This window comes from Sceloporus occidentalis, unplaced genomic scaffold (genome assembly GCF_023333645.1).
Source record: "Sceloporus occidentalis isolate IW3139 unplaced genomic scaffold, rSceOcc1.0.p SCAF_154, whole genome shotgun sequence".
In the NCBI taxonomy this organism is placed as follows: domain Eukaryota; kingdom Metazoa; phylum Chordata; class Lepidosauria; order Squamata; family Phrynosomatidae; genus Sceloporus; species Sceloporus occidentalis.
Window position 1 is genome coordinate 2027868 of NW_028317134.1, and position 288358 is coordinate 2316225.

At 39.3% G+C, this 288358-nt stretch overlaps 6 protein-coding genes across 7 annotated transcripts; 2 read left to right on the forward strand and 4 right to left on the reverse strand.

Annotated features, from left to right (window-relative positions):
- Positions 1–26426: 26426 nt before the first annotated feature.
- LOC149280571 (N-acetyltaurine hydrolase-like) lies at positions 26427–32231 on the forward strand. 2 transcript variants are annotated; one of them, XM_089500423.1, is made up of 4 exons: positions 26427–26858; positions 27794–28059; positions 28668–28808; positions 32021–32231. In XM_089500423.1, exons 1-4 carry the CDS (start codon positions 26427–26429, stop codon positions 32229–32231), a joined length of 1050 nt encoding a protein of 349 aa, XP_089356549.1. The 2 variants fall into 2 exon arrangements, with proteins under 2 accessions (XP_089356549.1, XP_089356550.1); XM_089500424.1 differs by lacking the exon at positions 28668–28808.
- A 3990-nt stretch (positions 32232–36221) lies between these two features.
- Positions 36222–50942, reverse strand: LOC149280572 (complement C1q-like protein 3). Its single transcript, XM_089500391.1, has 2 exons — positions 50328–50942; positions 36222–36401 (listed from the first exon to the last, which is right to left on the reverse strand). The coding sequence occupies exons 1-2, from the start codon at positions 50919–50921 to the stop codon at positions 36222–36224; spliced, it is 774 nt and encodes a 257-aa protein (XP_089356517.1). The 5' UTR covers positions 50922–50942.
- Positions 50943–73241: 22299 nt separating this feature from the next.
- On the reverse strand, positions 73242–128577 carry LOC149280573 (ras suppressor protein 1-like). The gene is made up of 8 exons (XM_089500392.1): positions 128469–128577; positions 127903–127953; positions 117013–117133; positions 115539–115657; positions 114865–114947; positions 114493–114607; positions 103558–103690; positions 73242–73344 (listed from the first exon to the last, which is right to left on the reverse strand). Exons 1-8 carry the CDS (start codon positions 128575–128577, stop codon positions 73242–73244), a joined length of 834 nt encoding a protein of 277 aa, XP_089356518.1.
- A 2756-nt stretch (positions 128578–131333) lies between these two features.
- LOC149280574 (cubilin-like) lies at positions 131334–228208 on the reverse strand. The gene is made up of 67 exons (XM_089500417.1): positions 228090–228208; positions 227825–227954; positions 224512–224607; positions 224146–224184; positions 223685–223786; positions 218221–218324; positions 217372–217498; positions 216469–216637; positions 215831–215962; positions 213546–213641; positions 213214–213338; positions 212458–212644; positions 211606–211724; positions 210927–211161; positions 210491–210672; positions 209680–209842; positions 209065–209255; positions 208441–208597; positions 207727–207905; positions 205834–205985; positions 205195–205434; positions 203400–203530; positions 198015–198201; positions 197551–197708; positions 195978–196159; positions 195310–195466; positions 194706–194893; positions 189562–189721; positions 184920–185101; positions 179554–179728; positions 179231–179412; positions 176411–176567; positions 175813–175929; positions 175276–175389; positions 174730–174858; positions 174014–174146; positions 172201–172406; positions 167904–168085; positions 166804–166999; positions 166175–166372; positions 165621–165767; positions 165034–165224; positions 164266–164449; positions 163389–163563; positions 162591–162769; positions 162169–162378; positions 161349–161489; positions 160817–160998; positions 160272–160443; positions 159662–159868; positions 159348–159497; positions 158353–158474; positions 157812–158037; positions 156085–156275; positions 155694–155850; positions 154591–154740; positions 153360–153536; positions 150212–150341; positions 149251–149468; positions 146365–146570; positions 145246–145408; positions 144511–144710; positions 143822–143969; positions 142890–143068; positions 141910–142075; positions 132162–132397; positions 131334–131441 (listed from the first exon to the last, which is right to left on the reverse strand). Exons 1-67 carry the CDS (start codon positions 228206–228208, stop codon positions 131334–131336), a joined length of 10893 nt encoding a protein of 3630 aa, XP_089356543.1.
- Positions 228209–233582: 5374 nt separating this feature from the next.
- LOC149280575 (tRNA (cytosine(38)-C(5))-methyltransferase-like) lies at positions 233583–250690 on the reverse strand. Its single transcript, XM_089500390.1, has 11 exons — positions 250627–250690; positions 245289–245398; positions 239262–239338; positions 239056–239127; positions 237201–237266; positions 236708–236777; positions 236091–236174; positions 235473–235813; positions 234931–234988; positions 234079–234208; positions 233583–233689 (listed from the first exon to the last, which is right to left on the reverse strand). Exons 1-11 carry the CDS (start codon positions 250688–250690, stop codon positions 233583–233585), a joined length of 1179 nt encoding a protein of 392 aa, XP_089356516.1.
- Positions 250691–258348: 7658 nt separating this feature from the next.
- On the forward strand, positions 258349–265353 carry LOC149280576 (vimentin-1/2). Its single transcript, XM_089500419.1, has 9 exons — positions 258349–258899; positions 260056–260116; positions 263035–263130; positions 263270–263431; positions 263553–263678; positions 264076–264296; positions 264685–264728; positions 264839–264924; positions 265312–265353. Exons 1-9 carry the CDS (start codon positions 258349–258351, stop codon positions 265351–265353), a joined length of 1389 nt encoding a protein of 462 aa, XP_089356545.1.
- The last annotated feature ends 23005 nt before the right edge of the window (positions 265354–288358 follow it).

A 288358-nucleotide genomic window follows, 5' to 3' on the forward strand; every position in this document is an offset into this window, starting at 1 on the left:
TAGTTCCGTTTACCCCTAGTATGTGGGGGCATTTTTCCACTAAGATAGAAAAAATAGAAAATATTACAAATGATCAACGGCATCCTGGAAACACAGGCAAGTCCCTGCATTTAGAATGGCTTTCTGAATTAGCTATTTGGTCTGAAATCCATTTGAATTCCATAATGTATAGTAGTTAAACTGCCACGATGTACTAATTGCTATTTATTTGTGACACAGAAACTTTATCCATTGTTGAATTAAAATAACTTCTTTAGTAAGCATATGGTAAAGGGTGGGTAGACAAAAATTGTACATAATAAGTTGGTTAAGAATAAAGAAATGTTTTACATTGAAAGAAAAAGCCATATGTATTTTTAAGCTGTCAGTAAAGTATCTGAAATTGCCTAAAGGTTTCAGAAAATGCATCTGCTGAGAGAGAGATATAACCGTGTCATAATGTGCTTATTATATCTCTCTGTACATGACATAATTATGACGGTTCAAAATAAACTCTCTGATAGAAATCAAGCAACATTCGTTGTTGAACATGTTTCATTTACAGATATTGGAATATAATGGTAAATAAGTTGCCTTTCACTGGCCAGCAAGCTATAGTCACAGGTGGAATGAAAGTTTTGGGTCCCATGCATGCTGAGTGACATGTTTTGATTTCGAGCGGAGTAACTGGGAAGATAATGCCTGCAAACTGCGACTTTTGCATCTGTACCGAAATGAAGTTGGTCCACCTGCTGAAAAACAACACTGCTAACCACCTTATATGTGCCAAGCAAATAACTTCAAAGATTCAGACACAGAATGATGGGACCTGTAGTTTAAGTATATTTTGAAGCCTAAAATTTGTATTTTGATAAAAATGCAGAGATTAAATAAATACCAAAATGTTTCCCAATTAATCAATTTTCCCCTAGATTTGTCATTTACATTTAAATTGAAAAAAACAAAAAAGTACTTCCAAACAAAATAATACTATTTTATTGGACTAACATTTCAACATGTTTATCAAGTCAAAAGTCACATTTATTGCACTGGATCATATACATGACATCTTCATATGTACATACTGTGACGGTGTAAACCCCAGGGAGATGCTTATTTTGGCATTTGGGTACAGGTGCTATCCAGAATGTGAATATGGGTCCCTAGGGTGGAGCAATTGGAGAGCAGGGTGGGCCAATGCTCTGTTCCCCCATTCTGTGGAAAATCCATGCCGGCTTTTCCAGGAGGCTAAAAGTCCGCAGGATCCGGTCCGGGATTCCTATGGGGGCGGCATCAGGCACAGGTGCTGATACTCAGAGAGACTGTTGGGGGAAGAGGAAGTTCCCTGCGCTCCCAGGGCAAGGAGAGGCCCTGAACAAGAAGACCATCGCTGAGCCAAGTGAGGCAATACCTGCCTGGACATTTTGTGTGCTGTCTGGGGGAGGTTTTCCAGAGCCTGGCGTAGCTGGGTCTGGCGGGGAGGTTGAGTTAGTGGGTAATTAGGCCGGTCAGTCTGGACCAGCATAGTTCAGTTAGAGAGGGCTCCAATTGGGAGCTAGGTTTTCTTTTTATGATTTGGTTTTTTGGGGTTTAAGCGGTTAAAATAAAGTGCTGTTTTGTTCAAAGCTGCTGTTCGTGACTCTGATTGCCCTAGAGGACTGTGCTTAGGACCCCTAAAAGTGACATGTATGGCCCTCATGCTATAGGGTTTGTCACAATATGTATGACCCATTGATGTTTTCTAGTTGGGATGGGCAGTGTTGTCATATATTGCAGAGTTTGGTGCCATTCTTAATAATGCAATTTTCTATGGACAAGATTTTTTTACTTTTACTTGTATTAGACTTAATAATAAGAACATAATTGAACATTTTCTCCACCGTCCCTTTGTGTATATTCCATCCAAAATTCCAGAACATGAGAAATGATGGTAAATGTTTGTGATTGACAGCTTTACCAGGCGTGGTATTTAACCTACCATTTCCTTCATATATAAATTGATGGTACAATTCCACGTGAAGTGATGCAGCTCAAAATAAAATGTTCAATATAAAAAATCATGTCTAGCAATTACAAGATAGCGTTCATAAGATAATGATATAATGTATTGGATTGAGAAAAATATCCCTATTAAAGGGCAAGTTGGACATGAATATGTGACTGGCTTTTTGGTCTATATTGCGGTACATGATATGATTTCATAAGAATAGGAAACTATACAAATTCATCTTGTTTGAATGGTTGGAAAGTTTGTTGTAATATTCAACCCGACCCGGAAACTCTATGTTTGACCCAGAGTCTCTGAATTGAGCGCTGCTTCCCCGGGTCTCTGGGTCAATTTCCTCTCTCTCTGGGCAGGGGAATGCATACCCAGCAAATACCTTTCAAAAAATATATATCTAAAGAATAAATATTGTTTCTATCACACTATATGGCCATATATTGCTTAGCTCGCCACTAAGTACCCTAATTTGGATGAATCCTATCTAATTTTATATAGATATATTGCTGCACTCCCCTTTCTGTATATTTTTTTTGCCCGTTATATATTTGCAGGTTCTCACCAAACCTTAGGATTGAGCACCCCACCTGCCGCGCGGGTGCTTCTTTAAAAATGTCCAGACAAGGCTTTAAATTGTTTGAGAGCCTAATTTTGGGTTAAATTGCAGGGCAGTCCCACTAATTCAGCTCCTTGGTAAGCAATATAGCCATGAAAAAATATATAGGTTTACTTTGACGTAGTGGCGGGCTAAGAAATATATATCCATATAGTGACGGAATAACCTTTCTGGATATGCACTGTTGCCTTTTCTTTTCCACCAGATGGATTTGTAAGAAGATAATAGGGTTGGAGCTTTATTGGGGCTACAAGGAGGCACTGATGATGTTGACAACTCCCAAATCTTTTTTTTTTTTTAATGAAATGGATAGATGATAGTAAAGTTTCTAAAAAAAATATTTCCCCCTCATTTTAAGTCTGTCCTTTTGAGAAGTCGCGCCTATTTTCATTGTCATCTCCATATTGTACGACAGATGCAGAAACCAGGGAACAGTCCGAGGGCTGCCAAGTAAGTACACGTCTTGGGCTGAACAATCTTTGATTTATTATTTCAGTCCTTTCTGTCTTAACATTTTTCACAAAATCTAACCAGAGTAAAAAAAAACCAACAAAAAACTAAGTATTTTTGTTTATTTTATTAACTGCTTTTATGGGAACAGGACCAAATAGCTATAAAAATCTCTTTGCTTAAGCGTTCCATCAATCTCACACTTTTTGTAAACAACAAATCTTTAAGGTGATTTTACATGTTTTGGCAGTATTTCAAGACAAATTTTATTAGTTCTTCCAAGTTTAGCTTAAAGTTGTGAATCTGTAGTTCTTTCCTATTGTACACAACTAGACACCATATTTTGGAATATTAATGTATCATATTATCATAATGTCCTTGATGAATAAATAACCATATTTAAAAACGCATCTCCAGCACTCAAATATATTTGTTTGATGGGGTTGGCGGCTGCTAGGTAGACAAATCTGGTGAACCTATATGTTTTGGCCAAAATATGGTCCTAAAAGTTTCATGTTTATTCAAAGTAGATTTGGTCTGAGCGCTGGTAATTATTTCTTCTTAGTATAAGCAAGTTTTAACGTGTAATATAATAAAAGTCGTATTGTAGATCGAATCGATGAAAGGCATCTGGCTATATGTGTCGGCAGGACGCTCCTATACCCAGAAATTCTATGACAGGGCAGCCATTGGGTAGAAGCTACCACTTAGCAAGGCCCTGCAGGATCTGGTCCCCATATTGGCCATTTACTTTAATAAAACCTACTTTTATGAGCAGAATTTCTGTGGCTGCCCATAACGCTGATATCCCGACTAGAGGGCAGGCCAGATGGAGGTTGTTATGTCCCACGAATAAATACACATCGCGCATGTAGTTTTATTAGGCAAACGTTATTGTGCTCAGTGCAGTCATTCTTTTTATTTAGTAAAATAAACCTGCAAGGTGTTTTCTTATCATATCAATGTTTATATCACATAATTGAGTACTGGTTTCACGCAAGCCGATGACTTGTTCTGAGGCAGAGCCATTTAGATCCAACACAATTCATACAGGCAGAGGGGGTCCTAAACATGCTTACAGGGGTACTCCCCATTTTGGGTTACACAACTGGGGGCTTATAAATATAAGAATTTGCACCAACATAATGGGCAAGGCATTGAAATGGAGTGCTTCTTTTGGAAGAAAAAGATTCAAGAAGTACTTTTCCTAATTTTTTTCCCCTCACAGGAAAGTGCCAAGATTTTGGCAGAAGTTCACCTTAGGGCAAAATGGGCACTTTCTGTGATAAACGTGAGAAGATGAAGAACAAGAAGATGTGGAAGCGGAAGTGGTTGGCAGAAGTGGTCAGCAGAAAAGGTAAAGAAACAATTAGAGAACGTGGGAGAAAAAGTGAATAAGAATGTGAGAGAATGAGTGAGAGTGAATGTGAGTGCCAGGCAACGAGTTTTGTTCCTGAATTAAAAAAGCCCCTTGTTTTATCCGAATCGAATTGACTGGGAATGTAAAAAAAGGGCCAGAAACTAATTATTGTCGGAATTGTTTTTGGCCCATCTGCACATGTCTAGTTAATTCAGAGAGGAAACTTAAAAATGCATGGGCTGGGCATATGGCTATCCTGACACGACACTAAGGGTTGGTTAGGTTCTGAGTCTTTACATCAGGAAAAAACAGCAAACCAGATGAGCTGAATGATTCTTATCTGCTATCAGATTCTGTTTCTAACTCACCCAAGATTTCATACAAAAATCAGTTTGCCATTTAGTGAATAATCTTGCAATATGTCAATAAGTGAGCGTCAATATTATGCTATTTTTATTCTTTGTATCTGTAGTGAAGCAGTGACACTGAAACTTCTTACTGTTGTTCTTCATTTGTCTACTTCAAAGGGGCTAAAGGATTAAGCTCCAGCATGTTAAATTGCATTAAGATTGTTTTTGTCTGGGGGTCCTTTTGGAGATATCTCATCAGAACTAAATGGGAAACTTCAGTTTTGTGATATTTGCTTTTGATCCTTTATCCGGACAAAAGAGGACAAAATCACAGCATTTCTTTTAAGAAATGAATCATTTTTTGACAATGCTTCATATTAACTTAAAAGATTTTATTAAAGCAACAGCAGAACATAATTATTCCCTGTTGCAATATGAAAGGGCTAATAAACCGTAAAATAAAGTGTATATATATATATATATATATATATATATATACTGTTTATTGATCTGACTAATATGCAGCTTGTGGGTTTAAAATACTCATTAACTAAAACCAGTTGCTGCCAATATATATTATTAATATATTAATCAGAAAATATACAGTAAGTATTGTTAAAAGGAGTGTCTGGCAAGTTAGGAAATATTCCACATTAGTCATGTCAGTTGTCTATTTAAGTAACTGGGATAATAATGCAAATACTTTAGATGTACCCCTGGAAAGGTGATTGATCCACCCTGGATTTTTGTGTATTTATGTTCCTGGATTTAAATTAATGTCAGGTGTTTCTGACCAGGGCATTTAAAGTGCTGCCCCCTGCAGTGCAGTGTGTAGGATGCATAAACTCACAAAAAAGAATCAGTTGCCTCTGTTGTACTCCCCATATACTGTAGGGGGCAGCATTTTACATGTGCTAGTGAGCAGGATATGAAACATACATGACATCCATATATGTCCATACATCCTATATGTACCAGCATAATGGTCAGTTTCCCTTTTTGTATAATGTGCCTAAACTTCTATGACAGGTCAGGATTTTAGCATGCAATCTGAATACCATTTTTTTTTAGTGTATATTATAACATTCTTTACCAAGTGATCAATGATTTGTGGATTTTTTTTCACATTTTCCATATATTTTTAGATACATATTTTTAATTTTTATATTTACCTATATATTCTATATTTAACAAATCATATTATATTATAAAACCATAGCATACATTTATATTTGAATGGCCCTGCTTGCTGGATGTATATACATGGACACATATTTGTACATATGTATGAAAAAAAAAGTTTCATATTTATATTTTAAAATGATATCCCATTTTTAATTTCCGCATACAAAAATAAAACATCTAATTTCCTATATATTTATTTATTATTTCCTTAAAGCCAAGGCCGCTTTTTTTTCCCTCTTTGATACATATTTTACCTTTGCGGTTTTATAAATAAAGAAATATAAGCTTCCCATGCTGCTACACACTTGCAATCATAATAATGAATGCTCTTGTATCACCTTGCGCAGCTGGATATCACAGCACAAGCACATTTCTGACTATGCATACTGAAATATTTTTATGCTACTTGGAATGTAACAAAGAAAATGTATCTTTCAAAAAACATCTAATATTTGTTTTCCATACAAACTGCAAATAAGTATAAAATTGGTCAAGAGACCTTTATCTAAAATCATTGCCTTTACATATAATATCTAGAAGTGACTACGTTTGAATTATCCTTTATGATATGCATCAAAATTATGATGAGAATGATATATATCAGTTAGGTAGGGTAGGTCTTTCAATGTAACCATCCTAGACAAATATAGCTAGAGCAATAAGGGCCATTTTGCCCAGGACCCATTCATTTCACCTTTTGTGTAGCAGGACATGTAAAGTGCTGCCCCCTGCAGTACATAGGATGAATAAACACATGGAAGGGAATTGGATACTGTCATACATGCCACGTACTGCAGGGGGCAGCACTTTATATGTGCCAGTCAGCAACATGGGAGCTCTATGTGTTTCCTAGAAAACATGGCCAATATGACAACCCTGTAAAAGCCAAGTAGCAGGATGTGTATTATGGAGGCCATCTCTCTAGCATTTAAATGGAAAGTCTCAAAGGGAAAATATTTTTATTGATAAAGTGTTGAATACTATAATCTGGAGTAGCGCTAAAGAATAGTGGGTTTTAGTTCATATTGCTAGAGTAAGTCTGCAGGCCTGGAAGTCGTCGAAAGTCGTGTGACGTTTGGGTGATATCCAATACTCAAACACCACATATACTATAGCTAAATTCCTACTGAAAAGCTTTCCTGAATGGTATTTAAAACATCTACTTTATTTTAGGCAATGGCAAATGACTTAACTAGTATACTCATCAGGCAACTGAGGTGTAACTCATACATATGTCAAAAAATAAAAATGTTGACTTATTAATTAACTACTGATTGCCTTATAGTTAGCACCAGAAATGGTCCATTTTTATCCTGACATCCCATATAATCCTAGTTGATAGATTTTATATAATGTTATCTGGCATTTTGTAGTTTTGGTGCTTAATGTGTGAGTATTAAAGGACAGTCTAGCAGACCAAGAAAAACGGATTCTTGTCTTCAGCGGAGCAAAGATGAAAGATGACTGTTCTCTGTAACATTGCTTATTGCTATGTTCTGTGCAATTCTATGATTTCATAAAATATCTATTGTCAGACCCACTTATGCATTTGAGATCTTCCTGTATGGTTCTTAGTTCCACTCTTCCAGGTAATTGTGTTTCATCACTGGAGCTTGCATTCATGTACAGAGCCTCAGGCACCCGAGGATAACCAGCTCAACATACACAGCACTGATTTGCCAACTGCTTTACTCTATTAAGGCCGGGGCGAGCTGGCCCAGGATGGCTTGATGCATCTATATGTGGGTTTTCTGTTTACAGATGAGCTTCCCACTGGAGATTTTTATGGTTGTGTCCAAGAAGTCTTCACATTCGGTAGCAAACTCCAGTTTTCATTTAATTGATGGATAGAATGTGCTAAATGAGTTCTGATTCTGTCCCTGATGAATATGTCTCAACGTAATAGTTGAAAGGTTTGTGGTGGTATACGTCAATGAATCTCTGTTCTAAGTAAGCCATAAAGAGATCGGGGTATTGTGGTGCCATCTTTGTGCCCATTCCAGTTCCCATTAACTGAATGTAGAAAGTTAAAAGTGAAATAGTTACAGTGTGTGTGAGGGTGAATTCCATTAGTTCAGTTATTGTTTCAGGGCTATAGTTGGTATTTTGGGAATCCATTGACGACAATTTATAGCAGGCATCAATTTTTTCCTTGTGTTATATGTTGCTGTATAATGATTCTACATCCATGGTTGCTCAGATTGTACTGGCAGGTAGTGCCTTAATCTGACGCAGTTTGTTTGGGAATGTTATTGGTGTCTTTTATGAACTTTTATGGACTAAAATGTATTAAAAATGTCAGGGTAATAAATCATATAATTATATATTTTTTATATTCATTTAATGCTTTTTTATAAATGTGTATTTATATGTATGTTATATATAGTTCAACACTATTTCTTTTGAGTTTTATTTTTGTTTTTACCTTCATTCCCATCTGCTACTGTTTTTTTAAGAGCTTAGTTCCAATAAAATAACTATATTAAGTATATTCTATTTGGAGAAGACACCGCTGAGGTCCCAAGCAGGGCCGGCCGAAGACTTAACGCCGCCTGGGGCGAAGTTTAAAATGCCGCCCCCCGCCGACGCCGGGGGGGGGCGGCATTATCTACCCTCCCCACCGGTACTTACCCTTAAACAGTCCTGCGGCGAGTCTCCCTGTGCTGCCACGGTGCCGGCTTGTAATGCTGAGCGCCGGAAATTCACGTCACTTCCGGCGCTCTGCATTACAAGCCGGCACAGAGACCGAACAGGGAAACTCGCCGCAGAGGAGAGAGAGAGGGGCGCCGAGCGGGTAAGCGAAAACCACTCGGTGCCCCTCTCTCCTCCGCTTCAAAAAAACCAAAAAAAAAAACGCTTGGGGCGGCAAAGTGCCGCCCCTTCTGAAGTGCCGCCTGGGGCAATTGCCCCAGTCGGCTCCATTGTAGGGCCGGCCCTGGTCCCAAGGGCTTATGTAACTTTATATTTCTTTTCTGCGTAATATAAGACATCAACTTCAACTAAAGACTTTATTTTCTCTTGGGCTTATAAGTACATTTTTTCTTATATTAAGTTCAAGACAGTTTTGTTTAATGCTTAATAATTAATGTCTGTGACTCAACACTTAAACATGGGGTATTTGGAGATTTTTTTTTTATGTTTGTCTCTGGTCAAAACAGGAAGACACAGCTGTGACAATATGATGTAAAATAGAAATAATCGTGCTTATAAATTAGAATAATCATGGGGTCTTTAAGCCCTACCTCTACCTTAATTTGCAATATAAAGTAGAATCCCATTGGGTTCAATTATCTTCATAACATATTACCACTTTGTGAAGCTCTTCAGCCCCAAACTAAAGTGAACACCCAGTCATTTGTGGATGTACATTATTATTTACCTAAAGAGACCCAAATTAGTCTGTGAATACTTTCAGGAATCCTCAAGGAAATATTCACTTCATTTTCATATGTTGAAGACATAAATTATGTAATATCTCTGACTCCAAGAGCGTCCTCTAACAACATAATATGGGGCCAATACATGTTGGTGACGTAACCTTTGGAGATACATTTCATTATCACAACTTAACTTTTTCACAGTTGGTTTTGATCACTATTCACATTTCTTACTAAAAGAGTTTTATTTAGTATTCCTTTAGGTTGTAAGCTGGTGAGCAGGACCCTCATTACCTAATGTATCGGTTTGTCTTAGTCTGTCAATTCTAGTTTTGTCAGACCCTTTAAATGTATGGACTGTTAGAAGCGCTGCGTAAATCGTTGGTGCTATAGAAATAAAAGATAATAATACAATATTCGTCATATGTACTGTGAGTGCATTACATCTGTTAATGTGTATATATCTATATCTATATATCTATCTATATATATATATATGAAATGACTGTTTCTCTGGTGAATATCATATAGAGTATTTCATCCCACTTCTGATATGCAGTTTTCCAGATGGTCTATTTAAAAATAGCTCAGTTGAAAAAAGTAAAATCTATGTTATGCTCAAACACATATGAAAAATAAACAGTAAAAAGCTGTTAATGTCATTTGCATATTTAATTAAGTTACACAATTTGCATTTGATAAATGCTACAATATTGAATGAATAGCTAAGCAGCACTGATTGCCTCTCGCTACGCAGACAGTTAATACTAAAGCGGCAGCAAATTGAGCTTAAGCCTCTGGATTGAGGACGGAGTTGGGAGATAGATGTTTGCTTCTGATCCTTCGCTGTCTTTTCATTATTTAAATCAATAAGTAGATGTTTTAGCTTTGAGCCATGGCTCTAATTAGTCCCTCCCTGGGGTCTTGTTTACAAGTAATATATAAATCACATGGCATTTTAAAACCCTAACCGCAATACCATGGCGCTCTGCGATCTCGAGCAAATAACTTAAACACACTGGCAGCCAGTTACAAATGGTGACTGTGTTACTGGTAAATTTATAACGCTAGCTCTTTGAATACATAAGGAAGGTTGATAATACAAGGAAGAGGAAGGTATTAAAACATAGAATTTATCAATGCTGTGTACGCAAAAATGAAATAAAAATGCAATATAATGCAGCCTTTTAAGATGTACTTTCACAAATTAGATTTGAGATATTTAAAGTTAAGGTAGAGAGATAATGTAAATAGGGAATCGATAGGATAAACACATAGCACAATTGTTTGGACATTTATAGTTATGATATATTCTACGCCAACAACGCTTTTGTATTCTTTCCTCGTTGTAATAGCACTATAGAATCTGCTGTTGCGCTATAAATACAATGTAATAATAATGAAAATTATATCGCGAAATGAATATTTGCATAAGGATTGGTGTTGATAAATGTTAGAAGTATAAAAGCACGGGCTGGGGTCACAAGCTGGTTGGATGTCAGTGACGTTTCTCATTTAACCGTTTTTCTGTGCCAGGAATTCTGGAAGCTTTTCTCCGTTGACACATTTCAACATATTGACTTGGTATCCAGAGTTATCACGACCTCTTGCAATTTTGTTCGTGAATTGTTACTCAATAACGGCTCAAAAACTGGGAATCAAGTGGCCGAGGAGGGGCAAAATCAAATCATAGCGGAATGCGTTAAGAGGCATATGAAATCTAGAAAAGGCCAGTGGTGTATTCTGGCCCAGGCCTAGGGTGGCAGGAGGTCACCATCTCCTCTAGCCACAAAACTGGCCCATTAAGTGCAACTGCTCAGGCCGAGGGCAGTACTGTAGTTAAATACACCACTGGAAATGGGATATATATTAGATATTTCTACACATTTCATTAAATTTCCTACAAAAACACTAAAATGGATTATCTACTAAATAGCAAGATCTGTAACCGCATATTACGTAATACAACAAGGGAAAATGGCGTTTCTGTCTCTTTATAACTAGGTGGTAGATACAGTTCCAGATGTTTTGAGGTAAAAACATGTTAAAGAGATAGTTCCATGGGCTCCAGTTATCAGTAACATTTAATTGCTTGCAGGTTTATTCTCTGATCCTTGCAGATTTGCGTGTGGGAAAAAAATGAAAATAGCGACATTGTTATATATATAACAATGGGAAAAAATTAAAAGAATGCAAGGCGTGTGAAAACACAAAATGGCCGAATCTCTGTTATCACTTATTGCTCATCTCTGCAGACAGCTGATTCCTAGCTCCGTATGGGTCCCAGCATTCAGTGATTTATTGGGTAATTCAGAATTTGCCAGTGTGTCTTGTGCTAATTAAATGCATCGCACTCCATTCAGAAATGTCACAATTGATTTGTCTATGGCAAGCGCTGACTTTATTTCAGTCCTCTGAAAAAAAAAGATTTTATGAGGCCCAAATAACTTATCCTGGCGTATATTTCCCAGGGCAGTGTTGGGATGCCAGGGTAGTATAAGAGGAACCCGGTGCCTAATATTCAGTACCGTTTATGTGAAACCAGTTTATGTATCATTCTGGGAGGTATATCTGGGGCATTATAGAGTATAGAAATTTCACAATGCTTTATTATTCCATAAAAAGGCATTAAATTCACAAATTTAAACTGAGAATGACACTGGCATATTTTTACGCATGCCATCCCAGGGGTGAGATGCAAAGGTTTAATTTGAAACATTTTGTAAACTCCACTATATGCGCCTTATTTAAATTAACTGTGTGTTATAATCTTAATGAGTTGGTTCTGTGTGGGTATTAAGTGTCTTCATTAAACGTGTCCCTCATCAGCTGTTTGCATATTATTTTATATAAACGGTTTAAATTCATATTTTGTTTTTATGGTTGACATGTTTATGTGTGGCTTATATCATGTGCTAGATTTCCCCAGTGCTTTATGTATTAGAAAGCTGCATTTGATAAAGATGAATTTGTGGACTGTATTTGCTGAACAGCTTGTGTTACTGTTTTAAAATGATTAAATAGATGCTCCAGCTATATACACGTGGAAAGTGCTTTCTTGCCACTCATTGGCTGCCTCAAGCCGGGCAGCTGCAGCAACAGGGCTGCATTTTCTGTGTAAGGAATGTTTTTTTAATTCCTTATTTTTTATTTCTGAAGAATTCCAATTAAAGCATTTTATCCAGACATAGTGCTAAAACTGCACACTTCAAATAATAGTAGTATTTGGCCTGGATCTTGGGGCATCCCTAAGCATAATTAATATTACTAATGAACAGAATGAGGAAAAAAAGCATGCCCATTTATTATTTATACCTATGGACATCCCGGGACAGGCTACCTAATGATCTCCCTCTTTAGGGGAATGTCTATGTGAGGGGTGGGGTTAACCCTACATGGGGTGGGGCTAGCTGCACATATGGGCAGGGCTAACCCCATACAATATTGAGTGAGAAGGAACGTAGGTGGTGGAGTGAGGCTAAACATAGAGAAATGACCCGGAGACTCCAGGTCAAACCTGGAGAGTTCTCGGGAATGTTGTAAAACATATTCAACTGTAACAATATCTGCATTTTTAATGGCACAATGTAAACATGCTAACATTCTATCAACATAAAAAGGGTCTGAGCCCAGTGGGTTGGCAACACTCTGCAGGATAGAGGAATGTGTCTTTTCCTTTAACAGGCTGAATTTACTGTTCCCCTTGAAGATATTTTACTTAAGGAATTATCAGACACGCTTCTCTTTAATATGGGGATTTCTCTTTAACTGTGCTGTACATTCCGAAAGCAATCAGGGAACAGTATAACGTTCTCTTCAGAAAGTGTTTTCTGCTCACCTCACATCCCTCCTTCTCTAAGGTCAAAAGATGACTGATAGACTTGTATGATGGTAAGGACAGGGCTCTGGCAGACTGCATCTCATGGGAACTTTTAGCAATCAGCTTTGCTGAGAGAGGAAAGTCTCTCAAAGGAGTCTAATGAGCTAACTGAAAATTTCACTGAACCCAAACACAGGGTGATTTAACAATTAGAAGCCAGAAGCAGCTTTTCACTTGGTATCTTTCACGTTTTACTTTGGATGTTAATAGGTTTCTCAGATTTATTTGAAATAGACTTTTTGAGCCCGTATGGCTATAATTTATAGCAATGCCTTTCACATCAATTATTTTTTTAAGCATCACCGAAGCTTTTTAAAATATATATTCCACTTGTCCCCCAGTAAAACCAGGTAAATGAAACATAACAATAGTCTAAACAAATAATCATTAATCAGACTAACACGTCTCTGTCTCTCCGTCGAGTGGTCAAACCAAAAATGTTCATTTTAATTGAGGAATACATAATTTTGTGCAATGTAACTGCAATGGACTCCTTTGACGCATGAGAAGTATATATCAGATGTGCCAAGCTAGAATATTTTTGGGGCGCCTCTATTTATTGCCCTGTGCAGGGGCAAAGGAGGAAATCCATTGTGTGTGTGTTCAAGGATGTGTAATTGTGTGGAGGACATCAGTACGATTATTATTTAGGAATAGAGAAGATTGTGTAGAAGGGATGTAAATATAAAAAAATAAATGAGATAGTGCTATGTTAGCTTACTGGCACTTATGGGTCTCTGTCTTTAGGTGAGCTTGGTGGAAATCGTACCCACAGTAAATGGCAGTGATATAAATTGTTATTGAGATTAGTGAGAAAGTGTAAATAATTGTGTGTAAGGCCCAAATTACAACAAGCAATCCAAACACGTTTACAAGAAATAGGCTGGTAATATAAATAAGTGTTTATTCTGGTCTGACTGCAGTGAAAATTGAAAAAACAAAGGGGAGAAAAATATAAAAATAAATCAAATGTATTCTGGGACGTTGTGTAAACATCTATACATATACTAAAGACCCCTGCCCTCAATTATGTAAAATACCACAGTTTAGAGCACCGCCATTATAATTGTGTATCCTTGCCTGCCCGATGGGTCATTCAAACGAAAACCAATTAAGGCATGTTCTTACACATTGAGGACCCTTCGTGTCTTAGTACAGACAGCTTGAATCTATTTAAGCCCCATTGGGTTTCTTTTTTGGGATTTCAGATAAAAAATATAACAGGAGCCAAAGGATGAGTTTCCAGAAACCTTGCCATCGTTGACAGGTGGGTCTTTATACATCGGCCCGTCCTCATTACCAGCCATGTTGATTGAATTTTAAGGGTCCAGAGCAGCCACTTTCATAGACAAGGAACAATGCAGCGACCGTGCCAACCATACAACTACTTCTTGAGTAGTACTTCCCAACCAGTGCTTGTTTCTCAAGGACTAGGGTAGATATTCAGGGTTGGGCTACTGCTAGGGTAACTCTCACTTTTAATATGTTATATTTGATAAAGGGTTTTTTCACTTAAGTGAAAGTTGTCAGAAGAATTGTGGTCTTTCACATCACTATTCATCAAGAAGGGCATACACTGTCATGTTTCTCCAATGAGAAGGGATGAGCTGGTCCTATATCATGGATAATTAAATGTGTTATGGGACTGATTTAACTCTAAATTATACAGGGTCCGTTAAACTCTTCCTGTAGCTCACTGCCGTTTGACCTTCATAATATATAGTGAAGTGAAGGAGTTGAATTCACAATTCTGTCAACAGCCTCTCTAGTGAACATACCCCATAGGGTTGTTTTTGAATGATATATTTGCTGTACTGTTATACCTTTTTTTTGCACATTACAACTATTAATAGACTTTTGTTTTCTGATTATCACATCGAATGTGCGGATACTGCACCTGGTCTTGTTTATTATTTTCTCTGGATATATCTATATATATAACTGTTCTAAATACTAGTATCTGAAACAGGCGTAAGTGTCCTATGGCAAAACAAAGGTTCTAATAGCCAGATTCATCATTATTTCTCATAGTGACTCAACTAAGACAATCACAATGTAACCCGCATCTCCCCGTGTCCAGCTTCTGATAGCACACCGTATATGAATGTTCTTTTCCACTCTGCGGTTGCAAAACTAGAGCTTGTGATGCATTTTCAATGAGCCCACCTGATTCGGGGTTCTTTTTGAATCCCACATACATGATACGGTTCCCACTGAGAATAACAGTGAATACAATGCCTGGCAGCTGTGTCTGGGATGTCATCCATTACTACCTGTACTGTGATTTGATTTCCGACTCGCTTAGTGTGAGAGGTACTTGAAAACACAGTTTGCTTTTATGTATCATACATATATATATGCAGCATTTCAGATAATAGATGTTTCTTCTCTTTCTGGTGTAAGCCATAAAAGAAGATTTTAGGTAGGAAAACACCAATAAAGGCAGCTATGACAAGTGCATTTTTTTACCAGATTACTCTGTAATAGGTCAATACAACAACTATTACACAATGCTGCAGATAGATAAATCAATAAAATTAGGACAGACAGGGACCAGTTTAAGCTACTTGGTACAATTTACCTTGATTTAATAGGGTATCTCAGAGGGAGTCTGAATGAGAGGCAGAACAGTTCTTTAGGTATTTTCACTACCTGACTTCCAAGATAAATAATAAAAGGTATGTTTGTATATATATGTGTGTTTATATATATATATACATTTATATTATATATTCCATATATAATAGTACAATAACTGATAATATAATGTGTGTGTTTATGCATACAGTACATATATATGTATATATATATATGGGAAAAAGCAGCTCTTGAGGCTCTTTGGTATTATATATAATATTTATTATACAATCACTAAATAATATGCAAATATGTATGTATATATATATATATATATATATATACCATTAAAAAAATTCTAGCTCTAACATAATTGCAAAAGGTTTCTAACGATCAATTAGCCTTTTAAATTTTAACTTGGATTAGCTAACACATGACTAATAATAATCCTTTTCCAGGTACAATAGTCATTTACAACATTAGTGTCTGCGCTGAATTTCTGATCCATTTCATGTTATTTTAAAATTTGACAAAATTAGCTTTCCTTTTAAAAATAAAGACATTTCTAAGTGCCCCCAAACTTTATTTAAAATATATTCTACATTCTGTTCCCATAAGCTCCATGTGAATGTTCCATACTAAACATGCGGTATATGGAACGCAGGCATACCCAAGACTCTAGAGAATTAAGGGAACATTTCTTTTAACCAAGAAGTCTTTTCTTCAACACAGAACAATGAGACAATGGTACAATGGTAGTATGTTATTGTTATTTATCTGCAGGACAGAAATGAGACAATATTTCTCATGGCTGAAGGCTGCGGTCATATGTAAGAATATTGTACTTTTCAGCATGTTGACTTCTATAGATATTATTGTTTGCAATATTTCTTAACAAATATGACAAAGATTGTTTTTATGTGAATTCATGTTGATTTATACTTGTGACAAAGCACCTTAGCTCTTCTGGGTCTTATCTAATCTTAAAACAATACGATGCAGAAAGAGCACATTATGACAATTTGTATGTTTATTTACAAAGAGAAATAAACCAAATAAAATGTAAGAATAGTTTCTAATGGAGGTCTTGTTGGCTTAGGTTGTGCTATCTGGCCTTATCTGGGACCACACTGGCTTTCACCTGGGTCAGCTTCTTCTTTTTCCAGCCAGGGGAGCAGTGTTTGACCACACCCACTCTGCCCACTAGCTGTTCACACCCACTCACTAAAGGCTGCCTGGTGCTAGGCCCACCCCTGAGCAAGACTAGCTCCACCCATTCACAAAGCCACTCCCCCAGAAGAGGGAGAACTCCCAGTAGCTTACCCCAGGAAATTCCCAGGTATGTGTCTGACCTGCTAAAATAACTTAACTTCATTGCTAAACCCAGCTATGACAGGTTCTGTAAAACTTCACCCAGGCTTAACTTTCTTGTCAAGGCCGGTAAGGTCTCCCCTGGCATACTTTCTGGGTTCATCAAAATCTGACCTGAAAATGCTCCAGGTTTGACCTTTGTTCTTCTTTCGCCAGGCACAGGAGAGGCATGTGATCATGCTCACTCCTTGCCCACATTCCACTAAAGGCTGTCTGGGAATTGTCCTTTTCCCAGTATAGCTAGCCACAACGCCATTCATCCAGTAGACAGAGAGCTCCAGGTAGCTTACCCTGGGAAATTCCTATGTATGATTAAATTTGAGGACCATATCTTCAGTGACATGACTTGCTGTAAATCAGTTTTCACAGCACCGTCACGTTTAATATTAACAGCACTGGAATATAGTCTAACCTTTGTCCACATTCAGCTCAAAAGCCAGGAACAAAGGACGTATTTGTCAAATACACCTTCCATTGTTCAGTAAGACTATAAAACGGGTAGGTTCCTCAAATATTTTATTTATTGTTTATAAAGAAAATTACCAGTTTAGAGCGGTAAGTTTACCAAACATGCCCATGGAAATCTTAATTATGAGACATTGATGTATTACTACTTGTACCCTTATTGGTTGTAATTACTACACTGTACGTTTTTGACTACATAGCTTTGGAAATTTTTTCACGAGCCTGATTTCTATCAAATCTGATTGTTGACTTGCTGGATGATATATATGTATATTTGATATACTGTATATTATATATATATATATATATATATAACGTACAGTATATTGTATATTGAACTGTCAGATTATAAGATGTTTTAAGATTCTTATATATACAATAATTGGGCCATCACATGTTAACAATGTCCTTGATCCTGCCAAGTTCTCATAGGAACGGGGCTGCAGGGGGTCCGCTGGGTCTGCAGAGTTGTTACAGATTAATGGCACTGTAGTAAAGAGAGGAGCATGTTATCTTGTCATTGCAAAATTGGTGTAGACTTAAAAACAGGCAGAGGGGTATTAAAACTAGCATTTGTGAGAGGAGCTGATTGTACATGAGGGGCTGCTTTTATATTAAAGGTGCTGTTCAAAGCAAAACATTCCATTCACTCTCTACACTATTCTATGTAAACAAACCATAGAACATCTGTCACAAACATTTAATCAAGTAAACGCAACACAAAGTTTCAGATTCTATGGCAACAACCTATCAGTGCATCCTTTCACATCACATGACAAGTGTTCATGAACCCTCTGGTTACACAAAAACATTACAGTTATTTTTATGTTTTTATAATATTTTTGCTTGGTTGGTCCAGCTACGTACTTGCAAAGCTCACTTCGATACAAAGTGATGTAATATGGGTTTTCATGATTTACATTCGCTAATTGAATTTTAATGTAAAAATGCTAATGAAGCTTGAAGAAGACATAATATTTGTATCCGAGGCTTGAGCTTTAATTTGCATGTCTGATCAATAAATAACTTCTGTAGAACTGGCTGTCAGTTGTTACAGGCAGAGAGCTAACATGTAAACCTTGTACCCACTTTGTGTTCTTGGTAAAAGTCCATACAGTGTGTTTTATTGCTCGTTTGTTTTTCTTCAGACGCACAGGATTTCAATTCATTTCTTCAGTAAAGGCTGAGCGCTCTTATGTTATATTTTATCATATGTCTTAATATATTAAATGATGATTGGAAAATATTCTATATTCTTAGGGTCTAAAACATGTTGTTTTAAAAAGGAACTATTTTCTAGATTTGATCTGTCAACCAGGTACATATAGTCTGATACAGTCCTTCTAATTAGGCTATGTCAACAAAATTGGCCCCAGATATTTGGGAGCCCTAAGTCTTTTTTTAAATTAATGCCTATGCATGCAGCATCCATTCCTTACGCTGTAGTTTCGAATACAGATACTAAAGTCATTAAGTACAGCCTTAAAAGTTTAACACTGAAAACTGAAAAAGGTTATGCATTTGTAAATCATCCCACATAAGAAACAAGAGCCATTAGCCCCTTGACGACAAGTGACGTGCCAGGCACTTCACGAAAAAACAGACAGTTAACGACAATTGACATGCCTGGCATGTCATGACCTTAAACGGGTGTAGAAAGCGATCTACGATCCCTTTCTTCACCCAAACGGTGTTGCTGTAATGCCTCGATGTCGAAATTGGCATCAGGGGCCATGTCTGGCCCCTCCCCGGGGCATCAACGTCCGCCACTGTACATACATACACTGTATGGCAGCGGACGCCCATTTTAGAAGAGCTTAGGAGGCGATCAATGTAACATCATGTATAAATTAGGTATTGGTGTACAATGTCAGTATGTGAACAGTGTCTATTTAATACGATAGAAAAATGTAATTAATGGAAGACTTACCTCCCATATCTCTATTACCGAGCCTCCAGGATCCAGAACAGATGTTTTTAAACAGCTCAGACAGAATAACTGCTATTTGATAAGTGAATAACTCTTTACAAACATTCACAATGAAGACAGGCAGACAGACGGGCAAAGCCCAACTCACACTCAAGCCTGGCAATATAATTCCTATAGTGGGCTTGATGTAATAGAACATTTCAATCAAGGAGATATAGAAAAAATATTATATTTACTTTTTTATTTTAAGGGTGTGCAGGGGGCTTGAATGTGCATTTGTTGCTCTTTATGACTTGTATATTTCTTGCAGTGAAGCACGTGCGAGGCGAGTGTGTATAATTGTGAGATGAGATTAGAGAACTTGCAATTAGTACTTTAGTATAAATTGTGGAAGAAAACGTTTTTTTGGCATTTTGTACCAATTGTTTTAGTTGGTTCCGACTTTGTACAGTCGACGTGAGCAGAACGGAGATTAGATAATCCTAGTGTTGACACTTTGCCATAGGTCTCAACTTTCTCTCCAAAACAATTACACTTATTAAGAAAAAAACCCCCAAAAAACTGAAAACATAAATAAATCCAGAAATCCTTAACATGGTGAATGTAGCGGGTCCCCGTTAAGGCATCTTTTCCTCTACAGGGCAAACATGATATCTGTGGGCAAATCAATACACAGTAAAGTTTCCATTGATTAACCTGTTAGTAACTGACATGTCACTGACATAGCTTGCCTTGATTCAAATAAAAAGTGTATGTTATCAGCTAAATCAATATTGCCTCATGAAAGAAGAGGAAAATAATTAGGCACAAGAGGCTATCCCTAAGAAATTACCCAAACAGACAATGGGCTTGATTCAGTGACCTGTCTAAACTGTAACAGTGATCGCATTGCCCGACTAAACCCTAAACAGTAACTGTGGATTCTGGACTGCGATATTGATATTAAATCAATATAAAAAACTTCTACTGAGCTATTCAATGGGGTGTGAAGTGTATGAGATCAACTTAAAGGGGTTATCACTGAGAACTCTCTGGATGAAACGCTACTTCTCTGGGTCACGACAGAGAAACTCTAGGTCACAGGAGTGGTGTTGCAGCACACTCCACTCACAGCCCACTTCCACTCCAACAATTGGATGTGTCCCACAATGTCAGCTGGACAGCCCACTGAGATCAGCGGGACCACCCACAACATCAGTCTTCTCGCTGAAGATCCAGAAAAGCACCACTTCATCCGTAGTGCCCAGATATGCCTATAAGTAGAAACGGGACAGTCCCGATTTTTCCACTCTATCCAACTGTCCCACGAGCTAAACCTCTGCCCCGCGGTCCAGACACCAGAGAATGCATACTGCGCATGCTGAGAGTTTGAGTGATACTCCAAGGCTCTGTCGCCCGGCATCCCAGCTCACCGGGGATAGAAGTTAGGAGGTATAGGATTGGGATGTGCCCGGCCGCTGCTCAGCCACATCTACCCCAGCTCTTTATAACCTTTTCACAACCCGCCATAGACCAGAGTGATGTCTGCAGTCCTGGTTTACTTTATTCGGTTTGATTAGACTCTGCGGAAGAAAATACACAATTTGATAGCAAAGTAAATAGGTACATGAGTAAAATGCACAAACACACATTTATCGCATTGAATTATGTGTTATACAAATGGTGCGACTAATGTTACATTCATTAAACGTTATCAGAAATCCATGCATTTTGTAAAAGAACTGTAATTGGTAGAAACGCAATCAAATATTTGGCATACAGGAACACTGCTCGTTGGTATAATGTATTTTCTGGAAAGAGATGAATTTAATAAAGGTGAGACAGCTGATTTCACATCGTATAGTCATACTTCTTCACAGCAATGATTTTATATATTCCGATTGTTAGAATCATAGAGGCATTTCACAATGTTCCAGTTATAATAAGGAAATATTGAAATAATATTATTTTTTTGCAGTCACATTATGTTTCCTAAACTCAGATTTTTTTTTTTTGGCAAGAAGTAACTTTTTACTTGGGTTAATACCGCCAGTGGTGCAAAATACAAAGGACGTAATATTGCATCCTGTGGGCAATAAGGGGTTAAAGACATTATATTTCCAGAAGTACTCAGTGGAATCTAGAGGGCCCACTAAAGGGCCACTTAAGCCATCATCATTACCTTTAATGCATAGTATGCTGCAACTCTGGAACTGCAGCTTCCTCTAAAGATAAGTAGGTAGTTTCAGAAAAAGCAAGCAGACTGCTGGGTTGTATAGCGAGAGGCGTTAATAGCAGGTAGAAGGAGGTGGTTCTGACACTTTACAGATCTCCGCTCAGACATCACCTAGAGTATTGCGCACAGTTCTGGAGACCCCATCTCCAGAAGGGTACCGAGACATTGGAGAGAGTTCAGAGGAGGGCGACTAAAAAGGTAAATGGTGTCCAAGATAGAAATTATCAGGAAAACCTAAGGGAGCTCAATCTGTGACGCTTGGAGAAAATATGAGAAAGCGGGGAGGTATGATTGTAACATTTAAATACTTAAAGGCATTTAAAATAGAAGAGGAGGGGCGATTAAGGAGAAATGTTAGAACGAGAGGCCGTTTTCTAAAACTAAAGTCAGCGGCTTAGATGGTATGTGAAGTTTTAGTTTACCGAGGGGGTAGATAAATGGAACAGCCTCCCATCAGGAGTGGTAGAGACTAATGCAGTAAGGGAATTTAAACATGCATGAGATAGGCATAAAGCTATCTTGTCTTATCTAAGGCAAGACCAAGGACTCATTAATGTCTGGGACCTTAACATGAGGAAAAATGGGCAGACTAGACGGGCCGAATGGTTCTTATCTGCCGGGAAACTCAGTGTCTGATTTTTTAAATTTCTTACAGATGAAAAATGTATCTGAAATGATTTATAAGGTACTTTAATACACACGGTGCTGCTGCGTGGGGCATTGCAGTGCCGTGTTAATGGGGGGAATGGGTGGGCACTGAGTACTACACCAGGCCATAATAATGCAGACAGCGTCCCGCCTGCATCACTCTGGGCTCTTGGAGTACTTCCGCCAATCAGTGGAAAGAATCGTCGGGCCACAGAGAAGTTGGCAAGCTGCAGCTGCAAGGCAGCTTTTTAAAAAAAATGCATATTAAAGTATGCATAGAATGCCCTAATCTGCATTTTTTTTACTTGTGGTGTCAGTGACATTAAACTACCCCATACGGTAATGTATATATGTTCTTCATGAGGATTCTAATGCACTCTGTGTGACCTAATGCAATCCTCAAAGCATTTATACTGTGAGAAAATGAAGCATGTAACACCCTGTGAACTCAGGTGACATCACCTGCCTGCACTACAGACTTATAATCCACTTCCACAGTCATTCCAGGACACAAATAATATAAATGACAGCTAAGCCACGCCCTGCAGCCACGTGGTTCGACTGTCAAGAATGTAAACAGAACACCCTGAACTTGTAAAAAACAAACGGGAAAGAACTGACCAATCAGAGATCTGCTCGTAACAGCCAATCAGCATTCAGTTAGTATTCCAGTTCGGACACAGTTACCTGTTGAGTCCCCGAAAGTAAAGTCACTTCCTGCCGGAAGGTGAGATCGGCAGCTATTGCTGTATTTGTGTGCAGAGCTGTTTGTGAATGTTTCTGTCATTACGGGGCACTTCCTGCAGAGCGCCAGACAGACCTGTATAAAATGGCAATAGGTGCTTTAAGCTCCTCAGTCTGTTGGTATTCATATAGTACTGTATTACCGGATATACATGTCACTTTCTCTTCGGAAAATAGACCGCACCGTGTATTCTGCTAGTTTCAGTGCTTTTATATTTTTATTTTTTATAGTTTATACCTTGCCAGGTATGCCACATTTGACAGGGTTTCTGAATAACCTCCTCCAGCCAACTGCATACCTGACAACATGTAAAATGACCAAAGAGGGCCTCTGAGATCCGTTTGTAAGAAGTGTAGAAAAAGAATAATGCATATTATTTACAAAATCCAATTTACATTCACATTTCCTGCTGTTTTATACACATTATTGTGACTGTCAGCCACTCATTCCTACCAAACATGATGACCTGGAAAAGAGGGGGTAAAAAAGGGGATTTTGGTTTTAAAGAGGGGCACTTGGTGATTTGTGGCTGTAAATGTAGGATGACCACAAGTCCCATTTTATACATGGACATAAATGAAAGCTGCCCTTCTACTCTCTACAGAACGAGTGGGGAGGACACCCATACTCTATAGATGTGCACGCAATTTGCATGTGTATTACATGCGTGAGCGATGCACCGGCTTCACGCTTAGGCTGTGGTGTATGACGGCACGATTCATTATAAGGCTCTGCATGGTCATACCTGAGACTTCTCAAGGCTGATCCTTGGAGCTCTCCAGCTCCTTGTGGGAGGCAGAGGGGGGGATACGGAGAAGAGGATGGCCATGCATATGGGTCTAGCTTGCCCCCAGCAGACCGTAAAGCCATTGGGAGCCAGTGGGCATTGATTGGGGCAGAACCAAACATCGCTCCACCTGGAGATCTAGTAATGCCCTGGAGCTTCAGATTTCAGCCTCCTTGCAGAACTTTATTGTAGGCCTGTATTTAGTTTTAAAATAAATTCCACAAAGAAGGTGGAACAGTGCCTTTAACTGGCAGTCATTATAACTCAATCTTAAAATAGGGGTTCATTTACGTACTATTAAATGTGTTAAATTAAAAGGACAGGATGGCCCGAGTGTCCCCTTTATACATTCTGTCTGCACCTCATAGGTTTAATGCTACCTGCATTATAACTTGTAGGGAAAGATGAACTACTGTTATTACATCCATTGCATTGGCCATAAACACCTTCATACCGGGCCGTAAACGGTGCCGCTCCGAGAATGAAGTCCTCTGGCTCCGTTATAAAATGTTATTCGGAATCGTAAATATTGATGGCACGAATGAGCTGTGAAATATTTTCATTGAAAAAAGTTCATGTAGTTCACAGGTCTCTTTTTTTGACTTTTGCAAATCACAGAATTCAGTAAATTCATCAATAACATAAAGAGGGGTCTGTGGTTATATCTTGAAGTGGCGCGGTGGTATACTCAATATTTTTCTGTAATCCACATTATTTGTCAGCATCAGGAATCATTTTGCCAAAAGCATTTTATTTAGTGGAGTTTTAAGGTTTCTGTGAAATCTCAAGGGCTCCTGCAAATAATGTTTGTTTTGATTAATAATATCTTGCGAAAGTACTGCTTCAGTCCCTCTATATATTATATACTCGTGAGACCAGGGTCACCTACTTCTAAAAGCTTAAGGAAAAAAAGAATACTTTAAAATGATCGTCTAAAAAATGAAATTCAATTTGACTTCAGTTTGATAAAAAAATATTTATTTTTACCAAATTCTTGATTTTATAGAATTCACGCAGTAAGTACACATGTGTGAAAATGTGTTCTATGTTCTTGACTGTATTTGCACCCGTGGGGACATTTTCCTATAGGTTCATAGAAGATCATGCTGGCTCAATGTTGCCTGATGAAGAGTAAGCGTGTGTGAGCGACGGACGCTCTCTTCTGACACCTCTGGAAACACTGAAGTTACAAGACTTCTTGTTGTATTTCTATTTAGTTATTGTATCAGCCAGAGGTTGGGACACGTTGTTCCCCTAGGAGGCAGTACCAGTTTACTGTGTCGATATTTATGGGTGATCTTATAAACAGCTTTAATTGGGGAAACCTCTAGAAGTCAAGCTATTCATAGATGCAGTGGTTGAAGGTAACCCGACATTATGTTCTTGTGAGTCTGAGGCCCTTGGATGGCTAATTCTGTTTCTGCTGCTAGTCATATTGATTATAATGTCCTACTGAGCATGTGCAGAAAGTGTACTGAGGAATGCTCCCTGCTTTTAGTAGAAACAGCGGGGGGAGGAATGAAATGCAATACAGCTCTAATGTTCTTACTCCGGTAACTAATGAATGTCTGCACTGATTCGTATGCAATAAAATCCACACATTGGGCTCCAGTATCCATTTAAATGCCTCTTTAATGAGCAACCGTTGGAATGGTCCGCTTACCAATTTTTCAGTACCCGCTCGGCGCCCCTCTCCTCAGCGAGCCCTCTAGCTCAGCAGTAAAGCAGCATGTACCGTGGCAGAGCAGGGAGACTCGCCGCAGGACTGCTGAAAGGTAAGTGAAGTACAAAGGGAGGTGGGATAGGGTAGATAATAGGGAGGGAGAGGGAGGGTAGATAATAGGGAGGGAGAGGGAGGGTAGATAATGACCCCTGGCGTCGGCAGGGGGGGGCGGCATTTTAAACTTCGCCCCAGGTGGCATTATGTCTTGGGCCGGCCTGATGGTCCATATGGCAAAGTAATTGCTTTGGTTGCTATGGTGATAAGACCACGTTTTATGCATAACTTCCATTGTGTCTGGGAGTCGTACTGCCCGTGTCTATGTTTGACAACCTAATAATTCTCATGGCTAATTAATCTATCACTTTTTAGTACTCATTACAATGTACATGAAAAGTAAAAAAAAAAACTTTTTCAAATACATCTTCTTTATAAAGTCGGTGAAGCTTCTTCAGTTGCTTATAGTGATTTTGGCAGACATCACGCTGATTGGATTTGTTTGTTGAATCTTTTCAAGTTGTGTGTATTAAACTTTGCGAAAGCTTCTTTAATTAATATTGGATTTCTGACCCATCATTATTATACAGCTGTTTATTCAGTGGCAGATAAATAAGTGGTCATTCAGATAAGATGCTAGTTCTGTAACTAGGACTTGAGAGCAATCTGTAAATTCTGAAGAAGTTTGTCTCATCTGGTAAAAATAAAATCTGTAATATCACTAAATAAGAAAAAAAATCTTTCCCAGACATTCTTCATCTGGAGCAAAGACATGTCTTCTTTGAGCGGCAAAGTACAGACTGTACTGGGGCCCATTGACCCAGATCAGCTCGGATACACCTTGACCCATGAACATTTGACGATGACCTTCAACTGCTGTTATTGCCCACCTGCTCCTCACCAGATGGCTTTATCTGAGGAGACCATTGCAATGAAGAATTTGTTCTGGCTGAAACAAAATCCCTACAGTAGTAAAGAGAACCTTCTTCTTAACCAAGAAGTGGAAGCCGTAAAGGAGGAGTTATTGTTTTTTAAATCGGTGGGTGGAGGAAGTATTGTAGAAAACACAACCACTGGCATTAGCAGAGATGTGAGGGCCCTAAAGAAGCTAGCGGAGGAGACGAGGGTGAACATAATATCCGGAGCTGGATTTTATGTGGATGCTACTCATTCACCAGAGATGCGCGCCATGTCTGTGGAACAGGTAGGATGTTACTTACTTTCTTCTCATCCATACTAATAACAGATGACAAGAAACTCACAAACTTTTAACGTTACTGCCACATATTGTGCATTTATGATTGTTATGTAAGCTAATTCAGTAATGAACTTCTCAAGGTAACTTTTATTCCTCAAACGAGGCCAGTCCTGTAATTGCTGTTTGGGAGTGTATGGCTGTCTGCTTTATACATTAAATTTAATCTGGCTTTTGTAACTACCAGCTGTAATAGCTTGAGAAATCCCAGGTTTGTGGCCCGTTTTATATTGATCTCTATGGGTTTGCCTCTTTTTGGCTTCCCTGAAATACTGAGCTGGCTCCATGATTATTCTGTCTGGCTCCTAACTTCTGCACAAAGTTGTCCAGCCCTCATGTAAGTAGCAGGCTTCTCCTCTTCACAACTTAACACCAACTCTGTAGCCAAACAAAAAGCAGTCCAGCAGCTTGATATCTTCCAGCTCTTTTGGCTGAGATAAAGGGAGAGACTGAATTACACCAGGCTGGTCCTTCTAAACCTTCCTAATTATTCCAGATGATCTGCAATTAGCTTCACCTGGAAATCCTGGCCTGGATTCCGAAGGCTGTTGGAGCACCAGCCCACCCTGCTGTTCTGGTCCACCCCAGGGACCCCTAACGCAATGTGCAAATCTCACAATCAATGTTTTATTTAACTTGCCTATATTTCCATAGGGCTTCAGCTTTATTAGTAAGCCATGCTTTATGTGCCTTCCATCCACCACTATACATATATACGCAGTAGATATTCCATGAATTGATTTCTGCAGTTTATATACTTTTTTGGATGAACTATATTTGTTATTTTCTTTTTTCCAAGCGTTTATTCTTGGAAGTCAATTGTGTCTTTTTAATAAAGGTGCTTGTTGTGCTGTGTGACATGTATATCCATAAATCTTTGTTAGCTGGCCGAGCTTCTGGTTAATGAAGTCCTCCAAGGAGCAGATGGGACAAATATAAAATGTGGTATAATCGGGGAAATAGGATGTTCCTGGCCATTAACGGAGAGTGAGAAGAAAGTTCTCCGGGCGACGGCTGAAGCTCAGATCCAACTTGGCTGCCCTGTAAATATCCACCCTGGTAGAGACAGTGATTGCCCATTCGAGATAATCAGGATTCTTCTTGAGTCGGGGGCAGATGTGTCCAAAATTGTAATGTCTCATCTTGATAGGTAAGGAGTATATCAAAATCACAGATGTATATAGTAAGTTGGCTATAGTTTGTGCTATAGTTTGTATGTATTATTATTCTATTGTGCCTTATCTTATTGAAAGAGATATTGCTCATTTTATTACATATATTAATGCTTTGCAAAACTGAAGGGAGAAGCCATCTTCTTGGTTGTCTGGACTACATCTGTGGTGCCAAATTGTAACCTCACTGCTCTATAACAAATCATTAAGATAACATTTTACAGATACAATATAACACAAACAATACAAAAGGCAAGTAGGTTTTTTTCTTGTGCTCAAATTCAGCCTTATTTATTAAGCAATCTGCTTAAATATGTGGTTTACTTGGTAAATTTTTCATGCAACATTTTATTCTTAGATTTTGTGTCCAAGCAATAGCCCATCTCGGTTTTTTCATCCTTCCCTGTGCCCTGCCTTCTATCATGTGCATAATGCGAAAATGTTCTTGACAATTAATCTGCCCTCAATTTAATATGTTATTACACCAACCTGGTTGAGACGACAAAGCGATCTGTAATCCCCTTTTAATAGAAATGGCTTAATGTCAACATTTAAATAATAAAACTACTGCTGCTTCTTATTATAGGACTATATTTGATGAGAAGAAGCTGCTTGAGTTTGCTGAGCTCGGATCTTACCTGGAATATGACTTATTTGGAACAGAAATGCTGAATTACCAGTTTAATATAGCTGTTGACATGCCGAGTGACAACGAAAGGATCAAAACGTATGTATGGCCATTTAGATGTTGCAGGCATCTTGTCTGTGTTGGTTTCTACAGATGAGATATAGTAGGAATCCCATTCTCAGCCTGCCTTTCTTGCCCTGAAAGAGTTAAGTCTTTGGACGCACGCTGATCTTTACTGTTGCTGTTATCTCTATTTCCTCTTGTCTTCTAAATCCTTGTTCTCTATCCAATAACTGATATTCTTACCATTTCATTCACTTAGCCATACAAATGGAACTATGCTCCCCCTGCTTGAGTTTCTGTAATGCATGTTGAATCACATGCCACTGGTAGTTATAGATATCTACTGCAGACTGGGAGGGGGTTCCATGGAACATGGTTATGACTTGCAAGAGAAAAGGGAATAGGTTTGATTATATGTAGGAGATTTAATAACCATACCTTGGGACTCTCCATGTTTGACCCAGAGTCTCTGGGTGAAGTTCTGCTTCCCAGGGTCTGTCAGGTCTGACAGTGGAAAGGAGTGGGTCAGGCAAGTTTATTCACGTAGGTTTGAGCAGTCTGCCACCTTGCCTCACCTAACAAGGAACCACTCTGACAACAGCTTGTATACTGGTAAAAAGCTCTGAGCTGCTGTTGAGTGCCATGAAGTTTGAGAGTCCGGGTTTCCTATCAAGTTGACATGGGTTGCTATAAATTGTAAATGCAGGTTGATGTTCAGATCCGTCACGAAAGGCCATCAGTCAAGTTCGTGGCCAAGTTGATTGCTGGTAGTAGTTACCGTATGTTTTTTAAGCCTTTCAGTCCTTTTCAGATTTAATGCATAGTCTGCAGTAGAGAACTGCCAGACTTTCCAGATTATGCATATACAACATTTTAAAGAAATAGCAGAGTCCACAGAATATTAGTTTTAATGCATGTTGGGGTACATGGATGCCAATCTATTTTGCAGCCTGTAATTTGAACCATGCATTGAAGTTAGAGACTTTGGTTTCATTTAACCCCTTTACAGCTGCCTCTACTGAAACCAGGAAGCGTAAGTATGCAGAGTTCCTGCACATGCTCAGTAGGACTCTTCAAGCAAAACATCAGTGTTTAGCAGCATAAATGTGGTTAGCGGCTGCTACCGCCTTGCTTTCAGTGGGACCTCAGCCCCCATTAACTAGAAAAGGTGTCTACTGAGCATACGCAAGAAGCATACTGCAGTATGATCCCTGCTATAAGTGGAGGCACTTGGGGAGGGGTAAACTGAGACTAAAGTCTGATCTCCTATAAATTATGCTGCCACCAATTTGCTTGCAGTGAAAGTGTGGCTGAATTGCTGTAAGGTATTTGGAATAATAGCTTTATAAAGGAACTGCACTGCTTTTTATCAATCTATATCACTAGAGGCTGGTGTGGTCTCTAAAACAATGCAGGTAGAGTCCAGGACGCGTGGTACCAGCTCCTATATGGGATGACAGAATTGAGTACAATCTTTATTTACAGGTGATAGTCAAATTTGCATAAAACACCCTTACTGTACCTGAATATCAGAACTGGAGACTATATAACAGAATATTACATGCAAATAATTGCACAAATAACGGTCCTGGATTCAGTTATGATTCATCTCAGATGTGATAGCTCGTCTTTTAAATAAAACCTGCATGTACTTTTATCACAAGGACACCTTTATACCCATCCTCCATTGTTGCCCCTTTAGTTTAGAAACTTTAATTTTCTGCTACTTAGCGGTATAAAATGATCAAAGCGTTTCTGTATCAGAGAGATCAACTGCTTGTCTGCGCTGCAAAGGAGGAGGAGGTCAATAGCGATGCCCAAGTACATCATTTCATGGCAATCGATACCATCATTTATTCTGTTAATTAACGTGATTAATGGTACAGGTTGTCTGATAATATATAAATATTTGCCTGTTTGTATCATTGAGGGAGTTGTATAAATAGCAATTCTCTTTCTGTCTTGGCTTAGTCCATTTTTTTTCCTACTTTGTGTTATGTATAAAGCTATGCGATTGGGACCATTGAGACTTTGTTCATTCTCATGTTTGGTTTGCACATAGGACTGGGCACTCAACCTAAATAGCATATCACTGGAATGTTTAGCACTCTATGAAAGAAAGGGACCGGGGCCAACAAAATGATGTACAACTCTTTATATAGAGATTTGCTAGTTTATGTGTATATCATCAAACTTATATACATTTTAATGTTTTAAAGAATGCATACTAAAGGGATAGTCTAATGTCCCTGACACCCCTACTATAGAAGAATGAATATTAAAGTACTCTGTTAGTAGTTTAACACATATTTTTCCAAAATGAAGAAGTTATGGCTATGATGCAAAATCCTCTTCCTTCCACCGATTGGCTGCTTAAACTTTAAAACAGAGGCATTAAAGTATTTACAATGAAATCAATGGGAGAATGTTCCTGTCACTGATTGACAGTTTAAACAGCCAATCAGTGGCAGAAAAAATGTTCCACTGAAATGACCCTTGCTTACAACATTTAGCGGAGGTGACTGCATCACATGCAGGGAGATGTATTGAGCGGGCAATTCTGCAGAATCTCCAATGCAATACTGGCCACACCAAAATTTTATGTGGCTATAATGGCTGGATTGTCCCTTTAAAGTACTCATAAAGTACCCATCTTAACCATATGGGGGTACAGGTACATCCGCAAAAGGTGTAACAAGATAACCTTTAAACTGCCGCTGCATGGAAGATCAGGCTCTATGGAGAGCCTGGACTGTCCCTGCCGACTAATCATGTATAATGGTGCGAACGCGTCTACACCGTTATATAAGGGCATTACTGCTGACACCCAACAGGAGGTCACTATAGAACAGGAGAGACTTAGTATGTATGCATATGCTACGTAAGTGTTAATGTGCATTCTCCTTTGTTGAGACTGTGGAGGAACTGTCCCGCTAATTATTCAGCTTATAAATCATTTCACCAAACTTTGCTTTGTTTCGTAATATATTCTGTAATATTTTATTATAATATATTTTATTAGTATATACATTAATAACTTCAGATCCCTCATGTCATTCAACCCATTGGCTTCCCATGCTGCTGTTGGCACACTGGTTATTGTGGCAGAGAGTGGCCAAGCACCTTACACTGCGAGGCACAGCAAGCCTTGGGTATATTAACATTAGTTAATGGGGGAATATTGCAGACACTGTCCCTCTGATATGATTAAATTGTTAGGAGGCTTTTACTGTTATTTTGTTTTGCAGGCTTCGCTTCCTGGTTGATGAAGGTTATGAAGACAGAATTGTAATTGCCCATGATATCCACACAAAGAACAGGCTTGTAAAATATGGCGGGCATGGATACTCACACATCCTCACCAACATTGTTCCCAAGATGTTGCTCAGAGGCATATCCCAAAACATAATTGATAAGATACTGCTGGAGAATCCAAAAAGATGGCTGACGTTTAAATAGATATATTTTAAACGGTATAAATCAAGTTATATTGAGCAAAATATGATGCATATCTGTTGGTCTAGGTCATAGATTGAAAATGCTTTATGATATACAGTGTAATTAATCAAAATAAGAAAACAACACTTGTATATATTATACAAATATACACTTAAACAATTGTCTTCAAAAACAATTTAATTCCTTCAGGCAGCTGTAGTCAAAGGTCCTTTGAAGCAAAGTAATAATAGTATTGCACAAGTTGTAGAAAAGTAAAGTGATTCCAATTAAATTACTCCCCTCTGGAACAATTTGATGTTCCTTGTAATATTGATGATGCTTGTAATTATCCCGCTGTTCTTTAATTAATGCTTGATAAGAAACATGGCAATTTGAATTACTTTCTGGCAAAAAGCTTAGATGTTGCCTAAATATTTTTTCCTTAAATCATCTTGGGCATCTAACGTGTTCTATTAGTTACATTGATTATCGTCTATTTAGGGCTAGTTTCTGCCGTGTAAAATCTTTGGTTTTGGTTTTTTGTTTAGTATGTAATAAAAATGTTACATAATTTTATGTCTATATAATAAACGATCCGATTTCTGTATTGTGCCCAGGGTAATTCAATGATAACATTTTATTCTTGGTAAAAGACCAACGTTACGCAATAGGATGTATTCACGAAACAGCTAGTTTACACTTTCTTACCATTATTGTCAATTTCAAACTACTATAGAAATATAGAATATGCAGGCAAATAAGAACTATTTGCCCCAACCAGTCTGCCCGTTTTTCTCCTGTAATAATCTGGAATCTTATTCCGTCCTTGGTCTTGTATTCAGTATAGACTCATTCACTGAATTAACCTGGACCATTTCTAAGGAAAGGCTGTTCCATGTATCTGTCACCCCCTCTGTAGAGTAAAACTAGGTACATTAGGATTAAGTGAACGGGTGATTCTTATCCGAGATGAAATAAAAGGGGCTTCAAGACACCGTTCCAACATTAATTGAACTTTCTAGCAGATCTGCCCATTTTATTTTTTCATCTGAAGGATCTTCGGATAGAAATGCACACTTGAAGAAGCGAATGTGGATTTGTGTCACGTGACAAGTGTTCCTAACAAAATTATGAATGAGACATATTTTACATGCTGAAAAAATTATTTTTGACTTCAACATTCATCGGTACTAAAAATGAATTTAGTTACAAAAGAGTTAAATTCAGCAGAGTAAGTGGAACAGCATCTTTACTGGTTAGCTTGGTCTGTTTTTTTTTACCAGCCTCCTTGCACTTTTAAACCTATTTCTCCATGTCCTGGGCAGGGTATCTTTCTGTGCCTCCTACAAAGACTAGTTATCAGTGTGCTTCAGCTCGTTCAGACTGTAAACCATCCCTGTTTATAAACAGAGCTTTTCACTACAAACTGTAGATCCAGTTGTTCAATACTAATAGTCTGGAGACAAACATGATTTTAAAGACACCTCAAGGTTATATTAGATTATGAAAAGTCCATAGGATGGCTGGAGTGTCCCTTTAATTACCTCATTTAAGGTTAAAAGGAGCTTGTATTTAAAGAATGGATTTGGAACAGCACCAGATGCATAAATAATACATGCTTATGACTTTCTGTTCTCCAGCCAAACAATGTCAGTAGATGTTTATTCATGCACCCATAGTGCACTGTTAATTCATATACTCTGTATTATGGGTGAAAAATATCCAAAGCAAGTTCAACATCTGCAAAACAAAAACAAAATTGGGGATCCGGTTTCTACTGTAATCTTACCGCTTTTGATCACTTTTCACTTTAGTTCACAGGATAAGGGGAACCACACCAAAACCTCAGGCTTCTAGGGTAAAAGCCATATACAGAACTGGTTTCAATTCATTAAACTGTCTATTGTGAGCTGTAGACTGGGAACCCTTAAACACACGTGTGTATATTTCCCTTAGTATGCATTCATGCTTTTTGTAATAACTGAACTTTGAAAGACAATTTTGCATACTTATAAAATCTTTCATTCTGTATCTGAATTGCTCAATAAGTGAATGTGAAAAATCATGCTATATGCATGTCTGAATATTTATTTTTCACAAAAAACAAAAATAATAGTTCCAATATACTGTACAGAAAATAAAGAAAAATAAAGAGAACATGTTCTGAAGGAATAAATAAGTGCGGTCAAGTAATAAATAATTATTGATGACTTACATAGGCTTGTTTTGCTAGCTTTAAATATACGGAGTAGCTTGGAAGATGAAATATTTTGATACAAACTAAAAATAATGTTAGCCGGAATGAGTTGACGACAAACATATGGTAATCAGCATTTCTTGATCCATTTCTGGACACGTTAATACATATTATAAAATGTATGTTTCTGTATGTTAAATCCATAGGGTCCTGGAGCTGATGTGCATAGAATGATGGAATTATGAACTGGTCAATATTGAAAATGTATGCATATAACATTAAACATATATCTGTTTCAGTGAGTATGCATCTTATTTCATGTGTAATCATCTTTGGCACTCATTAAAGGACTGAAATATTATAGAGACTGATTATCTTTTAAATTAATTGGTGTGTGCAAATATATATTTATACTAGTCAAATATATACTCTAATGCTCCCCCCCCTCTATATATATACCTAAAAATATTCATTCAGTATTAATATTTGCTTACCAGTGTGTTGTTCACCAGCTAATGTAAACTCATATGTATAGAAAATTGAAAACTGATTTGGTGCAAAGTTAGCAACCAGTGGAAGCAACCAGAAGCAACCAGTGGAACTGTTGCGTTGGTTGCCATGGTGATAAGACCACTTTTGATATATTACACTAAGTCACTTTTAAATTCTCAACTTGCTAAGGAGTGTGGCTGAGCATCATGAGAATTGTTGTCCATGGCACCTTTACTTTCATAGGTTGTTTTTTCCCGCCAGTGCTTGCATTGCTTGCCCTGAAATGTTAAGTATGACTTAACCCACTTAAATAATTGATGATACAAACCAAAGCTGTCTCTGGACACGATAAATATATCAGCAGCACTTGTTAAACTTACACCACTTGCGAACATTTGAGGGCTATATATAACAAACAATTCTCTTAAAAATGTGCAGTCACCATAGCAACCAATGGAATACTCTAACATAATTGTTCACCAGAATTGCTCTTCCTATATAAATGCATTATTTTGCATTTTCCATTGGAATCACTAAATGTCGCTCCTTGGAATAACAATATGAACGTCGATGAATACAAGCAATGAATGAGCAAAAAGTAGGAAACATATAAAATTAACTTTGCTTTTCAAATAAATATAAAGTTTAATTGAATAATTTTATCTATATTACGTTTTATATGTATTTGCCTTAGCTATGATACACTTATTGATTAAATACAATCTTCCCCACTGAAAGTGTTATGGATCCCCCCAAAGCCAGTCCGCTGCCACTCAGGGCCCCATATCCTGGATTGCGATAACGCTACAGAACGTATTGTAGTCCCAGCTCTGGAACTGGACACAGAGCCACCATTTTGTTTTTACAATGCTTCTCGTTATCCTTGCAAATATTCATTCCTTACCATAGTGCTAGAGAGCTCCAAGCGTTATGAAGGGCAGGCAACAGACACATGAGTAAAGCAGCAGGGGTTATAGTAATTCACATATGTAGAGAATGTCTGGCCTTCTGGAATTGTTTTGTTTTTCTATAGAAAACTCGGCTTTAATAAGGGTTTCATTCACACAGGCACAAAGACTGTTCGCTTTGGTTGGGGGATGACGCATCTGTGAAACGTGAACACCATATATAATTATGTATATATATATATATTTGTTATATTCATTTCTTAGGTGTTAGAATTGTCAGGTAGCACTGGATTTTTTCTGCTGTTAGCATGGTCCCACAATCAGTATTTTTAGGGCACTGAATTCACAGCGTGCAGCCCATCAAATAGGGCTGTCGGGGGGGGGGGAAATATCTGTTCCTTTGGTGAGGTATCCTCAGTCAGCGTAGATGATAAATCCAGAGAATGTACTGTATTTATTGTTGTTTCCTCCATGAGCCTTCCCGCCATCTAACTTTATATACACCTCATCTCCAGGCTCTAAGTGTAGAACAACACTGTTGCTGGCGTAGTCATAATTTTGGTCTGCATCCTGAGCAATCGCACTTGCGCGGACCTGAGTAAGACAAGAAAAAGCATGAATCATTCACTCGCCTCCAACATGAGGTTTCACAGACAAGCTTTGGCTCTCCGATCAATGCCATAGCATGAATAAAAGATTGAACAGCCTATACAAGGCCCAGAACTCATCACGCTCAGGTGTTTTCCATAGCTCTGTACTGTTAGGGACTGATATAAATTAAAAAGCACGTTAGCATGTATAAATAGAAACTATACAGGATGCTATAGAAATATTCCATTATCCAAGTGCCAGTTTTCAAGTGAAAATTGTGTCCCTAGGACCTGAAAAAAAGCCATTACTATTGGTCAAAAGAATTCCAAATACGAATTTTCACGTCATTGTTACACAAAAACGTCATTGTTAAGTGCAAAAGGGCAGTGCCTTGCTGGTTTTGTTTGGCATTTTATATATTATATTTTAGACAGAGGGTTATTAGATATGCACTTAAATGCCCACTCCAGCCCTATTTTGGTGTATTCTGCATGGACTCAAAAACATTTTCCTGCATACAACTCAGAAAATGACTTCTGTCTCATTTACCTCTTCCGTCTGCCTTTACTGGAGGCATTCACATACACATTTGGCACCCGGGGTGGATCCTATATTTGGTACCCTGCCCCCCACTTTAAAAAAACATCCACACTCACACAACAACTCAAACTGTCACTCTTGCTCTCTCACACTTACACTCTCACACTCAATGTCTCCCTGTCTTCTCCGCCAACTACTCCCGTGTCCTTGTCTCCTTTCCCACAGCTCATCTTCTTCTCTTGCCTCTTCTTGTTCTGTCTTATTTCTTCGCCCAATTCTCCCCTGTATTACCTCCTTTTACTATGCCTTCCAGATGGCTCCCTCATGCACACCCACTCCCCAATTGGAGCAATGGGGGAGAGACTGTCCACGTGGTGTGTGCAATGGCTCCGCCCTTTTGGGGAAGTACTCCACAGTACTTTGTGGAAGAGGCGTGGTCAACAGAGCTAATACTGGGGAGATGGGGACGAAGAAAGAAGACAGAAGAAGAAGCAAATAGTCTTTTTAGGCCAATACACCACACACCTAGCCTAAAAGGATAGTGCAAACAAAACTTAAAAGTGCTTGGAGTGGTCTAAGGTACTTGCGCTTACCAACAGTGTCACCTGTGTAACCCACACACTAGACTTATTGTACCCAGCACCCCGGCTTAGACCTGGTCTGGGGACTCCAATCGACCTCAGGGTTTCAAACTAACAGCCTTAAGTCCAGGAGACTCACATGTACTCATTTGATCTCACCCAAAAGATAAATGATCTTAGCTATGCCTCTAACACATGCAGATATGGTGTTCCAGCTATAATATTAAGTGGAAATTCCTCAGAGCTCATAATAAAGGCTCACCAAAATAAGATGAACTGTCTAACCTCACTTTAACTTACCTCCAACTCAGAGGTTGGTTTATAAACAGTCCCTCTTACACATTACGCACAATTACAAACTAATATGAGATTTCTAAATGCATTTTTCTTATTTCCTGCGACTAACGCTGTCTGTAGTGGTTATATTTATTCTTACATTAGGAATAAAGGGCTGTGTTCAAATAGTCCACGTTTATATGAGAAAATTCTGTTCTGCATGCAAAGCATTTGATCGTTTGAAAATCAAATGTTTCCTCCGTAAAGCTATTTTCTTCCTTTAGTAAGGCGCAAAGTTTGCCTTTTATTGTGTCAATTTTCTATTGTTACGCAGATTGAAAATAAGCTGTTCATATCAACTAAATGTGTTTTCATTTAATAAAAATTTGGCTTCTGCTATGATTATTAGAAGACATCTGGTGATTAACTGCTGTAAAATTGGCAAGAAATGAGTTTGTGTGTTTTTCTGTTGGTACAGGGGAGCTGGAACCAGTAATATACCGTGATTTAATATCATTTGTAAATGAGTTATATAACGTGTTTTAGGATCATATATCACTCCGTGCTCTTCCTGTCTACTTTGTAGATGTTGCAGTAAAAGTGTGATCTTCTTGCATTTGGCACAGAAATCATTTGTGTTTATGGTAAACAATAGAATGACCCAGTCTTAATTATCCAGTCTGACCATGTGACTAATTATGGTCTATGGAGGTACGGACTTTATTAGCATTGCCATAAAGCAAACACACAACAATGGCAGCAGAATGAAACATAAATAGATAAACCAGGTTTTTGACATTTATACTCCAGGGCAACAATATTTTTTCCTTGGGACAATCTGTATTACCACAAACCACAATACTCATATTACATACCTGCCAACACCCCTCAGTATAAAGTGTTAGTCACTCAATATTTAAATGATAAAGGTACTTTAAAAGCAGTATGTAACACCTGTTGTTGTAATATTAAATAGACAACAACAAAACACAACTTCCCTGTAGAACATATGCACAATATATAGGTTTGCACTTGCAGGGCTCCTCTTCTCTTTCCGTACCAGTATTTATTATTAAATATTTGATTCACTGTTAGAGTCTTGTAATATAATTATGAAATCTGGTTCTCTATAAATAACATTGTAGATGTGTAACCCTTTCAACAGTGCATAGCAGTACATGTGTTCACACAGCAAACAAATGAATTTGGGATTAAAATGCAAACATTTAAATGTTTAGCACTTGATAATCACAGATTTACTGTCCATCACCCCCTTAAATGTCCCCACCAGTCCCCCGCCATGCACTCATACACTTTAATATGCATTCTCTTTTGGTGAAGCTGTAGGGAATATTATACAATCCCTTTAATCGCAAACCCAGTCACCATTGGGGAATCCATTGGGTACAGAACACCAACGCCTGTGTAATGTGGGCATTATTGCCTCTTTCAGTTATAATACATGAAATACATTTCAAATGTCAATAGAGGGACAATGTATTTGGTGAGGTCGGGAGAGCAAGGATCCAAGGCTTTACCAAGACTTTTCCAGCGACTGTTGATAGTAAGTTGTGTACCATTAAAAAAAAAATTGTGTTTTATTGACACAATTTAATTTAAAACTTCTGTAAATTAGCCACTATCCCTTTAAATTAAAAACGGGAGCCCTCCATGCCTTCTATTTCTGTTGAAGTCTGTCGATGTCTGCATAACCTTGTTGTTCAGCTCTGCTGAATTTGTTGGTAGTATATAAATAAATAATGATAATGAAATCTGAAGTTCAATTGGAAACTATTAAGCAAGAATAAATTTAAAGCAAGAAATTGATGTTGAAGTTTAATGGAGTATACGAGTTCGTGAATTATTCAATTCTCTAGCATTCTATGGCATTTTTAAATAATATCTTCCAGGATTTTATCCTGCGCCAGCGTGGGCTGCTGCTGATCTGCTGGTGACGGTCCACGAATGCTATGCTGCAACTGGCTTCATTTTTCGTCGTGCTGTGTAGGGTTCTTCCTCCCCAGGACAAAGTAAGGAAAATTACCAAACTTCCCTGTATATAAGGGCTAAACTGGCTAGTCAAACTAGATAGTTAAACCGGTGGAATGACCCCCAAAAATCTCCCAAATTAAGTATGGTGAGCTCGCAGGGTAGGTTAGTGGGATTGATCCATCATAGTGAGGTTATTTAATTGAAAAGATCAACTCACAGAAATAAATATTAGTGACGTTTTTCTTTCTATGCGTGTAAATGCCACTGTCCACTTTATATATGTCTATAAAACCGTCCCGCATTAGTTAAGAATAAAGCTTGATTAATATATATATATAAATGTAATATATGTATTTAATATTAATTATTTGCCTTTAATACCTACACACTCACAATAACATAGACACAACGGATAAAATGCCCTAAAATTGGCTGTAATCTAATCATACTAATTGCAGACATTGCCACTCAACCTCTGACACAGGTTTTGTAAAACTTGACCTTTTGATGATGTAGTTTCTTATTTATTTTTTTGAAAGACTCGCTGGGAATCAACCTTACTTTTCATATGTTGTCTAACTGATGTATAACCGAGTATCTAATCCCTTTACACATGCCTATATTACTTGAAGAACCTCAGCTTCAGAGTGTTTCACGGTGGCCACGTTAATTTTACCGCTCCCTGGGCTGGTAAGAAGATATCAGAGGAGAACCAGCCCATGAACCCTACATAACCGTCCTGTGAAGCCTGTGACTGTTGGGAGGTATGGTTTACACATCCAACATACTGCAGGACAGCACTTCATATGTCCTGGTCAGCATACCTGGGAACGTAACCAAGGCAGGCTACCTGGAGCTCTCCCTCTTCTAGGTGAGTGGCGTCATGAGGGAGTGATGCTATCTGCACATAGGGACAGGCTTTGCTCAAACAGTCTTAAGTAAATGAGTAGGAGTCGGGATGGTGACACGCCACTCAACTGCACGGAGACAGAAAAAAGTGACCCGGAGACCAAGAAGCAACCCTTCACTTGGAGACTCCAGGTCAAACCTAGAGAGTTCCCAGGTATGCTGGTCAGCGTCATGGGAAATGTATGCGTGTCCTGGAAATATAACGTGATCACCTTGTTATATTTACACGTTAAGTCATTTTCTAGGATGTAGAACCACCGATTCAAATAGAGGATTTGGATTACCATATTTTGACTGTTTCAGAAGTTGGCAACACAACATCGATAATAATTTGGTTTTGTTCCAAGATTTAGTTCATATTGGTTATTTTTTATTATTTATTTTTTAATTAATTGAGGTCCCATCTCATTCAGTAAAAATCAATAGATTTGTGATATTTTAAAATACAGGTATTTACTACTTTCTACTGAAAAAAAAGTAAGATAAAAGTAAGTAAGCAGATAAATATAAATTTCACAGATTAGAAAATCTACAGATTATAAAAAGCATTTTATATATATTATGTGATGCACTTAATATGATCGTGTTCAAGGCGGCTCTTCATGTATATATATATATATATATATATATATATATGTATATATGTATATACAGTATATATATATATATATATCTACCCATCTGTATAGTAGGTTACGCACTTTAACTTCCTTTTCACTGCATTTGGACGATCATGAGCCCTCATTAAGTCATCTCTCCTGTTTCATTAAATCACTGTCCCGTTTGGTGGCAGCTTGTTGGTTCGGCAGCCTTTGTAAGAGTGAAGAGAAGTGGATATAACATCAGGGTAGGAAATTAATTGCTGCTTCTGACACCTTTTGACTCTGACCTCAGCCTTCCAGACATAAAACATTTCTTTTACTTTCAAAGCAAATATCAACACAATTACACTACCTGGAAGAAGAAAAAAAAAAGCATCCTTCATGCTCTATTTGTAGAGTAGTAATAAAGTATTTCTGTGCATTATATGACAGATCATAGGCAGTCTTTAGTAGTTTTGTCTCATCCTCTATAATAATAGCACACCTTCCAAGTGTCCTTCTTCAGGAGGGGCAGTCCCTCTTTTGGATTGAAATCCCTCGGTCCTTGCTTTCCTTCCCTGGTTCCCTTCTAGAAAACTAACACACAGTAATGTGTTTCAAATGTGTTTACATATTAAATGTAATATAGTTAGAAGGTTGGAATATGGTCATCATGCAGAATACTCACAAAATGAAATACATGAAAAATGAACATCTGATAGGGCGACCGGCTCCCTGCTATGCCCTGGACCTGCCACCTCAGGCTAAGTTGCCCTAGGCCTGGACCTGCCACCTCAGGCTAAGTTGCCCTAGGCCTGTGCTACTGCAACCACTACCCCAATAAAAGCAATGATGAGCTGTGGTTCAGACTGGCTATTAAAAGTCCCTGAATGCTTCACCAAAGAAGAATGCAGATAAAGTACTTTGTAAGTACTTTAATATCCCTTTTCTTAAAAATTAAACAAATAAAAGACATACCTTAGGTAGAAGCTAGAGTTACCCACCTCCTCTTCTGGGATCTGACAATCCATGCTACTGATTGGTTGCTTGTAGCATCCAATCATTGGCAGGAAAGTGATCACCGTTAGACTCCTCCCCACACGGCATTCGCCTAGCCAGCACTGGAACTGTATATCACACGCATGGAATACAACTGGTGTGGGCAAAGAGGCAAATGCGTAGTGGGAACCCCCTCCCCCCCTGCATTTACAAGGGGCACACCACAGAAATGTAAAGGGACCGCTCGCCTATCTTATGCTTTAAAGTACATATGGTGGCTGGAGTGCCCCTGAAAACGTATAGGTTGCAAAAGTTGGTAAAAATGTAGAATGCTACTATTACTCTTGGCATACAGCAAAGAAACACAAAGATGGTGGCCAAATGGGCTTTATCTGTAACCAGAATACCCTTTGCTATGGTACTAGTAACAACTTCACTGCCCATTCAACATCAGGGCAGCTTTACAATCCACTTTAAGGGACTTTTACAAAAAATTGCAGGCTTGCCGGCCATCTCCTCTCCACCAGGGATCCGGCTCTTATTTGATTGTGAGCTGTTGTGCGGATGAAGAGCTTGGTGTTCTTGTGTTAATGTAGCAGTGTTACGATGAGCTGCTTGCCACTACACAACTCAGATAAGCCTAAATGCTTCCGCACTTGACTCTTACCTTCCCAACATTAAACTTTAAAGAGACACTCCAGCCTTTCTATTCGATTTAAGTGATAGCTGTGTGGTCCCTTATCATGTTAGTGGTGTGTCTCTTGCAAAGGCATCTGCAGAATCCCACTGAACGCAATATACTAGCACCATTCAACTTGGCAAACGCTATGGGTGAAGGGGACTATTCCTGTGTATGCGTGGAAAGGGCTCCCATTGATTTCAAAGGCAGTGCTTTCCTGCCAATTACTGGCTGCTTTAAACAGCCAATCTGAGAATGCCAATGGAGAAGGAAGGCAGCTGTGAAGCTGCAGTTTCTGTCTTAGGTCAGTGATCTTGTTTTCTTTAATTATTTTTGAAGAACGCGCTTCAATACTCACAGTAATTTAATATGCACATTAGTGGGGCTGTCAGGGACATTCTACTCTCCCATTAAAAATGAAAGCTGGGCTCTAATCCCCAATAACACACGGGTATTTGAGAAGTAATCCCAGTCTTGCAAAGAAATGACCGGTCAAAATGACTGTTACTGATGGATCCGCTCGTGAAAACGACACTTATGGGGTTGTGATTACAGTATTAGAACCTGTGCCTGGAAGCTATACTTCTAATGATAAGTACAACCGTCTCCGAGATGGATTTATGTTTTTTTTATGAATGCATAAACCCTTTTCATATACTTTGTATCTATTACATACATTTTATGCACGGTGCACAGAAAAATGAGCAAAGTAATTGCTCTTTTTCGGCGTATCATGCATCAAATGCCTTTTAAATTAAATAACTGAACCTTACACAATAGAATTGTAATACTCTGCTATGGTTTGATGGTAACATTTTTTAATTAATATTGTAGCTTTATAAAGTGAACTTGTAACTATATTTTTTGCTGAATCTTTTACAATCGCATACGATTTAAAGGGGAAACTCACAACTTTTTTTTATTACTAGTGTCAGAAAAAAATACTCTTAATCTTCCTTAAACAGTTGTACTTGTTGCATATTATAATGTGTTCGGGCAGCTGCATATTAGCCATGTGTATGTGTTATGTGTTCTCGCTCTGTTATCTTAGCCCAGTCTCCCAGACAAACACCCTGACTCCTTATCATCCTGCCAGAGGTAAACGATAGAATGACCCAGTCTTAATCACAAAGATGGATGCTCTGACCGGTATGGAGGAACGGACTTCATTAGCAGCGCCATAAAGAATCAGCTCAATGTGGTATTTAAGCAGGGAAAGTCACCCCAAAATATCACACGACTGACAACAATGACCCCCTCCAGCCTGTGGATAAAGGAAGTTTTTGACGATGGCGGCCTACATTACTGTGTACGATGCTGGGTTTTACGCTCAAGGAGAATTCATTTTTTTCATGAGACTTCCCCCTTTAAAGGGGAATTAAACTTTTCTTTTCAGTTAAGCAAACCATGTTGGCCTCACATTAACTGCTTTCTGACATGTGTTGATGTCATGGGTTCCCTAGATGAGACCCATCACTAGTCTGAAATGGCTTGGCCCACATGATTTGGGCCACTGCGTGATTTTGGGCCAGTTCTTGTGCAGTTAGCATGGATTCATAGCAGCTCACAAAAGCAGGACCCTCTTTTCCTTCAGTGCCAATATGTTTTAACGTGTCTTAATGTTAATGTTATTTTCAATTGTCAAATATTTTCACTGTCCCCTATTGTAACAGCGCTACAGAATCTGCTGGCGCTATGGAAATAGATGTAAGAGACGCGTTTCTGCCTTTATAATTCACTAAAACCTGTCCCTACCCTTATTTATAAACCTATACCGACTTTTCTGCAGACGTACGTAGAAGTGATAATAACAATATCGGTATCATTATAGACTAAACAAGTTCTGAACGGTAATTGGACAGGACAAGGGTTTGAAAGGTTTCTTGGGACGACCTCCCCTTATTTATTGGCAAGGTCACCTATATGACTTTCCCAAAAAATGTATTTATTTAGTGCCATCGGGTTAATTAAAAAAAAAATTAATATATGTCAAAGAAATAAATATTAGTGACGTTTTTCTTTCTATGCGTGTAAATGCCACTGTCCACTTCATATATGTCTATAAAACCGTCCCGCATTAGTTAAGAATAAAGCTTGATTAATATATATATATATAAATGTAATAAATGTATTTAATATTAATTATTTGCCTTTAATACCTACACACTCACAATAACCTAGACACAACGGATAAAATGCCCTAAAATTGGCTGTAATCTAATCATACTAATTGCAGACATTGCCACTCAACCTCTGACACAGGCTTTGTAACACTTGACCTTTTGATGATGTAGTTTCTTATTTATTTTTTTGAAAGACTCGCTGGGAGGTTATATATCAAATCTCCCACAAGAAAAACACTATTCTGAGAAATAACTAAGTAAAATATCTGAAAAAAACATCATTTCAAACCAGAAATAAGAGCAGAGCAGTGTTTGTAAATATGTATTCCCACGCAAATTATATGATTTATCTTAAATGAAACGAAGTACATTGCAACTGCCTATTTTGGCTAAATTACTTTATGGGTTTATGTCTTACTTGAATTATAATCGCTGGAATATTGTATAAGAGGTCATTGCAATTTCCAAAAAAACCCCAAAAAAATAAAATAAAAAGAAATTGGTCCGCTAAAACTTATTAAGGCATGTCTGAAACATTCTGCTTCATACATAAGCAAGATATATGCTATTAATGGAAGCAACCCATTTAATGGCATGAGAATATTGGTATCCGGAGCTCCTTTCACTTGTAATACAATTATTATTTGGAGATTGAATTTGTGGAATTGCTGTTCAGCTGGAGTTCAAATGTGTCTAACCACGAGTTCACATAAATATTCATACAACTTCTTCGCCAACTTCCCCAAATGATTCTGTCTTATTCCTAAACCTTAACTTTTCTGACAATACAACAAGAACTGTAAAACTGTAGAACTGTATTATATATATATATATATATATATAAATATAATGGTGTTATATTTTATATATTATATATATATATTTATATACACCGTATATATAATGGTGTTATATTTTATATATTATATTTTATATATATAATGGTGTTATATTTTTATATATATATGTATATATATATATAATTGTGTTATATTTTATATATATATATATATATACAGGGCCGGCCCTACAATGGAGCCGACTGGGGCAATTGCCCCAGGCGGCACTTCAGAAGGGGCGGCACTTTGCTTACCCGCTCGGCGCCCCTCTCTCTCTCCTCTGCGGCGAGTTTCCCTGTTCGGTCTCTGTGCCGGCTTGTAATGCAGAGCGCCGGAAGTGACGTGAATTTCCGGCGCTCAGCATTACAAGCCGGCACCGTGGCAGCACAGGGAGACTAGCCGCAGGACTGTTTAAGGGTAAGTACCGGTGGGGGGGGGGTAGATAATGCCGCCCCCCCCTGGCGTCGGCGGGGGGCGGCATTTTAAACTTCGCCCCCGGCGGCGTTAAGTCTTCGGCCGGCCCTGTATATATATATATATATATATATATATATAATGGTGTTATATTTTATATATATATATATATATATATATATATATATATATTGACAAAATCACATTTATCACCATAATTACACCTATTGGCATAGAGTTTAAAAATAATTAAGTAAAATTTTCACTTTTACCAAATCGATCATTAGAATACCAGTACTGAACATTTATTGTCGCATCGTATTATGACTCCGGAACATAATTTGGTCAAAGAAGAATATATATGCATATTGTGTAATAGATGTTTAAAACATAAGAATCAAAATATTCTACATTTTTGTTAACTGATCTAGAAATAGCTGTACAGCACATCGGAATATGAATCAATAAATAATAGTAAATAGCAATATATCTGCTCCTTCCTATCAGGTAACCGATTCTGTTCTACAGATGCGCTTTAAGCATGAGTAACCACATTACAAAACCAATTGTGCGTCAAGGTGAGCATGCGTGATACGATGTGACAGGCCCGAGCTAAACAATAAAAACGCGGCCCCAAGAATACACTATAATATATAAAAATGTACACTTTTTTTATAATTTTATACCTATCCCTTCATCTCAGCTGAATATAAATATATGCCGCGTGAACACTGCATTTTAAAACTATGAGCACTAGAAATATGTAGCATGTGTTTTTTTTTTACATTTTTTTTTTTTACAGATTTTTTTATATATAAAATAATATCGCACAAGTAAATTTGTAATAAAAAAATTCGAAAAGAAGGTGTGAATGGGAAATCTGCGTTCTAGAAGGTGGTCTGTAAGAAGCCTATTAAGAAACGTGTTATGTCAATAGAACAAAGAATGCGCCGGGGTGTTTGTCTAGAGCTTGATGCGGTTAATCTGATGTTGTTTAGAGCGTTGGGAGAGCAATCATTTTTTCCAGAAGCAAGTCACTGTGACGTGACCCTTAGAGTGTTTCAATTAACCTGCTCCTCATTATCAGAATTCTCAATTGTCTTCAATCCCCAGCCTGGTCTCTCGAGAAGAATACGAGAATCGCAGAGTCCCAGGACATAAATAAAGGGGCCGGCGAGATTGGCTCATTGTTATCCCCGTTATTAAGTGATCCGTTGGCTCTATCGCAAATATTTGACACTTCCCGTAATGAGCATGGATAGCCTTAGCCTCTGATCTGCAGTGTAATGTATGGCATAACATGACCATGCAACAAATATCAACACATTGTACCAGGCACGAGAAGACAACTGTGACATGCCAAGTCCTGTTAATTTGCAACTCTCATGAATCACAGGCAGAATAAAGATAATGTGACCCATAGCTCACCAACATATGTTATAGTTATAGTCTATGCCTCCAAAAGCCTTCTCACAACAGATTAAAACATATAATATATATATATATAAAGCATATAATATATATATAAAGCATACTATATATATATATATATATATATATATATATATATATATATATATATATATATATATATAATGGTCTGCTGGGTAGAAAAAATGTATGTTAAAAATATGCTTATATAATATTAGATATAATATAATCAGTAAATCAATATAATAAGATTGCAGTATCTCCATAATAGATGCACTTTAATTGCATTTTAGGATTGCAGGTATAATGTACCACGTTTATTCTGGCCGTGGTAGCGTTTTGGTCATTGATATTATTGCAATTTAGTAAATCACCCGTCTTAATTCTCAGGGGCGTGCAAAAAAGTGGGAAATAGTGCAGCCATTTAACAACGCTGACTTAATGACGCTTCTAATTGGATATCACCATTATTCATTACATATGGAGCGTGTGTAAACGCGTAAATACCATTAACCAGCTGTGCATGGGTGCTCCCACGAAGCTGTCCTATTCAATATTACAGAATCTCTGCCACGTTTTTAATTGATTGGTTAATTCAAATGAATTCATTTCAAAATTTCTAAATTAAATACATTAAAAGTTTTGATTTTATTGAATACTTAATTTTTTTTTAACAGTACAATTATTTCTAAATAGCAATCTAATAATATTTCTGTTCATTCTACTAAAGTCCCTGACCAATTTTCTATATGGTTTCTCTAGTACAATTCGGTATTAAAAATGCAATTTTTCAACATGTTTTAACATGAAAAAAAACCATAACAAATACAAATCAGGCATTTGATTTAATTTGGAAAAAAAATAATTATCTAAGAATAAATGGGGTCCTGATTCTGAAAAACACTTAAAAAAACATGTACAAAGTATATGAATTAATGTAGTTATAAAGTATAGGAATGCCAGCAATATCATTCTTTAATTTAGCTTTTAAATAGTCTTTAAACACCAAGAGTGTGTGAAGCATATTGCATTGCAATTATTTGCTAAGCTTTTTGGTACTAATTAAACTTTAAATTGACTCTCACTACTGTAATAATAATCCACCTCTCAGAAGAAAAATTGGGTTTTTTTCCACCCCAAGGTGCCAAGAGGTGCTTATAAATGGGCAAGCGAAATTCTAAAACAAATCAATCTAAACGTGGAAGTGTTTACTGAAAGCAAGGTTACCTCTAAGACTTCCACTGATTACTTTCCAAAAATTAATTTCCACGTGAAGAGTAATTTATTAAGTGTCATTTACCCCCACTCATCAGAGATTTATCAGATTACTAAAATCAGGGTAACCTTCACTAACCTCCTGCAACCCCCTGTACTCACCCCTGTCTGCCAGGCGTCCATTTCTATATAAACCCTTTTGGATGATGGGGTTGGAAGTCATTTTGAGAAGAAAAGGAAGGGTTTTGACATCCAAGACTGTAATGAGGCAGGTAACATTCCCAGTACTAATAAGCAAACTGTTATGGGCCCTTAAGCATTATAAGGTGCGATGCCATGTTGGGGGTGTTTTATTGTAAGTTTAATAAATGGTCTGAGTCTCTATCATCTTCTACAAATTATAACTGAAATCCAATTTAATGCCAGCAGATAATCTGATCATAAGTGAACATAACCTTCTAGAAATGATGAACCTCATTTAGAATCCACCAGTGAAGCTCTCCAGCCCCTGCTTCCAGTCCAATATGATGGAAGGTCCTTTGCCCCCCCCCCCCCTCTATTATTTCTCTTTTTATTATCTTCATGCTTTAGGGAAATTAAATGTGCTCGGTGTTATTAGCCTGCTACTTTATGGGGATATTCTTTTTATTACTCGGGGTTCTTACCTCTGTCACTGTTTCTATCAATATGATAACTTGCTAAGTGATGGAACCTGTTCAGATTTCAAGAATTGATCAGAATCATTTGGATTGTTTCTAAGAATTTTAGGGAAGCTAAAGTCTAAGAAGAAGGGGCTCTAACAAAAATCAAGCATATCACACAGGTGTCAGGAAGCTGCCATGAGCAGAAGATCCACTGAGCTGGATGCTGATTGAGATGAAAGGGAGAGATCTCTTCTCTCCATGCATAACAGGTGCCAAACTAGCAAACTGTCTCATTCTGTCTGCAGGTGTCCTAGAGGTTAGTAGCAATTTCTGTATGAGATCAGTTTAATGGGTTGCAGATCAGAATTATGCTCTGTGAGTTACTGACCCATTACTTCCCAGTACCTTTTATTGGACCAGCATAGAAAAAGATTTAGAATCACACAAGCTTCCCTGGCCTCAGAGGTCTATTTTTCATTTTTAATCTGAAGAGACCTCAGAGGTCTTGAAAGCTTGTGCGACTTTCACTGTCGGGCTGATTTAATGTATCCATCAGAGTTCTGGATCTACTTCCCACAATAGAGCGAGTGGCAGCATCCAGTGACTCTGAGATCGTGTTATTTGTGGAGTAGACCGGGCTGTCTCTGATCCGGCTCCCGGAACGCATTGCCCCAGCCAGGGGTGCTCAGCCCCCCAACAGCCTTACCTGGTTGTTCTTGCAGAGATCTGCCCACATGCTGGTGCCATCCCCCCCTCTCATCAGCACATGGTAGGTGAAGAAGTAAATGCCCGGGATGGAGCAGGTGAACTTGCCGGTGGTCGGGTCGTAGTGGTTGCCCAAGTTGGTGACCACATCGTCGAACTTGAGCAGCTCGTAGCCCTCGTGCTGGCGCTTGAGCCCGGCATAGAAGGCTATCTTGGGCACCGTGCTGTAGGTGGCAGCGCTGATGGCTCCAGCCGCGTTCAGTCCGGGAGCCCCAGGTGGACCCGGAAGTCCAAGCCTGCCCGGCTCGCCTTTCTCCCCCGGAGGTCCAATTGGCCCGGGTGGTCCCGGTTCTCCTGGAGGTCCCCTGGGACCTGCCTTCCCCGGGCGCCCCGGTTCCCCCTTCGGTCCCTGGATGAAGGTGGGCAGAGACTGCAGCAGGCTGTGCTCCCGCACCGTCTCCGCCGTGGCGGTGCTCGGGGGTTTGGTCCCATACGGGTCGCAGACCATGCGGCAGGTGCCCAGCATCTCGTAGTGAGCCGAGGTCCCGGCTGAGTTCACAAGCACCGGGATGAGGATGACCAGCAGCAGCACCATGACCACCCCCAGGGCTCCGGCGGCCACCAGCCTCTTCCTGGCCACCAGCCGGCTCAGAGCTGGCCGTTCCTCTTGCCTGCTTTTCGACGAAATCTTGAAGCCTTTCCGAGAACCACCAAGAAACAGAAAAATGAGCCGAGAAGCGGAGCCGGTCTCGCGATCAGGAGCTCCCCGTCCCCGGTGCTGAGATCTCCGGTGCTCAGCGACCTCCGCGGGGCTGCAACTCAAAGAAAACTCGCACTTTCAGGTGTTTGGAGACGGCTGCCCAAGTTTGCTGCCTCGGCCAGGCGCCCAGAGCTCTCTCCCCGGGGTGGTCACTAACTCTGCCGTCTCACTCCCTTTAGCCTTTATACAGCGCGCAGCAGATACGGCATCAGATACGGCATCAGAGGGGATCCTGATACCTCTGCCGCCTCCCAGGTACCTTAATCTGCCTTAAACCCACGTGTAGCAGTCACATGGCGCCGCCTCCCAGCAGCTCCCGGACTTCTGACACAGATACAGGCTTTTAGTTTGTGTTCGGATCCGCTTGCCCGTCACTGTCCTGTCCTTTGCTCTCATGGGGGCTTCACGTGTCAAGGAGGGACGAGCAGAAGACCCCTCAACTCCCGAAGGATCCCTGCTTTATTATTAATAATGAGACACAGTAGCAATGCACAGGGGTTCCCTAAAACTCTTCGGAACAGCACCTGTAGATCAGAGGGGAGAGACGAGCCTCGCTGTACCCACGCGTGGATTCTCACAGCTCCCTCTATCAATGGCAAGCAGAGGAGAATCCTGAGGTTATAGCAGAAGGGATGTGATATAATAGCCCAAATTTATATTTATTAAAGGTAATTCTATCATCTACCCATATCCATGTATACTTATACAAAAGTAACTACATAAACATACAATGAATATATAATTAACATAAACCGGTATACACAGGAGCATATTGTAAGTATATATACTGTATATGACACAGCGGATATTGTATGTTATGACATATTATTTTAGAGCGCCAATAGACTGTGTAGCACTATCACAATACGTGAGGACGAACAATAATAATATAATTAAAAGTGACAATATACAAAACTGACAATAAGAAGAAGGAGCTTAGAGAATCAATGCTAGAGGTTCTATCCATCCATCCATCCACCCCTGTCTGTCTGTCCGTCCGTCCGTCTCTGTCTGCTTTCGGTCTGTCTGTCTGTCTGTCTGTCCTTCTACCAGAATTAATGTCTAAAATGTTACTGGCAAATCAGGAATTTCTTAGAATATCGGGTTACACGGGAGCCTGTGAAATCCTGCTGCTAAGTGACAAATTCTAAATATTTATATGTTAAAGATATAATTATGTGTCAATAAGTAATTCAGACTGTAACAAGTAACAACATTAACGTTCGGAAAACAGCAATTACTTTTTAGTAATGGACTGTTTTGTGATGTGTTGATTGTGTTAAAAACAAGTTTTCATGTTCCACAACTTGATGAAACACATAGCTGTGTCTGAGGAGTCTCTAGAACAAGACCCTGAACTCACACTTAGACCAGGTTACTTTATTTTGGGGAATCAGGGGGGGTCACAAGCTGAGCCATATATATATATATCTATAGCATAAAAAATATATTTATTAAACATGTGCAAATGGGCCAAAAACCATTCTGACAAATTTTTCAGTTCGTTTTACACCCATTCATTTTCGGGCAACAAATTTTGTTTCCTGCACATTCGTTTCGGCTGAAAATTAGGAGGAATTTTTCATTTGGGCCTGGTGCTCACATTCATTCTCGTTCACTCTCACTCACATTCTCATTTTTGTTCACTGTCTATCTCACGCTCTCTAAATGTTTCCCTACCTTCTCTGCCGACCACTTCCGCTTCTACCTCCTCTGTATCTTCTTCATCTTCTATCTTCTCCCTTCTCTTTTGTCTTCTTTAATCTATCTGCTATCTTCTTTCTTCTAACACAGACATAACCTGGTGGTTAGGGTGGCAACTTGTTGATGTCCTCCCCAAACCTCCGATCAGGGGAGAGGATGTCATTACAAGCACCATTATTTTGCCCTCAGGTGAACCAAGGGCAATATGGCGGCACTTGTGGTGACATCATCTCCCTGATCCTTCAATTGAGGGTGAGGACGTCACCACAATTGCCTTTATTTTGACCTCCTATGAAATGAGGCCATTTTGGTGGAAGTTGCTGATGGGTTATGTCCGCAGAGATGTGGAAGAATAAGGATTATAGCAGGTTAAGGATTGAAGATGGAATAGAGAAGCGAAGTTAGAAGACAGAAGATGAAGAAGATGCAGAAGTGGTTGGCAAAAGCAGAAGTGGTCGGTAGGGAACCATTTAGAGAGTGTGAGAGAGACAGTGAATGAGAGTGTGAGTGAATGTGGACCCACAAATTTATTTTTTTTCACATTTTTTGCTTCGTTTTTATAAAATTTCTGTAAATCTGTAAAGTCTAATATTTATTACCATATTTGCTTGATTATAAGACAACCCTGATTATAAGGCAACCTCCGAAAATTTGAATATTAATTTAGAAAAAAAAAGAAAAAGTCTGAATAGAAGAAGCCCTATAAGAAAAAATGTTTTACTAGTAAATATTAATTTACATGTAAACTGTTTTTCATATTTAATAAAAACTATGATTGAGAAAAATGTATTTCTTGTTTTTATTTCCTTTTATTTGCCAACCTGCCCCCCCCTCCAGTTATGCAGATCTGCCTCATGGCTTCCTACTCTGCCCCCCAGATATGCCTTATACCCCCTATATGCCACCCTGCCCCCCTGATATGCCTTATACTACCTATATGTCTCCCCTGACTTACCAATGCATCCCCAGACTTGCCCCCATTGCTCAAGACTCCCTGGTGTCTAGTAGGGGTAGCTGGTGAATGCCTGCGTGATGCATGTAGACAATCTCTGCTGCTACCCGGCACTTCCACTGGGGCTTCTATGATGAAGCACCGGAAGGTCATGTGACCTTCATAGAAGCCCCAGAGAAGTGCTGGCAGCAGCGGAGGTTGTTTGCGTGCTTTGCACAGACCTCCACCAGGTCTCCTGCAGTGCTGCCAAGGATCTGGATCTTAGTCTAGGCCTGACCAAGGGCAGCGCAACCAGTCGCCCCCTCTGTGGTCACCATCCTCACTGCTGTGTACCTCTCTCACAGCACCAATTAATGCAGTCTATGGAGGCAGTGCAAATAAACCAGTTTGGCTGCCCCCCAACCACATGTTGAGGTATAATGTGTGATAGGTGTGGTGAGAGTGGTGTGTGATAGGTGTGATGGGAATGGTGTGTGATATGTGATAGATAAGAAGGAGTGACATGTTGTATGTGAGAGAGTGAGATATGAAGTGTGTTATGGTGAGTGTGTTTGTTCTATTGTGTTTTTTAGTTACTGGGGTAACTAGAAGCTGTCAGCCCCTCCTTTGATTACAGTTCCAGACCCTGATTGACACTGCCTCGGCAAAGTACCAATTTGGGGCCCCTTCCCAATCACTTTACATACAATTTATCCCTATGGAACAAGACCACAGCCTTAATGCTTCCACTTCTGCCTGGCCTATTACCATACCTGGGAACTTTCCGGGTTTGGCCGTGTGAGCACTGCTTCTCTGGGTCGCAGGAACTGGGTCTTGACACGCCCCGCTCCCTGCCCATTTTTCATTTAAATAGGGGTGTTTCCCACTGCCGTCAGCGGGAACGCCCATTAACATCAGAGGGACCGCCCACCGACGTCAGTGTGCAGTCCTGGCCGCGTCCCGCAAGGGAACGATCCGGGTAGCCGGAGCCCAGAAGTTCACAGGTATGTCTATTACATGTAGCAGTGCTGACTCCAGAGAATACAGAAGTTTGGGTCACTCAGAAATGTTCTTGTTTTTGAAAAGAAAGCTAATTTTGTCCATTAACACAACATAAAATGGATCAGACATTTTTTATGTTGTGAATGACTGTTGTAGCTGGAATTTTTTATGGAATATCTTCATAGGCGTACAGAGACATTTCCCATTTAGTGATATATATATACATTTATACACACACACACACACACACACACACACACACAATATCCCAGGTACCTAGCCAGGCACTCAGGTTGCCTCGAGCATGTCTACAATACTGTTTTCACTTCTATATTCTCTTCATAAAACAGATTTAGAAGAAACAAGGCAAAAAAACATCTAATTCAGCAAAGCAGCATGAAGGAGAGATGCCAGGGGTTCATTCTACTTACTTTGTCTACTCCTGGTTTCTAAACGCAATACCTGACACCTAATACAAAAGTTATATATTTTTACAATACAAAGATTGGCTTTATTTATCATGGATACTCCGCAGGTTACCAGAACCTCACAACAGGGATGCCCAGTTCTACACGATCAACACAACTGTGTTTTGTTCTTGTGATTTTCACAGGGGAGTTAATGCCGAGTCTATACATTTAAACTATTCTATATGTGTCTTAATGTATGGTTCGCTTAAACACATTAGAAAGCATTTAAAGTGGCAATGTCATTTTACATCGTATTCAGTAGTATTGTACAGCGGGGTGTAAATTATAGAAAGTACGTCCCTTTTACGCCGAAAATAACGTTTGGTGCTTTTAGAGACAAGTGTGATTAACAGGAATAAAATAAATTGATCCTAAGTTCATATTTCTGTATTCCCAAGCAGAGGATGTCACTCAGCTGTATGTGACATTTACTCGTCAGCCTTTGAATGATGGCTGATGTACAGTGACTTATTACGCAAGGTGCGGAATCTAGAATGAGCTACGAAAAGCGCAACAAACAAAGAAAAATTCCCTGCGTACGATCTGCAGTGCGTGTTTAGCGTTGGTATTTCATTATCACAGACCGACTTTATTTTCCTTTTTACGCCGGAACACAATAAGGTCAAAGAACCTTGACACCGGGAAACAAAAGATTTATTGATTTTTACATTTGAGAAGAAATGTCAGATATGGGTAAAGCTCTCTCCCGGGAGAGTCAGCATTAAACATACAGGAGAGAAATTCTGCAGGCAAAATATTCTTGTTCTGTTCTGATATCTTTCCCATCAGGCCGATAAAGTTGAGCTGCTGCGTTTCATCTTTTCATTTGTAAATATTGTATTTGTCCCATTCTGCATCTGTCACTTTATTGGTTTTATCTTTCACAAACATATAGAGATCGCTTGGCCACCAGAGCTCTTCCGTCTGGGAGGAAAATTGCTAAACGTGGAGCGAACACATTGTTACTTTTGTCAGATGGAACTTGAGCTCCTAGATAAAGGACCGCAGGGCTCCGCAATCCGCTGGGCAAAAGACATTCCCTGGTTACTTCAAAACTTTTGACAACTGATTAAATACGATTGGATCAAAGAGGCGGAAGTTGTGATTTCTTCTTTTAGGCTCAAACTATGAAGTTTGAAAAATATAGATGCAGTCGGATAACATTTCCCATTATGTGGAAAAATGGAGACAACAAAGGAGTGTTTTGTCATTTCTATCGATTCAGTTCAATGGGAAAGAGAATTTATCGTGAAATAAAACAGAGAAGGGGCATTTACCTTGAAATAAAACAGCAAATGGATCACATAGGTAAATAAAAGTGGCCTGAAATCAAGCCGTATTGTCAGTGATAGTGTAGGTGGTTTCTGTATAGGAGAATAGTATAACTGCCTGGACGTATAGAATTTGATGGTAGATCAGAACCATTTAACCCAATCTAGTCAAGTGTAGCAGTCATTGGTCTTTTGTTAGATTCAAGATATATTCATACATCATGCATGTTATAATTCCCTCACTCTATCAGCTTCTACTGCTTTTGAAGGGAATTATTGTTAATATAGTTACATAGTTAAAAGTTACATAGAAAAAAGACATGCGTCCATCAAGTTCAGTCCATCTGTTAATTGCAAAAGAAGGCAGTTTGTAGCTCTTTCCAAACAAAGTAAGGATGTGCATGATTATCACTCTTTATTAGGTAACTTCTGCCACATTGTTAAATTGCTCATTGTAGGTTTCATCTGATAGCCTTTGTAAGGACAGGGTGATGAAAAGTGTATAAATCGGTATAAGTTGATCAGTTTTAATAAGTTCAATGGGAGCGTTTTATGGGAGCGTTTTCTTGCATGCGTGGTTGGGAGGGGGTCTTGTTAGACTCCTGGAGTCTACCTTACTATCTGATCTCAAGGGAAGTGTCATGCAACATCACTTTTTTATATTTCCATTAAAGCATGGAGTAGGTTTCCACCACTGAGCTAGGGGATCTAATCGTATTAAATCAGTAGTATGGTACAATACAAACATGTTGGTCTAATAATTATGTTGGATTTTTCATGGTATATCATGGTATATGCCGTGTTTCCCAATTACCTTTCAATAGTTCCCGTTCTAGTTTACTTTCCTCTTTGGCAGCATGTGTCTTGTTTACTAATGCATTTACATTTCTGTTCTTTTTATCATAGAAAAGTAAGCATTTGTGGCATCACAGGGACCTTTTGAAGGCTCATGTTTTTTAGCAGCCTGATAACAACTTCTAAAATTAGACTAGCGTTAATTAACCATGACAAAGAATATGAAGAAAGAATATTTGGGCAGCTATCAAAATCAAGCTTTTCTGCCCTCAATGAGTAACCCATTCCAAACAAAACCCCCATCTTACAAGATAAATGATCATTTACTGAAACAGAGTTTGAAAGCAGATAAGAACCATTGGGTGCATCTAGTCTGCCCATAATTTCTATTGTAAAGATTCAGACCGTACTCAGTCCTTGATCTCTTCTTAGATTCAGCCTAGCCATACGACTATCCCATGCATGTTTAAATGATCATATTTATAAAGTATCAATAAGTATAGCAGCACAAAACGATATAACGGAAGGTCTTCAACTGGCAGCTTCCAACCTACTGACACGCCCTACATCAAAAGCAGAATGATGGTTCTTTCTTAGCACATCTAACCCTCCGGTAGAAAGGCAATGACTGAAAACTAAACTCAGAACACAAACCAAGAAATGCTTGTTATGTGACTGTAATCCCTAAAATAACACTTTCATAAAAGTTTTTGGAATTGCTAGGCTGTAAAGTTGAAGACCATGCATAGACTTGCCATCTGGCACACCTGGCTAATACCCGGTGGGCTGCTGGCCAACAGTGTCCCATACCCAATATGCCGCTGGCATGTTGTGCAGGTTGTGTGCATCAGCGTGTGAACACTGGCTGGATATACTCAGCTGCGCAGTATGTGAACATTAAAAAACCCATAACATGTGTTATGTGATAAATTAAATAACAGTAGTGCATTTGCAGAGCAAATGGCAAGAACACAAGTGGAAAGTGCAGAGAAGGGCAGAGGAAGGGCAAGGAAACCTGAAGATTGGTACATGAAATTAGTTGAAATAAGGGAAAATAAAACAGTATGTGTGAGTTGAAACATGTACTTTAGATAGCAGAGTCAGGGGTATTTGGAGTAGGGGGTCAAAACATGATAAGGGAGGGCTAGACGAATAAACTGGCGTCTTGTCTGAAATGATATTTAATCAAGGACAGACCCTGTTTGGAATAGCCTTAAGTATTATGTTCATGCTTGGGAACTTCTCCATGCAGAGCCCTCTCTATTTATAGGAATGACTTAATTAGAAGAAGCAAGGAGACCCATACAGGGGCAGGATTAGCCCAGATAGCCCTAAATGGGTGGGGATTAGAAGGGGAAGTAGTTGGGGAATGGGCATGGCCAAAAGCTGCTCCCCTGCTCAGAGAAAAAGGTAAGTTACCAGGAGACCTGGGGAAGCAGCACTAAACCCCGGCGACTCCAAGTCAAGCATATGATATCAATATATGATAATGTTGTATAAATATACATTACTTATTGGGCCCATCCGTTTTATTTGTTTCTTTGGATTTCTTGATTCCTGGTTAATACTTTGGTGTTATTTAGAAAGAGAACATCTGGTGCAAAAGTTTTAATGTGGTCTTATCACCATAGCAATCAATAGAATATGCATACAAGATGGATACACAGCCACAAAATCTTCATTAAATGGACCATAATTGATATTTATAAATACCCTCTATTGCCTGTTGTCATGATACATACATACATGTGCCTTTCACAAATTTATTTTAAATATAAATTATATCTATCATTATCTATCTATCTATCTATATCTATCATCTATCTAAATTTTAGAATAACCTTTCTTTAAACAATGGGTAAATATCTAAACAGATAATATTCTATATAATAATATCCTTGTTTTACTTATCATTTAGTAGTTCAAGTGGTTGAAAATATATGTTTTCAACTTGAAGATTAATTTATTGATGAAAGCCACACATTTTATTTCTCAGATAATTTCCAGCCCACACATCTGAAGAGGGACAACTAAAACATATCAGCCACTTTTATTAAAACAGACCAAATGTTATACAGATTCTTTTTCATTTAGCAGATGGAGGAGAAAGATAACAAAAAATAGACTTTCTAGCCAGGAAATATTAATGTAGACAGGTCAAAATATGTTTTTAGAAGATAATCTTCCTGACAAAGACATTGAGTACAAAACATTCTTAAAAGATGCATGCATTATATTTTATTTAAATCTCACATTTATTCTGTATAATATTGTCATTCCATTGGTACAGCACTGTGAAAATTGATTGATCGTAATACTGTGATAATTGGCCAGTTTATCCTTTTTTCATTTTCATTCATTATTCTCATTGTCACGGAAGTCTCCGTGACTTGGGACTTGGGCGGCGGTATTTCCCAAGATAGACAATGGACCCCTGGATTGAATTACATCCTTCCAGCAGGCGACAGTGGACACTAATTATGGTTCCTTTGCTTGGATTTATGTTTAAGTCACCCTGTATCTGATTAGGGGTACAGGGTGGCAACAGTGAGAGAGCCAGAGCTCTCTAGATCCCAGCTTCACCTTTCCTCCTGCCTGTCTGACAAGTAGTACTGGTTCTGATGGCAGGATTGTGTTCATGTTCTTTTTGAGTGCTGTTATAACTAATATGTGCATATGATCTGCATATTGTTTTACATATGGTGTGATGCATGCTGGTTGTAGCTCACCACCACCTTATTGAAAAGCTCTTGGAGGCTGGTGGAGATTGCTTCCTCAACAAGGTTAGTTCCTGTTTTCTCCTTGATGTGAGTCAGGGGGAGGTGAGTTTTGCTTCTTGGTCTTTTGGCTGAGATCAAGCGTAGTACCTCTAGTATAGGAGGGGGAAAAGCTTGGTCCTCTGGCCTTAAGGTTGAGGTAGTATGGACCCTGAGGTGTGAAATTGAGCCCCAGCTTGTAGTATGCTGGTTTCGTTCTCCACGGTCTGCATTCCCTACCCGTGGATGTGAAATTGCACAATGAAACACTGAAGGCCTTGCTATGGAAGCAACTCCCTTTACTTGCCCTTATGGCAATTAATTGGGCCTCAATTTCATGTTTTTTTTGAACATGGCGAGGATTTGATTTGATTTTGGATCACTGATTTTGAACTTCATCTTGAGCAGTGCACCCCTGCAGTCCTTACGAGGATTTGTCAGACGAAGACTGAAACAGTTTCAGGCTTCTGCTGCTCTTAAGCACAGAACGCACGCACCTAGAAGCACAGCGCCTCGGGCTTCAAAAAAATAAATAAATAAAACATTGGGGTAAGTCTGGGCCATGGCCGGCCCTACAATGGAGCAGAGTGGGGCAATTGTTTTTTTTTTGAAGCGGAGGAGAGAGAGGGGCGCAGAGTGGTTTTCGCTTATCAAGTTGTCAGTACCCGCTCGACGCCCGTCTCTCTCCTCTGCGAGCCCTCTAGCTCGGTCTCGGTGCCGGCTTGTAATGCTGAGCGCCGGAAGTGACGTCCATTTCCGGCGCTCAGCATTACAAGCCGGCACCGTGGCAGAGCAGGGCGACTCGCCGCAGGACTGTTTAAAGGTAAGTACAAAGGGGGGGATAGGGTAGATAATGGCGTCGGCGAAGTTTAAAATGCCGCCCTCCAGCGTCGGCAGGGGCATTATGTCTTGGGCCGGCCCTGGTCTCAGCGCTGCCCTTGTCAGGGCGGTAAAGCACTGTATTGCTATACTTCAGTATACTACAATGCTGCCGAGGTCCAGAAGAGCTATGATTCTTGCTGTCTCTGTTGCTGCCTGACGGTTGAAGTTTTGTGTTCCTGGTGGCCATGGGGAGTAGGAAGGATCGTCTGGCAGGTGTACCCAGTCGGGGTGCAGGTCATTCCCGTCACAGTCATGATTACAAAATTATTATTCTAAGGTTTTAACAAATGCATCCCTTCTTCACATTGAGGACAGCCTAAAGGATCCATTCGCTGTTCCACCCATAGATTGAAGGGGCTGAGGACCTTACTGGATTCTTATGGTTCATTTTGGTGACCAATTGACTTAAGGTGGGTACCTGAGTAGAGATGAACTCCTTTTTTCCTACACAGTTATTTCTGCATTAATAACTGGCTCGTCAAGAAGCAAAACTAGTCAGCAGGTTTGGCTAGAGGTTAATCTTGGAAGTGCTTCCAAAAAGAATTTGTGTGACAGACACTGGGAAATTTAATTTTAGAAGAAATTTTGTGCACTATTAATTAAAGCTAGTTTGCCAGTATCTACTTATGTCCAATTAATTGTGTGAGCTGTTTTTATCAACCTGACTGTTGTTGTGACTGGGGTGTGAAGATACATTATCATAATCTGCCGGTCCCGGTTCTATGCCAGACCTCCAAGTGACTAGAATTAAGATTTGTGGTCCATCGTAAACTTTAAATTATGTCTAATGCTAGTCCACCATGACTACAATAGATCAGAGATGCGGGACCACTTGGCATTCTTTGCTAGATCACAACTCAAGTCTCCCACCTCTGTGTCTAACCTTCATCACAAGAGATCTGTCCTGAATATGTTTACTAAACATGCAAAGATATGTAAAAAAAAAAATAAAAAAAAATGTAATGCTAAATTTTATTATAGGTCTTATTCTTGGAGAATTCCAGTATCCTGACATGTTTCTTTTTTTTACCAGAATGAAATGTTTAGTTATATATGTTTAATAATCAAATAATATTTTTACATTAGTATAAAATTACTATATTTCTGTTAAGTATTACAATGGGCACATGACCACGGAGCAATGGAAGAAGGTGGCTGGTCTGAAGAACCATGTTTTCTTTTACATCTCGTGGACGGCCGGGTGCGTCGCTTACCTGGAGAACACATGGCACCAGGATACATCCATGGAGACCGCACCTCACAACTTACAGGACTTAAAGGATCTGCTGCTAACGTCCTGGTGCCGGATACCAAAGCACACCTTCAGAGGTCTAGTGGAGTCCATGCCTCGATGGTTCAGGGCTGTTTTGGCAGCAAAAGGGGGACCTACACAATATTAGGCAGGTAGTCATAATGTTATGGCTGATTTTTTAAATTTGATCATACTCATGCCTGTATAATATATGTATGAATATATATATATTTTCACTAACTCTATTGAATCTGCCTGTGCTCTATAAATAAATATAATGACGTAAAAAAGTTTGGTATAAATATATGAAGAAAAAATACCAAAACATACAGTGAAATGCTAATGAAACTTTATTATGAATAGAGCCATTTATTTCGATAATGAAAACTTCAATCCAAAATATTAACTATGGAATACAGAATTTGTATCACATATTACGGTTATCATAGAGATGGGTAATCCAGTGCTAGCTGGGTATGTGTTGGGGTGAAGTCGAGACTGATCTACAGCTGGTGGCAACGAAAAATGTAAAGGAGGCAACAAGTAAACATAAAAAGAGACAATTCAGGAAAGAAGCCAAAGCTCCATTGTTCTGCCGAAGATTTAAGCCAACCATCAATGCCCAGAACTTTTTGCCTGGCTATAATTTTAAAAAATGTTACAAGATAATATGGTTTAATATATAGAATATATTAATTTGATGGTTCTCTAAAGCTGTTCTTCTATTCTGTAAGTGAGTAAATATTTGTAGCATTTTGGAGTCAGGAAATCTATCTTCTGATGACTAAAACCTATAATTATTGAAAAAAAGGAATATCTTGCTGTGTGGAAGAAAACCTTTGGAGTCACATTACAAGACAAATGGTATTTATATTTCCAGGTTAAAATTCATAGCATTTTCAGGTTTAGAACTTAAACCTAAAACATTTATGCATTTTTTTGAAAAATAACATGGGATGGAATCATTAGAGAGAAAGATGTTGATTGAGTACATAGGGAATTCAGAATTATTACTTTTGCGAGTTATATGTTTACTGATTTCAAAAAATGAATCCACGGAACATGAAAGGAGTGATGGAAGTTCTTGCCTCTGTAAATCACTGCATGCGTGTGAATATATACTGGTATATATGTATGTGTGTATATATATATATATATATATATATATACATATATTATACATGCATGAGTATGATCAAATTAAAAAAATAGTGTCACAGTGTCCTACTTCCATTTTAAAACAAAATATACATTGTGTCGTAAATATGATGAATATTTACACCACTGTTCTGAAAACGTCTACTATATGTATAAAACTGAGTCATCTCTGAGTTATTTGTAGGAAGTCAGAAAGAAATAATAATTCTGGATTCACTCTGTGATCGATCAACATCTCCCTGGCTAATGATTCAGTACCCAGGTACTATATCACATCTTGTCATCTTTTCTCAAATATTCAAAGTTTTTTGTAACCAAAGTCTTATAAACCTTGTATATCTAAAACTTTGAAAAGAAACTATGCTTTTGTGTGTTTGCTTTATTTTGCTGGCGTTTTTTTGCAAAGCATGCAGTTTTTTCACTTACAAATTCTGCATTTTTGTATTTACTAGACATCAGTCAGAATACTATAGACTACCAGGCCTTGCCGGCTCTCAGCGGGACATTAAGGGGGGGCGTGGGCGTGAAAGAGTTAATGGTACAAAACAGCCCGCAAGCTCACTCGCCAATCTACACCTTAACCCCAAACCTTTTTCCCCCAATGACCCCCAAACTTTATTCGCTGCCACCACCAAGTTCTATTTAAAGTTTTAAGAATACCTACTGAGGTTTCAGAAACCCCCTGCACTACTCAAACTATAGAAAAACCCAATTTGGTCAAAAAAATTTGCAAAACACTAACTCCAGCTATCCCTGAAGGCTATAAGTTCAAAATGAATGCACAAAGACAGAACTGATAAATATTATTATTTATTTTCCAAAATAAAATTATATTTAATCGGAGAAAAATGGTCACAGTCAAAAATAACGGTAACAAAAGATACAAAAAATAAATAGAAAACAGTATAAAAATAAACAAGGGTAAAAACAAAGGAAGATTACGTAAAACAAAAGTTCAAATAGGAAGTTTAATCAAAACTATAGAACATTCCACTTGTTGGATAGTCTAAGTTTTGCATGAAAACATGAAAACTTGAAAAACATGAAAACTTGGAAAACTGTTTCAAATAATTTGTTATACAAATTATACAAATACATTCACAGACAATCCTTTAGAAGTCTTTTAATGATCAATATTGGAGCTGCCCAATGCCTAACCCCTGGCAGTGCCACCAGCTACCCCTTCCAAGCCCCTGTCCTTCAAAGCATAAGCTATGGGGGGGGGGGTGCTGACTCAGCACAGTCGTCTATAGTGTTAATGGGCCGGTGTGGGGAAATCCAGTCCATTGAGCTACAGGGAGGCTGACGACTAGCAGGATGTCCAGCAACATACAATAATTCATTTTAAATGAATACCTAAATTAATGATTATCACAAAGGTAAGAGGAGGTTTCCAATGTTTTTCCAAAGTTGTTCTAGAATTTTTAAATTCTAAATCTAAAATTGGGATTAATGAAGGCCAGTGATGTGATTAAGTGCAGTTTCTAATGAAGCAACAGTGTAATAAAATGAGGTGTATTGACTTCCTTGGCACCCGAAGTGAGAACATCAATCAAAAAATAAAACATAAGAAAGCCTTTGAGCATGAAACACGGAAAGGAAGTTGGCAGAGCGTGGGTTTTACGAGATATTACAATATGACGCGGGGATGGAATCATCATGCACCCTTTCCTACATTTTTAACATGGCAACTCTCACAAAATAATACCTTCAAGTGGAATTCCTAAATTCTACATATAATTCATGTTCAGTTTAGTACTTCTACTAAATACTCTTCCTGATACATTTAGGAGAAGATGAGTGAAATCAAGTGAACCTATCCAAAAAGATACCAATGAATTAATGAATTATTCTATTATTTACAATTGGTTGAACACTGTCATAAGACTGGTTAATAATTTTCTCTGAAATAGATTACCATATATTTTTTTACTGTTTGGGTACCTTTAATAGATATATTTTCTTATATTTTCCTATATGTCACTTAAATAAAAAATATGTAATACATGTTCACATTGAGCTAATTAGAAGCAGATTACACCATTTACTAGAATTTTAAATTGGCAAAACAGATGTTCCTCCTACTATCTTGATCAGTTGTTTGTGCTCTGAAAATCAGAGACATGACTCCCCCAATATTTGTAACCATGCCACGCAAAAATGTAGTTTCTTCGATTTTTACAGAAACACTGAACATGAACTGTATAGCTATATTATATTATATATATATATATATATATATATATATATATATATATATAATATATTATATATATATATGGGATGAGAATTATGAAGCCATGTTTAAGATTATAACCTGCCACCCTTTTAGAATTTACCAATACCAATGTAGGCATAGACCTCTTGTACATGTTCCCCTTGATCTCGCAGGACCCATATATGTAGATATTAAGAAAATACACACATACGCTGTACATATGTGCATGCATATAGAAGGAGAACCACATAGATGGCTGTTTTTCTTTGGTTGGCACTAATTGAGTAACAAATGCTGATTAATTCACAGAAGTTTAGAATTATTCACTAATTTTCTTTCTTGGATGGCTACTATGACTACTCATCCAAAATTTAGCATATTAATGAAAGGCAAGAAACCCTTTTCAGTTTCTTCAAACAACAGAAATGTTTAACCAGGGGCCGGACTGGGACTGAAAAGCAGCCCTGGAAAAATTTGGAGACCAGCCCCATATAGTTTATCTCACAGTCAAGCTCTTATACCCACACGCACCCCTTATACATACCCGCGTCACACTATTCGCCATTCTTTTTATCTCATTATTTGTATTAAAATGCCAGAAAGCAAAAGTGTTAAAAGGCCCTAATAAATTAAACACATTACACATAATGGGATCAAAACATTTACTACTGCGAACATTTTAGATGAAAAAGTTCCATTTTATTCAGTGGAACAAAACACTGATCACATTATTCTTCACTATAGTCTGGTAAGAAACTTTTATTTCTTTATTAATTCATGTAGACTATTTTTTTCCATATTTAATAAAAGCTATGATTGAGACATGTTTGGTTTTTATTTCCTTTCATTTGACAACCTACCCCCGAGTTATGCACCTCTGCCCCCAGGCTTGCCACTCTGCCCCCCTGATATGCCTTCTAACCCCCTATATGCCACTCTGCCTCCAGAAATGCCTTATACCCCCTATATGCCACTCTGTCCCATGATATGCCTTCTAACCCTCTATATGCCACTCTGCCATATAGGGGGTTAAAAGGCATATCATGGGACAGAGTGGCATATAGGGGGGTATAAGGCATTTCTGGAGGCAGAGTGGCATATAGGGGGACACACTTACATACACACACATGCCGATTTTTTTTGTTTTTAACAAATACAAAAAACATTATACAGTACAAAAAATACATTATTTTACTCACCTTCTACTTCTCTTGACTTCCTGGTAGCTGCACACTGTTCTCCTCTATGCTGACAGGAAGTCACTGACCTGACATCCGGTGCTGCAGCAGTCTGAGTGTGAGGGGGCGGAGCTTCCACCTCACTCTGCTCCCATCACTATGGGGCCATCAGACTGCTGGGAATGTAATCTAAACGGCCGGTGCGTGCTGATGCCGCCGGCCGGAGCTACTTTAACACTTTTTTTTTTACTTATGTGGTAAGCTGGATCGGCTTGCCATATAAAGTAAAAAAAAAAAGTATTAAAGCAGAGGCGGCCGGCGGCATCAGCACGCACCGGCCGTTTAGATTACATTCCCAGCAGTCTAATGGCCGCATACTGATGGGAGCAGCGTGAGGGGTGAAAGGTCAGTGCGAGGGGGCGGAGCTTTCATCCCTCACGCTGCTCCCATCACTAGACGGTCATCGCACACAGCTGCTGGGTGCTGATGCCGGCCGGCCGCATCAGCACCCGCTTTGATTAGATTTCGGGCAGCCTGCGGGGCAATTGCCCCCCTGCCCAGCCCGCCCCTGGCGCCGAGGGAGGCCTTCAATGCCATTTGCAGCCGCTCAGCGGCTGTCTTCAGGGTTAGTCTGCTGGCCGCCCAGCCCACGGACCTGCCGGCCCACCGGGAAATTTCCCGGTATCCCGGTGGGCCAGTCCGGCCCTGTGTTTAACTTAATGTTAATTGTACTTTTGACAGTCGCAAAAGTTCAAATGAATATACAGCCAATAAATAAAAATATCTGACATGGACTATGAGAATATCTATATACCAGTCAATAATCTTAGTTCATTGAAACGCAGTGATTTCACCAAAACGATTTACAAGGAGTGTGTATTGATGAATTGTAAAAAGCAGTGGGCATTGGTTATGTAGATCATATAATGTCTATGGCTTTGGGGAAATATGAGATATTATTCTCACTTCTCACCTGATGCCAGTGTTCAAAGATAAAACTTTAGCTCAAGCAGCTCATGCAATAAAGGGGTCCTAGGGGTTTTTGGGGACATCTTGACAGCATATTGATAAGCGGGCACTTTAATATTGGCCCAAAAAAAAATAATATTCCTATTATTAGTAATTATAGATTTCATAGAGAGACAGCCATTTTCATCCAAAAGAGGACATACCTGTGGAGGAAGCAGCCTTCACCACAGCAATTCTGGGGTCTATTCACTTAAAAGAGAGTTTGCAGGAGAGTTGAATATCACTATGCATTATGATGGGCAAACCTCAGTGAACTTTTCATACAAGGTGTTCTGAGCAGACCCCGCACAATGCATTGGAAATGTGGGAGATTGTTAAAATGATCCTTGGTTCAGCTATACATTATACGGGGCCAACTCAGCCCTTCCTGCAGGAGAAGCTCACTGGGGTTCCCCTAATAATGTTTAGCAATTAAATGTTCAACTCCGTCTTTAGTGAATAGATACCTTTGTGTTTTGCCACTGGGTAGGGTAGGTTGGCACAACAACTAAAGAACTCACCTGGTGCTAGTTCTTGAAAAATCAAAATATAATAATTATAATAAAAAACTCAACCCCCCCCCCCCAAACAATACATTATTTGACTTTATCATAGATAATGCAGAATGTATTTGGAAATGTATTGAATATGCATCGCATAAACACATTTCAAAAATATTAGCGGACACCTAAACAAACACAAGCTTTTAATCATACTATTATGTTCATGATCTGCACTTAGATGGAAAAGCCATGATATCTGTGAATGTAAATATCTATTGGCATGAGTTGTAAATGTAATGTTCTCGGACATATTACATCATTATTATTATTACTTTATTCTGAACACCATGTGTAAAATAACCAGATGACCACAATTCCCTTCCAATTTATACTACTCGCCTCTTGTGATATATTTCTAAGCTTACATTTGGCAGGGTGAGTACGATGGACCAAATTGGCCTTTATACTATCAATATTAAATTGATATAGAAACAAAAAACAATAGTTCACCATCTTAAATGCCATTGAATGAACTTCTTTAATAATATCAGAGGGTTCTAGAGAAGCTTGCAAATGATTATATTATAGGTCCCTCCAGCATTGAAAGGTTAATTGCTTAACTGGAAGGTTGAAATATAGTATCTGACGGCAGACACATCGTATGCGAAGTGATTGATTTTTAAATCTATACAGGGTATCTTTCAATGACACTTTTACCTTGCTTATTAGGTAATTTTCCCTTCTGTGTGGACGCGAGATAAACCTTTACAATAAAATGATGCGGTTTCAAAAACGTTGGCCGTTGGAACTATTGTGTGTATCTGCAGGATGAAGATTCTCAGATGGTATGGTGAGGGTTACTCCGTTAAGCAGCCGCAATATTATTGTTTCATTACATTTTGTTTGTAGAATGCCAAAAATGTTCTTAGTTTTCTTAGAATGTGGGAAAATACAAAATATTACGCAGATTTAACAATAACATGAGCACACAAAAGACATACTGGCGCAATCTGTTAATCTGAATAGAATACACAATATAGAAATCTTAGTTATCTATGCCTCATTGACCATGTTTTGAGATGTTTGGTGTCTAATCAAGGATCCAGTCTGGCTGTTTCTTTGAGTGCAGTAATTATTGGTAAGTTTGATTGCTTGTATGACCTTGGTTGCAAACTTTGCTTTCTTCACTGGTTTGGTACTGGTTTGGTACTCCAGTTGCTCACTTGCCCGAGTTGCGACCCCAGTTTGGTTTTGACTTTCTAAGTTGTTTTAATGTTAACCTGGGCCAATAAAGTAAGTGGCCAACCAGAGGCCTAAGGTAACTATATATTTATATGCATTTTATAAATTATTGCTCCCCCCAATAGTTGTCTTAACATCAGAAATGAAATGTTTAGAAAACCTGTCCGACACAAGTACTGATCTCACACTGAATTGGGACACTACACAGTCTTTGGGTTGTATAAATGGAAAAGAAAAGCACATTTCCATTCAAGTCATTTTCTTCAATAACGATCGATTGCCAACGTAAAAAAACTCAAGTTGTATTGGCAGCTTTATATGTTATTATATGTCTACCACAGCTTATTTTAGCTGGTCTTATCACCAAATGCAATGAGCAAAGTGGTCCAATCACTATTGGTTTCTATGGACCACTTTTAAAACTTTAAATCACTCTTTATAGTGATAAATATCTGCTGTGGATAACCGGGAGCTTCCGTTTTGTTAAAATTTCTCATCGCCCTTCTGACCCTCTAAAAAGCACAAAAGAAAAAAAGGACTGCTTGTTTCTGATCATTGGTGCTTATACTTACACATTTCCACATAAGATGCCAAAACTACCTGTTCAAAAGCCCTAACCACGAGGACAGTGTCATCTATCAACAACAAACTATTTCTACATGGATATAACATTAAACACATTTAATACATTTGTGGTTTTTACTATATATATGTGTGTGTGTGTGTGTGTGTGTGTGTCAACAGTACAGTAAGCATGGTGATTCATTTTGTAAAGAAATGGATTTTATATTTTAGACACATAATTACTATGTATAAATATACTTCTAATGACAGAATGTCTTAATGGGACATTTTAATCTCCCTGACACCTCACTATAGAAGAATACACATTAAAGTATTTTAGAAAATAATACAAATTCTACCACACTTGTTTCTGTAATGTTTATATTATTAAATATGAAATTTTGAAGATTAAATTAGTAAATTACATCATTAAGATTCCATTATAAACCAAAGTATTAAATAAAATTATGAAGGACAATCTTTTTGAAAGGTCTGTAAATTTTAGTAATTTAGATATATTGGGCGAGATCTCACAACGTGCAATCGAACGGTTTTGTGGCGGATATAACCCCAATCAGGACTGACACGTTTAGCCTAATGCTTCCTGCGCGACCAGAGCCTTTTACCCTGTATCCCATGTGGCGATAGCCAGATCTCTGCATTAACTATACATTAAGAAGTGCAAATGACAGGTGGACTTTTCCAGCAAGGTGAGCTACATTGTAATCCATAGGCAACGTGTTGAGTGGAAATTAACCCATTGCTTTGCAATACTTCTGCAATGAATTGCTCAGTGAATACACCCCTTTGGTTATAGCGTACAGAGCTCCTGCTCCCAAGGTACACCAACCGGTATGTAAGCAAAAGATCCCCTAGTGCTGCATGACTTAAGTGACAGGCCTTTGTCCATGAAATGTATGTGTGTAAATACACAAGTGTATTTTCACACAAATTCGGTCCTTTATCGCAACCACCTAGGAGTCTCCAGGTTGGTCTTTGCCCCACTGAAATTGACAATGGCATCACAGTCATGGTCTCACTCACACAGTGGCTCCAGCTTGATTAAGATAACCGTTTCTCTGGAGGTCTAGAGGCACACATTTTATACATTCATTTGGGGAATATTAAAATAAATTTCAACATACTAAACCAATAAAACCTACTGTAACTATTCTTATTCCTTCCTCCAGAGGCTTGGATTTTGTAGAAGGAAAACTCCCGTATTGTAAACAGGGAGTCAAACACACGACCCATCGGGAAAATGATATGACAGACTAGGTTAATCAGTAACAAGAGCATCCATACTATCAGGCCTCAAATTCTGGAGCTTTAATGATCAATCAGTTGAGAAGCAGAACAGTAATCATTTATTTTTGATCCATTGTGTCATGTCAGAGATCAATATATAACGTCAACAAGTGAAAGCAAATAATCAGAAAGCCAGCTAAGTCAAATATTTTTATATCAAGGGCAACCTTAACTCAGATCACTGAGTACAGAGACCGCTTATCCGCAAAGGCTTGGGCAGTAAGTTGGACATGGTCTGGTTAAAGAGAGCTTTTGGATATTCCAGCTTCAGCACAAGCATCTCTATTAAAAAGTCTCATCTCTTATTAGTCAAGAATGCATAGAACAGGGGCGTCCAACCTGCGGCCCTCCAGCTGCTGCAGGACTACATCTCCCATACTCCTCATCCAGCCCCTTAGGTGAAAGAGCATTATAGGAGATGTAGTCCTGCAGCAGGTGGAGGGCCGCAGGTTGGACACCCCTGGCATAGAATTCCTGTTTGAAGCCATTAGGGATTGGAGTTGTACATTAAGCAATAATCCACCGATGACAATTTCTATAATTTTCCGCAGACACTTTGTGTAAGGTGGGTATAAAATGTGTCCACCTCGTCCGACACCCTCAATGTAAATACACATGTAGAAAAAGTGTTAGGATTAATAAATTTCTTTTCCAGAAACAACCATGTAAGACTTCTTTTTCCAAGCCAACTCAACTTTGCTCTATCAGGAAGAAAAAAAACCCATAATAACACAAGGTAGCAGAAGCAGCGAGGGAACCCCGTCTCTTGTTCATTTTGGAAAAAGTTGGGTTTTTAATGTCTACATATTGCTTATTTTAATCTGCAAACAATGTTAGTTTATTGAAGTGTAAGATGTAGGTTTTGGGAAAAGACATACTTTTAACATGGCAATCATTGTATATAACACAAGCATGCAATATGTTTGCCGGCTGTAAGACTTTTCAGGTTCTATGTTTGTTTACTGGCTGTGGGCCGATACCTGTCCGACACGTCATGCGATATTTTCAGAAGAGCTCTATTTTGCGGCTCATGGTTGCGGGTAATATGTTTCCTCATATTTATAGTTTGTGTCTTTCCGTTCTCATTATTCTCAAGAAATATTTTTTCATCATTGATGGCACCAAATGACAGCAAGAAAAGACTCACTTTTACAAGCAGGTGGCAAATTATATTTATTTCTTGTGTCACTTTAGAAAACATGGAAAAATTTAAAAAGATTCTACATGCAACCTAAAATGTTAATATCATGTTAATGGAAACAATTAAACAAAAAAACAAAATTCTATTTGAATGTGTTTAGATGTAAAAACTGTACAATCAGTAATACTTATGCTTGACCAAGATTGTAATAAATGTGAAGTATATTCATTTATTTTTGGAAACTTTTGCTTTCCTTATATAATGTGGCCCCCGAAATGCCTGAAATTTCTTAAATAATACAAAGACACATAAGATATTAAAGTAATGGGGTAATAAACATAAGCTTTTACAGTATTGAATGGATTTTAAGATGGCGTCAATAACCATCTAGAACTGTTCTAACTGGCAATATTAGGGCAGATTTCATTAAATAAAATACAGATCTTTTTGTACACAATATTTAAAAAATAAAACACTATTACAACATCATACATTAAGTCAACATCTATATATATGCTGAGAAAATCTATGATTTCTGTGGGTGTATACATTATAAACCATAAGAAGGTAACAGTTGCTGCTGAGCAGTTGTGAGCATCGCTGTGCCACATAAGAGGCTAAGCAGTTTCAATGCATAGATAATAAGTAAAGCACCGAGCAAGCTTAACCGTGTAATCGTTACAATTCCCCGACTTGTAATATTATGGGGAATAAAAGAAATATTTCATCACATGCAAGGCTTGGGCTCGAAGCATCAGCGTCTCCCAGAGCTCTATTTATTCTTTGCTGCCAGCGGCTTCCGGCTTATCTTTTTTGACTTGTCGTTGTTCTTTTTTGGGGGTTCTGGGTTGGCTTGCATGTGTCTTCCGTAAAGGCTATAAAATAAAAATAAAAAAATGCATCGTTATTAGTCTTTATTAAGAATACTAAGGCATAGTACTTTTGTCTCGACCAGATTCTCAGTACAACCTTAAATCACCACTTTTTGAGCTTCGATAGACACTGTTACATAATTCACATTAAGATCAGACATTAAAAAATGTTGTTGTATCTGTAACTATAACTATGCGCATGCATTCATTACGTGTGGTTATTAAGGGAAAAGTCATGTCATTTCTTTTATGGGGTGGCCGGCAATTCGCTGCCTCTCCCCTCCACGTGAAACGCTGTACAGAACCGCTGCCTCCAACCATTCCTCACATTGGCCCATTTATCAGGCTAGTATGTGTAAGACATATGCCGGCAGGGCTCAATCCCCAACGCCGCTGCGGGGGTAAGAAAGCATTGTAAGCAGTTGACGGCATGCACCCCGCTTCCCGGACATGTGCTTTGCTTACTCAGGTGCAATCACTGATGCATGGAACATAAAACGACATGATTGCATCACACAAGACACACTAATATATTTTGCAATCAACAAACAAAAAAAAATGTATTAAATTTGCTTGTCAATCAACACAGAGTTCTCGTAGGCTACAGGCGGCCAAATGCACAAAACGCTCTGAGGCAGAGAAATACTGAACATATTTACAGAGCAGGGAGCATAAAGTTTAGCCAGAAAACCCAAGGGCTTGAGAACCGCTGTCACAATATTCCCCAGCACCCCCGTATGATTGATTGTAGAAGGACTGCAACCCACACATCAATGCCACATTAATAAGTACTACCGATTAGATGGATGACAAAGTACTCTACAATTAGAACGTGCGGCACTTAGGGCAGCGCCGGATACGATGTACCTTCTCCTGGCAATAGAAAAAGGGCAACATCACGCATACCATCTTGAAGAATAAAAGCACACTAAACGCAGTCAGCTTTTAATATAAGAAAATATTAGTGATAAAGGCAAACCTGGCACCTACAAATGTTTAGTATCATGGTGTGCTCTTCATACCTTTCTCCTCTGCTTAAAACATAATATTCCCCCAAATCCACTCCGTTCTACTGACTGGCTGACCATACAGGGTTATTTAAAAAAACATCTCTGTACGAATTTGTAGTGATATGCAAAAAGATCACCTTACGTTCATTATGAAGCACCTTTCTCGTTAAACACATAAGACTTCTGCTGGGGGATGCAGGGGATACTACAGAAAAGTCTAAGTGGAAGGCGCAGTGTGAGGCTACGCATGAAAGATGTAGCTGGCCTACTGAGCCCAGTTTTCCTGGTTTGGTACTCAAACCAACCAAATGTTAAACAACATAGGAAAATTTGCACATTTGGTTTCGGTGCCCTGCCTACAGATGGCAACCGGGGTTTACTTTTATTTATATGTTTAAAGACAGGTAAGGTCATCTCAGGAGCTGAATGACAGCCTCCCTTAAGCTACAGAAACGTAGCAATTCAGTCTAGTGAGCGTGGAGAACGGATAGCTGGCACTCAAATGGTTAAACCCATTTCTAATAAAAAAAAACCATTTTATTTGTGCTACATGTATTTCTGGAGCTTAGACAAAGGTGTGCTGGCGCCTCACAGCCCCATTATGTCCCTATAACAGCTGCAGTAAGGGTTAACTTTGAGGTCTACTTTAATATTTGGAAAGCTGAGCGCAGGTACCCAGTTCTCAAGAATAAATAATTAAGAATAAATAGGAAGAGTATCAAGTTTATTACAAAACGGAGCACACCATCTGTGAAATCATAAATGACAAAGGATGTAAACACTCGAAAAAAGCTGCACACAATTAGACATGCTAGATCGCGAACGCACACTTACCCAGGCACTCGGGTGTTTTGGCAACTGTTTCATAGCTTCTCACTTTGTTTGTATTGTTCTCGCAATAATTGAAAAACTTTGAAAAGACATTCTGCTGCATGATATCTTTATTAAGGATTTAACCCTTCTGGCGCTTAAAGGAAAACTTGTTCATCATGTGCACCCTAATGCCGACCCACCATTAAGTGAATGTGCCCCTCAGTATCAATATGAATGTTCTCTATGCGTTTGCACCGTCTCTGCTCACCAGCTCCACTGACGGCTTTTGTGAGGTTCTCAGGGGGCTCGAACCCCCCCCAGGGATGTGCAACAGAGTTCTTTCTTACCAGTGTCGGGCTGCTTTTAACCAGGTCTAATAACTAAGAACCAAGGGGGCGATGGGTACGTTAATACGCAGTCTTTATTGGTGAGTCTGCATAGGACATTAAACTGTCTTTATAAACTGCTAAAGGGTCACTTCATCCATCATATGCATACCTGGGAACTTCTGGGCTCCAGGATCCTTCCCTTGCGGGACGCAGCCAGGACCGCCCGCTGACGTCGGTGGGAGTTCCCGCGACCCGGAGGATCCTGGTCTTGAGAGTTCCCAGCTATGATCATATGGACTTTGTATATGAAAGCTGTGTAGCACATTTCAAATTCTGTGGTGTTCCTTTTGCAAATGCATGCAGGTCTATGCAGACACCTGTGCGCATGAACTGCCATCCAATAGGAAGAGATGTATCCTATACAATTTAAATTACTGATAAAGACGGTCTGATTGTTTTTCTGCTTTTTAATATTTCATTACTACTCGAGGACAACCCACATCTGGGGAGATTAAACAGTCCCTTTAAGAAAATAAAAGGCCACATATTTTATTTATCGCATGGAAGTGTTAAGTGGGCTGTTAACCTAGAGCCGCTATTATGCCTTTAAGACAACTGCCAGTCCATGACAGCGTGTGAAAAAATAATGTGAGATTAAAGGGTCTGAAACTACTTGAATATCATATTTCTATGACATAACAAGACTAATGGGCAAGAAAAATACAAATAACATGTCAAGCCCTTACTTCTAATTATGAATTTCTGCTCTTTAAGATCTATTTTTCTCAGCTGTAATTAAAAGCTTAGTTCTGATGCTTTGGCTACTCTTCAGTGTCCCGCACACCAGCGACGGTCATGGAACAGAATGCAGATTCAAGAGTTTACACTCGCTAAGAAGTGAGTTTTAGGTAAACGAATTTGAGATTAATAATTTAATCTGATTTAACTACACATTACATTTCTAACTGGCCTAGCACATGGCTTCATGGTGATGAGTGCTAACACCACCCCGAATAAGGACCCTCTCATATACTATTGTTATAAAAGAGGCAAGATAGGAGGTTAACATGGTCCCCCTTTATCCCATCTCTTTACTGAACCCAGAGAAGAAGCACCTGCTTGAAGGTTGGCTAAGACATATTTTTGCCCTATAACCTTTTCTGTGTCTGAGGGCCCTGGATGGAGTCAGCTGGCCATGGTATTTATTATGGAGGGCCAAGTTGCACTTGTCGTAAGAGGAACTCGCCACAGTCCTCCCTTCACAATCCTGCCACAAAATAAAGCTGGTAACATAAAATGTTTCAACATATGACCATACCTGGGAATGTTCTAAGTGAGCGGATCCAAGACTCTTTAAATATTAACCCTGTAGTGTCCCATCATGCATTAGCGACACATCAAACCATGGAAACCATGACTTGTCATTACTTAACAATACACTTAACATGCATTCAAACAGATACCAATCATGACATACTGGTGGCAAAATCACTAATTAGAAGTCCTACATATCATCAATGTAGATCATAAATGAGGCAGCTCCAGACTGTGTGACCTGGAGATTTTTCCTTCACCCAGAGGTTAAAGCAAAAACCCTGAAAGTTCCTAGATATACTTATGACACTTAAATGTTTTGCGGATAAATCCCAAAACGATTACTGACACAGACTACGGTAAACCATTAACACCAAAACAGAATGTACATTACAAACCAACTAAGTTGCTTGGCGTTTCAGTTCATGTACGCCTTTTGGTTTTTGATGCCGGCCAACTTCATGCTATGCTTACAAAATGATCAACAATTAATCAAACCGAAAAGAGCTGGGCTCGTCAGCTACCCCACCGGAGGTAACAAATGAGAACACTGTGGATACCATGGACGACTAACAAAATCATGGAAGAAAGCTGCTCGTTAAACTTCATCATACTGTCGCCTTTAATGGTTACTTTACTTAATAAAAATTCCCAGAGCTGTAACGGGGATATTACCAGGTTCCTGCTTATGTATCAGAAGGTCTACGCTGTCACTGGCAAGCATGCTGTTCATAAAGGTACAATCCCTGGAGAACGGAGTGAATTTAGCTTCCACGTAACAAATGTGGGAGGAATCAATACCCGCCGCTTGCTTCATTACTTAACCATTTAAGAAAATAGGCCATTCTTCCGAATTAAACGACAGTGCTTAATGCTGTAATTTCCCATGTACGATTTTGTTTTTCTATGTTATACTGGGCGGCGAGGACCTCGGAAAATTACCTTTAATAGATCAAGACTAATATCAGAACAGAATTTCCCGAGTCATTTGAAATGAAATGTGACAGCGATTTCATGCTGATTTTGAAACAAACTATAGCCTATAAGTTTATATGCTTGAAAGAACACATTCTATTATTTTCCTTAAAAAAAAAAAAAGAAAGAAAGAAAATATTTAAAAAGTCTACTATATATACAGAGAACTTTTACCTGTGCAACATATGCTTATTGCTTTCCAAGATTGAGAAGACTCCTAGAAAATCATTTTAAGAAGATAAAAGCTTTAGGGGGGACATATTCTAGAACAATAGAGCATATGTGACAACGAGTGAAATACAGACAGTCCACTTACAATCCTAGTATCTAACTTAGGCCGAAAACAATAAAGGTGATTTTAAACTTCTAGAGGAAGCCTTTACGGACTCATATTGGTTACTTTAAGGCCACATAAAGAGTACCCCTACCTCACTCCAAAACACTACTAAGCAATTTAAAGGGGCTCATGAAGTATTTGCAAGTCTATGATCTCTCTCTCTCCCTATTATATATAATATATATATATATATATATATATATATATATATATATATATATATATATATATAGTAGAGATACTTATTCCATCTGTTAAGGGATTAAGCAATTCTGGAACATATGCATAAATATATATATATATTTTTATGCATATGTTCCAGAATTGTTTAACCCCTTAAGGACAACGGGTTATCCTCAAACCCATAAAGGACAATGCATTGTGAGCCGTACATGTACGGGCTTTATCGTGAAGGGTTTAACACCTTCAAAACGTAAACAAACACCCCGTACATGCAAACACGGTATACCAGTAACAATTCCAAGCGTTCAATGCCAACACCCTTTTCTAATAGATTACAATCTTTTGTAGAAGTATGTCCAGTAAATGCATTTAAATGGCTAAAAAGAAACACTGTTGTTTTAGGGGGTGTGGCTGGGGTGTGTGGTTAGGGGTGGGGCTTTAACTATACCTTTGATGCGACTTTGTGACCTCCATATAGTTATGTAAGTAAAAGGCTTTTAGAAGAAGAATAATGCAATTTATTTACATCATTTATTTTATCTTTGCTGTTCCTAGGTCTGTAGAACACCTGGATAAACTCACCGATGGGCCAAGTGGTTCTTATCTGCAATCAAAGTTTATGTTCTCATATCCACCAAACATTTTGAGATAATGGAAAAGGGGGACATCGGGGAGAAGAGCGGCATTAGGGCCGTATATAAATGTGTACATGCATCTGAGCTGTCAGCGATCGTTTTATGTATTGTGCTATGTATGTGTTGCTAGTAAGTATGATTTTAATGTGTGATCTGCATTTTCTTGGAAAGTCTACTTTTTTAAACAAGTTAATTTAAGCTCCTTGCCTGCATGACAGACATAGAATCATATAATTTTATAGCAGATAAGATCCGTTCAGCCCATCTAGTCTGCCCATTTTACTGATGTAGACACTCAGACCTTTATCAGTCCTTGATCTCAGCTCAGATTCAGGATAGCTTTATGTCTACCCCATGCATGTTTAACCCCTTCGAGACAAAGGCTGATTTTACTTTTTGTACCCTTTGTGACAATGGCCTTTTTAACATTTCTGCGCTGCTTGTGTTTAGCTGTAATTTTCTTCTTTCCCGTTTACTGAACCCACACACATTAGATATTGTTTTTTTCAGGACAAGAAGGGCTTTCTTTAGATGACATTGTTTTGATTGTATCTTATTATTTACTATTAAAAAAATTATAAAATATGGTGAAAAATGTAGAAAAAAATGACTGTTTCTAACTTTTAGTTGAAAAATCTTTTACTCATCTATAAAAGGTAATGAAAAAACCTGCTAAATAGATTCTACTATTTGTCCTGAGTTTAGAAATACCCAATGTTTTTATGTTTTTTTGCTTTTTTCTACCCATTATGGGGCAATAAGTACAGGTAGCGTTTTGCTATTTCAAAGCCATTTTTTCCAAATCTGGTAATTCTTCCCCCCATGTGCCATTTCGGGTATCTTTGAACCCGGCCAATGCAGTTTACCCCATCAAGTCATATATTTTTGAAAACTAGACAGCCCAGGGTATTCCAAATGTAGTATTTTAACTCTTTCCATGCACCATATCTACCACCAGTCTTTGTCAAACTTTATGGTAGTCATTTTTTTGCATTTGTTTTGTCATACACATTTTACTTCAGGTATGAATTAAAATGTTCTAGTTTATGTCACTATCACAAAACACCCCAATATGTGTTCAGCAACATCTCCTGAGCGCAGCGATACCCCACATGAATGATTTTGCCTGGCTGTTTGGGGGCAAAAGGGCCACATTTGGGGCATGCGCATTTTTCAATGTTGAACTTTGGCATTTGGGGATCCACTGCCCATGCCCTATTTGGTACATCTTTGAGCCGGGCCATTTCAGTGTGCCCAATAAACCCATATATTTTTGAAAACTAGACACCCCAGGGTATTTCAAATGCTAGTATTTTAACTCTTTCCATGCACCATATCTACCACCAGTCTTTGTCAAACTTTGTGGTAGTCATTTTTTTGCATTTGGTTTTCCACACACATTTTAATTCAGGTATGAATTAAAATGTTCTCGTATATGTCACTATCACAAAACACCCCAATATGTGTTCAGCAACATCTCCCGAGTACAGCGATACCTCACATGAATGATTTTGCCTGGCTGTTTTGGGGCAAAAGGGCCACATTTGGGGCATGCGCTTTTTTCAATGTTGAACTTTGGCATTTGGGATCCACTGCCCATGCCCTATTTGGTACATCTTTGAGCCAGGCCATTTCAGTGTGCCCAACAAAACCATATATTTTTCAAAACTAGACACCACAGGGTATTTTAAATGCTGGTATTTTAACTCTTTGCATGCACATATTTTACCACCAGCATTTTTTCAAAGTTTGCAGTAATATTTTTGTGTGTGTATTTTTCCCACACACACCTACTTTATGTATGAATTTACAGCTCCTGGTATATGCCGCTGTCACACGACACCCCATAATGTGTTCAGCAACATCTCCTGAGTGCAGTGATACCCCACATGAATGATTTTGCCTGGCTGTTTGGGGACAAAAGGGCCACATTTGGGGCATGCGCATTTTTCAATGTTGAACTTTGGCATTGGTGTGTCATTTTTTGGGGGAACTAAAAGGCCACATTTGGTACGTGTGCATTTTTCTAATTGGAAATTAGATGTGTGGCCATCCTTCCCCCCGTGTTAATTGGGACGTTGTTGAACCTGGCCCATTCAATTTACCCCATCAAATCATACATTTTTTAAAAGTAGACACCCCACGGGCATTTAATATGCCAGTATTTTAACTCTTTCCATGCGAGAATTGTTTTAAGCTAATATGCTAATTTTAGGACTTGCTCACAAAAATATATTTTTTATATATATATATATTTTTTTTTTATTTTTTTTCAAAAAAAAATTTAACATTTTTTTTCAACTTGGAGGTTCCCCTGATAGTGACATCAGTGGGAAATGATTTTTACATTTTACTGTTTTTTTACTATTTTTTTCTAATTATTATTAATTTTATTTTATTTTTTAATTTATTTTTACTAATCACACTGTGATTAGAAAGCTGGGCTCCATTGACTTGCATGGTGAATGCAGTACCTGTATTCAACCTGCAAGTGGAGCCAAAGTTCTCTAGATGGTCTGGACTATCTAGCGAACTTTTAAAATTTGTGGTTCCTGTTACAGGACGGCGGCCATCTTCCTTGATGGCGAAGATTGCCGGCAGCTGCGGCTGTGACCGCTCTCCGGAGCGGTCACAGCCCATCAAAAGGTTAGTGTTTGGTGTCGCTGGATGCCTCCTGATCGAGGCATTCCAGCGACACCATTTAAGTTTAGGAGGCGATCGTCGATCGCCTCCTAAACGCTTTTAAAACGGGCGTCCGTCGCCATACAAAGTATGGCGGATGTTGACGCCCCGTGGAGGGGCCAGAGATGGCCCCTTCGTGCCGATCGCGGCGTTGCTGAATGCCTCGAGGTCGAGGCATTCAGCAACGCTTTTTGGGTGCAGAAAGCGATAGTAGATCGCTTTCTGCACCCGTTTAAAGACGTGCCGGTCCTGGCACGTCAATTGTCGTAAAGCACATGCTTTTCCGTGCCGTGCCAGGACCGGCAATTGTCATTAAGGGGTTAAATACCCTGACTGTATTAGCCTCTACCACCATCTCAATAAAGCAATACTTTCTTACTTTTCAGATAAGCCTATGACCTTCTAGTTGTAGATTTTGACCTCTTGTTCTAACATTTCTCCTCTTTTTATATAAACTTCGCTCTTGTACTGTGTTAAATCTCTAAGTATTTAAATGCTTCTCTCACATCTCCCCTTTCATCTTTTTTTGATAAGTGTTATCCTGCAAACCATTCACCATTTCAGCAGCCTGCCTCCGAAGCCGACAGTATATATGTATTAAAAAAAAAAAGAAGAAGAAATCTATGGTGTTTTCTGTTTGGAATTGGCACCGAGTTCATGAAGACTTCTCTAGGGGATAAAGAAAGAAGTGGAGGGAAGTAGGAGTGTATCTGCTTAAACATTACAGCAAGAATGCCCAAAGTGTGCACAAATAATAGATTTTTAGCAACCTTCCCCCCTCTTTATTCCACAAGCCACCAAAAGACTCATGTATTTTCTTTACATTTTAAAAGGCTGCGGTTTTGCACAGTTAGAAGTCACACAAGCGATAACGCACATGTATCATCACTCAGAATCACAGGCTGATCACTATACAATGCACATGGATGACAGCTCACCGTAGATGCGCATCTTTCTCCCAGTGTATACATTTACCAGCAATTCTGTTAGTATAATGCATAAATCACACGGCAGCTTCATAAACCTGTCAGCAAAGATTTGGCAGACAGACATATTGAAAGTGGAAAACCTAGAAGTCATATAACTGGTTATGGTGTGTATCCTTTCCTTAATAAATACCATCTTAGTGATCTAAGAGAAAAGTAACTTTTTTATAATCTTAAATTTGTGTGTGTGTGTGTGTATGTATGTATGTATGTATGTATGTATGTATGTATGTATGTATGTATGTATATGTGTGTCTTTTTCTTAAGCCACAGACAACAAAAACATTTTTCTCCAAGGAAATTTTGACAGCCAACATTGTTGATTGATGAAGGGCATAAGGAAAATTACCGTATTTGCTCGATTATAAGACGACCCTGATTATAAGACGACCCCCCAAAATCTGAATATTAATTTAGGAAAAAAAAGAAAAAACCTGAATATAAGACGACCCTATAGGAAAAAAAGTTACCAGTAAATGTTAATTCATGTAAACTATTTTTTTTTAAGTAAAAGCTATGATTGAGAAAAATATTTTTTTTGTTTTTATTTCCTTGTATTTTCCAACCTGTCCCCCAGTTACGCACATCTGCCCCCAGGCTTGCCACTCCAATATGGCACTGTGGCCCATGATATGCCTTTTAACCCTCTATATGCCACTGTGCCCCATGATATGCCTTTTAACCCCCTATGTGCCACTCTGCCTCCAGAAATGCCTTATACCCCTATATGCCACACTTACCGGGGCTTCCAATTTCCTGCTGTATACCGGGGCAGCAGTCTTCCTTCTGTCTCCCCCCCATTTAACACTCCCCCCCCCCACCACCACACACACTTACCGGTGCTTCCAATTTCCTGCTGTATACCGGGGCAGCAGTCTTCCTTCTGTCTCCCGCTGCAGCCGGAAGGAGGTGTGGCTAGCAGCGGGGGTTGTCTGCGTCCATCGCGCAGACCTTCCCCGGCTGTCAGAGATCAGAGTTCCCCGCACCGGTGCGTCGATGGACGCAGACAACCCCCGCTGCTAGCCACACCTCCTTCCGGCTGCAGCGTAAGTTGTCTACGCGGATCGCGTGGACGTCAACCCGCTGCCCCGGTATACAGCAGGAAATTGGAAGCACCGGTAAGTGTGTGTGGGGTGGGGTGGGGTGGGGGGGGGGAGACAGAAGGATCCAGGTCCCCTGCACCGGTGCGGGGGATCTGGATCTTAGTCTCATAGTCAGACCTCTATTTGAGGTCGGATTATAAGACGACCCCGATTAGAAGACGAGGGGTATTTTTCAGAGCATTTGCTCTGAAAAAAACCTCGTCTTATAATCGAGCAAATACGGTACTAAACTGAATACCAAGCATTATAAGAAACAGTGGCATGTAAATGTATTTGTTTCACATTATGGTTTGGACCCACTCAAACCTTGATGAATGAAGTAGTATAAAAGGTATGTGGAATTTCGATTAACAACAAAAATTTAGCATCAGCCACCTCCAGTACGCAGCTGCAAAAGAGGGCTGAGCTGTCCGTACATAATGCAAAGCTACCTACGTGAGAGAAAAAGAAATGTCCCTCTTCTGGGTATTCATTATACAGTAATAAAAAAAACATTAAAATAATTACAAAATAATTGAAAAAAAAATAAGTCTTCATCCTATGCAGTTGTGACATTAACATACAGAGACCTATATCTTCTTGGAACTGCATATTTACCAAATTTGTTAAAATTTTCTTTCCACAGAAACACGGTACAGTTTTCTACTATGCAGTTTCACTCAAAAACCATTGCATAAACTACCAATCAGCATCACATGCAAAATATATTATACATATAAAATAAAAAAATATCATCTTTTTCAGCACTGGTGCACAAACATAAATAACAGTATGAGAGCGCAAAACGATACCTATAATACCATTGTGATCGCACATTAGGTAAGTCAGGCATATGGAACACGCAGAGATGGAAATTCTACAATATGTAACACTTTTGTTTTCCAGAGAAATGAACTTACTACTCATTTCTACATAGAGTGACAGGTGCAGAATGCTGGCTTTACCGGGTACACTCCAAAACAGGCAATATTTGCCAGTAATAGGACAGATGAAACGTGTGTGCGTACATAAATAAGGAGCAGAACATATACGAAGACTTCAACTGCCTTAACCGGGGTCACGAGCGCTGTGCTTTAATCTTCACTATATAAAATGGTTTATAGCTAGATTACTATTGCCTTCACATGGGCAAAAAACCCGGCAAACATATATGTTTAAAAATAACACTGTACTGAAAAACTATATAAAATATGTGGCTGTAAACGTTTCCTATATTCTCACCATACAGTAACTAATGCAATAGCTGGATCCTTGATCTGTCATCTCCTGATAGATGAGCATAGATAGCCAAAACCTGAGCATAAAACTTTATTGCTGGAGACATTTTCATCTGCAGTGCTCTCCAGGGACTAAATATGTCAAACAGCTTCATTCTGCATGAACGTTAGGTGACAATATTAACAGAATAAATGATACATATCACGAGTGATTGCAAAGATATTAAGATGCTTCACACATACATGAGCTTTGTGTGTGTGTGTATATATATACACATATACACACACTGTCTTAAAGTATTATCTGATTTCATCTAAGTTACAATAATAACTAAACACAATCTGTTTTAAGTAATACCCACAAATTATGGTATGTCCATATTGAATACCTCATTGAATCATTCACAGTGTGGTTTGGAAAAAGTATGTGAGCCTCTAGGCTAATCACTTCAACAAAAGCTAATTGGAGTCAGGAGTTAGCAAACCTGGAGTCCAATCCATGAAATGAGTTTGGATGTGTGTTTTAGCGCTACTTTGACATAAAAAAAAACCACAAACACACAAACATTCTGAGTTTGCCATTCTCAAGAACCATCCACTGATATGAATTATGCCCCACAAAATAGAAATCTTAGAAGACCTACAATCAAGAAATGTTGATTTGCATATAGCTGGAAAGGGTTACAAAGTAATCTCGAAGAGCTTACATATTCATCAGTCCACAGTTAGACTAATTGTTTATAGATGGAAACAATTTAGTGCTGTGGAAACTCTCTCTAGAAGTGGGTGCCTAGTCAAGATGACTCCAAGGGCACAACGCAGAATGCTCGATGAGGTAAAAAAAAAAAAAAAAAAGATCACTGGAAGGACAGATAAAGGCTTTAGAGAAACTGGTTAACACCTCTGTCCATGAGTCAACCATACACAAAGCATTGGACTCCACAGCAGAACACCATGGAAGAGGCCACTGCTCAAAAAAAAAACATCGTTGTGTGCCTGAAGTTTGAGTTTGCCAGTGAGCCCCTTGACACTCCACAAAATATTTTTTGGACTGATGAGACAATGGTTGAATTGTTCAGGGAAAGAAACATGCAGAACTACTATATGGCTTAAAAAGGGCACCGCGAACCAACATGAAGATAGTATCCAGACTGTGATTTGGGGCTGCCCAGACCTTAACCCATTAGCTATGCTGTGAAATGACCTCAAGAGTTCACACCAGACATCCCATCAATATGGTTGAGTTTAAGCAGTTCTGTAAAGAAGAATGGTCTAAAATGTAAGAGTTCACTTACTTTTTCCACCAGCACTGTGAATGTTTAAAGGGTGTGTTCAATAAAGACATGAAAGAAAAGACCTGCCAGCAACCATCACTCCTGTGTTCCAATGGCACATCGTGTTCGCTAATCCAAGTTTAAATTTAAAAAGCTAACTGATGTTAGAAGTCCTTTTTGGAATTATGTTACAGCCAGAAATGTCATTGTTTTCCATAAAAACAGCTAAGTGACCCCAAACACTTGAACAGTAATGTATATACACACACAATGGCAGATCAGAGGCAGTGGGGGCTTACACTCCAATTTTCCCCCATAGAACAGTACAAAAAAAACCCCAAAACCGTGAAAAAACAAAGCAGTGAAACACACTGCTTGTTCAATTTCTGGAGGCTGCCTTCAGACAACTTATGACAGCTTGCTGTGCTCTTCCTCCTTGTAGCTGGTGTCCTGGGGTCTGCAAAGTGGAGGGGCTCAGAAACAGTGAGGCCATTATTCTAAGTCTTTGAAGCACATACTCTTAGAAGTATTGAGAAATTACACACTCCCCACTTTATGTAGTAATGATGTGAACATATATGCCAAGTGACCAAGTATAATGCCCAGGCTCCATCCCATGTGCCCTATTTGTGGATTCCACACGCAAATTTGTCAGTGGAGATTGCAATGGTGCCGATTGTTGGGACAAGTCTTTATTAGGATCCTAAGCCCTGCTTTCGGTACCATCTCAACCAAATAGTCATTGCTAGCAGCTATGGATATTATTATTAATTGGGTGACCTAACAGGTCAAAATATGGATCTAAAGTTCTAAAATTGAAATAACAGCTGGGCTATTCATAATATTCTGAGTTTCAGCCTCTTTCAGCAAAGCTAAATTGATATTTTTTTAAGGTCATTTACCATATTAAGCTTCAGCAATAGCTTTTTTAAATTAAGTCTAGACTCGGCATCTAACATTAATTGTAGATTGTCATACTAAGAGGTCCTGGCCTAACCTGAAGCTAAGCTCATGCGCCACTGCCCTAACAAAACAAATACTAAAACTCTTTCCTATGCAGTGTCAGCTTGATGTATGTTACCTAATATCTGTTGCATTAAAGACCAAAGATTTATAGCTCAGAGGCAACTCTTCTCATTCCGAGCATTTACTACAGCTCTATTTTTTCAAAAAATACTTAACCTGTCTTTTCTAACCCTGCACAACACATGGTCGATTAACTATTTATCAATTCTGGATTACGTCTTACTTGGTGTGGAAAAAGCTCATTTTGTGAATTTAACAGGCTAAGAAATAGAAATTAGAACAAGAGCATAAAGTTTGATTAAAACTTGTTTCTACTATAAAAACCTGCAAATACGTTCTTTTATTTAACTAGTGTGCATTGTTGGACCAAGGACACTTTTTCATGATGGTATTTGTGCTTTAAACCAATACTTCCTGATGCTGGATACCTTGTGCTCCTTGATAGGTCAATGTGTAAGCTTCACATGAAGAGTTTAAAGAAGATGTGTACTTACGTGTACCACGCTGAACTTTCATATATCCGGCTCAGTGTTAAATAGGAAACAGAATTGACCAAGGTGTCCAACGTCTATCCTAAATCCGCATACCTGGGACCTGCTTGTGTTTGCCACCTCCTTTTGCATCTACTACCTCCCCGTTCTGACATGTCTTCAGCGTGTGGCACCACATTCATCCTACCTCTCAACTTCTGTAAGGACGGGATGCACTCAAAGTCAGCTAGCTCGGGAATTTCACAAATGGGGCCAGTCTTCTGAATTTAGTCTGCTCATCATTATCTATGTTAGCCATATTTGTTCCCTGGACCCTTTAAAGGTTGTCCTTGCATTATTGGGTATTTATGAACAATATTAAGCAATTGATTTCCTACCTCATATACCGTATTGGCTCGAATATAGGCCGCACTTTTCCCTCCCACTTTAAGTCTTTAAAGTGGGGGTGCGGCTTATATTCGGGGTCTAGCGCCGGGCAGGCAGCAGGGTTAGGATACAGATCCCCCGCAGCGGTGCAGGGGACCTGCATCCTACTCTCCGATACGCTCAGGCAGCCTCCCCTGCCAGCACTTTCCACGGGGGGGGGGGGGGTTGGACGCGGCACAGGAGGTTGTCTAAGCGCATTGTGCGGAGGGTCACCGGCTGCGGAGGTTGTTTACCCGCATCGTTTTACCTCTGCCCCCAAGACTTACCAGAGCAGACTCCCGGGTGTCTTGCGGGGCCGGCGGGGGACATCTACGCAATACACGTATACAACTTCCGGTGCCGGCACATCCTCTGAGTCCCGGCACCGGAAGTTGTATACGCGTATTGCGTAGATGTCCCCCGCCGGCCCCACAAGGAGGAGGAGGACAGTGGCAGCATATCTTGCGATACTTGCGATAACTCCATCTGCACTATACCCAGGGGTATTTTCACAAGCTTTTTTATTTTATAATTCACACATACTACAAACTACTACAAACATTAATACATGTAATGAGAAGAAGCTGTCATTCAAGAATAAACCCCCCCAAAAAACTAATTGAAGGGATTCTTCAGTGTTCAAGTGAGCCCCATGAACAGTGAGTACATATAAAAGTCAATTATATTATATACTTTCACAGCAACCTAAAAAAGAAAAAAAAAGGCTTATAGAGGAGCTGCAGCTCCCCGTCTCCTCCATGGTCATGGAGCTGACCGGCAGTAAGTATATCATATGCCAGGTGAGGTGTTCAACCGATCGCGTCTCCTGCATGGCAAATAGCTGCAAGGTGGACCCACGTGGCTATCACATGCATTAAAAGGAGCATATAACGGCTGAGGCGTCCTTTAAATCACTGAGACTATTGAAACGTCTTGCGATGTTAACACTTTTTATTCTAAGTGTTTAGAATATGTATGTGTTTTTATAAGAACTCTTAGCTGTTCTGTGTTTTTTTTTTTGTTTTTTTTATACATAAAAACATAGCTGCCAGTTACTATACTATGCTACATTTACTAATGAGTTATTTATCGTATCGAGAGTCTTTTTTTTATTTCATGCACGGAAAAAGTGTGAAACAACTCTGTCATCACTCCAAAGGCGCACACTTATTTTTACTTCTTAGTGGAACTCAAAGCTGACACGTGTTCTGAAACAGATATGGCGGTTAAAAGCTTTAATTTACATATAATAATGATAGTTTGCCCTCGCGACTTCTGAACCAAAAAGTTAAAGGTGTAGAAGCGACGGAAGGCAGACAATATGCGACTACTTGAGGAGGTGTTATATTAATGCGGCAATGTGGTAATAAGTTGCCATGGAAACAGATCAAGGCTGAGAAGGTAAAATACCCCATTTTGGTTTTTGCAGCATTTATTAACATAAAGTGGAACAGGACAGATGTATTAGGAAAGTGGTATTTACCTAATTGAATTTAACAGTTACCTTACACACTGCATTTATAATTAATTACATTTTATTATTTCACATATTCCAATTATCTCTTAGGACAGATAGTGTCTCTCTGGAAGTCAGATCCATCTGCTCCTTTTTTCCTCCCCTGATGCTCCACTATTTTAGGAGATCATAATGTTTGGATAGGTCTGAGTATATCCCAGAGTTTTACAGTCATACACGTCACAGTAATGTGCAAAGGAATGGCACAAAGGCGTTTATTAACTAAATTGTGCAACTAAATTCTATGAACTGCCTTACCCAGTTATGTAAACATTTATTTATATGCCATACAAGTCACACAAAAAATGGGAAAGCCATGTCAACTTAGACAAGTGTAACTCACCCCCCTCCTCCCAAAAAATCCAGAAATTTGGTACTTCTAATGATTTATTGCCTACAAGGTAAATAATAGCCTGCTGATGACAAGATTGTAAGCTTGTGGGCAAGGCTCTCTCCACCGAATGTATCGGTTTGTCAGTCTGTCAGTTCTCGTCTTGTCATACCCCTTGAATATATGTATTGTTTTAAGCGCTACGTAAATTGTTGGCGCTATATAAATAAAAGATAATAATAATAATAATAACAGGCTAGTTAGGAACCCTAACAACTGGGAAGAATCCTGCGCAAATGGCTAAATATGGAGGGAAAACACAGGCCATCCTAGTAGGTTCTATACAATATTTCCCTACAAAAATGCAAAGCAACTAGTTGGTTAAAATATTGTTCCGGTTTCGCACTGATGAATATATAGAGCAAGTGATGAAATTATGCGTACGGCAGAACTGGAGTAACAATATGCTTCATTGACGTTTATTTCGCAATGTTATTCAGTGGTTCTTAAATCCACAAAAATATCTATTACATGCATATCGTCTTAACACACATTGGAAGAGAAACTTTAGTAGCCACACATATTAGCCCGTGTTTTGCCCTCCTAAATAGTTGGGATCAAAAGGCACGTCTAATTTTTTATTACAATGTTATTACGTTATGAGGGGTTTGAAGTGCCATTAATCAGTTGATAATAGATATTATTAAAAGTTTGATGCATACCATTGCTACATTGTGCTATGTTCATCTTGTGTGCCTAGAAACGTGAGGTTTTATTTTAGGGAGAGGTATTTGTGGCCGATTAGCTACATTACATGCCATCAATTTAAATTAACGAGATGTTGCTACATCATGTTGTAAACCATGGGCCCATCTGTAGACGGTCATAAAATAACTTTACACTGTAAAGTTTCCGCTTCATTCGCGACCTGACAATGGGATTTCAATACAACCTTTACAAAAACAGATCATGTCAGACAACGGACACTGGCTGAGCTTTGGGTAGGTGACAGATGTGAAGTCAGAGCTGGGTATTATAAGCCATAATGACTTAAATATGGAACACACAAAAAACAAACTTAAGAAAAGTCATAGATTGAGTTCAGTGTTGGATTAATCCAAGGCTGGGTAAATCGGCTTTTTATTGCGGAATATGGTTCCTTGCTTCCTTGTGTTCACCTGAAAACAAAACTAATGAAATAATTAAACTGGTAGCGTACTCCTTGTAAGAGTCCTGATAGTTCATCACGTAGTAATTGGACTAATTGATGTTTGTGGCACCTTTTCGAGTTACTAAAGCAAATATAGCTGGTCATGTCATTTAAAAATGAAAGTATCTGCTGGTTCATAAATGAGACTTTTAAAGACGGAGCACGCAAAGACAAAACTCTACGACCCAACTGTGATTACTGAACGCAAACTACAATTTAGTTAACCCGCAGCCCAAATGAAAATAAATGACCAAATAAAGGCTACAATCTTAGGTTAGCAAATATATGGAACTGTTAATTAATTGCCTGTGGAAGAGTTAGCGATTTTTACGTGTAACTAATAGAACGCTGCTCTTGCTGTGGAACGCAGCCATCACAATCCATCTGGCAACGGAAATTTACACCAACAGCAGGAGGTTCACCTGTCTGGAAACGATGATTAGGAGCCATTAGCTGGAAATTACGAGAAGCTGTCAGCGCAGCAACTTTCCGGATAAGGAATAAATATGGAGCGAAAGTGAAAGACTTTGAAAACTCTCTGAAAAATGTCACGGACTCTCGACCATTCAAGTTAATGTTGGCGAAGTTTCCTAGCACCTTCTAGCTAGGATTTCTTGGTATATTCTAACAGTGGAATATAGTGTTAAGAGTGTTTTTTTGTATTTGGAACTTATCTTAATAATTTAACTACTTTGAAAATAATTCTAAAGTCCTAAAGAACTTTAAGAAAAATCATCTATTAGTTATCTGCCATATAATGATTTAGATCAACCAAGGCACTGTGTCCTAAGTTTGAAGAAATAGCTCATAAGTCTTCATTTCAAGAAGTGAATCACTACAAGAATAGGATCCAGAATGATCCCCAGTTAGTGTGTATATGGGCATTGGTAACGATGGACCCAGGGGCAGCTCCAGAGGTCAGGACATCATTTCTACGCTCGACATACTTACCATTGGTAGGACTCTCTAGACAAGGGCAGGTTAAGCGAGAAGGGCCCTATTTTCCTAATCTATTTGTTCATCTCAGTTTGCCAATTCTGATTTTGTCATACCTTTAAAATGTATGTACTGTAGGAAGCACTGTGTAAAAATAAACGATATAAAACTAATATCAGATTAATTAAGGTTTGACGTTTTCATAAGTAATATGTTTGCACTCCTCTTTACTACCATTCACCCGTAAACTTATAAAATAACACCCCAAGTTAGAAATGTATGGTACATTTTTTTTTTACTTCCTGTGTGTTACTACAAAATATGTTCCTTTAAACGCTTCTATTCTCTTTTGAATACACAATCCCTTTTCAGAACTTAGTCTTCTGTCCTTATAGGTGATCCGCAAATCAAGAAGGAAGTTACGAGAGAGAAGAAGAAGCTTCTATAGCGTAACATTTCTCTACGTTTGAAGACAACAGTAAAAGTTATAGTAAACACCGAAAAGTAACAGCATTTGGTAAGAAAAAGTTACAAAACATACAAATGGTGTGATCAATTCACTTACGTATCTATTTCGAACTGATGATAAACAGTGTGGTATACATTCTGTACACGGGGCGGCAGTTGGAATGTCTTTTTTTTTAGATATATAGTGTAGAAAGTACAAAGTTCTTCATAAAATACACTTTATCCACTCTTTTTTATATTTAGATTGTATTTTTTTGGCACTATGTAAACCTGAACCAGCATGGTATTAAAATCGCAGAGCACCATATGTATACGTTCTTAACAGTGCATTTATTTTAAGAAATATTATAATTTAAAATCTGGTCGCATTTTCGTGTAGTCATGACAGCAGAAGACAAAGATTTGTAACAAAGATAATTGGGGAAGGAGGTGAGGGGAAAGAATCTTTCCGTTGCAAGCCTACGTGCCATCACCGAAGCAAAGTGTTAATAGATTCCACTTGATGGAATATGTTCAGTCTTGGTGTGGCTACAATGGATGCCTTGAGCCACCCAGGAATGAGAAAGATTGATCAAACATTAGGTTTCTGTGTCTCAGCAAGAAAAAGAAATGGAGTTTAGATTTATATTTTGTAATACCTTTCTAAAACATACACACACACACATATCTATATATAAATATATATCTATATATACACAAACATACATACACAAATAATTAAGCCATATTATAAAAGGTTCCTACATAACAGGTTTGTGATATTGACTTAAATACTTAAAGCATTCCAAGATATAATTGTGATGTAATAAATAAATGTATATATACATATATATATATACATATACACACACACACATATATATATACATACATACATACATATATATATACATACATACACACACTGAATTCCCTTCTTGAATAAAGGTGACTTTAGAACATCAGTTAGCAGAAATATTTGGTAGGTTATAGTAAAGATAAAAGACAAATTTTAATTTCATATTTCAACAAGAAAAAAAGCACTCCAATACTATTCAAGCTAGCTTTTTGGTTATGTCTAAAAAAGTCCCTTAAAAAGTCAACAATTATAAAAAAAAAAAAAAAAAAAAAATATTAAATTTGCCATTACAGATCTTTGTTCCATTAGTAGGATGCTCCAGCTCCAGTGCATTATGCACTTTAATGCAATATGATGGCTGTTTGGTCCTTTAACTTTTCAGGTTGTCCCTTTTGCAAATGCATGAGGGGGTTCTGCAGAATTAGCCCCCTATCAACACCCCAGCTGCACGTGATCTACTCACCTCCCGTCAACTCCAGCCCGGGAAACGCTGCGGTTGGGGTCTGCTTGGATCCCCCTGCGCATGCATTGATTTCAATGGAAGCACTTTATGGTCACTGATCAGTGTGAAGAGCTGCAGAAGCTGGAGCGTGAGGCAAGTTCTTTAAATTCATTCATTTTTAATTTTGGAAGAATGCATGCAAAGCCCACAGTGCACTCTAATATGCATTCTCCTATAGCGGGGGTGTCAGGGACGTTTCTCATCATTTAATGTAAAAAAAAAAAAAAAAAAAAAAAGGTTTGAAAACCTATTTGTCGGGGATACATTGAAATGGAAAGGATTGGGGTTTTGTTTTAATGTTTTGCAGGGCCGATGATTTCAAATAAAATGTAAAGAATCTCTGGGGAATTTCTGCATGTTTTAAATTAAACTTTAAGTTGTTGCCAAGTCATAAATCCAAATGAATTATTTATTGTAAAAGACTTTTTTTAATGAACGTTACTAAGCAAGCTAAATAAGATCTCTTAACACATCAGTTCGTTGTGGTTATTAACACCTGTCTAGATGTGTGTTACACATTTCAACAGATTCTGACTAGCTATGAACTCTAATTAGTCTGGCTGCCAGGGAGGCACTAATAATACTGCAATAATGTATTAATACGGATTCACAAATTAAAAAAAAAAAAGTATTATATATATTAAATATAAATATATATATAAATGTTATATCTCTAATATAGAAAGAGACTTTAACGTCAGATAAGAACCATCAGGTACCCATCTAGACTGCCCGCTTTTCCTGATGTTATGACTTGGACCCTAAATCAGTCCTTGGTCTTGTCCTAAATTCAGAAGAGAGACCCTTCAAGATAAATCTTCAAGAAGAAAAGAAAAAAAAAAAAGGTTTATCCATGTTGTTGTAGAATGCAAAAAACCAGAGTGTTGCAGAATCTTGTAATACCTTTTTTATTGGACTAACAGTATTTAAAATAATAGACGAGCTTTCGGGAGTCCTCCCTTTATCAAGTCAAAAGCATAAAGGGAGGACTCCCGAAAGCTCGTCTATTATTTTAAATACTGTTAGTCCAATAAAAAAGGTATTACAAGATTCTGCAACACTCTGGTTTTTTGCATTCTTATACACTGGACTAATACGGCTACCCCAAACTACAGTTCCATGTTGTTGTGCAATACCAAATAGTAATTAAAATAAATAACAAAAGGCACAAAACCCAATATGTCTGAATACCTTATTATTAAACATTACGCCTTGGCTTAATGTGGATAGTTTGGGGTTTCATTAACCAGACATCAAAAAAATAAAAAAAGATGTGTACATAAAACACACACGGAAACGGAAATCACGACAAATATTTTGTGTCAACATTAGAAAAAAATGTAACAATATGAATTTTTTTTTTTTATTTTATTTTTTTAAGAAACCAAGAATGTCAATATTTTTAAGCGTTCCAATAAGTGACGATTCGCAAAGGCCGCTCTACAGGCCACAAAACTAAACAAAATACGGTGTTCTGTTTCATTTATTTGGGCATAAAACACACAGAGTAGCACAAAAGCTTAAATGGTTCTTTACATGCTACATTGTTCGGCCTATTAAGATACTTGTTGTTTCGGTGATTTATACCCTAATACATTTTTGATGACTGGTAACTCCAATAAAATTGCTTGGGTGCCGACTACATTGATTAATAATTCTAGAGCATCGAAACTGTCAAGAATTCATGTACGAGTGTAAATTACTGCTAGGAGTATATTAGATATTCCATAAAACAAAGAATAAAAAGGTTGGTTTGGTAATTTTATTTCAATTCCATTTACTTGTTTTAATTTATATGCAGAGTTATCATTTTCCAGAAAGGCTTGGCTTTTTTTTTTTTTTTTACTCCGTTCTAGGAAAAAAGCCAAGAAAAAAAAAATCGTGTACATCCAAAGAGATCATACAAATTCTACCGTTTCAAACACAGAAAATACATTTACATTTTGGCTTCACTATCGGTTCATACGAAATCCTTAAATGCTGCGAATAAGCGTTTGTGCAGCCCAGCAATAAACTGAAAATCAAATGCAAAAATGGTTTGTGATCCCTCAACTCAACTGTGTTGATCAACAGAAATCTGTTTAAAATATTCCACAGAATCGTTTAAAATAAATATAACTGCGGAGAAATAGTTTTGCTAAGGTTTTTGATTAATTTAAAGGGACACTACAACCAAACGCACGTCAATGCATGCGACAGCCAAGTGGTCCTTTGGACCCCTTTGCAAATGCATGGAGGGGATTCTGCAGAATTGCCCCACACCATGCATTTGCCTTTCATTGCCCCACAATTCATACCCCTGTATACAAAACTACACCAAAAACAAAAATGCCCCTCTTTAGGCATTTGAGATTTGGGGAGAAACGGAAAGAAGAAGACTTTTCTACAGTATCTTTACAGGATTAATAAAATAGAAGAAATAAAAAAAAGAAGAAAGGTGTTATTTTAATAAAACACATGGTAGTACCTGCTTAACTATGTAAAAGACTATATAATGCTTTATTGAAAAACCTATTTTCATATTTCATCAAATATATAGAAGAAACATGAAGGGTAAATGATTTTTGCGACTATTGCTGAAGGCAATCAACAATATGAAAAGATCAATCAATTCTAAAAAATTTAACCCAACCTAACCTTTGATCACATGTATTGAGGTTAATAAGCTATTTTTCATAAATTGTTAACTGGAAGTATATTTGAGGTGGAAAAGAGCAATATTACAAAAATCTTTTATTGGCAGAATTGCGAAGGGGTAATTAATGGAGACATGTAGGCCAAATTACACCAATTACATGTGGGGTATATTAGGAGACTAGGCAAAAGATGAACAGGGGCCAGATTTCTGTCTACAGCCAATTGGAAGGCACGGAATGGAAGTAATCGAGGCAGCTGATTGGGTTGGAGAAGTTGATGACTTTGACAGCACGGTTAAGGTTTAATTGATTGGGGGTTAATGAGAAAGATATCCGTGGAAACAAAGCTGCAATTAGACAGGTGTTTTGTAAAATGAAGGAGGACAAGTAAGAAATAGCTACATAGCATGTCCAAATATTCAACATTTATAGCAGCTCTGTAAGTGCCAAGCAATGCATTAACATTTATAGTGGAACAAGATGTACAAGAGTATGAGGGATAGAACACAATACGAGAAGTTCTGAGATATATAGGTTACATTTCCTTAGAAGAAATGGTGCTGAGACAGGCGTGGGGTTAGGGGCTGGTATTTTACATGTGTGTATCAATGGTGTATAGAGGGCACTACAGTCCAGACGAGCTGATGTATTTGTCGAGAGAAGCATTGTACGCAGAAAAGTGAGGACACCCAAAGATTGAGCTATTGGGAATCTCGGCTTCAGAAGGAAGAGCGAATGACAGCAACAGAGAGCCGTGTCCATTAAAGGAACAGTCTAGTTCATGTGACAATGTCTCCAATGCATTTTGCGGTATGCAAATCGGTGCAGGCACTCTTTAGTTACAAAAATAAGACTTCTGCCTGATGTAACTCCTCCCCTGGCTGCCCCGGCTGTAACCAGGAAGTGTACACAGGCGGCATTCACGCTGCACATGCTCAGTAGCACCCCCTCCTAGGTCAATGAAATAGTGAAAACTGCATGTATGCCAACAAAATATCAGTGTTCAGGCTGCATACACCTGGCATTCTCTCTCTAAAGCTTATAAGTATAAATGCGTTAGAATCGATGCAACAAACTCGAACACGCATTTAAATGAAAACAGGACTGGATTGGATCTTTAACCCCTTCAAGACCCGGACGTACCTGGTACTTCCTGGTCAAAGGTCACCGGCAGACCGGGACGTACCAGGTACGCCATCGATGATGCGCGATCCAGCGTCGCTATGAACGCTGGGATCGCGAGGGGTGGCTGCTACTGACCGATGGGTGTCCCCAGCGATCCGTAGCAGCCACTCCCCCTCAATTCCGTGCACGTGATCGCTTTGAAGGAATTTAAATATTTTTTAAAAAAAACGTGGTCTTCAAGGGAAGACGCAGTTTGCAAACGTCGGTCCTGAAGGGGTTAATAATCAGTGAAATTCTGGAGAAGCATTGCATCTTACTTAGAGGACCAATATGTAAACATCAATGCGTGTGTAGGTCTTCGGGGGAAGGTCTGAGATTTATTTGTGCACATATAAAATGTTTACTACTGGATGGAACAAGTGTGAGTGCACGGATATAATAGTGAACAATATGCTGTTTAAAAAAATCGTTTAAAAAAAAAGGCATTCAACTTATATTACAATAATCAACATGTTAATAATTAAATTTCCAATGTATTCCCTATGTACCATCAAAGAGGGAAAGACAAATCTCCCACATATATCTGGCTCCCTACTACATATATACGGTTTATATATATTTTTTTTTTACAAAACTAATGATGCTCCAAGTCTAGCTGGCATCTATGATACATTAACAGACAAAGCCAAAATGTGCTATGAATGTAGGACATCTTGGTGTGCAAAATATCCCTTTACTATGCCAGGAGAATTAGGACACTAATTGCAGAGTCAGTCATGTTCTGGAAAACCACCAATTATTAAAGGGAAAAAACTCAAGCAGCTGGTTAAAAAAAATGTAGTTTCTAAAAAAAAAAAAACCAAAAAAACCCCCCATTTATTTATAAAAAAATTATAGTGCACAATTTCCTAATTACCTCTGAAAACTAAACAAGGAGTTAAGAGTCCAAGAACGGGCATCACCTTTTATGGGTTTAAGCCGAATATTTATTTCAGTGTACTTTAGCTGGATTGCATCCATGTCTTAATAGACGTAAATATTTTGCTAGACCCCAGGGAGTTCGTTTTTTTGCCAATATGCTTGTGCCTAATCTGAGCAATTGGTTGGCAGCAAATTTAGGGAACTGCTAAAAATGACTGATATTCTTTAAGTTTTGCAAACAAAGTTTTTCCAGACTGGTAAAAATTCATTTACATTAGGGTACACATATAATTAGTAAGTAAGAGATAAATTGTTACAATTTGAAAAATGTGTATATTTATTGCCACACGGTGTTGTGTGTTGCAGGCTGGGGTGTAGCACTGTATGTAGAGGGGCTACGGGCTGTCACAGTACGATAGTGTGTGCAAATTGTGTTGAGGGAATAAGCTGCCAAATATTGTTGTGTGGGGGGCTGCTGGATAGTATTGTGTGCAGGGAAAGGAAAACAAAAACCAAATAGGGCAGAGAAAGAAAGATAGGAATAGAAACAAGAGAACAAGGAGATACTGTATAGGAGAAAAAAAAATGTGCATCATTTTCAAGAGGGGCACAGATGCTAATAGTAATATTTTGAAAATGACAAGCATAAAATCTGACTTGCAAACCATCAGAGGTTTATTGAGGGCAGGTAGATGAATAAACATCATACATAAAAAGACTTATTTGTATTGGGTATCTTTACATTGAGTTTGATACATGTTTAAAGAGAAATGCTTCCCCCTTTCGCAAATTATCCAGTCTCAGATTTCGATTGCTAGTTGACTGCCCTCAGGGACGAGCCTTCTGGATATATAACAATTAGTGGGTTTTCTGTCATAAAGCTGGAAGGAGGTCAGATAACGAGAGACAGAAGAGTTAAGTGGCTGTCCCCATAATATTTAACTCCTCAATATTCCTCAGACATGTGTGCCTTTTAGGACCCTACAAGTGATGTAGACTCTATAAACTCACCTGCAGCTATAAACAATTTCACTCAACATGGTGCTAAACAATGACAAATAATGGCTAATTCTGACCAATGAAGTAAGATCAGTGGTTATATCGCCCCTTACTTACTAAACAAGAATACCTGCCAACAAGGAAGTGGAAGTGAGATTAATAGCCTGCATTCCCCATAACATTAGTCTTCTTTAGTGTTGTCTTAGTATTGCTTTTAATGAAAGTGCTGTGATAGGGACTTTTACAAATCACAAATTAACATGATTTTCCAATGATGGAATGAGGACTACTCTAGATTTTTAGAATCACATTTCTATGGATATACTGGCGACATATCGCTTGGTAACCTTGCAGGTCTAAGTGTTCTATAAAAATGTATCACTAGAATCCATGTCCGCAGGGTTTGTCTATTCTTGTTCCAGACAAAAACACTAAAATAAGGTAGTTCTTGAGGGCATCACCTCTCGGTCAACTGCAATGGTCAGTTTGTGATATGCGGAGTAAAACCAGATGCCTTTGTTACAAGGTTGGAATGAACATGAACACAACAATATTGTTCCTGATGTTTCCAGATTTCTTGTTCATATTGCAGATTTTAATGTCTTCAATCATAACTGGAGCATAACGAAGATACGTTTCCAGGAAATTAATTCATTAAAGAAAACATCTCCCCCCAAAATCACTGTTCCTTTTTGCTAAAAATCAAAGTCTTTCTGGCTCTCTTTTGCCCTAAAAGAACACTTTCCAGAGAGGCTTGGCTCTAGAATTATTATTATTTATTGTTTTATATAGTGCCATCAAATTCCGTAGCGCTGAACAATGAGTAGACACCGCATAGATGGTAGAAGACGGTCTCCAGCTGCATCCAAACCGTACCATTAGATCCTCACTAACTACAGTGCGCTGAATCATTTTTCTTATGAGTACAAAAAATAAGTCTGGACTCTTTAATTATAGTAAACAGCTCTACGAATGTCTGTGCTGCTTCAACCATTGGGCTGCTACCCGACGATTCCTTAATGAAGGGACACCTACATATCTTTACCAATATTAGCAAACAAATGTATTATAGTATGTGCGGTCTGACAGTGTACTCATTTTGGAGATATTTGTGTTAGAAATAAGGGAATTATTTGGCCGATCAGAGGATCTCTCCAACCGGCTCATGATAATCTCTCCATGCAGAAGCAGGACAGTGGGCAGCTACACCAGACAGTGGTCAAGAAACATGCAAGGTTTGGCTATCTTATGATGCCGGGCCATCACTTTGTTTACGAGCGCGTCACCTAAAACGGATCTCTCCACTGGTACCACCTAATCACAAAGCGGTTCCTGTTTGGTCATTTGAGATGTTGGGAAGTAAGCACCGCCGCTATAATCCCAGAAAATTTAACAAAGTACTGTATACAAAAATCAGACACAAACTGCAGGTTGACAAATACGTTTCTGCACCAACTCTTTCCTGTTGATTAAGTGTAAATCAAACAGAATTTTATTCTGAAGCTTTTGTAGTTATCATAAAGCAGGCAGTTTAAGAAAACTATTCTTCCTTCGGTTTTTTTTCTTTATAGAGCGGCAGAGAAACCGTATATCCACAGTATGTAATGTTTCATTTAAACTTGGCCGCATAGAAGATGGAATGTACTTTCTTTGACAGTAAATCTACGTATGTCTATTTGTACTTCAACATAAAGTCTCAACATAAGTCTCGAAAAAGATTTCTCATCGCAATGCAATTCCGCAGCAGGGACGTCATCACTCCATAGATCTTCAGCAGACAAAATGCAGTTGTGTTCAGGATGCAAAATTACCGCTTCAAGCGTTTTCAGTGCATACGACAAAATCCTGGGGCCCTGCACGCTGTGTTTAGGGCCCTCTCCCTCCACCTATCTATCTATGCTATCGCTGATCAGTACGCGACAACAAATTTCATTTCCGAATCCAAAAAAAGCCTGAACCGAAAGGGTAGTGTTATCCAAAAACAAATTAAAACATTTGTCCGAATTGTTTTTGGTCCACTCACCATTATATGTAGCGTGTAAAGGTTTTTAGAGCAGGGAACAAATAAATATAATTTTCTCCTAGAAACTATTTCATAAATGGCTGGGAAACGGTGGTTAAATATACATTCTCTTCTGTGATTACAATGTCCATTCCTTATGTACAGGAAAGAAGTGATCCATTTGTCTCATAACATTCTGTAGATATGGTGGATGTTGTGATGTCACGTCATGTCACATCACGTCACCCATCCACACACCACAATCTCACCACAAAAGCCCAGTCTCCTGGCGGCAATCCTGTCAAGAAACCAGTCGGACATGTCTCCATTGTTGGGGTCATCCTAATCATATGGTGTGAATTCAATATACGAAAAGGTATTGTTTGAAGCCACTAAACTTTACCTTACATCAAGCAACCAGTAATTATCACAAAGAAAGCCCAGAAACAGGCTGTGTGAACTTTGCTGAGTTCTTCTACTTCCATGTAACAGATCCCTGCACACAATTCAAATTCAGCACATTTTCAATTAGCAACGTCTCAATGTCTAATGATTAGAAAAGTTCCATTCACTTACTCCCGTTTTACCACCACTTCCATTACTTTAATAGCCATGGTGTTGATAACTATACAAAATCCCAATAACCTGACCATTAGCACCACATCACTTCATAAACCACTCCAGAAGCTTTCTAAAACTACATGTATCATAGGCACTTTAACCCCTTAAGGACAATGGGCGGTCCCTAATTCCATTGAAAACAATGCATTTTGAACCCGTACATGTACAGGCTTTGTCATTAAGGGGTTAATGCAAATTAACAGGTTTTATTTTGCATCCCAGGGAGGGATTCATCAGTGGCCTCTCTGTACATTGGTACCCCACATCTGAATTGGCAAATACACCTCTGCCACCTCCAGTGCTGGTTTGCGCAGGACTCAGCATTCACACTGATTTAGATGGTAGCGCTTTCCTGCTTTCAGCAGCCAAACCTGGTACAAAATACAGATGCTGGAGAAGACGTTTCGCCGGATAACTTTTATTTCTTACAAAGAACTTTAAACTGATTCTTTGTTGGCAGAGCTACATCAGGTTTTAGCAAGATTCTTTAAGCTTTGCCAAATCATTTCCCATAAAACATGCAAATAAAAATTTGCTCGTTGTGTGGGTCTTGTGTCATCTGCTTAAAGTCCGGCTATTTGAACCCTTTGTGATAAATGTAGGGCCAACACAAAAACTTTGTATAGCTGGAAAAACACATATATATGTATATGTGTCACAAAAATAGGCAGATTCACTTAGGTGCAAGCAAAGGTAAAATATTTAATAAACACAAAAATAGATGAAGAATATAAAAAGTAGATAACAAAAATAATACAAAATAAGTCTTACAAAACCTTGGAGAGGAATTCAGTTCATGACATCTGTCCTATGCATTCCTGAAGAGGGAGGGAGGGAGTGTTTGGGACTTGAAGAGTCCGTGGATGGCAAGTACATCTCCCCTCTACCTCTCCTGCCATGCCTCTCCAATGCCTAGCTTATATGCGGTTTGGATGATGATTTCAATCTAATGGTCTTCACCTGATTGGGTGTTCAAACATGCTTACTAAGGTCTTTACACGTCTAAACCCTATTTTAGGTGGTCACTGTAAGCATATTGTAATGCCCTTTTACAGTCACAATTATACCATGCATTAACAAGTTACTATCCTATCTATAGAATGCCTGTTCAGCAAATCCTTCATTCCATACTTAAGGTCAGGAAAACCTTTTTCCCTATCATTGAAGCCTATTAATATATCTCAATGATCATTTATTTATGAACAATGACTACATGTTTTTGACTATGGCCTATACCAATAATTACATATGGTCCTTTTATATTATTGGGGTTAGAAGAGATAATAAATGTGTTAGACTCTTTTACACCCTTCACTTGAATGAATACTTACTACTTGTAGGTCTCGGAACGGATATATTCAAAAACATGAGACACTCCGAGTTGGAACTGGTCAGCTATTGGCGTGACCCAGGGGTTGTTCTCAGCTTTAAACACCTGCTTTTGACCAGTGAGATCCAGGTTGCCTGTAAAAGAAACATTTTATTACGACTAACATTCATTTTGAACTGAAGGACGAGATCACATTACAGAAGTGAAATCCGTGATGATGCAATCCACTGAATAAAAACTAAACAATGCTTTTCTGTCCATTAATGCTTTACAAAAGTCCTGCCCAAGTTTTTAAAACAGGCGATATATCATTGGTATCCCTGGCCCCCTACTCTGGATTACTTACCTGGAGAGACAGCTATTAGTGGGGTGGAAAAATGAGAATTCACTCCAAGGACATGTGAAATGCTCCACACCAACATCACCTCGAGCATCTTTAATGAGAAGATGATGCTAGAATAATCGAGACATAGCTATACATTACCTGTGGGGCAAATTTTTTTTTTAAACCCTCCTCTTTGGCTGCTTGAGTGGTGAGTGCAAAGTAATGACCATTATTCTTATTAATCTGGATTACAACGGGTTAAAATCAGGAAGGGGGAAACTGCATAAATTATTTCAGCAGACTGTTAATAAGCAACAGATGTGCATTAATAAATGTAGCATCCCACGCACGATACGAACGTCGGCGCGCTGCAGGTACCATCAGTTCTGTGGCGCTGCTCACAGTAAGAAAATCTGTGCGCACCTGACTCGCAAATTCAGGTGTTATCTCTACATTTTTATATTCGGTTAAGGGAAACGCACCCTGGACTAAATCATACTAAAGTTTACTGGGAAAATATCAGGATAGAGCATTAAGGAAAGAGACTCAATGGTCCAGTCACAAAACGTGAAACTCATCACACTTTCCTTACAGTCACCCCTCGCTGATTACTGTACCGCGGAACCCTGCAAGTCTGACCTGGAATTTTAAGCCCTTCTCCCAAGTTCTCCAGGTCAGTTCTCTGGGCAGAGGAAAAGTGTCTAAACAATATAGTCGTACCTACAGAAATGAATTCTGCATCAAAGTCCTAAATTTGAGGCAATCAGCAGAAAAGTCCAATTGGCTTCCAACAGTCCTTGCTCCACATGTTGAGCTTTTCCCCAGAATCGGATTTAATGGCCCTATGTATCAAGCGGAGGACAGCCCTTTTAACCTTGATAAAATCAATGAACGAGTAACACGCATGAGACAGACGGGGGGGTGGGGGGGTTCACGCCTGACGTGTTACGGTGCAGCCTTGGCCATGCATCACTGGGTTAAAACCAGAGAAGGATGAACAATACACTTCACCCTCTGCCAATCAAGCAGCAATTGCCCTAAATGTTCCACGCCTCGGTGGTCCTGCTGGAAACCATCTTCCTTTATTAGAAAGCTCAGAAGCAATAGTGTTTAACAAGGATCAAGCAGCATGCAGCCAGATTATGTACCGCGACAAAGAGAACCTAATAAGATGGAAGGTGGCGAGCCTCACATTATGCTAGCCGGCTGCAAGAGACGTACCGGCGTTCCCTCTGCTCTTTCCCATTCACTTTCAAAGCGCGGACGGCAGGAGGAGAGGCTGCTGTGTGATTAGCAGTCACCTCTTGACCAACGCTGCCATAAAGATATATATCACTCACAGAGCTGTTCTGCAATTGCAAATTGGATTTTGTGTTTATTGCTAAAAAGCAGAACATGTCTTTGTTTCCAAAGTCACATAAAGTATGTCCTCGCCAACTAAATAATTCTTCTCCATAATGCACATCAGTTGCAGAATACAACCCTTTACATACCCCTTTTAACTGTTGGGGGACCAAAGGGGTGAGAGCATCTCTCCGGCAAAATAAAAGTTAACAAGCTTTTCAAATGAGGATTTGTTTTGTGGGCTTGACTCAGAACGCATGGCTTCCAAAATTCTCAGTGTTCCAGACTCGCAGACTGTTGCCAAGTGGTTTAATTTTGTTTGGCCGCTTTTAATTTACAGCCCATATTGAACAATCCTGGGAATTCCAGTTTAACTTCATCACCTCGCACGGCTTGAGTTCTCTGCCGCAACCCGCACAGCAATGCCAGTCTTCTGCTCCATATGCTTTGCAATAAAGGTTCTGACAGACAGAGGAGGTGTTAAGAAATGTTTAATGACAAATAGGGCCCAGCGGTTTGTTTTAATTAAGGAAAATGTCTTGCCGAGGAACATAACCGGCCCTTTTCTCAAAAATAAACAATGAATAAAAGAAAGCATGTCTACCCGCGCCCTCGCAGTACAAAAGAGAAAGCACTTGCTGAAAGTTTTAAGAGTAAGCGTTTAAAGATATCAGAAAATAAGCAGAGTCTAAAAGCATGAAAAAAGATCAAACACCAGTGATACACTAGACACTACATGAAACACTAATTTGATTAATAATAATAACACCAATAATTTAAATAAATAAAATGCACATTAAAGCTTGGAATATTATTTTTTTATTTTAAAGAAAAAATGGCTTTATAGTAGAGCTGAGCATTTTAATTTAATGACTTTTCTCAAGGCCCCCATCAGTGGGGTACCAGCAAAAAAGGGCCCAGCTAGCATGCTTTCTCACCTGAGAGCAGGGTGGCTGGGCTCCTTTGCTTGGCCGTAGGCAAGAGCCCAGCGGGATCATGTAACTTGCCTCACCTGAAACCCGCGGTAGTAGAGACACTGGGGTTACTTGGCTTCTAGCTGTGTCACATAATTGGCAGAGTGACGGCATAATTGTAATAGACTCGGCAGAGGGATGGCTGCCAACAAAGGGCATCTGTACGTCTATATTAGCGTTTGTGTTCCTGTAAAGTAAGTTAATGTTGATGAGCATATGATGTTCGCATGTGTGTATCCGTTACAGTATGGTGTTAGAGTGTGTAAGTGTATGCTGTTAGCTGTCAGATTATGGGGGAGATAGGCAGTCTCTTCTGCGTCAGGTAAGCGCTCAAAATGGTTTTATTTTTTATTTTGGAAGAATGCATATTAAAGCACTCAAATAATACTTTAATATGTAATATCAGACTGTCCCTTTAATTGAGTATTATCAGGGACCAAAAGCTCTTAAACTGGCTTGTGTTCCCATCGGAAACAGCCCACAGGAGCCATCGAAGAAGAGGATGTTTAAACACCAAGTTGTTGGCATCTAAAGAACATCGTGTGAGATAAGGATTTATTTTCTTAATTAAGACAGAAGGTACAATTGACATATTAATGTAACTTCCTATTGTCACTTAAGTAGCTAAATTCCAATTTTATTAACAGTTAAGGAAGGGATCAAACCGAACATGCTTTGCACAACCTAAGACTAAAGCACCATGTAAAGTTATAAGTGTCGGGACATATTTTCAAATTTAGCTTTTTTACTCTAGGGCTTGGAATTTTTATTACTTTAGAGCCGGGGAGTTAAGGCTCTGCGATGAATGCGATGTTCTTATTTCGGCAGAGAGAAAATAGCGTAAAACGCGCTCCACTTCATCCTTTATTCTAACATTCCTTTCCGGGGATGTCCTCTAAAACCCAATCAATACACAATATGAAATGATTAACCCTTAATAAGTCTTTATATGTACTTTATAATGTTTCCTATTGTCATAATAAGCGGTTGGTGTGTGTAATACATGACGTTCGTGGTCATACGGTACTACGTGTACAATCTGGGTGCATCGTGGATCCCAATCCAACTGCATGATCAACGCTGAACGATAAGTCGCAAATCCACCATTTATGTCTAAATTGTCTGGAAGACTGTTAAGGCCACCCCATCCAATATTTATACTGTGATGTATATCATATATGAATGCCAGGTCTAGAATAAATTATCCAGTGTAACTTTCTGCTTTATATAGACATAAACTTATATATAAATTCTAGCTTTGTTCCTTGCAGTAATATGCACCGAGAGGTGACATTTAAAATTATTAATTGTGTAGTTTGATTTATATAGCACCATCACAGGCTGTAGCGCTGTAACATTAATTTATAGAGCACACCCAAATTCCGTAGCGCTATTAAATTTGAGGGAGGGTGAAAATTAAAAAAAAGTGGATGATTAACAGATACTTTAATATTTTTATGTAAAAAGAAGAGACACAACTTAACAAAATAGCTCTGTAAAGTATTCAAGTTCACCGGAAAGGACATATGAATCATTACAAGGAACTTTGCAGGGATTTGACAACGCATTAATCCTACACCACAATAACAAAGGCGAGATTAAATACCTAAAGACCATGTCCCGGCGATCAAATGAACACAGGATGGAGTCATCGTCTAACTTCTCTAATCAACAATCTATCACAGCTAAAGAACCGGAATATGATATCGAAGAAGCCAGTCAATGCAACGGACTCCATATTTCTCCAGGCACATGATCAGTTGGACATTATTCTTCAACCAAGACAAGGGTAAACGTAGCATGTGCTGCAGAGTTTTCCAAATAAAATAAAAAGTATATTTGATGGATCTCTAGCTATCCGGCTTGTGTGTGTGTGTGCTTTCAAACAAAAATCGTTATATGAAATGATTCTAAGTACACAAGACTTTGTTTAATGTGTGGATCTCGCTTGTGTGATTAGCCCCGGACACTGCGGTTAGGGCAGTTAATATCACACTTTTACATAAAGCAAGTAATGCCTAGATTGAATGTTGCACCCCTCTACAACTGCAAAGCATTACCTAATAATCATCTATTGTAGGAAATGCTTATGGGATATGATGTATGTAAGGCTACATCTTCTTTTCCCCAACCAACACAGTGCAAGAAAACTATTGAACTCACCCTATCCAAATATACTTAATTGCATTGGGACGTAAAAATCCCAAAAGCAGAATATAGCATTGGGGACAGAAAAGAGGGACTGTCAATTACAGCGATCAGGGTGCTGGGTTGTATAGCGAGAGGTTCTGACGCTTTACAGATCTCCGCTCAGACATCACCTAGACCAGGGCTTGACAAATTTGTTGTGAATCTAGGCGCCAGCTAAAAAAGTTAGGAGCCAGGATTTGTTTTTAAAACCAGCAGTTGGTCAGGAGTGATCTGATCATCATCAGCCCATTTACTAAACTCACAGCATTTGACCTGGAAGCACCCTGGACTTTCAGGTCAGTGCTGTTTTTTTTTTTTTTTTATTCTTTTCTTTATTTTCTTGAATTTTTTTTTTTTTTTTTTAATTCTTTCAATGCCGATGTTCCATTGGAGCACAGCATTGACTGATATTTAGTCCTCACAAGCTTGTGGGGACAAATGTTAACCCCTGCAATGCCACGAATGTGTCATACACAATTGTGGCATTGAAGGGGTTAATGCTGCACTGTCGCTCTCATGGAGCGATAAGGCAGCAGGGCAGGGTTGGGGCTGGTGTCCACACATGTGGAGATCGAAGAACCCTCTGGCAGCTGGGACGCAATAGCTGGTCTATAGACCAGCCATTGCAGGGGGAGTCTCTTTGACTGCTTTAGGCTTCCATGCCTACAGGAGTCATCACAGGGCTTGTGGGGGCTCGTTTTTGCTGTTGCTGGTCTGCAGCAACAGCAGCAGATCCTCGTACAAAACGTGAATTAACCCCTAAAATGCCGCGATCGCAGCATTGAAGGGGTTAACGCTGCACTTTCGCTTTCATAGAGCGATCAGGCAGCTGGGGGGGTGTTGGGTCAGGTCCCGACACTTGTGTGGGGGCCCAATCAACACACAACCCCCTTCCCTGAAGCTGCCTGTGGCAGCTGAAAACGCGATTGCTGGTTCTCCTGCAACCGCATTTTCAGCCTACAGGATGACTCCGTGGGAGTGATCTCACGCGCGTGCAGCAGAGCACGCGCGTGGCAATTTTTTGTGGCTGTAACAGGCTGAAAACACCTAGGCGCCAGGACAAAATTCTCTGTCGCCATGGCGACCTGGGATTTGTTGAGCCCTGACCTAGAGTATTGCATACAATGCACACATTGGAGAGAATTCAGAGGAGGGCGACTAAAACGGTAAATGGTTTGCAAGATAGAAATGATCAGGAAAGCCTAAGGGAGCTCAATCTGTTAATGTAAGGAAGTTATAATTATTGAGAAGGTGGTGGGGCTAACCCAGTGATGGAATTTAAACACGCATTCAGCTATCCTCACTACGGGACCAGAACCATGTAAATCAGGAACATGTGCAGACTAGATGGGCTGAACGGTTCAATCAAATTCTGTGTTTCATTGATCCAGATAAAATTAAAACCTCTCCCTAAACACAAGAAAATGCAGCTCTTAAATCACTCCATGTGACTTCAGAACAATCCCCGAATCAACAGGTTTTAAAAAAAACACAATAAAAAAAAAATCAATCCATACTGTTCTTTTCCAAAATGCAGTTAATTCATAAAACAATCCACGTTTGCTCTTTTCAACACGTCCATAGGCACTACATACCAGAGCTTTACAATTCTTCCTGTGAATCATGTCCTTCAAACTGACCCTGACCTACAGAGCCCTTAACAACTCTGCACCCCCATCATCTCTACCCTCCTATCCAACAGCCCTTCACTCCTCTAATGACCTTCGGCCCTCTTCTACCCTCAATACCTCTTCTCCCTCCCGCCTTGAGGATTTCATCAGAGATTCATCTAGGATTATTGTGAAGAATATAAAACGAGACTATGATCTAAAGTGAAAGTTCCAGTACACAGTATTGTATAAATTAATGTTGATTCATGCTAAAGAAAGTGGGATTTGTTGCATATTTTTCCAATAAGCTTGTGTAGAACTGCAGGTTAACATTGCTGGCTGTTAACGGGTATGTAAGGGTTACTACTTGGATCACACTAAAGGTAAAAGCACTTAAGCAGACAGAGAAACACAGAAACATAGAATTTTAAGGCAGATAAGAACCACTGTGCCCATTTTTACGGATGTAAAAACTCAAATCTTAAATCATTGCTTTTATTGGTCTTAGATTCAGGGTAGCTTTATACCCGTCCCACAAATATTTAAATTCTCCCTCTGTATTAGTCTCTGTATCCATTCTGATGGGAGGCTGTTCCACCTGTCTACCACCCTGTTGGTAAAATAAAGAAACTACACAGCTATCAAAACAACGCATTCTGTGAAAAATTATTGGAAAATTAAGTGTAAGACTGTTTTGAAACAGAAAATGTTGGATTTTTAAAAGTGATATTACCGGAAACGTTCACTAAAGAAGCAGCCAGCATCCATTTTTTATGTTTGTAAAAAAATTTATTGCAAAAATCTGCCTTTAGTTTGTAAAGCGATTGAAACTTTCTGCATAGAATAAATGATAAAAACTAAAATTAAAAACATATCGTATGTACTCAATACTTTCCCAGACACGTTGTGTCCTCTAATTATAACGAAGGCACTTGACAAACACTTTAAACAGATCCTTCCTCTCCATCTTGCAATGATAGAAAATTGATATTTAGCTACCGTCCCCGATCCATCATTCCTACGTCGGTCTAATGTTAGCGTTTAGGCTTCATCAATAACGCAGCTTAAGGAAGACGAAATATGCCGTCCAATTGATTGTTTACTCATGAACAAGCCCCATCTACTTTTATTTTCCCGCCTTATCTCTGTATTTATGTCATCAGATCAAGTTTTACTTTTGTACTTTAAAGGGGATGTTTCAACAAACTTTTTACTTTAAATCTGGAAATTGCATTACGTCCAAAAAACAAAAAACTTTTCGGTTTACTTTTTGCCCTCCGTCCTCTTCCTGGTCCCTCACAACAGATGCACTGGATACGCTGGCGTGCATGTACGCCATGGAAACGGTGGAAATGCAACAAAGTTTCAAGAGGCAGGATTCCATTACCTCTTATCTAAAATCACAGCTGCTTGAAGCAGCCAATCAGCGGAAGGAAAGCGGTTCCACCGAGATCAATGGGAGCGCTTTGCGTATAGGGGGTCTGAAGAAACCCCCCACCCGCAGCACTCGCAGAGCCAGAGCGGACCGGCTGTAAGCATCACATCCCAAGAGACAGTTTCGGTTGAACGCATCTCCTGCAAAGAAAATACCTGGAGGGGGCAAATGCAGATAGGGAGATATGCAGAATCCCACCATGAAAATGTAAAGGGATGACACAGCCATCATACGCATTCATTTGCATTTAAAATATTTAACGCTGTGATCTGTGTGTCCATCCAGTATCCATCATAGTTATCGGTTTGTCTATCCATCCAGTAAATGCGCATGCGCTTGTATGCCGGCAAGCCTTAAACTCCTCTTGCGTCTTCAAGTGTTGTTTCTAGGGAGTATTGCCTATTAGAGCCCGAAGCTTCAACAGAGCAGGGGGGCATTTAAAAAAATAATAGAAACGTACCTGTATTTGGACAATGGATTAAACTGGAAGCAGAGAGGAGTTATAACGAATAGACCGAGGGTACAATTCCTTCCACCTCTCGGTGCTACGGCGCAGAGGTCACCCCCGCTCTACACATTTCATCCCATCGTCCTCTTAGGGATTTGCTGTACATAAGATCTTGATAATATTCTTTTCTTCTGAAGAAGTGAACATTTGATGCCTTTCCAAGGAAAAAGCCAGCAAAAACCTCATTAACTTTAAATCTGTGCTCTCATGTGTCATTCACGGCAAAATTATTTGAGGGAATAAGCAGCTTGTACTAAATAGTCATTTTTTTCCACCTGTCAGTTTATTTCTATCAATTTCCCCAGCAGCGCTTTAGAGAGAGGCATCAAAGCGAACATCACTTCCTTGGGAAATGTATTGTTTTGGAATGTTACGAAACCAAAAGATGGACAATAAACTAAATAAAAAAATAATGGGAACGGAAATGTTACACAGTGGATCGGGGATGTCACAGTTTATTATTCAGCTATTTGATTCTTAGGAAACTGCTATCACAAAATATAAAAGAAGGGATTTATTAGCCTGTCGGTTTCACCGTTTTTATTGTCCAAACTGGGCTTATGTTTTAATACAGCAAACAAAATGGCGGCTCCATGGCACACGGCTTTCTATGACTGCAGGAAGACCAATGGGCTAACTTTTGCGCATAGAATTAGCAAGATTGATCTTGTGTATCCATCACTTTGTTTCAATTCCTTGCTTTATTCTTGACTTCCGTTGAGCCATTGTTGTAATTGTTAAACGGTAAAAATACAGAAAGAGACAGGTTTAGTGATTCTTTAGTGATTTACATTCTGGGCTGCAACTTACTTGTTGCAGGGAATCATGATTTATTTGTCTCACTTTGGAGGATGTAACGTTCCAAAGCCATGAAAACAATATCTACTCTGTTCATTTGGCTCACCCTAACCGTCTTACAACCCTGACAATGACAACAGTGAAAATATACATTTCAGATTGCTCATCCATAGATATAAATAATAAAAACTAAAAATAAAAAGATGGTTTCCATCTTGCTTTCGTATTTGAAACATGGACCCAATATTTTTAAAGACAAAAGGTTTGGGTCGGTGCAGGCAGGATAGCAGGAATAAGCTGCAACATCAAGCATGTCATTTGCTCATATCCCATTGTACCGTGCTGCCGAATATGGTGGCACCACTTAAATCTATAATAATTTAGTTTGTTTTTGGAATAACCGCAATGGAAACATTGAAAGAGAGAATATGTTTGTGGAGTGCTTGCATTGTAGACAATCCGAGTTGCCATTTTTTCTGCACCCAAGTTCCTGTGTTCGATGGGCCTCAGAAGTAAGGCTTTTTGGCTGCAAGTCTTCCATGAAGACCACTTCTGACCAGACTTAACCGGACAGTAGATGGATGGACCAGGGTCCCACTGTTTTCTGCCAATGCTAAGCTGATGGCACTGTGGACATCTTCCGATGTGATGGGAAGCACGATGCGGCTTTCATCTTCTGCACTAAGTTTCCTTGGTCTATCACCGCATCTACGGTCCTCAACATTGCCTGTTTCTTTGCGCTTCTTCAAAAGCATCCAGAACATCTGGAAACCCCTGTCTGCCTTGATGACAGTGATGATTGTGTTTCAACCTACATGTTTGGTAGAAATGGTTAATCTTACTCCTAACTATATGCCTACAAAATCACCAACTAGGTGCAAATGTACCTAGAAGAACTCTTCACTTACTTTTGTTAAATGATAAGCTATTAAAATGTCTATTTCTGCCTAAAATTTTTGCACAATCTATATATTGTAAAGAGTGCTGCGTAAATTGTTGGTGTTCTATCAATAAAAAAGAGAATAATTTTGGGCAACACAACCAGTTATTAGTGTTAGGGTGCAATTACATTTTCCACATAGGTGATATAGGTTTTAATTAAACTTAATAAATTAAATGATCATTTAAAGGCTGCATTTTGTGGCTACTCGGGTTATCCTTGCCTTATTAAAATTAGTCGGACGATCTTAAACACTAAAATGTAACAAATAAGCAAAATAGAAGAAATCAGGAAGGAGGCTAATACTCTTTTTCTCTCTCACAGTGCTGGACGGCGTCCTCACTCATGCATAGAATTAAATCAGCCCACTAAAACTAATGGACAAACTGCAAAATAAAACTTAAATGCTTCTTTTTAAATTTCCCGTTAACTCCACTAAGTTTTTGTTCATGGGGTTACGATAATATACCAAATACCCCAGATAATACACTTCTCACGGCAATTATGATCACAAAGCACCTACGCGTGTACGATATGCCTATGTCTGACACACAGATGCATGATGTTGGTTTTTTAACCCCTTAAAGGACAACAGGTTGCCCTTAAACCCATTAATGACAATGCATTGTGAGCCCGTACATGTACGTGAAGGGGTTAATTTTTGATTTAGCAGAACATTTAACGTTTACATCATAGCATTTAAATGGATGGATGAAGCGATGGCTGCCAGATAGCATCTAATTAAATAAGGAAGTATTACGTATAATGGCAAGCACAGAACCAGACACACATCTGATCTCATTTAGACTTACCGAGTTCAGGGGGCAGGACAGTCAGTCGGTTTCCCTGTATGTGAAGTTCTTTAAGCTGAGTCAGTTCCCCTATTTCTTTAGGCAATGCTATTAGGTCATTATCCCGGAGACTAATCTGAAAAGAAAAAGCCCAGGTATAGCTAAAATTATTTTAAATGAAAAAAAAAGTCATATCCCACCCATTATTCGGTCCGTCCCTCCCAGGTTTTACATTTATTAATGCGGTTCTACTGACGGACAAGTAGCAGTTCGGGGTTCTGTGTTTTCTTTCTGAACGATAAACCATAGCGCTTGTCAAATTGACTAGATTCTAGCCGTACGAGGGAAAGCGAAAGCGAATTGATTTTCCACGAATTTAGATAAATTACTTACTATCTGCAACTTTGTGAGTTTCCCGATATCTGGCGGCAGGATTTCAAAATCGTTGTCACTTAGATAGAGTGCACGCAGGGTGGCTGAAAATCAAACGGCGATATATAAACAGGGAGGCGTATAATCCAACACTTTCAGTACCGATCAATAAAACAGAGCCAGAGCTGATTAATAACCCCGACTTTGTGACGTACCCTGGGCCCGCTATAACAACAAGCAGGTCAAATGTAGATTTAATGGCTTATTGTCCAGCGCGTGCGCTCGGGAAAACAGCGCTATCCGCGGGCCGGAGACAATTAACAGTTTATGTAGCAGTAAAAGATGTAAGGCTTTCTAACGCACCTCTAATGTTCATACGGGGCTAATCCAGTTTATGAACCTATTTGCATTTCATAGTAGATGGTATTATTACAGAGTTCTTGGAATGGAAACGTGTTTGGTTTCTATTAAGTCTTAACTAGAGTAAGCTTAAGGATAATGTACATTGTGCTTCAAAATATTCTTATACACACACACATATATATATATATATATATATATATATATATATATATATTTATAAAATGTATTTTATTTTAACTCCATAGCGTAACATGATCAGTGCACTACTACAATATTGGATTAAGACAGATGGATAACTTGATTGATACCCTTTTTAATCACAGGTTTCTTACTTAGATAAAAGAAGTTTCCAGGCAAAGAATTCTCATTCAGGTTGTTGTAGGTCAAGTCTAGGACTTCTAGAGCAGGTAAAGAGCCAAATCCTCTCGGCAATGTGTTTAGTCTGTTCATTCTAAATATAAAAATACAAAAATATAAAACATTTCATCTAGGGCCAGTTTGGTGTCCCGTGCAGCCTCTGCAAAAATAATCCACATTTAAGTAAAGCACTTAGGAAATGTTGCAATGTTCTCCCCCTTTAGCAGTCCACGTTTTGCAACACTTTTGGCTTCCATGAAGCAGCCAATCAGTGCCAAGAAAACACTCCCATTAAAGTCAATGGGAATCCTTTCTATGCATGTACACAGGGGGTCTTGTTAGGCCCCTTGGCACTTTTGTAAGAGCTAGTATAGGAACCGGCGGTTAGTATAGTGCGCGTGTGCCATGGCAAGCAGGCGATGTGTTTGGTCAAACATGTCTCAGAGGCTTGGAGGGTTAAATACACAGACAATTATTTTTACATCATTTCTAGTATTTAATAAAAGTTTTACACAAATGTATCAGTAAATGTGTGAAACTTAGAAGCTACAGTAAATATGAATTTTAAATAAAATGGTTTTAATATTAGTTAAAAAAAAGGAAAACTGATATTTATTGTACTGGTGCAAGAAAAGATGGAGTCTTTAGTCAAACGTTATATAAAAACTTTCAGGACCTTGGAGGTCTCTTCCTCAAGATGGAACGCCATAATCAACTAACAACGGTTAAATAGCTAACAAGCTCAGTATCACTAGGTGGCCGTGTAAAATTTGTCATTAAGCCCCTGGACTGATGGGAAACCAAGTACTCACTTATAGCCTCAACCGAGGACTTCTATTTAAACGGGTACTTCAAAAGCCAAATCCCATAAAGCCCTACGTATCAGAAGCACTACTGTGCCATACTGAAAATATATTATATTCATCACATAGTCGCTGAGAAAAATGAGCTGGCAAATGATAATCCAACTAGAATATTATTTTCTGTCTATTTATAAACTTTTGTACCACCCCATGAACTAATGACACGAAGTTCCAGCCGGTGGCCGCAAGCAAGTCATTTGGTGGCAACTGATTAATCATCCCCAGTCTGGCCCAGTAGTCATCTACCTAAACTTCAAATAAAGACACAAAGCCTGGGAATTTAATGACTTCTTCTGTCCACGAGTCGTCTCCTCCATGACAAGGATTTATTCTTAGCCAGGCCGCTATTGGGCAAGTTAGAAAAGCGACACAGGTCTGTGAGTGTGTGCAGGACCATGGCATCTGTATATTTAAAGGTTACGGCCGAGCCATGCTTTCCAGGGTGACCGAAAGTACCGCCTGCCCCACATCCATACAGGGTTAATTTTAGGCGATTTGCAATTACCAGTATTTAGTTTGTTTTAACCGGGTAACATCCTTTATTATGTAAAGCACACAATCTCTATTACGATAACATAGAACATACCCCAGGTTAAGGTGTTTCAGCTTCTGAAGGCTGCTAATCTGCGTTGGCAGTTCTTCAATCTGGTTGTTGAAGAAGTTGAGGACCTCAAGATTTTTCAAATCCGCAACGTTTGGTGGAACAGCTAAAAATAAAAATCAACAGCTGTTAAGAGTCCTGACCCATTTTATCATTGCAAGCTACAAAAAGGAAGAAGAAAAAACGTTTCCAGCATCAATTCATAAATACGAAGGAAACGCAGCCATCGCCACTTCTCTTTCACAGAACAGGAACGACGCACGGCTTCCACCACGTTCATTATCCTCGTCACACAATCGCTTGGGTCAGTATTTATAAAACTAGCATTTCAGTGTTTTCTTTATACAGAACGATACGATGGCACCTCTCGTCTCCGTCCTATTAACACATAACGCTGTACAGTATTTACATACAACGTACACTTCTGTGTAACGTCACCATAGTAATCTATATTCCTATATAGCACATCTGAATCCATTCGTTACAGCTGCTGTCTTGTACGTTTGTTAATCAGCGTCATTGTTTTGGAGATATTCGGTGTAGACGTTCGTCTCATGGAGTCTGTGACCAGCGGCAGCCTGTGGCAGGACCAGAATTCTCCAATCAATGCCCTGCCCGTATATTTTCTCCCTTCCCAACCCTTATAAAGCCGGCCTGAACCAATAAACAGAGTAACAATAAGTTAGATGTAACGGATCGGGAAGGAATAATCACTCAGAAGCCGAGGAAATGGAATTCTGCCGAATGTTAGACTTTTAGAAGTAAACGCAGCGGTTGGAGCCAAGGGAAGTGCTCACATTTACAACAATGTGAGTGCAAAATGTGCATGCGCACAGGGGGTCTCGTTAGACCCCATGGAAATCTTATGTGAGCAATTGCTGGAGCTGACTGCAGGCAAGTACCTCGCGCATGTACACCGCTCAGCAAGGGATGTGTTTGGTCAGGCGATTCTCCTGCAAGGCACAGGTGCGGAAAATTATCCAACATGTATAGAAAGCAGTTTGTAGAATCCCTCTATGCATTTAGGAAACAAATAAGAATATGAGGGCCAGGGTGAATAACCCTGCTTTTAGTTTTTCTATAATATGCCAGTTTCTCTGAGGACATGGACTGACTGCACTCTTAAAAAGGGACCGTAAAGAAGAATGCATAAGAAAATACTTTTAACTACTTTAACATGCATTCTTCCAGAACACCGACGAGGCAGCCCTGCTGCAGCAGCTGCCCTCCTCCACCACGGCCCGACTATTGGTGCCACTGATTGGCTGCTTAAAGTAGCCAATAGCAGAAAAAATGCTCTTGTTGAAATCAGTTGCAGCACTTTCAACACATACCCGCAGGGGTCTGAGAAGACCCCCCACACACAGCTTTTGTCTAACCAGCGCTGGAGCTGACAGAGGTTAGTATATCACGTGTAGGAGCTTATGATGTAAGGTGGGGAACGGGGTGACGCGTAATCTGCATTTACTAAGTGGACCACGTGGAAATTTAAAGGGACCACACAGCTTTCATATATGCATTAATGAGCGTATGATGATTGGAGCGTCCTTTTAAGTTCATAAAAACACAGCTGAGAACATCAATTAAATGAATCAACAATAATGCACGAGCTTCAACAGCTTAAAAAAAAAAACTTTAAACACATAATAAATGCATAAAAATGGTAATATCTGGGAAATTCTATTAAATAAATCACACCCTGTAAATATCTACATTATGAAATATTAATTATAATGTAAATTTTACCATAATGAAAATATTAAAAACAGGCTGTATTTGTACATATTTGTAAAATGTAACAAATAATTAAACAATATTAAAAAGACAATATTACATGAACATGAAAAGAAGATCAGGGGGTGAAAATCCTCCGCAGGGATTAGCGTAACGAACGAAGAATTTAATTTCCATCACTACACACACACACACACACACACATGTATGTATATTATATTTTTTTTAGTTACTCTATTCACCGCATACATTAACGGATTAATAATGCTTTAGCAGCAATCAGCGTCACCAACACAGTCTATATAAAACACGTGACGATTTTAAAAAGAAAAATCCCTTAAGAATCTGTAGATTGCGTATTCCACGCCAGACGTCTCCGATCCGGATTTCACAACATGTAGAACAACCCCATTTATCACGGCTCGCCCGTTCTGTCTGACCCCTGGCCCTGCCTGTAAAGACTATTACTCAATTCCCTGTCACTCAATCAGAAAGCACGTATGGGAAGCCCTTCATTGAATCGTACATGGGGAAAACACGTATAAGAATACACGACGTACAACGCCGGGGTGCTTTCATACTTAATACAATTATTCCAGGGGCTTCACATGCGATAAAGCGGAAAGGTTTGCAGAATAAAAGGTAAAGCCGATTAAAATCATAGGAGCCAAGGAGCCCGACGTTTCTTATTGAGAGAAGCAGATTTGCTGTTCCATCCCATGAGTACATAACTGTGATCGATACTTACAAAAGGTTATATCAGATTAGCAACAGATCAATGCTTGGTTATTATCCAGAAATAAGAGAGCGGCGTCTGCCAGCACGGTGTGAATACCGCCGAGCAGATAAAAGGTTAATTTAGCTCGGAGGGGTGAAACGGCTCAATTTTGTGTAGGGTTAATTGCGACTGTAAACAAAAATTTGTCATTTTCCAAAAATAAATTAGAAATGTGTTTGAAATTAAGATGTCGCCCCGAGGGGCCATGCAGTCGGTGGGCCTGTCGCTGATGAATGGCTTTAGATTAGTTAGTGGGGGATACAAAGCTGCCAACGTCAGAGAAATAAAATGGTACATGTTGGTAGCCAGTGAGACATGCATAGAATATATTTAAATGCATAGAACATGATTAAAGCATAAGAGACATGAAGCACACGTATCACAATGTATATACCAGGGGTTACCAACATGCGCGTTTCTTCAGGTTAAGATCTGACGGAACATTTAAGTTTGCTGACTTCTGTGTACAACAGCGAACTTAACCTGCATCACGAATGTCATCTCACTGTAACTATGCATGTTACAGGGCAAACACGGCCCATCTTACAGGAGTAATTCACTCGAGTGGGTATGAATCTGAACGTTTTCTGAAATGGACAGTTTGGTAGATAGGTAAGTAGAGTATACAGTGTCGGGGGAAGCTCTTTGCTCTCTATGCAGGTAACTGAGAAGTTATTGTTTTATACATCTCTCCCCCTGCCTGCTATCTTTCCTTCGATTTGTGATTAAAGTGATGACGCCAGACCCCGCCATTACAATACAATACAGTGGCTTTTCAAAATATCCAAACGTGCGAGCATCCTTGCATTTTTCTGCAGACGCCATTAAATTTGGATGTAAGGCATTACCCTTCTGACAGGATGAGAGATTATTTCGGTCTCCTTTCTAAATCAGTCGTGTAATTTAGAAGAGTGAGTTATGGTAAATGCGTTCTAGGCCTCTCTCAGTTCATTTTTCTAAATCACCTGTTAACATCTGTTCAGCATTGAAATCGCGAGCCCGCTATTCTAAATACAGCTTACAGCCAGCGCACACCTCTCCGAACGCAACATACAAGTATTGATCAGCTCGCATTGTCGCGGTGCGTTTTTATACTTGCTGCATACGCCAGTGCTTAAATACAAACATACGCCGACGTTCAAAAGTTTGGGGTCACTTAGAAATGTCCTCGTTTTTGAAAGAAAAGCAATTTTTGACGGATAAAATAACAAGAAATGGATCAGAAATCCAGCACAGACTGTGTTAAAGGTGTAAATGACTGCAGTAGCTGGAAACGGCTCATTTTGATGAAATATCTACTTAGCAGTACAGAGACCTTTCTCACTCCATCACTCCGGTGTTCCCAATCGCACAATGTGTTCACTAATCCAGGCTCGTTAGAAATCCCTTTTGCAATTAGGTGAACACCTAAAACTTACTGTTAAGCAAAACCACTCGAAACATCTTAAAGGTCTTTTAATGGACCAGCTGTATATGGCAGAAGCGTAACGTTAGAGTTCTGCTACATGATGCTCTCCTCATCTTCCCAAGATCATACACTATAACAGCGGTATTATGTTTGAGAACTCTGAGAATATATCAACGCGGCATTCAACGCGTCTCTTCACGAGGAGAGCCATGGCGATACCCAGTTTTGAGAGCAAATAATCCAGTTATTTTTGGATTCAGAGTTACTAAGAAGTGACTGCTATCAGAATGTATCACCGTAACCCGATTTATTGACCTCTGTGTAAAATACCAGAAGAAGCAGAGCCAGAAAGTAAAACAGACATCCGGACAGGCAGCTTTTGGGTCTAAACAAGACGCGATGTAGGAGGCTTTCCCGAGCCTGGCTTCGTGACCCCCACCTGTTCCTTCCAAGAGAGATCGGGTTCGCCAGGTAGCGCTGGAAGAATTGGTTATTCACAGTACGTGAGTTTGAGACACTATGTGCTGCAAAAAAATAAAGTAAATAATAAAAGTAAAATTAAAAATCAACTTCCATGCCCCCCCCCCAAGTCTTGGCCAACATTCACTAAATGAAGTCATCTTTCAAATACCCCCCCTTTTCCAAAGAAGGGGGCAAAGTGTAAGTTTTTACATATTATAAAATATTCCCTTGCCGTGGTCCTGCGTACAAACTTTTTAGAATTAGATCATTTATGATTCCACAGCAACATCCAGGGTTCCGGATACTGTTCTGGCAAACAAAGGTTCCGCTGAACCGATGAGCGTTCACAAGAGTTAATCCAACGCAAAATAAGGAGAAATGATCTAACCCAGCCAGAAATGTTCTAAGTACGAAGTAGAGGTATCCTAGCGAGGAGGAATCAAACTGACAGAAGAGGCAGATGTACAGCAATTAAAAGTAAAATGTTGAAACTCAGTCTGAGGATACATGTCACCCACATATAAATATAACTCCAGATTTGAATATATATACTTATTTATATATATATATATATACACACATATCTCCAGGAGTTCTTGTGCGAGTTCACATTTAAGTTCAACCGCAATTTAGATTTCTCGACCTTATATTTATATATATTAGGTATTTGCCGCAAGCATTGTCAGCGTCTCTGTAGAAACTGTACGGAAGGAACGGGTATTACACGTGGAAAGTATACTGTGACAGAACCCCAAACACACACTCGCTCACAATGTAACCAGAAATCATTTCAAACGGAATTAAAAATAGAATTTACAAGCGAATAGATATTCCCACCCGTGACTGATGTAATAGAGAGAGCGCATCTGTTTAGTGCTGTGCGGCTGCAATCAGATAAACGGTACAGCGCTTTGTATACGGGCAGGTTTATCTATACCTCGTGCTAACCGATGCAGAGTTAAAATGAAGTCCATACTTAAAGGGGAACTCCCAGATTAGCTATAATGTCACATTGTGCTGTTTTCTAAACAAAACAGTTCTTGTTTTTGCATATAACCAGTCTGTATATGTCCCTGCTCCGTAAACACTAGAATGGCCCAGTCTTAATCACCAAGCTGGACATTCTGAGTAACTGAAGTCTATGAAGGCACAGACTTCATCAACACTGCCATAAAGAATAAGCCAAGTGTTTAAGCCATCTATTATCATCCTTTCCATAAGCCTTCTGTCCAAGTCGCAGACAAGGGTTGGGCGAGTCGGCCATATTCTTCTATGCAATTACTTTTGCCCCAAGTCTTATACACACAACCCTTACTGGACTGGGTCATTTCCGGCCCGGCTACTCCATTGTTATAGATTTCATTAGATGTAATTTGGCCGGTCAGTGACAAGGCCACAAAACCCCAACAAGAGACACAACATTAATCGCACGTAATTTAAACGTTATGCAAAAAAGCATCAAACTTGTCCTTTCATGCTTAGCTCTGTACATTTAATCACGTGAAGAAAGTTAACGTTTCTATGGCAACAACTCAGAGGAGGGAAAACAGAACCTTTAAAGGGACGCTCCGGCCAGTATATGCGCTTTGGGATATATAATGGCGTTGGGGTGCATTTAAATCTCCATGTGGTCCATTTTTTAGATGCATGCAGGAATTCTGCTTTTCTTTCAAAAATGACCCCAAACTTTTGAGCAGTAGCGCATGTGTCATTTTTGTACAATCCAATTAAATGAAGGCTCTGCTCACCCCTGAACGCACAGAAAACGGTCTGAAAGCAAAAAAGGACGACGACAACGTGAAGCGATCCATACAGAAACCGGATCATGTATATTGTGCATTATTAAAATGTGTTAAACTATGATGGATACAAAAGACGGCTTATGCTGTAAATGGGGTCTATTTTTAAGAAAACCACTGTAAACAGCAAGAATCGTGACCACTGCACTGTGGAGAAGCGATGGAACAGGAGAACGCCGAGGGCCGATGGAAGGCAGAAGCCATTGGAAGGATCAAAGTATACAGTAAGGTGTGTGTCTATATATAATATACACACACGGTATATCATTTTACACACACAGGAGATTAATTGGATAACGTACAAATTCTGGCTCCTTGGTATTAAAATGTACAACTAAATAACTCCAAAAAAAGGGTTTTGAGAAGGAAACACTAGCAGAGAAGGCAGATCTCCGTAACCTTATATAACCCTAAAAATCTCGTCTTGCCTCCTGTTCGTTGCTTCCTGGATAATATGTTCTCTTTGATAATATAGATGACGGCTCAGGATTTATTTGGGCTAAGTGGCTTTCTAGAGATATCTGCATCTCAGAACATAATCAAACGGTGACTTGAATATATTCAAATACATAAACATTCTGTAAAAATAAAAAACACGCATATTTGCTTATTTAAATTAAAGGCCCTCCACTTAAGCAGCGGGTATTTTGTAATCTGTCGACAAGCGGATTTTATTATTATTATTCATCAGGACGCGGCTCAAGAGCGACCCCAAGTGCATGAAAACGGAAGTAAAACTCATCGAATAACTCCTCTTTGGGATGTATCATAAATAGAGGGTTATGGGTTTTTTTTTCTTACTTATAATGCACAAAAACAGAGCAACAACAACAACAAAAAATTACTATCTCAATTTTTTTATCCTCTTATCTTCATCTAAGCAACAAATTCATTTTACCAGGTTTTTACATCTTATTTAATACAAATGTCCAGGGATGTTCTTTATGCCTGTCTGAAAAATCAAACAAAGACAAAGATTTGTCATTAAACTAAAGAGAAGATCTCCGTTTATAAAACGGGACTGAATGGGAGGACTGTAGCGAGAAACGCTTCCCATAAGAACTTCCAAAGGCAGAAAGAAATCCAGAGCAACAGATTAAAACAGCCATCAGGGATTGGGTCAAAAAAATTATCAAGCAAAACCGAAAGACGTAAGAAATTACCGGCAGAACTGAACCATTCGGCCCATCTAGTCTGCCCAGTTTTCCTGCTGTAAAAGCCTCAGAACTTATTTGGTCCTTTACCTTGTCTTATATTCAGAAGAGCCATACGTAGGTCTCTTGCATGGGGGGGGGGGTTAAGACTGGATTATTAGATAAAGAAGGTAAAAAGAAATTCCCGCATCCCCACTATGCAATTATTTCAAGAGGGGGGTATTAGTGGAACTCCAGTATAGTTTTGATCCGCATCATTCATGAAAAATCAGGAGAAAATTAAGTTACGAGGGTTTCTCCTATGGTATAAAAACATATAAAGGTTCCTAGCATTGCTTATTTTACTTATTTTGCCATTTTTTTTACTAATTTTATTTTGGTTTCATTAGTGAACTGTAGTTTTTGTGGGAGCGCGGCTTTGAGGGCATCACACACGCTGTTCAAAGTATCTACAGCTGTTTCCAGAAATAACGGAGAGGAGCCGCTATTTAAGAGACATGGCCCCGTGGGCATTCCTCCAGTCTCCGGTGACGTTATTTATGGAAATCATGTTCTCAGCGCGTGACGCTCAAACAGTTACGTTTTACACAATAACCAGGTCCGGGAGTTTCCTTCACAGACATTGAAGGCAGTGTTTGCATTACGTCTCACAGAAGCACTTTATTGTGTGGGTTTATTGTGTGTTTTTCTGCCTGTCGCACCATTTAGGATACAATTTGCTAAAGTGATTGTGTAGAATCCACTACTGGTTGGTGCGGCTCCTTTCAAGATATAAAAAAGTAATAAAAAAGATATTTATCCACAGTTAAAGGAACATTCATACATTTATGTGACGGTTCTCTTATACAGAATCTAGAATGGTAGCATTGACGGGTACCATTGTACAGAATAGGATGATATTATATAAATCAATTATAATAATAATAATAAAAATCAATAATGATACAAGCCTCATTTACCAAACAGACTGGTGCCCCCCCAAATCGCATTTAAATATACTTCCATTGTATAAAGGCAGAGATAGAATTATATAAAATATTTAGCAAATTACTTTTTGACAGAAAACGATTTTGTGATATTAGACTTTTCGTCCCCTATAACTGGTTTCCAATATTACATTCCCCAGAGAGTCTGCCGGATTTAATTGAACATTTACACTGTAATTAAATATATTTAAAATTCTACAAAAGCATAGAAATCAGCCAAGTTCTATGGTGGCCATTAAATTTGCATCTTGACAGTTTCCTGAATATCTGGACTGCCCTCACAAATCTTTAGGTATTTGGATAAATTTAGTATCTTATATAAAAGACACGATATTAAAGCAGAGGCAAAACCAGGATAAATAAGACCACGCTGTACACATACGTGTTCAATCCATGTTTATCCACTTATCATTTAGGCATATTTATGCCAAATTCAGACAAACAACGACAAAAAGTATTCATTTAAATGTCAAAAAATAGCAAAAGATGCTAATTTGACCTTAGAGAAACATTTGAACTGACTGTGCCAGAGCGTTTCCAGTCATTTACAATGACATCCGTGGAGACAGTTAATTAATACAGTTTATTGGATTAGGTCAAATATGTTGTATACTCTAGAATTATGAACCTGGACACACTGGAACAAGCCAAACGGCCATTTCTATAATTTCTTGTGACGGATAAGGGACGCGGGGTTCTAATAAGTTATAGAAAACAGGCAATGCGATGACAGAGCCACACACAAAGCTTTCAGGCGGTTCATAAAGGAAAGTTATTCTCCATTCTGCCCTCCCATTTTACTTTAATACGCCATTGAAATCTAGGCCAGGGGCTACAAGCATATTAATATCTTAAGTCTGAATAACAGCTAATGATTCATCCATGTGCGCTATCTATACACACGTATATATATATATATATATATATATATATATATATTATATCATATTATATATATTAATGCACTCTACTGGACAGCTTGATGAGCAACCTTGAGGAATCTTGGTCTTAGATTAGAAAACACTTTACTTGTTTGAGGAATTATACTACACATGGTTTTAATGCACCAAGAAAAAATATCTCTACCCAAGCCTTGCTGAAACAATACAAAATAAAAATGAAAATAAGATTTCTTTCCTTATGTGGTCGTCGCATATCCAATTTTGTGTCTTCAATTAAAATTCTTGAAATTCAAAAAAAGCCATAATAATAATATTTTATATTCACAGTTTCTGTACATTGTAATTGCTATTTTTTCATGGACTGGTGTCCCTCATGGTTCATTTTATTGGCCCTTTATACTTGTTACGTCCTTGAACCCTAGAATTCTGAAGTATTCACCAGGAGAGTAGTTGCGGTATTCACCAGGAGAGTAGTTGCGGTATCCGAGACGTAGGAAAGTCCTAAATTGTGGTGTCTTTATGAATGGAAAGAACCAGCTAATGTCTTGGGCAGATTTTGAAAGTTAACCCATCATGAGCTGTACTTTTATATATATCGTTGGTCCCATCTTATATCTTCCTTCGGATCGTTAAATCACGACGTCCTAGAAGTCTGAATTGCCTCATCATTAGCCACAAAAATTGCAAAATGTTTACACAGTAACCGGTAACCCAGCATCTGCTCTCCCTTTACAAATCAACACAGCACCAGCATGTTCCAATATTATATATTATGTTTATCATACAGAACCAACTGATTTCCATGTGTCAGAACCCCGACTGCAACAACCAGAAAACATGTACTTCGTGCATTCATTCATTTATTAATGTATACCGGAGGACTGATAAAAATACAAACTAATTACCAGCACATTCTGTTCCACAGTAACGTCAATTTCTCCACATGCCCGCCTGGGCGTATCAGTATTATCAGCGTGTCCTATGGTTTAGATTTTATTTATATTATACTTGCGCATGTACACCTCAATAAAATTACGTGAACATTTTTATTCTCTATACTCTCTTATGCCTCCTTTCATCTCTTTACTTTCTTCTCCCCTCCATCTCCTAAACTCTCTTTATTTCTCTATTCTACTTCCACTCCTTTTTATTCTCCCCTTCCCTCTCTTTTCATGTTCTTGCTCTCTGAGTTGTTATCCCTTCCTTTACTTTTCTTTCTCTGCACTCTTCTTTCTTTCATCTCACCCTCTCTTTTTCTTTTCATTCCTTCTTTCTCTCCCTCTTAGGTCAGAGATGAGAGGGAGTAGGTAAGAACATAAGGGCAAGAAGGGGTACTCTGATTGGACCTTACTTTAACCACAGCATGATTGACATTTAATATAGTGCCAGTGCTATTATAAATATTATTTTCCAGATAGTGGCACAAACCAAATTCTGAATAAGCTTCAGGATTCCATGTGATTTTACTTACTTAATTCATACATCAATATATACATATTCACTAACTAAGTGAATTGGTGCTGAAAGCACAAGGATCAGAACCTCTTTGTGAAATGATAGAATAATCACGAGAAACAATAATTCATAAAAAAAACCCAATATATATAACAAATTACAGTTAATAAAGATCTCTCTATGTACATTAGTCTTACCTGTAAGCTTGTTGTGACTGAGGATCAGCTGTGTTATATTAGACAAGGTAACTGTGAAAGAAAAACATTGTTCATTTAAAAGCAGTCACAGTACATATTCATCTTTAAAAGAGGTGCTTCCTCAAACGTATGGATTTAAAATAAAGCCAAAAAGAGATTATTGTTTTTTATTACTTCATATATCGTCATCATATTCCACAGCGCTGTACAATGGGGTAAACGGGACATCACAAGTAGCGCCTCTCACATAACCACTTATAGAAACAGAAAGTAAGGAGGACCCCGTGCATAGGAGCTTACATTTCCCCTTTATTATTACTTTACATCGCTTCGCAGTTATATCCTCTATTATTGTGGGTGCTATATATATATATATATATATATATATATATATATATATATATATATATATATATATATAGTGAACATGCTATACAAAAAGGTATGGCTTCACCTTAATGTGTTTTTTTTTTTGCTTTACAGCGGTGGTCTGGTCCCCAACCCACCATATTACATTATTATATTACATATTATTATGCAGATAGATAGATAAAGGTATTACTTACATAAGCCTGGAACATCCAGCATATTAGAAATGCCTCGTTCACACATGTCCACATCACTGAGGTTTTTGTCCCTGCTCTCCTCCACTATCTTCTTCAATGATTTGGACATCTTGATCTCTGTATAAAGATAATGGAGATGAGAGATATATTTCACTCAGAAGTCAAACTTTTAACACCATATTTATTAAGCCCCCCATTTGTTTGTGACACTGCATTAACTCGTTCAGTTCCAGAGAGCGCGCACACCCCATAGCCACCAAAGATTAAAACTACCATATTTCACCCATTATGTCGCACCTGTGGGAGGGGCTGCTAAACCGTTAAAAACAAAGTTTGTTACCGGATAATACCCAGCGGGGATGCGTCCGTTCCCGTTCCCTCACACACCCTACAGGAAGTAGCCGGAGGCTGTAAAATTACTCACATTCCTAATAAGGCAAATTCCACTCCAACCTCTGGAGCACTCAGTCAGCCTCTCCGCTGTTCGGAATGTACAAGAACTGGCCAATCAGAACGCGGGGAGCAGCCAATGAGAAGTAAGTAGGCTCGGCAGCTTCCAATCAGATTTCACCTAGAAGGATGTGGCTACATTTTATCCAATGCGCGGACGGGGAAGCGCTTCTGGTTATCGTTGCTGACTTGCTGTCCGTTGCGTTGTTTTGCTTCCGCCGGGCGTGCGGTTATGTGCCGGGTTTTTATCTGTAACGGCGGACGCGGTTTGGTTGAATACTCCCGTGGGCGGTCATACACGTGGCGGCGCTTTTTATTTTGTTTTAGCGGAGGATCCTCGTTTTAACGTTTGTCGCGAGCAGAAATCTAACTTAAAGGGGTCTATTCGCTTAACGGCGAGTTGTGCTTTTATCTCACCCCTCGTCACTTTACATTATGAAGGGCCAGCACTGGCGAGTTCTTCCAGCAAGAAGCGCTGAGCTGGCCCTGTATAGTGTATAATTTAATAGGTGAGGAGAGACTGAAGAAATCTCACTGATTTAACTATTTACAGGGCCAGCCAAACGCTTCCTGCTGCAGAAGCTCACGGGAAATTGGCCTTTGCAATGTATAGGCAAGTGATTAAACTATCCATAATACAGGGCCACCCAAGCGCTTCCTGCAGCAGCTCACTGGGGATTGGACTTTATAGTGTATAGGTAAGGGATTAAACTATCCATTATACAGGGCCAGCCAATCACTTCCTGCAGCAGAAGCTCACTGGGGATTGGACTTTATAGTGTATAGGTAAGGGATTAAACTATCCATTATACAGGGCCAGTCAATCACTTCCTGCAGCAGAAGCTCACTGGGGATTGGACTGTAGTGTATAGGTTGGGTTGATGGGTTGAATTAGTCGCCAGCGTTTGTGTCACGTGTTATTTCGCACACGCGTGTACCCACTGCTCGTCTCCCCTCCCTCTCCATTTAGGGGTTTGAATTTATTTGCTGTACTTTTGGAACTTCAATCTATTGCTTTTTGTCTGTTTTTTTTTTTTTCTCTCGATAGTTCTACACATGCGTTTAAAACAGCTTAGTTTCAGTCCAATTTGCCCAAGCCCTTGTTTAACCCTTCTATACGTGAAGAGAGTCGGCAGGCCAGCTGCAGCTTTATGTCACTAACTTCCAGTTATCGCACCAGAGAGTTTCTGCTCCACCATCAGGTCGATGGATAAATCAAATGAAAATAAGCTAGATTGCTTAAAAGTCACCATACTGTTTGAACTATGCATTTAGCAGGGCCCAGTTAGCCCTCTTGACAGGATGGCCTTTTCTGATACACAGTGAACTCAAGTAGTAGAAACTGCCCTGCATGCTCTGCCAGCTCCCGTTTTACTGAATAACTCCCTTTTGTGGTCTGTTTACAAAAGATGGGTTTGCAGGAGAGTTCAACATTTTAACTCATATCGATATGCATTACGAAGGGTAAAACCTAGTGAGCTTCTCGTGCTGTGTAGTGCATAAGTAATATGGAAGAAAACGTCAAGCTTTGAATGATTTAGCTATACATTATCCAGGGCCACTACAGCCCATGTTGCAGAAGGTGCTCGAGGGACTCGCTGTAATGAATGCTCGGGGATATCAGGGAGTTGGAATGTTAAACTCTCCTGCAAAGTCCCTCTTTAATCATCACGGCCCTCCCTTTGTGCCCTGTTGCCCGATAAACCCTCCTTTATCCGTTAGGCAGAAGACAGGGATGAGACCTGCTGAGGATAGTATTCCCCGCTTCACGGTTTGGGTGTTGGATAGGCGTTATGCTTTAGGACTGACCGAGTAATGAATACGTTGGAATACAGAACGTTAGGTCGGGGGCGACCTAGCAGCATTTTCCGCTGTCGCTGCGGTTCTGGGGATTTATTGGTTAATAGATCCCAGTTATGTGACGTATAACACACTTTGCACATTCACTATACAGTATACAGGGCCATCTGACCTCTCACAGCTACAGAAACGTCCTGTTTCCCAGATATTACATTTTCCGGTAACTAAGAAATATATATATATGTGTGCACCAGGGGAGCAGCCGTGCAAACCTTCCGTCGGTATCTGAATGATTATCCCCCTGTAATGTTTCTTCCCTCTGGTGGATTCCTGTTCTGCACTGACGGCGGCCCCCGTCCCATGAAGGGCTTTGGTGGGCGATTCGCTGCAGTACGGTCTAAGGTTGGGAATTAAAAAAAATAAATATCGTCTTTAATCACGTTTTATTTACAGATAATTTACACAGCTGCGTGTATGATGTCACGCGTGGTGGGTCTGAGACGTAAGGGTTATTTAGCGGCAGTTTATCGAGTGCGGATGCTGTTCCGATAAAACACGTTTCTGGCGTAGAATCAAGAGCTTTTCGTTTGATTCTTGCAAAGCGAAGCTTCTCTTTTAGGTGCTCCATATCAGTCTGAAGCCGGAGGGGAGAATCACCGACTCTGCATGGAACTTAATGAATATTTCGTGCGAGGTGGAGTTGATTGGAGCGATATTCTGTCCCTTAAAAAAAAAAAAAAAATCGGTAAAAATACATAGAAACTTTTATTTTACAACTTCTGTGTCAGTCTATCTATATTTCTTTTGCATAAAATGTTTTAAAGTGAAAGTTCTAAATTAGAGGCTAGAGGTAACTGTTTTTCAGAAGTCTAGTCACAGAATAGAAAACGTCTTCTTCCATTCATTTATCCCCCCCCCCCAACACCTTCTTTCGTATTGTTTGGAAAGTGGATGAACGCTGTGTGTTGCCGTAGTCCAAGCTCATTACCGTGATGCTCGCTGTTATATTATTCACAGAACCCCAAATAATTCCTATAATTAAAGACCCATAGGCGCTCCCGAACTAAGCCTTTTTCATTCCATCCTTTTCTAAATTCAGGTTCCTTGTTGAGCAACAAAGTCAAAAATGCCCCTTTGAAAAGTAGTATCTTTTTATCTGGCATACATTTTAATACAGTTATTGTGTGTGCATATCAATACTGCAATATAAAATACCTCTTTATCAGACTAACATTCCATTGGAAGGAGATGATTGGTTCGTTACGCGGAACAAAGTGCATTTAAAAGTTATTGCTTGCAAAAAATTAGATGTTAAGCTCCGCCTCTTGTGAGATGTAATTTTAATGTATATACTTTTAGTTGGCCACTAGATGGCGCTCACCTCTCAGAAACAGGCATGGACTGTGCTTTGTAGATTATGAATCATTTCACTAGAAAACTTACCATTCCACAGAATTGTCCACTCAGCGGGAAGCTGGAATCTGGTCCATGGTAAACTGTTAGGTAATTATTTTCACAGCTTCCGGAGTCATCAATACTAAAAGCAGCAAACTGTAATTTAATCGTCTTCCCCCGAGGAGCAACAATATTCCATTCACAGTCTGTGTTGTTGCTATAGCTGCCAGGATAATCAGGACTTGTAAAGGAGCCGTGATCCCCAAACAGAGGTCCTCCACACCCTGGAAAATGTTATGCAAACAATATCATAACTACGCTGTAGGTTAACCTTATGATTCAAGTGGAATAAATGTAAAAAAAAAAAAAGTGTGTACTATAGAATGCCCATACGCCTTTAAGTTTTGCTATGTATTTAGGTGACAATCCTATACCCGCCTTAAACTTTACCTAATTAAACATATATATGTGTATATTTGTGGTGGGGGGGGGTTTCCAGTAGAAGTAAAATTATTTATAGTTACCTGGTTTAGTGTAAACAATACATCATGTCACAATATATTGGTAAAAGTGCAATAACAAAAAAAACCCCATTTCTTCACTATAAATTCCAAACCGAATAGCAAAAGTAACTGAATCATTTTCTGAAAAGGCCGTACCCCCTTGGTAAATTTATCCGGTATGGTTGTACTATACATAGATGGCACAGCAGTCTGTAAAGTTGCACTACACAACATAGCTCAGGGCAGGCACATATAGGAAGGGGTTAAATTTCATAATTGCTAAAGGCACAAGATCTAGAAAATAAATATGACTACAAGTATGCAAACCTTCTTGCATCTCTGCTTTAAAGGACTGTAACTCCCATTACTCCAGTACTTTGGCTGAAAGTGATGGGAGTGGAAGTCATCAGCACACATTGAGGATGCAGGAGTCCCCAACTCCTCTATGGTAACAATAGATCTGACAATATGTCAGATGGCGGCGTACTGGCACTTAAATTCTATAATTGGACTGTAATTTTAAGGGTATTTTTGTAGACAGAAGCTGCTGATTGGTCTGTCATCGATCATTGGCATTCTCTAATGTTTGGAGGAAACCAGAGTGTTTAACAATAAATGTGCTGCTTTTCTCTTTAATGGAGATCGCATGTATACTGATAAACACGCAAGACTTACGTCTGCAGGAGCTAAGATGGTTCTAAGTCAGCGGAGGATTTGGAGTGGACTTTCTGGGCCTGTTAGGGCACATACACCTCAGTATAGCAGATGGCCTCTTGTGTGCAGGAATTTGACTTGGCCAATGCTCCAGCTTCTTGTGGTCCTAGGTAGCGTGACCTACTCTAGTCAGTGAGCAAAAGCATTTTGTTTCCACTTCCCATGTCATTTTATATTGGCCCTGCACGTATTTACACAATGTTATAATATCCACTCTAAGACGCTGTTTTTCTAACGTATAGAGATGCAACTTTTTTAGTTTCTCCTCATAACTAAGATCTTCCAATCCCCTTATTCATTTTGTAGCCCTTTTTCTAGTTCCTGGTGCCTAGAATTGCACTGCATATTCAAGATGAGGTCATATCATTGACTCGTATACATACCAATAGTAGACTTGCGCATTCGTCTTCGGGCGAACATGAAAACGAGCACGAAGAGGCCGTTTTTTTGTTCGTTCCGAAGACACGCCGAAGAGAATACAGTGCCGGCAAAACGTAGGAGAAGACGAAGACTCACAACCACGAAGAATCGAAGATTTAATAATTTAAATAACTTTAGCACTTTGCCAGATTGCACACAACATCACAGTGCAGTAGTGCATAGTTTTACTTTTTAAGCAGTAGCACTGAAGAGAACTTCCTCTAATTTTTTTGTCTTTAATTCGTTTTTCCTTTTTTTTATTTTTTATTTTTTTATAGTTTTTTAAACACTACACTACACTACACACACAACACAAAATTTGAAATGGATCCTCCTTTTGGGACTAAGGAGGGACAAGCTCCATCTACCACCACCACCAGCACCACCACCAGTTCTAAGATGCAGCCTTTGCGTCAGTCTAGTCAGCCAAGTAGGCTAAGCTCTCGCTTATCATTTGGGGAAGCATTGCTTGAAGGATCATCAAGTAAAGGAAAGGCACCAAAAGCAGGCAGTAGTAGTGCGGCTAGGCCCACAAGCTCTATGTTTTTTTACGGAAAGCCTAAAGCACCAGAAGCACGTTCAAAGTTAAAGGGTAGCACAAGTAGTACCAGCCCAGTGACTAAAAAGAAGTGCCTTTTGCCCCAAGCAGCATCTTCCCCATCCACCAGCAGCATGCAAGGTACCAAGCAGAGCCAAATTAGCAGCAAGACTCAGAGGGGTCCCAAACAAAAGCGATCTCATTCCTTTGTAGGGAAAACCACCACCACCACCACCCCCACCGCCTCTACCACCACTAGTGCTGCGCCTACTGTTCCCACTGGTACCGCCACGCCATGTCCTCCTAGTACCTCTAGCAAGCCACCAAGTCCTTACAAAATTTTTGTAAAGACAGTTAGAGAGAGGGCTACACATAGTGGGACTCCACCTAGCGAGGTAGCAGAGGAGCCTGAGACTGAGAGGCCAAGTGCAGAGTCTATTCTTCCTGCTCGCACTACTACTAGTCACGAGTCTCACGACGATATCAGTCTTAGCTCCAGCCTAGCAGGAATTCCATTCGATCTGGCTAATGAAGAGCTAGACTATGAGCCAGAGGAAGTAGAGGAGATGAGTGGTCATGAATCAGATTCCTCAGGGAGCAGTGTCCAAATGACTAGTGCACAATTTTCCCCTGAGCCTCCACCTTCTCCGCTACGATCATCACCATCACCACCACCACCAGCAGCAGCAGCAGCAGCAAAACCTAGCAAATCTAAAGCATTTAGCAGTCCCACTATGGCCAGTACTGTTACCACCAGTCCCACCACCACTAGTTCTGCCTCTGTTCATCCACCCCGAGCAGTAGGAGCAGCACCCAAGGCACACTCCAAGGCTATGCGCGCCCCAATTTGGGAGCACTTTGAAAATGTTGAAGAAGGGCGCTATGGAAAGTGCAAACATTGTGGGAAGCTAATAAGCAGAGGGAAAGTGTCTGGCCATTTTACCAGTGCTAGCATGAAGCATCACCTCAGCACTCAACACAACGCTGTGCTATTGGGGAAAGATGCAGAAGTAAAACTTAGTGCAGGCAGCATAGCTGGTGGCCGTGGAAAAACCCCAACAGCTTCTTCTTCTGAGCCAATAGCAGCAGCAGCAGCAGCAGCAGCAGCCAGTGCTGGCAGCCAGAGACCAAGGCAGGTTGGAGCACTGCATGTCCAGCCCACCCTGGAACAATTTGTGGCATTCCAATCCAAAAGGTCAATGCCCAAACAGCAGGCCAATAAAGTAACGCGACTGATTGGTCAGTTCATTGCTGTTGGAGGGGCATCCTTCTCTATGATCGAAGGAGAGCCTTTCAAACAATTGATGGCGGCTGTGGCTCCACAATATACAGTTCCGTCACGTTCCATTTTCAGCAGGAACATTGTCCCCTCATTGTATCGGTCCTGTGTTGCAGCAGTGAAAGAGGAGCTTTCCAAGGCTGCTGGTCAGTGTGTTCATTTCACTACAGATTTGTGGAGTGCACCTAGCGGCCAGCATGCCTTTCTTTCTTTGACAGCACACTGGTGGCAGCCCGGTGTGTCTAAGGAAGTTGCTGCAGCAGGCTACCGATCTTTCCTTCTCCATGCAGAAGTGATGGATGAAAAGCACACTTCCCAAAATATTCTGCATGCAATGAGGAAAATGTTTAGCCTTTGGGTGGGAGCAGAGGCGGGCACCAATGTTGAAGTTGGTTTTGTGGTAACTGACGGAGGTGCCAATATGGTGAAAGCGCTGCGAGATGGTCATATTGTTGGTGTGCGCTGTGCAGCCCACATCATACATCTTGTAGTGAAGGCAGCAATGTCAGAAGGAACTAATGTGGCAGCAGTAGTTCTGTCCCGCTGCAGAAAGATCGCTGGGCACTTTCACCATAGTGTTAAGGCTAGCCAACTTTTGAGGGAAGAGCAAGAGAGGTCAGGTCTTCCCGTACACTGCCTACGCCAGGATGTCAGTACACGGTGGAACTCCACGTTAGACATGCTGGAGAGGATTTTGGAGCAGCAGAGGGCAATCCATAATCTTGCCTCAGAGCACAATATTGGGATTACCTCTCCATTGAATAGGGAGGATTGGACAGTGATCGCCCAGCTAGTGGCAGTCCTTAAACCATTCAGGGATGCCACAGAAAATTTAAGCTCAAACACTGCCAGTCTGGCCCAGGTAATCCCAGTGTTCTCCCAACTAGGCAGCAAGATGGATGTGTTCCTTGGAAACCGTGAGGCTGTTCAAGGTGGCACTCTACATCCTGACGTAGCAGCCATAGCCAGGAAGCTGAAGGATCTGCTAAAAGTACACCTTCGCAAACGAATGGAAGAGAGTCCCGAAATGATGCTAGCGTGCCTTTGCGATCCAAGAATTAAGGGAAAGCTAGCTTTGAAATTTAATGTTCTCAGTAGCTACCGGGAGCAATTGGTCAACAAGGTGCGTGACTGGCAACGTAAAATGGGAATGCTGTCCGAGGAGGGAGAGGTGCAGGAGGAGGAAGAGATGATGTGGTCTGCTACTCCTAGCAGCAGCATCAGCAGCAGTGCCACAAGCAGCACAACACAGCTGAGTGGAGCAGCTGCGTTTTGGGAAGAGGCACTTGGGAGTATAGTTGGACCATCTGACAGAGCTAGCAGCAGAAAGGAGAGTAGTGCTGCTGAAATGGTCAAACTTTACCTCTGTGAAGTTCCTTCTGCGCCTAATGTTGATCCTCTTAGCTACTGGGATGAAAAGAAGAGTGTGTGGCCTGCACTCTCATGGGTTGCGCAGCAGCTACTATCATGTCCGCCAACCACTGTTCAAAGTGAGCGCGTGTTTTCTATGACTGGAAACATACTGAGTCCACAGCGCTCACGCATGGCACCTCATCTGATGGAGCAGATTGCCTTTCTTAAATTCAATCTGCCCAAGTTGGGTTACCCAGCTCTTAGCTTGGAAAGTTAATTTTTTTTCTCTGTAGTGTTTAAGGTAGTTTCTCCCCCTGGTTGCACGTGTTTGTGGTGTGGCAACGTCTGCTACCTCCGCCGGTGTAGCCAATTTACGCTAGGGCCTAGTGTCTGAGTTCTGGAAGTCCGCTCCCAAACGCCATGGACTGACAGACTTTCATGCTTTGCCCTGGGGTGAAACAGGTGAGCGGGTCGTCAATTGCCCACTCATTCACCTTTTTCCGTTTCCAACGCTGCTGCTGGTGGTGGTGCCAGTATCTTTTGCCAGTTCGCTTCCTGGCTGAAATCATGCCTCAAATGTCCCTAATGGAGAGGGTAGTTTCTCCCCCTGGTTGCACTTGCTGCGGTGTGGCAATGCCTGCTACCTCCGCCGGTGTAGCCAATTTACGCTAGGGCCTAGTGTCTGAGTTCTGGAAGTCCACTCCCAAACGCCAAGGACTGACAGTCTATGGATGCTTTGCCCTGGGGTGAAACAGGTGAGCGGGTCGTCAATTGCCCACTCATTCACCTTTTTCCGTTTCCAACGCTGCTGCTGGTGGTGGTGCCAGTATCTTTTGCCAGTTCGCTTCCTGGCTGAAATCATGCCTCAAATGTCCCTAATGGAGAGGGTAGTTTCTCCCCCTGGTTGCACTTGCTGCGGTGTGGCAATGCCTGCTACCTCCGCCGGTGTAGCCAATTTACGCTAGGGCCTAGTGTCTGAGTTCTGGAAGTCCGCTCCCAAACGCCAAGGACTGACAGTCTTCGGATGCTTTGCCCTGGGGTGAAACAGGTGAGCGGGTCGTCAATTGCCCACTCATTCACCTTTTTCCGTTTCCAACGCTGCTGCTGGTGGTGGTGCCAGTATCTTTTGCCAGTTCGCTTCCTGGCTGAAATCATGCCTCAAATGTCCCTAATGGAGAGGGTAGTTTCTCCCCCTGGTTGCACTTGCTGCGGTGTGGCAATGCCTGCTACCTCCGCCGGTGTAGCCAATTTACGCTAGGGCCTAGTGTCTGAGTTCTGGAAGTCCGCTCCCAAACGCCAAGGACTGACAGTCTTCGGATGCTTTGCCCTGGGGTGAAACAGGTGAGCGGGTCGCCAATTGCCCACTCATTCGCCTTTCCCAATGCTGCTACTGCTGCTGGTGGTGGTGGTGCCAGCGTCTCTTCTCTGCCAGTTCGCTTCCTGGCTAGTGTCATGCCTTAAATGTCCCTAATGGAGAGGGTAGTTTCTCCCCCCTGGCTGCGTCTGTTTGCGGTGTGGCAACGCCTGCTACCTCCGCCGGAGTGGCCAGCTTAAGCTAGGGCCTTGTGTCTGAGTTCTGGAAGTCCGCTCCCAAACGCCAAGGACTGACAGTGTTTGGATGCTTTGCCCTGGGGTGAAACAGGTGAGTGGGTCGCCAATTGCCCACTCATTCGCCTTTCCCAATTCTGCTGCTGCTGCTGGTGGTGCCAGCGTCTCTTCAATGCCAGTTCGCTTCCTGGCTGGTGTCATGCCTCAAATGTCCCTAATGGTAAGGGCAGTTTCTCCCCCCTGGTTGCACTTGCTGCGATGTGGCAACGCCTGCTACCTCCGCCAGTGTAGCCAGCTTACGCTAGGGCCTAGTGTCTGAGCTCTGGAAGTCTGCTGCCAAACATCTAAGACTGACAGTGTTTGGGTGCTTTGCCCTGGGGTGAAACAGGTGAGTGGGTCGCCAATTGCCCACTCATTCGCCTTTCCCATTTTTCAATGCTGCTGCTGGTGGTGGTTGTGGTGGTGGTTGTGGTGGTGCCAGCATCTCTTCTGTGCCAGTTCGCTTCCTGGCTAGAGTCATGCCCAAAATGTCCCTAATGGTAAGGGCAGTTTCTCCCCCCTGGCTGCGTCTGTTTGCAGTGTGGCAACGCCTGCTACCTCCGCCGGAGTGGCCAGCTTACGCTAGGGCCTAGTGTCTGAGCTCTGGAAGTCTGCTGCCAAACATCTAAGACTGACAGTGTTTGGGTGCTTTGCCCTGGGGTGAAACAGGTGAGTGGGTCGCCAATTGCCCACTCATTCGCCTTTCCCATTTTTCACTGCTGCTGCTGGTGGTGGTTGTGGTGGTGGTGCCAGCATCTCTTCCGTGCCAGTTTGCTTCCTGGCTAGAGTCATGCCCAAAATGTCCCTAACGGTAAGGGCAGTTTCTCCCCCCTGGCTGCCTCTGTCTGCGGTGTGGCAACGCCTGCTACCTCCGCCAGAGTGGCCAGCTTACGCTAGGGCCTAGTGTCTGAGCTCTGGAAGTCTGCTGCCAAACGTCTAAGACTGACAGTGTTTGGGTGCTTTGCCCTGGGGTGAAACAGGTGAGTGGGTCGCCAATTGCCCACTCATTCGCCTTTCCCATTTTTCGCTGCTGGTGGTGGTTGTGGTGGTGGTGCCAGCATCTCTTCCGTGCCAGTTTGCTTCCTGGCTAGAGTCATGCCCAAAATGTCCCTAATGGTAAGGGCAGTTTCTCCCCCCTGGCTGCGTCTGTTTGCGGTGTGGCAACGCCTGCTACCTCCGCCGGAGTGGCCAGCTTACGCTAGGGCCTAGTGTCTGAGCTCTGGAAGTCTGCTGCCAAACGTCTAAGACTGACAGTGTTTGGGTGCTTTGCCCTGGGGTGAAACAGGTGAGTGGGTTGCCAATTGCCCACTCATTCGCCTTTCCCATTTTTCACTGCCGCTGCTGGTGGTGGTGGTGGTGGTGGTGCCAGCATCTCTTCCGTGCCAGTTCGCTTCCTGGCTAGAGTCATGCCCAAAATGTCCCTAACGGTAAGGGCAGTTTCTCCCCCCTGGCTGCGTCTGTTTGCAGTGTGGCAACGCCTGCTACCTCCGCCGGAGTGGCCAGCTTACGCTAGGGCCTTGTGTCTGAGCTCTGGAAGTCCGCTGCCAAACGTCTAGGACTGACAGTGTTTGGATGCTTTGCTCTGGGGTGAAACAGGTGAGTGGGTCGCCAATTGCCCACTCATTCGCCTTTTCCATTTCCTTTTCCATTTCCATTTCATTATTTTCCTTCTGATACACAACCAACCAAACATAACACAATAACACAAATAACACAGTGACATAATACATAACACATATAACACACAGTGACAACACACATAACACACATAACACATACACGCACAATGCACAAATCACAAGGACCTTTCCTCTTGTTATTTGTCCTGGCCTTCACTTCTACACTCACTAGCATTAACGCTATAACTCACACTTCATACTATAACATTTTTCCATCCACATACCTGCCAACAGACCCAACTTTTTCAGGGACAGTCCTGCTTTTTTCCAGTCCTGTCCCATCTAATTTAGCTATCTAGGTATGCAAATACACGTTGGTAGTTATAGCTCGGTAGGTAGCACTAGTATAAACATTAAATAAATATAATAAAGTACTAAATAATAAATCTAACTTTAAAATACATTTAAATAAACCCCTTAATTTTTTAAAACCCATTAAAATTAAAATTAAATTATTATTTAGACATAATACATCTTTAACCAAACCAGTGCACTGCTACTAATCTTAAACATAACCGTACATTAACCCTAAGCTATTTTTTAGTTCTTGTCCAACATTTTTCCATCCGCATACCTGCCAACACACCTAAGATTTTGGTGGACAGTCCTGCTTTTTTCCAGTCCTGTCCAGTAAAAGTTGGGTTGTTGCAAAGTATGCCATTGTGAATAGGTAGCAAATGTTAGGCATGTATTACAAGTGGTCCAAAATCAATTTAAAAATGTAAAATAATCCCTATTCTTTTATTAAACATCTATGGATGTGTGACTGTGTATGATAAACGGAGGCCAAGTTCCTTGGAGCATTTGTCTCTAGGTCATTTTGTGTACAGTACACCTCAGTACGTGTGTGCAACTCTATTGGTCGTTTCGGCAGGGGGCTGGCCTGCCATCAACGAATGAAGTGCGTTCTGCAATTCACTTGTTGATGCCAGACCAGCCCCCTGCCGAAACGACCAATAGAGTTGCACACACGTTCCTTCACGGCAGCTGCTGCTGCTCCGATGTGTTGTTAACCCCGTATTAACCCCTGCTAGGCAACCGGGAAGGAAACGAAGATTAAACGAGCACGAAGAATGTCCGCGAATATTCGCCCGAAGAGAAGACAGGAACGGGCGAATATTCGCGGAATACGAAGGTTTTTTCCCCCCGAAGACGAGCACGAAGACGAACACGAAGAGCCCCCTGGTGCCCAAGTCTAACCAATAGCCTATTGGCCTTTGCAGCTGCTGACTGGCATTGTGCACTGTTGTTTTTTATCATTATATTTTACAAAGTACAAAGATACGAAAAAACATGTCCATTCATGATCAGTACTGTTGTATTTTCAACATTTTCATGAAAGCTGCAGTGGAATCATCAGCATGGCTTTGAAAATGCTACATGTCGCCCCTTTTACAGATTAAATCATACAATCTTTCAAAGATTGCTGCTATACACATAGAACAGTCCAGAGTGCTTTGTTACAACATCATTGTAACTTAACATTTATATTAATACACAAGAAGAAAATCAGTACACCCCAAATCCCACAGAACTACCAACAGTCATAAATGTGCCTTGGATGGCCCCAGCAGCTACTATCCCAATCAGTGATATCATGACTGCGAGCGGCTGCACATGTTAAACGCACATGCTAATATGTATATGTAGATCAGCGTTTTCACAAGGGGCTTTCCAGCAATTGGTTTGACAATTTTGAACTTGTAGCTTAACCAGTACTTACCAGTTGGGGATGACGTCCAAGTGATTTCATAGCCCTGGCGATTAATTACTATATCACTTTTAAAAAACAGGCGTAGAACATTATTTTTAGGAAAGATGGGGTTAGGCAGATTAGTCCCACAATACTTGCCAATCACCAGGGCATTAGAGTCACTGCCATTTCTAACCTAGGAGAAGAAGAGAGAGAAGGAGTTACGTTTTTATTTTTATTGATATGTGCTGTAAGTACCAATATGCATTCACATACCATACTGAAGATTCTGGAGATGCAATGATAGTGGATCAAAGTTGACATCATAAATCACCAATCATAAACAATTAGCTTCTGAAAAAATATCACCTCTGCAGTGTATGGCGGCAAACTTTTTATTTGTATTACTACGATTAGGTTTTAGGTTTAGATTTAAAATTAAAAAAATAAAATTTACACTAAGGTAGCTTGAAATGATATGGGTTGGCACGTCCGTTTCATCTGATACATGGTAGTAACCAAGCACCCCAAGGAGGTGTTGTATTGCAGGAGAGAATGGCACTAACCACAACCTGTATACACAATATGTCAGAACCGGGTGTAGAATCCCAGAAAACGTGTGGTCTAACAGGACATTACAAACAAGGGTTCATCTTTTTTGGATCTTAAGGGACGTATACTGTTCAGAAGCTTCGTTTTGGGGCAGATGTTTAATAAAACAAAGTTGCTGGTGTTTTCATGTGGTGGGATGGGTGCTGTACAAAAACATTGAGGGTCTCATCATCTGTGCAGCAAGGTCTTCATTGGACCTTACTGATAAAGGATTAAAAAGTAACCTGTTGTTATAGAATAAATGTTATTGGACCCTTTAGCGAGACACATAAAACCTGTTATAAACACCGACACTAGAGAGTCATGTTTTCCTTATCCATCTATTCTTCAACTCTACATTAGAGTTATGACTGAGCCAAAGGAAAGTAAATGTGAACTGTAAGGCTTATGGAGTTTACCTCTAGATAGTCAGGGCAGGAAGAATAGCCCTCCAAATTAAATGCATCAAAGAAAAGAGAAATGCTGTGGCCTGGGGGAGCTCGAAGAATAATGGTACATTCCGTGTTGTGTGGATAACCCGCAGGCCAGCCTGGACTTTTCAAATAACCGTGTGTTTGGTTATATTCACGGCTGCAGTCTGATGAGGAAATAAGTTTAAACTGGTTAAAAATCTCAAGGTTAAAGGAGAAACCTAATTAGAAAACCAACATATAAGATTATTATGACCATAAATCACATACTATTGATTCACAATGTTCTAAGAATTACTGTGCGCCAATAATCCATTTATAATAATCACCTTTATTATATTTCAAATCTTTTAAATAGGAACCGTTGCCGTCACAGCTTTTAGCATAATTAAATTCACCAATTAAAACTAAGCACAGCTTTTTGTTTGGCAGGCAGTGTATGTGAATGGGGCAGCTTTAGCTTCAAACTCCACCTCGTGAAGGCTATGATCGGTGGCATTCCATGGCACAGCCAATATTATGTCATATGTCATTAGTTTAACATCCAGAGGTCATGTCTCCCCCTCTTCACCGCACAAATACAAAGGCTGCCTGAATCAACAACAGTCGGTAACTTAACAATACGACAGAGATAAGTTAACGGGGAGCGATAATCATGCAGATCCTGAGACTTCTTTCCCCCTTGGTAGACATACAGCATGAGTTTTATACTGCTTAGTTTAAACACAGACATGGGTTTATTTAGTGTACAGAATGGTAAAATGTAGGGTTCGGGAAAAGGCAGATTTTCTTAAAGGTAAGGTTAAGGTGAACTTACAGTGTCTTCCTAATTAATACATAATAAAGTCATAATGAAGATGTAGCATAAGTCTAGGCTTTAAGATAGAGGATCCAAGGTTATAATTATTAGTACATCTTACTTGCAATCTGGTAGGTAAAACTAAGCGCATTGCCAGGTGTGTATTCTTGTGACTTGAAAATGACAACGGCTGTACGGCTATATGTATAAAATGGTGCGATTTTCAATTTTTCAGCTCCACAAAACTTATGGACTTGTCCATGATTTCCCTGCAGTAAAGAGGGATAGAAGCTTAAATAACACAGAAGGTACAATTTATTAAAATGTCAAGGACATCAGCAAAACTGTGCATGACTATATCCATGATGACTTGCAATAAATGCTTCCATAACATCATTTATGGTCCAAATTCAGTATGTTTCTATACTACAGTCAAATTTAGTATTTTTAAAGCAAACTGACAAGAGGTATTCTTTTTAACACTGCTTGCTAACCAAGCATGAAGGGACTGTCACCAAAAAAAAAAGATATGCACATTGCGCTAGAAATTTGAAACAATTCTACACATCAAGAAAAAATGGTTATAAACAGAAAGTGGAGGTGGGTTAGGTGAGGACGCAGAATGTCCTTTGTCTGAAAGGTTCACACAACATCTAAATGATTAGAAAAATGTTTGTTTAGATCATTCTTCTTTTAACGCTCTATTGTGAAACGTACGTTTTGCTTTGGTGAGTTTAGTTGAAATCACATAGAGGATGGCTTGAACATTGAGTACTGTTACTGTTCACACAGCCCAATCCCTTGTCTTACCACTGGAGAGTCTTTCAGTTCTAAATAATTTTCCGAACAGTCTAGATTGGGCTGAAGATGAAATGTCTGTACGTCCACCTTCACATTTTCTTTCTCTGGTGCATCAATTGTCCAAATACAAGTCGTGAGCGGAGGATAGGAATTTGGTGAAGTTGTAGTTGTCAAAGCGGATGAAGCATTATAGATTCCGCCACATATTACTATAAAGATACATAATGTGATTAGAACTTTAATCTATTTGAATTGTGAGTGTATCTGTTTTCATAAAGTAGGGTGCCCAGACTGCCCTTAACAAGGGACACATATTGCTGCTCTCCAGGATGCCTTCTTATATGTGTTAGCGTTAAGTTGCTGGTTGGCCACCCTGCCATTTAGCCACAGAGGGAACAGTAACCCTGGAAACATTGTTTAATAGTCCAGACTAGGGTACCCTGGTGACGTTACCTCATTTTGTTTTAGGAATTGACCAATTACCTTATCATAAACACAGACAAGACTGTAGAATCTGGAAGTGACCCTCCAGTGACGCCTCCCTCATAATTTACACACACTCAAGCTAACACCCACACTATCACACACACTTGTCTATAGTCTTTCTGTTTATCTGTCACTTTATTACCATGGTCTCACTGTATTCAAACTTGGGCCAGTCGTGTTTGAAGAATTTAGACAGGCCCAGTGGTACACTGTCACACCCCTATCTATAACTTCTTCTTTGTTCAACAACATACTTACTGTCAGTAGTTGCATATGTTGCATTGAAACCTGCTCTTTCTGCGGTTGAATCGGTAAAAAACCAAAGGGTCAGGAGATTGCTCGAAGAAAGGAAAGAGGCAGGAATATTGGATCCACAGAAAGTACCTTGTAACGTGCTATTAAGGCTACCACCATCCAAAATCTAAAAGAAAAAATTAAAGAATTGAATTTCAACCTGATGGGAACAGACCATCTTTAAGGATATTTACTTATGAGGGACCCTGGACGACATTGTTTTCTGGTGAGCATGCTCTGCTTCCTGAAGTTAAAGTGTTAATTGCACGGTTTGCGTTTTTAGTTTAATGCAAGCATACCTCCCTAACACACGCTTACACATACTCATTCTCTTGCTAACACACACTTACACATAGTCATTCTCTCGCTAACACACACATACTCATTCTCTCGCTAACACACGCTTACACATACTCATTCTCATGCTAACACACACACATATTCATTCTTTCGCAAACACACTTACACATACTCATTCTCATGCTAACACACGCTTACACATACTCATTCTCTCGCTAACACACGCTTACACATTCTCATGTTAACACACACACACATTCATTCTTTCGGAAACACGCTTACACATACTCACTCTCATGCTAACACACGCTTAAACATACACATTCTCTTGCTAACACACACTTACACATTCTCATTGTCATGTTAACATACACTCCGTGGGCACTCCAAGATAACCAGAGTTATTGCAATATAGTAACATGTAATTTATCTAGCACATTGTACTTTTCAATTGCAGCACCTCTGCTGCCAGGCTATTTAATGCACACACGGCCCTCTCAATTAAAAAAGGATTTCCTTGTGTGATCCCTATACCTGGACTTTAAGGTATGCCTGAAATCAACTTCATTCAGTGTAGAATTAAATAATATTTTAATTACAAGGTCCAAATAAAGACATTTCTCGGTTAAGACACTGATGAGTTGAAAATTTCTTTCTTTTTATATACGGATATATATTCCTGAGACAAATCCCTACAATTTCTCGCCACCACATTGCAATGCACTCTCATTATCTGTGGAGTATTGCACAGGCTATTATTTGAAAATAGTTTTGCGTTCTTACTTTTACAAAGTCATAAACACATCTTCCTGAACTCTGCCCTTCCAGTTCAAATGCCGTGAATGTCAGGTTGATCTGTTTGTTTACTGGAGCCACAATGTTCCAAACGCAGTCTAAATTTTTTTCATATTTCCCATCAAAATTTGAGTCAGGCGATCCGACAATACCAGTTGCATCAGAAAGGTAACCACCGCATCCTTGTAGAGGTCCTAGAATAAAAATGGAAAATACAAATATATTAATTTATGGGACACCATATATTTTTTTTGTTATTAACAGGTAAAAAAAAAATAAGGAAGTTTAAAAAACCCCCCAAACAGTTCTAGTTTTAAACATAATGTTTTCAGGTATGTTACCCAGCTCTGTTATCCTAGCTCAATCTACTAGACAAACACCCTGACTCCTCATCGTACTGCCTGTGGCCAGTTCTTAATCTCCCAGACAGGCACTCTGACTAATAAAAGTCTATGGAGGAACTGACTTCATTAGCATCGCCATAAAGGATCAGCTCAGTGTGGTGTTTGAGTAGGGAAAGTCACCCCAAAATATTACACAATTGACAACAATGGCCACCTCCAGCCTGTGGATAAAGGAAGTTTATTGGGACAAAATGAATTAAAACCAGGTTTTCACAGTGCCGACCTACATTACCATATTTTATGCTGAAGGATAAAAATTATTTTTCAATAGACTCGCTCTTTAATTTACAATGAGCCATTTTCTGACCTGGTCAGGGGAGCGGCAACTCACCAAAGGACTAACACCAGAGAACTTCTGGTGTAAGAAGGGCTGAGCGGGCCTTGTCTAATATGTGAAGATTTCTTGAAAGTTATCTCACTGATTTAACAATGCATTATGCAGGGCCAGCTCAGCCCTTCCTCCATGTGGTTGCCCGTTCATAATGCATAGCTTTATGTCCAACTCCTCTACATGAATAAAACCACTAGATTCTTGACAAATGTGATTTAAACCCCTTGAGGGTTATTGAAGGACTTGTATTATGAGGTTTGGAGTACGTGAATTATTGTTGTGTTGAACTGTAATCCTGCTTATTGAAAGCGATGATTTTGGTATCATTCTGTACTTTGCCATCGTTAGCAATATTCTCATTTAATCTTTAAGTCCTGTGACTTTGGGCGGAGCAGTACTTGCGCAAGGATACTGACACAGATTTAATGCATGATACGATGTTTCACTCATGTGAAAGGCATGACATTTAGTCATTACATGTGCATCAATCCCTATGAGTAACAAGCGAGATGTATCACAGGGTTCCGTAGAGTTAAGGAGGAAGTTTAAATCTGGTCGTGCATTTTCACTACATTTTCTATGAAGTTTTCAGAATTGAATAAAAGAGGATACTAAACTTGTGGAAATGCAGAAAGTTTTATCCTGTTTTGAGATAGTAGACTGTGGTATCTATACTCCAATCATTTTATACTGCTCAGGAGTAACATGTAGTCCGTGTCATTTGGATCCCCAGTGAGGAAGGAACTGATTGAAAGAACTGGCTGAGAAATATATACAGTACAGGAACATTTGCCCCTGGACTAATTCCCGTAATAGTGTAACATTGGCTTTACCCATCTGTGTTATGACTGCTACACTCGCATAGTGCTAACGTGCAACTTCATATTCTAAAAACAAATTAAAAAACCTAATAAATAGTTTTCTTTCCTCTCTCCATATAAACACATTGTAGTGATGTTGCTTATGAGGGAAGCACTCCTTTGAATGGTCATAACCCATTACATGAAGAAGATGATGTCACTTGAAACCAGATCTAAGGCCGGCACAATGTGTTAATGACATTTTACATATACTACTGTGAAGTGGAATAGGTTTAATAAATTCATATGTAGCTCACTGGTTATCGGAATATGTAAACTTTTATCATGGGAGTGATACTGTTAAGTCTTATACGGCCCCTGTTTAAGGGAATAGTAAGTGAAGCGCTCACTAATTTTCTTAGAGAATGGGGTGCATCAAAAGGGGCATAGATGCCCACGACAAGGAAATAATTCTACCCCTGTACAAGTCACTAGTCAGACCACACATGGAATACTGTGTACAGTACTGGGCACCAGTGTACAAGAAAGATATAGTGGAGCTGGAGAGGGTTCAAAGACGGGCAACCAGAGTAATAAGGGGAATGGGAGGACTACAGTACCCAGAAAGATTATCAGAATTGGGGTTATTTAGTTTGGAAAAAAGACGGCTTAGGGGGGACTTAATAACTATGTATAAATATATAAGGGGGCAGTACAGAGATCACTCCCAGGACCTATTTATACCCAGGACTGTATCTATAACAAGGGGACATCCTCTACGGCTGGAGGAAAGAAGGTTTCTACACCAGCACAGACGGGGGTTCTTTACAGTAAGAGCGGTGAGATTATGGAACTCTCTGCCAGAGGAAGTGGTGATGGTAAACTCAATAAAAGAGTTCAAAAGGAGCCTGGACGTGTTTCTTGAAAGCAATAATATTACAAGTTATGGATATTAGATTAATAGGGACAGAACGTTGATCCAGGGATTTATTCTGATTGCCATATTTGGAGTCGGGAAGGAATTTTCCCCCTGGTATGGGGCAATTGGCATCTGCTTCATAAGGGTTTTTTGCCTTCCTCTGGATCAACACAGTAGGGACACAATATGTATATAGGTTGAACTTGATGGACTTTGGTCTTTTTTCAACCTTATGAACTATGTTACTATGTTACTATGTAATGCTTAGTGAATGTAAATAATGTTTCAGGAAATACAGCAGAATGATGAAAATGAGTGTTATGTCCTAATGAAAAAAGGGTATTACTTCCAGAGGCTCTGTCCCCAACGCATCAATTCAGCAATATCCAGTCTCATGTAAGAAAATGCTAATTGACTTACCCAACGTCTCTCTGAAAGACGCTCTCCATCCACCTTCTGTTACCTGACTATCAGTAACAAACACGACCAACATATTATTGCTGGTGCTTCTTAAAACCGGTGGCAGGACTTTCCCGCAGAATTTGCCAAGTCGATTACTGTAAATACTTGAACCGTCGTAAACAGCAACATAATCATACAAACAGGACGCTGCAGCCTCCAGTTCGAACTGGTTGAATCTGTGAAAATGGTTAATGACATTTTTTACATTTTGTGGGGAAAACAATTTTTAAATATTAATATTTGTTATTTAAAGAGATTTCACTAAGACTGAGTTGTGAGCTGACTTAACTCTTTGATTGCCAGGGTTTGGGGCATGCCAATATTTGCAGGTTTTGCTATAGTCAGATTTAGGTGATAACCATAAACATATAGCTCACATCAAGGAAACCTATATATTATTTTATTCAGGACAAGCTACTCATAGTTACCTAGTTCAAGGCAAACGGTGTATCCAATCACAGGATATAGTGGTAAAATATTAAAAACAAATTAAACTTATTTAATTCCCCCTACATTCCAAAATAAACAGTCAATTTTCTAAAAAAAAATCCATACCCCTTAGTTAAGTTATCACAGTCATGTAGAGTGTGCACAGAGCCAAAAGTAGGTGATAGTACACAATATAAGGGTTTAAAATCATGCTAAAGACACAAAATATAGGTAGAAAATATAAATGTCCACAAATATAGCACTATTTTTGCACCCCTGGAGCAGCTGCTTTTGCGTGCAGTGACTCCTATCACCCTCTTCATACACGTAGAAAAGGCTATAGTTTTATTTTTAACCCCTTAATGACAAAACCCGTACATGTACGGGCTCAAAATGCATTGTTTTCAATGGGTTTAGGGACAGCCCATTGTCCTTGAGGGGTTAAATTATAGTGATGTGGTAATAGCTTTTGCAGGAAGCGTATACACACCTCAGTTCGATAATTCGGTTTTCTTGGACGGTAATGCTGTATGTGCAGTTCATATTGTTGTGGTAGTTAGTAAAAGAATGTGTTGGACTCCTTAAGACGCCCGAAGAACGATTGAAAGTTCCTCCACAAGCTTTGGGGGGAAGAACAAAAACATAATGTTTATTTTATCATGAGCATTTTATTTCCTCTGTATTTAACCTCTTAAGGGGCGAGGCTTTTTTACAGTACAGGACAACAGCAATGTTTGAGTTTTTGTTGTAATGCCCCTCTTTGTCAGTTAGAGAACCCACAAAAATGATATATATTTTTTTCAGTATAAGTAGGGATTTGCTTTGAAATCATATTCATAAATGTAAGACATTATTTTGTATGATGAACATTTTAAAAAAAATTAAAAAAACATTTCTTCAGTTTAACAGATACATAAATTGTACACAGCTAGAGCCAATAAGAATAAAGTACCCCAAATATATTCATTAAATGACCCTTAACTGGAGCCCACCCCTTATGCCCAGGATTTTGATCTATCTTGGCTGTTATAGGGCATCACTTTTTTAAAACATGGTGGGACTCACAGATATTTTATCTGCTATCAAAGTCCATGTTTCTATGTTTCAAGCAGATAACAGTAACTGTTTTAATGGTTGCATGTTATCTGTCATTTGATTAGAACAGCTAATGATACTAAGTCACAACCAAAACTACCATTGTCATAGAGTTCCACAGATTTGGGGACTTCTGTTACATGTTTTTTATCGTCGTAATTATATACATGGATTGTGCCCAGCAAGAATCAGAGTGAACATGTCTCTGCACCAAGAAATCTTGACCAGAAGTGGTCATAAACAGTATGATCCATTAATCTGTCAGATACCACGGAGCTGGGTGATATACTGATATATAGGTGCATTTGTTTCTTAGTTCTCACATATTTCAACAGAAAACCACGTGAAGTTCCTCGTACCAAAGAATTGTGCTAAGTTTCTGTTTAGAAGGGCTGTTCCTTGTATGGTCCACTTTTGTGAGGTCCCTCATTGGCATCAATATCACATATTAACCACTAGAGATATGCTGAGAACATGGAGGTTCGTGGTTTCTCACAATGATTTCCCAAAGACCGTGTGGAAGGCTCATTTACAGAAACACACTTAGGGGCAGACTAGCCCAGGGTGCAATTGCTCTGGGGGCTCTCCAGACCGGACCAGCCCTTTGTAAACAATTTTGGGTTGGCACTGGGAGGCAGGAACGCAGCGGGGTCACGTAGCGCGATGCTATGTGACCCAGCGGTAAAAGCAGGGCTGCTTTTTGAGAGCAGTGAAAAAGACAACTGCGTGTGAGGTGAGGGAGTAGGGGGGTGAGTGAGAGAGTAAGGGAGTGAGAGTGTATGTATGCAGGTATCTTAGAATGAGAGTGTATGTGTGTGTCAGGATCCACTCTCTGCTGCCTGAATTATACTTCAGGCTAATACTTCAGTTACCACTAGTGGCCACCCTCCTCCCTCTGGAGTGAGCTGAACCTGATTATCAGGTACAGCTGCGCATCATGAACTGAGTGAAGCCCTGCCTTTATAAGACCTGCCCTGCCCATCAGTCAGGGCCTTGGCATTGAAGTTGTAGGACTGCCTTTGCTCTGAGCCGCTACCCGTGCCTGAACCCGTGCCTGAACCCGTGCCTGAACCCGTGCCTGAACCCGTGCCTGAACCCGTGCCTGAACCCGTGCCTGAACCCGTGCCTGAACCCGAACCCGTGCCTGAGCCGGTACTCGTGCATGATCCAGTACCCGAGCGTAAGTCCGTACCCGTGCATGAACCTGTACACGTGCCTGGCCTGGTGGGCCTCTGTTCCCGTCCGCCCTGCCAGTGGGCCTCCGTTCCCGTCCGCCCTGCCAGTGGGCCTCCGTTCCCGTCCGCCCTGCCAGTGGGCCTCCGTTCCCGTCCGCCCTGCCAGTGGGCCTCCGTTCCCGTCCGCCCTGCCAGTGGGCCTCACCGTTACCTGTGCCTGAACCTGCCTGTGGGCTTACCTGCCAGTGGGCCCACACCCGAGCCTGTACCTGTGCCTGAACCTGCCTGTGGGCTTACCTGCCAGTGGGCCCGCACCCGAGCCTGTACCTGTGCCTGAACCTGCCTGTGGGCTTACCTGCCAGTGGGCCCGCACCCGAGCCTGTACCTGTGCCTGTGGGCTTACCTGCCAGTGGGCCCGCACCCGAGCCTGTACCTGTGCCTGTGGGCTTACCTGCCAGTGGGCCCGCACCCGAGCCTGTACCTGCACCCGAGCCTGTACCTGTACCTGCACCCGAGCCGGTACCTGCCTCGGCTCCCGTCTCTCTGCCTCAGCTCCCGAGCCTGCACCTGCCTCAGCTCCCGTCTCTCTGCCTCAACTCCCGAGCCTGCACCTGCCTCAGCTCCCGTCTCTCTGCCTCAACTCCCGAGCCTGCACCTGCCTCAGCTCCCGTCTCTCTGCCTCAACTCCCGAGCCTGCACCTGCCTCAGCTCCCGTCTCTCTGCCTCAACTCCCGAGCCTGCACCTGCCTCAGCTCCCGTCTCTCTGCCTCAGCTCCCGAGCCTGTACCTGCCTCAGCTCCCGTCTCTCGTCCTATCCAGTCCTGCTACTCTGTCTGTACCTATATCAGTGTCACCATGCATAAAGGGGTACAGACAGAGTTCCCCATATCCCCTGCACATGGACTCCTACACGACCTGCTCGCCCTGGTCCTGACAGTGTGTGAGCATGGATGTGTATGTGTGTGAGCATGAATGTGTATCTGTAAGTGTTTGTAAGCATGATGGTGTTTGTGTACCTTGGGGGGGGGGGCAGCTGCAATGGGGCCACTTGGTTTTACCTGCCCTGGACATAATGCTTATGAATGAAGGACAGGTGGAAGCATGTTGCAATACATTATTATTTATTTTAATTTTTTATGTTATAGTATTTTAGTGACCTGTAAACTAAAATCATCAAACTTCCGCTTTGTAAGCTAAATATTATATACATTTATATTCATAGAGGTTACATTCATCTCAGCTCATATTCCCATATAAACCAGTAAAATAATTTCAACGGCTAAAGTTTCAAATGCCCTAGGTTTAGATTTGGTCCTAGTTATAGCTCATTGTCTGTATTGATGACTTTACATTACTAAAGTTACTCACGGATCATGCTGTATCTCGCCATAAATCCATGCATGGTTACATCAGGGCTGGTGTAGAAGTTAAGTAACATTGATCCTCTGGTGCTGACAGGCGCTGGGATTGAGGTTCCACAGAGATTTGCCACTGTAGATGTACCACTCATAATTTTTACTCTGTCTTTACTACAGGAAGGACTGGCTGCAAAAAATGATTAGATTATTAGATAAATCCTTATATATTTATTTGTCACATTTCACTGTACCTTTATTTAATCCTGTGTGAATGTTTAGCACAAAGCTGGGTTCAGAGAATAAATAAAACATATAATTGACAGGGAGGTGTATATTTACTCAAAATAATTACACAATGTATAAAAAGGAAAAAAAAAACGGAAAAAAGCATGAACTGAAAAGTACACACCGCTAGATGTTTTTTTATCTGTTTTGGGATGATTCATACTCTGTTTTAATGTTCGTATGGTGGTTAAGTGTTGGCACTGTAAATAGTTAATCCTTAAAATGGGCAAGTATTATTTAATATGAGTGAGCACATCGCAATAATTTACCATTGCATTTGCATGATATAACATTACCATAACTAACATGATACTTGCATACATCTCTATTTGAACTTGGTTTTAGACGCAGCAGTTAAGGTACAGAACCTAAACATTAGAAATTCTGCTAACCATTCCTGCTTTACAATGATAAATGATACACCCCGTGTAGATTGTAAGCTAGTTTGAGCAGGGTCCTCCTTTGCTTTTGTTTCTGTAAGTCCAAATTGTTACTTGTTATGTTCTTTTCTCGTACCTGGAAACGTTCTGTCTCTGGCTACACGTACCGCTGATGTCAGTGGGCGACCCTGCTGAAGTCACAGGCAGTCCCCAGTTTGGGGTCCCACTGGCGCTGCGGGTGGTCCAGCTGATGTTTCAGGACACACACAATTGTTGGGGGAGGTAGGCGGTAAGTGGGGTGTGCAACAACACCCTTACCGTGACCCGAGTTTCCCTGTATTGACCCAAGGAAGCGGCTGGCGAAACCTGGAGTGTTCCCAGGTATGCCCATTGTACAGCACTTTGGAATAATATGGTGATATCACAATAAATAAATATATAATAATACCCCCAGGGGTTTCAGTTTTACAGCAGTCATAGACTTCCAAGTGCCATAGAACTGACCTTGTGGTGATTGTACACGTGGAGTGTAATTTTTTTTCATACATCTATAAAAAACAGCAAACTGTTACTTACATTCAAGCTCGAAATTCTGAAAGCTCAGAACAATAAACATATTGGAGGAGGTGAGGATTGTATAGTCGCAGTTCAAGTTGTTGTCATATTTATTTGGGTAGTTTGGAGAAACTATGCGTCCACTTGACTGTGTGAAATTAGCACCACATTCTAAAAAAAATAAAAAATAAAACAATTAATTTCTAGTGAAAATGAAAGTGACAATTAAATATCTGTATTAACACAAACTAAAGCAGATTGTAAATTTTAGGACACACAAAAAAATAGTATTTGGATATGAGCTAAGGAGATAATCCTGTAATTCCCAAAGAATTCCTCCTACTACATATCCATCGTTGTAAGAATGGTAATAGGGAGAAAGATATGGGAGGTGGTTTTTCACTCACTAGATCAAAATAAATGGACTATGGGACCACTTATCCCTCGGACACTTAGAAGTCCAGGTGATATGACATCTCCAGGTTCATTGAGACTTACACGACCCATTAGGTATTGGGGGAACCAAACTCTGCACTCTCTGATCTATCATCTTTCAGTCTTTTAACCCCAAAGCCTAGGAAATTAGACAGAGGGTAGATGGCTTTGCCAGGTCAGTTGGATTTTTATACCCTGTGTCCAAAAACTTGAAGTTGGGAAGTAACGTTTAAGCAGAGTATTTTTCGCTACAATGGGGTGGCAAGGTATATTGTTTTATTCATAGGTATGGCAGCTTGGCACATGTATGTACACCTAGTTTGGGGCGCTACGAATATGCGGTTGTATAGCATGAATAGCCTCACATTGATTTTAGCAGATCGATCTGCACCATGATGGAAACATCCACACACAGCTACATGAAGAGTTATTCTCCTATTCTAATTGCCAGCAAAATTAGCAGACTCAGTAAGCAACTGTAATGTAATTGATCTTTATCCAGGCATCACAGAAGACATACCATTATATGGCAAAAAAAATCCAGAAATATGCAGTATTTTTGTTTATGTAGTACTATTTTACAACCTGCGCTTGGAATTACACACATAAATCTCAAGGCATTCTTTAGAATTAAATATCAGAAAGTGATATGTCAGAAAATCTAACATATGATGTTTTTAGGAACTTACTGCTGATAAACGAGGCGGAGAAACCCCTTCCTGGAGAGTCTTGTGATTGGAAAGTGACTTTAATCACACTTCTTGGAGAAATGACAAGAGCAGGAGCTAAATTCCCGCAACCCACTGCCAATAGGGCGTCCTGGGTTTCATCAGTACCACTCCATACCTAAACAGTTCCAAGACATAGGAAAAATCATAATTTTAAGCAAGACATGTTTATAGTTGAAAATTCACTACTTTCACTTAAAAAAAAAAGCATTTTTTATGTTATGTCATTTGGTACAATTTTAGTCTACAATGAAGTTAAGAAAGCAGACTGTGAATGGCGAATACTCAACATGGCAAAACAATGGAATGCTGGACAAAATAAAAGATCTGGTGCTTACGCTATTCCACTTACCTTCACATAGCTCCTCTCACATTGTCCACTGTTGTCTGGGATATTAAAGTTGTTGTTGTTGAAGGTCATTTCAAGGTGACTGCTCTCATGTGCCTGTATTGTCCATGTACACCTGCTGTTGGGAGGGAAGTTTTGAGGCCAACCCGGAGTTTTGATGCTACCACTCGCAGCATGAATGTGTCCTCCACAACCTTAGAAGAAAATATATGAGTCGGGTTATTAATTTACCTAATTCCCCATAAGCCTCCATCAGCCATATGCACGACGGACAGAAATAAATGAAAGCTGTAGACAAGTAACAAAGCATTATTTGCAACAATATATCTAGTGCTGTGCGATGGCTCGAACATCTGGTGCCCCGGAGTTATAACTTCCATCAGCAATTAGGGCTGACAAGGAGCTAGCTGAGGATAAAGGTTCTCCCTATCCAAGGCATGATTCCAATTAAAGTTGCTGTTCCAGATGAGCTCTCTAGCATGTTAAACATAGAGATGTTAACACATCTGTCATTTTCGTCTTTCCTCTAAAAGTTAAATCACAGAAACCATCAAAGAAACTTTTAATACGAGTTTTCTGTTTTGATAGATATGCCCATTTTAGAGTATACTATGCTAATTTGCCCATACTCTGTCCTCTACCTAGCCTTCTAACCAACACAGGAATGATATACCGTATTTGCTCGATTATAAGACGAGGTTTTTTCAGAGCAAATGCTCTGAAAAATACCCCTCGTCTTATAATCGAGGTTGTCTTCTAATCAGACCTCGATTAGGTTGCCAGGCTGCTTACCAGTGCTTTGGTCCCGAGCAGCGTCTCTTCTTCTAACAGCAGGAGAACAGGAAGCTAGTAGAGTGTCACATAACTCTGCCTCCCCCCTCCTTCCTCTGGGGGCGGGGTCAGAGAAGTTGCTCGCACAGCTGGGCCCCTGCAGAAGTCTGCGAGTGAGAGATCTGCAGTTCAGGTAAGGGGGTGGGGGAGGGTTTTTGTGATTAATGTGTGAAGTGTGTGTGATTAATGGAATGAATGAGTATTTAAATGTTTGTGAATGAGTGTGTGATAGCATGGATGTGTAAGGTGGGTGGTGGTGATAGCATGGCATAGGGAGGCTGTACTCACACTCATATCATTCCCAGGTTCCAGCATGTACTGGCTGCCTTGGCTTGATAGGAGTGTGATTGCTGTTAGCAATTATATATATATATATATATACCTCCAGATATGCCTTTTAACCCCCTATATGCCACTCTGGCATATAGAGGGTTAAAAGGCACATAATGGGGCAGAGTGGCAAATAGGGGGTATAAGGCATTTCTGGGGGCAGCGTGGCAAATAGGGGGTATAAGGCATTTCTGGGGGCAGATGTGCATAACTGGGGGGGCAGGTTGGCAAATAAAAGGAAATAAAAAAAATATTTTTTTTTCTCAATCATAGCTTTTATTAGATTACTAGTAAAAGTTTTTTTTTCTATAGGGTAGTCTTATATTCAGGCTTTTTGTTTTTTCCCTAAATTAATATTTAGATTTTGGGGGGTCGTCTTATAATCAGGGTCGTCTTATAATCGAGCAAATACGGTACTTTGTGATTAATTAATTTGCCTACTATTATAAGCTCAGCGTACAAAAACTCTATTTCTATATTGTGTTATAGCATAGAGAGATAAAAGTCAACATCTAGTTTAATAGTAGGCTTTCTTTGTTTAATTCTTTCAAAATATGAACCTTTATTACCTAAGGAATCTGTGGTCCAGTTGGCGTAAAATCCTCCACCTTGCAAAGACTTGTCTGAATTGAAGATCACCATCATTTTATTGGATCCTGATTGAATGGTTCCAGGAGACGTTGTGCCACAATATTGCCCTATCAGTGGCGACCCTGGCGAGGCACCGTTGACTATAGTGACAGAATCCCAACGGCAGACCGGGTGATGTTCCACGTCAAAGTATCCAAAGGACAGCTAACGATAAAACAGGTCATTGTGGTTTTTGACAATTGTGACTAATGTTTACACCAAGAGAACATTACTTTAAAGTGCAGGGAACTCTTCAAAAACATCTGGTTTTTCCTTATTTTCAATGAAGGTCTCAGTTAATAAAGAAGTTTTGGCCTCCTTTAACAATGGTGTAAGAAACTAAAGGCACTGTTAGGTTATGTAGTCTACTCCATATCTTATTAACTAGAATTCCATCATAAATATTACACACAGTAACATGAAGATCCTATTTTAGCTAAGTGCCAATATGACAATAATCAATATTGTGGCAGTACTCACAGAGATGGTATGACCTTCTGGTGCTTCCAGGAGCCAAGAACAGTGGCTCATATTATGGTATGGGTTAGGGTAATTAGGGCTGGCTATGACCCCCATTTCACCACTTTGGATCCCACCACAGTCTGAAAAACAATACCGAGCACAAGTGTTCTATAAAATCTTGAATGTAAAAACTATATACAACCAATGTATGAACCGAGGTTGTTTTTTGGGTCATATTATAGTTTAGAATCAGATAAATATGTAATATATGTATTAATATAGCTTAAAAAAAGAGTAGTGCATATACTTAGAACCAAAGCAAACAAAAGTACTGATTGTTAAGGTTGGTTTCATAGATTTTGCCCTTCATAAATTGCTTTTTTTTTACCCAATCTCAGGCATTCCTCACAGGGGCAGTGTAGCAAGAAATGCCCCATTGTGATAGCCTTTCATACAGTGCGCCAAATTACCAGTCCCGGTCTGGCTTGTCACCCAGGAATGTCAGTGACACCAATAATATACATTCGGGGTAACATCTGGGCTCCAAGTGAATACAGAAAATACATAATGTGGCAGTTGTCAATGCTCCAAAAGAGGAGAACTACTCAAAGTGTTATCACTCAAAGGTTCTTCTGGGTGCTGCATCCAAGGACCTGCCTGCTGTACTACGGTTAGATCAATCACATACACAAAAACAAAGTGTGCATAATACGGAGCTCAAGCTTCAATCATTTAGTGAGGTGCTCCTCATCAGCATGGTTGGGAGCTGGCGCATTGAGAAAGGGGCCGTGTGCCCAAAATGTTTGTGCGGCAGTAACTCAGCGTGGTGATGTATTATTGAAATGATGCGGGTTGGTGTACTCTGGTGGTTCTTTAGAATTTGGGAGAATCTTGTTGGTTCTTACACTTATTAGGATGCAGTTAATTTTGTATCCAACCATGTAAGCAGATTTAACTATAATATACTGTAGCATTTATCGTCGTTGAGATGTATAATCATGTTATTACGTTACCTGTAAATATGTAATTGGCATGAAATCCAATATCTTCCACCTCAGAATTACTCACAAAACGCACCCAAATCTGAGAAGCTACAATAACAAGAGGGACTGAGGGCATGGTCTGGCCACAAACCCTGGTAATTAGTTCTCCATCTGCATTATCTGGAAAAAGAGAACACTCTGGAGTTTAGCATAAGTTCTTAAAAACAGCTATGTTTTGTAATAGTTTTGAGAAATAATATGGTTTTTATAGTGTATAAAGAAGCATCATACGATATCTTTTATCAGAAGTCATTGGTGGTATTACCATATTACATGAAACTCACCCAATCGAAACTCCAGAAAATCATTTTGACAGTTCTGATGTTTTTCCAGTTGTAGGCGTTCAAATGAGATAAATGTTGATGAGGTCAGAGGATTAGGGTTCTGAATGACCCATTCACAGTTCAAATTCTTTGTGTAATTGTTGACTTGATCATAACCAGGGGATGTGAAATTTCCTCCATTAGGTTCTATAAGTGATCCTCCACAAACTAGAAAAAAGAATGGAGTTCAGTGAAACAATGATTAATAAAACGACACTGTGTAAGAATGTCATCCATAAACAAATGTTGTTTACATTATAAGATAAGAAGAAGGGACTGTTGAGGTCCCAAAAGCTTATGCAACATTAACAACTTCCCTATATTCACCCCATGAAAGGTATCAACCTCAACTAAAGACTATAAATGATATAAATTGACAGATAACTCATCACGACAATGCTTACATGCTAACAGACACACTAAAAGAATAAGAATTACGATGCGGTAAAGAATGAATGTGTTGTGGAAAGGATAAAATTGTCTTTACAATCTCAAACTGCAAGCCGATAATCAGGCCTAAATGACAATAGAGTAAAATATAATGAGTGGATATGTACACGTTTACATTTACCTGCATCTTCTGATGAACTATAAGTAGCCAAAAAGCCTCCATTGGAAACCGACCCATCCGTCACAAATATAACTTTCATTGTGTTGCCTGAAGACCTCACCTCTGTGTCTGGGGTTTTGTCACTGCACAGTTTGGCTATAAGTGGCGACTGGCTCTGCAAACCATTATACACCTATGGCGACACAAATAAATTAACAGAAGATCAAATGCAATACAGCTCCAGCGTTTCAATCAAGTTTTAGATGCTTTTTTAAATTAATTTGTAAACAACTACTTTACGGAACCTAAATGTGTTTTAAGATTGCACATTTCATGAGGCAGCCTGTAATAGGGACAAACTTCAGCCATTTTCCAGGACACACAAACATTTCACTTTACTAAGTGTTACCCTATAATACGTGGGACGCATTAACTCACATGAGGGAATCAGATACACATCTCTCATGTGCTGGCCAGCAACACGTAAAAGGTATACGTCTCCTGGAAAAATGCTGAAGTGGTCACCAATAAGGATGATTAAAATATCGAATATATGTGGTACCTACAGCAACATAGTCATTGTCACAGTTTTGTGTGTCTTGAAGTTTTAGATCATTAACGGTGAGAGTGACAAGCCTCCCCTCAGGTACTGTGATCCTCCACTCACACACACGATTGTGAGGGTACAAGTTGGGGTAGTTTGGAGAACGCAGGGTGCCAGTGGTCCCGGTATAATCTCCACCACATTCTGAAAGATAAAGAACAGACTTTTAAATGCATACCATCAAACCCATTAGAATTCGTGCGACGAGACTATTATCATTCCCATATCTGTTTCTTGTGTTTAAGTATATTCATACGCTCAAGTCAGTGCAACGTTTTAATTTGTTTTACTATAGTTTGGTTTATGCTAAGTTAGAGTATGTCTAAATACGTAATGCTACCGATTACATCTGTGGATTGAGGACAGTGTAAGATGTTCGTGGTTTAGAAATAAACCTAGAATTATAATAAGAAGAACGATTAATATTTTCACTGCTTTTTGTGACATCATCCCCTGACACTACATGATGATTTAAATAGCAAATGTGATCTCACCTTCAGTGCTTGCTTCATAGCTCAGTCGGAAACCCCTGGAATTCACAGATTCATCGCTAACAAACTTAACGTATGCAAAACTGTCAGAAGTCACGAGGTCACCTGGTACTATGTTGTTGCAAAAGGTTCCCAATATTCTTCCTAAAAAAATATATATAAAGAGCAGTCTATTTATGATACCTTCCACTAATAATTATAAAAATATGTTAATAAATGACAATATAAAAATATTATTAAAAGAGAGCCAAATTAGTGTAAACATTTCCGTATTGGAAAAAGCAGTGAAATAACTTAATCTTATTTGTTTTGTCCAACAATTTACTATTTGTGAAATAACACATGTATTCTTATAGTTTCACTTGTAAATTATCTTTAAACAAAATGAAAATTCGCATCTCATACAATATAACATTTTTGCATCTCATACAATATAACATTTTTGCATCTCATGCAATATAACATTTTTGCATCTCATACATTATAACATTTTTGCATCTCATACAATATAACATTTTTGTATTCTGTTCAGAAGGATGTAAATAACAATGCTAAAGGTTCTATAAACCTATTGAACAAAAATACAAATCATTGCGTTAGATGTTATGCCCAACATATCGTGGTAAGTATGATGTTCTACGCCTTAGAACACTAATGTATATATTGATTGCTTGATGAAATTTTATTTTGGGTCACACTGGTTAAACAAAATATGTTTGCATTTATTAAATATGCAATGAATCCGGAGAAAACAGACTGGACCTCCTTGGTGTTCAAAATCCATGCACATCGGTGTTAACATAACATTCGAAAGGATACTCACCAGAACTATTATATTCACGGATTTCAATGTAGTCTTTTAAACAGTTTATAGAGTTTTCAAGATCCAGATCTTCAAATCGTATAGTGAGGTAATGTCCAGTTGGTCCATTGAAGTACCATTCACACACAGAACCCGCTGGGTAGGAATGCGTTGGGTATCCTGGGCTCTGTATAATGCTAGTTTGTCCATAGTGGGTTCCTCCACAAGTAGCTAGGAAGAAACAATATGTACTATGTATAGAGTATATGTATTTTGCATTTGCAATATATATATATATATTTCTGAGATGTACTGTCAATATGTACATTATTACAATTTCTGAAGCCCTTTAATATTCCAAAAAGAGATGTATCACTGGAGTGGAGAGTGTGCTTATTATTGGAGATAGGGTAGGTATTTTTATTATTGCAGACATACAGTACCTATGGAATACATGGCATTAAATCCTGTCCGTGCTGTGCTGCCGTCGGTTCTAAATCTCAAATACATCGTGGTGCCTAAGGATTTGTAGGTGACTGGTAGATCACTTCCACACAGCTTCGCGAGAAGCCTGGCGCTGGAGTCTGCCCCATCACGCAATTCCAGGTAATTGGAGCTGCAGCTGGATTAACAAAGAAACATTGTTGAGTATACATATATATATATATATATATATATATATATATATATATATATATATATATATATATACGGTGTGTATATATATATATATATATATATATATATGGTTTTTTTTTACTCTAGTAACATGATTTACCCACAAATTGAGAAACTTGCAGCTCCTGTTGAATTTTTCTACTGAGCTTGCTAGGGTTTGAAGTTAGAAGTGACGAAAGCGAATGTTGATCTAACACTATTTAAGACCCTTATACTATTCCTGGGTTCTTACTCAATAGACCCCCAAAGTGTATGAAATACAAAATATAAAAATGAACACCTTGGTAACTCAGAGGTATGAAAACTTTATGGTGGCACTGTTTGGTTTTCAATGAAAAGAAGCAAGATATCTACTAATCTAGAAAAAAAAACCTCACAAAGTTGGCTAGAGATCCAAATAAACCTCTAAATAGCACCACACAGTATCTGTAAAAAGGATCCAATTTATTTGCAGTAACCTATACAAATGAAATGATTATGTCGTTCGATCACTCCAAAATAAATACTTTTGCTGATAAATACTAATGTTGTAAAGCAATAGCACAGTCTGTAAATACAATTACCTGTCAGATGATTCTATATGAAACTGGTCTAGAAAATTAAGCTGCACGGCTTCTCCGTTTGGTACTATAATGGTCCATGTACAATCAGCGTTTTGAGGGTAATTGTTAGGATAGTTTGGCGATGTAACATATCCAGTGGTATTTGAATCGGTGACATAAATGGTTCCTCCACATGCTAAAAAGAAATAAATTAAGTAGACTGTTATATAAAATATTAAGCTTTACAAATCATATCATAACAACACAATTTAATAAATTAAATATACTGTGATTAGCAGCTAAATGCTTTCTTTCTAGTATAGAAACAGAATTCTCCATGGATCCCAATATAATCTTTATAAGTTATCATGGTTTAAAAGCTCTCGAATTTGAGATATTATTATTATTCATCTAAGATCAGTGACCACCATAACATGGTCTTCCGTCCTTTCAAGTGGCAGGGCTAGAAAATCGCTTTTCTAGGCATCATATTCTACAGTCACTACCTATAGTGGTGTCTTTTTGTTTTTTGAGTGCTAAAATATGACATGAACACCCCTTCATGTGGACATCTGTTCGGCCTTGAACGACTATCTGATCTCTGTTAAAAAAATACCATTCATCTGCAAAGGGAACAAGGCTGCCATGAGATCACTATCATTTTAGGATTCAGGCCCCCACCATGTCATGGCCCATTAAGTTTCAATTCTTCAAAATTCCCTTCTCTTACAAAAAAAGCCCAGCCATCTCTTGCACCAGGGCCCTCAAACCAGCTGCAATATTTGTTACAGCATGGTTTATAGTGAAACACACTTTTTCATTTCATTTTTGAGAGTTACATCAAACTACATGATATTACTTACATTCTAGAGTATAAAACATAAAATAGGTTACGTACCCAGACTCTTTGCCTGGTATTTGAGTTTGAATCCTTTGCCCTCGTTACTGCTGTCAGAAATAAAGCGAACAAATAGCTCGTGGTCACTCGTATGCATGGTAGATGGAGTGTTCGTGCCACAGAATTTCCCATTCTCTGATACGGTCCCTAATGGAGGTGATGACTGATCAGGACCGTTTCTTAGCTGGAAAATAGTAGAACATGTTATACACACTACTTTATTTTAATTTTCCACAAACCTCTCCGATATGTTTTTTAATTACCCAAAACAGCATACTGAAGGATACTGTGACAGAATGGGCTGTCATACAGGGGCCCAAGGTACTCAGAGATGGCTCCAGCCTGGCTACCAAACAGGCAGGAACTCCATTGTGTAAAGTAATCCCATTAACAGGATGGATATTTAGTAGCTAAAGGGGATTAAAGGTTGGGTTGTCTACCTGTTTATCAATGTTGATTTATGTTAATGAAGTTCTGTGGCTATATCAGTCTATGTTTTACATCAATAAACTGTTCATTCCTGCTGTACTCAATTCAAGGTAGTTGTGTGTCTACTTATTGGGTACATATAGCAGGGTTCCAAGGTGCGCATGCTGGCTGGTGCTGGAAGTGATTCCGGGGACAAGAGGAGGATACATGTGGGTGATCTCTGGGAGTTACTACAGCTCTCTTGGTGAACCCATTACAGATACGCTAGGAAAAAAATCATTACAGTCAGATCTGATAAAAAGTGCTTTATATGAATATTTCTATAGAATCGTCACTTACTTCAATATAATCGCCAGTGCTGCAGTCTGCATTGCTGTTTACAATTTCAAATGTTCGCTCAAAATCAACACTGATAATGAAGCCCTCTGTGACTACTACATGCCAGGTACAATTGAGATTTGGTGCGTAGTTCTCCGGATAATTGTGAGATGAAATGAGTCCTCTATTTGCGTGTAAATATCCTCCACAACCTGGAAAAGCAACAATTTAATGATATAGTACACAACATTTGAATGTAATATTTACCAGCTAATCCCAACTAGTTTGTTATAGTTAATGGAGTTGTTCATGGTTAGGTGCGTGGTTTGTACTCCTCCAGTATGCTTGTCTTGGCATGAACCAGAAATTGTCCAACATATAAATAAATTTTGAACGGCAATTATTAGCTTTGTGCACAGATATATTTTCCAGTACAGGTACTTTCTCATATAATTTGATATTCAGTTTAATATAATTATCGAACTCGATTTTTTTAAAACTTGTCTTTAGCAATTATTTTATCGGATCCAACCTACATTGCATTCAAATAATGTTGACTGGCAAATAAGTAATTTTATCAGTGATGTTAAAAGATAAAAGGATATTACTTTTATGGTAAGATGCGTTGAAGCCCCTTCCAGAAGTACTCGAATCAGAGGTAAATCTGATAAACATGGTGTCTCCGGATGATCTGATTGGTCCTGGGATTTCTCGGCCGCAGACTGTGGCAAGTTCTGCAGAATTGTTGTTGTCTCCTTGAAAAAAATAGCATTTAATAATATAAGCACCAAGTTAACATTTGCTTATTTTCAGGTTGAATTATGCACAAAAGCCCCTACAAGCAAATAATGTTCCCTGATAGCTCTTGGAAGCAATTAAATAATAAAAAGCAACAATATTTTCTTTTACACCAGCACATGTTGAGCTTAGGACAAGACCTTTAAGGTTTAAATGGGAAATCTGCTTAAAAATAATAATTTTGTTTAAGGTATGCCTGAAGGACACATTATATCATGTGAAAGATGTTCTTTTAACAAGTGGTTTTCTGGAATTTCCCACAGATTGCCACATAGCTGAATCTACCATTATAATAATTATTGTATATCATACCATCTCACTAAACTGGGTACAGATTTATATACATACTGACTCATTCACATACCATCTCTTATGACCAATTTGTCATAATTACATGAACCGCGTGTTTCAATATCCACAGTCAAGATGTTTAACTCCACCGTCGACTCTGGGGATCTGATGACCCAAGTGCAGTCGAGATGAGTTGGGTAGTTATTTGGCCATCCAGGGGAGAAGAAAAATAAAGGCGTCTCTCCAGTTATTAACCTGCCACCACAGGCACCTGAAAAATATCATAGTGTCATGTGACGTATTGTACAGCTCTCCTGTGTGTAACTTTTACTATTCTGTCTTCCATGTGAAGTGGTCTGTATAATGCTTGTAGCTGATGTCGTGTATAATATTTGTAGCTGATATGATATATGTTTTTCAGTATTGAAAAGGGACTATTCTCCTGACATCCAGCCATGTGTTGGTGCCTTCACATAATCAGCTACTAAAACCCTAATTTCTTAAGGAACCTTTCTGTGAGGTTGAAGCATATGTAATGTATCCAATATTACTACATTGTATAAATGTGGACATCTAGTTTGTGTCTACAAGTATCTGCATGTATCACGTACACTTGGCTTCTTCTTTCTCAACGTATTGACCCACGATTTGAAAGCACACATATATTTTTTTGTCAGTACTGACATATCATGAAATCCCTACCTGGTGCTATGGTCGGTAATGGCCCAGAAGGCATCTCAATCATAAACCATTCCAGTAGAAAGCCTTTCTTGCTCACACTGCTATCGCTGATAAACTGAACAGTCATTGAACTGCCGGAGGAGAATAGAGAAGGAGGTGGGGTAACTCCACAGAATGTTCCAAGTAAGTGATAGTGAATGTCAGGACCATCGTAAATCTAAACAGAAGGAAACAGGATGATCACATTGAGATTGAGATATAATAGTTTCTCCTGACAAGAAAACAACATATTCCAGTGTGACCTCCCCTTTCTGATTGGCTGCCCGTTTAGCAGCCTCTTACTAACATGGTTCTTTTAGTTTAATACCATTACATAAGTTATGGTGGGTAAAAGGTGATGGAAACCGTTTCAAGGGATCCATGTATAAAGTGGATATAGAGGCAAAGGTGATAATTGTTAACCTTATTTGCGTGCGCCTACCCAGAATCCCTTGTGGTTGTCGAAGCACCATGAGATTTCTGAGGGAAAAACAAGCCTTCTGGCTTGTCTGGTGTCTGTAGATGAGTGTTTAATAATACTTCTACTACCCCTTTAGTTTAATATAATCAGTAACAGCTATGTGAGGATATTACTGCAACACACTGGCTTTTCTTATAGTATTTTATTATGTAACTTTATTTTATATAAGAATACATATAAAAGTACACTAAAAGTACACTAAACTGTCGCTTTAATGTTTTGTCTAAATGGAGAAGGACCTTTAAAGTTCCCTAGGCTGTCAATATGTTCTCTGCTGGAGGAAGAAAAGAAAATGCTATGTTATAGAGTGGCTACATATTATTTTAATTAAATACGTATGAGTATTGGATCAATTAGTGGCTACTAATTACTGTGTAATCAAGTGTAAGAGGTGTAGATTCTGGCAATAGTTGTTAATGCAATAAAGCACCGGGTTTGCACATTCATAACCTTGTCCACATTGAATAATGCTAAACATGATGTGATCACCTGCCTTTCCAACTGGAATCCACCACGGATTCCTTACATTTGAATGCACTGGGAACCCCTCTGGTGCTTGTAGTGGGTTTTTAGTTTATAGTTATGTTTTTGATAAACTTACTTTTAATTTGTCATAGTTGCAGCCAGTATATTCTTCAATGTCAATCTCCAAAACTCTAGCCTGAATTATCTGAGAGGAATCCACGCTGATTGTCCAAATATAGTTTGAATGATGAGGATAATTCCTGGGCCATAGCGGGGAAGCAATTTGACCTTGGCTTCCTAAAATATTATTCCCAAATACTACAGAAAAAAACACACATATTTAGAATAATTCGTTTTTGTATTAAAAAATAGGCAACAGATAAAAAAAAAATAGAAAATCATTACCAAAGGAGCCTATGTATATATACATATACTATATGGACAAAAGTATTGGGACACCTGACCATTACACCAACAGGGACTTTAATATGTAGCTGATTCCCCCTTTTCAGCTATAACAGCTTCCACTCTTCTGGGAAGGCTTTTCAAAAGATTTTGGGAATTTTAGCCCGTTCATCCAGGAGAGCACTTATTAGCTCAGGCACTGATGTTGGATGAGACACCCAGCTCTCAGTCTCCATTCTAGTTCATCCCAAAGGTGTTTGATGGGGTTAACGTCAGGGCTCTGTGCGGCTGGTCAAGTTCTTCCGCACCAAACTCATCCAACCATGTCTTTATGGACCTTAATTTCTGCACTCGGACACAATCGTGCTGAAATAAGAAAGTGCCTTTCCCAATCTTTTTCGAGCCCTGACTTGGTAAAGTCGGAGGGGCCTGGGGCAATTTTTGCACTGGGCCCTGAGGTTCCTAGTTATGCCCCTGATCTCAGCAAAGGGTTAACTCATCTGAACAACTGAAGTTGTATGCACTTGCAGGTTAAAACTTGCAAAACAACTCACATATTCATTAATATGCAAATTAAATGCAAGTGCCTGTGACTTTAAATTTTGTGTGGATTCCTGCATTCAAAGGGGGGACATCAATCAAATTAAAAGGGGCACCAGCTATCATATGAATTAAAGCGCAAATGATGGCTGGAGTTCATTTAATAAGAATATCCTCATAGTGGAGGTAAAGAGCACATTTTCTTAGGAGCAACTGTTCAGCAGCTACATTTGAGGGTTACTCACCATACTCAGTAGAGATGGGAGCTGCTTTAGCAGATTAGGGGAAAGAATTATCTTTATCTTTGATAAACCGATAGTGCTAATCACTTACTTACTAATTCTTTATGATAACTTTATGAACATCCCAAGCTTTCTTGAAATCCTTTACTGGGTTTGCATGTACCATTCCTGCTGGAAGTCTATTCCAGGTATCTGCTATGCTTTTTAATGCAACTAATGTTATTTTTTTAAGTGTCACCATTAGCAAAAGAGATAAAATGACAACTGATTTTCCTTGCATATGTTTATGGCACCAACAAATTCCACTGAAGTGTGCATATATTTATAAAACCATGAATAACATGAAGAGCCTTATACACTAGGGCTTAAACCCCTATTTGATAATTCTAGATTTGTATGTATATCGTGTGATTTGTCTTTCCACTACATAAAATTACTCTGTAAAATTTAAAAAAAAAAAAAAAAAAAAAGTTGTCAAGGCTTCCAAGTTATTGCAACACATATCGCACGTACCACAGAACTAACTGGCAGAAGCATAACGAATTTCCTTGTAAAAGCAGAGTACAAAAATTCTAATGGAAACCATACTCAGCCAGTGGAAAGAAATAGTAATTGTCAGACATTTAGGGCTCAAGGAGTAGATTGGTTAGTGTTAATCACAGGGGCAGCCAGCCTCCCTAGGCGGAGAAGCTGGGGGACCATTTCTTAAACACCCCACCCATACACTTAATTCACAGCAAAGAATGGGTGGAAGGTGATGAACAAGATGCAGTGTATAAGAAAAAAGACACAGAGACTAATAGCTTTACCAGTCAACAAGAAAGGATATTTATGATACAAGGCCAATAAAACTACTGAATTCAGCTTCTAATGCTGAATCAATACTTTTTTTATATGCATTAAATTAGCCATAACCAACATATGTATAGATATATATATATGTTTGATATATACTTCTAGTGCTCTTCCAAAATAATGCATTTTGATGGGGCGTATAATAAACAGTATACTGCACTATACCCCCATTTTAGGTTTGCTAGATATCAGCGAAGCAAAGCATTTTGTTATAGTACAATCTGGAGCTGGGCCAGCTCAAACTTCTTCTGATACTCAGCATTTTGGTCCATGTGAGTGTCTTCTGTTGCACGGCTCACTACACTCACATGTCCACTAGGTGGCACTGACTTTCTCAGCAGCGGGACCCTGTAAAAGTTGCTGGGCTACATGCTGGATGAATCTGTACTTTTCACACTGCTTTTAGAGGTGAATTGGCTGTAAAGTACTAGCTATTGTTATTTTTTGGCATCGTAAGATGGTGTTCTGGTAAACATTTAATTATTCCATTTAATTTACTTCCATGTTCCTGCCTTGATGTAATGCCACTCAGATCATATCACATACTCCAGTCTATTGTCTCATTAGTTAATTCATCTCTATGATGGCGCAGGCAGGCTGTTTGGGGGTTAGGATGGCTGCTTAGGGGAAAATGTGGCACTCACAAGCTGTTTGGGGGCAAATGTGGCACTTTGGTATATGTTGCTTGGTGAAGTTAGGGTGCCCCGGGGCACTTTTAGTATTAAGCTCTGTGGTTTCTAGTTACATCCCTTAATTAGATTTAGATTGTCTTTGAGACTACAGTGAGCCAATAAAGGTATCACCTCCACCACATTTTCTTGTACCCTGTTTTGGTGTAATTTTTCTAGCATGCTCTGCTTTTATATATATCTGTCATGTTTTGCCAGCTTTGAATGCTTAACTGTGCCCCAAAGCTTCCTTTTACTATCATCTCAGTTAGCCCTTAAAGGGATACTCCAGCCACCAAATACACTTAAATACATATGATAGCTGAGAGGTCGTTTTCAATTTTCATGGTGCCTCCCTTACAAATTTATAGGATATCTTCATCCCCCTACTATTTTCATTGCTGAAGATGCTGGAGATGGCGTCTCCTTGCACATTATATACTCACTTTCAGTCAGCTCCAGAGCTGGCTTGGACAATGCTGGTATTGGTGATCTATTGAGACCCCAGTGAACATGTACGGAGTGCTCCCAATTGGTGGCAAGAATCATTGCACAACAGAGGAGGAGGGCAGCTACAGAGCTGCAGTTTCTACTCAAGTAAGTGCTTTTAGTTTTATAGCATGCATTTTAACCCCTTCACTCCCCATAGAACATACAGGCACATCCACAAAAAGGTACCAGGATGACCTTTAGGCCGTACCTATACAGCTGCAGCCCAAGCAATTAGGCTGTGGCAGCTAGGACTCCTGTTGGCTTATGTAATGCAAGCACCAGTACACTGTTATGTAAAGAATGCCAGATCATGCGAGCAGGCATTCCCTTACGGTGGAAAAAAAGTAAAAATAATATTTTAAAACAGTTGCAATATAAGGTAATATGTAAAGGATGGATGTAATCAGTGATGTTTTTAAGCTTAAATTGGGTTATGTAGTATAATTTTTTAAACCTATTATCACTGATAATTATTATATTATCTGATTTTAAAAGAAGGCTTGTGAACAAAACAATGTATAATTTGCGCGGTTTCATCAAATATGGAAATGGGAAATCATAGTTTAACAGACATGGTAAAAATTTAAAAAAGAAAAACTCCAGTCCTAGGGTATGAAACCCCCCGCTCCTGTAAGGGTTAAAAAAAACCTCATAATGTACTCTAAGATGCATTCATATGTACTGGGACTGTCAGAGACATTAAACTGTCCCTTAAACCACTTTGGTGATTTCCTTACAAAGGTACATTGACTCCTGTCCTTATCAACCTAAAAATAAAAAATAGCACAAATGATTTGAAAAACCGATTGTTTTTTGCCCTTTAAGCTAGTTCTGACAATTGTGTGGCTACATGTCTGCTTTTTTTCATATAAACACTTTAATATTTTTAATCAAAATCCACAGGAGCTTTGTTTTAAACTCAGCATATGCCAAATTATTTTGTGTTACATCTTACAGAAACAGGCTTTTCCTCCAATTTAAGAATAAATAGGTATTTCCTGTAACATTCTTCTAAAACAAATCCAAAAATTACAAACAATCTAAAATAAGAATTAACTAAAAATCTTTTAATAAAGTGTATATTAAACCATAAATTAACTAAACAATATATATATATATTTAAATATGGGATATTTATATTGAATGTATTCTTAATACATTCACCTGCATTGGGCAATCAAAACAAACACTTGTCCAGATATTATAGACCTACATAAATAAAAATACTTACAATGAGAAAATGTGGCCCTAAACCCAGAGCCACTGACAGTGGCATCCGAGACAAACTTAATCCACAGGACGTGGCCAATGATGGATGTAATATTAGTTGGCAGTGAATCTCCGCAATAGCGTCCAATAAATGCACCAGTTTCATTTCCTTCTCTAACTTCCAAGTAATCATTCTGACAGCCATCACTAGCTTGCATATTAAAGGATCTATGTGGAGAAAACCAAGGAAACACAATATACATCCATGACATATTTTATAAAAAGTTCTTAGAGAGCAGCTATTCTAAACTATAGCAATTTGAAAAAAATAGGTACTTATGACCTACCAACAATTTACAATTTATATACAAACATGGGGAACATTTTTATGAAATACTTGTATAGCTAAATATGTAATCATTTGGTATCACGCACGAGGAAACTTAACCATGTATTTAAACATAGTCTAAACAAAACCATGGAAGACTTCAGTACAAATACATTCAAAGTCTTTAGAAGGCTCTTGCAGGGGAAATCTTTACCCAACAGGCGAAGCAGATAGAGGAGCCATAATTACTGTAATGATGATAAGTGGCTTTTCGTTATCTGCTTTGTCTGTTGGGCGCAGATTTCCCCTGAAGGGTGGCACTTATCACCGTTAGAGGAGTCATTGTTCCTCCTTTTAAATAGGAGAGGACATGCTTCACAGTAAGGCTGGAAAGCTGGAATGTTCTTCTTATGGAGGAGGTGTCCAAAAGTATCCTGGAGGCCTTAAAGAATGAACTGTCAAGAAAGGGTCCTAAGAGGAACACGTTATATTTTACAATTATTATTCCTACTGCCCACAGAGGTATCCCCTGCCTTCTGGGCAAAACGTCTTTGCGTTGAAGAGGGGTTGTTGGTTGCTTCACCTGGATCAACACAAGGGTTATCCTGAAAAGTTGAACTTGAAGGCCTTATTTTTTTCTTTCTATCGCACTGTGTAACAATGAATTACATATAAAATAGTATTCTTTGTTTCTTGATTTACCTTATTGGTATAAGATTTTGTAATAAACTATATTTGAACCACCTATACTAACTTATGTTGTGATATAGTCCTATATGTCCTATATATATAGTCCTATATATCCTATAAAACACAAGTTGCAATGGATAATTTCACCTAGAAATGTTACATCATACAAAAGATATTTCTACGCTTTTTTGGATTTCCTCTGTGCAGAAGTATTTTGAAAACTAAAATTGTTTGGCTGACTTTGACACTATTCTAGCTAAAGGCAGTATTACATAATTCCCAAAACTGTCAAAATGCTTCCCAGAAATTATCCTTTAATCATGTATATTTATTCATATTTTTTAAGGGAATGCTTAATTGTCATGTGGCACAAAGGCAAGAACTGATTAATATTATTAAAAGTTTCTATATTGTTTTTGTGATTACACTTTTTTAGAGGAAAGAATAAAATGACTGATCTGCTAAGTTTTATTATAAACATATTAAGTGCCGAAGTGGAAGAGCACCTTTTCTATTTAACTAGATGTGAGGAACCCTTAAGCTCTTGTTGGGCTACAAATTAAGGCTGGTTAATTATTTTTTGTTCTCCTCAGAACTTTTAATTATTGCTATCGTCGGTCACTCTGAGTATTAATCATTGTACATTTTAAATCCGCCTCGGGTTAACAAAACTCTTGTGACTCCTCACAGCCTTGTTTCCTTTCCAAGTTGTGTTTTATGTTAAAACAGTTATTACATGGCTTTCCTGCCAGACGCAGCACTTCCTTCCTGTAAAGTCATTGAGAGCCGAACAATGTGCAGATAGAAATAGAATTACATGAAAGAAAGCATGAGCCGGTTGCCAGGAGAGCTCAGAATATTCCAAATACACTCTGTATTTGCAGGATAACCCTCGGGGTAGTTCGGACTGTTGAAGGCTCCTGTTTCCATGTGTAATGTACCCCCGCATGCTGTGAAATAAAAACAAGTACATCTTAGCTACGTTAAACAAAGGATATGCTGCTCCATATAATACTAAGGAGGTTTGTGGTAGTAAACTACATTAATTATTTTAAGTGATGATATTTGGTGGCTATAATACAACGTTATCAAGATCTGATGTATCGAGTTCTATATTTGACAGCGTTAAATAAAAAGAGATACATTTCCTGAGAGGATGTAGGTTGAACCAAATATCTACCCCTGTGTAAGATCGTCCTTAATAGACTGTTTGGAATTTAAACGGGTTAATGCTCATTTGACTAGTCATGGCTCTGACACATCATGATAACCAGGCTTGGACTGGGCCATACAACCCACCAGCCTAACTCTCATTAAATTCCAAGTGTATTCTAATTGGTGATTTTTTTTATTGACCAAATAAACTTTTTCACTTATTGAGCTAAAAGCATTGTAAGAGTTCATAATCAAGCTTCGTGTGCTTGGAAAATTATAGTATTTAGATAATGTGTGACAAGCCTACACTGAGCACATTGCTATTACTAACTGGAGCAGCGCAGTATGTAGAATAGGATGGAGTAGCCTGGTTCTCACCTGATGTTGATGCTGCATACGTTGCATGGAAGCCTTTAGCATCGGTAGCATTGTTTGAGATAAATTTTACCACAAGGGCATTGCTGTAAGACGTGATAGGATGAGGAATCGTACTACCACAGTAGCGTCCTAAAAATAAAATAAAGTCAGCTCTCTCTCTTTCATGCTGCGTCCCTCTTTCCTCCCCTCATCTCCCACCTTTGTAGGAACACAGAATGATGTGTGGGGCTTGTGTCACATTGTTCTAGAGTGCCACAAGTCAGAACTATGTGTATATAAACAACAGAAATTATAGAATAGGTTTTATTAGAGACATATCTTGTCTAGGCGCTGCCCCCTACTCTTACCTCCACAGCCAATGTGTAACATCCTGGGTGCTGGGATATGACATCATATCCCAGCGTGCTTGATGAGTGGTGCTATGGAGGCTGTGTCCGCTAGGCACAGTGCCCCACAGTCTATATACTGGTCGGTTAGAAGGCAGATCTTTGATCTCCCCAATCAGCCCAAGGAGAAGTGGCACGCCGGGAGCCTGATTTGGCATACCTTGAACAGATGAATCATAGTTATCCCCATCCAATATCTCCACATAATCTGTTGTACAATTACGGTTCCTGTCTTCAGTGTTAAAGTCCGTGAATGAAAGTGTGATGTGATTAACTAGGAATAAAGACAATTTACAAAATAATGCATCAGAAATTAAAGCAGATCCATCCCGTTTCCGTAATATGATATGTGATACAGTTATATACATACAGTTATATACATTAAATAAACCTAACTGCATTTACTGGTTATAAAGTAATAGGCAATGTATTTGTTTTAGAAAGCAGCCTTGATCTGTTTGATATCCCTTTGCATTATGGTTGGGGGGGGATACTTCAAGGCTCTAAATTGATGTGGCATATTGGTCTCACCATTTGGCTCAGCTTCCCTAGGGTAAAATAGTCTGCTACTTTAATCTCCAAAACCAAGAACGAAGACAAAAATACAAACTTTTAATACATTACTTTATCTATATATCTATCCATCTAACACAGCTATTAAAATGTTGCAGGTACAGATTATAACTCTGTTACTCACAAGGTTCCTGGGCATGGATAATCCAGATGCATTCCTGAAAGTTTGGGTATTTGGCAGGGTACAAAGGAGAGGCAATAGTTCCACCAACTGAATCAGATGTTATGACACTTCCACATGCTTAAAAAATGAAATAAAGAAAACTCAGAGTTAGGGACCTAAACTATGGGTGCAGGTGGGTATATTGTTATCACAAATCTTTAACTTCCCTCGTTCTTGACCAAGTCCAGTCACCTTTGAGGATTTACTTCAGGATTGGATATATGGAAAACTGATCGGAGATGAAGTGCTTACAGAATTTGCAATGTCTTTTACGTTGACATTGGTATGGCCCTAGATGATATTAACTTTAGTTAGTTTACCCTGAGAAAATTAAGTGACTTCCCAAGGGATAATTCTTCAGAATTCAACCATAAGTTATAGATGTTGGGCAGACTGGAGAGGCCGAAAGGTTCTTATCTGCCATCACTTTCTATATTTCTACATCTTGGCCTAACTAAATCCAACTTCATTAACAAACCCATAGTTTGTGACTGCAACCTGCATAATAAAAAATGTTATCTTTCTTACCTGTTTCCCAAACACTGGAGGAATAACTTACCTTCACTAAATCGAGCACTGAATCCTCTATGCTGTCTGCTTCCATCAGATCTTAGCAAGACAAACATTGTATTTTGAGTTGATGTTAAAGGACTGGGAAGTTGACTTCCACATAAAACTTGTATAAGTGGTGCTTCACTATCTTCACCATCATAAAGCTGTGAAAATAAATACAATTAATATATTAATCATGTCTGCTAATGGGCAACAATGTATTGCAATCATGTATAAGAGGAGCACATTTGCTAAAATCCATACGTGCAGAACACATTTAGGCACCCAGCCTCCTCACGGGTTGCGATCGGCCTGCAGCCTGGCTGGTTTGCGGTGTGCATTTAGTGCTTTCACCTCCAGAGAGATGGTGCCTCTCAGTGACTACCTTCCTGAGGAGCACACGACTGCAGACCATCTACACCTGTTACCTGATGGACAGGCTATTTAAACCTGCTTTACACTAAGAACTGGGCACAGTTGTTCTGGCACCTCTGATTCTGATTATCTGATCTGGCCTGTTCATTAGATATCGTGACTTCTGTTTGCCTGTGACCTTGAATACAAAGTGTGACAATGACTTTTGTCTTTTCTACTCTGTACAATGATTCTTCTGAATAGTATTTTTATTTTTGAATGCATGTTGGGCTCCATTTCGCATCCAATGCATCTTACTTTTGTTTCATTTAACTCCTTCCTTGGCTACCTCTGCTGAGAGAAGTAATCATTAGTATGTGAATGTCTTGTCCATGTCCAGTACTATGTACACTGAAGTCACTGAAGCAACAGTCAATTGCATGTGTGGAAGCAACCATCAGTGTTCAGATAGCATACATGTTCTCTGCTGCTACTCTTATTGATTTCAATTGGAGCCAAGGTCCCAGTTCCTAGGATCAGAGCTCTACTGGGCATATCGAAGAAGCTTACTATGGTATCCTCCCTGCTGCGAGATAGAAGTCTCATTTTCTAACTCTGATAGCTAAAGACTGTCTTCTCTAATATGCATCCAGTAAAACGCAATATGCATTAAAATAAGTTTGCAGAAACATAATTAACAAAACCATGCTCCATATTATATTGGACATCCACATGTCTCTTGTTCACTCCTGCTATTAATGTGCGTGAATAAATATTATTTGTCTGCCCCTGGACATGGGGCCCCTAGAGGTTTTCATCACAGGGTCCCGTATAAGGCATAACACAAAGCAGGGGCCTCTTGTAGCGTGGGGAAGCTGCATCCAAAATGTTTTTGGATGAACACTATTTAGAGCCACTGAGTGGCTCTTGATGTCTTCTCATCCCCTTGTATATGGAACTTGGAAGTACTAACCCAGGGGATACAGAGCTAGCCATGGCTTTCCAAACCAATCCCCCCAAAAATTCATGCAGTGGCCCACCAGTCAGCTGCCATACCTTAAATCTGTGGACCACTCACAACATTAATAAAAGTTTCTCCAGCGCAGCTCAAATGCCATCTCTGAAGATAATTAATGCTTCTAAAATACATTGCCCTTTTTCCTTTGATTTTTTTTTTTTTTACAAAAAACGGTCTGCAGTTTAGAAATCAATGTACAATTTGAAAAGGACCTTTGTCTATCCCAATAGAATAGCCATTTAAGAGAGATTCATGAATGAAGTTAACAGTTTTGGACTGGCCTTTCTGTAACACACACTCGCTTTAGAATGCAGACACTGGAATACACGCACGTTTCCCATTTCAGAGACACATTGTTTCATGTGTGGCTTCCCGTGCCTTTAACACACGAATACAGGGCTGAATCGCAGTTGATTTCAATAGACAAAAGGGATATTGATAGCAGAGTAGTGTCTTTGTCTCTGGCATTTACAGAAATCGCAATAATCATAACAATAATGCTATTATATCATAAAAATAAAGACATAACCAGATTTTTTATATTCCTTCTAAGTTCACCGGTGAGTTCCCCGCACCGGTGCCAAGTGCGTGGGATCTACACGCTACCCCGGCTACATGACAGGGAAGTCAGAAGCACCGGTAAGTTTGGGGGGGGGGGCGGGGGAGTGTTAAATGGGGAGCATAAGGCATTTCTGGAGGCAGAGTGCTCTGTGAAATGCCTTTTTAACCCCCTTAATGCCTTTTCAACCCTCTATACGCCACTCTGCCTCCTGAATGCCTTAAACCTCCCTATATGCCACTCTTCCCCATAATATTCCTTTTAACCCTCTAAATGCCAGAGTGGCATATAGGGGTATAAGGCATGTCTGGAGGCAGAGTGGCACATAGGGGGTCAAAAGGCATATCATGGGGCACAGTGGCATATAGGGTTAAAAGGCATATCATGGGGCACAGTGGCATATAGGGGGTATAAGGCATTTCTGGGGCAGATGTGCATAACTGGGGGGCAGGTTGAAAAATAGAAGGAAATAAAACCAAAATATTTTTCTCAATCATAGCTTTTATCAAAAAAAAAAAATAGTTTAGATGAATTAACATTTACTGGTAAAACTTTTTTCCTATAGGGTCGTCTTATATTCAGGCTTTTTCTTTTTTTCCTAAATTAATATTCAGATTTGGGGGGTCGTCTTATAATCAGGGTCGTCTTATAATCGATCAAATACGTTAATTTCTATACAATATTGTATTCTCATGATTATATTAAGGACTTTAAGGATGTTAGAGAATACTCAGGATAAATGTTCCTTATAATAAATACTGTAGTTTAAGATGATTCTTGGAATCCGTTTAAACAATTATCTAAAATATGCCTAAATCATGGAAACAAGAGATGAGAATTAATGTAAAGCATACTTAATTAAAGATACAAATAAAGCAATGGCCTTAACTACTTACAGAAACAGAATCGAAGTTGCATGATCTATGAGATTCAATATCGAAGTCTGTGAAGTTGAGGGTGACTCGGTGTCCGCTGTCAACTCGGATAAGCCAGGAGCATTCTGTGTTGTCATCATAAGGCCTTGGATAGTTTGGAGAATGGATCTCCCCACTCGATGCCTGAACCACTCCTCCGCAACCTGAACATTGACACAACACAATGTGACTGTAAGTACAGATACATTTCCTAATGCCTGATAGAAGAATGCAGCAGTAACATTCCAGTATCGTCAACATGCCAACAACTTTCTCTGTCTATAATAACAGAAAAGTCAAAGTACCTCCAGGAATTTCACGCCAAGTCGCATTAAATCCTCTGCCACTGACGTATGCGTCGCTCTTGAATCGAACTGTGACTACATTGCCGGTACTAGAGACTTGCAGTGGATTCCCTGGAAGTCGAGGTGCACATAATTGAGCTAGTCTTGGGGAGGATAAGTCATGTCCACCATAAATCTGAAATTATTGAGATGCCTCCAGTTATAACAAATACACGCTAAAACTTTGAAAAGAATGGATGAACTTGAGTTTGGAAATGTGTAATTTAATCCTGACTGATCCACATCATTTTTATATACATATACCTGGCTTCTTAGAAACACAGTATTTGACATCAGATAAGAACGTTTTGGCCCATCTAGGCTCCCCATTTTTCTTTAATCAGTTCTTGGTGTCATTGTAGATTCAATATAGCCATATGCCTACCCCATGCATGTTTAAATTCCCTCACTGTATTAGCCTCTACAACTTCAATATGTCTTTTTGCCTTTGTAATATCAATAGCCATTATTTTTTTAATGAATAAAAATGTCAGTAAATACAAAAGCATTGAAAAAATACAATGAGCTCCACAGTGAATTGAAGTTGCCCGTCTTTTTTGTTTTGCTCATGATTCATACCCAATCTTCATAACAGGATGCCCAGCCTAATGTAGTATTATCTTGGGACATCCACCCAGTGAGTCCAATTTTAAGTGGAGATTGCAGGATAAAACCTGAATTGTTTTCTTTGGTTTCAAAGGATATGGGATGCTATTAGAAGATAAATTGTCAGTAAACGTTATCATTCCATGATAATGTGCACATCCCATACCACCATATTTACATACGTGCATTTATTACTATAACTAAATGGTGGATGTGTCACTCACTGTATTAATGGTAATTATATATATATATACACATTTATACATACATCATGATTTATGAGAGTAAGTTCCATTAGTGAGATGGCTTGAGGAATCCCATTGATTGAAATATGCATTATACAGGGCCATCCAAGCTACTCTTGCAGTAGAGGTTCACTGGGGTTGGCCCTTCATAATGTATAGTGACGTTAGCGAGATAAAGCTTCCGCTCTCCTACAAATTCTCCTGCCACATACCTCTTTAATGAATAAAAGCATACATAGAAAGGCTTGTTGTCAGAAGGATCATTTCTCTATGTGACAACTGTTTCTAATCCTTGATTGATAAATAATATAATTTTTAAACCTTTGTTATACATTCCATTTTTTCTGACATAGCACATAGCCCTATATAATGAGTGAAATCAGTAAATAATACAGACAGACATTAAATGTTGTTCATTTAATATTATAAAGCAACATATAAGTATTTACATTGAAGCGGACTATAACATGCATTGGTGTATATTCTGTGATATACGTAGCAGTCATTATTAGATATTTAGACCTTCCCACAAGAGAATAATACATTTCTGTGGAATGTCATAAAATACAAAGTATTTGAAATAAACTTGAACTAAGCTTATGCATGTCAGCTAAGTCATGCTTTACGCTAAAAAAGCCAGTGTTTTGCAGACAAAACTCTTTACTCCTGACAACTTGATTGAGACACTTTATTGTGTTCTATGTAAGGATCAACATGTGGCCCTCAGCATGCATAGGCCCCAGGAGCCATGGGACATTAGTGACCCTAACACCGACCCATCGTAAGGAGAAAATAGATATACTGCTGGAGTCACTTCTATGCATTTACTATAACTGAGTCTAGCAGATGAGGGTACTTCCTGTTTTTCCACCATATTAAGTGAGATCACTTCCTGTCTCTTGGGTCTTCCTGAAAGAAGCATATAATTTTTTGGTCACAGATAAGGAAAGGCTTTCCTGTGAGCCCTACTTATATTTAATTAATTCAGTATATTGGGCTATGTGTGTCACTTTTTCATTCTCTTTCAGCTATCAAATTGATCCGGGAAATGCATTTGCATCTGGAATTCATAATATCAAGTTTAATGCTTCACCTCCATTATTTGCTTGTTGGTGTGACTTAGTGACACTGCGGAAAAGTGAGGGCAATTTAAGTGGTCCAATCTACGAAGCTGGTCTCTGATTTTTGTGGCTTTAGCCTTAAAGTGGAAGAAAAGCCAGGATCCGGTTTGACGTAGCCTTTTTTTACTGTTGGAGCCAAAAAGTTCTAATAAGAACTTTCATTAAAACTGGGTAGAAATTGTTACATCAGCAACAGGTGATATGACTACACGAAATCTTCACAAAGGGTTATTAAAGTGTTAATATTTCTATGAAGTCTTAGGCTCAGCTAATTTATAAAATGTTATGTATGGTAATGGCTCTTTAGTGTTATCAAACCCAATAGTTTGTAATCATTTACAAGTGAGTAGAACAGAATCAATCAGGACCGTTGGAGGGTTTATATTTGAACAGATTTATAGTCAGCACAAAAGGTAACGTGACCATATTTAAAACAAGTTTGAGTCACTTTATGTTTAGAAAATAAGCTGATGCAGTAAAGGAGTACTGCCCAGAAAACCTTAAAGAGCGTTACTGTATATGAAAGATTGTTTCTGTGTTCTAAAATGATTCGGTGTTTTGAAGCCAGAGGTTTAATCTGTTTTCCCCCATCTGCTTCTGCATTGTCAGTCCCATTTATTGTTAGGTTCACATCAGCATTCCAAAGTTCTGAGAGTGATAAAAGGGGGTTGATTTACGTGAGACGGCAAAAAGTTGTTTAGTGATTTCTGTTTCTGGTTAAATGTTTCATTTGTTGAGTAAAAGAAAATTAAAAAATACTACTATGCACGTATATTATTACTTACAAAACACAATTCTACCTTATACCGAGAGTAATAGTATCGAGTAACAGCATTACAGTATAGCCCTAAAATCTGCTGTGCCAGCAAAGTACATAATAATACATTAGTTGTTATCATAGTTAGTGCCAGTAGGCTAGTGCATGGTCAGCATATTGATAACTCTGTCCTGTGTGTAACAAGTACGGCATGAACCCCCCTCCTCTGATAAACGTGGCAGTAAGTAATGGTACACAGACGAGGAGTCCTAACAAACCACAGATTTTCACTCAAGTGCGTTGTTATTATACCCGTGTGACTCCTGCAAGCAGATTAGATGCTTGATGTTGATGTTCAGGAGTAATGTGAGAAAGCATCGTAGACACCTGCAATAGATTTCCAGGCAAACGTAGCAAAGCTGCAGTGTACATAAACCTATCGGAAAGAATTACTCAGTAAAAAGTGATTCACAAGGAGCAGTCTAGATGGGTAGATTGGTTATTTTCTGCTTTTACTATTTATGTTTCCATAATTGTGGAACATAGAAACATAGAATGTGATCGCAGATAACAGCCACACTTCTCATCTAGTCTGCCCATTATTCCTGCTGTGAAGACTTCAAACCCGATCTGGCCCTTGGTTTTCTGTTATATTCAGATGAAGCTTATGTCTATTCCATGCATGTTTAAATTATATCACTGTATTAAGCTCTATTACTTCTGCTGGGTAGCTGGTCCACCTATCTGCCACCCTATGGGTTAGGTAAAAGTATCCTCCCTACAGGGAAGGAAGGGTTATAGAGAGGGTAGTAGTAGCTCTTATCTTCATTTCAGTCTTGATGTGTCCCCAAAGATGGTGGTTTTCTGCTATACAGAGACAGAGAAACTGAACTCATGAATATGTTCTGTAAAAAGATCTAGAAACTTCCCCTCTTGTAACCACTATGTTTAAGCCTCCTACTCAAAACCAGGGATTCATGGCCACACTAAAGTATTTGGTGGTGTAATAAAGAAAAAATAAGTTGGCACAACAAAGGCAGCAGCCCTCCCTAGCGACTAGTAATTTGAAACACTGAAGTTGGAACATTTTGATTTCACATGAATATGGGATATTCAGTGGCTGGGAAAACATCCTGACTCATATTAAACACAATATATTCTTACACTAGAAAACTAGGGGGGTATCCGTTCCACAAAGTGAGAGGCTATCGCATGCATGTAACATGTTTGCCTTCTGAACCCTAACTTACCTTTCTCTTCATTTACTGGTATTTACTGTAGGGTGTTACTTGTCTAGCTTATGGAAAGTATTGAATCTCGTGTTTAGCAAAAAGTAACTAGGTTTTATCTGCAGGTATTATTGTGAGCGCTGGTGATAACTAATGGGGCTTTGGTGTAGCATGAGGTCTCCTGCTCAGCAGCTACGAGGTGAGATTGTAACCTATGTATACAGTTATCTATGGCAATTTGGAAATAATAATATCTCTGTAAGAGTGTGAAGGAGTGTGTGACATCTAAACTTAGACAAGCCTCTGTGCCTCTCAGGGAAACTTTTCAACATCTCATCTTCGCAGATAAAAACCATTCAGCACATATAAAATGCCCATATTTTCCTCATATAAAAACCTTCGGTCCTTTTGGCCCATCTGTGCAAATGTTAACTCACGCACAGCACAGCTCCTGCGAACTTAAATCCTCACTGGGAGAAGCCCATGCATGGCCTCTAACTTGGAGGTGTACTAAGTAAATACTTTAAAAAACAGGCCGCTGCTGTGAGCCCCTGGAAAATGCTTGGGTACTGCTGCTCGTTTTGCCTCTGTGGACTACAGGCTACCATTTTGAGCAATCCACCTGTTTTTGGCCACATTCCACTTTTATCCCTTCAATACCATAACTAAATTGCAACTCATTATTTTTCATTATGGCATCAGAGAGGTGTAAATCAACTCCTTTACCTTATTTTAGTGAAGAATGAAATACTTGTGCCTTAACAACACAGTGGCACATTTTCAGTAGTAAACGACTGGAAAATAATTTAAAGACAGGTATCTAAACTCTTTCAAAATGCAGCCAGCTTGAATTATGGTGATTCCTGCTATGGATGATCTATCACTCGGCGTACTATGAGCCCAAGTTTCCAGCTTATTGTGTTACGTAAAAAGGTGCGCACAATATTACTGTTATACACTTAAGTCAACCACAGTGCTCATGGGAAGCCATCCATTACTCTTAATGGCAAAGTGTCTAAGGGAACCAACCTGTTTTGACCCCCTAAAATCAGTACTGATGATAACCTACCATGTGGGGCTCCAAGTCAGCAGCTAAATGAAGATGAACAACAAAGAAAAAACCCTGCAATAGCATACGCTATGTGACATTGTATCTGCTGCATGTTAAACTACCGGTATATACTTATTGGGATCTCAACTCTTCTTTTTTTTTTATCTTGCAGTCTACACATTTCTTAGCAATCGTAACTTCTGGAATGTGTATGTAATTTATTCTCCTTACTGTGCTAAATACTGTTTGGATGGCAAAACCCACTGTAATCACAGCAGAAATCAATGTTTATTCAAATTGTAAAATTGTATGTCCTACCTCCAGCACATCGTAATTACACGTTGAATGAAACTCTATACTGAACTCCATAATTGTGATTTGGATGCTGCTTCCTGGAGATGTCTGTATGTACCAAACACATTCTCGATTATCGGGGTATTTCATTGGGTATCCAGGACTGTTAAAGGAGCCATTTGGACCCGATAATTCTCCACCACATCCTAAGGAAATAATAGAAAATTGTTTTAGTGTTTACATGAATTAGAAAGCAAGACATACACGTCACTGTCTGCCTGGACACTACAAAGTGACATGAGAATAATGGGTGCATGCTTCACTGATACAATACAAATTCTACTTGGTATAATACTTTATGATGTATTCATTTACTCTTTGAGTGCATGTGAGTACAAGTGAGGTTTGTAATGTGTTTCCAACTGATTTGACAATTGAATGATGAAGGAGACTGCTGCAAATCATTTAAAATAATTTCAGATTTTGTTTAACTTATCTTGGTCACCATAAAAATGTGGCATCTTTCCATGGAACCCTTTGAACAAATAAGTACTGTTATGTTATTTTACCACCTTCTTCATTGGTCCGTGGTCCAGTTTATATGCTCGTGTGCCCCTTGTAGGTGCTTTTTAGCAGTGGACAGGGGTCTGTAGATACAACAAACTGCGATGCACTGTGTGTTCTCACATCTCTCTATCAGAACCAGTATTAACCTTTTTCAGCAATTTGACTCATGTTACTCATTTTTGGCTATTACCATTGCAGTTTTTGGTACCCTCTAGTTCTCAGGGGGTTAGGGGAACTTTATAAAGCATTCTTTATAATGTTTCTCATGCACATCTAAAACAAACCACTATTGTCTTTCTTAGTCATACTAAATTCCAGCAGAGCCTACTTATATTTCCAGAAGCAGTAAGCAGTATGTGGTGTAAATCAGCAGTTATTATGAAATCTATCCCCCTTTGGAATAGTACAGTGGAAAAAATGAGGAGTCATCCCGGTTTCTGCTGTTTCCTTAATGGAGTGCACTCTGGACGCCTACTACACGAATGTAAATAATTTCCCACATTACCTTCTTTTCAATACCCTATAAATCAACATCTAGCCTTTCTCCATGAGAAGAAAACTGGTCACCCTAATTTTAGTATCAACAAGAGGGGCGCATGAACATGTGGGAAAAAAATATATAACACAATAGTGTAATAAATTAAAAAAATATATGTGTAGTGAATAATATATTGCACTCACAAACATATATTTAAATATCTTTTCTCCTGAAGAAGCCGACGGAGTTTGGCAAAACGCGTTGAGATTTTGCTACACGGACATTTTTATCCATTGGACTTTTATCTTCCAACTGTGCATATGCATAACATGATCATTATGCCAACTTGTTTGTAAGTTGATCCGCTCTTCTTATTAAATATTTGCTTGATAATACTGCACCATTTGTGGTTTCTCATTTGCATTGCAGACCTTATGAAGAAAAGTTTTTTCTGATGAGCCTCTCTATCAAGTTATTTTTGTGAGTGCAATATATTATTCACTACACATATATTTTTTGAATTTATTACACTATTGTGTTATATATTTTTTTCCCACAAGTTCATGCGCCCCTCTTGTTGATATATCGTTGTGGAACACTTGTGAGGAGTGTTATTTTGGGAGCTGCGGAACCCGCAGGGGTATATATATATATTTCTTTATTTTTCACATTCACGTGAAGGTGGTTTTTCTTGTTCTATTATCACCCTAATTTTAGATAAACCTGTAAGCAGTCAAACAGGAGTTAAAATTTAAGGTGCTTTTGTGGCTACTCTGCTGAATTTAGCACGTTTAAAACTAAATGAAGCGTTAGAAACGATCATTCCCACCTCTTTCCAGAAATAGCTATTTCATCATGTAGAATTTTGCCTCCCTTATATTTTTTTGTGTGAAATGCTTACTTGTCATATGCCACAAAAGCAGGCATTTATAGGCTGTTGCTATAGAAACTTAAGGGGTTTCTAAAACATTTATCTGTTTATTGCAAATAAACCTTCAGCTGAAATCAGATCTACCAAGATGAATTTGCTCAATGCACTAAAAAGCTCAAATAGTGGAACAGCACCTTCAAGAATCCAGGCGACATGTCATGCATTTTCCCCCCGGCATACTGATCCTGGTCCCAGGAACTGAAAGAGTTAAACTGCCACTTTATCTGTGAATTTCTGCACTATGATGACTGCCCTAATAATAATAATAATAATAATAATAACTAACCAGTATTTATATAGCGCCTTTCTCCCAATGGGACTCTCTCAATTAAGAAGCGGGCAGCTGAATAATAGATGCTACTGAATTATGTTTTCCCCGAGAAACCTGGTAGATGTCTCTAGACATCAAACTGTCTAAAATTTGAAATACACAATGTTGATGAGTCAGATTTCTTGGCACGATACGGAACAACATAATGATAGGAAGGATATTTGGCTCACATGAAAAGGCTGTTTCAGGGTCAGTCTGACACTGTAAAGCATTTTACTGCTTAGCAAACAACTGTGATGCCAATCGGCAGAGCTAAGTGCAGTGATACCTGTGAGCGCTCCTGGTTTGTATTAAATAAACACCAATAAAGTATATCTTTCCAACGAGACTCAGCATACTGATTTTATTTTGTAAAGCAAAGTAAAACTCAGCTACCTCTAGTCATCCAGATGATATTAGATGGCAACTCCCATCACCCCTAGTCTCTAAAAAAATGAATTTGTCTTAGTTGAGTGCTGACTAAATTAGGGTGACCAGGTATCTCTGTTTCAAGGGACAGTCCCCAATCTGAGGCTTTGTTTCCTATTTATTAGTACCCTCGGAATGGTCCCCTTGACTTATTTAAAAATAATTTTGTTTTTGATTTAAATAGTTAAGTCTTAAAATCCAGAGCTAAACAAATAATGTTATTGACTAACCTCTATGAATAATATAGAATGGATAATGAAAGTGGGAAGATTTAAACATCTCTGATATGTAGGTATATATATATATATATATATATATATATATATATATATATGTATATATGTTTTTATTGTCACTTACACTTTCTAAATTTTCAAAATTTTATTCTTTAGACCAAATACAGCGTACAATTCTTTCACTGCACATAACTTTTTGGTATCATAGACTTTTCTATATTAAAAACCCCTAGAATGCATTTTCAAAATATGCCTAAGCATGATGTGAGGCATAGTTCAGCAATAGTAAGAGTTAAATTATGACCCTTATCCAACAACCCATATTGTTACATTGTCAAGGTAGGTGGTCTTTCCAAAAGCCTCATACACATTAATAGGTTGGATAACATGGCGTTAATGCACTGAATGTTTATGATGAGTGGTTAATGATTCAAAATTTTAGGTCTTTCTTTAACGTCAGACTTCCTCTTTGCTTAATACTATAATATAATATAATATGAATGCAAAAAAAGGAAAGGGTTTTCTGAGTCAGAAAATGTATTTCTGGAAATTACTGCTACAGAGTACAGCGTTACAAAAATGTACAAGGATCCCCAGGGGGAAATTATATAAAAAGTCTGGCCCAGGCGCTTAGCAACCCATCAATAAACAGAAGGTTTCCAAAAAAACTCCCATTCCACCGCTTTACACAAAAAAATCACCACAGATTGTACAAATCTATGAGTCACTCATTTCATGTGGGCCTTCAACAGCTTCACAAAGTACAGTTTTTAGGGTCTAACAGTAATAAGCACTTTCTAACTCACAGATATACACAATTTGGCTATCCTCTAAAAGGGCTGATTGCGGGGCGTTCACCGCAAAACGAAAGCACAGACTTTTCAGAAATGTTTCAAAAAGGAACATAAAAAGAATGGTTTTCATTAAATCATGCTTTTTGTAAACACTGTATGAATACTGTAGGCTGTTGCTTAGGGCCTCTTATTGTCAATGAGGGACATTGTGATTTAAATCTCAAAGGGTGACTTTCACTCTTAAAGCGTATAGTTGGGAGATATATCTGCCAACGGCATATTTATGGGGGTTACAGCCTTGGGCCTGACCCAGTGCAATGGCTCCAGCACCCCCCAGACCCACAATTCTGTAGATGTCCCTCCAATCATCTGTCATCTTCTTCATGGAGAGCTCTTCTGAAGAGCAGTGGCATTCTCTGACTCCAGAGAATTGTTGTGAGCTCCCAGATATCATCATACAACCAGTGAAGACACACAAGCACTTCCTCAGTTCCAAGCCAACATTGACACCCTTTATTTCTGCACAATTACCCTTTGCACTCCTTTGTGTTTGTGAACTGAACCATGCCATTTAGACCTTGGTCTGGTTCATCTAGACCAGAGCCATAGCTGTAATGGAACAACTATTGGGCTCTCAAGCATCAACACAATATAAAATTAATGAAGCACAGTAAATAGACCACAACACTTTTTGTGCTGCTTGAAGTAGCAGGACACAAACTAATTTTCTTTCATACCTGAAGTGCGTTCAAAGGCAATTTGTAGTTACAAATTGAGTGTTTAGCCCAATTAATATGTTAATACTATTTATATACTTTTAAACTGTACATATTTTTTTATTTTTCTTTAATTGGCATCCTAGTTCCACGTTTGTGTCCAATCCTGCTTGATGATAATAAGTATATATAAACTGTACCTTACCATTCACATACCACAGGATCTGAAACCCATTTCTGACAGTTGTTTCATCTGAATGGAAAACCACATGGAGATTTGAACTGTTCGTATTTCCCGAAGGGGGCAAACTTTTGCCACAATATGTTCCAATTAGTGGAGCTTGGTCATTAGGTCCGTCATACAGCTGAAAAATAAAAGCGTAAATATTAAAATGTATAATTAAATAATCATTCATTAATTTCTCTATAATTATAGTCAGTATATTGTTTGATTTGTAGCATTTGACTAGTTTTTATAGGCTCCCTTGCCCAGGGCCCATCATTACCAACAGAGGCACACAAAACTTGTGCACTTTTGTCTCTTATTTACCCTATTGTGGATCTAAATGCCTGGGCCTCTGAATAAGTCATTTCACATGTGACATTAGAACGCAGTTAAGTGCCATTATATTATAGAGCTAACACATAGGTGTAGATTTAAAAGATAAATAATCTGTTTATATGATAACAAACATCTTGCACATGGCTGGTTATAAATAATTGCAAGATGAACTAGTAGCAGATCAAATGGTGCATCCTCTTGTGCACCAAGGACCTAGTGCCCCTACATTATGCCCCTGCCAACAAAGATCATCTGCTGTTCATATATAGAGAGGATTGAGTGAGTCTAGTTGTCGTTGCAGAAGCTATGTGACTGATATCAAAAGCTCTGTCTTAAAGTAGCCCAGGAGGTGGCTAGCAGTGGGCAAATTATTGATCAGCTTCTTCGGAGCAGTAGATCATGCCAAGGGCTGCCATTGTCAGAGACTTTAGAATTATGGGTTTTTAAATAGTTTATCTTATGTAATGCTAAGGATACCAAGACTGTGCTGGGACAAAAAAATGGGCTGGATAAATGTAAGATCGCCAACACTAATGTCCCCTGTTTTAATTTTTTTGTTTGCTTTAGGTTTTAAGTCCTGCGATGTAGGGGTTTCTTTGATGTAAATCTTCAGTAAAATACAATTTGTACCCATGTGCTCAGAGAAGCCAAGGAAACCACCAAAGTTCTTCATGGAGCTGAGTGTATTATAATTTTTTTTTGTCGTCAGCACATACACAAAAGCAAACCACACAAAATTGCTGTATGTATTTCACAATCTATGTGATACAGACAGGCTTATGGTATATAAATAACGTCCTCTTAACCTCATGTGTACAACTTGGTTACTATGGCAATAACATGTTTCGCCTGGCTTTATTTACTCTGGCTATAATTATGGCTTTGGAAATTTAATGTTGGAGAGGTAAATATTTCATGATGTCATAGGAGGTATTGATATTAATAGTTATAACCTGTGTTCCATAGCGCACACCGTTAGTGCTGAATGACAGAATTCCATTTAAATACTCGTATACTTGCGTATTTTAAATCAATAACAGCCGAGACTTGGATGCACAAGACCTCATCAAACAGGACAACATTATGAGGACAAAACGAATTCTGATTACTCAGGTGTTCCTGGCTACCTTGGCTAATGCCAGTCTTCTACATTTCAGTAATAGACAGTATAACCACCCTATAATCTTAAGCATGGCTTGCTCTATGTTATAGTAATGGTAAAAAAATGTAAAAGTACGGATTAGTTGTATTGTCTGAAGTATTTTCTTATAAACAGACCAGCTTCTGCTTGGGAATGATGGTAAATGAGTATAGATGTAGAAACTGTAAAGCCATGGTAGGCGTGAGAATTTTTTGTGTATTTATTCATATTAAGCTGTGGTTAGTATTATTGAAAACCTTTAAATTGTGTCTGTCTATTGCTAATGCTTAAGAGCCATCATTATAGGAGTTATGTATGAATTAACCATGCTGAAAAAAATGGTTAAAACATTAAGGAGTTGGTTTATTAGAGATGGAATTGGAAGGAGAGATACAGATTCCACTCACAGTTTTCACTATAGATTATGATGGCTCCAACCAAGTTTCTCTAGCACAGCCACATTAGTTCAGGTGCCCAAATCAGGTGTTTTGGTGGTGGCAAGAAGTGGAGAGGTGTCAGTTCCAGAAGCGAGTGTGGTCAGGCAGGACCAAACATCCGCCATACTGGAACAGCCTTCCTTTCTGCGCTCAGATTCAGAACATCCAAGGTGTCCACAAAGGAGCTGCAACAGCCCAGATTTAACAGCTCCCTAGGTCTGTCAAGGGAGATCAATGCATCTCCCCTACATGTTTATGATCAGTGGTGGAATTCTCTTGGGTGCTGCCATAGGTTGAACTCAGGGCAGCGCTCCTAGCCTCTTTCGCGTAAGAAGGGAGGTTGGAGAGATCAATGATCTCCCATTTTACCGGCCCATTGTGCAGCGGGGGGGGGGGCTCTTGATTGTTCAAGAAGGTTTTGCAGTGGGTGGGGGGACTACTGTCCCCATGACCTGCTGCCATATGCCTAGTTGGCTTAAGCCTGGATATTTCACTGCTCATGATCTCAACTGCCCAAAAAAGTATCCCACAGAAAACAGGATTGTTGGGAGTTATGGTAACATGGGAGAGTTCTTGAAAGTAATAATCTACTCAACCATGCATTATGCAAGGCCCACATATCACATTCTGGGGAATTGTTCTTCTTAATGCATAAAGAATAGTGAAAGTACAACTCCTTTGAAGCCTCTACTGCATATTCTCTCTTTCATAAACAAAGCCTACATCGAAAAAATACACAGAATTGAGTAATTTACATTTTTGTCCCAGTTTTATATGATTAGCATTCATTTTTACAATTGGGCTAATCCATTGCACTTTTTTGGGCATACATTAAAAATACATGATAATTCTTTGGAAATATTATTATCATTCTTCAGCTTATAGTAAATGCAAAAGAAGGAAACATATGTAACAAAGCACATGATGAACACAGGATCCTATGTTCAGCACCTCTTGTTAATTGAATATATTTTGTTCTCAGAATATCACGGGGCATGTGGTATCCATGTCTACTTTTTTTTATTAACATATCTTTTTAATTGATCGCTTAATACACAACAGCCCTTTATTTCAAATTACTGACACCAGAGTCACATTACTCTGAGTTGGCAGGGTGTGGTAACTGACTGCCTTTTTCCAGAACTAAAATATAAAAAATATATATAAAAAAACTAGAGAAATGACTCATTCATGCCACAGTCTAAAAACCGTCACAAATCATGCAGAATAGTTCTGCATTTTGAGGACTTTTTCAAAGCATATCTTATTTATCAAACACTGTAAACTCTATTAGGACCGTTGCATGATCAGAAGCTTCAGGCTATCAGAACACACAAAGAATACATTTAAATAGCAAACTCCGCCACGTACAATACTTAAATGCAAACTCAGCCAAGAGGAGAGAACATTTAATAAGCACCACGTAACTGAAGGTTTAGTGCAATATAATCAATGGTTAAGTTCTTTGCCCTGGCATGTGTTGCATACCAAATGGCTTGCAGGGAAAGCCATACCATGCCAACAAATGCCATTCCATGCAAATTCATTTCTAATTGCAATATTTTAACATTTTATAACAAATGTGAACTAGTGCTAATACTTTGCAAAAGATCCAAATTTGTCAACATCCATTATCTTGAGCATATGATTAAACAAAAACCTGTGATGTCATGAACTACTGAGAAAAGAACATCTGAGCAAGAGTGGGCTGGGAAAGAGGGTAGTGGGACTGCTGGGATGCTCTGATTTAAGACCACAACTGAAGCTTTTTGTGTGTTCTACTTGCAGTACCGCATATAGCCACCACGCTTAAAGCACCATTTACATCCCGACTGGGTCTTTTTTGTGCTCCTTTAGTACACTATATATTTTGGACAGGTCCAGATAGAATGAGCTAAGTAAGTAAGTAAGCATGTTCTCTGCCGCTTTATAACAGGGCCACTTGACTAGACCTGCCTCCCCAAAGCTGTATACTGCCAGCCCCCCAAAGTATTAGCCACTAGGGAAGGATGCTATGCTAAATTTAGGAGGATGATTGGTTTTATGACATTTTTGTAACACTTCTGTACATTTAAAATATACTATATCAGATTCACTGTGTCCCTCGTAGAAACTGGGGTTAAGTTGCCATCCCGTGTGGCAATACAAATACTTCAGCATTGAAAAGTTTAAAAAAAACCCCAGTACATTAGAATGGATTTTAATAGCTGCAAGACACATTATTTCTTCTAGAGGGGAAAAGTCTGAGTGAGAAAATTATTCTCAAAATATTTTAATGAAATACAAAATAAAGTCCATTTTTTTATCTGAACTTTATCCGAATACAATGACTTTTTCCGGATAAATCATACTATGTGGATTGCTGGTATGCATGTAGAAGTTGTTGGCATCCGGTCTGCTACCACGATGAGTCAGAGCCTCTATCTCGAGCATTAAAGAAGAAATCAAAAAGCTTTCTACATTCCTCCCACCACAGACCTTTTCTGTTATGCAGTCACGCATTTCTTAAATTACACTTTTTAGACAAATCTAACGGAGATTGAATTTATTCAGCAGACACAATAAAAGCGGCAATAATTATTCAATTCAATTTAAATAGCCGAAAAATAACTTTCCCTAAAATATCCTTTTAATATGTTTCATTATTTAATTAAAGCTTATTTATTTAATGTTCTTAATTTTACTTAAAAGCAATTGAGAATGGATATGAAGAGATTGGTATGTGTGGGATGTGCGTGTTTATATAACTGGTTTATTAAATGATATATCACATGGTTCACCTAGGTAGCCAGCGCTAAATGAATCTACATGATATTGTGGTCTGGATTAACAGGCTATTACTGGCAAGGTAAGTCAGGACATTTCTCAACCGAGATATCTCACCAGCATTATAACATTATTATCACCCCTTAATTCATACTGGTACAGGGTTTGAAAAGCGCCCCTCTCTCACGAGCCTACATTACCCATGAGTTTACAGTGACATACCCCCTATGCTCTCCATTCCTGGCAATATTCACTTTTCATACCATACCAAAAATAACAGGCGATACCCACTGCACACCAACCACAGGCCATAAAAAAAAACCTACTTACATTTTGGAATTTGTAAATAAATCAGCCTGTTTTATTACATAATCTGTTGCCTACAGATGAAAAAGCTCTGTTACCCAACAGAGATAAAATTCACTGCCATGTGGCCATCATACCTTAACATAATCATATCCACAGCTGAAACTGCTTTCTACATCAAACGTTGTGAATGTATAGTTGACTGTATTCCCAGATGTTGTTTGTATGGTCCAGTTACAGTGTTGGTTCAAAGGATACGAGTTTGGATAATTTAAGCTCTCCAAGATTCCATGACTACGGTTAGCAATTACAACTCCGTCACAGACTAAAAGTGGAAAAAACTAGACTTAGACACAGAACTGAGCACTTTTAACATAAATAATGAATCAAAATGTCCCCATATTTATCTTGTTACAGAGCATTGAGCAGCGCATACATATACAGTATATTTATCAATATAATCCACACATTGATAAATGGTTAAATTAAGTAAATGGGAGAAATGATTAAAAAGGTTCATTTTTTTCAGGCGTGACAGCTGAACATTTGTAGGGAAAGAATAGGTAGAATCCATATATAAATCTGTAAGTCTGTAAGGAAGTGCCTTGCTTTTAACCTATGGACGCTGAAATGTGTGTCAGAACTGGCACAACAATAAAATAATGCCCCATCTTCTCCCCCACCATTACAATGATATACAAAGATAATGGCAGCGGAGGTGTTTGATACAGAAATACTTACTTTGCGCGTATGAAGCCAGGAAACCACGGTATGATACAGAATTATCTGTTCTTAGCTTTACATAGACATTGCTTGCAGTGGATCGGATTGGATCTGGCAGTTGATTTCCACAATACTTTGCCAGTAACTGTGAACTTGTGTTATTGCCATTGTAGAACTGCAAAAAAACCCAATGTAAGCAATCATACAATGTGTAAGACTCACTCAAGTGACCTATTTATTAACATAAGTGTACAAAGAACAAGTAGTTATCCTCTGATACTCGAAGAGGGAAGATTTCATACACAACAAAGGAAGGGATTCTTTACAGTAAGGACTATAAAGGTATGGATTTCACTGCCAAGAGAGGTGGTGCTATCAATACAATAGATGCCTTTAACAAGGGTCTGGATATTTTTTTTTTTTAGCAGAACATAAAGGGCTATATCTGATAAAATAAACATTAATATTATAGAGCCACAGAGAAATCCGATTGCCTTTTGGAGTCAACAAGGGTCCCCCCCCCTAACTGGCAAAATTAAAAAAAAGTTTAATTGGGGTTTTTTGTTTGCCTTCTTTTGGGGTAGAAGGGTTAAACTTATTTGATTTTGTCAACCTAAATTACTGTTACTACGTTAAGTGTATATTTAGAAACTGTTGCATATACATGTAGCAGCTGATGCACTTACAGCAAGATAATCATGACGGCAGTTTAAATCAGTCTCTAAATGAAAATACTCAAACTGGATTTCTAGGATGCTTCCACCAGAGGCTTTCAGCAGCCAGTAACACTCGGAGTTGTGGTAATATGGCATGGGGTAATTTGGAGACATAAAGCTTCCAGACACTGATGTAAGGGTCCCACCACAACCTGCAAAACAAAGAGAAACGTCTGTGTAAGGTGTGGCAGGTTTCATGCAGCCTCCTGGGCCTGGCACCATAACAATCTTTAACACAACCGTAATGTGTCTCACCAGGCACACACTTACCCTGTCCATGGGGAACATACACTCGATGCACTCATTCCGCAAGCACACATGGCAAAGGATCGAGCTGAGCCACCTCATTGACACTTCATTGTGCTCTACTAGTTTTAAAGAGTCTGAACATTTAAAAACAAAGTTTCTTTTCATGCAGATCCATTTATGGCCTATGATAGAGCCTCCATGCAGAATACGTTTCTTAACGCAATACTTTCTGTTCTCCCTCAATGGTCCCCCCTGGTCAGCGGGACTGAACATGATATATCAGTCTTGTTGTAAGGTTCACGTGTTCACGTCTCAAATGTGTTTTGGGGTTGTGATACTACTAAGCCATTTGGTTGGTTTGGGGTAAAGTTGCCTGACACTGTTACAATGTGCTGAATGTACTTTTCTTCTGTGCAAGTAGAATGTCTTCAGCAACAAATACTTTTTTTTTTGCCTGAGACTTAACCCACGTCATGCTGTGTAACTTGTGTCTGGGAATTGCTGAAGTAGACCTAATCATTGTTGGACATGTCCCAGTCTTGGGGGTACATTGTCACTTTGTGGGTCTGCGGGTCTGCCATATATACTGTATATATAATTAGTAAATATATTAAAGGTCGCTAAAAAGTTACTTCAGTTCTGTGTATCAATAGCACCATGTCTACTCCAATCTATTTAGAAGATGCAGTAAAATGTCTATGATAATTAAACTCCATGCATGCACAGTGATGAGATCTTTGTATATATATAGAGCAGAAAAACCCTGTGTAAGCTGGGAACACTGAGCTGACACCCACCATCTGAATCGAAGTTTCTTTTTAATAATATAGAGCCGAATGAAAACAGCATATATTATGTTTTTATTCTTGGTGATGTAGCATTTTGATAAATCTATGCCAAAATTAATGGGTTGCAGCTCTCTGGGCTCTTATCTTTCTAACTGATACAATTAAACCCAGGGGCTTCCACTCAAGTAGTCCAGTAATAAAGCAGCAAAGAAAAGTTTGGTGGACAACCCTTATTAACAGAAAGGAAATTTCATGGAAAACCCACAAATGGAGCGCAGAAAGGATGCTGGATAAAGTCCTTATTACTCTACACACTCTCTTTACTATACGTAGAACTTCAAGTAAAACACACAAACAGCTTCTGGTAGTGGGCCAAAAAGTCTCAGCAACCCAGGGATAATTGCCCCCTGCCCTCCCTTGCACATACATTAACTTGCAGCTTTACTACAGCTTAATCCATTGGTGTAAATGCCCAACCCTGGCAATTAATATGGATGTCTTTGCACCTGTTAATGCGCTGTCCCAGTGAGCCGAGAATCCACTGTATGTGAAACTCATGTCGCTTCTAAACTTGATCCAAAGTTTGTTGCTGTGGGACACAATTACTGGAGGTGACTGAGAACAAAATCGGCCGATTAATGGGGACGTTTCGTAGCCTCCATCTCTAAAATTAAAAATATGATAAGACATGAAATTATTTCAGACAGTGTTTCCTTTTGTCCCCATCACCCTGCTTTAACTTATAAATACCCAAACTGGACACTGATTATTTGGCTCAATCACCAAGCCAAGCCTGCAAAGCATATTGGAGTAAATGATCAAAGAGGAAAACCAAATTATTCAAAAAATCTAAACAAATATATAATTACTGGGATATCAATACTAACAAGTGCAAGTAAATTAAAGAATAGAGTTTAGCAAAAATATACAGTATTTATTGCCAAGAAGGGTTCTTTGTAAGTGGACTTACCTGACTTCCACATAATCCTTTTCACATTTTGTGGTTATCTCCAAGATAAAACGAGTAAAATTCAATACTATCTGTTTATTTTGCTCCACCGTGATTTTGTAGACACAATCCTTGTTATTGGGATAGTTGTTAGGGTAGTTTGGAGAGGTAAATACACCGGTTGGTGCTGATGATGTAAAATCACAGGCTGTTGGAAGGAAAAAAAAAAGATGCTCTATGTACAATGAGGCAAAGATTTTCATATCGAGCTATTACATGGAAACAAATGGAATTATCATACTGACTGCTCCCCATTTAGTACAATAACTTGACTTTTTAAATACACCCTTGTGTCTAACAGCTGTATTGTATAACTAAAAACAGATTCTGTCACGCTTTACTGGGCTTGGCTCTTGACTACGCATCGTTTTTATTTTTATACTTTAGATTTACCATCTTCCGTCGTTATTAGTTAACGAAGTTTGGTGCAGTGGCATTCTTTGCATCATCATTATGACCAATTTCCTAGTAACTTATTTTGACAGTAATCCCTAAACTGGTGGCCTAGAACAAAGAGTCTTGGATCATGTTAACCTAATGACTGTGGCTTAATCATTTTTTACCATGTTACCACTTGCCTAGTGTGCATAATGGCATATATTTAAGGGGTATGACAGACTAAGACAAACTGACACATTAGGTGGAGAGAGCCCTGCTCGCAAGAGTACAATCTTGAGGGAATGGGGTGAGGACAAATATAAGGAATAGAGAAAAGTGAGAAGTAGTGTGGTGGTTGAATCAGTGACACGGAAGTTCTAGCAGCTAAGATGGTAGACCTCTATAACTAAGTGGGTTTTGAGATTTTCCTTAAATGATGGGAGGGAGGGTGAAGGTTTGGTGGAAGTAGCACAAGGAATTCGTAAAGGCAGTCAGAGAAACAAAGTAATCCAGTTTCCTAATCATGAAGTATAACATTCTATACACTAAATAAATATAATGATTATTAAAATAGACATTATATATGCACACCTTTTGTGTATACCATTGGTGCAGCCATCTCAACTTCCCATTCTCAGAATCCGCATGATTCTCCGTCCCCATTAGGTAGGGTAATCTTTAATGTGGAGCAAAAGGGGCAGCTTCCATGGGCTTATCATAAGGACTCGAGGCCGCTGTTTCTAAGGTCATAGCCTCAAGCTGTAGGTCTGTGCAACTGACCCCAAATGAGCTGCACAGACCTTCACCTTGCAGTAAGGTGGAAGAGATTTAGGAGGAGGCTTGACCAGGGCCTCATTATATTTAAAGATGGTCCTGTCATCTTATTATCTCTTCCTGACTGTTAAATTGCTGATTTTGGTTGATTGGCTCAGGTAACCCTAAACCTATAATGTTGAGAGGAAGGAGGGAAGACAACTCGGGGACCATCTTCATTTCTTTAAACTTGGCTTTAAACTTATTTTTTAATTACACTCACTGTATAAGTAAGCATGCTTTTTGGTGGCTCCTAAACAGTCAGAGACTGGCTTGTAAAGTAAAGAAGACCAAGGTTAAGATGGCAGGTAGAAGTGAGCAGGTTAGGTAATTAAACGTGTTTTTCTCCTGTACTGTAAATTAAATCTTTAATTTAATATAAGTAAGGTTTGCTTAATTGTTTTCTTAAGATTCAAAGAAAGTTTAATGGCACCTTTAGACAAAAAACACAATATGCACAAGCTTTAGGTTAATTTACTAATACATTTAGTTATGGTAAATTCTGTGACAGTAAAAGCCCCCTTTTTAATGCTTGTAATCTTACTAAGCGATTTCACTCCAGGGGCGTTGGAGAGACTTAAACAGAGGATTCGTTCACAGTGGGCGTTATGCATGTAAATGTCAAATGATGGAAGGCATTCCTCCTGAAGATTAACTCATCACATCAAAAATGCTTCTGTATTTCCTTCCTCTCCCACATTGAATTAAACTATAGACACCTACAATCTGTTCCAATTCAGTATCCTCCATGACATTAGTCTAAGAAGTATAACTGCTGAAAATTCAGTAGTCCGTACAAATTGTGAATGCAGACGTGACTATAATGCCACTGAGGTACATAAATTACTAAAAATAAGCCTAATTGAGTAACGTCTGAAATATTAGAAGAAAAACAATTATTTTTGTCCTTTACAGGGTGCCAGTGTTGTTCCAACTGACCTTTACGTTTTTTGTGCTTCTATGCATTTACTGCCATGAGCCTTATAATGTAGCTTCCTTGAAACGTCTGCCGTGAGTTCACCCTCTTCAGGCCAGTGGCACCATTATGCCTTTTGTAGGAGGGAGAGTGGGCAGGTAATGCAGATATGAGGGAGATTGTGGATTGACATTGCTTTTAGAGAAAGACATGTTTACATCTTAGCATTCGCCAAGCACCCGTGGGCCAGCTCATGACACTGTACAAAACTTGCCTTACAAGGAAGGATATGAGGGCATTAGGAGCCGGTGAGTCAGCTGGGGCCAAGTCAGACTCTGTCTCACCCAGGACCACAGGGGCTGAGACAAATGTCTGATTATATCCAATACAGAGGTCATTGCAAGGATTCTTCTGCATGCAATGACCTAAAAACAAAAGGGAACGATATATTTTAATCAGATAAACTCTGGCATGTGCTCCTACCCTCATGCTGGGCCTAACTTGCCAGTAGACTCAGACCCACAAAAGCCTTTGCCAGGTGTAAGAGAGTTGGAATGCTACTTGCTTCTGAAAATGCTACTTATGTGCCATCTGACATGGCGGGATGCCCACCTATTTCCCTCCACTTCTCCCACATTCAGTCAGAGACGGCCCTAGGGGTTCTAGCACACTTGGTTAACTACATCTCTGGTTCTTTCTCCCCCTCACACAGTATGTTTCTAGAATGTGTTATATGTGTATAATTGTTTAGGGTAGATGTATACTGCTTACATTCTTGCTTATTTTACAAAAATCCCAAAACAAATAATCCCCAGGTTTTTGGGGAAAATAATTACAAATTATGTTAAATACCCTCCATTAATGTAACTGTAAATTCAAATTGTCCATTCAACACAATTTTGTTTTTCAGGCCATAGTATTCATTACCAAAGAAATACTGCAAATATACTAAAAGACCCATCAGGACTGTGTTGTTGATACATCTGGCAGCTCCTCTCATCTTTAATATTCGTGTTCATATAATGTGATGAATCTATCTATTGTTCAACAAAATTGCTCAATACTCTTAATATTGTTTTATATTTTTGAATATTAAAACTGGGCATAGTCGCAGTGGTTTGCTGACCTCCCAGATGTTGTTAGTTAATCTTTTGTGTGTCAAAGCTACATTGCTCCAGCCAGCCTCAAGGGACCGAAGGGTTAAAGCCGTGCCTTTCATCCCTCGGTTCAGGGATTTCTGCCAGATCAATTTTTGGGGAATAATCAGCAGCACGCAAAGCCTTGTGTAAAAAAAGTTATTGCGTGGGCACTTGGAGAACAACATATTATTTGTAAAATGTGGTCTGGTACTGAAGACAGGGTTGATTGATGAAAAAATTCCTTTCATATTTTTTCTTTTGTTTCCAGGCCACCCTTTTGTATGATTAGTATAATATCTGATGACTGAAACTTCATATGTTTTGTTGTTTGTATCTAGAGATGGATTAGTAAACATTTCCTAGGGTTCCTAATGCCCAAGGCAAACTATGTATTCACTATCGCACTCACACTGGAGTAGATGGTGGCTTAATGTTAATGCAGATCAACAAGCAAAGCCCAAAGTCTGGTATAGCCCCGGATCAGTTTATACTGGGCCACTCACCAGCTCTGGCTACATTTAGGTGGAATATAAATGAAAAAAAATCCTAACATGAAGCCATAAACCTGTGATTAAAGGTATTTTCAAAAAACAAAATAAAAAAACTGGTAAGCATTAGTTAATTATTTAAATTAAGAATCCTAAAAGTAAAATAAATATAAACATATTTTACTGATATTTTTTCCACTTTATAGCCTTTTCCAAATTGTTACTTTAGTGCTAAACACTCACTTTTTTATTTAAAACTGGGCATGTTTGCAGGAAAGAAACAGAATCCAAATCCTTTCATAGCTACATAACCGCAGGCATTGAAAACTCTTTCTGGAGCCAATGGCAACATGTGGTATTATTACTCTGCAGCAATGAGAAGAAAGTTACTATAAAGGTAATTTAGAAATGGTGGACATTGCTGTACAAAGTAAAATAACTACATCAACACTTACCATTTCAGTTACACTTTAGTTAAGGTAAAAGCTACCCATTTATCAGATTATGTTTATCCCAAAGTTTGCCTAGCCAATTTATGGTGTCAATGCTGTTGTAGATGACAACATAATGACAATGACAACAGTTCACCTAGGGAAACCTATATATGTTTTTTAGGAGAAGTTAAGCTATTCATAGTTTGAGTCAAGCTGTGTGTCCTATAACATGATATAATTGTAATAATACAAAATAAAAAGCTTGGGCAAATTGTAGGTTTTGCAAAAAGTAAAAAAGTTGCAGTTAGAACATATCACTTTACACCGAACCATAATAACCATGGAAAATAATCAATTTCATTATTGTCATTACTTTCCTATAATCCAAGATGGTTGGATTTAAAAGGTTTACCTCTTTTGAGCCTCACTGGTTATGAAGCAGTGTACCAAAAAATAACAAGGTGTCAATCTCTACACACCATCCAAAGAGACCAACCTTTGCAATTTTTCCTTTGCTTTGCCCAAGACTACATGAATGTACCATACAGCACCCCATCAAGTGTATTTTCCATTGTAAACCTATTATCCACTTGTCTGCCATAAAAATGTACAATTTGGCTTGTGTTTTTAATAGACCAATTACTCAGTACTTTAAACCAAGAGAATCATATGCCAAAGACACATTATTTGTTAGCCTTGAAGGCTCATTACGGTGGAGATAGGAGCAGGACTATCAATCTACCTTTCCTTTCCAGAGCATGTCATGTTAAGGCACCCTCCTTCAACACATCACCAGATGGCCATGTTGGAGCACAGAGTTTGATAAATGTAAAAGTCAGTAGGCCAGTCAGGGAAGATTCTCTGATTTTCTGTGGCCCATATTGGTGCACCTAAGCATTAAAGTAAAAATCATGACTATCCGTCTTAAAATGAGAGAGTTGGGAGTTATGCATCGTACCCTTTTACAGCAGCTATTGCCATTTTTGGGGAATGGTTCTGGTGCACTTCCCCCCCAAAAGCTCTTATCTGATGATGAGTGCTAATTAGTGGACTACCATTTCATAGGTGGTGTACAGAATGTCCATTCTTGAGTAAATAACATGCTTAGTTTCTGAATATTTTTTTCAATGGATTTTAGGAGGCACATTAAAGTAGAAGAAAGCAAACATATTTTTTACCTGTAGATGCATTTATTGCTATATAATTAGCTGAAAATCCCTCAGTAGCTGTAGTACTATCCGTGACTAAGTGTACCATCATTGTGTTGTCACTACTGGTAATCGATGGAGGAATGGACCGTCCGCAATATCTGTAAGATAAGTAAAAGCTTCGAATATTTCAATCCGAATGCACATAGCATCCTATGTCGTAATCTGTATTCCATTAGGTAAGGCATTTTTATTTTACTTAGTTATAGAAATAGAAACACTGATAAATAATGAAAAAAGAATAAATGATGATATTGAAAAATTGTCTTGTTTGGATTATGTTGTTCTTATTATTTGTTAAGGGAGTTAATGCTTTCAGAGTGCATAGGGTTTAAGACATGAGATGTGCTAGCATCAACTCTAATCGACCTGCTCCTTTCAGAGATGTACACTTTGATAGGGTTCACCCAACATAGTAGCTACCAAATTGGCACATCCGGTGAGATAGCTCAGTTATTATATACCCAGATTCATAAGTGAGTTCCATTGATGGAGTAATAAGTGCCCGATTCAATAAATTCCAAGAGCGCATGCTAAAAAGCTCTCCACCGGTCAGCCATAACATTATGACCACATGCCTAATATTGTGTAGGTCCCCTTTTGCCTCCAAAAGGCATGGACTCCACTAGACCTCTGAAGGTGCACCAGGACGTTAGCAGCAGATCCTTTAAGTCCTGTAAGTTGTAAGGTGGGGCTCCCATGGATGCATCCTGAAGCCATGTGTTCTCCCGGTAAAGCGACGCACTCGGCCATACACTTGATGTCAAAGAAAAAATGATCCATCAGACCACACCACCCTCTTCCATTGCTCGGTGGTCCAGCTCTTATGCTCACATGTTCATTGTAGGAGCTTTTGGCAGTTGACAGGGGTCAGCATGGGCTCCCTGACCTGTCTGCAGCTATGCAGCCCCATACACAGCAAACTGCTGACACCTTTCTACCAGAACCAGCATTCAGTTGGATTTGACCACACGGACCAGCCTTCACCCCCCCCCCACTTGCATCAATGAGCCTTAGACCCCATGACCCTGTCGCTGGTTCACCGCTTTTTCTTCCTTGGATCACTTTTGGTACTGACCACTGCAGACCGGGAACACCCCACAAGAGCTGCTCTGACCCAGTCTTCTCGCCATCACAATTTGGCCCTTGTCAAAGTCGCTCAGATCCTTAAGCTTGCCCATTTTCCCTGCTTCTGACACATCAACTTTGAGGACATAATGTTCACTTGCTGCCCAATATATCCCACCCACTGACGGGTGCCATGATAACAAGATTATCAGTGTTGTTCACTTCACCTATCAGTGGTCATAATGTTATGGCTGATCGATGTAAATACTAGTTGTTACGTTACAGAGTTGTTGCCAGGATTATTAACATGCAAGCCTGTAAATTGTTTATGGTATACGTATTACACTGTTGTACAAACGTTATTTGAAAAGACATTACATAATTAAAGAGTTGTGAAGTGAATTGGCACATAGACATCTTTTATGTAATGTTTTGTGTACTGGTATACTTACGACATAGGTGTCCAAGAAAGGGTCATTTAAACATCAGAACAGCTATGGCCTACTTTCAGATTGTGTATATGATGTTGTATCCTTGTGCTCTGTATCTTAAAGGCACCAGCATGGTGCCTTTAAAATCTTGGTTATGAAGCAACATATAAAAATAACAACTTTCCTTATACATTTTATATGTTTAAAGTATTCCCATTTTATCTTTTGAATTTTCAGTTATATAGTATAGAAACATGATAGCATACCTTCCAATCTGGTCTCCTATACTTCCGGTAACATTGCTATAGACTACCAGGTAATCATATGAACATGTGTGAGAAAACTCAAGGTTAAATGATGTGAACGTCAATTGTATGATATTTCCAGGAGGGACTGTGATAAACCACATACAGTTAACTCCATGTGGGTAGACATTTGGGTAACTAGGGCTAGTAAATGCACCTTCCAGGCCAGTAAGTGTTCCCCCACAGCCTGCCAAGAAAAATGCACATTTAGAAGACATATAACAGAATATGAACATGAAATAGAATACTGATTTCCTATGTTAGATTGCGTGCATGGTTTAGAAATCCTACATATAATGTAAGCTTCCAACACAGAACTAACCATAGTGATACAAAAACGTATCACTACGTGTGTATAAAATCTCAAAACTCTGTATGTTTCCTTAATGTCTAATTGCTGTCATATATTATTTCACCGAACGTATAATCTTACACGGTGCCAATGAAACTTATGTCTGCAAACAGCCAGTCATTCATAGGACCTTTTAAACTAGTGCTCCATCTCAACAGTTGTGGTTTTTATAAAAAAAAAAAAAATATGCAAGAAAAATAGTTTGAAAACAACCAATAAAGCAGCCAAACTCACCCTCAATCAGGGAGCTATATGTAGCTGAGAAGCCCCGGTTAGTTTCTGAGGCATCGGTGGTGAATTTAATATACAGGGATCTCTGTGTGGAGTGAGCTGGTGGGGGTACATCAGGGCCACAGTATTTACCAATAAGTGTCGATTCTGCAGAAGGTCCATCTCTTATCTAAAAGTAAAACCATCCCACACACCTTGTAATAATACAAATTGTTGAAATTGGAACACAAGACAATGATCTATCAAGAGGTCATAATCTAAAACTAATGGGATACAGTCCTAAATATATTATAAGGAGGTTTTGCGTTAACGTTTGGCTTGTAGGCCAAATGCAGCCGTCTGACATGAAATCTACAAAGGTAACAGCAACCTCCAACCTTTGGCGGATTCCGAAATATATGGAGGCATACTCTGGGAGTAGGGATAAAGAGGTAAGTCCCAACACCTGGACTTTCCTCTTTATCTCTCTAATTTCCAGGTGGAAGCAGGGTTGAGCGATGTCACATTGCGTGACCCCGCAGGAGTAGTACAGCAGATTGCAGGCACAGAAGACAGGCTGATCCTTCGCATGGTAAGTTGTGCGTGTGTCTATTTAGGTATGTGTGTCTGGGTATGTTAGTGTGTGTCTATGTATGTCTGTGTGTCTGGGTATGCTAGTGCATATCTGTGTGTCTGGGTTTGTTAGTGTGTGTATTTTAGTGTGTGAACACGTGTCTTTGGATATGTTAGTGTGAGTGCTTGGGTATGTTATTGTGTGTGTGTATTGTGGGTAAAGCTTGTGTGTTTGGCTATGCTAGTGAAGGTCTGTGGGTATGATTGTGAGTGAACATGTGTCTTTGGGTATGTTAGTATGTGTGTATGTCTGGTTTTGTTAGGTGAGTACCTCGGTATGTTTGTGTGGATCTGTGTGTGTGTGTGTGTTAGTGTATGTGGATATGTACACATTACTGTAAGTTTAATGGGGATCTGTGATACACTCATACTATATATAATTGTGATTTTTACTACTGTGCAATACACACATACACTGCACATTACTGTGAATTTACCTAAAAACTGTTTGACAGCTAAAAGGCCATATTTTCTCTCAATAAAAAATGACTGCAGCCAATGGACACATACATTTCTGATGAAGTGGGCCACTACAGAGAAAACTTGGACACCACATGCATATCTGTATCCTGAACCTATGGACAATCTGTTTTTTTTAAATTATCCTACATAAAATAGTTTTGATACTATTGTATGTCTGGGAGAAATTGTACCACTGTTGCTCTTGGGAACCGACAGGAAGTAAATGAGTAACAAACAAAACAAACACAAAGCACTTAAACAGCAAAAATTCAACGGCACCTTCCCAGCATTAAAGCCGGCCAGAGCCAGGTCTATAAACCCAGCCATTATTCTATTATTTTGGAACTGTAGCTTGCAGCTTACTCCAGAAATTGTGTTCCCTCTGGCTCTTTGTCCTGCTTCCAGTTAAATACAAATCCTAAATGCTGTTTTGGGACCTTTTTGTTTCATTGGGCATGTGCTGCTCGATTATCTTCTTGGACTTTCCTCTATTCCTTACTTTTCTTATTTGATCCTGAACTGGCTTCTTTGTTTCTCCTTGTGCTTTCATACTTCAGTCTGGTCCTACCTTTGCCAATCTGTATGTATATATATATGTGCAGATCTCTTGATTTCTGATTCATGTTGCCTTGTACACTACTTGTATCTGCCGCCTGGCCATGACCATGGCTCGTTCTGTGTACTGAGACAGATGCCTGTCTCACTTCGTCTGCTCCATTTGATTAATCATACAGCATCATAAACTATGCTAGACCTGCCGTATTCAGCCTTACAGAATATTTTGACATTCCTGATCTAATCCAACAGTCTGCACAAACCTAGAAGATTCCACTTACCTCAACATAATTAGAGATACAATCTGTAGCATTTGAAATGTCAAATGAGTTGAAGTTGAGCAGAACCACTTCTCCTTCTGGTTGAGTAATAATCCATTCACAAGTCCTTTCACGGAAGTAGGCATTGGGATAATGGGGTGTCAGAATGGTTCCTTCTCCAGAGAGCATACCCCCACAAGCTAAAAGAAATGTAATGTTAATGATGATTCCAAACTGGGACATATAGTATTTTTGGGGATTGGGAAGAAGACGGCCAAGTGAGATCCTGCTTTATAACATGCAAACAACTTGACTCTACAACAGTCCTGATAACTGTTTTCAAGTGCTAAGTGCTCTGTTCATAACCATTCTAGTAGCCACCAAGGCAGCCACAGCCCTATTTTAGTAGCTGTTGTGAACATACCCTCCCTTACTTCTTACATACATGTATAAAACAAATACAAATGTACATTTTATCGCACACCATTACAACATAGTCTGCGATGCTTCTATTTGATTTTAAGAATAATGTAAGTGGTGCCATGTGTCCGGTGACTGGGCTGGTGGCCACAATTGAGAAATGTTGATCTAGATTTGCAACAGTGATCTAAGATTTTTTTAAAGCTGCCTTTCAACAAATATAACAATACTCAGGAAGATTTAATCCAGACTTAAAAATAAGTAGATTTAGGTTTTTGCATGCTAGCTCAGATATTATGAATTATATATTCTTACCAGTTTGGTAAAATGCTCTAAAACTTGAACTTGTTGCTGAGGCATCAGACTTAAACTTCACCCAAAGTGTGTTTGAGCTCGATGTGATAGAAGGGAGAATCGTGCTATTACAGTATTTGCCCACCAATGGGGCAGTTTCTGTATTCCCATCTCGAATCTGATTAACATACATACAAGAGGAATATTAGCAGTAGATATGGAAAATCACTCTAATGGCAAATGCAGTATAATAAACCTTTAGAGTTTCACACACACACACATATTGCATACTCATTTTATTGTAATAACCTTTTCCACAGTCCCTTTAGTGGAATTTCACAGTATAATATGATACAAAGTGTTTACTGGATTCCCAACTACTCTTTTGCGAGTGCTATATAGTTTTTAAATGTTATATATTAATTGTTAAATTTTAAACAAAGTCTATTTTCAATATATTGGGTTTCATTGCCTCATTTTCTATTGTAGGCTGCCAAATATTTGTTTCCTTTAGTATTTTTTTTTATATGCTAATAGAAAGCTACCCATTTTTCATGCACAGCAAGTGTTTGAATAAAAAAACCTGTTGCAGGGAAAAGTCTTGTAGGAACCCAACTGAACACAACAGAAATGAGTTGCACTTACCTCAATATATGTCAAAGTACATCCACTGTCACTTTCCAAGTCCAGATGGGTAAATCTTAGATTTATTTGGTCACTGGGTGATTGCGTGATGGCATAAACGCAGAGTTTGTTTCCAACATAAGAATTTGGCCAACCGGGAGATAGAATAAAGCCTTCAGAATCAACAAAGTTTCCTCCACAGCCAGGCTCAGCTGCAATTAATAAAAGCAATAAGACAGAAGGTAAGCAATAAAGACTGAAAGTAGAAGGTCAGAAACAACCTGTACATATAGAAAGTAGTTCCTTTGGTATAGTACACAATTGATGACTACAGCTATTGTCTCACTGAGGCCCAATACATTAAATAAAATGTATCAGGCAAAATCTAGGATATGAGCCGCAAGACCTAAGGATTGACTAGGAGACAGGAATTTATATCGAGAGCCTTGGAGAATACACTGAGATTATAAATACATTTGTCGTGCCCATACTCCACTAACATTCCTTGAAGACAGCATTGACTGTGACAGCACTTTAGGGTCTAGCAGTTGGCACCTAAAGCATTTCCATTATAAAACAGAGTACTTATGCTAAATTATTTAAGGATTATAGAAGAAAAATATCCTTAATGCTTACATGGCAATGTTATATAAGTGATTTGAAAGCCTCTATCTGACATTGAGCTGTCTGAATGGAAGTGAACCCATGCATAAGGTCCTGACGTCTGGAGAGGGGCAGGTGACTGGCGCGTGCAATATTTTCCAAGGACATTATCTTGGGGAAGAAGACCATCCCGGATCTGCATCAAAAAAGAGAATAATTTTGCCTTATAAGTAGCAACACTTTGCTCACGACCTCATGACACACGCAGGGTTTCGGGAAAATGCCACCTTCCACTTGCTTTCATAGATGTCTTTGTTCCCACATGTATCATTGTAGAAGGGGCAAAATTATGAGGTTTCCGCAGTAACACCCCAGTGAGAACATATTTTCTAATCTGTACGTCTTTACTGTCCACCACACCTTATACCATAGATTGATTTTGGTTCCTTCCACAAAGCAGACCTTGTAACTCGCTAATAAGCAAACCACAGTCCCATAATAAATAGATTTGTATTATTTGTATTTATGTGCAAATTCTGCAAATGAATAATTTGAAGGCAACAAGTCTAATAACACAATTCAAATAGACAGTCTGAGATTGCCTCTTAACTTCATTTAGACAACTTCCTATATAGCTTCGAAGTGTTCAGAACACATTTAAATAATTTAAACAAAAAACAAGTACTATAACAATCCGAAGCTTTGTTATATTTTAGCAAGAAAAATAAAGCAACTTAATACACCCCAAAATGTGAGAAAAAATGTACAAAAACATACCAAGAAAACCAACATTCCAAACAAAGAATGTACGATATTTAACCAACCTCAAATTCTTCCTGCTTACCTCTAGATAATCCTGTTCACAGTCTTCATGTTGTTCAATGTTTAGTGTACCAAAAGAAAATGTGATATAGAGGCCTGGATCGGTTGAGATTGTCCAATAACAATCACGGTTTGGTGGATAATTGTTAGGATATCCAGGTGAGGAAATTGACCCATGAGTTCCAACGAGCTGGCCTCCACATTCTAAATACACAATGGAAAGCTCGTAATAAGTTATTGTTTGAAGATGATGCTAATGCATATATTGAAAGTAGGGTAAAACTCATAATAATAAGAGAAATTCAGTAGCACTTAAGAAACTTCGCTCAGGATTAGTTTAGTTATTGAAAATTTATTTTTCAAGTGGAAAGAAAATAGATGGTCATTTTAGGAATGTATACAATATAAAATATTTGAAACACAACTGTATATTGTGTACACAGAGGAGATGGTTGTACCTGCTTGGATGGACTCCCAAGAAACCCGAAAGCCTCCAGCATTTGTGACGTGGTCGGAGCGGAACAAGAAAAATAAGGAATTATGAGTGCTGACGATCTGTTCTGGAATCTCTGTTCCACAGTATTTCCCTAATTGTGACGCTGAAATAGATTCTCCATCATGAATTTGAAGATAATCTGAGTTACAATTGGCACTTGCTTCCAAATGGAAAAAAGGAAATGTGATACGCAGAATCTAAAAACAGAATATAGAACATAATAAAACAATGAGAATCATAGATAAAAGTTTCAGTTATACTAAACATATCATATTGTTATGTTTTGTAGAAGACCATCTTCCTTGTGTTAACAGCAAAGTCAAAGGCACCCAACACCATTATCAGTAAACAGAGTTAATAGGTGAAAAAACACTCTACTTTTTCCACTCCATTATATTGGAAACAGTGCTTTTCTACCACTTAATATTCCAAGAGATATTATTAAAAGTAATCCAACAAATGTATTCACTTGGAAATATATAAATAACCAAATCGCATTGGTACAAATACACTGCAGAGACCTATGATAAATCATACTCTGTGTCCCTAGAATTGGCTAGTAATGTGTTACAGTATGAATCCAACAAGACTTCTTAACAATGAAAACTTATGTTATGTAAATAATAGTTATGCTTCCATACCTTGTCTGGTACCGTTCTGATTACCCAGGAACAGCTCACCATATGTTCATATTGCTCAGCACCAGGATTGTTTGGGTAACTGAATGTGCCTGATAAGCCAGTTAAATCACCGCCACAATCTAAACACAACAACACAATTACCCAATAATTTATTTTGTTACTATTATTATTAAGCCTCTTAAACCAGATTCTTAGTGGCCATTGGCCATTGTAGTAATTTAAGTAAAATAATAAAAATAATAATAGACCCTATCAGTAGCCCCTGTGAGATTGGATTCTAATGCCCCACCGCTGATCATTCAATAAAAGCAACACAAAACCATTTATAACCAAGTGCCATAGATAGCCATGCAGGTTATTATCAAAGTAACTATTGTAGACATCAGTCAGTAAAGATAACATAGATGTCAGCGTGAGCACGTCTACAAACAGTCCTGCTCAGAAGTCAAAAGGTGTAGAGTTTCCAAAGCATAGACGAGCAGATAAGGACACAAAGGACATCGCTTTTTGATTGCTTATACACATGTTCTTTCTCATTTCTATATATACCTGCTACATTTGGGCACTTCTTGCCCACCATACACTTACTGAATACCTAGCTGTCCACAAACATTACACTTGAGGATCTAAATAAATGTATGGTTTGTGACTCAAAATTGAAATTTGTCAAAAACATTATGACAAATTTCATGTCTTATTGTAATTACTTAAAATAATAAACACTCGTTGCCTAATTTAAAAATGAAAGGATCGATGTATTTGACTACATTAAAGCAACACTTAAATATACATAGATGACTACATTCAGCAATAGCATCTGTCTTCAGGGTCCAAATGCAAAGATCATCGTACCTTGTTTGGGGGTTTCACAGTGGAAGCCTGTCCAAGCACTGGTGCAGTTACAGATGTAACTATTAACCCCATCGATACAACTGCCGCCATTCTGACAGGGGTTACTGGAGCATTCATTGATGTTTTCTGTACAATTAATGCCGTTCCAACCGGAATCACACTTACATGTATAACCCGACCCAGTAGGCTGAAGACGACAAATATCAAGGAGAAACATATAGCAACAAATCATTTCCTAATTGAGTTACTTGTTCCTTTTCTTAATAATAATTAAGAGGGGTTGAAAAAATTCTGATCAAAAGATGCACAAAGCAGAGGCAAGAAGAAGACAGAAGGGTGCCTTGCACAGGATAAATGGATTCCCAGAAACAAGGTAGGTGCACAAGGCGCGTAACCAGGAATACCAGCACCAGACACAAGTCAAAGCTTGCCAGGCGTGTGGCACAGGCACACAAACAATGGAGAAGCATTGAAGACAGATGAACAACCCAGGGCAGAGTGACACCACCACAAAATGCACAAGGTACCGACACAGACTACACAAGACAAAACATTGCCACACTAAACAAGGCAGAGACACAGGAAAAGTAAGACAAAGGCACAGAACACTTTTATCCCCGTTACATATGGTTGATCTTGATACACCGTTCATTATGTTGTGTGCCCTCCATTAATAACATTTGCAGAAGGCTTGATTGTCATCCGTGCCACTCTAACAATTAAAATAAATTTTAGATTTATTCTAAACATATTTACCTGGCAATCTCCATTCACGCAAGGGTTCTGTTTCTCGCAGATATCACTGACTGCCAGGCAGCCACTGGGTCCATATCCATTTCCATCATACCCAGGCGGACAGACACAAATCGGCAAAGTGCTATCTGTTACGGGAAAAAAGGTAGTTATGTGCACCAGATGTGGTTGAAAATAACTGCAGCCCATATAGTAATCATAATGTATATGCATATAATGTATATTTTGTTTAGAATTTATAGTGCAATTAAAGGCACACTATAGTCCTATTTTCATTTAAAATACGTATTAGAGTCCAATTTACTACTCATAGCAATCGGCTGCTAGAACATTACCTTCCATGGGAGCGCAGGATGCTAGCGGATGGCAACCTCCATTATTTACTGAGCAGGTATCCATTTGAGTACAAGTCTTTCCATCGCCTTCATAACCTGGTCATATGACAAATGTATTTCAATGTGTGTGTATATAATTGTATACAGAAAACAAGCATGTCTGAAAAGCAGTTCCGTAACTCCAGAGCACTATAGCATGCTCATTTGTAATCACTTATGCTTTCTATATGCTCAGTATGACATACTGTATACTAGGCTGGCACTCCTGAGTAAGCTCTAGATTTATTTTTAAGATTCTTTAGGTGCCTACATACAAGTTTAGCACATCGAACTTATGTTATGCCCTGATCACTATGCAGCACAACCTTTCCATCGACTTGAAAATCTGGAAAATGGTTGGGCATATTTCCAGTCTTCAGGTGGCGGCGGCGGCGGCTCCTACAGCTTATTTGTTGGCTTGTAAATTCATCATAAATTGGTCCAATTTGTCTATTTTTATTGAACTGTTTTGCCTGGTTATTTTTTATAAGCTGATGTTTTCTTTCCTACATAGTAATTTATGTTGAAACGAACACACATCCAACACCTTGGTGTCGATCCAGAAGAAGGCAAAAAAAAACAAAAAACACACCCCACATTGAAGCGATTTCCAATTGTGCCTCAAAAAGGAGAAAAAATCCGTCTTGACTCCAAAATCTGATATTTTGTTTATAGGATCAACATGCTATAACTAACCCTGTCCATTTATATCCCTGGATATTCGTCTTTCCTAAAATAAAAAAGCATCCAACCTATATTTAAAGGCATTTTTTGGCACAAACACTGGGAGAAGCGAATTCCATACTATACGTTGTTGGGGTAAATACAAAGTATGTATATCTGTAATTAATATGTGCTTGATTAAGTTTATGTGTATATATGTATGTATGATAGCTGCAAGCCACTTAGGGGGGAAGTAACAGGAAAGACAGCTGTAAGAAGATATCACACCTGCATACTATGTAGAGAAGGAAGGAAATGCATCACCTGGAGATAGGCATGGGAAACATAGCAAGTCAATAACATCACACGGTGGGGTCTTGGGAACAGAGGACAGGGACCTCATTTACACATCAATAGAGAAATCCCTTAAAAAGACATTGTAGAAACACATAGAAGGAGACTGGATTGGTGAGTCTCACCTTTGGCACATCACCCACACAGCATACACACTTAGCAGCAGATATTAGATAGATGGGATGTTTGTGAGTGGTATGAATGATTGTCATCTGTATATCACTGTAACTCTGGTTTTGTCTTTGCTGTAACATTAATCTGGGTAGATTCTAATTAAAGCTCTCTCTCTGGTAAGAATCTTGGGTTGGCTGTTTTATTGTAATATCAGGTAGAAAACCTTAGTAGAACTAGACATATATATTATCTGGAAAAGGGGATACGGTTATATGTAGTTCTTGGAGGAGGTAACAAGGGTATTACATTTATCATTAATACACAACGCAGAACGGATTATTCTCCACGCATATCAATTGGTGGTATTGGTTTGAGAGAGGAGAAGTATATACAACATACGTCTTCCATACTTCTTAATTTAAAGAGTCCTTTTCTCTCGTATCGTGTTTGATAGGCGGAAAGTTTGACCTATCCTAAATCAGGTGATCATTTCTGCCTTCATATGTGAATCTGCAAACTGGATTCGTTTTTGAATTTAGATGGGAGTCGGGACAACTATTGGTGTGATCATATCCAAAAGCAAATGACCATACATGTTGGTCAACCCTATTTATGAGCATATAACTCAAGTGTCCTTGTTTAGGAGGAACAATCCCTCTTTTGGAGCAAAAATGTCGGTCCCGTCAGTCCCTCTTTCCTGCCCTGATGTCCCTCTTTTTTAGGAGCTGAAAGTGTTTGCTGGATATGAAGCCTAAAGGTCACAATGTGAAAGTTGCCATAATGTGTATAGGTAGCAGCGGTTACATCCAACATTAGGATGTATGGTACAGATGGAGGGCATGTGAGACGAGGGAAGAGAGAAAGGGGAGCCAAAGAATCCAAAAAAAGAAATAGGAAGAGTGGAAAAAGAGGGAGGAAAAAAAATCACAAGTGAAAATGCAGAAAAACTCTCATGGTTTCCATGGAAGAGACCTTAGGATTACATTAACTACCTACACTACATGGAAAAGCAGGTTTGAATTCATAGATCCATAGGTACTTATTTACTTCTCATAAGGAAGATACAAATATAAATATATGTTTTAATGTTTTGTCTAGTATTCAGAGTGCATTACCTGGTGGGCATGGTCCGCAGTGATAGGATCCCATGGTATTCATGCATTTTACATATGGAGCTGTTGAACATCCACCATTGTTTGTCTGACATTCATCGATATCCTGACAACTATAACCATTCCCTTGCCAGCCTTTGAAGAGACATAATTACAATGTTCATTCTTGCAACATTCTTCACTTTCCAATTTACTTTAAACATTGAACGTTATAGAATTGCTAGAGTATTCACAGCTTCTCTGCCTTTTGGCTAAGATCAAGTGAGTACTTGTGATAGAGAGAAAGCTAGACCTCTGGATTTAAGGCAAAGGAGGTTTTAAGAAGCTCAAGAAATGCTTTGGAGACCCCTGGTTTATACTATTTTGGTAGCCATTAAGTTAGATTTCTGCTGTGGAGGGTTTAGAGCTATTTTTTACAATTTGTTAAGAACCATTTGTTCATTCTGTTCTGTTCTATACGATCTGAAATGTTACTCGGTCCTTGGCCTCATACCATGCTTAGGATAGTCTTCAAGCTCATCCCATACATGTTTAAATGTTCTACAGTTATATATACCAGACCGATATGTATTTACTCTTTTGGTACAAATTCAACCGTATTGCATTGTATTCTTTATGCAAAATATGCACAATAAACATACCTGTTGGACAAGGGCCACATGTGAATGATCCCATGGTGTTCATACACTGGACTTTAGGATTCTGAGAGCAGGGTGGATTGGGAAGGGAACATTCATCGATGTCCGCGGTACAGGCTGCACTACCTGGTGGCGACATCCAGCCGTCTTCACAGAAACATTTGTACTTAGGCTGAAAAACCAAAGTCATTTACCAAATTGCAATGCACTGCAGACGTATCCGACACAAGGAAAAACGGGGAACCATCAGAGATCACACAAGGTACACTGTGGGATGAATGCATGCGCACAACAATCCTCTCTCCTTTGACAGACCTGATTTTTATAAAAAAATTAAGCAATACAACTACATTTTTTGGATGTTACAATTTATAGGTAGAATATAAAGCAGAGTATATGGAATCATGCAATCCATAGATACATAAGGCTTAAAATATTTCGAATGGATAATAGAATTACCACTAATAAAGTGTAAAAACCGTCTTACTGTTATTTTGCTGAAGTGGGAATAAACTTACAATGTAATGGATACCCACAGGTAATGGATGCTGTACATTTGTGTGCCTTATTTAAGTAAATGTGATGACAGAATAAACAATACTGGCGATCACAGCGATCTATTCTGTTTGCCACAATGTGACATGAGATGTTGTGTCAGTTTGGCGTGAGCACCCGATCGTAGAAGCGCTGGGGGTAATTAATTCAGATTCATAGAGTGAGCCCGCATACGTTGGTTTGTTTAAAGTAAATATGCCGGCTGCGAGTAGTAAAACCAGCAATGTGAGAACTCTTTTTCACACAAGATAAAATAATTAGTCACAATCACATAACATCTATCATGTTGTGAAACGTTGTGAGATTCATCAAAGGGGAGAAACATATCAAGCTCGATATCATTAAACTTACCTGGTTATGCTGAACTCTGTCTAAGTCTATGCAGAAGCCATGCCCACAAAGGTCAGTTGAGTCGACTCTACAGTCATCGTACCTTGAGGTACACTGAGGGCCGAACCATTCTGGAGTACAGGAACAGCTAAAGAAAAAAACAACACAGAATGCAATGTCTTCATTTGATTGCTTACAATGGAAGACCCACAAGCTACAACTAGCTTACAGGGTTTTTGCACATTGGCTTTGGGTCTTTTCTTAAGAGAGTGCAACCAAAACCAGGGAGACAGCTTTAAATTTGGGTACTTTCCAATCTTAGTGAATCCAAAACTCTCCAGCCAGCTCCCTTAAAGAAACAAATAATAAACATTTCTGTAACATGATAAACCATAAAAGTATAAAGGAAAGGGGCAAGAAGGAGGTTTTGCTTGGGTGTACTCATTGACCATAACTTTCCCAGGTACAGGTGGATCCCCAATACGATCCTGCTGTAGACCCCATGTCTAGGTCATAGTTGGCAATGGGGGAAGTTTCCCTCTGGGCTGCTATCATTTAAAATCTCTGGGCCACTACCTTAAGTTTTTTTCTTGCACATGCACAGAACTAGACAGTACACACTGAGCGTGTTGTCTACCTCATCTGTTTTATTACTAGGCCACTTGGCTGGACTTCTATAATTGTGTAAGTCTGCATTGTAAGCGCTTTCCAAGGAACACATGAAAACAAGTAACTTATCTCTATATTCATCTTGGTAACAGTAAAATCAAACGATCAGCAGCCATCTGAATTGACTTTTATCAGGTCATCTTTGGCCGGTGGACACATGCAGGTAGTCGTAGACTAAACATATTCCATCGCAGAACTTACCTGTAGCTCCCAGGTGTGTTGGTGCATAGGCCACCATTATGACAACCCAATGCAGTCCCTTCGTAAATCTGACATTCATTGATATCATCAGCACAGATGGGTCCCTCAAAAGTAATGAAAAGCAAAAAATAGTTATACAGATATTCGTTATATACATCAAACATGGGAATGCTTTGTCAATGTTTATTTATACATACAGTGGTTTATTTAGTTATTATTATTATATGGGGTTAGAAGAAGATGTTTCTTTAAAATGTTTTAAAACATTTTGGTTAATGAATGCAAAGATAGCCTAATCACAGCTAGAAATATTGGGGTGGAGATAACTATAACAATTGATTAGACAAATTAGAATAAATTGAAAGGAGAGCTATGAGTGAGAATAATTTTTTGATCTTATCCCTGTCAGTAAACAAAAAACATGGAGCATCGTGGACAGTATTGCAGAACCGTCATGCATCAGGGGTTAAATGGAGCGTTTGAAGAAGACATCTTATAGACAAATACTTCAGGATTCTATCATCAGAATTTTAGTTCTAATCAGGTTTTAACGTTGACCACATTGATCACTTCAAACTCATCACCAAAGACTCAAGCTAAGGTGAAATTAAAAAGGAACCTGTTCACTATTACCGTATTTGCTCGATTATAAGACGACCCCCCAAAATCTGAATATTAATTTAGGAAAAAAAGAAAAAGCCTGAATATTAGACGACCCTATAGGAAAAAAGTTTTACCAGTAAATGTTAATTCATGTAAACTATTACATTTTTTAATAAAAGCTATGATTGAGAAAAATATTTTTTTGTTTTTATTTCCTTGTATCCAACCTGCCCCCCAGTTACGCACATCTGCCCCCAGGCTTGCCACTCCAATATGGCCCATGATATGCCTTTTAACCCTCTATATGCCACTGTGCCCTATTATATGCCTTTTAACCCCCTATGTGCCACTCTGCCTCCAGAAATGCCTTATACCCCTATATGCCACTCTGGCATTTAGGGGGTTAAAAGGCATATTATGGGGCAGAGTGGCATATAGGGAGGTATAAGGCATTTCAGGAGGCAGAGTGGTGTTCAGGGGGTTAAAAGGCATTTCATAGAGCACTCTGCCTCCAGAAATGCCCTGTGCCCCCACACACACACTTACAGGTGCTTCCAATTTCCTGCTCTATACCGGGGCAGCAGTCTTCCTTCTGTCTCCCCCTGCAGCCGGAAGGAGGTGTGGCTAGCAGCGGGGGTTGTCTGCGTTGTTGTCCTGTGACAGGGCCAGGCCAGCTGGCTCATGTGTCATATGAAGTTTAGCCGGGTCACGGAGCACTTTTGTGTCCGGTTCTGTATACCGTGACCCGGTAATATTTTATGTTGTGTTTATTGTGTAACCGGCCCAGAGACTGATGTGGATTCAGCCCCAGCCTTCAAAGAGACGATCCTATAATCTGGCTGGGGCTCTTAATCAGCCAGCACAGCCCTGTCTGCCCAGACGGCCCCCGCACTACAGGGGGGATAACACAGGTGGGGGAACCCATTGTATTCTGTAATCCCCTCACCTGATACATCCCCTGTATACTGATGGGATTTGTGATGGGATGTGGCTGATGGGATTGGGGGTTGGATTCGGTACACATTGCATTGAGATTGTATATAAATTCTGTGTGTTTGTAATAAAGAGTTCTTCTTGGTTTGCTACGAATGGTGGTCTGGATGATCCGTGGATAGCTGAGTGCGATCCGTATGAGGGACTGACTGGTGATTCCTCAGCCCTCAAACAGGGGTACCCAGCTTGGGTACGGTGACCCTGTAACATTGGTTGGCAGCGGTGGGAAGAATCCCACGACTTGGGTGAAATCCAAACCACCAACTGGGATTGCAGACGAGAGACACCAAGAGAGCTCCTGGAGGTTTGTAGCAAAGGAAAGGCTACTCTGATTGCGGACTGCAGAGAGATGGACCGGCACCAGGATGCCCCAGAGGAGAGCCTCGGACTGAGTGCTCTACAAAAGAACATTCTATGGCACCTATCCCTGTACCCAGGAGGGGCTACATCGGAGCAAGTGACGGCGGTGATTAAAATGTGTCACCAGGAACTGAGCCAGAGTGGGTCTGTATCTCCCAGACTAGGGGAACAGACCCCCAAAATATCATACCAGGATATCCAACCCTTCCGAGAACCAGAGGGTGAGACAGACCGGGTTACAGCCGAGGTGTGTGAGCTGGAACACCAGCAATGGCAGTTAGAGTCTGCGCCTGCAGACTGGAGGGATGATTTCTCCCATCCACACTTTGAAACGTACTGGGCACAGTACTGGACAATGTGGGATATACGAGTTCCACTCCTGGGGGAGAACCCGTTGCCGGAGTGGGAAGACGAATTGAGGGGTCTCATATATGCAGAGCTCGACCTCCAGAGCCGCTACCAGGGATTCTCCCAGCAGTTAGCAGGTGAAGACCACAGCGACCCTCTGATGCTGTATTGCCCCGTCGACCCAGGACTGATATATGATGCCTTCCAATTTGACTCGTCCTTCGGAAGCCCCTGCCAGTACCGCAGGGATACAATCTGGGACAACCGTGCAGAAGTCCTGGTTTATGCTATTCCCCCCGAGCTGGAGGCTGTTATGGATTGCCTGGTCCAAGAGGAATGGCAGCTTGAGAGGGACTATAAAGAATTGCTGCGGAGAGTGGAGCTTCAGGAGTTACAAGGAGACTGGGAGCATGGTACTACAACTTGCGGGAGTGGGATCGAGGTCCTCTTCACCTACTCCTCAGCCCCTGCCCTGGTGAGAAGAACCGAGGCCCTTGCCAGCAAGAAGAAGCGGAGGAGGAAGCCAAAAGCTCCGACCCAAGTCCTCACCAACAACCCTGGCTGCTCTACCCCGGCAGAAGAGATGACTGTCCCCACCGCCCGAGTAAGTGGCACAACCCCCCTCACCAAACCCCTAGCTATGCCCGTAGAAGCCAGTGCCCCAGACTGTCCCCCTGATTTCCCGAGTGTCCTGGGAGAAGCCCGGGTCACTGCCCCAGAGGTTCCCACTGAAGTCCCCGGTGACCCGGTAGAGGCACCATTCCCTAACCTAGCGAGGACGCCAGAGGGGCTGCCGAGTTCCCTGGGTCCTCTCAGTAGCCTGGCGCAGGCCCTGGTTCCTATCCCTGTGTTCTCCGAAGTGATCCCTGGTTCCCCAAGTGTCCTGGTAGAAGCCCAGGTCACTGTCCCAGAGTGTTCCTCTGACTCTCCCCGTGCCCAGGCAGAGGCACCTGTCCCAGAGAGGAAGATCGAGGGTCTGCTTAACCCTCCCGGTGGTCCAGTATTGGCACCTGTCCCTGCCCCGGAGTATTCCCCTGGGTCCCCTGAGTACCCCGCAGAGCTGCTTAGCTCGCCCAATAACCCTGTAAGGGCACCTGTTCCTGTCCCAGAGTGTCCCCTAGGTGGGACACTCTGGGACAGGAACAGGTGCCCTTACAGGGTTATTGGGCGAGCTAAGCAGCTCTGCGGGGTACTCAGGGGACCCAGGGGAATACTCCGGGGCAGGGACAGGCTGCCAATCCTGCGACCACCCGGGCCGGGTTCAGCAGCCCCAGACTCATTCCCTATCTAGGGACAGAGTGCCTCGTGCCCTGGTACCCGGGGAGGGGAGTCCAGAGGCCCCCCTTGGGACAGTGACCCATCAGAGGATCTACCAGGACACCTTGGGGCAACCAGGGCCCTGCCACCTCTCGGATGCTCTGACAAAGGGCTCCAGGAACAAGGGCCTGCACCTGTGAACTTTGTCCACTCGGACAGCCTGCAGCAGACCCGTGTGGATCTGCCTGGTCTGCCGGACCGTTGGTCAAGGGGGAGATCGCCAACCAATGTTACAGGGTCACCGTACCCAAGCTGGGTACCCCTGTTTGAGGGCTGAGGAATCACCAGTCAGTCCCTCATACGGATTGCACTCAGCTATCCACGGATCATCCAGACCACCATTCGTAGCAAACCAAGAAGAACTCTTTATTACAAACACACAGAACTTATATACAATCTCAATGCAATGTGTACCGAACCCAACCCCCAATCCCATCAGCCACATCCCATCACAAATCCCATCAGTATACAGGGGATGTATCAGGTGAGGGGATTACAGAATACAATGGGTTCCCCCACCTGTGTTATCCCCCCTGTAGTGCGGGGGCCGTCTGGGCAGACAGGGCTGTGCTGGCTGATTAAGAGCCCCAGCCAGATTATAGGATCGTCTCTTTGAAGGCTGGGGCTGAATCCACATCAGTCTCTGGGCCGGTTACACAATAAACACAACATAAAATATTACCGGGTCACGGTATACAGAACCGGACACAAAAGTGCTCCGTGACCCGGCTAAACTTCATATGACACATGAGCCAGCTAGCCTGGCCCTGTCACATGTCCCCAGCGGGGAACTCTGATCTCTGACAGTCGGGGAAGGTCTGCGTGATGGACGCAGACAACCCCCGCTGCTAGCCACACCTCCTTCCGGCTGCATCGTAAGTTGTCTACGCGGATCGCTTGGACGTCAACCCGCTGCCCCTGTATACAGCAGGAAATTGGAAGTACCGGTAAGTGTGTGTGGGGTGGGGGGGAGTGTTAAATGGGGGGGGGGGACAGAAGGATCCAGGTCCCCTGCAGCGGTGCGGGGGATCTGGATCTTAGTCTCATAGTCAGACCTCTATTTGAGGTCGGATTATAAGACGACCCCGATTAGAAGACGAGGGGTATTTTTCAGAGCATTTGCTGAAAAAAACCTCGTCTTATAATCGAGCAAATACGGTATATGTCTTAATTATTTATTGGATATCAGGCCCTTGTGTCCACCAGAATGTATTGTAGGAATGTGAATTTCCTTAAGATAAGACAATCAATTCATGTGAACGTCCTCAGATCTTTCCTACACAAAAAAACAAAACTGGCCACTTCAAAGGGTGAACTTTATTATATTGCAGTGAATGACTTAAATCAAAGCACACAGTCACACAGTTTATATACAGTATATATTATATATTTGTATATATTTATATAGATGCTTATACATAGAAGGGTCTAAAACATATTTATTCCTTCACAATGCATTTCTCATTCTACTAAAGCCTCCCGTGGTAAATACTACTATGCCTGCATAGCACTCGACCCTTATAATTATAAGCAGGGGCAGTGGGAGATCGGCATAGGTGTAGGGCCCAAATTCCCAACTGAATTGATCTGATATAAAGATTTGAAGCTAGTAGCCTGTTGTAGTCTGGTTGTGTCCCTTGATACAGTCACAATGATTGGATTCTTCCTATTGTGATTCCTTCTCTTGGTTTTCTGGCTGTTGCGTGTGTTGGTGAACACGGTCAACATTGTCATCCTGTCCCTAACTTAAACAAATGAATTAATTTTAATCCCTAATGTAAGGGCCATTTAATTCGTTCAGTGCCGTATTGTGTGAAATAATGGAAGAACTGTTATGCCTTACCTGCCATTTGCTTGTGCACATACAGTGAAAGGAATCCAAAAGATTTAGACAGGTTCCGGAGTTCTGGCATGGATTGCTGCTGCATGCCTGCCTGCTAATGGCCTGTAGAAAATATGTAGTAAAGAATATCAGCTTTATGTATCTGACCAAATACCTGGGCACTCCTTGGATTTACTAAAGAAGCAACTATTGCCACAAAATTGGGACAGAATATTATTTTCAGAGTGGTGAAAAATGGTTTCTAGCGTCCCTACAACCTGCACATTCAAACCAGTCTTACCCCATACATTGCCAACCAAATCCCATTTACTCAACCTATATACCTCCCAAGGCCAGCTCTGTATCCAGAAAGAGGATTCGGAGGAGTAACATCATTAGTGCCCATCTATTGCTCCCCCAAATATCTTATTTTGTCATTAATGGACATAGCACATCAATGAAGCATAACTATAGATTTTTACCTGTTGAATACTTTGAAATCTGGCTTCAATATCAATTATCTGTAAGAAAAAGTAATAATAAAAAATTATATATATAAATATATACCAAAAATCAGCAAACTGATCACTTAATATATGCTCTTGCATTATGCAATCAGCTCCTCTAACAAGAATGATGCTTTTACAGTATCCTTGTGACTTCTACAATATCCAGATCTATAGATCATCACAGCAAATCAGATATGTGTGTCTGTATGATAAAGGTACTTTACATGATGTATATATTCTTAAATCAGTTGTGAATGCTCAGTCTCTTATCATATTGGAATATATAATGAGAGAAATATGATTTGGGGCAGAACGCCTGAGATATTAGCCGTCACTTACCTTGGCATTCAGTTGTGTTATCTGATTTGTAACATTCTGACTGGTCCCAACCATGTTGCCTTTCACACCCTCAATCTCTTCTTTATTTTTGTGAATCTGGAATTTTAACCAAAAAATCAGCAGGATAATACCACATTTGTAGCTCAATTCTTTTCTTTATTTTAATGGCCATGTGATCAATTTTAGTTGCCCATTCAATTACCAATTAAATGTATTTTAACACACCAGATGCAGCAAGTACATCAATGGCAAATGTATACACTATATGAACATATGTGGACACCTGACCATCATATACAGTAAGTTTGTTGGACATCCCATTCCAAAACCATGGGCTTTAAATGGAGTTGATCCCTCCTTGTAGCTACAACAGCCTCCACTCTTCTGGGAAGACTTTCCACAAGATTTTGGAGTGTTTCTGTGGACTTTGAGGCACTGATGTTGAATGAGAAGGCCTGGCTTGCAATCTCCGTTCTAATTCATCCCAAATGTTTTCAACACGTTAATGTCAGGGCTCTGTGCGGCCACTTGAGTTCCTCCACATCAAACCATGTCTTTACAGGTCTTTCTTTGTGCACATGGGCGCAGTCATGGTGGAAAAGGAAAGCTCTTCCTCCAAACTGGTGACACAATGTTGAAAGGATACAATTGTCTAAAATGCCTTTGTATGCTGCAGTATTAACATTTCCCTTTAGTGGAACCCAAAACAATTATCCCTTCTCCACCAAACTTTACAGTAGGGACCATGTCTTCCAGTAGGTAGCGTTCCTCTTGCATCCGCTAAACCCAGATTCATACTTCCAGTTAGTAAAGTGCGATTAATTACTCCAGAGAACACACTTTTACTGCCCCAGAGTCCAGTTGGGGTGCGCTTTATGGCACCCCAGCCGATGCATGGCGTGGCTACTCGCCATGGAAACACAATTCATGAAGCTCCCGACTCACAATGCTTGTGCTGATCTTGCTTCCAGGGGCAGTTTGGAACCCTGTAGCTGGTGATTTTTTTACTTGCCTACCTATGTGTAGAAATGACCCGTGACAAAGGAGGCATCCTCTGACATTTAAGGTCACTGAGCTCTTCAATACGACCCCTTCTACTATCACTGTTGGTCTATGGAGATGGCTGCCTATGTGTTTGATTTTATACACCTGCAATACTAAAGAGGGGTGTCCACATATTTTTGGTCATGTAGTGTATGTAATCCTTAGAAATATGTTTTGCTTTAAAAGTATCCCTAGGAAAAAAGCAGATCTAGTCCTATCATCAATACTATTCCTACATGCAGTATCAGGAAAGGGGTTTCTTATTGCTCTATACAGATAATAATAATAATAATAATAATATACATACAATATAACACATACAGTAAATTCTTAGGAAAATGAGGACAGCTAATACTTGCTAGTTGTATTAACCTTTGATATTCATCGGAATATTGCAAAACCAAATAGCCCAAGCAGAACGATCAAAACAGCCATCCATAAATTGCAAGTTTACAGTCAGATCCATAAATATTTGGACAGTGACACAATTTTCATAATTTGGGCTCTGTACACCACCTCAAATGATTTGAAATGAAGCAATTAAAATAAGAGTGAAGAGCAGAGTTTCAGCTTTAATGATCTTTGGTCCTAATTATGGTACAAAATACAGCAGCTAGTGAAGTAATCATTTCTGTCCCTACGCTTTTAACAAGTTGACCTCTAGACCCACTCGTCTTTAGATTTAGGGTGTCATATCAATGAACCCAAAAAAATGATTTTAAGGATATATGTGTAACTGGCCTCCAAAGGCATCAGATCAATGAATCTTATATGGAAACCACTGTCTTCAAAATCCTTTAGAAGAACTAAATTAATTAACTTGTATAACTTGTGTGTTTTGTTCGTGAATTGGAAAAATTATGTTGGAGATATTCAGTGTTAATGTTATAAATGTCAAAATTGGTATGTTTAGTTAATTCTCTCTTCTTCAACTCACCGTTACAAAGGCAGCCTGAGCAAATCAACAACAATCAGCAACTTAACAGCAAGGAGCAATACTTTAACAGGGAGGAATATATACGTGCAGAGAAAAAAAGTAAAAATGGCGGCTCGCGTGTAGGGTTTGGGAAAAGATCCAATTTGAGTGAACAAACCAAGATGTTTTTAAGCATCAGAAACAAACTACTGTACATGTCTGTATATAATACTGTATTCTTAGAGGGTCTGTTATCTCTAAATTATTGGATTATTATTAACATCTAGGTTGAAAATTCAGTTCCAATTAAGAACACGTAATGTTCATGAGAAAGAATTCTACCCAAGCTTTTATGGTACTTGCCATTCACTTGGCATTGGCTTTAATTGCTCTACTGGTGCAACATTAGGTTGTCTGCTGTTAAAAATGATACGTTTCTGGGAATAATGTTTTCCTATTAGATTTGCAGATAATAGCGATAAGGCTCTGTAAACAAAGCTGCGAGAATGTCCCAGTATTCCAGTACTGGGTTTAATACACGCCAAGCGTATTACATAATCATCTGTACAGCCTGGGTATTTATCTGCTTCAGCACAAGCAATTACTGCATGTAGAGAAGTAGCTATTGATTAAAAGTAAAATGTAAAAGTTAAATCCAAACTCACTGACCTTTGCTACCAAGACATAGGTTTTGAAGGTGCTGTTCCACTTATACAAGACATGAATTACACTCTTTAGTATGCTCACATTTATTAAACATTATCGGGTGTCATTTATAATCGAAAAGATGACCAAGATGAAAGATAGAAATTAGCTGTTGAATGTGTTTTATGTTACAAGATTTTTACTAAATAGCATTTATAGCAGTGACATAACACACAGCAAGCAACACTTCAACCAAATTATTTGAACAAACATTATTTATGCCAGATCCAGAGTGTAAAACGGACCGAGGCAGTGAATTAACAAACTATATGCGCACAGGACTAAAGTCTTTTATCGCTTGCTAAAAATGTATCCTAATGTTTCATGGAAATAGCAGAAGATATATATACATATATATATATATATATATATATATATATATATACACACACACACATGAGAGCGGGATTGAAAACAATACAATTTTATCAAGTAACATTTTCTGCCACTTTTCACAAATACTAAGATAAAAAAAATAATAAATAAAATAATAGAGCGTTCACATGAAGTATTTTTACATCAGAATATGCTGAGGTCAGTGATTCAGCCCCAAGGGGAAAGTCCACTTCATCTGCTTAAATCGACTTCATTATACCGTTATCCTTAAAATTTGTAATGTATAAAATGTGTATCACAAACAGGTATTACCTGAATCAGAAGCTCTGTGAGGTCGTCATTGTTGATTTTAATTTTCCCATGGGAGCCAGTTGTGAACTCAATATTTTTGGTTAAACCAGTAGAAAATATTAAGTTCCCATTTTCCGAAGTCATTCGGGGTCTAAAATGAAATTTAGCAATTTTTTTATTGATGATGTGATTTTACCAAGATGGCATTTTATGAAAAAGAAAAATGATAAGTCAATTTGGTCGGGGATCAGTTTATTTAACAGCGCAATTATTCTAAAAAACTTACTGGTCATTGTAAGTATCTCTTTTCTGTCTGGTCCTCCATGGATCGCCACATTCACATATTAATCCAGAAATAAGAATTATGGTTGCCAAAAGCCAAGGAACACTATGTGGATCCAGCATATTAGCTGCTAACCCTCCATGCAGCAACTCAAACTGGATGTGCTACTTGAAGGATCCGTGGACTTTGGTCATTCAGACATGATCTCCTTGAAAGATTTACGTGAGCAATGCATTCATTTTAATTTTTTAACCTGGTTAGTGGAAAGTTTAAAGTGCTGATTAGTTAATCGTCAAAAAAGAAACTACCTGTCAAAAGTTTATACCTTATCCAGTAGCTCACTGACCTTTGCTACCTAGACATAGGTTTTGAAGGTGCTGTTCCACTTATACAAAACATTCATTACACGCTTTAGTATGCTCAGCAAACAAAACCTTAACAGATCTGTAATTTCTCTGTTTCCACTCAAGGTTTAATCTCAAAAAAGCACACAAGTGTAAAAAAAATAAAAAATAAAAAAAGCCTTTTCAGTTTTTATGGAAATGCCCTATCAGTGCTTGCTTTAGTGTCACATGACATGTGTTCCTGGGAATGTTTTTTTATATGATTAAAGAAATATTTTTATGTTTCTACATCTTCTAGGAATAGTGTTTGTAAGGCTGCATTCTGTTATAAAAGTTTTAAACTCATTAAAGCAAATTGAACATCACCTTTAATAATAATTGTCTCATTAAAATATGTAATTTCTCAAAATATAATTAGATGCTAATATCAGTGTTTACAGGTGGCTACACTGTCACACACCCAGGCTCAGCGCCTTCTCCCTGGCTTGGTCACCATGATGAATATGCAGGGCCGGCTGTGTGCTCGTTGCTGCTGCCCGACGGTATCCCTAAAGTATTGCCATTAAGAAGTGATGATTATTCAGGGAAAGTCACAAAAAAATAGCACATGCCTGACAACAATGGCAGCCTCCAGGTCTGCAAAAAAAGGAAATTTATTGGAACAAAATGAGATAAAACCAGATTGCTGTCAATGCTAACTTACATTTCTGTTTAAAACACTGAGTTTTAATTTTGATTAAAAAAAAAATTTCTATGTGACCCCTTCAAAGGGCCTGAGTCGCCCAGGTAGTATTTTCAGCCGTGATTTTGTGTTTCCCGTGACAGCCTTTTGCTTCATGCTTCAGCCTTTTTCTGGTTATATTCAGTGTCGGTGATTGAATGATCAGCGCTGCCGTTATATGTCCATTAAGTGGACGTTCAGGAGAAATGGAATTTTGTAAAAGCTGTTTTATTGAAGATAACAGAAAATTGTATTAGGCTGGTCAGCAAGAGTAAAAAATAAAGGAAACCGCTGTGGTACTCTGCAGAAGTGGCCAAAATCGTGAAAGACAAGAAATTAGCCTTTAGTAGATACAAAAATACCCAAAGTGAGAAAGATAGATCTATAAAATTAGTTATAAGAGCTGCCAAATCACATGCAGAAGAACGAATTGCCCTCTCAGTAAAAAATGGAGATAAAACATTTTTTAGATATATAAATGAGAAAAGGAACGTTAAACAAGGATTAGTTAGACTAAAAACAAAAGGAATGTATGTAGAAGAGGATAAAGGTTTAGCTGACTGCCTCAATGAATATTTCTGTTCAGTTTTTACAGATGAAAATGATGGAATGGGACCTCAGCTGGGAAAAAAGACTGAATCATTTGAAATATGTGAGTTTATCGAGGCGGAGGTTCTACTTCAGTTGTCTAAAGACAAATAAGTCGATGGGGCCTGATGGGATACAGCCCAAGTTATTAAAAGACCTTGGGGGTGTACTAGCAAAACCGTTAACTGATATATTTAACGAATCATTGGTAACGGGAGTTGTCCCAGGGGATTGGAAACTAGCATTTTTCACAAAAAGGCAGTAGGGAGGAGTTGGGCAACTACAGGCCAGTTAGTCTTACATCTGTAGGGGGGAAATTAATGGAAATAATGCTAAAGGAAAGGATTGTTGAACATCTGAAGTCACATGGGTTTCAAGATCAAAAACAACATGGGTTTACCTCAGGAAGATCTTGCCAAACAAATATTATTGATTTTTTTGATTGGGTGACTAAAGTAATTGATCGCGGTGGTGCAGTAGACGTTGCGTATCTGGATTTCAGTAAGGCCTTTGACACTGTCCCACATAAAAGACTTATAAATAAACTGCAATCTCTGGGTCTAGATCCCAATGTTGTTGAATGGATTAGGCAGCGGCTGAGTGACAGAAAACAGAGGGTTGTAGTGAATGGCGTATATTCAGAACAAGGTGTTGTTACCAGAGGGGTACCTCAGGGATCTGTACTCGGACCCCTTCTCTTTAATATTTTTATTAGTGATATTGCAGATGGTCTTGATGGAATGGTATGTTTATTTGCTGACGACACAAAAATTTGCAACAGGGTTGATGTTCCTGGAGGAAGAAGCAAAATGGCAAACGATCTAGGAAAACTGGAAAAAAGGTCAGAACTGTGGCAATTAGCATTTAATGTAGATAAATGCAAAGTAATGCACCTGGGGCATAAAAACCCAAGGGCAGAGTATAGAATATTTGATACTGTCCTAACCTCAACGTGAGAGGAAAGGGATTTAGGGGTAATTATTTCTGAGGATTTAAAGGTAGGCAGACAATGCAGTAGAGCAGCAGGTAATGCAAGCAGAATGCTTGGTTGTATAGCGAGAGGTATTAGCAGTAGATAGAGGGAAGAGCTCATGCCGTTGTAAAGATCACTGGTGAGACCTCACTTGGAGTATTGTGTACAGTACTGGAGACCGTATCTCCAGAAGGATATAGAAATGTGTGCAGAGAAGGGCTACTAAAATGGTTTATGGATTACAAGATAAAGCTTACTAGGACAGGTTAAAGGATCTTAACCTATATAGCCTGGAAAAAAAGACAGGACAGGGGGGATATGATAGAAACATTTAAATACTTAAAGGGAATCAATAAGGTAAAGGAAGGGAGTTTATTTAAAAGGAGAAATACTACCACAACAAGAGGACACAAGCATAAACTAGAGGGGCAAAGGTTTAATGGTAACATCAGAAAATATTACTTTATGGAAAGGGTAGTGGACGCATGGAATAGCCTCCTAGCAGAAGTGGTAGATGTTAATACAGTAAAGTCATTTAAGCAAGCATGGGATAGGCATAAGGCCAAGCTAGATATAGGATAAGGGCAAGTACTAAAGGAAAGTACTCAGAGGTTGGGCAGACTGGATGGGCCTACTGGTTCTTATCTGCCGTCACTTTCTATGTTTCTAAGTGTCATGTTTAAAAGCACTACTATGGAACTCGACTATAATTTCTCCAGTAATACGTCCACAACATGTTTTTAGGTAAAAGACTACGGCGTTTCATAACATGATAAATTCAAATAAATCTGATTATCTTTTTATCTTTTGGCTCTGTGTACACCACAGTATTCATAGCTAATGTGATCTTGTTTGATCATGGCTAAGCATGTCCAAAATCTCTAATCTCCCCAAGATAACCTTCTTAATCTACTTATTGCTGTCTCTTTTAATGGCTATGCTTTGCATGAACAAAAATCAATTTAGAATTCCCTTTGCTATTCACCACGAATAACTATTAGGATACCCAACAAGAACAGCCAATATGAAACAACAGACGCACTTTCATCTGTTGATTACCAAACTAGTATGGATGCACACCCATATTGAGTCTTTTAACTTCTTCAAGGATACTACAAACTATTCAATAATTTAGATAATTTATCTCAACCCACTGATTGAAATAAAATTACCAAAGCTATGTTCTCCATGATGTAAGAATAGTGAAACCAGCCCTTAAACCTTGTCAGGGGCTAATGGGAGGACACGTTGAGTGGTATGAATAAAAATGGTTTTATTACAAGACTTGTGCATTCGTCTTCGGGCGAACATGAAAACGAACACGAAGAGTGCGTTTTCGTGTTCGTTCCGAAGACACGCCGAAGAGAAGACGGCGGCGGTAAAACGTAGGCGAAGACGAAGACACACACCACGAAGATCTTCGTGATCGTCTTCGTCTACCAATCCCCCCCCCTTCTAACTTACCTTGTCTTCGCGGCATCGCGGCAGTTCCCGGAGGTGGAAATCCGCAGGTTCACCGTCACGGGTTACAGGGCAGTGCGAATTAGCTTATTGGTCGCCTACAGGGACCTCCTCTGGCATCAACCAATTGGTTGATGCCAGAGGAAGACCCTGCAGGTGACCAATAGGCTCACTCGCACAGTCTTTGTAAGTTAACCCCTGACAGCGAACCTATGGATTTCCAGTGGCATCTGCAGGGTAAGTTGCAGCACTGGTCTCCCTCCCTGTTCAATTAGTTAAATTTAACCCGGCACAGACTAACTAATTGAACAGGGAGGGAGACCAGTGGGATGTGCCGGGTAAGTTGCAGCATTGATTTTTTTAAACCCCAATGCTGCAACTTACCCTGCAGATGCCACTGGTCTCCCTCCCTGTTCAATTAGTTTAATGTCCGTACGACTTTATTGACGAGCACGAACACGAAGAGCCCCCTGGTGCCCAAGTCTTTTTATTACCAAGGCAACCAATGGAGTGGTACTGTGGAGTGGTACCGCAGTTTGGACCATTTCAATGGTTGCTCTGGTGCTATGGAGCAATTACACATATTAACATATTGCACTAAAATCATTTTTATATGTGAGGGTGCATAACTGAGCTGACAAAGGTGAACAGTACACGCCAGTTCCTTCACCAGCCCGGGCAGCTGATTTTGGATAAGATGCACTCTGTTCAGCTTCACTCTTGGCAAGTTCCTCAGCCTGACCCTGGCTGCTGATTTGAGATACAACACACTCTGATTGTTCGACTCTGATCCTTGGCTTGGATCATTGGGTTGTTACTGTGATTTGATCTTGAGCGCCATCAAACCTCGCAGTAACTTTATTATAAGGCTGACATGCTTACTCGATAATCTACCAACTGACTGCTAATTCAAACAAGATACATTTTAAAGAGGAACTGTCCCGTTCCAGATTAAGACCCATTCTAATAAACCTATTTATTTATGTTTTTCCTTAGGTTTACAAGACATGTAAAGGAAAATTGAAAAATGGTCTGTGATTACTGAGGTGTGCAAAGCTGTGTAACTGTACAGTACACAGCAGGTCAACAACCGCAGATACACTACGTACCGTAGAGCTGCTTTTCCACCTCATGTAATGAGGAAGGTAGAACAAGTTGTGTATGGTTCCCTATTAGCAAGTTTCTGAGAAAAAGACACATCATGGGGCGATTAAATATGGCAAATAATTTGTTTCTATGTATCTATTAATGTAAAAAAGTAATAAATGACCATTTAAAAAAAACATATCAAAAAATCCTTTTATTGCAACAATAGTGAAGCTCCATTAAATATATAATTATTTACACTTTTAATATTCCACAGTTTGTGTAAAACAGAGAATGGTTGATTACTTCTTCTGTAGACGGTTTTAATGGGACTGAAGCAGAACAGTAATGAGCTTCGCTACAACCTGTACATTAAGACTGTTTCCAAGAAGTCTGTATTGCTGTTTTGTTGTTGTCTTGTCAGGAAAGCCTAAGAAGAAAAACAGATGACTATAAACACATGCAGTTTATATATTAATGTTACAAAAGGAAACTTACTACGAAAATGCACTTGATAGAAGTCTGTTTCCCTTTCCACAATGGTCCCCCCACCCAAAAAAAAATAAATATATATACAATTTCAAGAATCTGCTACGGCAACTGAGCCTTATAGTCTATAACTTGTAGACTACAAGTAAGAACTAATCCACCCCACCAAAAATATGAATAGGGCACAATTTGACACTGTTTAAGGATTATTTGTGGGCACTATTCAAGTTTGGTTCATTTTGAAACATTAGTGTTTCACTATTTCTTCTTAAGAGGCCCATTTTAAGATGACAATAAAACAGGTATGTTGCCTTTTCTCAGTAAACATACCAAACTGTGGCGGAAATCCATGAAGATTAGCTATTTCTTTTGGAGTAAAATATCTCATTTTTAGTGTTGAGAGCTTTGCAAGTTTCTCCTCTCCGGACAGCGTTTCCAGTGATTTGTAGACATCACCAATCTGCATTCAAAAGAAAAATCATGATGTAGAACAACCTGTAGGATAGCAGGCTAAAAAAATACAGCAGAGGGGGTTGTTAATAGATGTTGCTTGTTGTGATGGAATGCAACAGAAACACAGACGACAGAGTTATTCTATTTATTCCGCAATGACCAGGCAGATTAATATGTCAACAAATTCCCAATACATTAATCCAGCCCAACAAGCAAAAACAGTGTTACGGAGACATTTTTTTCCACTCAGCTGCCCATTTCACCCCGGCACTTAATAGGATCGCTATTGTTCGGGAGCAATAAACCATTCAGTGACACAGACGGCCTCTGTCTGCCAAAGCCCTCCAAGCGTAAATTTACCATTTTTTCAACTGTAATGAAAAGCAATTTTATCAACAAGGTAAATGATCTTTACCAGCCGGACGGGCATTTCCACATCAAAGATTTAGAAAATACAGGGTCACTAACATGAGAGCGTCAAACCTAGCTTTCATACAATCATTCCACTTCATAAATTGATTTTGTAATTGCTCCCATGAAGCCTTGCCTTGACAATCTGTGGTTTGGTTAAATCATGTACTGCAAAGCATGAAAAGTTGCTAGTTACTAAAGCAGAACCAAGTGCATATAAGTTTGAATTATCTAAGTTCTGTGGCATCTGAAAGCTTTATGTTTAGGCAGAAAGGAAAACAATTGTTAGATTTTTGATGAGAAACAGTAAAAACAAACCTCCACATCTTCTGCTGTCTGCAGAACAGAACCTGTGCCTTCCACATAATGGCCATACCTATAAAAAAACAAAAGAAGCACTAAATTTAAAATGCTTGTTTCAATCCTCTATATTTTAGCCCAGGATAATTGTTTTTCTTTTTCCAGAGTTAATTTCAACAACGTTGGACATTAGCCAGTGTAGTACCACTTCAAAGAAAAAACAGCAAAGTAAAGAGACCAGAAAGTCTGTAAATAATGGAAACCATGTCAAAGAAAATAAATGTAAAATATCTAAAAAGACTGTAAGTAGCAACAGTAATGGGAAGCGAGACTAACGTTATATGCTTTCTGCAAGAGCCACACTTATTGGTGCTAGTTATGTTGGGTATATATATATTATATATACACAGGGAACATCTGATATGATGTTTAATACAGATTTTGGGACAAGTATATATATATATATATATATATATATATATATATATATATATATATATATATATATATATAGATATAAGTCTCAAAACTTGAAATACTAAAGAGTACCCAGTACTTACCCTTTTGTAAAGCACGTTGAACGTCTACTTGATGGTTGGACAATGTCCAGAATTAACGCATATCGCAGTAACAACTTTGAGGGAAGAAAATATTGGCTCATCTCAACATTTTTCTCCAGAAACTCTTTTAACATCTGAACAGAAGAATCGTTGTTCTGACTCTGTTTTCTTTCCAATTCGCCAGTGGTTTCCAGTTTGTAGAGGATGGTTCTGTCGCAGGATTGTTCCGTGAGGGTATTGCTTGTCTGATTTTCCCGATCAATATATGTTCCTTCCGAGGATTTTGCAGCCAAGGAGTGGATTGATTCCAGTGAGTTACTCCTTGGAAATTCTTCAAGTATCTAAAAGGAAAACATTGCTATTCATAAATATAAATAAGTTTATAGACATGTAAAAGTGTATTATAGACATTTAAGTGTATTGCATCAATGGTTTCAAAATTAAGAATACACATTAGAAATGTTCTTTATAAATCATGCTTTAGTGATGTTCACAACTGTGATAAAAGGACAACAAAACACATAAACCTTCAATTGAACACAGTTCTGCTATATACAATGAGTATTTGTTGCTGACTAGACAGATGCAGACTGTTTGAAAACTGTTCTGGGATCTTACTTCGCTGCTGGTTTTGAAGGCAAATGGTTCATGTTGCAGCTTGGCAATCAGAAAGTACCGCAGTCTGGAATTTGGAATGCCGAGCTAGTTAGGCAAAAAAACCAAACAAATTAAAATGTTTTCCAGTTATAAACAGAACCAAAATCTGAAATGAACTGCTTTTTACTTTGTACAGTATATATATTCCTATATAGTCTGCCCATTCTGCTCTGACCTCTGACCTCAACAAGGCATTTTCATCCACACAACTGCCGCTCACTGGATATTTTCTCTTTTTCGGACCATTCTCTGTAAACCCTACAGATGGTTGTGCGTGAAAATCAGCAGTTTCTGAAATACTCAGACCAGCCCGTCTGGCACAAACAACCATGCCACGTTCAAAGTCACTTAAATCCCCTTTCTTCTCCATTCTGAAGCTCAGTTTGAACTTCAATAAGTCGTCTTGACTACGTCTACATGCCTAAATGCATTGAGTTGCTGCCATGTGATTGACTGATTAGCAATTTGTGTTAACAAGCAATTGGACAGGTGTCCCTAATACAGAGCAAACATCATAATATTTTCATTAGGTAGAACTTGGAAATGAACAAATTCTTTTAAATATAGTCTATACTTACACATGTTGGGGATAAGAGAAACTCTTGGTAGTGATACCCACACATTTGCAATGTTGAGATAAGGTTGTCTCTAAAAAGGAAGAAATAATTTAATTTATAACAGGTAATCAAACAGGTATAACATCAGTGACCCACAAGAAGCGACAATAAGTTGATATCCTCAAATGAGACCGTTATTGATTAGCTTCATAATTGTCTTTATACAGTACCCAAATGGGATATTTTTAATTAGATCATCCGTCAGGTACCTGTTTGACATTTAGTAATTGGAGGCCACTCTTCAACACCCTTTACTGTCTCATTACGTTATACATGGAGTTTTCTTATCGGAAAGAATCATGACTCTTGCAGAGTAAGACGTTCACCCAGCCAATCATATGATTAAGACTTTTTAGGCATAAAATCCCTCTTCTATCTGTTATAATCTAAACTGAACTGATTCAAGCAGAGAAGCAATTCACACATCTGTTACTGCATACTCTTAAAGCATTACCTGGCTGTAGATGATTCAAATCCTTTCACATTCTCTAAAAGAATATAAGGAGGAGGGTTCTTCAACCTATTACAAAAATTAAAAAACAAAACATGATGACATCACAGCAATAGCCACCTGTCCTTCCACTATATATGCTGCATCACTTCCTTACTTAACTTTTTCTCAATCAGATGATATATATATATATAAAATGCTTTTTTCGAAGTTACCTTTATACGCATGTCACACACAGGTAAGTTATCGATGGCAGCATACAGTATGTATAGCACCATTATCATTTTTCTTGTCCACTGGCTTAATCAGTGGATAACAATGAAAAAACAATAGCAATGGAAATTTCCCTTTCTTTCCAGTTCCCTTTGTGTGGTGATGTTGGCTGCCAGCCTGGTGCTTGGCCATCATCCAAGCTGATGCACCCCCCTAAAGACATTCTAAAGATACTATGCCATCATCTGTACCCATCACCATAAGAAACGCTGTGCCACAACAAGCACATCAGATAAGCACACGGACAAAATATGTAATATGGCAGAGCTCGACAAATTCCTTGCGCCAGGCCACCTTGGGGACTAGAAATCACTGGCACCTGGTACTCTGTATAAGTTTATTAAATGGATTGTTTTCATTAATTTATTGTCTGTTGTGATTAGAAAGCTGAATGAGGTAGACAGAAATCTGTAATACTGATGTAATGTGCTATCAAATCTGCGTGAAGTGGTTTCATTACTCTTATTTTCTCTTGTAGTCTCCGGAGTGGAAATGTCCCACCACGTATCAGTAACCGTGACTGGTGGACCAGCAGAAGAGGGCCTTATGTGGAGATGGCCGTGGAGCCTCTGGCAGCTCTGCGTGTTGGGGACTGAGCTGTACATAGAATACAGACAGCATGTACTCAATAATGATATTTCTGTCCCCACGTGGAAGCAGCGTGCTAAGTAATAAACTTGTTAATGGCTGTAGAATGCAGACTGCTGATATGAAAAACTCTCTTAAAGAAACTGCACCAGAGACTTCAGTAGACCTTACTCATAGTGTAGCTCCACTAGATCGGAGCCCTCCTTTCTTTGTTATCTGACCAGAATTGTCTGTGATACATATAAAGAGCCTGTCTGAACTAATAGCTAATGCTATGTGGGTCTCTCTATACGGTACAATATTCTGTTTTAAGGCAAGGTACAAACATTTTTAATGGCCAAATCCTTTGAGGTACCAACTTTTCAGTATGCTGCCCACACTCGTGGCATTCTGTGCGGAGACGCATGACACGCCACACGTAGTTTGCTATGGATGAGATCACATGCATGATGGAAAGGTAACAAATCCTTTCTTGTCTTTGCAAATACTTCACTTTCTATTACATCATAACCCATATGTACACCAAGGTAAATGATAGGAACCCGTCAGAAAAAGTGACCTTTACATCTAGAAAATATTTTTACTACATACAGATTAGTGAGAACAATCCATATACCGGGGTAATTGAGTTCCAGGGCAATTTTTATGACTCGGTGATGAAACCCGGGAACTTCAAACACTATGTACTTGTATGTAAAGCACAATTTAGATGGTATGTAATAACGATTAGAATCAAATTGCACAATATGTAGCGGTCAGTGTTATCTCTTTGACCGAAATGGTAAGATCAGATTTTTTCTCAAATGGAAGATTTGTTTGAGATAATATACATGTTTTGTCATCATTAAGCTAAAACCAGATGTAGTTTAATTAAATTAATTTGTAAATGATGGCATGTTAAATTATTCACCGATATGAATGGCACACTTATCCCAGGGCAGCATATATCCTGTTATTTGGATAAAAATGGATACATTTATTTTTAAAATCACGCTACCTTGGGAGGAGGTCCAGAAGATAGAGGAAACTCTTTGCTCTTGGGTCAGAAACATCACCTTGTAGGCCTATTCTGAAAGTCAATAAATATATAAATTATTGATGGATGAGTTCTGTTTGACAAGTAATACTTGGAGCTCTTGGATTCTGCGTATTCAAAAGCTTTGAATTATGAGGTAAGTAGTGATTCCAGTTTCAGAAACCTACCGTGTAAAAGGCTGGCAGGGAGGACTCATCAAGATCATGTCAAAGGACAAGGCATCAAACTCCTTCAGAGATATTCCCTAGCACACAGAAAGCCTTTGCATTACAACCTGAAATAATCCTACTAATTAATCAGTAGCGAATTCTACTAATGAATGAATTACTAAGTCTACACTACTGTTCAAAAGTTTGGGGTCACTTAGACGTTTCCTTGCCCATCAAAACAACATGGAATGGATCAGAAATCCAGCGCAGACGGAGTTAATGTTGTAAATGACTATTGTAGCTGGAAACGGATGATTTTTAATGGAATATCTTCATAGGCGTACAGAGGCAATTTATCACTCCCATCACTCCTGTGTTCGCTAATCCAAGTTTAAGTTTAAAAAGGCTAATTGATCGTTAGGAAACCCTTTTGTAATCATCCTACAGCTAGAAACGTCCTTGTTTATTCATGAAAACAGCTAAGTGAACCCAAACTTTTTCATAATAACTTTAACAATAATATGGAAAACGGCAAATTTGGAATAAACACTTTTCATTGGTTTAAAATTGCAATCAAATACACAGTCATGAACTGCTAAATTAGTTTTATTTTCCCCAATCCCCATCCATATGCAATATTTGTTCCATTAAGGGAATTTTAAGAATGCTTTGAAAGCCCTACATGAGGTTTCATAGGCCATGGGTTGATTTGGTGGTGCGGTTTTATTGAGCCGTCCCCCATAGATCATATCAATATTTTGCTTTAAAAACGTATGCTTCTCCAAATGTTTAATTTTCACATTTATCTGTCACTCTTGGGTTTGACATAATCAGTCTCCTTGCAAGATAAAAATCCATCTAAAGTGATGTGACATTTTCTGTGTATTAAATGCTGTAAAATATGTTTTCATTGTTACTTCTTCTCAATGCTCTGTAATAAAAAATACTTATAAAGAACTGTTTCCAGACAAACAGCCGTAATAAAAAAAACAATGAATCCAGGAGTCATTATATAAGCAGTAAAAGAGTGACTCGTTGGGCGAAACCCCTACAGATTATGCGGCATTGTAGGATTCTAGCAAAAGAGCCGCGGTGCATTACAGGACGTTATTCATGTCATTTTGCCCCCCAAAAAACTTCTTTATCTGCAGACCTGTGGGCTGCACAATCACTAAACGATTCTTTACGGCGACGCTAATGAAGTCCATTCCTCCATAGACTTTCATTAGTCACTGTGTTCAGATGGATGAGCCATTCTATTCTTTGCTACAGGTAGTTTGGGCTAAGATCACGTACAAATAACTAATATGCAGCATTCTGAACACATCATATAACCCAAAAGCTAGGAAAAAAAGAAAAGCACAATCATTTAAATCTGTATTATAATGAATTCTAATTTGTTTTAGGACAATTCTCCCTTTCTGATAATCCAAGAAATGTATTAGTTAACACATTTTGGTTTTACTGCAGTAACTTTGCTGACTTGTCATGTAACCTTTGTACTATAATGAAGGGCATTGCTAATGACATTCATTCCTGAAAACATGTGCGAGGACTACATAGGAAACGGCACAAATAATGACACACTGTGCATGTTCTATAAACATATTCTAAAACACACGTATTTGCGTCACATCATGTCATATTAACACACCTTTCATCCCAAGACTCTGCTGATTTCATATCAGATCAAACATTTCATATTAGGGACATAACTACGCATTACGCAGAATCTAAGCGAGTTGGCCAGGTTGGTATTAAAATGGAGAGAAGACAGCTTTTTGTTTCGGCTCACCTGCAAAGTCAGCCAGCGTTTATTAATGCAGTAAAATCTGTTTGTACTGATTTCCAAATTAATTCTCATACTATTATTATCATCATCATCAAAGTATTTAACACTAAATCTTTCTAAGTTTAATGATTTGCTAAGCGTAACTCAAATCCTTATCTATTTCATCCATTGCTTGTCATAAATATATTACAGGAGCACGCCATGGGCTTGTGGGCCAAATTACAGTGAGTACGTGCCTAATATTATGGCAGACAGTGCAAACTTTTATAGTATATTACGCTGTAAATTCAGTATGTTCCCATTTCAAATAAGCAAATGCCACATACCTCCAGATATGCCACTCTGCCCTCCCCACATATGCCTTTTACCCCCAGATATGTCACTCCGTCCTCCCCAGATATCCCATAGTGCCCTCGTAGATTCACAGCCTCGTTCACAGCACACTGAAACAATACTTTTGTTAATTAATACCCCTGTATTAACCCATCACCCCATTAACCATAACTGCCCCTAAATTAACCCCCACTTCCCCTAACTTTCAGCAGCCGAAATATTAATTTTATACTCACAGTAGCCGTGTGGATGCCAATGGGCGGGGCCAATAGGCAGTGACTGCAGGGAGGGACTGGGAGAAAGGAAGGGGCTGGGCCAATCAGCAGTGATTGCAGGGAGGGACTGGTAAGTAGTAACTGCTGCTGTGAGTCTCACTGAAACGGATCATAAAACGAGGGGTATTTTAGGGAGCAGTTGCTCTGAAAAAACCCTCATTTTATAATCGATAAAAATCGATTCAACGAATCGATAATGAAGTTCATTGGCAACGATTTTCATTATCGATTTTATCGATTAGTTGTTGCAGCCCTACATAGCAATATGCTACTTGTACTTGCCATATAACTTGCAAAAAACATAAAAACAAATAGAATCTATTAGCTTTTATCGATGAGTAAAATATTTTTCAAATAAAAGTCACAAAGAGTGCTTTTTAAAAAATAAATCCCAGTTAAACACGAGCACCTCCAAAGTGTCAAAACATCCTCGGTCACGAAAGGTACAAAAAAAAATTAAAAAATAACAGTCTGGTCCTTAAGGGGTTAATTGTCTTTTATTAAGTGTAAACAGGGTTTCTTCTCCTGTCCAAGTATCCTCAACATTGTCATCTATTAATGAGCTACAAGTATTTCTGTGCAGCATGCAGAAACCCTTACTGGAATAATATCATTACACAAATAAACTATCAGTGTAAAATGGAGAAATATTTCTTCACGAAGTAAAAAAATCTGACACTGTATGAGAAAATATGGGCTCCATGGATAACTTCACAAACAGACTAAATTAGATGTGGAGAGCAACTACAAGTCCTAGCCTATTATCCTCACACCAACGATCCCCTCGTTTTTTCTGGGTTTTTTTTAACAACATCTCATGTGTCGACTTTAGGTGAGACACACGATTGCAAATAATCCCTCCTACCAATGACGTGATCAAGGAATATGACGTATGAATGATGAATGAATGAAAGTAGTTTCACAATAGGAACAACAATTTAGATTTGGATTATTGTAATGTAAATCTGATGTATCACTGTTGTGACCTACTACTTAATTTGTTAATAAAATATTTAAAAAAAAAAAAAAAAAAAAGAAACCCTTACTTCTTAACACTGCAGAAAGTCTCTTTGGAACAAACCACTTTGTGTAAGAAGGGGGGGGTGGAATAAAACACTGGCATTTGTGAAAGAGGCAGCTGTGTATTGGCCCTGTCTGTGTCTGTGTAACTCGCTTACTGCAGATAATCGCACTCGTACTAATCGGCTTGTGTTACTGCCTGGCTATCTGTGTGAGCAAAAGCCGTCGGGACGGCGACTCTGAGGAGGACCCAGAAGCCTCCAGATATCAGCAGGTTCCTCTAAATTTGGGTGACAAAGTCTTCACGTTCCCGTCAGCCCTACCTCCACACTTTGCAGGAGGACATGATTGGCCAATGAGCAGGGACCCTCCTTCCTACGACAGCCTCCTTTTTGAATGGGGTGACCATGATTCCGGCAGAAGCGACAGGGAAAATGACTACAACGCTCCACGGCTGTGGGGGCCAACGGTAGAATACATCGACGAGCGTATCCCTTCGGAGCCACCTCCAAGATACGAGGACATATACCCTGAAGAGAGCTCATCATCATCGTATCACTCGGTTTCACAATCATTGGAGTCGAGTGACTATGAGCTCGCACCAGGACCCTAAATGTGGAAAGTCTGAACTTTTTTTGGGGGGGGTCCTAACATTTCGACTCAGTACAGTGTTTGAGCCGGAAGCGTCATCCAAAACATCACATCTGACAATATCCAGGTCTGCAGATAAAGGACTGAAATCAGACCGGATTTTTTGTCAGTGCCGGCACCGTACATGACGCCTGTTGAAATGTCCCCCCCCCCCCCGTGAGACTTCCCCTTTAATTAACAGATAAATAAAATGACATCTTTTCATGGTTGGATGTACGAGGTCACATTATTGTATGGAATCTATAACATAAATCTCTTACATGTGAAATCAATGTGTTATCTATGGCTTGGACCCACCTCCAAAATTAACCCTAAACACCCCATCAACTATAACTGCCCCTAAATTAACCCCAAACACCCCATTAACCATTACTGGCCCTAAATTAACCCTAAACACCCCATTAACCATAACTGATGCTGTATTAACCCTAAACAACCCATAACTGCCCCTAAATTAACCCCAAACACCCCATCAACTATAACTGCCCCTAAATTAACCATAAACACCCCATCAACCATAACTGCCCCTAAATTAACCCTAAACACCCCATAACTGCCCCAGACTTAACCTCTAACACCCCATTAACCATAACTGCCCCCAAATTAACCCTAAACAAACCATCAACTATAACTGCCCCTAAATTAACCCTAAACACCCCATTAACCATAACTGCCTCTAAATTAACCCTAAACACCCCATTAACCATAACTGCCCCTAAATTAACCATAAACACCCCATTAACCATAACTGCCCCTGTATTAACCCTAAACACCCCATAACTGCCCCAGAATTAACCCAAAACACCCCATTAACCATAACTGCCCCTAAATTAACCCTAAACACCCCATCAACTATAACTGCCCCTAAATTAACCCTAAACACCCCATCAACTATAACTGCCCCTAAATTAACCCTAAACACCCCATCAACCATAACACCCCATTAACCATAAATGCCCCTAAATTAACCCCCACTTCCCCTAACTTTTAGCAGCCCAAATATTAATTTTATACTCACAGTAGCCGTGTGGATGCCAATGGGCGGGGCTAATAGGCAGTGACTGCAGGGAGGGACTGGGATAAAGTAACTGCTGCTGTGAGTCTCACTGAAATGGATTATAAAACGAGGGGAATTTTTATGAAAAAACCCTCATTTTATAATCGATAAAAATCGATTCAACTAATCGATAATGAAATTCGTTGGCAACGATTTTCATTATCGATTATATCAATTAGTTGTTGCAGCCCTAATTGGTCTTTTCCATTAATTAGGAAAAATGTTTGTAAGAATTATTCAGCCCAGGTCTATAGTTATATAAACAATTTAGCTTTAAATGATATGCTATAACTTTGCTACTGTTCATTTAATGCTTCTATAAGAACATCGAAGAAGTGTTAAACGTGCAATCGAACAATGAAGCAAACCACACAAGAACACCTTGTGCTTTTACTTTAGACTCCTGAGTGCCACTCAGAGGAGCAACGCTCTTCTGTCACTCACTCATAATCCTTATCTACAGGACATTCCATGCACAATAAAAAGCATCCTATAACTAACCCTATCAGTCGTATCTTTTACCTATAAAAGCAGCTTTACAGGGAAGCGGACATGTTTGACTTGTTTTCTTGTTAACGTGGTAAGTCATGCTGGTCCAGAAGGTCTAAAGCATTTCTATAAGCGCATATATATAACTTGCATCTCGGGTGAAGATTCCAACGGACCTTTACTGCGGTTTAGTAACTTCTCTTGCAGACCTCATCTTAGTAGGGATAGATTCTGTTGTAGTAAGTCCTAACTGGGTCATTTTAACAGCTGTCCCATTGCTATACCAATGTTGTTGATTCAATGGTGTGTGCTGTATGCAGACAGGTCCCACTAAGCTGTGACCGTCTCCCCCCAGAGATGTTAGAGAAGTTAACAAATAGGTGCACAAAGTAAACGAGGAGACTATTAAATTCTAAATATTAAGTCACCTCGATGGCCTTTGCCCACAGTGGTGTGTTTGGAAAATTATATTTGTAGACTTCATTGGCAATAGTATTGACATCCACAGCGGCAATGACCTCAGCAGATACGGCACTCTCTGGAACAAAAAATACACAATCATTCAACAGAACATCTAATAAGCAGTAAATACAACAATGCTATAGTTACTAAGGTTGGAAACAATACACGTTATCAACATCAGCCTATACAATATAATTTAATGGATTTAGATGAAGGTAAACAAATTACAGGTAATCTATAGCTTTTAGAAGAGTTTGGGACCAGATTGATACTAACAGAAAGTCCTCCACTCAATAAGGAGCACAACCTCAATGGTAACTATGGGGTCTATTCAACTAGGTGCTGAGTTGGCCTAAGAAAAGCCTACAGGTAAACATTTCATGGGCTGTTCATTAACTGTCTGATAGATCAGCAAAGTCCGCTTAGTGATACTTAAAGCGTTTCCAGCTTTGCAGTATGAAATGTGCACAGTGTGCTGCGGTACATTTTATTTATAGCACCCGCAGATTTCACAGCATTTGGAATGGTGAATTCCCCCAGAACTCTCATCTCTGCTATCAATGAGATCTCTGTAGTCTTCTGTGAGTAAACCCTGACCTACAGCAGGCTAAGCCCATGCTTCTGTGAATGCATCTTAAGAATCCTTATTAATACGGCATCATTGTGAAGTACAGGAAAGTTACTGTTGTATGCCTTTGCGCTACACAATACTATTCATGCCGCATACTGTAGATTCTTTGGTATTATGGACAAGTGCGCATGCACAGACATCCAGGGTGGCTGACCGACTTGGTTCAAGGAAGCTCTGACATCAGAAGGTATTAGGGGATATTTATCACAATAAAGCAAACATGCATTTCCGAGGGGCTCTTCTAACCCATTAGTCACCTCTATAAGATCCTCCACCAGCTCTCCATGAAAGTGTTCAGAAACAATGTTACTGGGCAATATGAGTAGATGAGAATAAGATCATCCCACATAAAGGTTATACGCCTGGCAAAATTCACTTATCATTCTGTGTCCCTCCAGATAGTATTGCATGGGGCAGGTCCTGAAGACAGTCTTGTAGTTTAGCCCACTTGCCCCTCACACACCGTTAGCCACACATCGATCAGTGGTAAGAAAGCGCCCCCTCGTTGGAGGTAACTGGAGGCGAGTGCAGGAGATGCGTGCACCCAAAAAAGCTGAAGGATAGGGAAAGGGGCAAATTCATATAGAAGAATTCTGCAGAATCCTTCATTCATTTGCAAAAGGACAACCCAAAAAAATGTACAGAGGGCCGAGCAGCTATAATATGCATTAAAGTGCATCGGATGGATGGATTGTCCCTTTAATGACTACTTCAGCCTACTTCAGCCGACATTAAACCATGCTGTTTGTTATCACTGGCTTTTTAATAAACCTGATAGTTCATTCACCTTTTTAAATAAACACAAGCGTTCATTCTACCACATTAACAGAAACACACAGAAACTAACACTGGTAATTAAACCAAAACTGCAAGTACACCGCAGGGTGATCACTCGCGACAATTAGGGCTGAAGTTTGTTTAGCAGTAAAAGCAGCTGGTGAGCTCTCTGCTCCCACATGTTATCTCACTGATTGTCACGCAGGATTACACATTCGATGGGCCCAGGGAGCAAAACATGCCATGGAGTAGCAAAACTTGATGGCGTGTGGGGGATGGGCAGAGCCGTGCAATCATATCCGCCAGTCATAGAGATCCAGACGAGGAGGGGTGAAGCATTACAAGAACCATATGTGCAGTCCAGGCAATATGACAACATCTGTGAGAAATGCCTTAAACAAACAGCAGTCAAAAAGGCCATGATGGAAGCAAAACATTCCCATTACTCTCCTCAGTACGAATTCTTCTTCCCCAAAGACAAGTAAATTAATTCATAAAAAAACAGGATCGATGCCTCAAAATAGAAATCAGTGAAAGGACAAACGTATGAGATCGCTTTGTATGAGCCGAGACGTTACACTTTATAATCAATAAGCCAGAGACAGAATTGAATCACAGAAACCAGGCAATTTTATTATTATTTATTGTTTTATATAGTGCCATCTAGGGCTGAAACAACGAATCGATAAAATCGATAATCGATAACGGAAATCGTTGTCGACGATTTCCGTTATCGATTAATCGAGTGATCGATTCGTTGTTGGAGCACTCGGCTCCTTTTACTTACCTCCGCGAGCGTTCCCCGCTTCTGCTACACGCTCTGCAGTCTCCGCCTTCTTTTAGTTACGTGACGCGTTCCGGAGGTAAGTATTCTTCATGTCTGTGCGATTCGCTCTGTGAGAGTGGCTCCATTCGCACAGAGCGATTCGCGGGGGTGGGGTTTCAGGGGATGCAGGGCAGGGTGTGAGTGTGGGTGCAGGGCAGAGTGGGGGTGGGGGGGCAGGCCAGGGTAGGAGACTGAGTGCAGGGCAGAGTGGGGGTGGGGATGTAGGGCAGGGTGTGAGTGTGGGGGCAGGGCAGGAGACTGGGTGCAGGGCAGAGTGGGGGTGGGGATGCAGGGTGTGGGTGCAGGGCAGAGTGGGAGACTGGGTGCAGGGCAGAGTGGGGGTGGGGATGCAGGGCAGGGTGTGAGTGTGGGTGCAGGGCAGAGTGGGTGCAGGGTGTGAGTGTGGGGGCAGGGCAGAGTTGGAGACTGGGTGCAGGGGCACAGTGCAAAGTGCTGGGTGCAAAGTGCCAGGGCTGGGGCAAAGTGCTGGGTGCAAAGTGCCAGGGCTGGGTGCAAAGTGCTGGGTGCAAAGTGCCAGGGCTGGGGCAAAGTTCTGGGTGCAAAGTGCCAGGGCTGGGTGCAAAGTGCTGGGTGCAAAGTGCCAGGGCTGGGTGCAAAGTTCTGGGTGCAAAGTGCTGGGTGCAAAGTGCCAGGGCTGGTGCAAAGTGCCAGGGCTGGGTGCAAAGTGCCAGGGCTGGGTGCAAAGTGCCAGGGCTGGGTGCAAAGTGCTGGGGCTGGGACAAAGTGCTGGGTGCAAAGTGCTGGGGCTGGGGCAAAGTGCTGAGTGCAAAGTGCCAGGGCTGGGTGCAAAGTGCTGGGTGCAAAGTGCTGGGGCAAAGTGCTGAGTGCTGGGTGCAAAGTGCCAGGGCTGGGTGCAAAGTGCTGGGTGCAAAGTGCAAGGGCTGGGGCAAAGTTTCTTGAACAGTAATAGTCCACCTCTTTTCAGAATGTTTGGGGTTATTTTGTTTCATAAATATTGTGTTTGGGTTCTTGTACTTTGAAAATATTGTTTTTTATTACATCATAACAAAAGAATGTTAATGTAAATTTTAAGTTGTTTTTTAACATCCAGTTCATTAAATTATTTTAAATAAACGAAAAATTTGCATATTTTTTTTTTTTATCCGATTAATCGAAAAAATAATCGGCCAACTAATCGATTATTAAAATAATCGTTAGTTGCAGCCCTAGTGCCATCATATTCTGTAGCGCTGTACAATAGGTAAACAGGACATAACAAGTAGTGAATAACATAACAATTCGACTTATAGAATCAGCGGGTAAGGAGGACTACCTGTGTGAAAATGGAAACAGAGAATCAGTCTTGTAATACAAAAGTAATAATGAACGTGTTGTGTAAGAAGTCCGGCCGTCTGCTGGGGAATTCCCCGCTTATTCTTCTGTTCGGTCTCAGAAGGTGTATTGCCAGCGCCTTATCCGGCTCGGTGAATAGGAGGAAAAGCTACTTGTGGGAAAGCAATTGTGTCCAAAGGAAAGCTTAACTGTATTCCTGAACCATTTTACATCATAAATACCCAGGGCAACTGTTCTTTATCGAGGCTTGTGATGTTGCAACATGCAACTAGACGTCTTTTTTTTTTTTTCTAAGTGGCCGTTTATTTGACAGTTTTGCGGCCCTATCTGATGGGCCAAACAAGTGTGCCAAAAATCCTCTTACTAGCAATATCTCAATAAAATAATGAAACATGCAAACATTATATCTGATGACATGTCCACATATCCCATACATTAAACCCACCCGCTATCCCACAGTACAAGTTCCCCGCAGTAGTATGCACACGACTGATATTGAGGGAGTAAATGAATCCCACTGTGGTTCCCACATCAGTCTCTGCGGTTAATATAAGAGATTCCCTGCTTTATAACACCAAAGGAGAGATGTGTTTCAGCTCCTTGACTTCACATTACATTATGAAGATCCAACTCCAATGAGCTTCTGCTATAGAAAGCACTTGGCTGGCCCTGTATAATGTATAGTTCAATCAGTGAGATGTTTTCTTAGTCTCCTTACACATTATCCACTGTACAGGGCCAGGTCAGCTCTTCATGCTGGAGAAACTCACCAGCTAGGCCCCTTCATGATGAATGCAAGTAGTTGCAAGTACAACACTTTAGTGAATAAACCCCATTCCTTGCCCTGTACCTGATACAAGACAAGATATAGACTAGATATAGCACTGCATATACCTATAGCTACACATTATTGTTATGGTGGTTTGGGGCTAGAGCTTGGGAGGTAGAGCGTCCCTCAAACTGGCAGTGCTATTGTGCATGCGCAGTATGGATTGGAATGCATGAAATCAGGTCTGTGGGATTGTGGTCCCAAATCCCGCCAAGCTGGGGGTGTTATATACAGCGCTGGACTAAACTTTCTACGTGGCTTTTTAGCGCTCTTATAAAAGTTGTTGATCATTTTTAATGCATCCATGAAATAGGCCTTAAATGACATTCAACTTTCCTGGCCTCAATCAAGTATCCTTATCATCATAAAGCACGTCTTTCACACGATGGAATACCCACCCTGCTACTTCTCCAATGCTTTTCACTGTATGACCCTCGGTAAGATTGCTTTATGAACCTACATTCAGTGACCCAAAGGAAATGAAATGATGTCACTAACGAGGTTTTTCTTTATGAAATGCCAGGAACAAGCATAACATAAAATATAAGCTGACGGAGCAATGCGGGCCAGTGGCCCACTGGCATTTACCCAGTGTGCCAAATGAGCAGTCCGGGGCTGGTTACTTTATTAATAGATAACGCACTTATGGATTGGACTACTGCACTGGTTGCTATGGTGATGGGACCACTTTTGCACTGCAGATGATCTGTTCTAATATCTCTACAACATATGACAGCAAATCCCCAATAACAAGCTTTGTAACACAATGTCAGTCAGAGCCCTATAATTAAGCAGCAGTAATCTTGCAGACACTTATGGCTACTAAACCCTCTCCGTACCAGAGCCCATGCAACCTGTGAAGCACTGGTCCCTGTGGTACTGAAAGGGTTACACATGCAGTAATGGCGGCTCCGGTGCTGCTGTTACCTGCCAGGCCGCAGTGCATGCCTCCGATGCCGCTATACAGTTCCAGCACTCGCAGAGGAGCCATCACTTCATGCAGTTCCCTTGTCTGTCATGAGCCGCATACACAGAGCTGCGCATCACTTCTTCCCCTCGGCAGAAACTGCAGCCGAGCGCCACAGTTCCGCGTGACAAGCGTTCCTACCCACTGGTCAGAGACAGAGACTCCGTGCAGGGTTTACAGTGACTGTATCATAGTAGTTAAGAAATAGAACTGGAAAGGGTTTATAATGTGTCCACCGTGTGCCAGAAGGGATTTTGTTTCCAGATTCTAATTATGTAATGTGAAGACCTCTCCCGTTCACAAAAAATATAGTTTTAACCGTTTATAAAATGAAATAAATGTTTCCTCAAGCTGAGTTTGACTTCAGGCTTAAGTGAACTGGAGATCACTTGGAGAGAAAAATGCTTATTAACTGTGACCCAAGTACCGGCAGTTTAATGTCGGAGAGGGTGAAGGACAGAGATGTATTCCACGGAGCCAGGAAGTCCAGAAACTATTGAAAACTTTGCGTAAATTACAAGTGAATTAATACATTTCAGTTGTTTTCTTCCGGATTTCTGCGCTCAAGCCGATATCCAAAAATGTGGCCTTTTGGTGGCCATCAAGGCCGGGATTTGTGAAGCATGACATAAGGGAGTGTAGTGTGGGGGTTACTCTAGGGGTAAGCATGTTAATGCAGAGTAAAATCCGGAACATGGAAAAAAAACCTCGCCTGATTAAGAGAAAAGTCACTGATAACACAAGAGCTTATTCAAGGTCCTTCCTAGACAAACTTGGTAGCGCTGCAGGTGAAAGCTTACCAGTTGCCAATGTCACGTGACCATACTGTGACCATACACGCTGCTCATGTTTGACTCAGAGCCTCTGTGCCTTCCTCATTCTCCTTTGCAGGGGAGCGGTGCCAACTCACCTCTCTATTGCCCTTCTCCCTACATATTTAATGATACCTGGGGCTAGCCCCGACCTTGTCAACAGCTAGCCCGCCATGGCTAGTAACACCCCTCAAGCAGCTAGGCACACCTTCATAACTCCCTCGGAAATAGAGTTCCAGGTAGCCTGTATGTTCCATTGTTACAGCTTTTACTCAGAACTTGCCTCATTATTCCAGGGCTGCTCTGCTGATGGCAACCTCCAGATTCAGACACCCATTGGGTGGCTGATTAAACTCCATGGTATTATATGCAATGTTTCTTTAAGGAAATACAGAATGTGCTGAGTGTCGGTCAGAATCCTCCTCCGTATTATCGCCTGTTGCTAAAACTCAAGCAAGGAAAGGAGGAAACAGATTTCTTGGTGGTTCTGCTTTCTCTCTTCTGGCCGCACAGTGCATTATTATATTCACTTCAGCTAATGAGTGGAAAAAGCCAACACCCACTATTTCATCTTTTGCCGCAATACCGTAACCAACAACATACTCTCTATTTATGGTGTAATATATAGAGATTGCCATATGGAAAAGCATATGTGGGTTTTTTCTCATGTTCTGCCAGCAGAGTAATATGAGCTTTCCCCATATGCACATGGAAAAAAATCCCGTTTGGAATCAATTTAGGAGCTCCTTCCACCTCCTTCTAGATACTGAGTCTTGGAGGCTGGAGCTGCTCCCTCACAACTTTCTCACTCTTTCCCCCGTTTCCCTCTCCCCTCTCTTTCTCCCTCACACGCTCTCTCCTTCCTTCTCCTCCCTCTTCCCCCAGTCTCCCTCTCTTACTCATTCCTTCACTCTCTTGGTGTCCCGCCATTTTCTTCCTCCCTTTCTCTCTCCAAATTAAGTTGTAGCCATACAACATTCATGCGTGTTCAAGTTAAATCACAAGAAATATATTAAATATAATAAGAAATATATTTGCAAAAACTGATTTAGAAACTTAAATAAAGTCCTATATATTTTCCTGAAAATATCAAAACCAATGATGGGTATTACCACTTATAACACCGAACTATTCCACTTCTATTCCAAAAACTGTATATGTTCCAATATGTGTTATAATAAGCAACTCCTCTGTTTCTCAATACCATGCAAATACAATTTCCATGTCCACACTAGACACTAGTGCAGGTGCTTCCTCTGATTAAATCCACTGTGTTATGACAATGCACATATTCCGCATTACGCTAAGTTTAATTATTGCTCACCTAAACATTTCCTGATGTTGACCGGTTTAGTGTCACTTGGGATCTATTACATTAATGTAGGTGAAATACACAGGATACAATGGTGTTGCATTCCATGAAGTATTCTCCTGTTGTGCCTCTTTTATGTGGGCTTGGAAAGTTAATATTTTATTCAAATGTAGCCACAACTTCTTTTTAATATTTCAAACATTTATTACTTGTACACCCAAAAGCCATGAGAATCTTTATACTGTACATTACAAGGACTTTTTCCCAATAACTTGTGTCTTCCTCCATCTATGTGAGTGTTTGCTTTAGGATTAGTCTCTTAAAAAGATCTCACTTTTAAATAGTAACCCACATAAACACGCGCAGATCTCATGGAAATGAGCGTAAGACTAGCTCCGAGAATATGCAATATTAGTCTCAGATTTTTACTCACTTGCGTCTTTGCAGAGGAAAAAGTAGACTATAGTCTGCATGTTAGTTTAATGATAAATCAGCTGAGGAAAAATGAATCTTATATTCAGACCAATATTGTATGGACATATTTAATGAAGATTTAATAGCCAGATCAATACGTATTTGTATTTTATGTACTGTCTATCAGTATTTATTTATTATTTATTTATTATACCTGATTCATTCAATTGGGCAATATTGTATTGGATTGTTGAGCTTGTAAAGGGCACAATAGTTGTACGAACTACATGCCTAGAAAGTGTTCTAATTAATCTTGTTTTATACCTTATATTTTCTGTTACTACACTTGTAATTTATTATACAAAGTATACCGTTTTAATTAATACTGGCAGTGTACACGATATACAAAATGTACTTTTATTGATCTCCCTTGAACAGGATGGCTTGAGTGCAGGTTCCCAGTGCTTTGTGTGTTATCAGTGAGCAGCACTAATTTGGAATGCTCAGGAATGAAGTAATGTGCCAGGGTCAGGAAGTGCAGCCCAGCCTGTTGGTCTCTACGTCCTTATTGTTAAAGCATACTTTCGGCCATACTTAGCACAGAAGAAGCATGGCAAGGAATCCCCATTTTTAAAAGGATCTTTTCTTTAAAACCAGTGGATCTTAGTAGATCCCAGCTCTGTAATGTCCAAGCTGTGTAGTTGTTGTAACAGCAGCAAAAGTCATTCTGATAGTAAAATTTAAATATTGGTCATTTTATTCTTGACCATAATACCCGGATAAAAATAAAAATACATTTAACATTCATTTTAACTCTTTGTTTTAATCACCCCTAAGCACTAAAGTGTAGTAATCAAGTAAAGAAATAATGGGAATGTTTTTTTTTTCTCGAATGAGACATCCATTCTGATCAGCTCATCTAAGGTCGTCCAGCTGTGACCTCATAGTGGAGAAATGGCAGATATTTCTAAAGCTTTCCAGACATAAAGGATCTGAGAGTATAAAGTACACATTTATTTGCTTCATAATAGCTCTTAATCAGTTCTCACAATTTCTCCATTTTTAACAAGATATTTTGTGGCGTCAATATCCCTACACGTGATTCAGTTTGTGAATTTTATGTGACATCTGTTTTTTATTAGCAATATATTAAAGCACAGCCATGAAACAAAGATTTTGTGGCATGGCTAGAAAATGATGCTGTTCTATAAATGAAATCCAGACTGAAAACTATTGCTCATGTAGGGCTTAGTTCGGAGGGCTTTTTATAGGAAAGGAAAGCCTGAATTTAAGCACTTACTATACTTGTTGGGCTGTGCTTCCAAGGTTCTAGAACAATGCGTACATTCTGCAGGTATAACATTCTGTTATGTAAGAGAACATAATGGGTAAGCTCCTCTAAAGTCACGTGGCCTTCAGTTGGCTTGCATGGCAGATGATAATAAAGCAGCCTGCGTATCCAAGCCATTCAACCCAGGGCCACCAACTTGCCGCAGCAGCAAAGGACAAAAACAATATATTAAATATATTATATTATATTATATTACAGACTTGTACGTAGTCTGGCAGTTTGGTAGGTTGGCCTTCAGGAGACATATTCTATAGGTTTCAGTGAATGCTCTTTGGCCAGTCTAAACAATTCATATGAGATTTTGATGAACAAAACTGAGAAGATGCAATCGTCTGGCAAGACAGGAAAGATATATTGTGGCTTAAGATCACACATGTCACACATGGTACATGACACATGCCTCCATTGCATGTTATTGTTATTCATACCAGAGATGGGGAAATAGAGGTTTATAGCCACCTGCCAAGGTGGTGGGTCTATTAGGCTTTGTGATCCTGAAGAACACTGTATGCTAACACTGAATAAATTCAATGTTCCCTACAACAATATGGCTTTGGTATATCGTTGTGAAGCGCTGCTAGGAATACTGTTCTTGAATGTGACCTACAAGTTTTTTTCTTTGTTTTTAGTACAACCAGTATATGGAAATGTAGAAGACTCTCAGTCTTGTCTTATAGTAATGATAGTTATATGTCTATACCAGGCAAACATGTGCTCTATAATCTCATGGTTGGGCAAACATTCTCACTTGGTTATTATGGTTTGGTAGCGTGCAATTTCAACTCAGTTGGAATTTAACCGAAACTCAGGTCTTGTTCCTTTGGACCTACTGTCACCAGCTCTGAGCACTACCATTAACAATACCTGAGCCCAGCGAGTTCCATCTTGATACAACTTTCCTAATTATCCATATAAATTTATATTGTCCTTTTATATGTTTGCCAACATATCCTCTAGATTGTGAGCTTATGGGCAGACCCTTTGAATGTACGTATTGTATGAAGCGCTGCGTAAATTGTTGGCGCTATAGAATTAAAATACTAATATATCAGAAACTATGTATAAATGCATAAAATACATTATATCAATCATACATAAATCTACAAAGGTATATTAAATGTTTCTGCACCATTATTTGTTACAAAAATATACATTCTAATTCATTTGGGATTTCCCATGGTAATATGACTCCTGTCCAAGGATATGTATATTTTACCCATACATGGTGTCCTCATACACAAACTATTTTGAGGAGTTGTTTTTCTTGGAAATTGCAGACAAGCAAAATGAACCTAGACGTAGGAAATGCACTACAAGACCCTACAAGATATATTGAAAATGACTCTAAAACATTTGGTCCTCATTGTTTTTATTTGGGAGACATCATCTCCCTGCATCTACTGTATGTAACCAAGCGTTCCTCAGCGTAGCAGTGTATATAATAATCAGGTTTGCACAGGCATGCTCCAATCTTTTGAGAAAATAAAGAGTAAATTCATGGAAACATACAAACAACTGTGGCCAACATTTCCCTTGGCATAATTGTATGTTTGAACAAATTAACTCTTTAGTTTCTCAAAAAAACAAACCAGAGAGTATCTTTTGTGCAAACCAACTTTCATATGCATATAAAGTTTATATATATATATATATATATATATATATATATATATATCTCTCTCTGTAAGCTCATTTGACCAGCACTCTCCTCACCTGTTGTGTCTGTAAGTCAAATTGTTATATTATATACAATTTGTTATGTCCTGTTTGCCCATTGTACAGCGCTATGGAATATGATGGCGCTATATAGAATAAAAAATAATAATATGTAATGTCTAGTATACAGATATTCACTTAATCCAAATAGTTGCCTTTGAATTCTAGTGTTAACCATGTCACTGTCAGCTGTAGGGACCAGTGATTGCTTTTTATTTCTCACTTTATACTTTTCTTTGTGGCTGAATTCATTTATTATTGAAGGTCTTTGCCTGCAGTGTCAAGATATAAATCTTTTGTTCTGTCCCCAGCCAAGAACTGGCTAGGACTGCCTACCCAGTATTAGTCATGGAAATTTCTAGACTGTGACCATGGCTAATCGTAAGGGGGAAGTGGGATCTGCACAGATTTTGGAGGGCTGAGGCTCTCTCTCTCTCCCTCCTGTAAAGTTTTTTTGGAAAAGCTCCCAAGAATTCCCCGCCTTGCAGTCAGGAAGGAAATGTCTCATAGAATTTGGGGGTGTCCTGAGATGAAGGAGGGGACCCCGCCTCTCATTCACTCGCAGCATCATCTGCCATATAAGAACAATCGCTCTCATCAAAAAGCAAGGCCCTCTTTACCTAATGTACCCTTTGAATATATGTATTGTAAGAAGCTCTGCGTATATTGTTGGTGCTATATATATAAAATATAATAATACTAATAATGACTCTCTAGGGGATCACCCCAAGGGTTAGAGATATCTTTATAAAATTACAAGAAACTGTTCTATTTGCCCAATATATGTCTTTCTCATTGCGTTATTCACTAATTGTGCTCTTAATGTGTATCATACATATCTGATTTACCAGTTTCCTGCTGCCCGCGGTTTTGCAAAGAAAAACCCCCAAAGAAAAGCCCCATCCTGCTGCAGCTGCAGCAGACATAGTTTAAGTGTGCAAGATGAGCACAAGCTGCAGCGGAGGGTCCTTTTACTTGCAGCAGTCTCAGAGACAATGTGCTGGTCCCTGCACCCCCCTCTATCCTGAAAGAAGGAGGGAGTGGTCTTACTCTCAGACCTCTCTATGGTCCTTTGTTTCCAAGATATATATATATAAATATATATATATGTGTGTGAGTGTAAAGAATCAAGAATATGAATGCATACGTCCATGCATATTCATATATACCAAGTACATATACAGAATAAGAATGTGATCTACTGATTCCAGACTGCAACATCTGTGCAGATGCAGAAAGCCAACGTGGTAGAATGTGTTCTGCTCCTAGACTATGTATGGGACAACGCCTGCATAGAATGTATAGACAAGCTGGGTGTATAGAACAAATGGAAAGTATAGCCCAATATAATCTATAGTACAGGAGAGTATGTATGGTCATTTACTGTGTATAGTAAAAGAGAAGTGTGTGCCCCAGCACAGGGTACAGCATGATGCTTGTGGCTTTTGTGAAAGAGGAAATCCCATGTTGGTATTTGCCTATCACCATGGTGACACACACATATACACACACACACACATACTTATACACACACATACAGTACAGCGGGGGGGGGGGGGTATGAATAAGACACAAAATAACTTATGGGGTTAAAGTTTTCAAAGTAACAAGGAATATATGAATGTAAAATGTAACATTTCTCCATTGATGGTTAATATGATGATGTACAGGCTCTGTGTCAGTAAATATGACTCCGGAGACAATGTATCACCGGAGGCTCGGGGACTGCGGGCTGAGAGCTGCAGCTGCTGGCTGGGACTGCACTTTCTTTTTTTGGGGAAAAAAAAGCAAACGCCAGAGCCAAGACGTTCGAAAAACACTTGGTCAGATGCTTCGCAGAAGTTTTAGAACCGCTGCAGCGCATTTCTATTGGCTAAGGGCTGCGCCGAGTGTCCTCTAGGGGCAGAGCCTATTGGTCGGCTGTGGCATCGGTCATGCGGGAGTCCCGTTATCTCCGTTATAAATACCACCCTTGGTGCCAGCTCTCTTCTGCTTCAGCGCTGCTCGGGGAGACTACGCGAGGCGACTAATACAACATCGCAGGATTTACAAAACCTGAACTCACATCATCATCAGCATGGCCACCACCAAGTCCTCGTACAAAAGAATCTTTGGGGGAAACCCCAGATCAAGCTCCTCTTCGAGTCGTTATGTGACCCCCAGCACCAGGTACACCCTGGGCAGCTCCGTACGCCCTGGAGGCAGCAGTTTCAGTAGCACCAGGGTATATTCAACATCTGCCTCTCCGGCCATCTACAAGTCATCCTCTGTGAGGCTGAGGAGCAGCCTGCCGCCGGCCAGAAATTATGACAACGTTGACTTCTCCCTGGCAGATGCCATCAACCTTGAGTTTAAAGCCAACAGGACCAACGAGAAGGCTGAGATGCAAGAACTCAACGACAGGTTTGCCAACTTCATTGACAAAGTTCGGTTCCTTGAGCAGCAGAACAAAATCCTCCTGGCTGAATTGGATCAGCTGAAAGGGAAGGGAACCTCCAGAGTTGGAGACCTCTATGAAGAAGAGATGAGGGAACTTCGCAGACAAGTGGACCTTCTCACTAATGAGAAAGCCAGAGTGGAGGTAGACAGAGACAACATCGAAGATGATCTTCAGCGACTGAGAGAGAAGTAAGGCTTCTGCATTGTAGTTATAACTGTTTTCTTTATCAATGTGAGTGGCTTAGCTAATATAATTCATGTTCTGGTATTTAGAATATAATATTTAGAGTTGTGGTAACTTAATTTATCTGATCTGCATGGAACGTTCAATTTCAGATGATGGTTCAGATGAGGCTGTGTCTTAAATAAGAGATTTACAACTGGTCATCAGAAATAATGCTAAGTGATCTTTAACCAAACAAAAAACCTTTGTCTTAAAAAGAGTATTAAAAGGGAGACAATACTAGGTATTAAAAAAATGAAACATAAAATGCTAGTTCTGGAAACATGCTTTAATGGAAGTAGGTAATGGTTAACATCCCATGCAAGGGATGGAGAAGAAGCTGGGAGAACATCAGGAGACAACTTTCCCTGTTGTCCAGAGAGGTAGAAACATCAATGCCAAAGGATTATTAAAATATGGCAGGGCTGCTGATGTTTTTTAGGGTTAATGTTGTGGCTTATCATGTTTATACTGCTGGACCAGCAGCAAGAATGAAAAAATCCAACCATGCAAGATAATTAATAGGTGGGGAGGCTAAATGAGAAGAGGAGGGATAGAGGCACAAAGCCCAGCACTGGCCAAATATCTTGGTTGTGACAGAGTGTCTGGTTTTGTGACTCATTTTCTGGATGGGTGTGGCAGTCCATTCAAACTTTCATGTCCTCCATCTTGGGGCAGAACCTTCAATAATGATTTTCAGATTTATTGTATGCCTTGAATCATGATAAATTGTGTGTGTGGGGTGGGGTGGTTGTCTCCAAGTTTTCCATCACACTTGAAGTGGCTGAGATAAAACTAAGATCCAACTTTTCACAAATTACTGAATACATGCATATCCCCTACTATATAGTATTTCGGCATTTGATGCATCTTCTAAATCCATCCCTTTAAACTGAACACACTATATAACAAAGCTATTAATGAATGTGAGTGTGTGTGCAATGATAGTTCATGACATTTACTTATATTGGACTATTATCAGTGAAAATATTATCTACACTAAATAGTTGTTTTAGCTTCTGTAGACCCCTTCAGCCTGGTAGACTTTGCATTGCACCTGGTGGGATGTTAGCTGGCAATTGGAAAGTATATTTATTTGCAACATATTGTTCTTGACTTCAGGCTTCAAGATGAAATCATACAGAAGGAAGAAGCGGAAAGCAACTTGCAGTCATTCAGACAGGTTTGTGAAATACAGACTCATGAAATGCTCTCCAACACCCCCCTTTTCCTCCCATACACAAAAGCTCCCTTACTTTGGCTTTCAAAGCCCCCTGGTGGTAATCTGAATGCATTAAAAGAATAAAACAGCTGGAGGACTGATGCCAATCTTTATATCCAAGTCACATGTCACACAGACATTGTATAATTGTGTTCTAAGAAACCATTTACTTTCATTTAACATTATCTATGGGAGGTTTTCATGATCTCTTAATTCACTCCAGGATCTGGCTGTTGGGCCTTGGCTTGAATTTTATTTTCCATCAGGGTTTTTACATCTTATAAAGAGCCAAATACAAGTGTAAAAAGTAATTCATAAATATAATTTTCCTTATTTAGGTACAGCCTCATCACATTAATTCATATGTGTTCATAAGTCGACAGATAACAGATAGCAGGACACAACTCAAATAGATTAACAGAATAGTACAATAGTGTCTACATCCTACTAAACATCAAGATAAGTGGGTGACCCATCCACATCCAGTTACATCCAGAATAGGGTACATACATGAAATGGAAGGGTTACCAAATTGCGACATGTCCTATTTAACTTACTTTACATATTTCTGGTTGTACTGTTGTGTGTCTTGTATTTGTCCAACCACAAGTGACAGTGTGTCATATAGTACAAAACCATGTTGGGCCTCTTGGTGACCCTTAAATTACACTGAGGTGCGTGCATCCTTCTGTTAGTCGCCTTATCTATGGCCCTAATGTAGACGAATCACTTTCCCGGATGGAAATTTTGGGAGTGGCTACAGATAATATGAATGCCAAAAGAGGCGGCCATCTTATCTACTTATCACCGATTTGCATAGGCAAACAGGAAGTGGTGCATGTAGTCCCCACGCCTGTATTTACACATATATACATACGATTGCTGCTTTTTAGAAGATGATTCAGCACCTTAAAATTTAAACCTTATATACGCATCATAATAAACTGACAATAGAAAAATGTATGCATCTAATAACTTAATTTCATTTTAACCCCTAATGACAAAGCCCGTCCATGTACGGGCTCAAAATGCATTATTTTCAATGGGTTTGGGGACCACCCATTGTCCTTAAGGGGTTAAGAAAGTTTGGAAACGATCAGGAACCCGCTCCCCCATATACTTATATTTATCATGTTATAAAAGTCCATATCACAAAAGATACGGGGAATATTTTGTGTGTGATCCGAGTGAAAGCTCCCGTCTTTCATTTCCATTCTCATTGCCTTTCAAAGGAGAATCCCACCAGTGCTTCAGAATGGAATGGGCTCCAATAAGTAAAAAAAAAAGGCGGCCATCTGTTTCCTTTGCTGTCCAGCATCAGTGGTTTCTCACGGCTTCATTCTGGAATGCAGAAACAGGAATTAGAACAAGTGCAGTGGGTAGAAATAATAGGCGTCTTTGTGCTCCAAAAGTAATTGTTACGAGCAGTAATGGAATTTTATTTCAAGTCGGGAAACTTTTATTCATCCCCAGATACAGAGAATTAAACATATATGTATGATCGATCATTGGAGTTTCTTTGCTTTGTAACTGCGTTGATCACCCATGTATGGAAAATGCACTTTATTATAGAACGCAAAATCACTCAACTTTTTTTTCTTTTAAAAGTATACATTTAATTTATTTTGTTAATATGTGAAATAGAACAGTTTAATGAAATGTAATATCCTGGTTCATTGCTAGACTTTGCTGCGGAGGGAGGAACCCATGTGTATATTGCATATGTATATCTGGCATGGGTGACGGCTAACTGACCGAAATGTATTAAAATGAAAAGTTGTGCAATCAAGAGATAAGCGACATGGCAACTGGTCTCACCCTTACAATAGATCTGTTACTCATCCGTTCAAACAGAGCTCAGTATTTTATTTTTCAATTATATCTGAAAAAAATTGTAATTTATTTTTTTTCTAATGACAGATGTCTCACATCACATTATATAATATCTAATGTCTCAGAAAAAAACATTAAGTGGTTTTAACTATTTCTCTATTTAGTGATTATGGACGCATTATTTTCAACCCCTTGAAAATAATGAACATTAGCCTGTGATGCATAAATGTACTAAAGAAAAGCAATATAATTTATTTGACCAAATGTCAAAATTTTAGGATGGAAATAAATAAAAAAGGTTACATCATCATGTTCCTTAAAGCTTCCTTTAAGGACTAATGAAAGACGTAATATTCTTAGCCGTTCTCTGTTCACAAGGATCTGTAACCATTGCTTTCATATGTAAAGGAGCAGGACATAAGAGAGAAGTGAATGAATGAATGATGTATTCAGGAGAAAACAATGAGAATGTCCAAATGCGTGAGAAGACAGAATACTTTCATTTCCTTTGTATTCAGTTGACATTCTTAAAGGCATACATTTTTTTTTAAATAACAAGTGCACTTATTTTTTTTATTCAACAAAACAATAAATTTGGTATTTGTAGAGAATTTAACTGTTAATTACAACACTTTTTTTTTACATGTTGCAGTTCAGTCGTCCTAAAGGCTTTTATACAATAACAATGTATATACATATTAGAACCCCTTCCTACGAGCAGCCTTCTTAAACTCAGGATTTGACCGGTCATTCTTTCCCATTAAGTCATCATTCATCATCTTTAAGGGCAGGCTGTCGATAGTTTTAGTAGAAGTATTTAATTATGCTAGAAGCTGTGATGGTGGCAATTTCCCTATAGGTGATCAGATAAAAAAAAAACAAGAAAATTAAAAAGATTTATTTTGTGATAAATCCCAATTATATATATATATATATATATATATATATATATATATATATATATATATATATATCCATTGTCCAAGCAATATACCTATCCACAGTTCTAATTATGAATACTAATGACAGCATTTTTTTTCAATCAGGATGTGGACAACGCTTCCTTAGCACGCATTGATCTGGAACGTAAAGTTGAATCCCTGCAGGAAGAGATCGTATTCTTAAAGAAACTGCATGATGAGGTAAAACATGCAATATATCTTAAATGTAATAAAGTGGACTTCCCAATTCTTGCATCATTTTTAAAAACAACATTTAACTAAATACCCATGATTTATGCTGAAAAAAATAATTCCTTGTTAAATTTTGAAATATTTCTAGGAAATCCGTGAGCTTCAGCTCCAGATTCAGGATTCTCATGTCCAAATTGACATGGATGTTGCCAAACCTGACCTTACTGCTGCCCTGCGCGATGTCCGTCAGCAGTATGAAAACGTTGCTGCTAAAAATCTCCAGGATGCCGAAGAATGGTACAAGTCCAAGGTACATCATGAGGACACAAGCCTGGGCCACAGTTCTTTTTAAGATCTATTAAGCATAATTTTGAAAAGATATGGCAATGGCACTCTGATTTCTAAATGTCCTCAATCTCTATTTTTTACAGTTTGCTGACCTTTCTGAAGCTGCGAACCGCAACAATGATGCCTTGCGTCAGGCCAAGCAGGAGACCGCCGATTACCGTAGACAGATCCAGTCCCTCACCTGCGAAGTGGATGCAATGAAAGGATCAGTGAGTAAAATAAACATTTCCTTCTAAAAACTGATACAGAAGCCACTGGATACCAAAATACACGGGGTCTGAAATCACTTGTGTTTTAATTGTAAGATCTTTTATGAATCGTATTGATCTTACGGAGCTTATTTGTTTTTATAACGAAAGATTATTTTCGTAATTAGAATGCACAAAGTAACTTACCGACATTATAATGCACTATGGAGAGTCTGCCTAAGCAAAAAAAAAAAAAAGAGTGTGCATAATGTATTGCTATACTTTATATTATACATTATACAGGCAGTCCATAAATAAAAGACTGGATTAATGTAGTATAGCCAATATACACGCACACATACGTAATATATTATATATATGTGGTCATCTTTAATTGGTATTGTCATCACTCTTGCAGAATGAATCCTACGAGCGCCAGATGCGTGAGATGGAAGATAACTTTGCTTTGGAAGCTGCTAACTATCAGGACACTATCAACCGCCTGCAAGATGAGATCCAGAACATGAAGGAGGAAATGGCTCGCCACCTACGCGAGTACCAGGATCTGCTCAATGTAAAGATGGCTCTAGATATTGAGATCGCTACCTACCGGAAACTGCTGGAAGGAGAAGAGAGCAGGTGATTTAGATGCACATGTTTAGAATGTCTGCTGCTTTATCCTCATGAGATCAAAGACTTCGATGATGCCTCCTTTCAATGATGCCTAGTTTCAATTGACAATTGAGTTTCAGACTCATCATGCAGAAAAAAAGACTAAAATAAAATATATGATGAAAATAATTTAAGGCAAATATATTTCTTTTTAATATAAGAGATGTCACACTATTCATGTAATCTCTTTGAATAGTGCTAATTTACTACTAGAGGAGATTTCCTTAACCATTTATTGCTATCCAATGAAATGATAAGCCAATCAGTTATTGAACTATGCTATTTTTAAAGTTAACCTATTTTAGTTTTTTATATTTTATGTCTGTCTCACGGAACAATGTTTTGTTTTTTCCAGAATTAGCATCCCTGTTCATTCCTTTTCCACCATGAGCATGAGAGGTAAATATACATGTTTTTTTTTTAATTATAATCAACCCATTTTACCCAATCCAACAAACAGTGCCATCATATTATGTTATACAGTTGCTCTAACCCTTGTTTTCTTCTAGAAACCAATCTGGACTCCCACCCAATTGTGGACTCCCATTCCAAAAGAACACTTCTGATCAAGACTGTCGAGACCAGAGACGGACAGGTTGGTCTAAAAACCACTTACTTGGGGTTAACCAAAAATATGTTTCCAACAGTGAGCTGTACAAAGGTGTGTAAAGTGACAGAGGGGCTTCACGGGTTCTAGGTGTTGTTCCTCAGAAGACCATGGACCATGGAGAGGTTTTTTTCAAATAAGATTAAGCTCTGGTTGTCACACATTATTGCAGTTGGACCCGTTAATTAAAAAAAAAATATATGAACATTAGTGTATATGTGCAAGAATACTCATCCCTTCTAATAATGTGTACAGATATATAAGGAAAACAATGTTATTATGTATTTCTGATTGCATAGGTAGAACAATATTATGTTTGTAAATGTATACCACTATATTATCTAATCTGTTAATTGTGCTATTTTCATTGAACAGGTCATTAATGAAACTTCCCAGCATCACGATGACCTCGAGTGAAAACTGAATTTTGTGCCTTTTGGAGCCTAGAACCTTTACCAGCTCAGTAATCCTGTCTCTTGTGTTTCAACTTCCAAGAAAACCAGCTTTCAAGTGCCTTTCACATATAATTCAAGAGCCCAAGATAGACATCAGCTATAGGAGAATTCATGTATTGGTTTTCGCAGCGTGAAGTCCCTTTTGAAGGACAGACAGTGATTTTACTACAGTTTAGTTTACAAACATTATCATAGCAATATCTTGTGCCGCGATACTGTTTTTAAAAATTCTTAAATTCCAATGGAAAGCATTTTATTTCCAGGCATCATGCAGAGAACCTGTCTGTGCTTCAATAAATCTTTAGAAAAAAAGTCATTTGTTTTATGTATGAATTATTTCTCACTTTCTCAGTGAAATAGTGAATCAAAGTGAAACCAGAAAGATTGCTTTTTATCTTTGCAGTGATACTTCGGCATTGAATTAAACTAAGTGCTCTTTTCAATGGAACGGTGAAAGGGTTTGTCCCTTATCCGTTATTTAGGATAAGTATTTAACAGGTAAACTATGCTGCTAAAATGCTTAAGATCCACCACTTTGTAGTTATATAATATACACACATATATAATATACCCAAAAGTTTGGGGTCACATACAAAATACCTTGTTTAGAGCTGTTGGTTTGCGTATGATCGTACTGCTCACCTGATGGCTTGGTGACTGCTCAGCGTGGTAAGGTAGGTAGCGCAGGCCTTGAGGTGAGCATTTCGGTAAAAGCTTCATAGGAACTACTGATCACCTCATACCTTATATCTGAGTACAGACAGTTGCTTTTCCAAGCTTTGGGAACAATTGGAATCTGAAATAAAAATGATTAATTTGCTTAAATGGGCCAAGAACAACAAAAAAATAGTAACTCAAGAAATCAACCGCACTTCCATTGCCTAATGATAGTCTTATAACAGCCACCAACTACCCCAGTGTGAAGACCACTAATAACTTTGGAACACCACGGGGTAGCAATGGCTCCAATTTTAGTTTGTAAGATTAATTGAGCAGCGTCCTCCTTACCTTTTGTATCTGTAAGTCCAAATTGTTATGTGATGCACTACTTGTTCACCCATCATACAGTGCTGGAGGAAATCCATGCTAATTTCACAGTATACTTTGAGTTTCTGGCTCTAGTAGCCATTAGTTTCTGCTTTCATGAAGTGCCTGCACCTCAATTGATGATCCAGTCAGCTATTCAGAGGTGTTCTGGTCCGGTCATCAAACAGCAGAATAAGTGCATTTAGGAAGGCTATTTGCTCTAAACATTTTCCAGATGTTTTAATGACATTTGGGTGGTCGTTGGATAAAGGCTTGTTTCCTAGAATAAATATAACTTGAGTATTACGCAATTGTTAGCCCTGAACTCTTGATTATAATCACTCGCTGTGTTAGCAAACAGAAATTACATTTTTAGGATCCATATATTTTTCTTTAAAATGCATACATGGTTAAATAGTGTAAAATGTATAGGACATATTTTTCTGGACAAAATTTAATTTAAAGAAAAAAGAGACAGGTAATATATTTTCATAAGGTTTCATGGCATCTGCAGTGTATTCCTTGTGGTCAGTAATTATGAATGGTTTAATTGTGAACTGTTCCACATCAATCTATGTGCTTTGCTGAAGGCAAATTTAATTAGGCAAAAAAAAATCTAGTGCAGGAATTTTCTTGTATCTCAAGCTAGGTACATGTATTTTTTCAGTTTTTTTCCCATGGGAACAGAGGAAAGAAAATTTTAAAGCCCTAAATTACAAAAAAAACCAACTATATATTGTGTTAAGGATTTAATAATATGAAACTAATATTTTAAAAATATATATTTACCAATTATGAATTGAAGGTGAGTTATTTTTATTTATATAGTGCCATCATATTGTGATGTACAATAGGTATATGGGGCATAAGTAACTATTTTGACTTATAGAAACAAAGTTAATGTTCACACCAAGAAACCATACTTGGGAACTTGTGGGCTCCGGCTCCCTGGGGACTATCCTTGAGGGATGCAGCCAGGACTGCCCACTGAAGTCGCAGGCGTTCCCTCTGACATTGAGGGCATTCCCGCCAATGTCAGTGGGTGTTCCTACTGATATCACAGGAAACACCCCCATTTAAAGGAGAAATGGGCGGGGAGTGGGGGGGTGTCAGGACCCCGCTCTCGAGACCCGGAGCATTTGAGTGTTGAAGCGGTGCTTCTCCCATAATTATCTTGGCGAAACCCGGAGAGTTCCCAGGTATGGAGGCAGCCTATGTGTGGGCTAGGGATGATGGGTGCACCGATGATGACAAAGGAAATGATAAAAGGAATGTTAGCACTGAAGAGAAGGAATATTAAACTGAGTTTTGGGGGTCATGCAGCCATCCAGTTAAGAACAGGTGAGGAATTTAAAGACACCATGAAAGAGGGAAGGCAAGAAGCAGAGAGAAGAAAGGTAAATCTGAGAGTCTTCAACATACAGTTCATACTGTAAAGCAAGGGATGGGATTATTTGTCAAGGGAGGAAGTGTAAAGTGAGAACAGAATCCTACAGTCCTACAACGAGCCATAGGTTATGACAATTGAGAGGAGAAGCAAAGATAATGGGTTTCTGGAAGGGGTGATGTAAAAAGTGCAATCAGAGAGGCATGACAACTAGAGAAGAATAGTGCCAAGTAGAGCAAGAGTATTAGTGTTTGGAGAAGAAGAGAGTAGACTGCAGAATCAGAAGGGATCAGAGGGTCATTGCAGAGGTCAGCAATGGTGGAGTGGAGTGTCCATGTTAGCAAAGGTCAGGGCAGGCAGAGAGTGGTCAGGGGCAGTAGCATTGTGTAGGGTTACAATCCGGGAGTCCAGTGAGGCAGACAGCTCTAATACAGCAACCAAGTACATATAATACTATAAGACTATGAAGAAAATATCATCTTCGTATATTTTTCAAACGGAACAAAGGCAGTAGAGTCAAAAAAAGCGGAGAAAGGATGATAATCACACATTTAATTTTCAACTATTAGTAAACACATATGGAAAATATAACGCATTCAATGTTTGGATATATACAAAAAGCTGTTCTCGTTTATTAAATATGTAAAAAGTATAGAACTGGGCGACATGCCATCACAGCGTTGGCTATCTTTACCATGGTATGTAACATATGCTGTCGACTGATAAACAAAATGTAACAGGAAATTGGAGCTTCGTTTCTTTTTTTGCCACTAAAAAAATTCACGTTTTTAACCCGGCATTTTGTTACCAAAGTGTTTTAATATTAACTTTTATTTGTTTGTTGTTTGTATGGGGTTTTCCAAGGATATAGACACATACATAGCTACTATATATATATATATATATATATATATATATATCAAGAGCAGGATACCTAGGGTGATAACCCCTAATATTGAACCATTTATCTTAGGTATGATCACTATCATTGCAACACAATAACAGAGAACACACATGTACTATCAATTTAGGTGTCAAAAAGTCAGAGATTATACAGACACAGAAATAATGGTAGCCATTACCATACACATGGTAACAATCAGACAAAACTATCATATGGCGGTGGAGCAGACTGATAATTCACTGGTGGTGGTTAATTCTTTTACATTATTATTACATTTTATTTAAATAGGGCATATTATTACATTTGATTAAAATTATTTAAATCAGATTCCATGGTGATATTATAATGAGGACATAATTCAAATCCAAAAAAATGAAAAGTGCATTTTCTCTTCTCAAGTCTATCTGCTCCATTGGATACTGTAGACGATACAGTAAGACAAGACTAAGTACCTATTAAGGTCTGAGTCTTTACAGGAGAAGAAAACAGGCAGACTAAATGGGCCGAATGGTTCTTATTAAATTCTGTTGATGGTTGCCGGTATTTTGTATTGCGTTCCCTGTAATGATGCTCATTCATCATGGATCCCAACATGGATCTGCTACAATCCATCCAGACCCACCTGCAAGTGTAAGGGTGACCAATTCTTTTAAATGTCGGTTTTCACATGTTTAGAAGGTACAATCTATAGCATTTTAGTAGATTCAAAATAGTAATAATATAATTTATTGGATAATGTAAATGTTAACTTTATAAGTAGTGAACAGTATTATTTTTTAGTTGCATGGGTGAAAAATAAACATAAAAAAAGGTTTGAGAACAGACAGCCAGTTAAAAGTCTACCACATCCCTGCTTAACTTTTTTTTCTCACATTTTCGTTTGTTAATGCAGAGAAAAAAAATCTTCATAAATGTATCAGTCTGGATTTGTCTAAAAGGGAAATATAAAACTGAAACTCTGCACAAGGGAATCGAAGACCACAGATGTTGACCTCATGAGCCACTTCTCCAGTTCTCCAGGTGAAAACCCGAATCCTCTGGGAGTGACTTCCACAACATCCCACGCCCATTCCCCCTTTAAATTGGGGTATTTGCCGTGATGTCAGCAGGAAAGCTTATGATATCCGCGGGACCACCCACTGGCTTGCCGTAGCCCACAAGTACCCAGGTTTGCTCACCAGTGAGGTCCGGTTGGTATCCCTCTAGGCACGGATAAACAAGAAGGACCTCAAGAGATCCATTAGCATGAAAAAGAAACATACAAACAGGTTTGAGAGCAACTCTACTGGGAAGAGGTAGCAGCTTGCCCTCTGGTGTGTCCTCTCTTGGGAGTAACTCAAGTTTTTTAGCTCACGCGTGTCATTCTAGAGCAAAAATCTCTATCAACATATCAATCTGATCCTGACAAAAATGGCAGTCCAGAAGCAAAATACCGTATTTGCTCGATTATAAGACGAGGTTTTTTTCAGAGCAAATGCTCTGAAAAATACCCCTTGTCTTACAATCGGGGTCGTCTTACAATCAGACCTCAAATAGGTCTGAATATGAGACGACTAAGATCCAGATCCCCCGCAGCTGCAGGCGACCTGGATCCTCCTGTTTCTCCCCCCCCAAACTTACCGGTGCTTCTGAGTCCCCTGTCATGTAGTCGGGGCAGCGTGTAGATGTCTACGTGATTCGCGTAGACAGCTTACGCTGCAGCCGGAAGGAGGTGTGGCTAGCAGCGGGGGTTGTCTGCGTCCATCGCGCAGACCTTCTTCGGCTGTCAGAGATCAGTCTCTGACAGTCGGGGAAGGTCTGCGCGATGGACGCAGACAACCCCCGCTGCTAGCCACGCCTCCTTCCGGCTGCAGCGTAAGCGTAAGACATCTACACGCTGCCCCGGCTACATGACAGGGGACTCAGAAGCACCGGTAAGTTGGGGGGGGCGGGGAGTGTTAAATGGGGGGCATAAGGCATTTCTGGAGGCAGAGTGCTCTATGAAATGCCTTTTAACCCCCTTAAAAGGCATATCATGGGGCACAGTGGCATATAGGGTTAAAAGGCATATCATGGGGCACAGTGGCATTTAGAGGGTTAAAAGGCATATCATGGGGTACAGTGGCATATAGGGGGTATAAGGCATTTATGGGGCAGATGTGCATAACTGGGGGGGCAGGTTGGAAAATAGAAGGAAATAAAACCAAAATATTTTTCTTAATCATAGCTTTTATTAAAAAAATAGTTTACATGAATTAACATTTACTGGTAAAACTTTTTTCCTATAGGGTCGTCTTATATTCAGGCTTTTTCTTTTTTTCCTAAATTAATATTCAGATTTGGGGGGGTCGACTTATAATCAGGGTCGTCTTATAATCGAGCAAATACGGTACAAGGCAAATTTCTTCTGTTCTGTTTAACCATCAATCCCAGGGTTCGGTTGGTATCCCTCTAGGCACAAATGAACAAGGAGGGCCGTGTCTGGGCTCACCCTAAGAGTAAAGATAAATTCAGACGTGAGCCTCCTTGGTCATGTGTGCATAGTGGGATATTAACCAAGACTTGTGAAAGCTTAAATGTAAATCTATTGGATATCTGTACTTTTGATTATAATCAGGCTAAAATGTTGATTGAGATTTTTTTTCTGTAAAAGTAAAGTAAGTCAAGCAAAACTAAAGACACAGTCAAGCTGGAACACACCTGAGGCCAGGCTATAAAATGTTTGAGCAATAAAATTGTTCTTAAACTTTTGTTTGCATATAATATCACAACATAGATTTGTTCATGATTAATTTCAGAGCTTAGAACGATAATACACAATCTTTCAGGAAAAACATCCCGAAATACAGCTCCTGCTAATAATAACAAAGGACAACCAATCACATGCAATAGAACATGACCGCTAAAATAAAAAAGAAAGTGCTGCCACCAACTGGTGATGTCCAAATACTGCATCCCATTTGTGTTTATTTTTAACAAGCTGTTCATTATGTCCAGATGCTTTTCCCCCCACATGCCTTAACATTTTTTCTGTATGTGTAGCTTAGTAAATGGTGCATATATGTAACTGTAGTAAAAATGAGCTATTTAATATTCAATAAATATAAAATGATTTGAACTCGTTCTGACTTATTTTTTCAATTATGCAAATACAATCATAGTCACAAAAACAGTGACTAAGTAGTTGTTAAACTGCACCACTTACTAAGCTACAAAAAAAATGTTAAGGCATGTGGGGGGAAAAGTATCCACACACAACAAAGAGCTTATTAAAAATAAACTTGAATTAAAACTGATAAACTATATCCACTTTAGATGCAGATCCCTTGGGAGTAATTGCCCACTGTACAAGACAGCCTTCGACAAAACTTGGGTAAGGGGTACAATACCCAGATCACCTCTCATGGGCAGCGGTTTCATCCCTAATAGGACTCATAAGCATGAGGTTATGAAATTAGCATAATACTTGGGGTAGCCAAGAAATACCATTACATAAGTTATGGTGGGTAAAGGTGATGGAAAACCCTTCCACTTAAAATTAAGGGGGTTATAGAAGCATTACTAAACACTCATCTACAGACACCAGACAGCTTGATTTTTCCCTCAGAAATCTCATGGTGCTGCCATAACCACAAGAGATTCTGGATAGGCGCATGCAAATAAGGTCGATACTAATCACCTTTTGCCTCTATATCTACATGGATCTCTTGAAAGTAATTGCCCGCTGTACAAAACATCCTTTGACAAAACTCAGGTAAGAGATGCACTTGTAGCAGCTGTTTCATCTATAATGGGACACATCAGCATGAGGTTGTGATGCTAGCTTAACACTTGAGGCTTGGGGAAGCATGAGAAATACCAATCACAAAAGTTATGGTGCGTAAAGGTGATGGAAAACCCTTCCACTTAACATTACTGACCTTATTTGCATGCGCCTAACCAGAATCCCTTGTGGTTGTGGCAGCAACATGAGATTTCTGAGGAAAAAACATGCCTTCTGGCTTGTCTGGTATCTGTAGATGAGTGTTTAATAATGCTTCTACTACCCCCTTAATTTTAAGTGGAAGGGTTTTCCATCACCTTTATTCACCATAACTTTTGTGATTGGTATTTCTCAGGCTACCCCAAGCCTCTAGCATTAAGCTGGTTTTGCAACCTCATGTTGGTAAGTCCCATTAGGGGTAAAACAGCTGTCTGTGAGTACCTTCTGGTCCTGGGGTTAAGTTTATATTTTTGAATCCGGCAGGCCAACAATGGTCTGTCCTTAAATTATTTTTCTTTATTTATATAATTCACTTCGTTTTCACGAGTGCCTATTAATTTGCCCCCCTTATTTGATTCACGGTTGCTAAATTTCACGGCTTGGCCCTCACGATTCTATGGCACACGATTTTGATCCCACGTTTTTGGACACTGTTTTCTTTTTAAGAGGCAGTGAAGCCTGGACTTTGCTGGAGGAGGATTGAGAGCCTTCTGGCCCCTTCCTCTCTCTACAAACCCAGCAAGGAGTCTCACTCTTCGGGGTGAGACTCAAGATCCGACCCTCCCATGGGGGGGGGGTTGGAATTTGTCCGAGTTCTCCGTGAGGGAACTCGGAATCGTAGTCTGGCTTCTGTTGCCTTGTGCACAGAATGCGGCACCAAAGGAGCACGCACCTCGGGCTTCCAAGAAAAAAAAAAAAAAAAAAAAAAAAAAAAGCTGTCTGTGAGTGGTGATCTCTCTGTCCAAGTTTAGTCTAAAAGCTGTGTTGTACATCTGGTAGTTACTTTCAAGGGATCCCTTAAAACTAATGGGAGTTTAAGTTCTTGCAGCAGTGAAGATTATTACTGTATTTATTTGTGTAAGATTCATATCGTTGAATGATTCAAATCTTTGAACGACTCTGACTCTATGAGTCATCGTTCCTCTGCAGATGACTCGCTCTAGGATCAGGTTACAACTGCATGATTCACATACTGAACTGCTACAAATGAATCGTTCAGTCTACTGAACAGATTCATCCGGATCACTGAAAAGAATCGTATAAAAAGAACGATTCGTTCATGATCCGGACATCACTATTGCCCAGAATGCCTTGTGGTTGTGGCAGCACCATGATATTTCTGAAGGCAAAACAAGCCTTTTGGCTTGTCTGTAGATGAGATAATAATCCTTCTACTACCCCCTTAATTTTTTGTATCAATATGGTAATGCATCATCCTCACCAGCAGGTGTCTCTCTAAGCCTGATGAATTGTGAAGACAACCATTTAGACATCTTAAAGAGTACAAACTTGCTAACTCAGTGGGAAAATGTACATATTTTGACTTCACAGCATTGCACGGGTTGGTAAGCGTCTTGCATTCACCTCGGATCCCCTTGTGATGCACTTTTTTTTCGTACTCACTCTTAAATTGCCCTGGCAATTGGCTGGTTGTGGACGGTAAATTTTTTATCTTACCAGCCATTGGCTGGGTCCATGTGATATCTTCACTGGCACTTTATTTGGCACTGACACTTTTCAGTTTTTTCAGAGTCAGAGCACGATTGATTTCAGGTTTTGGTAGTGAGTTAAGCACCATTGGGTCATCTGAAACCATAGTGAAGCTGAGCCCCCGAAGACTCAGTCCAGTATTGGTGGGGGGAGTGGCGTGTGCCTTCTGGACCCAATCCCCCTAAGAAGGTCTTCATGTACAGTTTGGATCACCGCAGCACTCATCTTCACTTTGATTAACGTATGAAGAAGACGACCTCGAGCTCACCAAGAGGTGTTCCCAAATGGTACTTGCTAATTCAGTGGGACTGGGACAATCTACATATTTTGACTTCACAGCATGCATATTCAAGCGATTGCATCACTGATGCCTCTACAACATTATTGATTATTTTTCTCCTTTCAGCATGACTAAGCTCTAAATGACAGTTATTTGAGGAAAGATATTGAAATATTGACATTTCAAAGACATAACGGTATTTAATATATTGTACTGCATGTGCATCATGCATGGGTATGTATTATAATAGGGTACATACAAAATTAATATAATAAATCAGCCAGCATAGCCGAAGGTGGTCTGAGATGTAGGGAATGGTTATTAAGTTTGGGGCTGGTCCTAGGATTTGCAAAGCTTGGTGAGAAATAACTTGTGGATTTTAAATTTTTTTTTAAATAAAGATATAAAAGAGGCAATAAAAATATTCCAAATGTAACTGTCTACTTAAGAAGGGTCTCTGTCCCATTGAGAAATCCCTCCAGTGATGTTACTGAAAGTAAGTGTTCTGTCCAAGCTTTGTTACATTGTTTTACTAAAATTAGACAATTTAGGATGAGACTGGTTCCTTCATGGACCCAGATGCACATGCGCCACTGGCCCCATCCTAGGGCTGGCCTTGACTACACTCTGAGATGCAATGTAATGGTGCCAGCTGGTGCCATCATGACTTGTAAATAGTGCCAGACTACAAATAACATTGAATGAATCTTCAAGTATATCTAAATAAATATTATACAGCATATGGTGACACAATAGATTTGGAGCTTGAGGAGAACAGTACTGAACTACAAAGCTTTTACAGTGACCTGTCAGAGAATGGTATTTGAGAGTCAATCAAAACGAATAGAAAAATGGAAGAATTGGAAAGAGCATATGATTAATGAACACAGCAGCAAGATATTAGATGTGTGATCTACCCCCAATTGGGGCTTGTACTTGAACTTGACTCAAGGATCAGAGGAGAGTAAGAAGAACGCTTTTCGTTAACCTTAACCATATTCCTATCTGTGCAACTATTCACACAAGTACTTAGCACACACTTATACAAACAGGCAATAAGACAATGACCTTTTAGAACATGCTTGGCATAGTTGTGAAACAGAATGGCAGTGAAAGTTGGCTCTGGCAGTGTAGCCAATAAATCACAATGGTGCAGCCGCCTACCAGATACACATGTCTACACGCTAAACTTTTATAGCATGCGGCTGCACACTAAAAGACTGGATCAACAGCCCTAGCGGCAATAATAGCCAGCTCAATTATTGGGCTCTCCCTTAGTTTTGTGGGATCATTTGTCTCTTCTCATTAATGTTTATTGCAGTCTATTATTTACAGAATTTGAAACAGTTGCGTTCTATATGGGTTTAATACACAGCTGAGCGATTTAATCTCTGATTTTTGTCCTTCAATTACCTGTGATCCCAGAATCAGTCTGGGAACTCAGCCAACTCAATAATTGGGCTCTGATCAGTTATTATTAAGCTGGTTGAGATCCCAGTATAAGTCTGGGAACTCAGCCAACTGCTGTAATCAGCATTTGCTTTGTCAAGGGAACTGTCCAATGTGTTTTTGGATCTTTCCCTGACCTCAATGTTGGTTATGTGGTTTGGTTTTTCTCACACCACAGGTTTTGGTGTGATCCAGTCAGTTACTATTTACCTCTAGAATGCTTGTCGTTGCGCATTTAGCTAGGAGCACTGAATTTCACTGCAGATTTGTATAAAGAATGACCATTCCGTATTTACAGACTAAAACTAAATCTAGTTGGGAGCGTTGGGTCAGGGCCATTAAGTTTAAAAGTTGTCCTCATGGAAGCTGAGATCAATAGCCTGCATTATCCAATCCATCTCCCTTTTCATCACTCACCCTTACAAAGGCTTCCAGAAGCAATAAACAACTATACGCTAGCTGAGCGATAACATTCTGGGGAAGAATAATCATGCAGATTCTGAGAACAGGAAATTAGGATGGCTGCTCCCATACAGATAAAGTGAGTTTCGATTATTATATGTCACTATGTGACACTTTATATTGACACTATAGCTGAGAAAGCCTTTTAGGACTGATCATACCCCATCCTCTGCAGTACACTACACGTGTTGACGTTAAATTAAAGGAGCATACATGCATGCTGTGTATAACATAGCCTATCTTTATACTTTATACTTATACAGTATATCACTTGGCAAAGAATAGTGGGAGGTAAAGCCTAATATGTAATACATCATGTATTGAATATTTTTGACTCCTGAAAGTGATTACTGACCTATGTATGCAGCATCACAGCTTACCAAGGACGGACAGCCGCTTAATATTGTGTCCTACAGTGCATCCCATCTTGGGGACATCTCAAATTTTATTTGTAGGGTACGTCACCCCTTCAGGAATCTATTGGGGACCACCTCAAGTGAAAAGGTGAGTGCAGACGTCGACCTCCTTGCTCTTTTTTTGCCTAGAGGGATACCGACTGGACTCCATAATACTTATTGGCTATCCACTTACAGCACATAATACTGTGTATTTAAAAACCCTCAACAATGTGATAGATGTATTTGTGGATGTTTTTTTCGATGACACAAATCAAGTTTTCCATATGCTTAGATGTGAGAGAAAGAAAGTGCCTTCTGATAGCAAAATTCTTGCATAGGGAGCTCTGCTGTTCGGACCCTGTTTTTGGATTGTGGCTCATCTTCTCCTTAATTGGACTGAATATCTGGTCTTCTACACATGTACTATCTTCCTCGGCCTCCCTTACTATTTGTGAGCCTCCTTGAAATCAGCTACCCTTACCGTTTCCTCCACTATGTGCGAGAATCATCATTAATCATTTAATTGCATGAATAGCTATAGAAAGGGCACTAAATAATACAAGAAATGGTAAAGCCCAGTCCCCTAACCATGAATCTAACCACACCGATAAAACCCACCGGTATCCCTTTGGCCATTTGAAATGTTGGGACATTCGGGCAGCCTTGTTACCACTTGTGTTCCTTTTCAAGTTTTTGGCTGTTGTATTTCAGTATGGCAGCCCTGCTTATGACAGTGTCCCTTGTTCTTATCCCGCATTACCTCAGTTGATGGTGGTCTTGTGGCATTACTCTTTTTGGGTGAAGTACTAAACAAGATTGCCTGCTCAACAGAGTAGCTTTTCTTTGTCAAAAAAGCAATTACAGGATACAGAAATTGGCTTGATCTATGTTGTCTGAGTTCTGATTGCAGCTAAATCCTGCTAAAATAAAATAAAAAAAAGAAATATTGAAAACTGGCAAAAAGTGAACTTATTCCCCATGCTGACATGAGTCGTAGCAGGGGAAAAAGGCATTACAAAACGTCCAATTATACAAAAACTGTAGTGGATGACTCTTTTCCAAATATTCTCGACAACTAGATGCTAAAATCGTCATCCGTCAGCAGTGAAAGCTACGGGGTCTCAGATGGGACATAAACGTTAAGAAGATTTCTCTGCACGATCTAACGAACCTAACGAGAGTGGAACTCTGTACTCTAAAGAGCATTTTGCACATCTGCTATGTACAGTGTATAGTCACCTTAGAGTATTGAGTTTCTTGTAATGAACAATTAAATTAAATTGTTTTCTAAGAAATATTTCAAATACTTTTTACAGAGATCAGGAAAACAACCCTAAAAAAAACCCGATTCTTATCCTTTCAGTACATAAACCATCTGCTCAGAAACCAAATATCTGAGACCCATTACTTAAAGCTAATTATCAGACATTTGCCGGAATATCCACCAGCACCTTTTAGTTTTCCATTAGCTAAATCAGACTAAATGTGTACTAATAAAGCAGATGTTTCACATTCACATTAAGGGGATGGAAATTTGCATATCTTCTGCATTGTGATACCCTAAATATCCCAAACAAGTTTGAAAATATTAATGTTAGTCACTAAACTGATAATTAACCCTTAAAAAAACAGGCAGATGTGCGATGCAGCAAATCTCTTTTAACAGTAACCACTAAAAGGCAATATACATGTACAAACAGCTAACATGACGCAATTAAATGTGAACTCACATATCGACCGGATGAAAACATTCTATGCAAGTTTCATATTTCTCTAATAACACATTTTGATGTTTTTTTTTAAACACAGATTTAAGTGTGGAATATTATACATCCCAAGGGAAGGACAGTCCCCTTCTCTGGCCCAAAATACCTTCGTCCGTATTTCCTCCCATGATCCTATTATGTTAAAAACGTTTGGTGGATATGAGTGTAACCCTGTGTTCTACAGACCTAAAAGTCACAATAATATGCATAGGAACAGCAGTTTATAAATAAAATTGTGTAATGACCAAGCCCGTACATGTACGGGCTCAAAATGCATTGTTTTCAATGGGGTTAGGGACCGCCCATTGTCCTTAAAGGGTTAAATTGTACCTTATTCAGTTACGCAAAATATTATCTAGGGGAATCAAGCAGTGGCGGGATAGGCAGAGGGCAGTTGCTCCTGGGCCGCTCCAAAATGCCCAAAAAAGGGCCAGTCCATGAAAATGGAACGCAGTGGGGTCATGTAACACAGTGTTAAGTGACCCTGTGGGGGAAAGTGCTGCTGCTTGCACACAATGTGCGAGCAGCGAGAAACAAGGTGAGTGGAGGGAGGATGACAGGCAAGAAAGGAGAGAGAAGGAGGCAGGAAGGCATGGATAGAGCGAGATTAAGGGAGAAAGAGCAGGGAAAGAGGCCATCAAGGTAGGAGAGAGTGAGAGAAATGAGGGAAGGAGGGAATATGGGTGAGTGTGTTAGCATGAGTGTCTGTGTTTTGGAATGTGTGTTAGAGGGTGTTTGTGTTTACCTGAGTGTGTGTGTGTTAGTATGAGTGTAAATGTGTGTAGTCCACCCCTCTTTGGTCACCAATTCAAAGGTAAAACATGAATTAATATATATATTTTACATTTAAAAGCAGTCCATATCGTATACAAACAGATCAGTTGAGTATATATTTCAGCTTGAAGGACTCCTAAAAATAGTCCCTCTGTTGCCCACATTTCTAATAAACTGTAATAACTTCCTGTTGTTACGGCAATAGAGCCGGGCCCCTGAATGGTACCTCAGCCTTTGTAACAAGTCAGTGCGAGAAAACCACATCAGTGAAGAATGACATCAGACACAGTAATTACACCCAAATTCTACAGAATAAAACACAGACAACCTTATGGAAACTTTCATTTACACAGCCGTAAGAATCTGCTATTCCCGATAATTGGTTTTGTTTGTTTCAGTCTAAACACTGATTTTCTCTATTTAGACCTGCTGTGATGTAGCAGAATATCATGACATAAATATGTAACATATGGATTTACTATTAGCAGGGTGCCTTAAGGGAAATGCACTGCTTACACAACATGAATAATCTTACATTATTCATTCATGCCATCGTAAGATATATCGCTATTCCATGAAAAAAAGCATTAATGTGATTTAAAGTGTATCTGCCAATTTCCCAAAATGGCATATGTTACAAATCAATAGCCATATGTAGCACTGTATTTACAAAGCCTCAAGTGCACTCAAAATGTGCCATTTCTTAAAAACCCGATAAATACCTCCTCACATTGGCTACATTTGTTTTGACGCAGTGACATATGGGACCCTGCAAAGGTTCATATGAGATGTATTGGCAGCACCACAGAATTGCGTATTCATTAAAGTCTGCTGAGTTTTCATCAATATTGAATTCCTGAGCCCCCATTAAAGTCAGTGGATGTACATCTCCGCCTTGTGGCAAGTATGACTGTTAGTTGGCATGCCCTTGTGGTGGGGGAGGGGGAACCACATTTAGCCCTTGCCTTTTTTACCAATCTGAAACTAGTCGCCATACCTGGAACTTACATGCAACCTACTCCAGGACGTTTCCAGGGATGTTGATTATCAGAACTGGGAACTTTATGGCTACGGCCACCTAGAGCCCCCCTTGCGAGATGCACGTAGGTCCCACTGAAGTCTATAGGAGGTCCCGCTGACATGGAGGGACACATGCTACTTTAAATGGGGTAGTGTAGTGGGGAAAGGGGTGTGCCGCAACACCTCTCCTGCGACCCGGAGAAGCGGCACTTCCCCCCGGGTCTCCGGGCAAAACTCGGAGAGTTCCCAGGTCTAGCCCAGTCTACCTCCACTACTTAACGGCTCATTACAGAGAGGGAGAGACAACATGGTCATGATGTCATATTTATTCTTTTTATTTATTCTAAGTAAAGCTAGAGTCCCAATACGTATTTTTGTTTAGGGCCGCTTAGTACCTAGAGCTGCCCCTGTCTGCTTGAGGGTCATCTCAACACTTAGAGAGATATTGCTGATACAATAAGGTTATGAAGCAAAGATTGATCAGTACTCAAAAGAACAGGAGTGATCTATAACGAGTGGAGAAGAGTCTACGCCTTTGCCGAAACCAGGCTCTTTCACACCAAGAACAGAGTGCTGCTGGGATTGCAAACAAACTGTCTTGGGATTGTATATCCAAAAGGACAGAATCCATGCCATCTATTAGCTTTTGCTTATGAACATTAACCTTATGTAATCAGATAAAAATCTTTTGATGAATAAGTCCAAACATATGTTAAAAGAACCTTTCACAAGCTTCTCACACATAAAATGACAAAAATATTTTACAGCTGTGTATATCGTGTTCTTTGGATTCCATCTCTCAACACAAAGAGATCAGTGGTTCCTTTTTTACATATCACATAATATTTTAAAGTATTTCACACAGTAACTAAAGGTAGCATACAGAAAAATATACAATAAAATAGAATAAATGTACACGCCATAGAAATCTTTTACTTTAAAATACAAATCCTACAAGTATTAACCAAGTTATGGTGCATCACATAATGTGTATAACCAAGAGCCTTTACTACTGTATTTTGGCCAAAAATACATGAGCTCATTATCCACGCCAAGGTTGATGGCTAATGAGAACCCCCCAAAAAATTATTAGATTTAAAAAAAATCTGTAAAAATGGCTAGTATTTGGCTAGACTCTTGATCCATTGTGTATCTGTAGTAAGGATATAAGCAAAAAAACCCCAAAACAATGACACTTGGTTAAATGAAAATGGCAATGATGACTAATGTATGACACTAGAAGATGCTACATTGAGTAAGAGATTTAACATTTGGTTACAATCCAGAGAGCAAAATTGTTGCCTTTGTTGGCTTGTGTGAGAATATTAGCAAATATATCCATCCAGTATCATCAGTAATCTTAACACGATCCGGGAACTGGTGAAGCAGAAACATTACATTGCCTGCTATAAAGAAATCTGCATTGGAGAAACTTTAAAGCGCGTTTCCCGTGGCGTTGATTGACATTTGAGCAAAACAATTTGTGACATGACAAAATCTAATGCTGTCGCCCTGCAAGCCCTTACACAGCTTACAATAGTCTAGCACTAGTTAGTAAGTATATACGATGGTTTCATCTCAGTACTTCATACTGTATACAGCGGGGATGCTAAAATGGTTGATATCGGCTGTAGTTGATCTAGAACATCAATAGGCCTTCACCCTTCCAATAGACTGCGTAGGAATCATTTGAGGTGTTTATGGCACCCCTAAAAAATGTACCATGAGAATGAGTTAAAGAAATACATTATATCAATACAGTATTGTAGACTACAATTAAAAATGGCATATATACGCACATTAATTGATATGCGAGTATATGGTTGTCAGACACATTGCATAGTTGTACGTGTGCGCATTAAAGGGAGTTGATGAGTGGTGTGAGAATGTTAATCCATTTCTTATATTCTAGTTTTTAAATATTTGTCCAACCTGTTTCAAGGAGAGCATTGGCCACAAAGCCCAACCGAAAGCAATACTACTCAGGTGGCTGGGTGCCTCGGGTTGCCAGCCATTTCGATTTTTGCAGGACAGACCTTCAATAAGAGGCTGTGTTTCGCATCCCACACTACCGTGATGAGGCAATAAAACCTAACTGAGGTCAATGTCTGCAAAGAGATCAGGAAACAACAGGTGTAAAGCTGTAAGCAGACCACTCTTACACTAAGGAGAATCATTCCATCTTTAGAAGAAGCCTCTGAGGTTCCAAAACTGTCACATGATATATTTGACACAATAAAATGTATCAGCTATGACAAAAGATCCCCGATTTTAGTGTAAAAAACATCTAATGCAACTGTCTGCAAAACGCTACTGAAAACATAAAACTTTAACTTAAACCGTAGATAAAGTTTCTAGTACTAAATCAAATGAGTTGTATTTGCTCATATTGCATTTCTCTCCTTTTTTCAAAACTGAAAAGAAAACTGCGATCCAACGTGCAGTAACGTTTTGCTCTGTTGGATGTCAGCGTCCAGTTTGCTTGGAGTCCATTTTGCCGTAACTTAAACCGCCTTTATAAAAGGTAACAAGTAACAGATACTTTTTAAGAACTCTGCAGGGATTCATTATTAGGGAACTAATGCTACAAAGAAATCACGTTGCTTTAAGTCTGGAATTTTACAAGCCCCTACAAATCTTTGTATGGAATTCAATCTTACTTTTTCCGAGGGGCTTGTAAGTTAGCTTTAGACCCTTGTTAAAACATACAAGCTTCCTTTGCAAATATTTTCCAATGTGATGGGTAATTAGTGGTGTACTCTTACACGCCGCAGGATAGAACTGCTCAACTTTTAATTTGCAACAGATTCCCTGTTCACATGTAGAATTGTGTTCGAAGTCTCTGAACCAATGTGGCATGTAAGTGTAAGATCACTGGGATAAGCGATGTTTGATGACATTTTCAAGTATATATTGAAAATATTGGTACTGTGATATTGAAAATCCCCGGGGGACATGTTTTGTGAGGATTTTGTACACAGACAATATCAAGATCTTGTGTATGGGTCCCTGGGGTGGACCATTTGGAGAACAGAGTGGGCCAGTTCTCCAACTTTTTTCAACAGTCTGGATATCCCACCGGGGGTTTCCATGATACAGTCCAAGATTTTCATGAAGCCTGAAACAGGTGCAGGGTGTGGACATTTAAACTCCCCAAAACTTCACAATGGGGGATACTGTTGACAACCTTTGCAAAGTAAGAATTTTTTTAAATACTTCCAAGCAATATGTATTAATATATAGATTGTAAGCTCCTTTGAGCAGGGCCCTCCCCACCTGTTGTCTCTGTAAGTCAATTTGTTATGTTATATACTACTTGTTATGTCCTGTCTACCCATTGTACAGCGCCTCGGAATTTGATGGGGCTATATAAAACAATCAATAATAATAATAATAATAATAATAATAAAGTCTAGGTAAATTTTCTGCAGATAATTATCACATTGATCAAGGTCGCTCATATAATAGAATAACAGCTGGATATTGATGTCATTTTAAAAAGCACACTTTAAATTAATTGCATGTAAATAAAAAGATTTCTATAGCTTTTAACTTTAAAACTGCAGACACAGGGTGTCAGCAAAACATCAACCATTCTGGCCCGACATTCATAAGGAATAAGTAGATGTGGTTGAATGAAACGGAACCCATTCATATATCTTGTTGTATAAAAAAAGAACACCCTTGCACTTCGTGTCACATATAACTACTGATTTAATTGGAGTGCTATCTTATTATGCCAAGAACTATCTAGAGAAAATCTCTAGAGAAATATCTTGCCTTCCTAAGCAGTTTCTGGTTTCTTTCGCCTTATATTAATCAGCCTCTTTATTTATTTCTGCAAAAAATGCTCTATAGACAAACCAGCGGCACGGAATTGGATGCGTGTTAATCAGATTTCCATAATTGCAAGTTTTATTTCTCGTGCAACAAAGACACTTCTGTAAAACCTCAATTTAATTTAAGATTTTTAGAGATTTTTATTAAATTGGCAGTAAACTTTATTTTTTAACACTTAAGAAAATTATTAAGTAAACCTGTTTATATGAATATTGTATATAAAAGTTTGCTTTTACAGATTTACATACTCACCACTCCAGCTGCCTGCTTTCTCTACAGTACTGGATCAACAGCAAGAAATGAAGATATGGGAAAGGCAGAACGCATGATGGACGCATGTCTTTTTTCAGCCTATGTAACTATGTAACCTTTTGCCTTGTTGTATCCTCACATACAGTGGCATATATTTGTTTCTTTTTTACCTAACCCAGGGCAATGCCACCAGCCACCCCCTCCGTGCCACCTTCCTTACAGCTGAGTGCCGGGATATGACATCATATTCTGACGTTCTGCATTTTAAGGAGGTGTGGAGTAGGGTGAAAGTTAACTATGGAGGTGGTGCTGACTCTGTTAGTTGGCCATCTGGAGAGATCAGGAATCTCCCTTTTAACCGCCCGTCTCAACAGTGGTTCTACAGGAAGCCTTATTGCCCAAGATAGCAATAGGCTCCCTGTTTCCTGACAGAGGGACTGTGGCACCCCTGGACCTGCTACCCTAGGCCAGAATACATTGCTGCCCATGCACGTCTTCTTTTGCATGTTTGTCTTTTATTTTATTGTCCCTGGGAGCATCTCGAATATAACCATGACCCTCACAGCTAGTAACATGCATCAACCAATACAGTTAAGATAAAATAATTAGATGTATGTGATAAAAATTGGCATTAAAGTAAAAATGTGATGATAGGAGAAGAAGCCACCTATGGAAGTGCCTGTAAACTTGGTCTACAAATGTAATGGTATAATTTAGCATAGGTGTAGGATAGTGGCTCCTTTCTCATGCTATAGTCCACATGGTGGCGTAGAAATGGGGTTCAATTGCCACTGGTATACCCCAGCTTTGCCAGGGTGTTTCTGCCATTAGCGAGCCTTACGTTTCTTTAGCTGTGTATAAATATCTCTAGACAATTTTTTTTTATGGTCTACAAGGTGCATGTAAAATGCAATCTGCCTTATCGCTGACGTGTGAATGATTCGTTTGATAAACAAAATAACAACAAGTTTATTTGTGTAGTAAGTAAACAGCGCAGGGCATTTATCCTAAAATGAAATCCAAGCGCAAATAATGATTCTAAGTAAATGGATTTTCCTGCCAAGCACATAAAACAGCACAGAAAATCCATGGAAAAGGAGAATATTTACTGCTGTGAATCTTTCTAAATGAACAGCAGCTGGAAGCCAGTAAGATTCTTATTAAGTCTTTAATGAGAATGCTGTTTTCTCACAGCTATTTCTCTGTCTTAAATTCAAAAACTGTGACAATGGTTTTGGGAAGATGGCGCTTTGAGATCTATATGCAAAGTTCCTTGTCTTAACGTGTAGGACTTTCCTGTATCTTTACCGTAATTTACACGCCACTTTTTAACATGGATGAATACTCTTCCGTGTATTAGGAGCAAATAACCTCCGGAATAATATTTTCTTGTGAATGTCCGGTTTTGTTCAGTTGAACACTCAGCGTAGCTCCAGGCTGGTATAAAAAGTGTTTATATCAAGTTGATTTACACCAGAGTAGATTAAAGCTTTCCAGACTATAATTCTGTATACATCTGGTAAAATATACATTTTATATATAGTGAACCTAAATTAGACATTTAGTCTTACCAGACCCCCTATGGAGTGCAAGAGCGACCGATGAGCGTACCTTAAAGTTACGGACCGGGTCATCAATAAATTATTAACATGCATACATACATACATGCCCAGTTTGTGACAGAAACATAGAATTTGAGGGCAGATAAGAACCATTTGGTCCATCTAGTCTGCCCATTTTTAATCAGCCTTTGGTCTCATCTTACATTCAGGAGCCATACACCCATCTCATGTTGAGTTCCTTCATTGTGTTAGCCTCTACCTCTAATTTCTTCGGATGCCAATGTACCTTTCCTCTAAAAAAAACCAAGCTTTAAGTATTTGCATTCTAACATTGAAAAGATAATTTTGCTTCTCAAAAGTAACCGTACTCATCCGGTGCTTGGAGCAGATCCAGGTCGTTCATGGCATGTATGTTCGGATTTTAGCAGTGTACTGTCTATTGCCATTTGCCACATGTAAAGAATTTGAAATATTTGTATTTACACTTCTGGGATTTGCTGCCACCTCCTTTTCTAAACACGAGTAAAAATGCCATAAAAATAAATGGAGTATGTGTTACCGCAGCACATAACGTGCGAATATTACCCCTGCTTCTTAGCTGAATGGAACAAGTGGGAAAAATATATATTATTTCAGTATAGTTGTACCTTTTATTTGGCTACATTACTTTGGCTGCTAGCCCTTGTTACCAATGTTAACAGAGTCTATTGTTTAATATAGCGCCATCATATCCCATAGCGCTGTACAATGGGTAGACAGGACATAACAAGTAGGATATAACATAACAATTTGACTTATAGAACAGGTGAGGAAGGCCCTGATCAAACAAGTTTATTTTACTTTCAAACACGTATGTATGTTTTGCATGACGCAGAGAGAGAGATGGCCGTGTTATAAATGAACAACTCCTAGTGCTGTTATGAAGATCTCTCCGAAGGCAGTGGTCTTTTTGGATCTTGCCATGAGTGAAGGTTTCAGCTCATTTAAATGCAAGAGAATGACAATTTCTGATGATATTAATAATAACAAAGAAAGAAATTCATGGGGCTATAAAATCACTGAAATCAAAGGACCACACAGATTCTTTAATATCTGTTATGAAATGTTGAAAACAAAATTAACTTTTCACCTCTTGGACATTCTCAGTGGATTTTAGAATGCTAAGACTGAGGTAGGGACTAGGAATGCGAACCAACATTTTGAGAGATAAATAGAAGGTGCCCAAATGGATGGAAGTTAGGAGGCTGAGGCAGCAATGGAGTACTTGGGGGGCAGTCAGCCCCAGGTGCCACTCGGTACATTGTGGTCCCAAGTCTCCTGTAAATTCCCTCTCTCTCAATGTCTCCCTACTATCTTCACCAAACAATTCCATGTGTCCCTGCCTCGTTTCACACAGCTCCGCTTCTTCTCTTGCCTCTTCTTCTTTTGTCTTCTTTCTTCTGTCTTTGTGCACGTACTTCTCCCTGGTATCAGCTCTGTTGACCAGGCCTCCAGAATACTTTCACAAAAGGGTGTATTAATTACAAGTATAACAAGTATTTATATGGCCCCTGTCTCCCAGTGGGACTCAAAGCATTTTAGCACACACTCTCGGAATTAACCAAACCGGCAGCTGAATAACAGATATTATTAGTACCTAGTTGATGGCACTCATTGGACGTGGACAGCCTCTCTTTCCCGTTCCTCTACCTTTTTGAGGAAGCGCTCCATAAGGGCTGGTTAGCAGAGCTGATACTGGGGTGAAGTGGACAAAGAAAGAAGACAAAAGAAGAAGAAGCACAAGGAGAAGGGGAGCTGCGGGGAAGGAGACAGGGGCAGGGAAGCGGTCAGCTGAGAAGGTAGGGAGACATTGAAAGACAGCGTGAGAGGGTGTGACAGAGCGTGAGAGTAAGAGGGACTGAGAGTGTGGGTGTTTTTATACTGTAGGCCCATGTGAAGTGGACAGGATGGCACAGAAGGCTCTTCTTAACCACCATTTTTTCATGCCCACCGTGTGAACCATACAGGTATGACTTCATTGGTTTATAACACGGACACATTGTTACAAAGTTTGAAAAATGGTCTAATCACTATAGCCACGTCCGGGTGAACCAATCAGTTAGTTGCTATGGTGATAATATGACTTCCCAAACCTTGCAACATAATCACTTTTGTATACAAAATCTCCTACTGCGAAGTAAAGAAACATGGTATATTTTTAAAATAAATGTGTTAGAAAGGGAAATTTTAGAAGAAGAGGTCATAGTCTAACATAGAAGGTCAGAGGTTTAGATGTAATATAAGAGTGGTAGATAAATGGAACAGTCTCCCATCAGAAGTGGTAAAGGCTAATACAGTAAGGGAATGTAAACATGCATGGGACAGGCATAAAGCTAACCTGAATCCAAGACCAAGG

Excerpts from the sequence above, each read along its gene's own strand:
- LOC149280571 (XM_089500423.1), top strand. The coding sequence starts at position 26,427 with ATGTCTTCTTTGAGCGGCAAAGTACAGACTGTACTGGGGCCCATTGAC. Across the intron at positions 26,859-27,793 it reads GCGCCATGTCTGTGGAACAG|CTGGCCGAGCTTCTGGTTAA; the intron begins GTAGGATGTTAC and ends AATCTTTGTTAG. Across the intron at positions 28,809-32,020 it reads GACAACGAAAGGATCAAAAC|GCTTCGCTTCCTGGTTGATG; the intron begins GTATGTATGGCC and ends TTTGTTTTGCAG.
- LOC149280573 (XM_089500392.1), bottom strand. The coding sequence starts at position 128,577 with ATGTCCAAATCATTGAAGAAGATAGTGGAGGAGAGCAGGGACAAAAAC. Across the intron at positions 114,608-114,864 it reads AACTCACAAAGTTGCAGATA|ATTAGTCTCCGGGATAATGA; the intron begins GTAAGTAATTTA and ends TTTTCTTTTCAG. Across the intron at positions 103,691-114,492 it reads TGTCCTGCCCCCTGAACTCG|GCAACCTGGATCTCACTGGT; the intron begins GTAAGTCTAAAT and ends TTTCTTTTACAG.
- LOC149280574 (XM_089500417.1), bottom strand. The coding sequence starts at position 228,208 with ATGCTGGATCCACATAGTGTTCCTTGGCTTTTGGCAACCATAATTCTT. Across the intron at positions 160,999-161,348 it reads CTATGAAGCAAGCACTGAAG|AATGTGGTGGAGATTATACC; the intron begins GTGAGATCACAT and ends TTTATCTTTCAG. Across the intron at positions 156,276-157,811 it reads CTGGACCACAGATTCCTTAG|GTTGTGGAGGACACATTCAT; the intron begins GTAATAAAGGTT and ends TTTTCTTCTAAG.
- LOC149280575 (XM_089500390.1), bottom strand. The coding sequence starts at position 250,690 with ATGGCTCCTCTGCGAGTGCTGGAACTGTATAGCGGCATCGGAGGCATG. Across the intron at positions 245,399-250,626 it reads CATGCACTGCGGCCTGGCAG|AGAGTGCCGTATCTGCTGAG; the intron begins GTAACAGCAGCA and ends TTTTTGTTCCAG. Across the intron at positions 236,778-237,200 it reads TTTGAATCATCTACAGCCAG|AGACAACCTTATCTCAACAT; the intron begins GTAATGCTTTAA and ends CTTCCTTTTTAG.
- LOC149280572 (XM_089500391.1), bottom strand. The coding sequence starts at position 50,921 with ATGGTGCTGCTGCTGGTCATCCTCATCCCGGTGCTTGTGAACTCAGCC. Across the intron at positions 36,402-50,327 it reads ATCTCTGCAAGAACAACCAG|GTCCGCGCAAGTGCGATTGC; the intron begins GTAAGGCTGTTG and ends TGTCTTACTCAG.
- LOC149280576 (XM_089500419.1), top strand. The coding sequence starts at position 258,349 with ATGGCCACCACCAAGTCCTCGTACAAAAGAATCTTTGGGGGAAACCCC. Across the intron at positions 263,432-263,552 it reads AAGAATGGTACAAGTCCAAG|TTTGCTGACCTTTCTGAAGC; the intron begins GTACATCATGAG and ends TATTTTTTACAG. Across the intron at positions 264,297-264,684 it reads CTGGAAGGAGAAGAGAGCAG|AATTAGCATCCCTGTTCATT; the intron begins GTGATTTAGATG and ends TGTTTTTTCCAG.